Source organism: Pteronotus mesoamericanus, unplaced genomic scaffold (assembly GCF_021234165.1).
Source record: "Pteronotus mesoamericanus isolate MK-2021 breed Mesoamerican mustached bat unplaced genomic scaffold, CSHL_Meso_final contig_164, whole genome shotgun sequence".
Classification (NCBI taxonomy): Eukaryota; Metazoa; Chordata; class Mammalia; order Chiroptera; family Mormoopidae; genus Pteronotus; species Pteronotus mesoamericanus.
In genome coordinates, this window is record NW_026555065.1 from 14,783,570 (window position 1) to 15,071,927 (window position 288,358).

A 288,358-nucleotide genomic window follows, 5' to 3' on the forward strand; every position below is an offset into this window, starting at 1 on the left:
TGGCTCAGTTGGTTGGGCATCATCCCGCAAAGCAAAAGATTTCTGTTTGGATTCCCAGTCAGGGCACATGACTTGGGTGCAGGTTCAGTCCCTGGAAGGAGTGTGTACTTGTACCATCGATTTTTTTTTCCTCTCTCTCACATCGATGTTTCTCTCCTTCTCTTTTCTGCCCTTGTTTTCCCTGTCTCTAGAAATAAATAATCTTAAAAAATGAAATTTTTTTAACACCTTATACCTGGGTTAGTCAAACACAAACCCAATAGGATGAATTTTCCATCTCTGCTAGTAAATGAAAAGTCTATTTTGACACTCTAAACATCAATGAAAGTGATCTGGGTATAAGCTCAGGCAAGCTACACTGGAAAATAATTGTGACTGATTTAGCTGAAATCTAATGGATTGTATATCCCATGTGAAGAAAGACAAGGAATGAATAGGTCAGCATAACGTATGGCATAAACAAAAACAAAAACTATCAAAAAACCCTAAGTTATTTGCTTTTTAATTATATATGGGAAAGACACATTAATTCTGCTATGCAGGATATGGGCACAGTGATTCAGCATGCCTCACTGTAATGCAATTTAAGATTTAATCAATGCACTTTTTAAAGATAGCACTTTATTTTTTTTTACTTTATTTTTACTTTGGACACTCTTAGAATTGCCCCCATTTCCTCCCTTTTTGCCCCATCCACCTGCCACCCTACCCTCCTACCCGCCTTCCCTCTGGCCATGACCACGATGTTGTCTGTGTCTAAGGGCTATGCATATTCTTTGGCTAATCCCTTCATCTTCTTTCATCCAGTCCCCTCTCCCCACCTCCACTCTGACAGCTGTCAGTCTGTTTCATGTACTTTAAATGAAAATGAAACTGAATCTCAATCAAATAGAATACTTTTTTCCCCCAGTATTCCACAAAGTTTTAAAGTGATCCTACCCCTCCACCTGCTTTTACATTACCCACTTTATATATGACAGCACCAGGATTGATGTTACACAGGCCCACTTCTTTCCCATTGTGACCCTGTCAGGCACTCTTATTTGCAACAAAAATATCCCTTGTAACCTCCAAACTAAAAATCCATGTTGCTTGTCCAAGGTCAAAATCTTCATAACGGCCTAATTAGGTAATAATTTAACACAGGATGTACATTTTTAAAAACAAAAATTTAAGCTTTCTGAAGAGATCCAGTTCTTTAACCCATGCAAGCCACTTCAATTTTTTTGAGCTTCTATAAGGCAAGATGACTTATCTGTTACTGTATGATTTTCCAATACACAATTGTAGTCACATTTTCTAGTAAAATCAAACTTTTTCTCTGCAAAATAAACAAGCCAATGGAACCCTCTGAAGAGTGTTCTAGTGGCAGTTTGCAATCCATTAGTAAATCACAAAATCAATTTAGTGGGTGCACTCCCTGCCAACATTAAAAATAAAACAGAAAAAGCTGAAGTGGAATAAAATGAAGGAGAATAGGAAATCTTAGACTGCATCTTAGCAGAAAGGGAAGTACTGTTTTGTGAAATATTTTTTTCAATTTTTTATATAGTATATGTACTGGATTAGGATGGAATTTTTCAAAAAAAAAAAAAATCCTCACTCGATCATGTTTATTGATTCTAGCGAGAGGAAGGGTGGGAGCCGGGAGGGGAGAGAAACATCTATGAGTTGTCCCCACTCAGTATTCGCCCACGTGGGTTCGAACCCACAACCTAAGTATGTGCCCTGACAAGGAATTCAGGCCATGACCTCTTGGTGTAGGGACAACATGCCAAACAACTGAGTCACCTTGCTAGGGCTAGGATGGAAATTTTTAATGTGTGAGATCGAAAGCTGCGGTTGTAAAAGAGTGGTCCGAAGAAGACCCTTTCTTCGGCGGGGGCTCTGAAAGGTCCTCCTTTTCCCAATGACATACGTACCTGCATGAGGCCAGATTTTATTCATATGCCATCAACCAAAACAGATTAAATGTGTAAAAGCAGGTATGAGAATTCAGCTGACTCCTTTTAACAGGCTGAATGAAAAAGCCTGTCTTCTAAGAGTGTAAAAGCAGGTACGAGAATTCAGCGGTCTTCTTGTAAGCCGGACATTAAAGATATTTTCAAAACTGTGAAACAATTTCACTCTTCTAATTTTTTTCTTACAAAAATTGTCACTTAAAATTTTTAAATGCTATTTATGTTACCCTGTTTATTATTTTTAAATGAATTTTTAAATTTTATGCTTTGGTTATTAACTCGGTAAATAGCAGTAGATATAACCCTCATATAATAAAGCTCTTGGGAATTCTCAACAATTTCAGATCCACCTATCAATATGAAACAAAGGACTTCAGACTTGACTCCTGGCAGGCTTAACACGGTTTAGAGGCCTTTCTAGGGAGCGTGCCGAGCACCATCCAATAACCGACACCCTGACGGTGAGAAGCCTTGCCAATAAGAAAAGATATTGATGAAAAGGCGGGGTTTGTACACCTTGTGAACGTTTAAGAGTCGACAAATATACGTCGATGAAGCACGCGAAAACTAGGTCACAGAAAGAAAGCAGGCTTTTAGCGGTCTTTGCGACACTGTCGCGTTTCTTTGGTTCAGTGCCGTAAAGACAGTCGCGGAGCAGCCCCCACCCAGGCAACGGTGGACGTGCGCGGTAATGGCGGATATGGAGGACCTCTTCGGGAGCGACGCCGATAGCGATGCTGAGCATAAAGGTGGGGTCGACTGGGCTTTGCGGGAGGGGCGCGTGGCGAGACTTCTGCGACCAGAGCCCGACAGCGGTCCTGTTCCGGGTGTGCGGACGCTACGACGCTACGTGCGAGTGGTCGCGCTTCTTCCACTCCTGCCTCAGCGCCCCCTGCAATCCAGGCGGTGCCAGCTTCTCCAGGCGATGCCAACCTTCCCCAGCGGCAGGGAATGGAGGGATAAACGTCGAGTGTGCGCCTCGAGATTCTTGGTGTTCCTGGGGCATGCGGTGCCTTGGCAGTGTGGAGCGAAGGGGGAACGGCGCAGGGGTGCAGCCGCGGAACCTTGGGGGTCCAGCTTTGACTTGTCTTGCATAGGCTGGCGCAGAGTAAGGGCTGTTTGTGAGTGAATGGGAATTAGGTGTTCAGGAATATGAGGAATGGAGAGGGGACACGTTTACAGAGGGACTGGGAATGCCCTCTTGAATGAAACTAGACAGATCGTGGGGAGATGGGGAGTTTGAGATGTCTGGGTGGGGTGATTGGGAGAGATACCGGCGTAGGGCTATGCTTGGGAGTTGCACACCCGAGAGATGTGTCTTCTGAAAACCTGTGCAGAAGTCGAGAATTTCTTGAGTCAGTCGTATTAGATTGAGAAGCATATGGGGGTCTGTGTTTGGAGAGGAGAGATGAATGATTTGTTGATGAAATGAATGAATGTTTATGGTGCATGGAAGTAGTTCTGGCACAAGGACTGGATATTTGAGTTTGAAATATGAATAGGAGTTATTTGAAGTGAGAAGGGGCCCAAGACCAAGTTCAGAATTCTTGCAACCCCCAAGGCTCTAAGTAACCTTATCTACATTTTCCCTAAGCAAAGTGCATTATTGTGGTTGCTTTTGTTCCCTCCAACTCCAATTTATTTATTCTTATATATAATAGAAATATATATATTAGAGTGTAGTAAGGGGAGCACCAGATGGAAATCTAATCTGAGGACTCTATCCAGGATTCTGGTCAGGATGAGTCCGGAAATACAGAATCCTATATATACTACCTCTTGTTCCAGTACCTTTGCTAATGTTTTCATTTTCCCCTCATTTTTGCTTGATCATATCCCATTTGTCCTTCAAGTCACTCTTCTATGTGAACCCTGCCATGACTGACTTCCATGAAGTTGTTAATTCAATTAAGTTAGTTTTTATTGACCCCCTATCATGTTCCAGCTACTTTGCTAGGTATTGAGGATATAATGATGAAAAGATTGTCTCTGCATCCCCCCTTCTTCGCCAGCTTACACTGCTGCTTAATGCATATTTGGTAAATAATTGGGTAGGTAGAAACAATAGTTTAGTAACACGTATCTAGCAGTGCTTTCCCATTGCACACTCAGTGTGTGGGGAAGTGATGTATGGAGGTAGCTGCTTCTCTGAGCTCTATGTTTTACCTTATTTTGAGTCCTTCATCTTACCATCAGATAATAGGACTCTGTAGGATTTACTTCCAAATCTGCCCTTAGAAGGTTGCTGTTGGTCCTTAAGGCAGCGTGGATGTGACAGTGTAATTGCTGTTATGCCTACCATATTTTATTATCTTCCTGTACTAAAAGAATTGTGAAAAATAACTATGCCTGACAAATGTGTTGGCATAACAATGGGTAGAATCCCTCCTTAGGCCCAGAGTGTTTCTTTCATGAACAAATGTCTTGTATAAATCCTGTACCTCCTAGGTTAAATTTATTCCTAAGTATTTTGTTCTTTTGGATAGTATTGGAAATGGAATTGTTTTCTTAATTTCTTTTTTGGGTCATTCATTGCTAGTGTAGACAACTGATTTTCATATGTTACTCTTGTATCTTGTAACCTTGTTGAATGTGTTAGCTCTAATAGTGTGTGTAAGTGTGAGTTCTTTAGGGTTTTCAAGATATATGATCGTGTCATCTGTGGATAGAGATAGTTTTACTCTTCCCTTTGAATTTGAATGTCTTTCTTTCTTGCCTATTTGCCCTGGTTAGAACTTTCTGTACAGTGTTGAATAGAAGTGATGAGTGGATGTCCTTGCCTTCTTCCTGACATTAGGAAGAAAGCATTATGCTTTCATATAATGTTACCTGTGGTTATTACACAGATGCCCTTTATCAGGTTGAGGAAGTTCCTTCTATTCCTAGATTGGTGAGTGGTTTGCATGGAATGTCTTTTTTTGTTGTAAACTAAATCTTTTTTTTTTTAAAGATTGTATTTATTTACTTTTAGAGAGAGGGGAAGGGAGGGAGAGAGAGAGGGGAAGGGATGGAGAAAGAGAGGGAAACATCAATGTGAGCACATTGATCAGTTGCCTCTCACACGCCCCCAACTGGGGACCTGGCCTGCAACCCAGGTGTGTGCCCTGATTGGGAATCGAACTGTGTGCTTTTGGTTCACTGGCTGGTCTTCAGTCCACTGAGCCACATCAACCAGGACGTAACGTGAATCTTTTTTAGACAGCATGTAGATGGATCATTTTTTAAAATCTATTCTGCAAATATCTGCCTTTTCATTGGAGAAGTTAATCCATTTCTATTTTAAGTAATTACTGATAAGGGAGGACTTCTACCATTTTGCTACTTGTTTTCTTATTTTTATCAAATTTCTTGGGGTGACATTGGTTCATAAAATTATAAAGGTTTCAGGTGCACAAGTCTATAATCCATCATCTGTGTATTGTATTGTGTTTACCACCCCAAGTCAAGTCTCTTTCCATCACCATTTATCTCTACTTTACCTTCTACTTCCCCCAAACCCCTTCTTGGGTTTTTTTTTTTTTACTCCCTTCAACTTTTTCACCCAGCCCATCAAGAGCTGTCAGTCTGTTCTCTCTATCTATGAGTCTGTGTCTATTTTGTTTGTTAGTTTATTTTGTTCATTAGATTCCACACATAAGTGAAATCATGTTGTACTTGTGTTTCTCTGCCTGACTTATTTCACTTAGCATAATACTCTCCAGGTCCATCCATGCTGTCACAAAAGGTAAGATTTCCTTTTTTTTAAACAGCTGAGTAGTGTTCCATTGTGTTAGTGTACCACAGCTTTTTGTGTGTGTGTGTGTTTTTTAAAGATTTTATTTATTTACTTTTAGAAAGAGGGGAAGGGAGGGAGAAAGAGAGGGAGAGAAACTTCAATATACAGGAGATACATCGATTGGTTGCATCCCGCATACCCCCAACTGGGGACCTGGCCTGCAACCCAGGCATGTGCTCTCACTGGGAATCGAACAGGCAACCTTTTGGTTCACAGGCCAGCGCTCAGTCCGCTGAGCCATACCAGGTAGGGCTGTACAACAGCCTTTTTTATCCACTCATTTCCTGATGGGCACTATTGATTGATTGATTTTAGAGAGAGTGAAAGAGAAAGAAAACCATCGATTTGTTTTTCCACTTACTGATGCATTCATTGGTTGCTGCTTATATGTGCCCTGACCGGGGATCACACCAGCAACTTAGGGAGAGGGGGTGGGTAGAAGTGGAAGAAGGTGTAAGGGAGATGAATGGTAATGGAAAAAATACAATTAAAAAAAGTAAACATTAAAAAAAACAACACAGCAACCTTGGCATATCTGGACAGTGTTCTAACCAACTGAGCTGCCCAGTCAGGGCCTATGATTCTTTTTGAATGAGGTCTTTTCTGCTCCCTCAGTAGTGGTGTGTGTAACAGAAATCCAGGCTCTTATCTTCAAGGCACCATTAAGCTGGGGAGTGGGTGGCAGGGTGTGGTGGGTAACAAGTGTGACTAGGGTACTGTGAAACACCACAGAGTTCTGTTTTCTTGCTAAAAATCTAGCTGGTTTTTCCCGTTAAGCATTCTCCTTGTTGCTGAAACTTTTGATTAGTTTCCAGAGTTCCAAGAAAATTCATACTAACAGTTTTTGACAAATGTTTTCATTGCTTTTATGTTGGGATGGGCATTTGGTGTTCCTTAGTCTGCCTTTTTGCTGACATCACCCAACGTTTATTTGATTCCATAGATTCTGATTCTGGATCGGACTCGGAATCTGATCAAGAGAATGCGGCTTCTGGCAGTAATGCCTCTGGAAGTGAAAGCGATCAGGATGACAGAGGTGATTCAGGAAAGCCAAGTAATAAGGAACTGTTTGGAGATGACAGTGAGGATGAGGGAGCCTCTCATCAGAGTGGAAGTGATAATCGCTCTGAGAGATCAGACAATAGATCGGAACCTTCTGAGCATTCTGACCATGAAGACAATGACCCTTCAGACATAGAGCAGCATAGTGGATCAGAAGGCCATAATGATGACGAAGATGAAGGTCACGGGTCAGATGGAGGGAGCCATCACTCAGAAGCGGAAGGGTCTGAAAAAGGGCACTCAGATGATGAAAAATGGGGCAGAGAAGATAAAAGTGACCAGTCAGATGATGAAAAGGTACAAAACTCTGATGATGAAGAGAGGGCACAAGGATCTGATGAAGAAGATAAGTTGCAGAACTCTGACGATGATGAGAAAATGCAGAACACAGATGACGAGGACAGGCCTCAGCTTTCAGACGACGAGAGGCACCAACTGTCCGAGGAGGAGAAGGTGAATTCTGATGATGAACGGCCAGCAGCTTCTGATAATGATGATGAGAAACAGAATTCTGATGATGATGAACGGCCACAGGTGTCTGATGAGGAGAAAATGCAAAATTCTGATGACGAAAGGCCACAGGCCTCGGATGAAGAACGCAGGCATTCAGATGATGAGGAAGAACAGGACCATAAATCAGGTAATTTATTTCTGAGAATCAAAATGGGTTAGCAGAAGCATCTAGATACAGATATGTCCCATTGATTCTTTTTGCGGTCTCATCTTTAGTACCCTATTTTATGTCTCCTGTCCCTGCCTTTCAGCCTTTTCTAGCTCTATACATTGAGCTTTTGAAAAATTTTCCTCATCTGCGTATTACATCTATTCCCTTCCATTTGTTAATTGATGATAGATCAGGAAGGAAATAATTTAAAGACGACAGTCTTAGAGAAGGATGTATGGTGTGAGAGTAGTTATATAATGAATAGAGGTGGTTCCATTTCTGTGAGTAACTAAAGAACATGCCTCAGAGGAGACTAGATTTGCTTGGTGGAAAAAAAAAGAAGTACCATTGAAATGCCCCCATAGGGTAGCTGTACTGAGGTATGAACAACATGTTTCAGCTCAGGTTTTTGAGATACAAAAGTTAATTATCCAGAGATAATTGGGCTCCTAGTAGACTCAAAATTATTAAATTCATAAGAAACTAATTTATAAAAATTGAATTGCAAAATTGTTTCAAGAGAAGCAGTTATTTCTCTTCTCATTGGATTCTTTCCTTGGGGATAATCTACATTGGGTGCCAATTTATAATAATCAGAAGGTTGCCTGTGGAACATAACATCCAGAAAATGAAAAAGAGCTGAATGATCTCAAGGAGCTATGATAGCTTGAAGCCTGCATTTTTACCCGAGGGAGATGTGCTTGGGTCAGAATACTCATGCACTAAAGCATCCTGGAAATGAACAGGTGACCTTTGGCTCTGGACCCCCTTTTATAATAGTTGTTTACACTATTCTGCTCAAGTTAACACATTCTTCATGTAGAATATTTTTTTCAAATGTAGAGATCTTTTCTTTTTATTATATAACAGTCTTCAGAAGTAATTTCTGCACTGCTTCCTTTCTGTGGATGATTGATTATAATTATACAGTAATTCTATTTTCTTAGCCTAAATATCAGGGGAAGGGTTTTTTCTCCTGTAACACATAGGTCATAGGGTTGTATTAACGACCACATTTTGTCAGTATTTGGGAGAGGAGGTCAGAAAATTTCCAGAAATGTATATAGGTCTATGTGGACTATGGAAATGCAATAAGTATTCAGTAACTAGTTCTGGGTAGAGTTATTAATACTATTATCAGAATTGTAAAGGCTCATGTACTACTTCTGAAATACTAGCAGAGTAACCTAAGACTGGGGTTAAAATAGGGAATCTTGTAGCTAGCTGGTCATTCTGCTTAATTCTTAGCTAGCTCTACAGTGGTTCAGTTGATTTTCTTAAAGTTTACAATTAGGTAAACAGCTGTACCATGCAAAACATGTGTTTTGTCTCTTCCATTGCAATATTTTTACCTTTTTTTCCTGTGAGAGTTATAGATAAATTTAATCATAAGTTTCAATACTGCTTTTCTCATTCTATCATGTTTTTCTGCTTACAGAAACTAATGTTCTTTTTATTAATTTTTTTTAAATTGTTGATTTTTATGTATGTACATACAGTTCTTTTGTCACCTTAAAAAACTCCCTCAGAGTATCTCTTTTGTAGTCACATCTATTCCCCACCTCTGACCCCTGACAGCTTCTGATCTGTTCTGTCACTAAAGTTTTGGTCTTTTTGAGAATGTCCTCATATAAATGGAACCATATGGTATGTAGCCTTTTTTCTTTCAGTTGGGTTTCTTTCAGTTAGCACAGTGCATTTGAGATGCATCAAAATTGTTTCATGTATCAATAGTTCCTTCTTAGTCATTACTGAGTTTTCCATTGTATGGGTGCACCACAATTTGTTTATCCCCAATGTTGCTTTTAAAATGCAAAATGCAAAGTTATATGACTGTGATTATGCAGAACCTCTAACTGTACCCTTACAGAATCTGCAAGAGGCAGTGATAGTGAAGATGAAGTTTTGCGAATGAAACGCAAGAATGCAATTGCATCTGATTCAGAAGCGGACAGTGACACTGAGGTACCAAAAGGTACTTCAGTTACTTCTTTCCTATACATTTATTTCTATTCCTCTTTCTGCATTTAACTATAGGACATGCCCAGTATGGATTTACTTAGTGTATATAGGGAAGTCGTACAAATACGAGAAACTGCTTATGCCTTTTCACTTGAGTAACTTGTTTTTGCATTTGTAGTTAGAATGAACCTGTCATTAGGGGCTGAGGCTCTGGTTCAAGTGGAGGCGGCAGTGTTCATGCTTCAGTTTGAATGACAGGTCCAGAACAGCCTGTCGCTAAGTTCTTAACAGGTTAATATCAGATGAAGTACCTGGTTCTTTGAGCTGTGGGTTAGATGAAGAGTTCATAAAAACCAGTGTTAGATAAGGTAGGTTTGTTATAAGGATAAAAGATCTACTTCTTTATCTCTATGGATGACTGTTTCAAAAGACAAATTACTATGCAATAGAGATGTTAGTATAAAATTACAGCAAACAGTTTTGATAGTTTGATTATGCAGAATGATTATTCTGCTGAATGGTAAGTAAGCATTAACATTAAACTGGTTATATAAATTATCATAAGTAATGTAACTAAAGCAAATATTTATACAGGAAACTAGAAAGAAAAGGAGAGCTGGATAGAACAGCATGCTCTTTGGATCTGTAACTAGTAGTTATGTGCACAGACTTTGAAATTAAATGATCCAGGTTAGAATCTTTGTAGCTCCACTTTCCAACCATATGATTTTGGTCAGATTAATTACTACACTTCAATTTTCTGATTTGTAAAAGAGAGATGATACTAACCATCTTACAGGGTTGTTGAGAGAATTAGATATGTTCATTCTTTCATTTTGTTCACAGTTACTTCTTGAGACTCTCCTGTGTATTGGTTCTGTGCTGGGCACTGGGAATATAATAATGATCAAAACAGATAAAGACCTCTGTCTTGGAGAACTCACAGTCTGGTGGGGTCAGGGTAGGGCAGGGAGACTGATAATGGCACAGTACGTTAATTAAAACATATAGCATGTTTGATGGTGGTAAGAACTAAGAACAAAATGAATCAAGAAGAGACATGAGAGTGTTGGTAGGTGGGTTGTAGATTTTGTGATTTTTTTTTTTTGTTATCATGTAGATGAACTGTGTATTACCCTGACCTTCCTGGGCTCCTCTTTATTATTATTAAGGCTTAATTTTTAGACCAGTTTAAGTTTCATATTAAAACGGAGGGGAATGTATAGAAATTGTTCATATACCCATATACACATAGCCTTCCCCATTATCAACGGTCCTCACCAGAGTGTACATTTGTTACAATTGATGAATCTACATTAATACATTATAATCACCCAAAGTTAACAGTTTACATTAGAGCTCACTCATGGTATTGTATATGTTATGGGTTTAGACAAATGTATAACAACATGCATCCACCATTAGAGTATCATATAGAGTAATTTCACTGCTCTACAAATCCTTCTTGCTCTGCATAGTCATCTATCCTCCCTGCTAACCTCTGGCAATCACTGATCTTTTATTGTCTCCATAGTTTTGCCTTTTCCAGAATATGTAGCATTTTCAGATTGATTTCTTTTACTTAGTAACATGCATTTAAGTTTCCCCCACACCTTTTTATGTCTTGACAGCTTATTTCTTTTTAGCACTGAATAATATTTCATTGTCTGGGAGTAACAGTTTATCCGTTCACCTACTGAAGGACATCTTGGTTGCTTTCAAGTTCTGGCAATTGTGAATAAAGCTGCTATAAATATGTGTGTGCAGGTTTTTGTGTGGACATAAGTTTGTAGCTTCTTTGGGTAAAAATACCAAGGAGCAGGATTGCTGGAGCATTTGGTAAGAGAATGTTTAGTTCTGTGAGAACCCACTATACTCTTTCAAAGTGGCTGCACCATTTTGCATTCCCACCTGTAAAGAATGAGAGTTCCTGTTGTTTCACATTTTTGTCAGCAGTTGTTGTCACTGTGGTAGATTTTGGCCATTCTAATAGGTTGCCTCCCCTTCTTCAGTGATCTGTTCTCCACCTTGTCTCAGTGAGTTACTGAGAGCATTTTTATGCTAGATTATGTCATCAATAATTGTAACACTTCTATGATCTCAGTTTCAAGCGGTCCACTTTCTGACAACCCTGTCATTCCCTTCACCCCTTATACTGCCCGACTTGGTTTCTTGGTTTAATACAGATTATTGTTGTTGTTTTGCCCATACCTAGGTGAAGTTCTGCTTGTGAGGAGAGGGGCCTGGGTAGAAATGGACTTGTAATTTTAAAACTTGAGGGCCTGTGTAGAGAATAGGCTGGTTTGGACTGTTTAAGCCCCAAATTTGAGTATATGGGCTATAGGAGCACATTTGGGCTCCCAGGGTAAAGAGAAGTAGAAGAACAAGGATGTAGTGTATGAAGAAAGAAGTAGGTCCTCTGCAGTTTGGCCTTTCACTGGATTTGCTCCATTCCCTCTCCACAGACTCTAGTCAGATCTTTGAGAGCCAGGCTCGGAGTTGTGTTTGGGTGGTTTCCTGGTGTGGTCCAGAAACCTTGGAAATACGTTGAAGTGATAACTTTGAAGAATCTTTGTTATAGATGATAATACTGTACTTTTTTCTCCTGTATTGAAGATAATAGTGGAACCATGGATCTCTTCGGAGGTGCAGATGATATATCTTCAGGTAGTGATGGAGAAGATAAACCACCTACTCCGGGACAGCCTGTTGTAAGTGAATTGGGCCCTTGTTCAAGGTTGATTAAAAAGTGTCTAAGGCTAAGGGTCTCTCTTACACCAAGAAGAAAAAGTTGAAAACTGAATTACAGTATGAAAATGCAATGAACAGATGACTTTCTTAGTTATGTAGGGAACTGTTGGTTTTAAGGGGGAGTAGAAATAATTGACCTGGCACATCTATACTGAGGCAATAAAAGGGATTGAACTATTGAAACATGAAGTTCCAGGGAAATACACTGAGTAAAAAAAGCCAATCCCAAAAGGTTACATACTACATGATTCCATTTATGTGACATTCTTGACAAAACTTACAGAAATGAAGAAGAAATGAAAGGTTGTTTGAGATTAAGGAGGAGTGAGGGCAAGAACCTAGTGGATGTGGCTATAAAAGGGCATCGTGAGTCTTTGTGGTATGGAAGCATTCTGCATCTGGCTCCATTAGGGTTAGCTTCCTGTTGTGATACTGTACTATAGTTTTGCAAGATGTTACCATTAGGGGAAACTGGGTTAAGAAATAAAGAGAGAGAAAAGAAAAAGGAGAAGACAAGAGAAGAGAAGAGAAAAAACTGCCCAGCATGAGGTTGGTGCAATGTTTTAAGAGACTAGACTGCAAGAACCTATGCTTTGAAAACCATGGATTTAAATGTTTTTCTTGTTCGTGCCAAGAAGTTTGTTGTGTGCTGTTGATAATCTTTGATCTTAATTGATAGAGTGACTTCATAACTTCATATTGAAGTGTTGATTTTCTCACTTGTTGAGTATGTGGAGGATAGACTTATCACAAGAGACTTTCTTATATTGAGGCTTCTAATCTGATCTTGTTTCCCATGAGGTTTTTTGGGGGCTGGGTGGGTAGGAATGGGGATTGAGGGCCGCTTTAGCCATGTAGTGAGTGATGCCTCAGTGTACTCTTGCCTACCTAAGTAATTAAAGTGTGGAAGTTGAGCTAGACCATTTCTAAGATCCCCATGAGGCTCAGAAATTCTATGATTTTTTTTTTTTAAACTAGGATGAAAATGGATTGCCTCAGGATCAACAGGAGGAGGAGCCAATTCCTGAGACCAGAATAGAAGTAGAAATACCCAAAGTAAACACTGATTTAGGAAATGACTTGTATTTTGTTAAACTGCCCAACTTTCTCAGCGTAGAGCCCAGGTAAGTGGGTCAGTTAAAAGTGTTTTTAAATGTTGGATAGAAATATGTGGAATGTTGATATTTTTCTTATTTTACATGAGTTGGCTAATCACAAAATGGTAAACTGGTCTTGTATCTCTAAAGAAATATATCAAGCATAGTCTGTGTTAGAAAAGTAGAGCCTAATATATTGATAAAGATTTTTAATGCTTGTAATTGTTTTTAGCAGTTTGGTACGTAGTAATTAACAGACATAAACCTTTGGATGTTTTTGACTAGTGCAGCCCTGAAAATGCTGAAATCGAGAGTATGAAATTTGCTAGAGAAACAGCAAATGTCCACTCTACCAGCCATTGAGTATCTAGAAAAGCTAATTGTTTTGGACAATTAAATAGTGTTTGTGGGTATTATGCACTCATGCAAGTTATTGTGTGATTTAAACTTTTTTCCCAAGCAAAATGATATGGAAAGCAAGGGCATGTGTGGCCTATTCCTTGAAGACTTATAGAAAAATAAAGAATATTTTTAATAGTAAGCCTTGCTTGCACTCTGTTTCAGGCAACATGTATTAATACCAAATTTTAAGTACGTGCGATAATTTGAGTATTTCCTTGTAGTTGGACATGAAATTTGACCATTATGAATTTTAATTATATTATGATTTCTTAGTATAGTAGTGTGTATTAATAGATATGTTATATAGCAGTTGATAATATTCTTTACAAAATATGATCAATTGTTTATTTTTAAAAATTTGTAGACCTTTTGATCCTCAATATTATGAAGATGAATTTGAAGATGAGGAAATGCTGGATGAAGAAGGTCGAACCAGGTTAAAATTAAAGGTAGCATTCCATGTTTTACTCCTTTCTTTTTTTCTTTAATAAAGTAAAACATGGAGACCCTACCTTGAGACTTGAGCCTTTGAACATGATTTTTTGGGGGCAATAAACAATACAATATATTGTTTTGTATTGTAGAATTGTATACCTGAAACCTATATAATTTTATTAACCAATGTCACCCCAGTAAATTCAATAAAAAAAGGAAAAAGAGCCCTGACTGGTGTGGCTCAGTGGATTGAGCGCCGGCCTGTGAATCAAACTGTCATTGGTTCGATTTCCAGTCAGGGCACATGCCTGGGCTGTGGGCCAGGTTCCCGGTAGGGGGCACAGGAGAGGCAGCCACATATTGATGTTTCTCTCCCTCTTTCTCCTTCCCTTCCTCTCCGCCTATAAATAAATAGATAAATGAATGATTAAACAAATAAATAAATAGGTTTTGCACAGGAAAGGAAACCATCAACAAAAATGAAAAGAAAAAAAGAAAATCTGTTTTATTAACAAGTTATATTTTTTAGGAAGAAAATATATAGCTTTTGCCCTTATATTATTACCTACTTCCTTCAGAATAAATAGTACTGTGGTTTGGTGTTTTGAACAACTATCTCCATATGTACTGTGGGTTAAGTTGTACAACTTCCTGTAGGAGTAAGTTCTTCAGGCTCTTTTGTCTTTGGATAAACAAATCACATACAAACGGAGAATTTGTTACTCATACCTAGCACTTCCCCTTATGGCTCTCTTTGTATTCTTTTTGTTGCTCCTATTGACTATTTATTGTACTAAATTCCTATTATTGCTTCTCTTTGATATCGTGTACAGTCTTGTTACAGCTCTCCAAGGAGGGTCTCTAATCTCCTTTAATGAAGGTGGATGTAGATTAAGCAGATGCTTTAGCTGAGCTGTAACAAAGAACAAGAAACGGTTTCACTCATTATTACTAGAACTGGAGCTGTGCATTTTAAATTCTTAAATCTGAAGGATTTCCTGTAAATACTTTTCAGTGAATACTGTACATGGTATTAGAATGTTAAGAAGTCAGTCTGGCATTCTTAGAATTCAGGGGCTGAATTTTTAGAATAATTTCATCCCTTCAAGTGTAACAGATCCACAAGTACCTAAAGAACCTTGATATAAGATAGTTTCTCTCCAAAGTGCATGGGTTTCCAAAGCTTTTCAGCAAAATTTCACCACCCCTCCCTCTTAATGGAAATGCAGATCAAATGAGAAAATGGAGATAAAAAGGTACCAATAACTTGCTCTAGGTCACAGAATTAATGGGTTTAATGCTTAAAGTGCTTTTCGGCCTTTGCTGTCCCTTAATCTTGCTTCTCTCCAGCTCCCATTCACCCATCTGTTAATATTTTTCCTTGGAACATGTGTATCTATTTTTCATACCTGTTTTAGTGCCTCTGGCATTATTCTACTGCTTTTCATTATTTTCCATTTATATAAATTAATGTAGTAGTTCCTTATTTGTTTACTTTTTATTTTTGCATTTTCCATTACATTCTATCATAATGCTTCAGTGACTGCATCATTATATCTATTATATTTTCAGATCATGTAACATCAGACCCTAGTATAAGTGACCAAGTTTAGAAATAAATATTTTCTCTAAAACTTTGGTGCTTAGAGCACAAAATGTTGACATTTAACGGACTCCTGTCTTAAAACTTGGTACGTGATGGAAAATAACACTGGACCCTTTGTCTCTTGAGTGATATTCTTGAGACTAGGCTGACCATTCTTAGAGTGAGTTGGTGGGTTAATTAATTCTTTAATGCACAAGGAATTGGATAGTTTATGTACATTCCTCTGTGAAGTCCTCTATCTTTATAAATACCTTGATGTGTCTTTCACTCCAACGATGAAAGACCTAGTATCATTATCACCATCACCATTATTATTATTATTTGAATCACCTTATATAATAGAAAGCATTTTTCAAAAATGACTTCTCAGTTAATAATGGTCCATATATGCTTCCATATTTATGTGTGGCTAACCGATTTTGTATGAGAGGGAAGGAAGGAATAGTGACAGGTATTTCTTTTTTAAAGATTTTATTTTTTTATTTATTTTTAGAGAGAAGGGAAAGGAAAAGGAGAGGGAGAGAAACGTCAGTGTGTGAGAAGAAACATCAATCCGTTGTCTCTCACGCGCTCCCAACAGGGGACAGGCCCACTACCCAGGCACATGTCCTCACCGGGAATCGAACCAGCAACCTTTTGGTTTGCGAGTCGATGATTAACCCACTGAGCCACACCAGTCAGGGCGTGACATATTATTTTGTTTTGTTCACTTTATTAAGAAAAATTTAAAAATATACAAATCTAATGAGACGAGTATAAGAAACTCTCATGTACCCTTCATTCACTTAAATGTTTGTCAAGTTGGACCACATTACATTCCCCACCCCACCATACCCCTCACTATTTTGAAACATTTCAGAGAGACATATTTAATTCATGCAGAGTATTGAGTTGTTTAATCAGCTGGCCTCATAGTTGTTTGTTTATTTAGTGAGAAATATAGAAGGAAAGGGGGAAAACTGGAAGGGAGCCATTAGAAGCCAGTTGCAAAGCCAGTTGTATCTAACAGAATGAAAATCCAGAAATTCTAGTGGAAATGGGAGCAGCTGCTTTTAGGGTTGATGGCGGGGGACCAGGCATAGGGAAGCATGGCCTTAGATCTGTCAGTTTTCAAAATGCTGGCTTCTCTTTGCTGCCATCTTAATTCACATTCTCTTTATCCTTGTGAGTGTATACTTCTTAAATTCTTTACTATCACATTAGTGAGTTTTGAGGATGCAGCAGTGATAAACTATGCATATTTAGTGTACTACATTTTCCCAGAAGTCCCATTGTGTTTTTAATTGAAGTACAGTGGTTTTTACCTTCTGAAGGTCTTGGAATGTTTTTCAGATCTGCCTAGTATTTCCCCTCCATGTAATAAGATCAGGTTGGACTCTAAATCTGTTCAAACTTGGAGTTTTAATTTTCATAGGATGTTCCTTTTTCACTACCCATATGCGGAAAGCCTCCTTAGATCCCTAGCCAGTAGGCACAGTGTTTTGGGCCCACATTTATAGGGTTTTTAGTCTTGTAAGAGAACCTGCTTTATGTAGGGAGGTGCAATTCTTTTTTTTTTTTTTTTTTTTAAGATTTTATTTTACTTTTAGAGGGGAAGGGAGAGAGAAAGAGAGTGAGAGAAACATCAGTGTGTGGTTGCCTCTCATGTGCCCCCTACTGGGGACCTGGCCTGCAACCCAGGCTTGTGTCTTGACTGGGAATTGAACTGGCGACCCTTTGGTTCACAGGCCGGCCAGGGTGGGAGTTGCAATTCTAAATTGCTACCTCACATGGCTTCAGGCCTTACCTTCTGTCCTGGTAGCTCTTGCTATGCCTTAAAACATCCCAGGGCTACTGCAGGTTTAGTGTCTGCTCGGATGCTCTGGCACTCAGTTCCTTCTATGAGCCCAGCCCTAGGACCTCAGAATCTACTCAGGCATATTTTTGTTGTTAAATTGTTCAACGTCTCTCAGTGACTCAAATAAGAGAGCTTCAATGTTTTATGTTTTTCTGTCACTACCTGTGCATGCTTATTTTATGATGATGTGTTTCTTGAGAAAAGAGGAAGCATGAACTTTAGTGTTTTAAGGCACTTATGTTTTAAAACAGGTAGAAAATACTATACGATGGAGGATACGACGGGATGAAGAAGGAAATGAAATTAAAGAAAGCAATGCTCGGATAGTGAAATGGTCAGATGGGAGGTGAGCACCAAATGCCTGAAGAGTTTTGAAATACCCAGAATGTGGCTAGGAGGGATCAAGCTTTGGAATAAGACTTTATTGGTGGGCCACCTCTTATTAGAGAATTTCCAGTGCTTAGTCCCTCGCATTGAATAGAAAACCTGAGGGAAATAAGTAGGTGGTTGAGGGTCATTTAATCTGGCGAAGGGTTAAAGTGGGCTGAAAATGTGATCCTCCTGTTTGGCTACGGCATAGTGATTTGGAAAAGTTACACCGGCTCCCTCCTCCTTGTGCCCTGCTCACTGTGAGCTGACGTTTTAGAAAAACTGCCTTTCACAGGGAAGGTAGGAGAGGCTGAGTAAATGTCACAGTATGTTTTACTTCCAGGTAGCAGTTGTTTTTTACACTGTGCCTTCTTTATTCTTCTCTGTGTTCCACATAAGGAGAGAAAGCCGCAGTTGAATCACGTTTTCAGTGAAGTAAAATGGTAGGAGGAAAGCTTTATGACTTTAATATGTGAAGTGTTCCTTCTTTTCAGCATGTCTCTGCATCTGGGCAATGAAGTGTTTGATGTTTACAAAGCTCCACTGCAGGGCGATCACAACCACCTTTTTATAAGACAAGGTACTGGTCTGCAGGGACAAGCTGTCTTTAAAACCAAACTCACATTCAGGTAACTACTCATTAATGTACTCTTTGTTACAGTAAAGCAGCAAAATACAGATGTCCAAAATGCCTGACTTCTGACTTAAATAATCTCACAGTATATTTTGCCAAAGACCAAGATCTGGTTCTCAGCTCTCTAGGTTCAAAGGCTATTTTGTCTGGTTGCTGTTTCACAGGGAGCCAGGTCATGCTGACCAGACTCACAGAAGATCGTCACGCAAACCAGAATGGCAGCTTACTAATTTCAAGCCGTTACTGTAACTGCCAAGAGGCCTAGAATACTTGCTAGTCAGTGCGTCTTGTCTTTTGAGTAAAATGGATCTGGGAGACTGGTAACTAGAGGTTGTTAGTGTGCGTGCCCTTGAAGGGAAGGCATGAGGGGTGTGAGGGCTGGGGTCGTCCCGTTCCTTAGGCTGCTGCATCCAGTGCCACTCTGGGGGTGTCTCCCTGAGCAGCCCCGGACCCTCGGGTCAGCTGGTGAGAGCCTTCCCCTTCTCCAGGCTGTGTAGACACTACACTGAAATGTTCGCCTTTTTCTTTCCTTCATGCTGAGGAGACCACCCTCTTTGGGTAATGCTTATGTTTAAAAGGACACAATAATCTTGGTCGCGACCCAGCTTTTTAGTCAAAAGTATACGCTTTGGAATCAAATAAGCCTGTATCTAGTCCTGTTTCTAGTTGTGTGACCTTGCACAACTTTCTCAACCTCTCTGTGCCTCAGTTTTCTAATATATAAAATGTAATAATTATCTCATAGAGTAGCTATGGCGTGAATTCATATAACATCTAAAACAAAGCCCAGTGCCTGGCACTTAGTGTTCAGTAAGTGCTGCTCGAGCCCACCCATATACTGTTTTTAGAGGGTGGTTGTTCTTTGTAAAGCCTTTTTTATTCCAGCTTTCCGTTTCCACTTTACTCATGAGATAATGTTTCAGTGAGCCGTAGAATGAAGAAAGTTCAAAATCTCCCACTTCCTATGTTCACTTTAGTGTCCCCACCTATTTTTTTCTAGAGACATAAGAAATGGTCCCTCGCCTTTTGTTTTTGTGATGTTGATGTGACTGGCTCACAAATTTGTATGGTAAATAGTGAGACATTTTGTTCATTTCCTGCAGACCTCACTCTACAGACAGTGCCACACATAGAAAGATGACCCTGTCACTCGCAGATAGATGTTCAAAGACACAGAAGATTAGAATCTTACCAATGGCTGGTCGTGATCCTGAATGCCAGCGCACAGAAATGATTAAGGTACGTTTGCTGAGGTTATTCAGGCAGTTTTGGTATATTAAGAATAGCATGTCCCAGAACGTTTGTCAGTCGTCTGTCATTGACCCGCCCTTTGTTCCTGCCAGCTGGCACGAGCAGGGAACCGGATTCATGTCCTGTACATTTGCCTCACGGTGGGTGAACGCTGCTGGTCATAAATCAGAGCTGGTGACCAAAAGACCTCTGCAGATACTTTCAAATACGATTAAATCATCTGTCTGATTTAGAACCCGTGTCAAAAACCAATGGAAATGCTAGAGATTGAGTCTAAAATAGAATAAAAATAGGACAGAAGGTTGGTGGGAGAGTGCCTAAAGGAGAACCAGGCGAGGAGGAGATGTGGTTTGTAAGGGCGGTTTATCACATTCTGCCTGGTAGGCTTTCAGACCTGACACAACTGTCGGGCACAAAAGGAGCTGCAGGGCGCTGCCCCTGAATGAGAGAGAGGGAGAGAGAGAGAGGGAGAGAGAGAGAGATGGCACCACTGGCCTCCTGTGCAGCACTGGCTTGGAGCAGCTGAAGGCAGTGGTACAGCCTCACTTGCTGTCCTCTGTCTGTGACCCCTGCTAGATCTCAGCCACAGCACTGGGAGGGTTCATTCCGTAGTGCAGCAGGGCACATGGAGGCTAAGATGCTCTGGTTGCCTCAGGGCCTTTCTTAGTTACCTCATTGTTGGCTCTGTGGAAGATTTGGCCCTTTTTACTCCTTGTGTTTTGTTCATGGAGGCAGGTTAATAAAACCAGATTCAGTAGCAGTGCCTAACTCAGTGGTGTGAGGGGACCCTGGCTTTGAAGTATGACTTCTTGCTCCATTTCCCCGCCTCTTTTTCTTCAAGGGAGCTGGAGGGAACTGCAGACTCCAGTCTTAGCATTATTGGAAGACCGTTCTGGACCACCTTGAGAAATCCCCCAAGCTCTTTCCCACTTCCCGCAGCCTCCACGGAAGCGCACAAGGGATCAGCCAGCTTGTTCTGGAACCCTGTCCTGCTGACAGTGGTTTTTACTGTACAGGGTCTGGCACAAATAACGCCCCTTGTTTATTACAAAATCATAAACATGTAATTCTGTAATATAACAAGTCATACTCAAGCTCACCATATGACATTTTAGGTGAAATGTTCAAATTAAAACTATAAATTATTACACCCATATTATTATCCTACTAACCACACTCAAGCAGGCATTACTTCTGCCAGACCCTGTATTTTCAGCACAACCACATTCTACTTAATGAAACAATTTGCTACATAGAATGTCTAGCAACAGAATTATAGTCGTATGCAGTTATACAGAGCAATTAAATGAAGAATTCAGAGAAATGCCAGGATATCCCTGACCTCTCTTATTCTGCCTCTGCTTTGTGCGCCCCAGCACATGGAATGCCAGGCAGACAGAAGGGGTGAAGGCTGTACTTTGGGGCCCAGGGACCCTCCCCTCCTACACCTCCCGACTCAGGGGCTGTGGGGAGCTCTCCGGGTGGAGGGTCCCCGCCAGGAATGTCAGGGCGCTGTGGTGGTTTGGCGGAGCCTGGACAAGCCGGGTGTCTGTGTCGGGGCGAACGGAAAGAGCCTCCCTCAGGCGCCCTCTGGGCTCGGGTGACATTGCTCAGGCCGGGCGCTGCTCGCTGGGCGCTGCCTGGCAGCACAGGGGACGCCGCAGCTCCCAAGGCTGTGCCTGTGCCGGTCCTGAGGAGACGGTGGGCGTGAGGGAGGCCTCTGCCTCTTCACGCGCGTGTGGCCTTCACGCCCTAGGATGAAACACGGCGGTCACTGCGTGGTAACAGGTGTGGCGTGGAGAGATCTGTCCTCTGAAGACATAGGAAATAAGTGGTCTTGTGGGCTCAGCATTTACATGTTGTTTTTAGTGAAAGAAGTGTCAAGTGGGCACTAAACTAGTTCATTTTTTTAAGTTCGGTGGTTTATTTGCTGCTTTACAGAAAGAAGAAGAACGTTTGAGGGCTTCTATTCGTAGGGAATCTCAGCAGCGCCGAATGAGAGAGAAACAGCACCAGCGGGGACTGAGTGCTAGTTACCTAGAACCTGACCGATACGATGAGGAAGAGGAAGGCGAGGAGTCCATCAGCTTGGCTGCCATTAAAAACCGATACAAAGGAGGCATTCGAGGTGAGTTTGTGCAGAAATTTCACTTCAGGGTTCAAGACTTTATCTTTGCATTGGGCTTGCTCTGAATGCCCACTCACTGGACATTTTATTTTTAAGGGGTGGTATATTTCAAGGTCTAATGACTAATCTTTGCAGAATTCTTCCAGGTGAGCCTGAAAGAGTAGGAACTACTCTTACTCCCACTTTCAGGCTGTCGCTAAGCTTCTGCTTTTCTGGTTTGAAAGTTTGCCAATTATATTTGTAACTTTTTAAAAATTACTAATTGGTACAAAACACCATGAGGTTGTTTTGAAAATTTAAGGATATAGTACATATAAAGAAAGTACTTCACCCAGTACCTGATGTATAACAAGTGCTAAATAAATGTTTATCTAAAACTGTTGTTACTGTTCTTACCACACCTTGGCTTTGGGCAAGTGACTTGAATGTTGTGTTATATGTCTGTAAAATGAGGCTTTAATCCTCCCCAAATTAACTTTGTTTGAGCCTTGGGAATACTGTATAATGTAAGGTATTGCCATGCATGATCTTGCATTCTAGTTTTGACCCTGTTGAGTGATAAATTTTAAGCACACTTAAATTTCCCCTTCTGTGACTGCTATAAAACTCTTTTCTCTTTTTCTTACAGGATTGCATTTGTCCTGGTGTTTCCTTCCTACTAGTTATTTAGCTCTGAGCTACCGTTCAGAGGCCTTTTATGTTTTTTTTTTTTTATTTTATTTTTTTACTAGTGCTAGATTCCCACAGAAAACATTAATTGCGGAAATAATCACAAAAAAAATAAAATAAAAACAAAAAATTGAGAATGCTTTTAGGGTGAGAGTTCTATAATGTTCAATTTATCGGAGATTTAAAATCTAACAGACAAACTCATTAACATTTCATTTAATCCAGTAGTCAGAAGGGCAGGGAGCGGGTGTATGGGAGGCCGAGGGTTCGGAGGCCGGAGGCCTGGCCTGAAGCAGGCTGCTGCTACTCCGCCCCGCCCCAAGGCTCGCCTGGGCTGGGGCTTCAGAGAAGATTACTGCTCATCTAAACTCCTTTTGAAATGCCTACGTGGCAACAAAGGCTCTTCATAGGACCAGGAAACCTTCTCTCTCGCTTATATCTTAAGCTTATTTTGGAATTAACATGAAAGGATGACGGGCTTTAATAGCTTATTCTGGAAGAGAAGTGGTGTCTGTTTCTTTAGTCTCCTTGCACACAGCCTTTTTCATATTTAAAGTGGTCATGAGTCATTCTTGTATTTTGAGAGCATAAGTGCTTTATTGCAACATTTTTAAACTTACATTTATCTTTGAATCAAAACACTAAATTATTTGCTTCCTCTGGGAAAATGAAGGAAGTAAAGATAGTCGTCAGAAGAAAAATCCAGAAATGAATGGCTCTTTGAAAGTCACTCACAGAGCTTATTCCTTTGCTTTCAGAGGAACGAGCCAGAATCTATTCTTCAGACAGCGATGAGGGATCAGAAGAGGATAAGGCTCAAAGATTACTCAAGGCAAAGAAACTCACCAGTGATGAGGTAAAACCGAATTTATTCAGTTCCAGGGCTTTACTCTCTACCCACAAGTCAGCTCGGGGAATGGAGAGGCGCTACCAGACAACCCAGGAGCACAACAGCTGTCTACACACATCGCTGAGTGAGGTTACTGTAGTGGCAAGAGTAGGAGTGGCCCGGAAGAGGGCCTGCTGCGTGTTTGAAAGGTGTTGGAAGGCAGGAGACCTTTCCCTGGCTGTTGAGGAAAGAGTGTTAGCTTGTAGGGCATACCGGTCAGGGTGGGCCTGCCAGGTAGATGGAAAGGCTTGTGAGAAAAACATGTCATCCGGAGATACCAAGGCCGGCCTAGGGGACTAGAAATCATTCAGTGTGGGTAGAGCAGAGGGTGTATCTTTTTTTTTTTAATTTTTATTTTCAATATATTTTTTAAAGTTATGGGAATAATTCTGATGGTGGGAATAATTCTGATGGTAGGAAAAACTGATTTCTTTTTATTTAGATGAAATAGTATTTGAGATTACACTGAGTAATTCAACTAATTAACATGAATTTACAATTTGTTACTGAAACATTATTTAAAAGGAATTTTTAACTCATTCTTAATAGTATCCTCTTCCAATTATGAGAGTAAAGGCACTAACGTTTAAATATTTTTTGAAATATAATTGACAAACATCAGTTTCAGATGAACAATATGATGATTCAATTGATATGTGTATGCAGTCTGTCCAGAAAGTGTCCAGCCATGTACTATGGAAAAGAACCATTTATTGAGGAAGATACAAGATATAAGGAACATTGCGTATGGGACAATGATGCCTCAGTCCCCTTGAAAGTAGGCACCTTCGGACCTCACACAGTTTTCCCAGTCACCATCAGCTACCCTGTTATGTTTTCCTTAATCTCATTGACGGTCTGAAATTTCTTCCCTTTCAAAGGTATTTTTAGTTTTGGGAAAAGCCAGAAGTTGCAGGGTGCCAAATCTAGGTTTTAGAGCGGGGCTGAGTCACCTGGGTGGTTTGATGTTTTGACAAAAAACTCTGTACAAGACGTGATCTGTGAGCAGTCACGTTGTCATGATGAAGCTGCCAATCACCAGTTGGCCATAGCTGCGGCCTTCTGAATCATCTGAATAGGCTCTGCAGAGGAATGTTCAAGCTTAACATAAAATTTGATGCAGATTTGTGGCTCTGCTCACTCATTTTGAATGTGACGGCCACACAGTACACATGCTCACTCAATGGCATCTACCACCCCCGCAGACCAGCACAGGGAAGTCGTCATTGTTCGTGCATGTGCATTCCAGTCCACTCTCCTTGGCTGCCAGGTTACATTGATGCTGCGCAAAATGTTCTCATTATAGCAACAATGGCTGGATTTTTTCTGGACAGACAGCATGTGTATTGTGAAATGATCACTACAATCTAGTTAATATTCATCACCATACACAGTTGTAAATTTTTTTTTCTTTTAATGAGAATTTTAAAGATCTCTCTTAGCAACTCTCAAACATACAATGTAGCATTATTAATGCTAGACTCCATGCTGTACATTACATCCCCAGGACTTACTTACATTATTTAAGCCTTTTTAAAGTTTTTTTAAAAATCTGATGTCCTTGAATTATACTGTGATATCTATTTTGTGATTGGAATTTGTTAGACTTCCGAATCTATAGATTGATATCTTTTTATTAGTTCTGAAAATTCCTTAGCCATTAATTCTTCAGATACTACTTCTGTACCATTTTTTGGTCTCTTTTATGAAACTCTGATTAGATCATGTTACTCCTTCTCTACCCTCTGTATCTCTCAAACTGTCTTTCATATTTTTCATGTGTTTGCCTGCCTGCAATTCTGGGATAGTTATTCAAATCCTGATTCCAGTTCACTACTTCTTTCTTTAGCTGTGTCTTATATGTTGTTGATGCCTTTCATTGAGTTGTTTTCATTTTCATTGCTAGACATTTAGGGTTTTTTTTTTTCCAAATTTCTCAATTTTTAAAATCTTCTAAATTTTTATTATTTTTTAGAGAGAAGGGAGAGAGGGAGAGAAACATTGATGTATGAGAGATATAGCGAACTGTTGCCCCGCACATGCCCCCAACCAGGAGCTTGCTCTGAAAACCAGGCCTGTGCCCTGACCAGGAATCAAACTGGCAACCTTCAGTTTTCAGGCTGGTGTCCAATCCGCTGAGCCACACCAGCCACAGCCAAATTTGTCAATTTTAAAACTGTGACCCCTAACTCATATTTTCAGTTTCTCCTTTTTATGTCTTTAAATAGTTCTTTTTAAAAAAAATTTATATATATATGTATGTGTACACACACACACACACACACACACACACACACACAATCTTTTATGTCTGCTATTCCCAATGACTAAAATCTTTACATGTGTGATTTTAGTGCCTGTTACATAGGTCCTCAAATAACGCTTCGTCTAGCGTCATTTGGTTATAACATTGATGCGCTGCCACAGGAACTTAATTCTGTTTATCAGTTAGCCTGTGGTAAAATTGGTTTCATCGTATGTCCTTTCTCTTAAGAGTTGCAGAACCTGTTGACATAGAGGACTGACTGTACTTCTGCTGGCTCTATTTCATGATGATTTATTTCTCTCTGTGTTCTTTAATTAAATGATTTCTTAGTTCAGATCAGTGGGAATTTTTGAGGCCCAGATTGATTGATTTCTCTAAACTGATTTATATTTCCCTCTGCCAAATGCATTGGATAGCAGCTGCCTGGGCCCACTCTAATTTATATCCTGGGAATAAGGTTCTTTTAAGATTATCTGCAAGTATGATTTCTGACTTAACAGTTATGATTTTCCTAGAATTTTTTTAATTCCCTGCTAATTAGTTCTGATGTTTGAGATTAGAAATTATTCTTTCAGTGATTTAGAACAGGGGCTGGCAGATTACATCGCACTTCCTAATCTGGCTTGTTGGATTAGAACCCACCCCTGCTCATTTATGTGCTGTCTGTCGGTGTTTTCCTGCTACAGTGGCAGAGCTGAGTCGTTGAAAAGGCTGACATTTATTATTTGGCCCCTTACCAAAAAAGTTTGCTGGCCCTGGCCTCAGAGAAATGGGCCTGGGCTTTTTTCTGGGTCATCACTGCACTAAAGATGTAGTACTTTGGGGTCATCTATTAATCTGCTCATTTGGCTTTTGTCTCCTGTCCTCAGTCACCCAAAGACATAAACACCGCAGCTCAGGTCCCTACAGTTAGGTGAATGTCTTCGCGGAGAGAGCCTGCCTCACTGCTGCTTATCTCTGTGGGTTCCTGGTTTCACTTCATTTTTTGCCTCTGATCATACTTTGTTTTCTTGCCATCACATTGATTTGTTTATATGTTCCCATCATTGTTAGTTATTCTCAGTGGGAGGTTATTCAAAACATTGTTCTGTCCTCCAGGAAACAGATGTATGTTCTTGTTATCCATGCTTTCGGTGTCTTTTGATCATTTTGGCCTTCTGTGACCTGTGCTTCTTACTGTAAGCTCTTTTCTCCTGTGAAGCAGAATTTCATTCTTGCATTATTGTTTGCTAATCACAGCATTTAATATTTCTCAGTCATTCTTGGAAGTGGCTTCCAAATTAAGAAGATAACTAGACAGAAATTGTTAAACTTTTCTGCAGCATATTTGTTTTAACTTATGTAAGAAACATCTCAATGATGCATTTACAATGTGTTGAACTGTTGGCAAATGGGAATCCTCATCTGAACAGATGCTGTTTTATTTCTTGGCCAGTGGAGACTGAATGAAAATTGAGAAGTGCCATGGGATTTCTCTTTATTCCTAGTATTCTCAAAAAGGAGATTTTAAAATGTGATCCATTAAACAGCCTTCTTTGAGGCTGAGCAGTTCCAAATGTATAAACTGCCCGACATACAAATGCCCCTGTAAATGCCTCCAAGCTGTCTGTTTTAGGAACCACCCTCAAGCTTCCTCACCCAAATACTTTCTGTTAGGTCTTCCAGTACCCTTCCCTTCTTTCCTGACAGCAAAGGTTTTACTTCTTCCTGGCCCTCTCAGCTCCTGGCACTGTCTCCTCATATTACTCCAGGCAAGTCCTGGCCGTGGGTTACAGTGGGAGAGAGTAGGAAAGGGTCATACCTGCTCTAGGTCCCTCTCCAATACTTGCACATGAAAGCCCTGCCTAAGCGCCATGAGCCTGGGTGTGCCTCGGAGATACAGGGGAGTTTTCAGACCCTAATTTCCCGTAGCAGGTAACCGCTGTCATTACCTATCAGAGCCTGTCTGGATAGATGGGGGAAAGGGCATGAGTCTAGATTAAAATGGACTGGATTATTGAATCTTGGGGCTACCCTTTGCCTCTCACATTGCTTGGAGCCATCTCACTCCAAGTCTGTTTCCTCATCTGTTCAGTGGGATTTGTGCTCGCTGCCTTGTAAAGCTGCTGTATGATAGTAAATATCGGATAGGAAAGTGGGGTAGCATAGTGACATGCAGTAGCTGAACAGTTTCCCTTCCCCAAAAGGATCTAAGTTATAAAAGAGAAAAATAGGGCTTCTTATTTTCCCTTATTTTCGAAAGCAGTGAAAACTTTAGAAAACCAAAATTACTTCAAATGGAGTAAAAAGGATAGAAGGAGAAACTAGGGGAAAGGGAAAAGTGCATGAGAAAACATGGAAACAGTGGGAAGGAAAGGTATCATGGCCAGTCCTCAGCTCTTTCTGTCTTTATAGTTAGTAGTTACTCTGTATAATTGTCATTTTTGAACGTCTCCTAGTACTTGTAGATTTGGAAACTGGCCATGACCTTGACCACCGTTTATATTCATCTGGTGAAATGTTCTTTTTAAAATAGTTATTTTATTTTGAGTTTTTATTAGAGTCATTCATCTCAGAGCTACTTTTGATAAACCTCTCTAGAAATATTCTGTTGAAGCTTAGATTTTAAAATTTTTTATCTGTTTAGGAAGGTGAACCTTCTGGAAAGAGAAAAGCAGAAGATGATGATAAAGCAAATAAAAAGCATAAGAAGTATGTGATCAGTGATGAAGAGGAAGAAGATGATGATTGAAGTACAAAATGTGAAAACATTTTATATATTTTATTGTACAGTTTGTTTTATAAATATGATGTAAACATGAGTTATTTTGATTGAAATGAATTGATTTGCTTCTCTGTAATTTTAATTGTAATAAAAAAAGTTTTTTTTAAACAAGTCTGTTCGAGGAATCAGTTTTTCCCAAGACAAGTTGGTTTTGTTAATGACGAGTGTTAGGTTTTAGTGAATTCCTGCTGTGTGGCTGTACCCCCTCCATCCCCCCAAGGAGCCTCCTGGGCAGGGCCAGCGGAGGCCAGTGAGGCGTTCTTCTGGGGTACAGAGTGTGAAGGGGCACAAAAAAGTCCGTAATTGTATGAGTTTGCTAGGGCTGCTGTGACAAAGCACCACAACGTGGGGTGTTTGAACCCGCTGAAAAGCATTCTCTCGCCTTCCTGGAGCCTAGAAGTCCCAAATTGCGCTGTGGGCAGGGCCACGCTTTCTCTGAAGGCTCCAGGGAAGACTCCTTCCTCGCCTTGCCCGGCTTGTGGGGATTCCAGTGTCCTTGGTTTGTGGCAGCATAACTGCCATCTCTGCCTCTGTCTTCACGTGACTTATTTCCTGTCTGGCTGCTCTGTGTTTGCCTGTATCTCCTTCCCCTGGATGGACGCCAGTCAGTGGGTTTAGGGCCAACCCTAATCCAGTGCGACCTCACCTTAGCTATTAACATCTCTAAGACCCTATTGTCAAATAAAATCACATTCTAAGGTTTTGGGTGGACATGAATTTTGGGGGATCCCAACTGCAGACACCAAGATAAATAATGTAATGCAACATTTAAAAAATCAGTGTTAATCCATGATGAACAAAATGTCAACATTTTACATAAAGACAAGATCTGCTCGCTCTTTGCCATCGTGGTGTGTTGTTGACTCTTGCTATGTCTTCTCATGAGACTTTCAGGATAGAGCAGTTCCTAGCCAAGAAACAGAAGCAGAATTGGCCCATTCCCCAGCGGGTTCAGATGAAAACTGCTAATAAAATCAGGTACAGCAACAAGAAGAGACATAGGAGAAAAACGAAGCTGGGTCTGTAAGGAATCACACATGAAATGGCTTACATACCTATGCAGTACTGGGTTGCTTGCATCTTAACCATATCACTGAAAAATTGCTACTATCTAGACAGTTGAGTGTTTTATTGGAAAATGATTGGAAGAATTTTTTTTTTTGCTAATGCATTTCTGCACTTCTAGGCTGGTTCAGTAATAAATATCGCGAAACCTTTAAAAAATGGGATGTGACGTGGCTGGGATTAGGGTAAGACAAATGAGACTCGAACAAGTACAGAGCTGGTTGGATTCTCTCTTTAAAATTCTGATATTTTGTTCATTTTTTTTTTTTGGCATGGAGTTTAAAAATATTCTGCAATATTATTTATCTTGATTACCCAGATTTTAGGACCCCTTACATTTTTCACCCAAGGTGAGTGCATCCTGGTCCTGGCCCCGCCTTCTCACAACATGGTGGCTGAGTTCCAAAGGTGAGTTCCACAAAGGAGTGAGCCAGGCGAAAGTGATGTTACCTTTTCTTGGTTTTTCCTTCTATGATTAGCATCAGAAGTCACATACAAATCCGCTATACATTCTGTTCATTAGACATGAGTCAATAATGCGAGTCCATTTTCAAAGGGTGGGAAGCGTGACACTTCTTGATGGTAGGAATGGCAAAGAATTTGCAGGTGTGTCTTAAATCTACCCCCTCACACTTACATGTCTTTTCTGTAGTGTGCTTCTACGTAACACCATCCTTCCCTTACAAGTGGACTCTACCTCACTTCTTTCTTAGGGCTCCTAGTACAATCTGGCTGTGGGAAGCCTATCTCGTTATAAAGAAAAGTGGCATCAAGAAGGTTCTGAATCACTTTCCTAACTCAGAAAACTCTGTCCCTTTGCTGTTTTTTGGCTTACCACGTTGCAACTCCTCTGCCTGGCTTTCAAGAGCCTTTGTTCTAACTCTCCAAGGCAATATAGTTTTACGTTTTTAAGGAAAAAAATAAATTTTTTAATACTGTTTAATTACATAATGATTTTTGTAATTTTTAAAATTGATTGATTTTAGAATAGGGGGGAGAGAGAGAATGAGAAACATCAATTTGTTGTTATTTATGCATTCATTAGTTGATTCTTGTATGTGCCTGACCGGGGATCGAACCTGTAACCTTGGTGTATGAGGATGACACTCTAACCAACTGAACTACCCAGCTAGGGCCAATTATAATTTTGTTAACAGGAAAACACTTGTACCTACATAATAGCCTATTACGGTAGTGATTAATAAAATTACAGTTTCTGTTTCAAGACTTGTCTTTTATAAATTTGTCAATGATTTTGTGACAATTGAATTTTTAAATGTATATTCATTGTCACCATAAGATTTGTCAATCATTTTTAACTTACAGTTTATCAAAGAACACTGTTAATTTCAAGAAATTCTCATAAATCATTAGATATTCACTATTAGGAAAAGTCTTACCCATAAGGATACATAGACAGTGATCCATAAAATCTCATTTCACAATAAATTCCAGAAATTTCAGCTGTCTCCTTCCCTCAGATTAATTTTAGCAGTTTTCAAATGTCTCTGGTGGAAAAAAAATTAAACACAATTAAAAACTAATCACATACAGTGGCAGAATTGAAGTTAAGTCATGTTCTATTTCTTCATCTTTATCATTATTCTATTTACTGTTTAAACACAGAAATGCCTAGTCCTCCATGAGTTCCAAATATATAAACTGCACCAAAAATGAGCTTGAATTTTTCTGAACTGTTGTAAGCTGCTCTTTAAATAAATACACACGACTGAGACCTTGCATGTTGGGAGTTTAATTGTAGAAACAGAGTTCCCCAAAGTAACTTTGATATATATACAATTTTCATTTAAAGATCAATAATATGTGCTAATATGAATACTACACATATTATTAAAACAACATTCAACTGTAATTGCAGCAAATGTAAAAGTGGAGCAACAAAAGTTTTGTTTCAGGAAAGAACATTTTGTCATTGACATCATTTAGAATTGTTGGCTACCTTAACTGAACAGTTCCAAGGTAGACCTCTCCCACCTGTCTTGTTCTTGACACCCCACTGTTAGGAGACAGTTTTTATTTTGAGTGTTCTCATATTCTGATTGTTTTGGGAACTGAGGTACTGACTTTTTTCTAGACTGTCTTCTGAAGAAGCATAGTTTTCTTTTTCTTTCTTTCTTTTTTTTTTTTTTTAAATGGCTAGTAAGACACTTGGATGTCAGGTATTAAGCTCTTTTCTCTTATCTGCAAACCCACACTAATACACCAAACTTAGCAACGCTGGGGCCAATCATATTTCAGTGTCCCCAGAGGGCCCCTGTTAGGGGGCGCCACAGAAAGACTGGAAGCCTGGATAGCCAGGACAAGACTGCTCCTTCCTGTTTGTTTGTGGTACTCTCTGGGGGCTTCCTGTTGCCTTGCAGGGGCCAACACTTCTTCACCCCTGAAGAGGCAGCTCCTTCCCACAGCAGCTGGTCCAGGGGCAGAGTTGCCAGCGCCTGCAGGGCCAGCTCCATTGCCCTCGCCTGAGAGACAGCAATACAGCTGGCCACGCCCTCAGGTAGGAATTCAGTTTAGTAATTCCACCTCCTCCATCAGTCATCTTTAGGGGTGGAAGTTCTCTGAGTTTGCTACTTTTGTAGCAAAACCCCTTAGACTTCTTTATGCTTTGTAACTTAACAACGTTAAACCTAATGATAATCTTTTATATTACATCCTGTCTGTATAGACAACCAGTATGTTTTCTGTTGCCCAACTAGGAGCTGACTGAGTAGTCCAGGAAAGAAACCCTCACAGATGAGATCTGGGGATTGGTTTGGGTTTGGCCGCAGGTCTGAGCCCCCCACCAACAGGGACGGGGGTGCTGTGATCCATGGTGTGCAGTGGTGTCTCTTTGGATCAGGTCGCCCCCTTGGGGCTCAAGGGCTGCTGCTCCCCTTGTCGGCAGGCGTGGCTGCTCTGTGGAATGGATACTTCTAAGTGCTCAGAGCACTTACTGAAAGAAAATGACAAGCTTAGGTCTCTTAATTGTTCAGCTCAAGTCATGGTCAGAGAAGCAGTGAGCTGTCCTAACAGCCCTAAAAGAACCTTATGTTTACAATCAGTGGGCTCTGGTACCTGAAAAATCCAACAGCACTTAATCCTGTGGTTGCAGAATTATCACACCCATTGAATTCACAGCCTCTTCAAGTCTTTCATGTGAAAGGATATTTGCCTGAGAAAAACTAGGGATGGGGAAATCTGGACTCCGATGAAGCTGAAATACACTTCTGGTCCCTCTGAGCCTCCCTTGGCTGTGAGGAGCAGCTTGCCTCTCTGTAGTTTCTGAGGAAACTCATCTTGTCCTGTTTGGAAAAGCTGTAAAAGCATCACCTGGGTCAGTTTCCCTTCTCAAGACTCATTCAACTGAGTGCTGTCTGGACCACTTTTTACCAGTAGACCCATCGTTAGGATATCGTCACTGGCAAAAAAACACAAGCTGACTAGAAGAAATAGGCACCAAAAGAATTTTGATTATGCACCAAAAGAATTAACTACATGATTTTGCTAGTAAATACAGGCAGGGGAATATGTATGGAAGTGGACTGTGAGAATGTGAGTTGAAGGACAGACTATAACACTAGTTTGGGCCAAATTTACCGATCTGGTTGCACTTGTATATTCTGAATCTGATGTGTTGGCACGGATAGCTGGACATGGCTCTCTACCTGGGTGGTTCTCTACAACAAACTCAATGGTTACCTCCATTTAATGATTGTGAGATGGCAAAGCTTCCCTGGAATTACGTGGAGGGAATCCAAAGGCTGAGGGAGATAGGATTCTTGGGGTACACATCTCATGTGCGCTGCATACCACCCCTCACCTTCTCAAATTATATCCCTTGGAGGGCCAGCTCAAAACATGCATTTACTCATAGTTTCTGAGGGTCTGAGACAACTTAGTGGGTGGAGCTGCTGGATCAGGGTCTCTCAGGAGGCTGCAATCGACACATTAGGCCAGGCAGAGACTGCTGGCTTGCCTGGGGCTGTTCCCAGGATGGCTCACGAGGCTCTGCAGGAGGCTCAGTTTCTTACCACAGGCTATAGCGGTTTGAGTGCCTTTACATCGTGGGAGCTGGCTTTCTCGAGAGCAAGTGACCCAAGAGAGGAAGAGTGAGACAGAAAAGCCATAGTTCATAGACTAGCCTCAGAAGTGAGGTTGTACTGATCACGTAGACCAACCAGGATACAATGTTGGAGGGGACCCCACAGGGCAAGGCTACCAGAGGCAGGAATTGGGAACCATCTTGAAAGCTGTCTGCCACAGCGTTGCCTTCCACAAACGAAATTTTGTCTCCTTCCATCTCTATAGACACTTTCATCAGGCTTCTGAGTTTGAGGTTAGGTTTGTTGAATTTTGGTTTATGAATCTTGAGAATATGTTGAAGTGACAGACTAAGAACTATGTGGAAGATTTTTCAGAGAAATTAATGCTGTGCATTCCACCCCCCGCCCCGCCCCAACACTGAAGATTGTAGTGGAACCATGGATCTGTTTGGAGACATAGATGACATTTCTTCAGAGACTGATGATGACAACCAACTGCTCATCCCAGGACAGCCTCTTGTAAGTACAATCACTAATCTCAACTGGTCCCACTGTTCAAAGCTAAGAAGAAATTTCCAGAGGCTGATGGGTCTGACTCTCTCATGTGGGGAGGGCACATGGATAACTGAGTAGCAGTCTGAAAGATCTAATGAATGGATAACTTTCTTGGCTATGCTGAGCATTTCTGGATATTAATAAGCAAAGAAGAAACTGCTTAGAATGAGGTTGATATCAAACTTTAGGGTCTAGACTATGAGGACTCAAATTTAAAAACCTTTTATTTCCAAGTTATTCAAACCTGTGTTAAGAAGCGTGTGCTATTTGATATTCTTCTCTGATTTTAATAGTTACTTAGCCTTGAGGTGTTGCATAATTTCACACTTCTGTTTCACCTTATGCAAAGTAGAAATGTCAGCAAAATAGATGGTTTTTTAAAAAATATTTTATTCATTTCTAGAGAGGGGGGAAGGGAGGGAGACAGAGAGGTAGAGAAACATCAATGTGTGGTTGCCTCTTGCACACCCCCAAATGGGGACCAGGCCTGCAACCCAGGCACATGCCCTGACTGGGAATCAAACCAGTGACCTTTCAGTTCACAGGTGGGCACTGAGCCCACTGAGCCACACCAGCCAGGGCAAAATAGACTTTTTTTTTTTCTGGTAATGCAGGCTGATGACTCTAATGGGTTTTTGGGGGTAGGGAAGATGCAATTTTAGGGAAAGCCTGGAGAGGTTGCTGACTGCTTTATCCCTAAACTGGTGTCTAAATGTACTTCCAGTCAAACCTGCACCTGCCTGGTGTCACTGGAAAGCCCTCTCATTCTGATTCTTCTCCTAGGATGTACACAGATTGCCCCACTGCCAGCAGGAGGAAGTGCCGATTTCTGAAGCCAGGATGGAAGTAGAAATTCCCCATTTCAACTCTGACTTAGGAAATGAATTGTACTTCGTTAAGCTACCCAAATTTCTCAGCATAGAGCCCAAGTAAGAGAAATGATTAAAGAGTTCTTTTTACTCAAGATACTGAATAAAAATATGTAGAATGTAAATAGTTTTTCTTACTTATCATGAGCCAGCTAATTGCAAAGATGGGAGATTTTTCATGTAACTGAAAAAATAAGTTTAGGGTGTTCTGTGATAGAAAAAAGATGGATTACTGGTGTCAGTTTAAATGCTAATAATTCTAACTACGCAGCAGAAAGAAAAAAAGAAGTACTAAACTTTGCGACAGCATGGATGGAACTGGAGAGCATCATGCTAAGCGAAATAAGCCAGGGGGCGAAAGACAAATACCATATGATCTCACCTATAAGCGGAACCTAACCAACAATGCAAAGAAGCAAGGAAAATATGACCAGCAACACTGAAAGGAAAAGAAATCAACAGAGACAAGAGGGAAGGGGGGGGCAGGGAAAGGGAAGGGAAGGGGAAAGTCAAGGAACATATAGCAAGGACTCATGGACAAAACCAAAGGGGAAGAGCTGAGGGAGGGAAGGTGGGAGGGGGCAAGGGAAAGAGGTGGGGGGAAGGCAGAGACAAATGTATTTAAAATGTAAATAAATTAATTAAAAAAAATAAATAAATGCTAATAATTCTAGCATTTTGGCACTTTCTTATAAATAATCAGATATCACAGATGGCATTTGTCATTAGTGTAAAGCTTAAAAATCAGAAAATGAGAGTGAGGAAGTTTGCTAATCGCAAATGTTCTAAGCAAGGTCATTGTGAATCTAGAAAAGACAATGATTTTGGACAAGATAGTGTTGGTTGGTATGACTTACAAAGGTGCATGAATGTAAGCTCTCATGCAATTAAGCATGACAGTTTTCTTTAAAAATGAAGAAATATAGATAGTGTGTTACCTGTATTTTAGAAGACATTTTTATCGAGCAAAGAAGACTTTGAATTATAAGTCATATTTGGATTTTATTTCATGTAATATGTTTTAAAATCAAGTATCAAGAATGTATAGTAGTTTTCATATTTCCTTGAAGTTTTTACATGAAGTGATTTGTCTACTGTGTGTTTTAAAAGATATTGGTGCATGTTTTAATCATACTTATTATTAAATGTGGCTAATATGACATTAAAAAACCATTTTTAGACCTTTTGATCCTCAATATTATGAAGATGAATTTGGAGATGAGAAGGTGCTTGATGAGGAGGAAAGAACAAGGTTAAAAATAAAGGTACCAGTTCACTCTAATTCCCTTTTTTGTTTGTTAAGTTTTTCGTCTTATAAAGTACAATGCAGGGATAATAACTTGAGACTTGAACTTATGAAGTGACCTTTTATGCAAGGAATTAAATGTCTTTTAAGGATATTTTTAGGGGAAAGGGTACATCATCTTTTCTTTAAAATGTTTTTATTAATTTTAGAGAGGAAGGGTGGAGGGGGAGAGAGATGAGAGAGAGAGAGAGAGAGAAACAGAAACACTGATTTTTGTTCCACTTACACATTCATTGGTTGATTCTTTTTTAATTAATTAATTTATTTATTTATTATTTTTTAACTTATAAATCATGTTTATTCTATTACAGTTGTCTTGATTTTTCTCCATTTACCCCCCTCCACCCATTCCACTCCCACCCATTGGCTGTTTCTTGTATGTGCCCTGACCTGGGGATTGAACCCACGACCTTGGCATATGGGGATGATGCTCTAACCAACTGAGCTACCTGGCCAGGGCCATCATCTTGTTCTAAGCTCTGTAGAATTGTCACTTTTCTAGCCTTTTATTTGCAGTTTTAGTTTTTTGACAGAAGTAAAGACAAAAATTCTTGAAAATTGTTAGCTACTTCTTTTGAGGTAAATGGCAATGTAGTTAGAGACATGGAACTGCCTGCACATTTTATGGTGGCTAGATCCTACTGACTTCCGACAATAGGAGTAGCTCAGGTCCTTTATAGAAATTCCGACTGTGCCCAACAAGGGCCTTGTCATTAGGCAGCTCCTCTTGAGATAGCCTGGGATGGTCAAGCACTACCATTGCCCTCCCAGGCTTTCATATGCTCTTCTGCCGGGGACTCGCGTGGCAGCCACGAGAGGATCCACTTCTATGCCATGTTTGTGACTTGGAGCTTCCTACCACGTGGGTAGGATAAACTTGAACTAAAAAACAGGGCAAAGCACAAGTCTCAGGTTTTAATTTGTTGTTGATTCCTTATTCTTTAAAAATATTTTTTTTAATGTAATACCCAGAGGTTTGTTGTCTTATTAGGCTAATGGGCACTTTTTTAGTCCTTCTTTCATTGGGTTTAAAGCCCTTTGAGTGGCCCTCTCACAGGTGGAGGTCTCAGCTTTAACTGCGCACCTCAGGGGTGCCTCATCCTCTCCCCCTTGGAGCTTTCGATGCGCTGATAACAGCTCTGTCCTGCCTCGTATTTAGCGTCTGCTTCCACTGCTATGAACTGGGGCTCAGAAAAGATTTGAACACAACATCTGGGTAGTTTAACCAATGTCTCTAGGTATTTGTAGCAGGAGGGTTTCAGCGTGGCCCCATCAGCCGTTTTTTGTAAGCTTGTTCAGTCACTACCCATAAATTCTTGGCATGTGATTAGAGGTCACTTGAGGAAAAAGAACATGCAAGCTCATCCCACTGGGTTTCTAATGCCTTTGTGTTTTGGGCCAGGTGGAAAACACTATACGATGGAGGGTACGCCGGGATAAAAAAGGAAAGGAAATGAAAGAAAGCAACGCTCGGATAGTGAAGTGGTCAGATGGAAGGTGAGCACCAAATGCCTGAAGAGTTTGAAATACCCAGAGGGAGGCCTGAGACAGGTGTGATGCTTTCCGTGTAGGACCTTATTTGGGGGTCATCTTTCATTAAACCATGAACAATCTCTACGCCTCTGGCATTACCTGGGAAAGCTGCGATTAAAAAAATAGGGTTGCGATCATAGTGCTGAGCTGGTGGGAGACTAGAACTGGACCCAAACGTGATTAAATTCATGCTGTCTTCCTGTTGAAGCGAAGCCTCATGTTAGTTCCATGTGGGAGCTATTAGATATTTAACACTGATGTGTTTTAAAAAATTGTTTGTTTTACTAATGAAGTGGCAGAGACTGGGAAAATGACAAAACAATTATATTTCAAGTGGAAAAGGAGGATTTTTACCACCTTTTGCTGTGAAAGGAGACAGAGTAGTTATTTACAGTATCTTGCTTAGGAGTTCAGGGTGAGGGCAGGACCCTGTACTTCCGCAGCATTTTGAGTGAGGCTAACCGCGCAGAATGGAAGCTGCAGGACTGGCTAACTAGCCACCCTCATAACTGACCTGTTTCTCATTTCCAGCCTGTCCCTGCACTTAGGCAGTGAAGTGTTCGATGTCTACAAAGCCCCACTGCAGGGCAACCACACCCACCTGTTTGTTAGAGAGGATACTGGTCTACAGGGACAAGCCATCTTTAAATACAAACTCACCTTCAGGTAACTCTTCGTACCAATGCATTGCTATTTGCGGTTAAAAAGCAACAAGGGAGAGAGGTTGTGCAAAAGCCCAACTCAGCCCTAAGGACCTAATTTCGAGGTATAATTCACCAAGGATCATGGTCTGGTTCCTCTACTGTTTTTCGCCTTTGCTGCACATTGCAGTTTCTCAGGGAGCCAGTTCATGCTGACAAACCACCATGAGAAAGCTATATAAACCAGAAGACCATTGTACTAATTCACCTTGATCAAGGCACCTCGGAAGAGGCCTGGAAGACTCGTCTGGGCTGCTCTGCTGGTCAGCGTGTCCTTTCCCTTTACTGAAATTTAACCGGGAAGCTAACAGATCATGAGAACGCTGGTGTGTGTGTGCAGCCGAGAGAAGGGAAGAGCTAGATGGTGAGACTGGCTGCTGCCCGACCCCAGGCAGACAAGTGCTCAGTGCTGTGCGCGTCTGTGCTCCGGCCCCTTCCCTGGGCGCTGCAGGCCGCTCCTTCCCAGGCCTTTCCCCTGCAGGACACGTCGTGCGGCTGCCCTTGAGAAGTGGAGCACGTGAGGACTGGAACAATGTGCACAAGGCTTTCCTTAGGGGGTCATAGAAAAGTTCTATAATCAGATTACGGTAATGGTCTCACAGCTGTGTAAATTTAAAAAATCGTTTAATTGTATATTAAAATGGGTGAATTTTCCGGTGTATAAATTATACTGGATACATCTTTTGCTGTTTTTTAAAGACTGTAATGGATAGCTTGGAGGTCCTGCCTCACATCTGTCCATGAAATCTTAAGGAGTCTCTATCTCACTAATGTTTAGTTTCCTCATCTATAAAATGGAAATATAACATCCACCTCACAGGGAAGTTATATCACTTAAGCCCTGGCCAGGTGGCTCATTTGGTTGGAGCATCATCCTCAACACCAAAAGATTGAGGGTTTGATTCCCAGTCAGGGCACATACCTAAGCTGCAAGTTTGATTCCCAGTTGGGGTGCATATGGGAGGGAATCGATGAATGTTTCTCTCTCACACTGTTGTTTCTCTCTCTTCCTCCTACCCCTTCCTCTCTCTCTAAAATCAATAAAAACATATCCTTGGGTGAGGATTAAAAAAAAGCATAATGTAGTGTAGAAACATGGCACAATAAATGTTGCTCAAATCCAACCTCCTCATGATCGCTTCTAGAATGGCATCCTAAAAGACAAAGGAACCTAATCGTGCTGTTTTTCATGGTGCCACACACCCTCCGCTGGGACAGTACTTCCCCGTCCAGCACGGTTTCATTCCTGTGTCCCATCTCTCACAGCCATGCTCTCCTTCAGAGGCTCTCTCCTCAGGACCATCCTTTCTTCTTCTCTCTCTGATGCCCTTAAAATCCACCTTCCTTGAGTCAGGAGGGCATTGCTTTCTGCACCAGGGCTCCCTGTTCCATTTTGGTCCCCCCTGAGCTGTCATGGGGCCCCCACGCCACTGTGACCTGCCTCCTTGTTGTGACCTTCCTTCCAATTTTATTCAGACAGAGGGACTCGTCTTTAGTTTTTAGATTGTGCCTTTTCCGGCCTCTGTGCCTCCCTCACAGAACTGAGATTTCATAGCCCTTCTCTTCTGGGACTGTGGGGGGGCGGTTTCCTTGTGAAAGCCCTGACCCGGCCATGGCCCCTCCTCCTTCCATTCCCCTCCCACTTCACCCCAAAGTTTTCTCCAGGGGGTGGGGCAGAGGGAGGGGCTTCTCAGGAGGCAGAGGAGGAGGCAGGTTCAGAAGCGCAAGGAACCCTGGCCCTGCCTCCCAGCTCTGCTGGTGGGGAGGCGGTCATTGCACGGAGCTGTTTGTGCAGTGCGATTGCCTCCAAATGTTCTTAGTAACCAGACATTTTTGTTCATTTCCTGCAGACCTCACTCTACAGACTATGCCACACGTAAAAAGATGGCCCTGCCACTCGCTAATAGATACTCAAGGACACAGAAGATTAGAATCTTACCAATAGCTGGCCGTGATCCCGAATGCCAGCGCACAGAGAAGATTAAGGTATGTTGGCTAAGCTTTATCCTGGGATTTTTGCGTATTAAGAGTTGTGCTTTCCAGAATATTAATTCACTATTTCTTATTGCCATGGCCAGTTTATCTCCTGTAGTTATCAGGGAGCCGGCTTAACCTTCTAAACGAGTGGTGAACCACAGTAATGTCAGCGGCCGCAGGTGAGATACTGCAAATCAGACACCCAGGTGCTCTCTCTCCAGTCTGTGAGATTTCAGAGGAAAACTGGTAATTTAAAAAAATGTAGTCTTTGACAAATGTCACAAAATTGTGTTAGCCAGGTAAGAAGTGATATAGGAATGTCAAATGTACATTCCTGACCTCTCTGATACTGGCCCTGTCTTGTGCGCCCCAGCACGTGGAATGCCAGGCAGACAGAAGGGGTGAAGGCTGTACTTTGGGGCCCAGGGACCCTCCCCTCCTGCACCTCCCGACTCAGGGGCTGTGGGGAGCTCTCCGGGTGGAGGGTCCCCGGCAGGAATGTCAGGGCGCTGTGGTGGTTTGGCAGAGCCTGGACAAGCCGGGTGTCTGTGTCGGGGCGAACGGAAAGAGCCTCCCTCAGGCGCCCTCTGGGCTCGGGTGACATTGCTCAGGCCGGGCGCTGCTCGCTGGGCGCTGCCTGGCAGCACAGGGGACGCCGCAGCTCCCAAGGCTGTGCCTGTGCCGGTCCTGAGGAGACGGTGGGCGTGAGGGAGGCCTCTGCCTCTTCACGCGCGTGTGGCCTTCACGCCCTAGGATGAAACACGGCGGTCGCTGCGTGGTAACAGGTGTGGCGTGGAGAGATCTATCCTCTGAAGACACAGGAAATATAGTAAAATTAGGTTCAGGCACAAAAGTTGTTCATTTTTTAAGTTCAATGGTTTATTTGCTTCTTTACAGAAAGAAGAAGAACGTTTGCGGGTTTCTACTCACCAGGGGACAATCATTCTTCGGGAGAAGCAGAAGCAGCAGGGGCCGAGGGTCCCCTACCAGGAGTCCAGCAGCAGTGACGTCGACGACGATGACGACGACGACGATGATGACGATGAGGGGGAGGAGGAGGAGGAGGAGCAGGAAGAGCAGGGTGATGAAGGCATTAAAAACCAGTACCACGGGGAACTTGGAGGTGAGTCGGGTGTGGGGGTGATGTTTCAACTCAGAGCCACAGGGCCTGCCCCTGCGCTGCTGGGCTCGCTCCCGTTCCCTGGCCTGCGGTTATTTGCTTAGGGCGACGGTACAAAAGTCTTTTTGTTTTGTTAGGGCCACTGTCCCACAGGAAAGCTAAGCTGGGAAAATCAGGCAAAATAAAGAAAATCAATTAAATAATTCTGTCCTTATGGAGGACAATGTGTAACAGAGGCAGTTTGCCATCTGGAAAATGAAGGACCCAATATTTAAACTCAGTAGTTAAAAAAAAAAAAAGTGTGCTTAAAAACCCTTTGGTATTTAAAAGTGATCAGATAATCAGAGAACAAAATCTCTCAAATCTAAGTTATTGGAGCAAATCTGAAAGTTACACAGGGGTGGGCCCAAGCGTGGGTACAGTTGTTTGTATAGAAGAAAGCATGCAGGTTTTGATTGTTACGATAGCTTTATTACCCCAAAGAATGTCCCGATGGCACAGTGCACGTAGGTACAATCTTGTAAGTGCTCCAATCGCCGCCTTCATTATTTACACACTCTGTACAGTGTACTTTAAATGTAAGCTCACGTTGGTCCAGCGTTCTTACCTACTTTTGCCCACCCCTATATATAGACCTTTTCATCAAAACTTCAAAAATAAATTGTTGATTCCTCAAGAAAAAATGTACAGTGGGAAGTAACAATATTCAGTAGAAAAATTCAGTAATAAAAGAGTCTTCATTTTGGAAGGTCAGTCAGTCTCATGTCTTTAGTTGCTTTGCTTTCAGAGGAACAAGGCAGAATGTATTCATCAGACAGCGATGCGGGGTCGGAAGAAGAAACAGCTCAAGGATTACCGACAACAAAGCAACTCACCAGTGATGAGGTAAAAACAAGTTTATTTAATTCCAAAGGGTTTGCTCTGTACCCAGGAGCCAGTTCTAACGAGGAGCTCACAGCCCAGGAGCACGTCTCTGAGCCTCAGTGAGATGGGAGCAGGAACAGGACTGGGAGCAGCCCTAGCCCCGCCCGCGGGTGGGTGTGGGAGAGGGGCGGCTGGGGGCCCCCCCGCGGCGGGCATGGGCTTGCCGGGTGGGCGGAAAGGCCTGCGAGAAAGGCCCAGGGCCCTTAGCCAGCAGGTCTTGTCTGGAGAACCAGAAAGAGTGGTAAGGAGAGCAAGGGGTCTACCGTGTTCGTCATGGTAACTAGGTGTCATTATTATTAGGTAAAATGGTAGTGGAGGTTTATTTCATTTACATGCTTTTTTAAAAATATTTTAATTGTATTTTTTCCATTACATTTAACCCCCTTATAACCCCCTCCCTTCTGCAGTCACCTCGCTGCTGTCTGTGTCCATGAGTCCTTTTTCCTTTTTGCTTGATCTCTCCACCCCCGAACCTCCCCACTTTCCCCCCCCCGCCGCCGGCTGTCAGCCTGCTCTCCATCTCTGAGTTTGTCTCTGTTCTGCCTGTTAGTTCATTTTGTTCATTAGATGCCACATATCAGTGAAATCGTATGTATTTGTCTTTCTGTGACTGGCTTATTTCACTTAGCATAATGTTCTCCATGTCCATCCAAGCTGTCGCAAAGGGCACAATTTTCTTCTTTTTTATGGCTGAGTAGTATTCCATTGCATAAATGTCCCATAGTTGTTTCATCCACTCACCTACTGCTGGACACTTGGGCGGCTTCCATATCTTAGTGATTTCAAATAACTCTGCAATGAATATAGGGGTGCTTATGTTCTTTTGAATTAGTGTTTTGGGTTTCTTTGGATATATTCCCAGAAGTGGGATCATTGAGTCAGAGGGCAGATCCAGTTTTAATTTTTTCAAGTATCTTCATACTGCTTTCCAGTCTGGTTGCACCAGTCTGAATTTATATGTTATTAAAATATTTTTCCTTTAATTATTTCCTTTGCCATTTTTAAGATTACTAACACAAAGATATTTTAAGTCTCAACTACACAAGGGAATCACTATGTTGCCGCCCATAAGTAATATTAATTCCTCTGGTGTTTTCTGAACAATTAACACCCTCCACCGTATGTTCTGGAGGTAGAGATAGGAGTAAACATTGCAGTAGCAGAAATGTTCAGTTAAACATTGGTCACTGCCCTGGCTGGCGTGGCTCAGTGGACTGAGCACTGGCCTGTGAACTGAAAGGCTGCCCGTCTGATTCCCAGTCAGGGCACGAGTCTGGGTTGTGGGCCAGGTCCCCAGTTGAGGACATGCAAGAGGCAACCCATTGATGCATCTCTCACACAGTGATGTTTCCCTCCCCTCTTTCCTCCCTTCTCCTCTCTCTAAAAATAAATAAATAAAATCTTTTAAAAAATTGGTCATTTGTATAAGGGAGGCATTCATTTTCACTCATTCATAAAAATACATATATATTTAAAACTTCAAAAGCACACAAAACATCAGCAGTACTTTAAAAAAATTAATAAGCTTTAAAATGCTGAATTTTACACAGAGAGAGTAAAGTACTAAGGAAGCAGAAGAATGTACTTCAAGGATTCTGACAGAAATCCTTGTCAGCACAGCCAGAAGGAAGAGCCCTTCGGGCCCTGATGTCTCCAGAGGAAGCGCGGTTCCCACTGCCCGCCCTGCTAGAGACAGTGTCTGCACACACAGGTCGCCAGTGCTCATGCGAAGGCTGGCTCTCCTCAGTCAGCTCCGAACTGTTTTCAACAAAATTTCCAGAAACGTTTGATACTGAATTTTACCTCTTATCCCTCATGTTTTTTCAGGAGATGAACCCTCCAGAAACTGGAAAGCAGGGGGTGAAGAGAAAGAGGATGAGAGAAGCATAAAACGTGCACTCATTGTATTGTTTTCAATAGTTTGTTTTAAGGTAGCAATGAAATGACTTGTTTAGTTTGAAGTGATGAACTGAGTTGCTTTTGCATAATCCCAGTTGTGAATAAAGAATGTTCAGAAGCAAGTCTGTGACTTTAGAAAATCCATTTTGTAACTGTATGCTTTGGGTCTTAGCTTTTTTTGTGCCTTCCTGCTATTCGGCCTCACCCTGTCCCCTGGTGGGACCCAGAGGTGAGCTTGGGTTTCACTCTGGTATCACCTCCTCCAGGATGTCCTTCCTGTTCTCTCTACCTGGGTTCGGATCCTTCGGTGCTCTATTGTCTCTGCTGGCATGATGCTAACTTTCCATTGACCACGTGGCCCTATGACCTGCGAAGAGCAGGTTCAGCACAGGAGGGCTCACTGGACACTGGGTGCTTTGCCAGGTGCTGTCAGACTTTACCAGTTCCAATCCGCAGGACAATGTGAAGGACAGGGGCTGTTATTCCCATTTTACAGATGCGGAAGCTGAGGTGTAAAGAAATCAAGACTGCTGTCCAAAGCTTTTTCTTCCCAAGTAAAGAAAAATCAGTCCTGGTTGGTGTGGCTCAGTGGATTGAGTGTGGGCTTTCGAACTAAAGGGTCACCAGTTTGATTCCCAGTCAGGGCACATGCCTGGGTTGCAGGCTGGGTCCCTGGTTGGGGGGCACGTGAGAGACAACCACACATTGATGTGTCTCTTCCTCTCTTTCTCCCTCCCTTCCTCTCTCTAAAAATAAACAACAAGAAAAAGAAAAATCAGCATTTTTGAAACAAGTCAGGATCTTCTATGCATAGCCCCAATGCTGAGCAGGCATGCTAGTGACCTTATGGAAGAAGACACCCCAAATACCTACTTGAGATAAACAGCCAGTGCACAGCAGTGGGAGACAAAACATAAAGACTTCTAACTTTGTGACTAGCACAGTAGCTGGAACATAATAGGTACCTAATAAGTATTTACTGAATGAACAAACTGTCAGCAATATCTTAGGCAAGTTACTTCTCTGAAGTCAGTTTCCTCAAGTCAGTGGTGTTGGATTTGACCATGTAATACTTCATGAGTTAGTGTTTATATTTCTTTACCTTTGAGAATTAAATACTAATTAGAAGTTTTAAAAATGTTTTATTGCTAAATAGCAGAAAACCTGGATTTACATATTTCCCTTCCTTTTATACTTTTAAGAATAATTTCCTGAGTGTGTAGTAAAAGCATCCATGATTAGCACTAGCTCCCAAAAGGCAAGATAGAGAAAAACTCATCGAGAACACTGAGAGGTAGTATACGCACAACTGTAAGGTCAGCTATTCCTTTCTTCCCTTTTCCATGGTTTGTAAAAAATGTTACTTATTTGTTTAATTGTATTTTATTGATTGTGCTATTACAGATCCTGATTTTGTCCCGTTTCTCCCCTCCACCCAGCATCACCCACTCTGTCAGGCAATCCCCACCATAGTTCATGTCCATGGGTCCTGCGTATAAGTTCTTTGGCTACTCCATTTCCTATCCTTACTTTATGTCCCCTTGGCTATTCTGTAACTACCTAGTTGTGCTTCTTAATCCCCCCACCTCTTCACCCATTGTCCCACAGCCTCTCCCATCTGGCAACTGTCAAAATGCTCTCTGTATCTGTGATTGTCTTTGTTGTCCTTGTTTGCTTAGTTTGTTTTATAGATTCAATTGTTAAATATATATTTATTGCTATTTTATTGTTCATAGTTTTGAATGTTTTCTTAAATTTTTTTAAAAAAATTTTATTTATTTATTTTTAGGGAGGGGGAAGACAGGGAGGGAGGGAGGGAGGAAGAAGGGAGGAGAAACATCAATGCGTGGTGGCCTCTCACGTGTACCCTACTGGGGACCTGGCCTGCAACCCAGGCATGTGCCTTGACTGGGAATTGAACAAGCGACCCTTTGGTTTACAGGCCGGCACTCAATCCACTGAGCCACACCAGCCAGAGTTCATCTTCTTTTTCTTAAATAAGTCCCTTTAACATTTCGTGTAATAATAGTTTGGTGATGATGACTCATCACCTTTAGCTTTTTCTTGTCTGGGAAGCTCTTTATCTACCCTTTGATACTAAATGATATCTTTTCTGGGTAGGGCAGTCTTGGCCGTAGGGGTCTGCGTTTCATGACTTTGAATGTTTCTTGCCAATCTCTAGCCTGCAAAGTTTGAGAAAGCAGCTGATAGCCTTACGAGAACTCCCCTCTAGGTAACTCACTTCTTTTCTCTTGCTGCTTTTGATTCTCTCTTTATCCTTAACTTTAGCATTTTAATTATGATGTGTCTTGGAGTGGGCCTCTTTGCATCCATCTTATTTGGGACTCCCTGTGCTTCCTGGACTTGCATGTCTATTTCCTTTACCAAATTAGGTAGGTAAGTTTTGTTTCGTTATTTTTTTCAAATAGATTTCCAGTATCTTGCTCTCTCTTCTCCTTCTCGCACCCCTATGATGTGAACGTTGGACCTCTCGAAGTTGTCCCAGCAGCTGCTTATACTATCCTCCTTTTCTTGCATTCTTTTTTCTTCTTGTTCTCATTAGTTGTTTTTTGCTTGCTTATGTTCCAAGTCATTGATTTGATTCTCGGCTTCATTCACTCTACTGTTGTTTCCCTGTAAATTGTTCTTTATTTCAATTAGTGTATCTTTGTTTCTGACTGGATCTTTTTTATACTGCTGTGGTCCTAAGTTCCCTGAGTATCCCTATAACCAGTGTTTTGAATGCTGCATCTGATAGATTGCTTTTCTCCATTTCATTTAGATCTTTTTCTGGAATTTTGATCTGTCCTTTCATTTGGGCCATGTTTCTTTGTCTCCTCGTTTTGGCAGCCGCCCTGTGTTTGTTTCTATGTATTAGGTAGAGCTGCTTTGACTCTGTGTCTTGGTAGTGTGGCCTAATGTTTTAAGTGTCTTGTAGAGTCCAGTGGCACAGCCTCCCCTATCACCCAAGCTTGGTATTCAAGATGAATCCTTTGTTTGGGCTGAGTATACCCTGCTCTTGTAGTTGAGCCTACATTGCTCTTGGCAGGTCAATGGGAGGGATTTACCCAGGCCAGTCAGCTGTAAGGATTGGCTATGACAACTTAACCGCCAACATCCTCCCTCCATGGAGGATCAGCTATGTAGGGGCAGGGTAGCAGCACCCTGATGTGGTCTGTAGCTGTCCACTGGGTGTACTGGCCCTGGTGTTTCCTTGGTGCAGACCAAGGTCAGCCCCCACTTGTTTTGCTTAGGGCCAATCTGCCTAAGCTATAAAGCCATCTGAGGTGGCTGCTACTTGTGCTGGGCTCGGAGATTCTCAGGTGAAGTCAAGCTGTGCATCTAGGCTGGCTGCTGCCAGTGGTGGGATTGGGGCTCACTGAAGCCAGCTGTTGTTTGTTTGAGGGGATTTAGGAAGCTGTGAAGCATGAGCCAAGACCATCTATTCAAATGGAAAGGAGCTTGGGTGGGCCAGTAAGTTGGTTGGGGCAGTGTCTCTGGGGATCCCCAAGGTGAGTTAAACAGTGATAGCCAGATTGATGGAGTCTCAGATATGGCACCAGCTTACTGGCTGTGGGGGAAGGGTATAGGAAAGGGACAATGGCCTCTGGTTGCCTCGATGCCAGACACTTCACTTTCTCTCTGTATACCACTGATGCCTTTCAAGCTGCTACCCTGGTGCGGGAGCTCAGAGAGAGTGAGTCTCATTGGTGAGTTGGTGTGTAGGATCTTTAAAGGAACTACTTGGGGCTCCAGGAGTTTCTTCCACCAACTCAATCCCCATTGGGTTTTGCAACCACTTGTTGAGACTTATCTCCCAGCACTGGAACCCTGGGCTGGGAGGCCTGGTGTGTGGCTGGGACTCCTTGCTCCTGAATTTCTATCCACCACATGTGGATGTGGGACCAGCCTGTTGTGTCTGCCTCCCTCCCACCAGTCTGGATGGTTGTGGTTTCTTTAACTCTGTAGTTGTTAGACTTTCATCCCACTCGATTCATGATGCTTCTGAGTGATGGTTGTTCTATATTTTAGTCGTAATTCTTATGTGGTTGTCCAAGGATGTGAGCCATGTCTCCTATACGACTATCTTGACCAGAAGTCCCTCCCCAAATTTTTAAAAATCAAATTTATTGGGCTGACATTGGTTGATAATAACTAAGTTTCAGGGACATGTCTTTTTCATATGACATCTGTATACTGTGTGTTCACCAAAGTCTAGTCCCTTCTGTCACCATATGAGTCCGTTTACCCTCTTCATCCTACCCCCACCCTCTCTTCCCCTCTAGTAACCACCATTCTGTTCTATTAGCTATTTTTTGTTTTTTGTTCCTTTGTTGCATTTTGTCCTGCATATGAGTGATATATGATTCTCATCCTTTTCTATTTCACTTAGTACAATACTCTCAAGATCATCCATACTGTCACAAATAGCAGTGTTCCACCTTTTTGATGGCAGAGTTGTAGTCCATTGCATATATGTGCCACATCTTCTTTATCCAAACAACACTTAGGTTCTTTCCATGTATCGGCTATTAATAATAATGCTGCAATGGATATAGGGGTACATGTATATCTATGCTCCAGAATTTGTTTGGTTGTTTTTTATGGTTTCGGTCTCTTTGGTTATTTTGTTGCCTAGTTTTATTCCTCAGCTTCATTGCACTGCCTTTTTGAGTTTTCTTGTATATCACTGCGTTTCTTCACAGCTGCAGTCTGAAATCTTTGCCATTTAAATCACCGTCCCCATGACTTTCAGTTTCATTCCTGGGACTTTGTTCCCAAGTTACCTTGGTTGTTCATGGTATTTGAAGGATTATTTCTCTTCCTGCACACTTTAGGTAATAAAACTGTTTCTTGTTTACTGCTAGGCTCTCAACAATTCGAGAGAGTGGCAGGCAGGTACTTTCTTTTTGATTATGTTGGTCAGGGTATCTCAGCTTTCTTTACCAAGCTCTGCTGGGGTGTGTGGAGCAGGAAGGGCAAGCACCTCCCAGCAAAGGCTGCCGGCACCACTGTTAAAACCTACCCATTTTCTCCACCAGGGAGTGTGGGGCAGGAAAAGGCAAGCTTATGATCTCCAGCTCTCCCTCCCAGCCAGTAATGCCTGTTGGTACCAATGTTTGCATTAAAGCTTCCCAGCCGCATCTCAGGGCTCTGCTTCAGAGGGGAGGGGTGGTGCCTTTTCTGGGCAGGAAACTGCTTTTGCCCTTCTGTCCAGGCTATAGTGTGGGCGCTGGAGGCCTTCTCCACGGCTACCATGCTCTATGGAGCCGTGGTGGACACTGAGCTGCACCTGCAGCCACCATCTCTGTCCTTCCCCCGTCCACCTCTCCCACTCATTCTAACATGCCTCCCTTCACAGGTCCCAATGTGTGGATCTTTCAGGCATGTTTGTGTATCGAGCAGGGGATCCTTTGTTGAGTCATAACTGTACAACTTGTAAACTGGAGGGGAGAAACAATGGAGTCTTCTCACTCCCCCAAGATACTGAAGTCAGTCAGGTGAGCTGTTCTTTACAGGGGTGGCTGTGAGGTTCCGCTGTCTGCATTCACTGCTTGGCCGGGGGAGTCAGGCTAGAATCTCTAGGCCCTCAACCTTGGCAGACATGCAGGAAAACTCAACAGTGGAAGGATAAAAGATGTTTGGTGATTTTAGGCCCAGATGTGGCCAGCCACTTCTGTTATTTGGTACCTAAAAGAACAGGAAGGGCACTGTCTCCTCACAGCCACAGTTCCTGACACCATGACCACTTGGACTTGCAGGAGCTGAAGTTACCTGGCAACTCAAGTGCCTGAGCCTCCAACTTGGAGGGAACAGGCATCAGGGCTTCCTGGAAGTGTCCGTAACCCCACAGCCATCCTCAGAAGACCAGCCAACATTAAAGATTCCAGGGGAATTTCTTCATTCCCCTAAGTGTCAGAACTGAAAATTAGAAATTGACACTTATCCCTAAAAGTTTCTGCAAACCCATTACACGCTTCATTTTCTCTTTGGGTTGGTGGATACAGCTGACTGATGAGAGATGCCTTTGCTATACCGTAAGAATAATCTCTATGAGCAGGATGGATCCCAGTCCGGTCCAGGGTGCTGTACCCTAGGACCCTGTTTCCTCACATCTGTCAACTCAGTTCAATTTTATGAATAGTATTGGATGGAACCACATGAAATTCTATTTTTATGGGTAAAAACGTTTAGGTATTGACAATTTTATGTTTAACTGAATAGGGTGGGATAGAATAATTCAGGGAAATTAATGAGCTTGTTCTTGAAGAGGTGTGTAAGAAATGAACTTTAGACAATCCAAAAAGAGGAATTTTTTTAAAGTCTACAGGATATTTGATAAAATTTATTGAAATTATTTATTCTAGTATGAAGTGGTTAAGTTCTAAATGCCTATAGTACATATCTTCAAAACTTCACTGTGCTATTATGAACCAGGTTGATAGTATTTTATAATATTTAGACAACAATATTATAAAATTTAACACTTTCATATTTATGAAGTTGAAAGAATAAAGCATCTAGGGCATTTTGGATATGTTAGCATTAAAATATATTTAAATACCTACTTGATGGGACAAAGGATAATGCAATGAAACAAGGTAATTTTCAAGCTTTTAAACTAAGACCAAATATGATTCATCCAAAGGACTAAATGATACTGTGGGCATTTATTTGAAATTACAAAGATTTTTACACAATGTGTGTGTGCAAGCATATGTGTATGTGCCATTTTTTAAAACTTCTTAAGCAGACAAATCTGAAAAGGGCCCTTGTGTGAGGGCGGCAACAGGGGCTGCTCTGCCACATCCAAGTGTCAAGTTTTCACGGAAGTGAAGTGGCCTCGAGGGCACTGTGTTAAGTAAAATAAGTCTAAGACAAAGACAAATAATGTGTGATCTCACTTCTATGTAGAATCTAAGAAGATTGAACTCACAGAAACAGAGAGCAGACTGGCGGCTGTCAGCGGCAGAGCCGGGGCTGGAGGGAATGGGGGAAGGGGGTCGAAAGGTACGAACTTCGAGGCATAAGGTCAGTCAGTCCCGGGGATGTGATGGACGCCATGGTGGTTCCAGTTAACAACACTGTGCTGTATATTTGAAAGTTGCTAAGAGAGTAGATCTTCGAAGTTCTTATCATGAGGAAAAAAAATTTTTTTAAACTGTGAGGTAATGGAAGTTAAACTTACTGTGGTGATCATGTCTTTATGTTCATATACTCAATCATTATGTTCAATAACTTAAACTAACACAATGGTATATGTCAATTACATCTCAATAAAACCAGAAAAAGAAATTTTTAAATAAGTGAAGTGGAACTGTAAGAAGGAGCGAAGTTAGATGTATGCTGGACTTGTAGAGAATGTCAGTTGCTACAGACCAGAAAAAGCATATCCTTTGGATCTGCTGGGAGGTAATGGTGGTTCCTGACTTTATAAGAAGTGGGGCAGCCCTGGGAACATGGAGCCAAAAATAAAAGATTTGATGAAACCTCATGAATCTTTTCCTCTTATTTTAATGGCAACAATGGTTAAATATGTTATAATAGAACATGACTAACATTTTATCAAAACATTTTTCCTTTTATAATTTTTTTAATATGGTATTCCACTTTTAAATGAAAACACATCAGATACTATCAATGGAAAAACAATTTACAAAGTTCTATTTACATGTAACTTTTCCAGAGTGCACCTACCGCATACAGCAAATATGTGGGTTATTTCATTCAAATAACAAGAATTTGTAATTTAACAATCAAGATAATCCTCCTTGGTATCTTTATTTTCTAAAACACAAAATGTTTATTTGGTCTTTTAAATGACAGGCACCCTTATCGTCTACTTTATTTCTCCTGTACTTTAGACTTCTATATACTAGCTACAAGTATATAGCACCAAAATCAATTTTAATAGTATCAACATTAGTAATTAACATTTTAAAAAATACAATTTCATGTAGACATACTAGAAAAATTAGAACTTTGGACAAGTATGAATATAAAATTTTATAAAATGGGAAATTAAAAGGTTTTAGAAAACATCAATTTAAAAACGCAAAGAATGTTCTTTGACTAGATAACCTGGTAAGTTTAAACCGGTTAAACTATAAAGTTTAAGGTCTTATAATGTCTTTGGTTTAAAAATCAAGACTACTTCACAACCCTAATCTATTACAAAATTTTAGAGCAATGTAGAAATCCCGAAAGTTACTAAAAGGTTAAGAAGTGCCAGATTTTTAAAGATCAAAGTAAACATCAGTTTTTCTCCCCTGTAACTACAATTCTTGAAAGATTTTTCTGTATTCAATCAGATAAACATTCACTTTTAATATTATTTAGGAAGAAATCTTTTCTTCAATTATATAATGAACTATTATAGCTCAGAAATGGAATGGTATAAGCAAAACACTCAACTTCTTCATACTTTGATAAATAATAAGTGATAAAGATATTACCCATGAGTATGATATACAATTCTAGGTAAGGTCTCACCTAGTTATGTTAAAAAAAGAAAAAACTTAACGGGAGGAAGGGATAACGTGTTTATCAATGTACTGACCTACAGGACAGTGCAAGCAGGGAGCCTTGCTCAAAGTGTAATGGTAGCCTTATATACCTGCTCCATGCCGGCTTCCCACCCTGCGGGAACAGTGCAGTCTCTAAAATCAAGTACATTTCCAAAGTTGTATATGAAAAGAGGAGAGAGAAAGAGAAACTTGCTAACTTAAAAAAAAAAAATCAGCAGCCTATAACTGAAAGGAAATAGTGCAAAGTCAATCTTTGGCCCCTTTAAAATGTTGAATACTGATTCAAAGAAACAAACACACCCTGTTAAGAAGGCTTATTACCACAGTACACAAGAAGCTGCCTACCTCACTGGATAAACTGTCCACCGTAAACTGAAGCAGACATTTTGTAATTCAATTAAAAATTTATGAAAACATTAACAGCAAACCTCTCTGCTACTCTGAAATGAGATTCTTTCCTTTAGAAAAATCTCCCTGTAAAAGATACAGCGAGGCCTGAATCTCTGAGGCCAGGGTTGCTAGACTCCTTTGGCCCTTCCCTTGGTAGCTGTGACGCCCCTGCTGGCTCCTTCTCGAGAGGCTGCTTGAGGCAAGGCAAGGACACAGGTCCAAATCCTCTGCTGGTTCTGCAGTCAGTCTTCCCAAAACAGCACACTGTTCAATTGTTCACTTTGACACTTTGAGTAACAGGAAGACATCTTTTGTTATGAAAAATTACTTTTACACAATATGGACCAAAAAAAGCACAAAATGAAAGGAAACTGATAATAAAAATTGGATTTAGGAAGAAGAGCAGTTTTCCTTACTGGTTGGAAAATTTGTAGTGAGTGGTGATTAAATACCATTTATGGAATCCTGCACTGCACACAAGAATGTCTCATTATATGAGCAACACCTGATTTATACGCATGACTGTTTCTAATTCACTTTACAGTAACTATCAGTTCAAATGACCGTTTGCATGCTCCTCAGACTTCATAACCATCTCGTTTACTGCTATCTTTGATTTCATGTGTTTAACAACAGTTTCTTATTTTTTTTTTTTACCCTATATAACCGTGAGTTAGCTATATGCCTTTTACAGGAAAATAGCTTTCCTACTCAGATGCTTCTTACTATGGGCTTTCACAAAACTTAATAATGTCCACATTATTGAAGTGAAAAACTGTAATGAGTTTAGACATCACCATAGTCTTAAAACTTTAGGTGTTACTAAGACATATCAGACAAGGGCAGTAACCTGGAATGCATTTTCTCTCTCCCAGAGACCTACAGATCTGCTTTTATTTCTGAATGGATGACTAGATTTTGAGTTATCTGTTTAAAAAATTCTGGCATTGTGCTTTATTGCTAGAAGCAAAAACCACACTCTTGCCAAGTTCATGCATTCTAAAACATGAAAAACTCTCCATGTCCTGAAATAAGGAAAGTTTTGAAGTGCCTTTTACCTAGGAGGTGCAACAGCAATTCTGATATCAGCCAACGTCCCTTTTAGATAAAAAAAAAACAGAAAAAAAAAAAAGAAAAAGATTGGTCCTTAAAATGTTCATATTATTCTATATGAGTGACTTCCTAAACTTCCTTATAATTGTTTTTTTTTTACTAAGACCCATAATAAACCTTTCAATTAAGCTAAATTTAAATTGATTTTTAGCAGAAAGTAAAAATAATGCTTTAAAATATAAAATATTACCTACTGTTTTACAATTTGAAACTGGCAACTTAAACTAGAAAAAAAAAAAAATACATGTAGTTTAAAAAAAAAAGAAACCAAAACAACAAAGAAAGAGTTCCAGTCTTTTCCCTTCTACCCAGGAAAATTTCTATCCGGTATCACCAACACGAGTCCGCGAGGACCTCTTGGAGTCCTCCAAGGGTTATGCCGTGGCGGCCTTACTGGTGGTCTCCTTCGACTCGTCTCTTGCGAACTACGAGAAAAATAAAAGAAGGTATGTTAGAAATCCCTGTCCATTTGTGCAAACCTAACTTGCTTGTTACAAACAAGTTTCTGTATAATCCAGCTATAGTTGCAGAAAAATGAAATGTCCATTTCCAGTTCATGTGGCCACTAAAATAAAAAAAAAATCACATGTTTCTTCCTTGTCATTTACCTGCTGAGAAGTGAGGGGCTTCAAAATGAGAACGTCAGAAATCTAGAACAGGACGGCCAGCAACCGCCCTCAAGCCACTGAGCCTGCCTCATCTGTTTATTAAAAAAAAGGTTACGCTTACATTAAAAATGATGAAGAAGTGATGCATCTGGGATTAGAAAGTATTAAACGTATCTGCATGCTCTTCTGATTAGGTCCTATAGTTTATTTCCTTAGTCTGTGAAAGAAATAGCAAAAATAATGCAAAATAATGAAAACCTCAGACCCTGGTAATGTGGTCAGGTCCCCGCTGGCTACCAAAACCGTGGCTGCCAAAGAGGTCAGCCAACTAGTTCGGCTGACGGAGTAAAGAAAGGTACCTACACCTGGGGACCCCCAGTCTCTTCACGGATTGGTGACCCTAAATCACTAGGCTGTGCTCACTTCTAGCAGGGCAAGGTCTTCAACTTTAGGATCTGGCTACCTTCACTCTTACCTATCAGCCACCAGAGAGCATTTGCCAAGAGCCACCAGGCCAGGGCTCCTCAGCATTGTGGCCACGCCCTATTTAGAGAAGACAAAAAGCACAGATTTGGAGTCAGCAACAAATAGTGTGAATCGTGGCTCTGTCACTTTTTTTGTAGTGTGCTCTTTGGCAAGGAAATTAACCCCTCTGAGCCTCAACTCATCCTCTGTAATAGCAGAACAATAACATCTGTACAGTATGGCCATGAAGTTAAAGACACGATGCAGTACTTGGCGTACTGAGGACATAGTATTCAATAAAGAGTACTCAGTGCCATCACCTATGGGTTACAGGAGGGTCCCGAGGTCCTGGCAGGCCATCTTTTCGGGGTGATAAAAGCCAATTTAGCTTTTATAGAGGATTTACATTTATGCATTATTGGTTTTGATACACTTACCAGTAAGGTCCTTTGTTTAAGTTAGATTTTTGGTCTATTAATTTTATACTCTCTTCTGTCTATGGAATCAAGTAGGAAGACAAAGGCCTTTGTTTAGTCTGCACTGACTGTTTAACAGAAAGATGAAAGCCCACAGGTGCACCTGGCCTCCTGGCCAGGCTACAGATGCTTTGCCCTCACGCTATTTGTACTGCTGGCTTTTTATTGGCCTTCAATAGATGAGACCAGACATTCAAGTGACGGACATAAAAGCCTGCCCCCCCCAGCCACTGGCTGGGTGCTGGCTAGAAAACAAAAACCAAAAGGACTAAAGGATGAAGTTCCCATGAACATTTTTATACTTATCTAATTAAGTACTCCCCCAACTCCAATTTTAGTTCATGTCAATGAAGTACAAGTTTCAGGGGGTTATTGAAATATTAAGGGGAAAAAAATTAAATGGAGACTTTAGTCCTTAGAGACAAACCTACTCCATATACATATATATATAGATATATATATATATCTATATATATATATCTCTCTGAAAAATACAGAAATATCTGAGAGGCAAACTAGGTAATTCTTTAAGGTAGAACATTTCCAAGAAAACGGGGAATTACAGCAGGATTTGGATGTTACTGGCAGGCCATTTCAAACGTTAAAATGCATGTTATTATTTTTTTTAAAGTGTTATACATAGGACTGATAGGACAGCGTGGAGCAAACAGAAACAGTGTAGAAAATTATGTAGTTAGCTGGTGCAAAGACAGGAATATGAGACTCAATTCAATCGAATACTGCACGTACACCATGACCTTCTTGCCGTTACAGCTGTGACAGATACTTCTTAGCTGGAGAGACGGCGATTAGGTAGGATTATTTCAATGAATAGTTGAGACTAAGAAAACAGCAAGAGGGAAAGGCGTTATCAAAATCAGGACATGAAAGATCTGATACAGCCCCATTTGCAAGGTGAAGAAAAATTATATGATCAAGAGGTTCTGTACAAATTTCAAGTTTTGTTCTTTGATCTCTCTCCAGGGACTACATGTTAGACTGCATGTAAGGATACATGGTCTTCAGACTTACCACCTTGATCTATACAGACAGAGATCAAAGTGTAGGTCTGAAAAAAAAAAATCAAGCCGAGTGCTAGGAGCACAACACAGCGGAAGATGGGCAAAGAGCCATTTCCGGCTCCTCTTTCTCATGTGGTGCCACTTGTCACCTTCAAGCAATTACTCCGTTCAGCCTCCGGATGAGAGGCTTAGAAATTTGGCCCCATTATCAATTCTTAGGAAATTTCTTTCCAAAACCCACTCCACAAATAAAAGTTCTCCCTATTTTGTGATCAGTTAACTGCGAGTAAGTCCTAATTAACCTCATATTCTATTACTAGAAACTAAAATGGACTTTTTTTGGAACTGTCAGTTTTCCCTTCGAGTTAAGAGGTTTATTTAGAAAGTCACAGAGGTAGAAGAAGTGAGCAGGAGAAGAAATGGGCCCAGGAAACAAATTACAGAGAGGAAAGGTAATGCGGGGTGAGGGCAGGGATGGAGGGATTGAGGGACGGGGGTGGGGAGGCACAGGTGTGCTCCCAAAGGAGGGAGAGCACCGGAACGATCATTTAACTCATGCATTCAGTTGTCTATGATGGTTCACAAATGCCTCCCAAATAAAATCCAAAAAAACCTAAGTTCTCTACCATGTAACCTTAGTGCCTTCTCCCAGCAGCCCCTCTTAATCTGCTGACACTGCTTTTTTTACTGTTAGCTTCAAGCAGCAAGTACGTTTGTAGTGAAAGTTTATTTTGGAGGCAGCATCCTCCTATGACAGTTCTCAAAATCTGCAGGCTTTCCTCAGCATATGCCATATTTTGCCGTGTGTAATACTCACTTTTTTGCCTAAATTTTTGAGAGGAAAATAAGGACATGCATTACACATGGGAAATTAGTACTAAAACGTGGGTGCACAATATACACAGCAAAATATGGTAAACAGCCTGCCTGCTGACAAATCTGAGCTTTTATTCATGCAACTCCCCACTCCAAGAATGTCCTTATTCTCATTTCATGTCTGAAAATCTAGTTTAGATAAGACCAAAACAGACTGGGGGGTTCAGGGGGCATTGTCTAGAGAGCCACCAGCACAAAGCTGTTTGCTCTCTCTTACTTCTGCTTCATGTCACACCGCAACTTCTTTAACGTGGCCTCTGTCACACATGGCCAAGGACAGCAACTCAACTACTCAATATCAACATAAAGCAGCCTAGGAAATAGTTTCTCTCTGTGTCCTCTTTTTCCATCTGCCAAAATCACCCGCACTCACTTCTTGCCTTATAGAAATCTGGGCAAAGTGCTGCCACAACAGCTCACCTGAAGAGCACGGCCACTGAGGCCCTGCGAGGGCTGTGGCCCTGTCCTCCGACGCGGGCTTTCCTGGACGCTCTCCTGCATGACAGCAGCTGGGACTGCCTGCCTGCTGGGAGGGGCAGGTCGCGGTGACAGCTGGGGCTACAAATTTGTTGGTGAGATCTTGGGATAGCTAAGGTCGTTTCACAGGACGCTTTTAGCTTGTTTATGGCCCGCTGCCAGCCAACTGCAACTTTGAGGAGGGTTCAAATTCTATCACTTTCTTTATTCACTTAATAAATCTGTATTAAGCACCTACTATTGTCAGGCATGGTTTTAAGCCGAGCTGTGGATTCAACCGACAGACATACACCTTGCTCTCAAAAAGCTCGGACTCTTTGAAAATAGACAATTACAATAAATTATAACTAAATTTCTAAGTAAAAACTTTTTTAGAGACAATAATCTACATGTTCTTGATGCTCTCCAAGTATCTGTGAAGTTCAGTTAGACTTGACAAACTCTACTCTAAAAAGCAAAATTAAATACCAGAAGGAAAATACAGAAACCAACTAGTGAACCAATGTTAAAATGATTAGCATGACTTGGCATACTACCTCTACAATCAAAAATACACCAAAACAAGCCAATTTTCTCTTTTAAAGAGCAAGAGGTGGAAGTATTCTATGGGAAACTATAGTTATGAAAGAACAAAAAGGGTTTGAACTAGTACTTTTCACGGAGATCTTGATTAAAGGAATGAAACTATATTTTCTTCTACTTTAGAAACCTTTAAAGAATACAAACTCAAATATGGCTGAAGCTTAAAAGAATGGCCTCACTTTGAAATGTCACTCCCTTTAGAAAGTTTTAATTCTTGTCTAAATGCAAGTTTTAAAATATTTCAATGACACAAAACAAACTTAAAAGAAGAGTCAACTTTTGGAAACATGTAGAAACAGAATTATAAGCATCATATTTTTTAATTCAGTTTTGGCTGGAAAATTTAAGCCATGGCCTCAGCAGGTCAATCAGAACAATGAATGGATGGGAGATCACTGGACTAGACGTGTGGAGTGAGAAGGCCAACTGCCCAGTAAAAGCTGAGTTAGGGAGACTGGTAAGTAGAGCAAACATTAACATGCCACCAAGCATAAAACTTGAGTTAAGGCCTGACCAGTTCAGTTGGTTGGGTGTCTTCCCCGCAAAGACAGAGGTTGCCGGTTCAATTCCCAATCAGGGCATAAGCCTGGGTTGCATGTTCACACCCCCACTCCCCAATGAATGGGGCATGTACAAGAGGCAACATATTGATGTTTCTCTCCCTCATTTTCTCCATCCCTTCGACTCTCTCTAAAAATAAATCAAATCTTTAAAAAAAAACACCCAAAAATCTTGGGTTAAAACTAAAATTATTCTCTATCATATAACTGCATTTCTATTTGATAAAAAAGGCAAAAGCTTTCCTGTAATGTTAAAATACTTGTTTTAATAGCTCCAAGGAGTGACTTGTAGCTGAGAATAAAATATTTGTTATAGGAAGTCAGATGTTCGTTGTAGGAAACTGCTCACTCAAAGCTGTTAAATATGAATGGCACAGGAAGCAGACTTTACTCACCAATCAACCCAATAATCCCTACAACCTCAGTTAAACTGAACTCTGATTCAATCAGTATAAAAAGGGACCAGGCAAATTTTAGAAATAAAGGCCAAATAATCTCTCTGTTAAAATATACTTTAAAAGTAAAAAAATTCTCTAATATTAGCTTAATGGCATTAATTCAGAAATTTGATCGGATATTGCACATGTCTTACCTAAGTCATTGTTTTTCGTTATAGCATCAGCTGCCCTGGTTCGGGGTCCCTGCTGTGTAAACTGATACCCAAATTTAAGGATGTTTGTATTTTCCTCAAGCATCTTGGCCATTTCCAATTCTACAGCTGTCCCCAACTGCTGCCTCTGGAATAATTAGAAATAATAAAGTGTTAATTAATTAGATGAAAATACTTTCCAAGGTAAGCCAAGACTAATACGTTGAGGTACATGCTGATTCTGCTGGTCTTTTAAAATTTTCCCAATTCTCACCACTAATTGTACATGAGAGAAATAAAGCTTTAAAGTTCAGTATAGATCATACAGGCATCAAAAAATTGTGAATTACCACAATGAGATACCCTTCATAACCACAGGACGACTATAATCAAAAAGACAGAAAATACTAAGGGTTGGCAAGAATTTGAAAAAACTAGGATGCTCAGACATGCTGGTAGGAATGTAAAATGGTACAGCTGCTTTGGAAAACAATTTGTCATTCCTCAAAAAGTTAAACACAGAGTTACAATACAATCTAGCAATGCCACTCCTAGGTATACACCCACAAAAAATGAAAACACATGTTCATATAGTAAGAACCTGTATATAAACGTTCACAGCAGCTTTATTCTTAATACTCAAAAAATAGAAACAACCCAAATGTAAAAGAGTATTAATAAGCCATAAAAAATAAACACTCATATATGCTACAGCATGATGACCCTCCAAACATTTTGCTAAGTGAAAGAACGCTGACACAAAAGACTACATATTATACAATTCCATATATATGAACTGCCCAAAACAGGCAAATGCATAGGGATAGAAAGTAGATTAGTGGTTGCCAGTCGGGGGGATGAATAGGGAGTAACTACTGATGGGCATGGAGTTTCTTTTTGAAATGAAGAAAATGTTCTGGAATTAGAAGTGGTGACAGCTGCACAACTCCATGAACACACTAAAAATATTAAATCAATAATCTGGACGCCTCCAACGTCCTCTCACCCCTCCATGCCACCACCTTGACAAACGGCTCCCTGAAAGCCCTGCTCCCACAAGCCTCCTGAGTCCCCAGCCCTCCGCAGCGGGGTGCGCCGCAGCTTCCTCGGCTACTGCTGCAGAGCACACACCTGGTTGTCAATCTTGAGCTCGGTCAGGGTCTCATTATCTCGTAAAGCATCAATGAGTGCTAGAATCCCCACTCCCGTAATAAAGTTGGATTCCATATTTAAGCCCTTCAAAGTTTTGTTCACTCTCAGCATATCTGCAAAAGCCTAGAAATTAAAGAAAATATTTGGAGATTATAATTTGACAGTACCTATTAAACACTGTACATTCCATAAACAAATATACTACTAATGTAACTGCCTTAACGTTCCTCATTAGATTGTTTCAGCCTGACACCTACCTCACAGGTCTCACATGTATCCCTTTGTACAGGTGCCCTGTCACAATCTGATTTTTTTGTCATGTGTAATTAATTCTCTTTTGGTAACATTTTCCTCTGCTATTTCCATTCTGATGTTCATTAGCACCCTTTGTTATGTTTCCTTCTCCTGTCTCTTGTCCTTTCTGTCAGTTTCTATGTAGGACTAACTTCATCAATGTCTCTTTGGAACATCTCCTCTGGGTTCTGGGGCAGCTGGATTACTGCGAAGCCAAAATGAGGGTAAATTATGGACTAATTTCCAAGGTAGAGACCAAACGGAATGCCTAAGGCACAAGGCCAAAAAAGATCACTAATAACTGGAACTGCAAGAGCACAAAGCCTGCAGAGAAGAAGGGGCTAACTACATATTCAGTTCCTCAAGGAATGCTGTGTCCTCCATCTGCTTCCATTCCTTTCTCACAGGATATGGTGGTGCTAGGCATTCAACCCAGTGCTTAATAAATACCGTATTAATTAATTCCCTAACAGAAACCTGTGAAAAGAGGAGGAAAAGGAAAGGGAGGGAGAGAGGAAAACATTAGAATATAAGTGAGTTTATATAAAATAGCCCCTTTTTAGGTATGAACTGGAGATGCTCACACTGGGGTCAAACATGAGGTCAAACTCCAGAAAACATAGTAAGATTCAGCTTAAAGTCAACTTAAAGAAAAGGCAATGGGAGGGGGCAGGGATACTAGAAAGAACTTGGAACAGATTACCTACACACTGTACTTCCATTAGTGACAACTAACTATGTGACCTGGAACATATCCCTTATTCATCCTTCTGTACATCCATCCATTCACATACCATCCATGGCTTATTATTTAATAAGTACTATGCTCTAGATTCAGAAACAAAACATGCCCGACGGACCTTGCATTCCAGCGGGGGGTGGGGGGACTAGATAGTAAGTAAGCAAAATGTAACGTCAGATGGAAAGCAGGGCCATAAAGGAAGAAAAAAAGGCAAAGGACAGTAGATAGGGAGTGCGTGGGGCACAGTAGGGATGCTATTTTACACAAAGTGGTCAGGGAAGGCCTCACCTAAAAGGTGATGCTTGAGCAAAGATCCAAAGCGATGACATGAAATTGGAGTATCTGTAGGGAGGGAGTTCTAGGCAGGAGGAACGGCAGCCTGCACGGCCTATCTGAGGAAGAAAGGAAGGCTGTGTGGCCATAGCAGAATGAAAGAAAGAACAAATAAGGGAGATGAGGTCTACTCATGTAAGGCCTTACAAGGCCATTAAAAGATTTTGATTTTTACTTGAAGTGAGATAGGGAGCTTCTGGAAGGTTCTGAACATAGGAATGAGATCATCGTTGTGCAAATAATTGGCTTTGGGGCGAGTAAGATGGAAGCAGGAAGCTCAATTAGGAGGCTCCTGCAATAGCCCAGATGGGGTGAGGTAGTGGCTTACATCAGGACAATAGCTGTGAAAATGGTGAGAAGCGGGCGGATTTGAGAAATATTGTGAAGACAAGGCTGGATATATATTTAAGGTTGTGAGGAAGGAAAATCAAGGGTGACTCCTTTTCTTTTTGTCTTGAGCAAATGAAACAGTGGAGTTGCCATTTGGTGAGAAAGGAAAGAGTGTGAGAGAAGCAGGAATGGGATGGAAACTAGGAGTTTGATTTGGGCCTTAAATTTGAGATGTCTATTAGACATCTAAATAAAGCTGTTAAATAGGTGGCTGGACGAGGGTATGGAGTTTAGAGGAGAGGTATGAACTGAAGACGGTAACACCGGCAGTCATCAGCATACACAGATTACACAGAGCAATGAAACAGAATGGAATCACCCAGAAAATGAATGTAGACAAGAGAAAAGAGGGCCTACAGCCAAGCCCTGAGCTGTCCCAATGCTTAGAGGTTGGGGAGAAGAGAGGGAACCAGTATAGGGACAAGAGAAGGGATGTCCAAATAAGGCAGGAGGAGAATCACAGTGAGTGAGCGATGTCCTCAAAGCCAAGCAAAGAAAAAGGTTCACACCATGATCGAGAGGGATTTACCCCAGGAATGCAAGGTTGATTTACACACAACGATTAAGCAATTTAATATACCACATTAATAGAATAAAGGACAAAAACAACATGATCAGCTCAGTAGCAGCAGAAAAAGCATCTGACAAAACCCAACTTTATTATAGACCCATAAATGGAATCTTCTGCAGGTGTTAAAAATCTGGCGTGCAACTTTATGTACTGATATGAGAACATCTCTAATATACACTGTTGAATGAAAAATTAAAACTGCAGAATGGCATATATTCTATGTGTGTGTAAACATAAACATGACTTTATGTTTAAAAATTATAGAAAAGAAATACAGGGGAAAAAAACATAAAAGAGCAGTTAATAATGTGCTGCTTAATAGAGAACTAAACATCAGTTGAAAAAAGGGAGTAAATCTTGTTCATAAAATCACAGTTTAGCCATCTTTGTAGCACCCTGGTATGTAGTTATAATTTCAATATTATCAATAGTTAACTTACAGAGAACAAGCGGATGGATGCCAGAGGGGAGGGAGGTTTTCAGGGTTTGGGTGAAAAAGGTGAAGGGATTAAGAGTTACAAAATAGTCACAGGGATATAGTTGATAAAAAATATTTTAATACTTATGTATAGTGCCAGGTAGGAACCAGTCTTAATGGGGGGATCACTTTGTAAGTTATATAAATGTCTAAACATCATGCTGCACACCTGAAACTAATATTGAATGTCTACTCTAACTGAAAAGTTTAAAAAAAGAGTAGCTTACTTACAATAGCAACGGGGTCATTGCTCCGCGTGGCTGCAAGACTGAAATATTTCACATGTGTGTTCTTTTCCAAAGCCTTTGCAAAATCTTTTAGGGTCGGAATTGGAATATTCTTGAAAAACAATAAAACATTACATTTCAGTTTTCAGGGCATTCAGTCCATTAATCAAGTAAGTACTTGTTATTTACACCTTTTCTTATTAAAATGTTCTCAGGAATTATATAAACACACAATAGTCTACAAATGAAAACAAATAACTCTGACTTCTCTATCATGGTATATCTGCAGAAACTGTAGACCCAGAGCTGAGTATATATCATCATTTCTCTTTCATTTAGGTTACAAAAGCTCTTGCTATTCTACATTTAATTATTCATTTTACAAGAAACATTTGAGTATTCAAAGTGGATCCATTTTCTACAAAAGAAAGATGTGGGAGCTCACCTCTAATGATTATGCTTCCTGAGACAGGGGACATACTGTTCTTAGTCCCTTAGTTTCAGCTACCAGGTATTAAGAGAGATTAACTCTACATTACTTGAAACATGTAAAGATATAGTTCTAGAAGGCACTAATTTTCCTCTGTAGTCCCAAGACTTTAATTCCCTGTAGCCTGGTTATTTTCAGATCATTACTGTTGATTTACAGAGATATAAAGACTGAATTTTTAAAGAGTGAATAAAATTAATGACCAACTATGGATATTAGCTTTTCCCGAGGCTTACTTTCCTCCCCCCACAGGAAGGAACACCCACTAAACGAGTGCAGGGGACTTAGTCCCTAGGCTCTTACAATTTCCAGATGCTTTTTCCATCCCCAATTCAGATAAATCAAGATTTAATACTCCAGAGAAATGAAAATGTGTTCAGGCAAGACTGTGAGAATGTGTATAGTGGCTTTATTCATAATCATCCCAAACTGGAAGCAACCCATATGTCTATCAAATCATGAATGGATAAACAAATTGCATTACATCCAAACAACAGAACACTACCCAACAATAGAAAGGAACAAACTACTGATACAAGTGAGTGACAACATGAATGAAGTGGAAACGCATTATGCTAACTAAATGATGCCAGACTCAAAAGGCTACATACTCAAAAGGCGTGTGACATGTTCTACATCTCATTGCTAGTGATCGTGCAAATGCATTCATTTGTCAAACCTCACAGAACTGTATACTAAAAAGGGAGAATTTTACTACTATATAAATTATACTTTAAGAAAGAAACCTGATTAAAAAAAGAAAACCCAAAAGACCTAATGCTCTTAAAAGTTGGCAGTATTTTGAAAGCTAGAGAGAATTACACTGACAGTATGATGGAGTCTACATATTTACATGTTAATCTTTTTTAAAAAAAGATTTTATTTATTTTTAGAGAGAGGAAGGGAGAAAGAGAGGGAGAGAAACATCAATGTGTGGCTGCCTCTTGTGTGCCCCCTACTGGGAACCTGGCCTGCAACCCAGGCGTGTGCCCTGACTGGGAATCAAACCGGCGACCCTTTTGTTGGCAGGCCGGCTCACAACCCACTGAACCACACCAGCCAGGGCTATATGGTAATCTTTTAAAAGGCAAGTCAGGAAAGTACTACCTCACTCTAATTCTAAAAATATGGAGGAATCTGTGTTACCATAGTGTTAGGAGCAAAAACTTTACCTTTAAGCATTAATAGAAAGAATTATAATATATCAAAACTGCCGAGCTCTCATCCTAGATTCACCTGACTCAGCAATTCACAACTTTGTTTGCTCAGCACACATACCTTTATATTATTCAAATTAACTTCAACAAGACGAACATCATTTTCTTTAATTCTCTTTAAACTCTCTTCAACGTTGGTTGGATTTGGTGGCTCATCAAAAACTGGAAGAATCTTCTCACCTTTTACCACATCTGTAGTAACACATGAGAAGAGCAGGAGTCTCAGTGGTTGATACTATTACAGTGGGTGCACACATTAACTTGGTAACATATAACACACCACATACACACATATTCAGTAGGACTAATTTAAAGTTTCTTTCCCATAATTTCTAAAATATCCTTTATGTGTTGACACATAACGTGCGCAAATTAAAATTTTAGTGAATATATATAAAAAAATAATTCAACATTTTGTTTACAATATAGGTGAGAGAAGTACAGAATACCTCTTCTTCCCATGGGGAGTACTGCACATTGGGAAGGGGGTAGACTCACTACTGCGAAGAAGTGTAGGAATGAGGAATGGGAGCAAAGAGGAAATAATACACAGAAGGGCTCCTGAGGCAGAAATTCCAAAAATTACCTTTCTTCACTGCTACCCCCAATGATATACTACGTATACTATACCACATATACTATACACACACACACGGCCAGGATACAACTATGCAAAGTTGAAAGAGGACCTGGAAGTCCTGAAGCCTCTAATGAAGTATGTGCACTCTGACATGTGTGTAGCGGTCTATGAACACCTATAGCAGGCAAACTTTTATGGATAAGTTTTCTGAGGAGAACATCTATTGCATCAGATTCTCAGAGTCAAATGACCACAAAATGTTAAGAACTGACATGGAAAGACTGACAGTTTCACTGTCTGGCTTAGTTATTCCCATCTGCCCTCTGCTAGCCTCTAGCTTTTAGGAACAAAACTCATCTTAAGACAAGGTATACTGCCTACTCATCCAATAGATCCTCTCTAAGAGTACCAGGTTCTTTCTGAACACACACACGCATAGCAGCCTGAGGAAATCAACTTAGATGAAGGTCTCCTGAAAACAGTAGAAGGATCTAAATATAGTTGGCTTGAAAGTATATATTAAAGGAAAGTATGCATGTTGTCTTCAAGTTTATCTTGCAGAAGAGAGAAATTTCAGGTTGTTCTAAAAGGCTGGGTTAGAAGAGGTATAGAGTGCCAAGAGGCAGGGTTTGATTCAATACCAAGCGGAACTTCCTAACAGAGCTCTGCTAGAAGGATCGAGTGGGCTCCCTCTCTCTGCAGTCCAGCAGGGTAGTCTTTTCCAAGATGGCAGATTGAGAGGGCTGGAGAAGAGCTTCCTCACTGAATGGAAAGTTGAACAGATTCTTCTTCAATTCTAAATTTTCTAAAACCCAAATGATTTCTTTCCCCACTCTACAGAATATGTGTATTTAAAGAGCCTTGCTCCCTAATGAAATAATGGATCCAGTCAATGGGTTGCTGAAACCATTTTGAAAGGAACTTTAAATGAATGGATTAGGATGCTAAAATCTGAGCCCACTGACCACCCTTAACACATTTGCCAAAGAAGTATGACCAGACTTGATATGCTTCCTAACATGATTTTATTACCATCTTGGAAGCATTCTCACCAAAAAACAAAAACCGAACAACTGCACCTGAATCTTAGCAAGCCTCTAGAAAATAACAGTTTACAGAAACAGGATACACAGAAACATGTAAAATGATATCACAAGGTTGCAACCAGCCAAATCTAGAATATGGAAAATTCTACATAACTAACAAGCCAGTTTCTTAAAAATAGCATGAAGAAAGGGGGAAAGAGGCTGAGGAGGGGAACTATTAAAAAAGAAAAACTGAAAGCAAATAACCACCAAATGCAATCTGTGACCCTTATCTGGGTCCTGATTTGAATAAACCAACTGCAAAATGATGTTTTTGAGAAAACAGGGGAAATGTGAACAGACTGGTATCAGATGAAAAGATGGAATTATTAATTTTTAAGTCTCATAATGGCATGAGACAAATGGGGAAACACACATATGGAAATATTTATGGGTAAAGTAATACAAACAAACAGGATTTGCTTTAAAATATTTTGGGGGAAAAAAGTAGAAGGGGTGGGGGGAGAGGCAGAAGATAGATGACACAAGGCTGGCAAAATGTTAAAACATCGGAAACTGCATGAGGAGTATATTGTTCTCTCTTCTGTTATGTATGCTTGAACATTTTTACGACAAAAAGTTAAAGAACAGAGGGAATGGCCAAATCATAGAACATTCACAAAATGGAGTGTTACACAGATGTTTGGATGAGGTAGCTCTACATGAACTAACCAGGGAACATGATATATTGCTAGTGATTTTCAGCTTTTTTCAAGTCATTGCACACACAAACTAATTACTAAAATTCTGCAGTACACTAAAAATATATATTTTTTGCCAGTCTTATAAAAAATATAGTATAATTTTGATTTATTCACGCCAAACAGCTATGGTTGTGTTTGCGCTTGTCATTTTTTAATTTGACAATCTAAGGGAAAAGAGGTCAGTGCCCCTGACTAAAGAGTCAGGTACTGCATATTTTAAAAATTCTTGTGGCACACTGGCTGAGAACTGCTGCTACACAGCATGGATTAAAATCTTTACCACTGATTGCATGTGACATTCAAGTTAGTTATTTAAATCATTCTAAAATCTCAGCTCCCTCATGTACAAATAAAGGATAAAAAAATACTTCATTATTGTTGTAAGGAAAAAATAAGAACAATTCATATTCAAGAGCTGTGCACACAACATGGCCCAGCGTCAGCATTCAGAAAAATCAGCCAACAGTATTATTTTTTAAAAATTAAGTTATAGGAAATGTCTATAATATGATCCCATTTGTGTAAACAAACATAAAAAACGACTACACGTACATATATAAGTTCATACAAACATTGTACAAAGTCTAAAAGGATGCACCCAATTGTTGACTGGGTTGGGGGTGCAGACAATAGAAAGCATGATGACTATGAACAGACACTTTTACTTCCTACCTTATACAATTAGGTATTATTTAAATGTGCTACACAAAGTATATATTACTTTGCTAATTTTAAAACATTCTGTATATAAATTTTTAGAAAAGCTTTGCTTTGGACTATTTAATATTTTGCATCAGACTAAAAGGTTTAGCGGTTGAATAGTTCTGTAGTTTCTCCTTAATCTAATTTTATATTGTACTTTGTCAGCACTGTTATAGATTTCTTGAAAATCAGTAACATTGAAAAAAAGAATGTCAACAAAGGTCAAGTTTGATTAGTACTTATACTGTTTAGCATTAGTATTATCAGTGAAGTGAGTGGTTCCTATTACAATTGCTGACATTAAGCACAAAATATTTAATATTCTATTTTCAATGGTTTTCTATATCAGTACCCTCTAACTAGAATCTTACCTTTCCAGTACATATGCATAATATTTGATATGTATACACTGAAGTTGATACATGGAGAAAACAAAATATATTTAACAAAGGATTAGAATTTACAAAGCATTTTAAGTACTTACTTGAAAAATGTTCTTGGTCGACACCATTACTACTTCCAACTACATTACAGAACTGTGTATTTGTTATCAAATTGTGCATCCCAAGAATAGCTACAGAGATAGAAAAAGAGAGTTATTTTTATTTCCATCAGTTTTAAACATAAAAAATTAATTTTATAACCAAAAATTTCTATCAATGATTGTATCATTCTATGGACATTTTCCAGTTCAATTAGCTACGGATTTTGCATTCAAAAAAGGGGGTACAACATGATTAAAAGTCACCTAGAATCCCTTTTTCATCAATGCCCTTATTTTCCCCACAGTTCTGAATTTAGATTTCCTCACATTTCTGAATTGAGACACATAGCTGGAGCCTAAATGCAAAAACCTTACCCTGAATGCGAATCTACGCTTAGCTCCATCTGGTGGCTGAGAAAAAAAATTAAAGTGATCTATTTTTGCTGTTCATCCTCACAATGTTTCTAGCAACATAATCTGAAAGAATGCATATTTTCAACTTAACCCTCATTGTTTTTACTTTCGTTAACTCTCATATTAATTTATATTTGTATTTTAACTAAGAGCAGAATACTAAAAATACAGCTGAATTCTCATATTTAGCATTAAAATAGCGTCCACCCAAAATGACAGGTGAAATAAATTTGGTATTTGTTTTTGATGCTCTTTTGCATAAATGAGGCAGAAGCTACTGAGTGCCCCTGGCCCATTCCACTCTGATGAATGTACAAATCCATCAATCCTACTGCCCCCCTGTTATAAGACACCTGCTCTGGCTATGGCAAAACACTGCAATTGTCCTTTTCCTGGTTCCTTCCCAAAGAATCAGTGTTGATCCTTTCAAATGTGTTAGTTCCTGGGGTTACTTGGGACTAAGACCTCCCATGTGTCCTATTTTTCTATCTAGGAAAATGGGTGTGTGGAATAGGTGGCGGAGATCCTGGTCCTTAAAAGAAACTGGCAATGATGAAAGTAACAGTGAAGTTTGGAGTGTTCCATATATACTTCAGAGACACTGGGAAAATGGTGAGTATAGCTCAGGGCTGATGGTCTCATCTGCTTTCCAGTTACCCTCTTTGGTTCTTTCTGATAAAATGGGACAGCAGTTGACCCTGGCAACTCTTTTCTGGTGCTCAGATGGGACAGCTTCTAGCTGAGCACCAGCTGATAAAATATTTTTATAAAGATTTTAAAAGTGGGCAACATAGGAAAAGATGTAAAAAAATACAATTCCATTAACATAAAAATTTCACCATTGAGAAAATTTAAAGGAATGTGATTCTTTATTTCAGATTTAGAGTACAAAACACAAAGCCAAATATGAGGTCACTGATTCAATAGCACTTTGCTGGGCTGAGGAAGTATTTGCATGATGTATATAGGTGTGTGCTGGTATTCCCCTCCCCTCCACACTCATTCACAAATTAATGTTTTAAGGAGATACCTGCAAGGTCACACAATTCTGTATCAGAAGCACTTGTCAAAGCTTCTTCTAATTCTGGATCAAGAGATACCTTTTCTTCTGTGAAAGTCTGTACAGGTTTCTGTTTAGGGATAAATATTTTCCCTGTAAAATAAAGTGGTTTGTTAATTTTTTACTGCTATAAACTCTATCATTTTACCCTAACAAAAATTATTAAAAGTATGTGCAATTAAATCTAAAATAAGATTAACATTTACGATAATTTAGTTTCTTCTTCAATATGTATTTATGAGTTTCCAGAGTAGCACCATAAAAGCTGGGAAAAACTAAGAAATTTTCCCATTTGTGAAAATATAAATTGGCCCTTTTTTGAGTAATATGAGTTACTCTACAATTACTGAATGAAAAGATAATGAATAAAGAAATAAACATAAAAATCTATAAAACTTTAAAAAGATTAAAAGAAATTTCACTTTCTTATTCTTAAGCAACAAACTGTTCCAGGCCCGCGGGGGATGGCAGAAGTAATTATTCGAGAAATTCTAATTCTAATTGCAAAGAAATTCCTGCATGTCTTGAGTGGTAGTCTGAAACTTTTCACCACTGTTCTTAAGGCTTGATGGACACTGACAAGGTCACCTATTGAGAAATTAGTTATTCTAGAAACCTAGAGTATTTATTATGTGAAAATCAGTATTTTATTACTATATGTTCAATGCAAGATTAAAAATATAAAGGGACTAGTAAATAATAATGATACAGCTGAAGCACAAGCTGAATAAAGAAGATGTACTCACATATGGTAGGGACTCTGTTACCAAAGTTGCCTCTAGTTTCTCCCCAAAGACAGGTGACAATTCTAACTAAACAATATGGAAAGACCTATGTGTGGATTCACAGAAATTCCAATTATTTTGTTTTTTATCAGGAAGCTACCAGGGAACCAGGTGAGAATATGTGGCCTGATGAATCTATGCAGTGCTCCATCAAAAGGAATGTTTGTGGGCTTATAATTAGTGCAATGAGTTGTGTAGTTCTTGTTCAAGTGAACTATCAATTAGTGTAAATAAGGAATACTTTCACAACACAAACAATACAACCTGCTCCCAGGAATATGGCCAAGGCTGGTTAGGCTGATTTTCTGTTAAGCCCATCTAAAGGATCCTAATTTCTCGTATTATTTTTTTATTTTTAGCATTTCTATTTGGTTCTTTTTTAAAAAAAAAGTTCTTGCGTCTCTGCCAAAATTTTATCTCTTCACCCCTCTTCTGAAGGGCATGTCACCTTCTGGAATCATTTAGATTTGTGTCCTCAAATTCTCTGAGAGGTTTAAAAACCAACAAACCAACAAACCAAGAAACAATGATTACATAGAGTTAAGTAAACTGCCTGTTTTGGTTGTTAAAGTGAGAATCACAAGTCTTTTGCAACTTTGTACATCTAAATCGTAAGTCTTCCTGGTCAAGTATTTTCTTAAAAAATGGCATTTGGTCAATCCACAATGTATTTATATTAATAAGAACTTTTTAAAAACTTTATTTTTATTGTTGACACTATTACAGATGTCCCCATTCCTCCCTACTTTGCCCACCTTCACCCAGCTCCCAACCCCACTTCCTCTGGCCATCACCACATTGTTGTCTGTGGTGATGCATATATGTTTGACTAATCCCTTCACCTTCTTTCATCTAGGATGTTTCTAACTACATGGAACAGAATACCCAATTAAAAGTGGTTTTAAGCTGATTCTCAAGCTTTAATGTGCATCTCATTCACTTAATGATCTTATTAAGGGAGGTCTGATGTTCACTCAGAGATTCTGCAGTTCTAATTAACCTCCCAGGTGATGCTGATACTGCTAATCCACAGACCACTATAAAAAAAAAACCACCCGTAAGTATTTTTATCTCACGCAATAAGTCCCCAGGTGTGTGGCTGTTCAGCAGCTCTATGTTGACATCAAAGATCTAGGCTCTGTTCATTTTTTCTCTTCTGCCATAACCAGAATTAAGGCCTTTGTTCATAGCCCATCAGTTTCAAGATAACCTTTGTAACACTTAAGTATCAGGTCCTCATGCAAAAAGACAGGACAGGACAGGAGGGAGGGAGGGAGGGAGGAAGAACACTTTCTCAACTGCCAACTCTATAAAGAAAACTGTCCAGTAGGTTTCTCCTCTAATCTTACTAACCAACTGTGGGTCATACGACCAGGCCCCAGCTATAAAGATGGCTAGGAAAGGTAGCATCTGGTATTTTCAATGTATTTCAGAAATGAGTTCTGCTAGTAGGGAAGAAGGGATCTGTGAATGAATATATTTGTCTCAATACTGAACCCTATGAAGTATTGTTCTGTGTTCCCTTAATTCCCTGAACATTTTGCTATAGCAACACTTACACATTCTGCATTTTGTCTGTCTTCTGTTTCTGTGAGCTTTTCAATGTTCTTAAGAGTTGTGCAACTATCATCCTAGCACACAGCAGGCAATCCAATTTGTTGGATAAATAATTTAGTGATCACCTCCAATTCCACTACTATTTTGATAAGGTATAATTTGAAGTTCAAAGTTACACAGCAGAGCTGACACCAGAACAGATTCCCAAACTCTAACCTAGTGCTTCTTCCAATAAACTGGTGGCCTTAAACTTAACTCTTCATTTATTTTTAGAGAGTGGGGAAAGGAGGGAGAAAGAGGGAGATGGACAGGGAAGAAAACATTGATCGGTTGCCTCTCACACGCTCCCAGCCGGGGAGACCTCGCCCACAACCCAGATATGTGCCCTGATGGGGAATTGAACCAGTGACCTTTTGGTTTGCAGAATGATGCCCAATCCACTCAGCCACACAAGTCAGGGCTCAAACTTAAACTCTTTAGCAGTGGACTTTTCCCCTCAAACAAATGCCTATCTACATGGTGGTATGTATAACTGATCTTCTTAGTGCCAAATTTTAGAGTTCTGGTATTTATTAAATAATCTTTTTTTAAAATTTATTTTTTCAAATACATTTGTCTCTGCCTACCCCCCACCACTTTCCCTTGCCCCCTCCCTCCCTCAACTCTTCCCTTTGGTTTTGTCCATGAGTCCTTGCTATATGTTCCTTGACTTTCCCCTTCCCTTTCTTTTCTCCCGCCACCCCACTTCCCTCTTGTCTCTGTTGGTTTCTGTGTTGCTGGTCTTATTTTCCTTGCATCTTTGTATTGTTGGTTAGGTTCCACTTATAGGTGAGATCATATGGTATTTGTCTTTCGCCCCCTGGCTTATTTAGCTTAGCATAATGCTTTCGAGTTCCATCCATGCTGTCGCGAAGTTTAGTAGTTCTTTTTTAAAATAGTCTTTATTAGTGGTTCATGAAGGCAAATTCAAATCATTACATCCTGATAATTCCATAGTACTTTTCACAGCGGTTGATATAATAAGTGGCACATAACTGAGATGGCATACCTTAAACTGCCATTTCAGGGTACTTACATTTCCCTGAGGGCAATCTCATGCGCATCTTTGGATGTCTATGGCAGTAGTTCCAATGTTGGCTGCACATTAGATTCACCCAGGGAACTAAAAAAATTCTGACGTCCAAGTCCCAGCCCTGGAGATTCTGACTTAATTGGTCTGGTGTGCTGTAAGGGACATCTGGGTTTTCAAAAGTGTTCTAGGGATTCTAATGCACAGCAGCAAAGGTCAAGAACCACCGGATTATGTCATTCACTTACTAAACAAAACCACATAGGCTATCAGATAGCTGCCTATGTCTCATTCTAGGAACCAATGGAATCTAGAGCATTATAAAAATCTAAAATGTTTATTTTTGCAATCTTCATCCACATTCCATGGAGGTATTATTCGTATCTAATTTTTCCTCATACATAAACTTTTGCTAATACTTACATGATAAATCTCATCAGAAAAACAAAACAAAATTTCTAAGGGCTTATGAATATTGTTCTGTGATATAGAACTTTGCTCACTCGCTCTCTTAATACAGCTCTGAAAGGGCTCCCCTGGCAGTCCTCTCTATTTTCTCTGTACAGAGATTTGGGTTGTGGAAGTAGTTAGCCTATTATATACAATGTTGCATTTTTAACAACACAAAAAAGTCATTACTTCATATTTCTTCATGGTTAGATTAACAGTAATACAGTATAAGAATTATCTTGTAACGTGTACATATAAAATCTATATGAAGATTATAAAAAATTAAAAATAAAGAAAATTTCTTTTCTAAGAAGTGATAAAATAGGCAGAACTTAAGGTTAGTACTAAGAATACAAAATCTAAGGGGCTTTCTCCAAATTAACTGATAGACTTGAACAAACCCTTAACATATCTTAGCTGACTACTTGCATAAAGTGACAAGGTGATAAAAAATTCATGTGGAAATCCAAGGTACCCAGAATAGCCAAATAATCTTGAAAAAGAAGAACAAAGTTGAAGGCTTCATACTTCCCAATTCCAAAACTTAATAAAGCTACTGTAATCAAGACAGTGTATGGTACACAAGAAAAGACATTTAGATCAATGAAATAGAATTGAGAGTCCAGAAATAAACTATTATATTTATGGTCAACTGAAATTCTACAAGAGTACCAAGACAATTCAATTGGGAAAGAATTGTCTTTTCAACAAATGGTGCCGGGACAACTGGAGAGCGACATGCAAAAGAATGAAGTTGGATCTCTGTATCTCACACCATACAAAATTTTAATTCAAAATTCATCACAGGCCTAAATGTAAAAGTTTAAACTGTAAAATTCTTAGAAAAAATCGTAAATCTCCATAACCTTGAGTTAGACAATGGTTTTTTAGATATAACAACAAAAGCACAAGCAACAAAAGAAAATGTAGGTAAACTGGACTATATCGAAATTAAGAACTTTTACAGAACAAATGCTACTACCATCAAGAAAGTGAAGAAACAACCAACAAAATGTGAGAAAATTTTTGCAAATCATATACCTCATAAGTAACATATCTAGAATATATAAAAATGTTTATTGATAATAAATCAAATATTGATTGATATAAATCAATAATAAAAAGACAAAACAATTTTAAAATGGGCAAAGGAATTGAAGAAACACCTATCCAAAGATTCAGCTGTCTATAACAGCACATAGAAAATGCTCAGTATCATTAGTCCTTAGGGAAATGAAAATCAAAACCACAATGCACTATCACCTCACACCTATTAAAATAGCTATAATCAAAAAGAAAGACAAGTGTTGGTGTGGATGTGGAAAAACTGGAACCCTAATACACTGCTGGTGGGAATATAAAATGGTGCAGCCACTATGGAAAAAGACAAGCAGTTCTTTAAGCTGTTAAACGCAGTTACCATGTGATCCAGCAATGCCACTTGTAGATATATACTGAGGAATAAAAACGTGTCTGCATAACAACTTGTACACAAATGTTCATGGCAGCGCTATTCATAATAGTTAAAAAGTATAAACAATCTAAATGTTCATCATTGATTAAAGATAACGAGAATGTGGTATACCCATACAATGAAGTATTATTCATCCATAAAAAGGTATGAAGCACTGATACATGCTGTAACATGGATGAAACTCCAAACATACTAAGTGAAAGAAGCCAATCATAAATACATATTATATGAAATGTCCACAGTAGACAAATTTATAGGGCAAAAAAGTGTATTAGTGACTTCCTATAGCTAGAGATTACAGTGAGGAATAGAGATTAATTGCTAATGGGTACTGGGTTTCTTCTTGGGACGATAAAGATGTTCTAAATTGAAGACTGTGGTAATAGCTGCACAACTCTAAGAATGTTCTCAACACTACTGAACTGTACACTTTAAATGGGTAAATTTTGTGATGTGGAATGCATTTTAATAAAGATGTTTAAAAAAAGAAAAAGAAAACAGCACCAAGGAGCCAATGTATTAAACATGCTTTTTTTTGCCGTCCTAAGTAAATTCATGTTTGGACTCCTAAAATGCAAAGAGAAAATAAAAAGATAATTTTCTGAGACACACTGAGCCAGAGAGTGTTTGTGTTTCTTAGTCAAATAGTCAAATCATCTGTTTTCTGAGAAATACATAATTAGCAAAAGGTTGGATTGATTCCATATAACAGAAAACACGTTTCTACACATGTGTTAATTTAAATCAGTCTTACATTAATTAGATTTAAGTTAAAAATCTTAATTACTATGGAATGTTGATAAATAGATCTCCTTTCTATTGGTTAACTTGATTTGTGCTCTCAAGGTCTTGCAGGATGTGCAAAATGTTAGGCTTCTTCTTAGACATGGTGGTATTGTGTAGGGTGTGCCTGTGTTTTTGCAGAGAGTAGGAAAATGGGCAAGTCTGATACTGTTTTTAATCCAAAACCATTTATTAACACACAGGTATTCTTGTTTTATTATAACCATGTTGTTTCTAATGTGTTTTTTCAAATTATGGATTATTCTTTACAGAAATCTCAATCTGGTATATAGTAAACATAATAGTAACATGTTAATTCTTTACTGTTATTTCTCCTGGAATTTTGGGTATGTGTATGCACACGTGAGAGAGACAGACAGACAGACAGACAGACAGACAGACATTGTTCCAAACCAAACTAGCAATCCAGGAGGACTGAAAACCAGACAGTATCAAGTGTCTATATTAGCAGTTCTTAAACTTGGGGCGCGGGTGGGGGCGGTGACGGTTGCCTAAGCATTGATATTCTTGAAAAAACTCTTTGTATGGTTTTGATTCCTACCTACTCAGGTTGATAAGCACTTATTTGTATAATAGCTCTGAAAAAAATTAGGATGAGTTAATCTTGTATGGATCTAATTTTCAAAAACCCTAATTTATAACCATTACATATATATTTATTTGAAAATAACACAATGTCTGAGAAAATAGTTATTCACTTTTATTCTTCAGCAGACAGAATACTATCTAAATGACTTTAATTTCCTTATTTAAGATAGCAAAATCTAACACTGGATATTTTTTACACTGAAATTATGGTTCTTTACATTGCAGCAAAATATAAAAGTAAACAATGGCTGTATCAGAAAAAATCCCTGACAAGTATGAATGATATGTTCTGCCCCACCAAGGAAACAAAACAAACAAAAACAGGGCTATGACCCTTGGCTGCTAAAAATGTTAAAACAGTTCAGTAATGTTTCAGCAACTATAAAATGGTGGCTAAGGAAACAGAAGGAACCAAGATAAGAATTCATATAATAGTAACTTAAATGTATGGCATTTATCCAAACCCATGTCTGTGCCAAGAGTGGAGGGAAAAAAAAGGAAAATCTTGCCAAGATCCTTATCATTGCTCCAAAATCGGTAATAGGTATTATGAACTGTTTATTTTATTGCCAGGACTCTTCTTCACTAGTTCGTATCTCTTTCGCTCTAATACCATGTTACAGCTATCACAATGTTAAGAATATCTCAGAGCTCCCATCCTTGCTGAGTACATAAAAACTAGAAACAGAGATGGCTCTTAGTTATTTCATCTTTACAGAAGTGAAAGGCCCTAATTTTACAGTCTGTATGTTTATAAGCTACCTTGTTCCAGAAAAGATTTAAGGCAAGTAGGCCACTATAATTGCCACAGTGGGCTTTGGGATATACCTTTTGACAGGAAGCACACAAACCTCAAATTAACCAAACTAAAAGATGAGGGGCCAGATCCTGGAAAGGCATCTGTTTACCCAACGACACATATGACGACACGTATCTGCTCAATACTGCAATATGATCATTAATAAACATTCAACAAATGTTTACCCAGTGTGTGTATACTAGACGATGAATTAGAAAAATATAAGGAATAAAATAAGAGATCCTATCCTTTAGGGATCTTATAATGTAGTTGGGGATATAGACTATGTCTAGTATATGATTCTGGAGACGACTTCTTCTGGTCGAGATGGAATATTAGGGACAGGATTTACCCATGACTAAAACAACCTGAAAATGGACAAAATATGCGAACATTAAGATACTGATCATCAGGCAACAAAGGACAGTGATCCTTGAGAGACGAGAAATAAAGTGAGCTCTATAATTGCCCGGCTTACTGTGGCACAGGGAACAGGAACCCAGGAGGAGTCTGATGAACTCCTGAACTGAGGAGACAGAGCTGGGGCCTTGAAAGATCAAGGCAGCGAGCATTTGCAGGACAGAGTACCAGACAGGGGAGGCTTTCACAGAGAGTGAGCTCTGCAGATCTGCCGAGCGCCACCTCTTAGTATTCACCAGGAAAAAACCATCTGAAAATATTAGAGATAATAGTGCCTGGGCTCACACAAGGCTGGGAATAGAACCAGCCAAACTGGAAAACCTTGTAATTCACAGGACACTGGGTTGAAAACTCAGAAGGGTCTTGCCTCAGCATCAGAGAAACAATGAGCCCTAGATTGAATATTGCTCCAATCCTGCCTACTGATTCTTAAAAGCAAGACCCTAAAGGATCATCAAACTGTTCCCCACAATGAAGCTCAAGAATATTCATAGGAAAACCAAAATATTCAGCCTCAAACAAGATAAAATTCATAATGTCTGGTATCCAATAAAATTTATCAGCATGCAAAAGCAGCAGGGAAATTTGATCCACAAGAAAAAAAAAATCAATCTATCAAAACTGACTGAGCAATAACAGATGATAAAATTAGCAGGTAAGGGTATTAAAAGTTATATCTCATATGTTCAAAAAGTTAAGACATGAAGATATAAAAAAAGGAAAAGGAACAAAGAACTGATGGGACAAATAGAGAAGATATACAATACTATGCTATCACTAATCAAAAGAAAGCAAGTTGGTTGATATATTAATATTAGACAATGTAGATTTCAGAGTAAAGAGTATTACCAGGGATAGAAAAGGTCATATCAAATAACAAAATGGGCAATTCATCAAGAGGACATAATGATCCTAAGCTAAAAATTAAAAAAGACAACAACAAAAAACCTAATAACAGAGCCCCCCAGAATGATTCTAGAACAATTAAAGGCCCTATTCTATGGTACGTGAATTACATACAGACATGTTAGAGGGAAAAGAATATCCAGAGTGGGTATGGTTATCCAGGGAAAGTTTTCCATAAAACAAGGCCTTACCATATTTTGTTGTTTATAATGCACACACATGTTTTGGTGTGCATTATACCCATGGTATGTATCCATTATACCCATGTAGAGTACGCATCCTTATTTTTCCATCAAAAATTTAGGCAAAAAAAAAGCGCGCACTATACAGGGCAAAATACGGTAACATGAATGATGAAAAACTCATCTGGCTAACTTCTTATCCCTACAGATAAACGAGTGAATCATTCGAAGATACAATGACCAGTCCGAAAAGGAAACGCCAGTATCTGCATGACTCATGTAAGCAGCCCATTTCAAGTATCTGCATCAGTGCCTGGAAAGACCACTTTTAGAGGAATTTAAGGGACATTTAGAACTCAAAAGCTACGAGTACAAAATAAGCGCCAGTCTTTATCTTGAACCTAGTGGAAAATAACTGCCCACTGGCAGCTACATAATCCTGTTGATTTGGAAAGGTGATAACCACCACATTTCTGGTGTACGAAGGGATCCGGTCTGACTTTCCTCCAAAGAAATCATGTACTCAGCAAGGTGAGTAAAGTCTCTTTTAGAAAAGAGTGACTACAGTAATTTTTCTGGAAAGCTAAGGTAATTGTAAATACATAACTTGAAAAGTGTATGAGAAATCCTTAGTTGAAGGCAATCTGGTTCAGGTCACCTTTTAGTAAGCAGGGTGGGGCATATGAGATTAGTAGAAGGAAACCCAAGGGCATTCCTTCCTTAGGGAGGGGAAGGGAAAACAACAAAAAGCACAGATGGCTCTGCCCCACAGGCCGACTGGGAAAGCACTTGTGCTGAGCAAGGAAGGGAGGAGCCCGACCTGGGTGAGTCAAACTAGCACAAATGGAATTTGCCGGTGCACCTGAGTGTAGTGTACAAGATACAGCACAGTCCATTCATGAACTTAAGGAGACCCAGGAAAAAATATCTTAGTCTAAGGAACGGTAAAATGTGATATTAGAAATGGGCAGGAAGACTCCTGGCAAAGCAGTGCAAAACGAGAGTCAAAAACAGTAAAGATTACGGCAAATTATTTCTCCAAGTCTCAAAATCATGGCAAGGCTCTTATGCCTTATCCATCTTGGAGACACAACACTCAAGATACGTAAAAATATGATAGGAAATAATAACCAGCTGTACAGCCAGCACTCTGTGCATTTTCACCATTCTTGGGAATGAGAAAAGAGCTGGATGCATACTCTCCTTCACCCTTGTCTTGCTCAGTGACTCAGTTACATATTGTGTAAAATTCCAAGGAAAAAGAGGTAAAAAGCTTCCGAACATTTTAATATCTTCAAGTAAAAAGAACATATATTGGAATTATGCTACTGTTTTAATTTTCTCAACCCTTTGGTTTCTTTGAACATAGTAGACTCATAGAAAAGACATTTCCTTTGATCTTTGTCAAGATTACTGGATACCCTGATACCATTCCTACAATGAGCTTGTTAGACTCAGACGAACAGACCTATATTACGGATTCTACTGCAAATAATGCACTTAAAAACAATCCTTAAAACATCTCTTGTCAGTTGTGCCTTACTAACTTCCTACTGCACTTTTTATTTTTTCTGTTAAGAAAACTACACTATTAAAAGCAGAACATATACTAGTGTAGGACAAACTATTCCCCAAAATGCACTGAAGACATAATGCCTTGAACTTCACTTAATTAAGATTAATTTCTCCTTTTTAGATGTTGACATTCACTTTCAATTCTATAAAATATACAATTATAAACAATTTCACAAATCACAAAATGAAATCACTAATTTATACATAACAACTCTCAAGTGTTCTTGTTAATATATCAAGTCTTTTTAAAACATTTTGAGATGATCTAGAAAGATAAAATTTAGTACAAGCACTGTGTTTTTCCATGTACAATGCACACCCGTGTTTTTGACCCAAACTTTCAGAATAAAAATCTTTCGTTTAAATTTTTAATTCAATTATTTTTTTAGAATAAAAACTGTATTCCATTTATTGTATTCCATTATCACATTATTTGTATTTTGCATAGAGATATCATTATTGCTTTCTAGAGTTGCACTTTTAATGCATAAACATAAATAAAAGAATTAAAAACATTTATATAGATATGGAATTAGTACTACCTATGTACAATGCACATCCTTAATTTTTTCCTAAAAAATTTGGGTGAAAAGTGTGTATTATACATGGCAAAAAGTATATAGTTTTGTTTGTGGTCAAAATGAAAAACCCTGAAATACCCAATTTTCAGTTTTATGGGGATTCCCTCTGTTATGCCAGTTCTATGTCATTTTAGCTCCCAAAAGAGGGCCTACCTTAAAATGAAAGAATAAGAAATATAACCAATTGTCATTTAATTAGTCTCGGAATATGAGAAAGTTGACTTTAATAATCGGGTAACTACTCCTTTTAGTGGTTCCTGATTTTTTCCTTTAAAAAACACTGAGTAGTCATCTGATTGACTTTTAAAAGTAATTTACAGGATCACTATGTGATTTTGGCATATAACTTGGAAGAAGTTCAAGGAACTGAGTGACATCACTATAGCATTCCCTGCACAGATGCTGAATACCGAAACTCTGAGAGCAGTCATCTTAATATGAAAAATACATTAGAGACCAATGGTACATTTTACGAATTTTAAATAGTCAAGCACACCAAAAAAATAAAACGCTTTTGTTTTCTTAAAAGAGGTAGGTTTGCCAACTGTTTTACGAAGAATGAAGAACCTCTACTATCTGGGAAGGCATTCTCAAACAGAAAGTCTTTCTCCTGTGAAATAACCAATTAAGTAAAAATCTTGGGATTCAATCTTGGTGTTCAGGGTAAAGGCTCATGGAGAGGCATCTTTTAAAAAAATAACGTGGATTTTCAGAGCTAAGGAGGGAACTGACATTTAGCTTGATTGCGATAAATGCTAATAACATATAGATTAATTATTCTCAGGACCTTCTATAATGTGATCAAGGTCTTGGGAATAGGACCCAAGGAAAAGAAGGCCTATTAGTGACTATGATAACCAAGGCTAATGAATTTAAGGATGAGTGCCTTGGTGAATGAGAAGATTAGAGCTGACTTTTAGCTGTATTTTAAAGAAGAGACCTACAACCAAAGTTCTCAATAGTTGAAGACGAATTTGTCCTTCTTCAGGCCTAGGGCTCTGTAACATGGCTTTTAATAAGTCTTGACCCCACCCAGTTTAGGGTGGTAGTATTTGCTTCTATTAGAAGCATTGCTGACAATTAAAAACTCATCTCTCTGGTTCTGGACAACTCCTCCAAAACAGAACGGAAATGTCTTGTTTGGTTATAACACCATCATCATATGATCTTTTACAATGATTACATTGTAAAGGCTTTTTATAGCGATTTCACTGTATCTCTTAACAAATTTGGTTCTCACAAAAAGTAGGCAAGGCAGATCCCCAGAATGCATGATTTCATTTACATGAATTTCAAAGTAGGCATAATTAATCTACCATATTAGAAGCTGTAATGGTGGTTACCTTTGAGAAGAAGGAAAGAGACTGGAGTAAACATAAAGGGACCTTTTAGAGATGCTAATGCCTTGCAATTGTATGGGTGTGTTCACCACCTAAGGCACGAACCTGTGTCCTTCTGTGCATATCCTGTAACATGTTATACTTCAATAAAGTGTTCATTATTTTAAAAATGCCCTGGTTTTAATCACTGCATCATAATTGCCCATAAATAGTATTTAACAGACATGCATAGCTATAAGTGGCACTAAAAATACTGAAGGTATTATAACAAGAAAACTACTGATTGTGAATGCAAAAATTACTTGCTTTTTATTTCAACTACTTCCATTTATTTCATACCCATCTAAAACCTAAAGTGAGAAAGAAGAAAGGAAACAAAAATTATCACTCTATACTTAAGGATATCTTTATTGTGACCTACATTTCTCACCTCTGTAATTTCCCAAAATCTGATATTTTCTTATTTTCTACAGTTCTTCTCTACCTTCTTTCCTACCTCCTTTAATCCTCCAAGATCTTTTCCTAGGTAACGAGGTTATGAAACAAGGGCATACCGGGGAGCTTCCTAGGTCAGTCTAGGACAAATACAGCTCTTTCACGTGTCTTATTTTCTCTTCTTGTCCTCAAATTCCCTATTTTTTTCTGCAATCTTTTCTTCTCACATCTCTCTGTTTCTACCTCCATGTTTCTCCCTAATTATAACCCCAGAGTCTACCTGAAACACATATTAATAGTAAAAGGTAATGAACTAATATTTATTCTCATAAAATTATGCTCTATATAAACAGAATTTAACCTACAGTGTTATAGGTATGGCTGTGCAGATGAAAATATAGCCAGCAGTCTTTTCTATGACAAATACAAAGGAATTGATGTTTTTGCATAGTTTCTCCACACTTCAAAACTATGCACTGATTTTCAGACGAGATCGGGCGCGTTCAGGGTGGTATGGCCGTAGACATATGCACTGATTTTCAAATGTTTTTCCAGCGCCAAATAACTGAGGACATTACCACCTGTAACAGATTGTTAATTTCATGTGCTAATATGTCTGAGCATGGTGCCCAGATATGGTCAAATATTATTTGTTTCTATGAGATTAACATTTAAATCATTGAATTTTGAGTAAAGCTATAATGTGATGGGCCTCATCCAATCAGCTAAAGCCTTAACAGAACAGACTCATCTCCTCTGAGCAAGAAGGAATTCTGCCAGCAGACAGTCTTTGGACTCAAACTGCTATTCTTCTCTGGGCCTCCAGCCTACTGGCCTATCCTACAGGTTTTAGACTTACTAAGCCTCCATAGTCACATAAGCCAATTTCTTTCTTTCTTTTTTTAAGGAATGTACACCATTTTTTTTATTTATTCATTCATTGGTTGATTCTTTTTTAAAGATTTTATTTATTTTATTTTTATAGAGAAGGGAAGAGAGGGAGAGAAACATCAACGTGGGGTTGCCTCTCAAGCACCCCCCCACTGGGGACCTGGTCCACAAATCAGGCATGTGCCTTGACTGGGAATTGAACCAGCGACCCCTTGGTTCGCAGACCTGCACTCAATCCACTGAGCCACACTAGCCAGGGCACATAAGCCAATTTCTTAAAAGAACTCTCTCTCTCTCACTTTACACACACATCCTTTCAGTTTTGTTTCTCTGGAGAACCAAGACTACTTCAAGTAACTAAGGGACTGATTCTCAACTAGAAATGGGGGAGGGGGTCTACAGAAAGAACAGAGGTGTTGGGAATAATAATTTTTAAAAGGCCTGATATAGACCTTGTGAATACCTACTCAAAAGTCATTTACTAGTCTTCTTCTACTATAGAGGCTGAATGCCAAAATAAAATTTTCAGCTTGCCTTACAGCTAAGAGGTAGCCATGTGACAGAACTGTGGCCAAATATGTGAGAAGGGCCTCCTTTGCAAACAGAAAGCTAAGACTTCACTAGAAGAAAGCCCTGTGCTCTAACCATGCTTCCTGTCCAGCCCACTAAGGAGTCAGATGTCAAAACAGTGCCTAGAAGAGCTGATCTTCCGACTCTAACTGTGCCTGCCACTCCCCAGTGCCCATGCATGGTATCCTAAATAAGAGTGCAGTAGATCTGGCTCCTTAGGGAAATCTGTACTGACAGCTGAAAAACTTAACCCATGTCACATTAAGTGTTACTTTTAAAAACGTAGCTGTACTCAGGCTCCACTGAAACTACCTAAAGTCAAAATCTGCAATGGGCAGGACCTGGACTAGAAAAATTTTCTGAAAATAATGATCACAAATTATTGACAATAATAACTATGAATTACTAGGGAAGGCTACGGAATATCCTTTACAAAGGTCTTTGAAAATAGGCCCTGGATTATTTTATGGCATTCCACTGTAAAGACAGGAGTTAGTAGAGAGCAGCACTGTGACATCATTTCCATTCTATAATACACTATTGATTTAAAAATTTTACCTCAGTACACTTTCGATATTTGTCATAGTAGAGAACTAAAGAGTGTTATATAAAATCACTGTGTAATAAAACCTAACAAATAATTGAGAAGGAATTTACTGGCCAAGTTGTGGAAAAATGTAAATAAAATACCCAAATTACCTAACAATTTAGGTCAACACTATCATTCAAGGTTATTGATGAGATACCTCTAAAAATATGATTTTCTCTAGACCTATAAAAAGAAAAATCAAGTGCTATTAAATAATGATTTCAAAATTCCGTGTTTACCTTTTTTTTCTCCAGTGTAGGGCACATAGTCCTCCCGATCCTTATACTCCAAAGCTTCCTTCTCCAGATATGACAGAAGGTGCTCTCTATCAAATGGCCCCGTGGCAGGCTTTGAGGTCTGGTTCTTCTGCCGGAACCCTGCAGGCAGGAGGGCATTCTGCCAGAGAGAAGGAATGAACCATTACGACCACCAAGAACGCCAATGCTATATGCTTACACAGATTACTCAGATAAGAATTATGGATGAGAATGTGATGTAGGCATTAAAAACTTCATTACAGGATTTCAGAGCTGCAATGTGAAAGCATTCCAAAGTTGTTGTTTTTTTAAAATCAGGTAGTATTCACTTATATTACCACTGACGTAGGTATAAACACATTTTCTTTAGATAGTATACTTCTACTAGCAGAAACATCCTTTTACTTTTAAAATGTCTTGGGACAGTAATAAAAAATAGTTTTTAATGCTTAATAACATCTCAGCATATATGTATATACAGAAAATAATTCCATTACAAAAGAATGTTACATGACTATATATCTCACAGCCATTCATGACTTCTATTTCATTGTGAAGACTTTCTCAAAATAAAAACATGTACACCACAGAGCAGGGTACAGGAGATTAATGTTTATTTGCATTTAAACACAATGCGAAAGGTTGAACTTCTATGTCTATGTATGTGCATATATCTCACCACTAGGGTGTATCTGCAGCAACCACTGTCATTGCACCGAGGCAGCCGGAGATACTCACAGCAAGAGCTATGTCCCTGGGTTTCCACATGGATACAGCCCTCAGGCAAGGAGTGGCTAAGCATGGAGGAGGGTGAGGTGATGGATTAAAGTTGCCTCCTGTACTCCCTACTCTGAATCTTCACTAAGCCCAGGAATAAGTGGTGACCAGACGACATGAGCTCCATCCTTTTGCTTTGCTTGTCAAAAGCCAAAGAGGCGATCTTGCCTTGTCTCACTACTCCTGGGGTCTTCCTTTGCTTTGAAAATGGGAGGCAGCCAGAAGTCACACCAAAGAGGCAACCCTCTTTATCAGCACCTCTCAATATTTGCGAGGATGCTGTATCTTATGGCTGTTATAAAGGGTAACCTTATATGGATAATGGTAGTAACAAATATTTATAATGAGAAAATACAGCACTTCGACTTTGGCCATTTGCTGAGATCCATCATAATTTTCATAAAATTCATGTTTGTGTTCTCCTCATGTAATGGTTATGCATTACAAAGAAAGCTCACCTATAAAGATGAAACATAAAGGAAATCTATTCCTAACCTCACACCAGGTATGTTTTTGTAACACAAAATTGTTTATGGGAACATAAAAGAAAGGCGAGATTTCTACCCTCAGACTTTGAAATCAAGACAAGCTACACATGAAGAATCAATTTCCAATCAACCATCAAGTGCCATCCATTTTTACTTCCTTAAAAAATTCATGTGTCTTTAATTTTCTCCATTTCCAACACCATTACTTTGGCCTAAACCACAATCCAGGCTGGGAAGGAATATCACATTAGCTTCCTACTGGCTTCGCAGAATCAATTGCTGATACTCTTCATCCCTCCCTCCCACCCCACAAGATTATCTTGACACACCCTCTCTGATCTGACCACACTAGACCTTGTTCCCCCTCTACACTTGCCATATACTTCCTTACACCACGAGGTCGTCCCTAGAATGCCCTGTCCATCCTCATTTGCTACTCATTTTTCAGCATGCAGCTCCATTCCTCTCCCCGCCAGGAAGGTTTTCCTGACTTTCCATTATACGCTCTTTTATCAATATGGTATGATTATTTGATTAATGTCTAACTCCCCCCACTCCTACAGCTTGCCTCATGAGGGCGAAGACCACATCTGTTTTGTTCACTCATATCTCTAAGCTTCGAGCAGTAACTAAAATCTACAGGCTGCATCCCTCTCACCCAAATATTTATTGAATAAAGACTTGAGAATACTTTTAAGACAAATTAATAAAAGTTATTTCCCTTAGCCATCACAAGACATTCCTGTACATACTGCTATTTCATGGTAGAGATAGAGAGGTTTTATTCCACCCACCTGCTCAAGTCTACATGAAACATGCCAATTTTAAGTGATATGTTAGCTGGAATCCTGGCTCCTTAAATACAATCTCAGACCACAAAATAAATGACAGCTAACTGGCTTTCGAGGCTTTATTAGAAGTATACTTTAAGTTAATGGATAATTCCTTAAAAAGATAAAAGTATCATTAAAATGACTGCCACTAAACATTACATAGCCTTCCAAAATATAACAAGGCATTATATGTAACCTTCTTCTGCTCTTTCCTACATTCTGACACTTTGTAAGTTACAGTGGTGTTCCTCTGGCTGAAGTAACTGTTGCCATCTTTGCCCTCTTCTTTTCTTCACTGGTCCTTAATGGCACACTTTCCAAACACTCTACCCATCAACTGGCATGTTGTCAATAAACATCACTGTTCTTCCAGTTTCAACTAACAGTATTTGAGGTTGGGGAAGTTGCAACTTGGGTTGGGGAATTTACAAAATATATCCAGAGATTAGATCAAGCCTTCTCATATAAAAAGCAGGCCATGTCTTTGGAAATAATAAAATCTAAACCACCCATCAGCTCTTAGACTTATGGCACAGAACATGAGTTAAAGGGGACTCACTGTAGTTTAACAGAAAGACCACCAGACTCTGCTAGGGATCAATCAGGCACTGAGGAACTTAGTCTCAGTTCTTTTGCTAATTGTAGTAACTGAGGCAAGTCACTTAACTTGTTTTTCATCTGTAAACAGAGGGCAAGTTCTAGATCAATGTTTCTCAACCAGTGGTGGTGTCGTCCCCCAGGGGACAACTGGCAATGTCTGGAAACATTTTTGGTTGTCACAACATAATCATGTTTTTTATTTTATGATGCCGTGACATCTTGGGGTCTTGCCAATCCTGAAAAGACTGCACCTCCCTGAGCTGGCTAATTCCTAGGGGTAGCTTGCCTTTCATATATGAAAACCAACCAAGCAGAGCCCATACCCCAACCACCTCCTTTATCTCCCACACACCAAACCAGTATTTCCTTGCTCTCAATCACCCAAGGTCAGGTACTGAACAACCAGAGACCACTCCTGTAGCCCAGAGCCCACTGAATTTATTCAAACCACCCAATCCTAAACTTGCTCAAACTCTGCCCACCCTGCCTGCCCCACCCACCATTACTTCCCTTATAAACCACACTAAAGGTTCACGACGATGCCTGGTCGCAGCTCCTTCTGCCTCCTGACCAACCCGGATGCTTCCCCATGTGGGCCTGCATGGCTTGGTGCGGCTCTTGCTGTTGAGAATTGTAGGTAATAAACTCTTTTATTTCTTAAACAAACTATTTAAAATATTTTTAAATTTTTTTATTTTATAAAGCATTTCTTTTTAAAAATTCCTTTTTATTGTTATTCTATTTTAAGTAATAAATTCTTCTTTCAAGGCAGTTGTCTCCGTCTGTCATCTTACCATAAATCTGATTAAAACAAAATCCCAGGCGAACTTTAAAACTGAGGGGGTACGCTATTGACCTGTAGAGGGTGAATAGAGGCCAGGGATGCTTCTAATAAACATCCTACAATGTACTGGACAGCAATCACAATGAGAATTATCCAGTCCCAAACGTCAATAGTGCTAAGGTTGAGAAACCCCAGACTAGACGAGCTCTTTGGTTCTTACCATTCGATTCAAATAGATCTAACAGGCTGAACTGCATTTAGAAGATAATGCTGAGACATGATCAAAACAGCACTGTTATTCTAAGTTTTCCTCCAGATTTATGTGTATTGGAAATTTTTCTTTATAATAACAATTATGGTTAAGGAATTAAATTTATGGTACTTACGCCTTATCCAAGTGCTAAAGTAATGCTGAGAAAAGAATTGTATTCTCAATAAACATTCAAAAACAACCCGGAAAGAAACAGGTGGTAGTAACAAGAACAATTTTATAAAACAAACTACTTCAATTCTAAAAGACACTAAAAATCAATGTCTTGGCATAAAGAAACTTGGTAAAAAAAAAGAAGCCTAGCCCCGGCTGGTGTGGCTCAGTGGACTGAGTGCTGGCCTGCGAACCAAGGGTCGCCAGTTAGACTCCAGTCAGGGCACACGCCTGAGTTGTGGGCCAGGTCCCCAGTAGGGGGCACACGAGAGGCAACCACACGTTGATGCTTCTCTCCCTCTTTCTCTCCCCCCACTCTAAAAATAAATAAATAAAATCTTAAAAAAAAAAAAAAAAAAGCAGCAGCAGCAGCAGCACCAGCCTAGCAACTATTACCTTCAGGTTAAATCTCCTCACTGTCTTGCCCCTCCCCTAGTACATACCAGGGAATAACAATTCAAGGGTCAAGGGTCTCTACCTTAGCCTGTGTAATTTATAAGACAGACAACATCCACTTTGCAAATTAAAACATATATACGTATATTTATGTCTGCTCACATGGACTGCAGTATTGCGAGAGTCCATTTAGATCTAGTCTACCAATGACTAGAAACTTACTCAATTTGGTCAGCATCCTTTGGAAAGGTACCAATTAGATTCAAAGTCACAAAAATCTGTCCAGAGACACTGTGCACTGCAGCCATCTGGTACAGATAAACTCTGAAGAGGCAGAGAAGTTGGCATATATCAAAGAACTAATCACCTGGGGCATTTTACCAAAAACCTTCCTCCCTGCCCAGAGAGAAACTATTTCTTACAGTAGAGAAAATTTCAGATGTCTGAAAATAAGGATGCTGAAGAAAGCGGTCTGGAACAGACATGTCAGTAAAGACACGGAGGCAGAAGCGGGAAACTGGAGAGGAAGCAAAAAGTTCATTTGAATAAAGAGGCGCCAGTGAAAAGTCCTAGAAAAGCTAACTGCTCAGAGGCAGCTACTTAGTTTCAAAGGTTTTGAAAAATTATTTTGTTTTTTCTTCATTAGCCAGCACCTACCTCAGGGTCAAGATCATCCAGAACAGTTTCCAGCTGTTTCAGTTCTGTTTCTGACAGCTTCTCGAGGAGCTCATCTTCATCCAGGTCCTTGTACTTTTCTAAGTCCTTCCGAAATGGTAGTGCCATTGTTTCCAGTGTCACTTAATTATTACTATTCAATAGAGCCAGAAGTGATTTCTCCTTTTTCTTAAATCTATGGCGAGAAGAAACAAAAAAACATTTAAAACATCATCTCTACCCATTTAGAGCTATTATTAGTTTAAATGAAATGTGATTTCCACAGGTCATAAATTCTTTGACCATGTATCATATACCACCCTTTCCTATAGATCATTAAATGCCTTTACCTTTTGTCTTTTGTCAACAACAACAACAACAACAACAAAAAACTGGAAAAAAGAGGGGGAGGAGAGAATAAAATTAAAACCCATTACAATGTCTACTTAATAGAATTTAAATTTTCAGGTAACTGAGTTTTGGGGGAAAGAAGTTATAATTCATGCTAAAATACATTTTTTTCCATCAATGGCTTTCAAATGAATGCTCCCAAGGTACTTTGCTTAAGCACAATATGTTTAAGTACAGTTGTTGTACTAGAAGAGCATTCTTTCTGACTAAATGTTAATATAGGGGGGATAGTAATGCACTCACCATGGGAGAAGCAGCAGCATCTTGTCATTGGGGAAATAGCAAATTTTGAAATGTGCATTAAAAAAAAATTTAAAGGAACTTTTATTTTTTATTTTTAAAATATTTTATTTATTTTTAGAGGGAAGAGAGGGAGATATGGAGAGAGATACATTAATTGGTTGCCCCTTGCAAACCAACTGGGGACCTGGCTCCCAACCCAGGCATGTGCCCTGACTGGGAATTGAATCAGCAACCTTTTGGTTCATAGGCCAGCACTCAATCCACTGAGCCCACCAGCCGGGGCTAAAGAAACTTTTACAGTAAAAAATAAATAAATAAATAAAAATAAAAAATACAGCATTCTGAAACTGTTTGAGTAAAATACGCAAAACCATAAAAACCATGCTGAGCTATGCCATCCACTAATTAGCAAGGCTGATCAGGAGAATCTGGTTATAAAAAAGGATGTTCACCATTTCCTTACTCTGTGGATCTCTCCCAAAGAGCTATGAGGCAACTCAATATGCAACATCTTTCCAGTTACCACAGGGCTGTTCTATAGGAAAGGATACTTTAAAAATAAGTCCCACAAAAAGTGTGAAACAAAAATGAAGTATTTCTATAAGTACTAGTTATGTATGTGGAACACTTGTCTCATAAAATGTCCCTTTTGTAAATAAAAAAACAATCCCTAGAGTTAGTGATTTGGCAAAATTTTTCTTGGCTGCAAAATGCCCAGTACTTCAAAGTTTAAATATATTTTCTTTACCACCCCCTCCCCCAATGTTTTCCCAATTAATATTTTAATTAATATAGTCTCCTCAAACCAGTAACATTTTATGGATCCTTTTGTGTGTTCCCATCTCCTAGGAAAAAAGGAAGGTTCACCACAGGGGGCTGTCAACTAATGACTTATTAGCAACCACTTGAGTCCAGTAAAAAGCAAATTAATGGAATTGTGCTTACGCAAATATTAAATTTCAGGCATTTTTGTAATAATTGCTTGAGACAAGTCTGGTTTATACCTGTTCTACTGGAACCCCATAGGTTTTAGTAGTTATCCTGCATTTTTCCATTTTAAAACATTTATTATTATTGTTGTCATTACTAAGTTTAGTAAAGCTCCACTTTGTACTTCCAACTTTAAGATAGTCAGCTTACTAAGTATCCTGAGAGTGTATTTTCTCAACTAAAAATAATATAGTCTGGGAAGAGGACTTCCTGTCAAGATGGCAACATAGGTAAACACAGCCTGCCTCCTCGTACAACCACAACAAAATTACAACTAAAATATAGAAAAACCATCACTCAGAAATGTCAGAAATCTAGTCAAATGGAAGTCTGACGACTATGGAATTAGAGAGAGAAATCACATCCATACAGACTGGTAGGAGGGGCGGGGACGCAGAATGGGCTGGTCCCACACCCAGGAGTAGTGGATAAAACTTCATTCGGGAGGTGCATCTTGGAAGCGAGGAGTCCCAGCCCCACACAGTCCCACCAGTCCAGGGTACCAGTGCCAGGAAGGTAAGTTCCCATAACTTCAGGCTGCAAAAACTAGCAGGGACTGAGTTAGCAGAAGAAACTTCTGAGTCTCAAGCTGTTCCTCTTAAAGAACCCACACAACAGACTTACTCAGACTCACTCTCTCTGAGCTCCAGCACCTGGGTAGAGGCTTGAAAGGCACTGGTGGCATAGAGGGAGAAAGTGAAGTGTCTGGCATCAAGGCGAGAGCTGGGGGCCAGTTATCTCCCAGATAGAAAGGCGGGAAGATGCCAATGTCCTTTTTCTGAGCCCTTGCCCCAGAGAGCCACAGACCCAGCAGGCGGATATCATAACCCAGCCTCCAGCAACCTGGCTGACACTGCTGGCCCCACCGTGGACAAACGCCATCCCACCTACCTCATGGGACCACCCAAATTGTTAACTGTGATTTTTCCATACGAATGGCTGGTCTTGGCTCATGCTTTACAATTTCCTAAATCTTCTCGAATAAGAAACAGCTGGCCTTAGTGAGTCCCCATACCTCATGCAAAGTGGACCCAGGCATAGCACTAGCAGCAGCCAGCCTATATTCACAATTTGGCTCCTCCTGAAAATCTCCAAGCCCAGACAAGTAGCAGCCATCTCAGATTCCTTTATAGCTCAGGCAGGGTGGCCCTAGGTAGAATATAGGTAGGGACTGACCTTGGCCTGCACCACCTGGGAAACCACAGAGCCTGCACACCCAGTGGACAACTACAGGCCACATCAGAGCACCACCACTCTGCCCCTGCACAGCTGATCCTCTACGGAGTGCGGAGGTTGGTGGCTTAGTTGTCATAGATAATCCTTGCAGCTGATTGGCCTGGGTAAATCCCTCCCACTGACCTGCCAACAGCAACCAAGGTTCAACTACAAGATGAGGGTGCACACAAAGACTACACCCTGAGTACCTAGCTTGGGTGGAAGGGGAGGCTGTGCAACTGGACCCTACAAAGACACCTACCAACACTACTAACACAGGGAGTTACAGCTGCTCCACCTAACACACAGAAACAAACACAGTGAGGCTGCCAAAATAAGGAGACAAAGAAAAACAACCCAAATGAAAGAACAGATCAAAACTCCAGAAAGAGTTAAACAAAAGGGAGATGAGCAATCTATCAGATGCAGAGTTCAAAACACTGGTTATAAGGATGCTCAAGGAACTCAGTGAAGACTTCAACAGTATAAAAAGACCCAAGAAACAAAAGATTCACTAGTTAAAGAACAATTTATAGGGAAACAACAGTAGAGTGGATGAAGCTGAAAATCAAATCAATGATTTGGAACATAAGCAATCAAAAAACAACCAATCAAAACAAGAAGAAGAAATAAGAATCCAAGAAAAGGAAGACAGTGTAAGGAGCCTCTAGGACAACATCAAGCATTTCAACATTCACATCATAGGGGTGCCAGAAGAAGAGAAAGAGCAAGAAATTGGAAGTCTATTAGAAAAAAATAATGAAAGAAAACTTCCCTAATTTGGCAAAAGAAATAGACGTGCAAGTCCAGTAAGCATAGGGAGCCCCAAATAAGATTCATGCAAAGAAGCCCACTCCAAGACACATCATAATTAAAACGCCAAAGGTTACAGATAAGGAGAGAATCTTAAAAGCAGCAAGAGAAGTTAGTTTCCTAAGTGGAGTTCCCATAAAACTGTCGGATTGATTTCTCAAAAGATACTTTGCAGGCTAGAAAGGACTGACAAAAAATAGTCAAAGTCATGAAAAGCAGGGACCTACAGCTAAGACTGCTCTACCCTGCAAAGCTATCATTTAGAATCAAAGGGCAGATAAAGGGCTTCCCAGACAAGAAAAAACTAAAGGAGTTCATCATCACCAAACCATTATTATATAAAATGCTAAAGGGACTTATTTAAGAAAAAGAAGATCAGAACCATGAACAATAAAATGGTAATAAATAGCCCTGGCTGATGTGGCTCCGTGGACTGAGCACCAGCCCATGAAACCAAAAAGTTGCTGGTTTGAGTCCAGTGAGTACAAATGCCTGGGTTGCAGGCCACATCCCCAGTTGGGAGTGTGCGAGAGGCAACCAATCAATGATACTTTCCACACTGATGTTCCTCTCCCTCTCTTTCTCCTTCTCCCGCCCCTTTTTGAAAATAAATAAAATCTTTAAAAAGTTAAAAAATAAAATGGCATTAAGTACATATCTATCAACAACTGAATATAAAAGTCAAACTAAGCAAACCAGAACTAGAGACAGAATCATGCATATGGAGAGCGTTTTGGTGGTTGCCAGATGGAGGGGGGTATGGGCGAAGAGGTGAGGGGATTAAAAAGTACAAACAAAAAGTTACAGAATAGCCACAGGGATGTAAAGTACAGTATAGGAAATGGAGTAGCCAAAGAACTTATAGGCACGACCCATGGACATGAACAATGGTGGAGCGACTGCCTGAGGGAGCTGGGGTGCTGGCTGGAGAGGGGCAAAGGGGGAAAAACTGGGGCAACTATAATAGCATAATCAATGAAATATAATAAAAAAAACCGTCTACAGAGCAGAATCAATGGAAGGTATCAGCACTTTCAAATACCATGAACTGCATACTTAAAGAAGGTGGAGTGCAATTTTATGGGAAAACTTAAAAAATTAGATCACAATGAAAAAAAAATACTCCTTTCACAAAAATACCAATGACATATTTGAGAAAAAGGTAATACACTGATAAAAGTATAAGAATATGTACCAAGAGCAATTTTTATTTACCTGATGCGATTTTTAATGTTTGGATAATCAATATCAACATGTTTTTCATGCAGTTTAATATTATTTCTTGAAGTTTATAGTAGTCAAGTGCCACCAACAATGAACTGAACATCAAAGAGTGCTCCAATAAAATTATACTGGAACTAAAAAATCCCTATCACCTAGTGACATTGTAGCCTTTGCACTGTGTAGCCCAACATATTACTCACGTGTTTCTGGTGATGCTGGTGTAAACAAACCTACACCTATTACACTACCAGCTGTATAAAAGTATAGCACATACAATTACATACAGTGCATAAACATTTGATAAAGAAAATGAATGACTATGTTCCTGGTTTATGTGTTTACTATGCTATTTTAGAGTGTATTCTTTCTACTTAAAAAAAGAAAAGGTTTGCTGTAAAACAGTATGCAGTGCTACGCTTCATCCATCTTGTATTTACTGCATCTCTTGATGGCATCATTTTTTCTCGTGCTTGATTTAATCAAGTGTTCTGTACCGTAACATGCTATATAGGCTTGTAGCCTAGAAGCAAGGCTAAATCACACGGCATAGGTGAGGAGTAGGCTGTACCCGCTAGGTTTGTGTATGTATACTCTGTGATGTTCACATAATGATGAAATTGCCTAATGATGCATTTCTCAGAACTTATCCCCATTGTTAAGCAGTACATGACTGTATATAATAAAACCAATTTCTTAGTCAATAAGTATTTTTAAAAATACTTATTATTTTGAGCATCTCTTTCCTTTACTGTCTAAAGTATCCCAGCCTAGGCCATAAATTCAATGGTTATTCAACTAAGAAGGCACTGTAATGGACAATATGCTAGGATTCAGATATTAGGAACAAAGGCAATATATATATTATAAATATAAAATAAGTATTTTTTATATATATGTATTCTTACCCAGGTTCTATAGGTGAGAAACATGACATTCCTTGGAGTGACTAAAATAGTTAACCCCAAAAGATCATTCTTTAATCCAAAGTAAAATCTGTCATACAAAGTACCTTTATATACTTTTGCTTAAAAAATAAAATGCCTATGACTGTACTGCCTGTCTTCAGAAAGAGGACATTACTAGCACCCTCGTGTTCCCCTTGCCAGCGGCATCTCCCTCCCCCAAAGTAGCAGCCACTGTACTGAATTTTGAATTACTTATTCTCTGGCTTTCCTCTACAGTTTTGCCTTAAATGTACATATCCTTAACAGTTTTAATTTTACCCTTTGTTTTGCACTTTATATAAATGGGCTCATATAATATGTATCCTTCTATGACTTGCTTTTTTCATTTGATTGTTTTGAGCTGATACCTAAAGCTGTACTTCTTTCATTTTCATTTCTAATGGTATTCAATTAGTATAGTATTCATAATATACATGAATATTTGAGTGTTTTGTAGTCTTCCTCCTCTCTATTTTTCTGCCATAAACAATCTTGTTACCTATTTCCTGGTATACATGTGCGAGAGTTTCTCATAGTTATTCAAACATAGGAATGTGATTACTAGGAAAGGGTATGCTTATACTTGACTTTACTAGCTAATGTCAAACTATTTTCAAAGTGGTTTTACCAACTTACAGTCCTAGAAGATTCAGTACATGATAATTTAGATTGTTCATCCTTTGTAATTGATGGTATTAACAGGTTGGTTTTTTTGTTGTTGTTGTTTTTGTTGGCCATTCTGGTGAATGTGAAATTATATTTATTGTGGTTTTAATTTGCATTTTGCTGAATTATGCTAAGGCTGAGCATCTTTTCAGATGTTCATTCATTGGCTAACGGTGTTCCTTATGCTGTTCTGTGAAGAATCTGTTGCCCATTTTTTAAAATTGTTTATTTATTTTTTTAAACAGATGCTCTTTTACATTCTGGATACTAATTTTTTACATTCTGGATACTAATTTTTATCAGTTATATATATATATATATATATAAAAACTTTAATTTTCTTTCAACTCAGCTTTTCATGAGAATGTTTTTAAGCGTTCTGTATTTTTTTAAGGAATTGGCTTTTTTTTTTCTCTTTACAAAGCAGTAGAATGCCATTTCAGATTCATATAATGAGATTTTGCCAAGGGGCAAGAAATTCCAAATAAACTAAAGTGTCCCAGAAGCTTCAATGAAAAGAAAACAACTGGTGCTCATTCTGTCTAAAGTCACGGAAAACTAAACAGTCGCATTCTTTCATCAGGTGTTCGTTCACATTCTCAGATTCTCTAACTTGATTATACCTTCTCTCTACACTCTCCTCTTCTACTGAGGAATGTCTTTATACTGAAAATGTTTCAACTGTGGTACGAGAGGCTCAAACTCCTCAGGAAGGGAAACTCTGGAAACAGGGCTTTGCTTCGCTTTCTGTCCTAGGGAGAACCTGTCCTTGCTTGCTTGTGCTCTGACATCTGTCTACTGGAAGGGGAACAAATTCTGATTGACGGAGAAGTGAATCCTATGTGCTAGAAAAGTATTTTAAATCTATCCTGTGCCTACAGGAACTTTTTAAGATCCCTAAGCTAACGTAAACTACAATTAAAGAAAAAAGTAACAAAGAATTTAGACAGCACAGGAATAGCTGTTTGTTTTTTTTTTAAGTATTATATTCTCAGTCACTTAAAAAATATACATGCAAGTAGTCTGTATATAAGTAAAATTAGTTTTGCCAGTAAGTTAGGAAGCAGAAAATTTTTAAATTTGAAATTCTGTTATGTTCAGACTTTAATTCTTCGCCCTTATTCACTTCTTGGAGTAGCATTTTTCAAGTTTTAGAAATCCCTGCGGAGGCTTCTTGAGATCCAGATTCCTGTCCCCACCCTCATTCTCCTGACTGACAGGTTCGAGGCAGGGCTGAGGATACTCCCAGGTGGCCTATGTCTGGAACTGCACTGTGAGAGCCACTGCTCTAGAAAGCTTACATCATGTCGCCTCTGATAACTAGGTCCACACTCTTGTGGCAGTCTATCTGGTCCTACTCACAGGCTAAAAAACTTGGTTAAAATAGTCCCCAAAGTCTATAGGATCTGTTGCCCCAGTATGCTTTCCTTTTTGCTCTGCCACTGCTTCACCTGACTTTAGTTAGTGGGGGCTACACTTGGGAAAATCGGGAAATTCCTGAAACATTCTGGGCAAAAACTCTTCATCCCATTAACCAACGTCCTTTTCATGTATTACTTATCTCTAGAGTCCTCTTTATTTTTCACACTAGACTTCCAAGACCCTGACAGTTTTCAGATGGGTTCTCAGCAATCTCATTTCACTGAGACATTAAAAATTTTAGCTTCATATTTGAATAATTTTAAAACGATGAAGCTATATCCTACTAGGGTGTCCAACCCATGGCCTGTGGGCTGTATGGGGCCCAGGATGGCTATGAATCTGGTCTGACATAAAATCATAAATTTACTTAAAATCTTTTTTTGCTCATTGGATTTAGTTTGTGTATTTAATGTGTGGCTCAAAACAACTCTTCTTCCACACAGTGTGGCCCAGAGATGCCAAAAGGTTGGACAACCCTGTTGGACCTTCCACTCTCATATTTTTCTTAGAGAGAATGAGGTCTTGACACTGACTATATTAAAAAAACAACAACAAAAAACAACAAACCCAACTGGAATCACATGATTCAAAGATATATTCTCTCATTACATGAGGTGTTACTTCCATTTCATCACTACTTCAAGAGGGCAGGCTTGGGGTCTTCAGACCCTCCTCTGTTCTTTCTTTAACAAATGCATGTGACATTGTTCTCTGGTACAAAAACCTTCTATAAGATTCATAAAACCTACAGCAGGGTTAGGCAAACAACAGCGTTAGTAGGCAAAATTTTGCCTGCCACTTCTTTCTGTAAATGATGTTTTACTGGAACACAGTCACATTCATTCATGTATGTATGTCCATAGCTGCTCTTTATGTTAAAATGACAAAGTTACGTAAGTGCAACAGAGACAGATGGTCTGCAAAACCTAAAATATTCCCTATCTGATCCTTACAGAAAAAAGTGGCAAACCCCTGACTTACAAGATAAAGTCCAAGTTCCTCAGCATAAAATACAAAGCTCACAACCTGGTCCTAGGTAGCTTTCCAATATTATCTCTAGCTGTTCCCCAATCACACAGCCTATATTCCAAATATAAAATTTTTAGGTCTCTATACCTTTATTTTTGTTTCCTCTCCCTAGAATGAAGGCATTCTTTCTCATCTACCTCTGCCCTCAATCAAACCCGTACACATACCTCAAGGCCTAGCTGAAGTGTTGACAAGGATGTGGAGCAACTGAAACTCATAAATTGCTGATGAAGTGCAAATTGATTCAAACACTTCAGAAAACTATTTAGCAGTATGTACTAAAACTAAACAACTCATACCATAATGACACAGCAATTTCACTCCTAGCTATATGCCCAAGAGAAATGCTTATTTATGTTAGTAAAATAAGCTGTAAAAAGTGCTCACTGCAGCTTTATCCATAATATCCCCAAACTGAAAATGACTAAAATGTCCATTACAGAAGACACAAATGAATTGTGGAAGTCATAAGTAGAATATTACATAGTAATAAAGAACAACTACTGATAAGTGCAAAAACATGAATGAATCTCACATGTATTATATTGAAAGGAATATAAAAAGCTAGACATAAAAGCATACTACATGTTTTCATGTTCATAAAATTCAAGAACAGGCAAAACTAACCTATGGGAAATAGCTTTTAGGAGGTGTTGATAAAGCAGGGACATCAGAGAACATCCTGGGGTGATGAAAATGTGCTGTATCTTAAACTGGGTTGTAATTACACAAGTATATACATATATAAAAAATTTATTAAGCTGCCCACTAAGATTTTTTCCCTTTACTCTAAATTATGCCTCAGGAAAATTTTAAGTACACTAAGTCCTCACCTAATGTCATCAATAACTTCTGAGACTTTAAGCAAAACTACATATAATGAAATCAATTTTACCAATAGACTAATTGATATAAACAAGAGTGAAGTTTTTACATTACCTTCTCAGTGTTATAAGGGAAACAATGTTGAATAAAAAAAGTCATACAAGGATGTGCTGTATATGCTTGCATTGTGCAATTAATTATATGTATTTAATGCTGAAAATTAAAGTCCCCACAAACATAGAAAAGGATAATTTTTTCTGCAGCTATTTTAACAAGTCATAAAAAAACCCCAAAAAACCCAACAATTTGCCTTTGCAAGCCAATCAATTACCTTCAGCCTCTTACTTCCAAAGGTCTGCCAATTAGGAACAGATTCACTTCGGTAAACACTACTCTAAGTGGCAGCTAACTAATCAACAGACTCACCAAAATAATCACGCTTCTACAGTGGTGTCACTATGGCCTTGAAAACTTTGCCAGTCGGGGAATTCCACATTTCCCAAAAAACCCTCTACAAGAAATTGATCATCTCTGCTCAGAGAGAGTGTGCCTAACCAGCATAGCTCTCCCTTTGTTTTTTGTTTGTTTTTTTTTTCAGATTTTGACTATCGGCTGGTAGTCTCATTATCCTTCCATGGCAAAGACAACTTTTAGTGATCATGTAAGTTTACCTTTAAATGAAAGTATTTCAATGTTGATATATGCTAGATAATAGTAGTTAGAATCAAAATATTCCCTCTAGATAAATATCCATGTAATCTTTTGAACTGGTTATGGTTCACCATCCAATAACTTCCTAAGTATCTGCTTCAATCTGCTTTAGTTAAAAACTTCAAATCAACATTCCTTTTTTTGTTTGTTTGTTTGTTTGGATCTGGTTTCAGAATTAATCTGGAAACATTTTTAAAATAAGTGATCTCTGCCTGGAGATTTTAACATGTAAAAGCATCTAAATACTCTCTTCTTCAATGTTAGGCTTCGGTTTCATCTCCGCTGGTTTGAGAAACATTCTTTGATGCAGAAAGCTGGAGTAAAGAAAGTTACCTGTCTATTCCTGGCCCTGTTAAAGAGTACAAATATCTGTCAGTGATAGTATGTAGCAGATTCCTCAAGTGCAAGGAAGTTTTAAGTCTCATAAGGTCATTTCCTTTTTACAAGTTTATGATTCTAGATAACAGGAATTACAACCAAAAAATGTACTCTGTGTCCACCGCATCCAACACATAATGCACATGGTATTTACTTTTAAAAAATGAAAACCACTTTATTTTAACTGTATATAATACGTATTTTATAGTAAAGACAGCTTTTAATGGAAATAAATTGGATGCTAAATCTATCCTTCTGTTTGGTTCACTGACTCTTCTATACAATGATGCCTAAAAGACAGTACATTAAATAATGATTTTTGTGGAATTCTTGGGCAATCTGAGTGAGGCAGTTGCTCTGTGTACAGAATTTGAGAAAATGGTGGTTGATTATGTTGTGTAAGTTTCATGGAAACTAAATCCAAGTATAAGATTAGCTCAGTAGCCTTGTCTTTCCTGCCATTGCTACTGACAACGTCTTGAATTTTTAAAAAATGAGATCTATAGCTCCCCAAAGCATAAGGTAGGAAAATAAGAATCTGAAGTCTCAGGGCAGTGCAGAAAAACTTATTAGGGCCTAGACAAAGAAGAGATTTAATTGGGAGCCAGAAGAGATTTAACTGGAAGCAAGTTACTGAGGGCAACTTTTAAAAAAAATTTTGTTTTAAATTAACTCTCACCCAAGGATATTGTTTACTGATTTTTGAGAGAGGAAATGGGGAAGAGGGAGGCAGGGGGAGGGAAGTGGCGGGGGGAGGGAAGTGGGGGAGAGAGACAGAAACATCAATCAGTTGCTTCTCCAACCAACCAAGCCCTGGCCAGGGCACTGAGGGCAACCTTTAGGTAGAAAGCAGCCAAGTCATATCTGTGACTATTACAAGAAAACAGTTACCACGTTACTCATACCACTCCAAAAACATTTTTTCAATAAGATTGTACAGAGAGACTTTATGGCTCCCCTGTGAGTACCCCACTTCCTTTTCTGGCTCAAAGCAGCCAAAGCAGCACCTAGTCCTGGCTGACTCCTCTTTTTATTCCTTTTGGTGGAGTTGCAGCATCAGAGATACAAGGTAAGGTCAGAGGGGAGCGCTGACGCATAGCAAAGACCAAAGACAGATGTTGTGTTGCAAGAGCCACACCTTTAACACACCCAGTTTTTTAGTACCAAATGTTTTTCGATCTTCTCCTTTTCTCTCTTTTTTTTAGTTTGTTTAATAGATTGGGTATATTAGGAAATGCTGAAGCTTTTCTAAAACTTGTTACAAACAAAAAATTCTTAATATAGAAATGACATCATATGAGTGAAATCTCCCAGGGTGATAAGGTTACAGAACTCTTTTATCTCTGCTGGTTAACCTAAAAGAGACTTCTACCAGTCACACGGTGGACAAAACCAAACATGCTATGAGGTGACTTGCAAGGAAAGCTTATCATTGCTCAGCCATCAGGCAAAATGCTGAATCCATTCCAAGTATATAATGGAGACTAATCTGACGATTTTCTTTTTCTCTCCCAAAGGGACTGGTATGACTCATTCTTCCTTTTGCAAGAATTTTCTTAATCCACTAAGTTAGTAAGCATTTGACTAAGCACAAAATCCTAAAATAAACTAGGTTAGGTCTAAAAGAAACCATGCTAAAAGCAAGCTGAACTTTATGCAGTAAACCAAAGGTTACTCACCGGTAATGAGAGTTTCATCTATTGTGAATTTCTGGGCTTCAGATCAGATTTTCTCTTTAATTCTGAAAAACTCTCCTTTTTCAAACTTACCAATTTCCCCACCTTCAAATCAATATACATATGTATATTTGTATACATTTATCAAGTGTCTCTTTCATTTAATGTACTGCTCTGGGGGAGAAGGGGCACTGGACTGGAGGGATGAGGCATGGGGAGAGGGAAGGGACCACGGGAATGAGAGGAAAAGAATTTGAGAAAATTGCATAGAATAGATTCTTGTTTTAGGTCCCCTCTTTCTCAAACTGGAATTTAAGAGATCGCAAGAATCAAAGATATGGCACAAACAAGGAACAGAGAGTATAATAGAGAACTGCAGATTTGATGTTAAATGTAAGAACAAACCTAATGCTTTTCAATTTTCTTTTGAAACACTTTCTCTCTCTGTCAGTTTACAAAAGTGGTGACCAGAAAAGCTGGGCACTTAGTGAAAATAAACTTCATTCTCCCTCAGACCTTCTCCTGTCACCTTTCGTCATTAGAGAAGAGCCTGAGTGACACACTGAGCAGAATCAGCACTGGGGCGCCTGCACTTTCTCCAGTTCCTTTTTACAGCCATGGGTTTGCAGAACCCTACTCTCTAGCAATTCCATATGTCAACATTTTTATCACAATAAAAATTAAGAACTGCATCATTATTCAACTGAAAATAAACTGTGTTTATTTAGAAAAATATACTTCCAAATGAGGAAACAGGGGGGGTGGGGGGTCAACTATTCTGAACATGCGTGTAGATGAAGATGTACAGGATTGAAGTCAGCAATACTTGCAGATCTGATTACTTACAGTTAATAAAGCATCAAATATTTCGTATGAAAGCTGTCCTAGCATTCTATAGACTTTAAAAAAGTAACATTTTGGTAAAACATGGAAGAAAGTGCCCTAAGTGATTATAAGAACTAATCTAAACCACCAAAATAAGCCCACAAGATGTGGAAAACGTTTGGATATTTTTAATATGAAGATTTATCAAATCAACGCTCATAAAATAAATACTAATGTACACACAGTCGTATATAGCTACTACTGTCACATGTGTGTACTGAGTTATTTGTTTATAACTAACTGCACAACCCTGGCCAAAACGTGGATAACCATTGAAAATAAAAAGCCCGTACAGCATCTCCCTATCCTGTGTCATTCTACTAACGGTTTAATTCTTCCAGTCCAAGCCTTATGAACCAACAATCTTTCTTTAATAAAATGCATTCTTTGTAATAAAATTCAACCTTTACCCTTTTGGGGCGGAGGATGGGTCTGGTTAGACTGTAATGGAAATAAGATAGCAGCAAGTTTTAAACAATTAAGGGGAAAGCCTACAGTCTTAAAAAATGAAAAGTTCTAAATTTTAGCTAGCTATAACTGAAGCCCTTTTCCTTTGCTAAAATAAGGAGAATCCTCTGTATCTTTAGACTGCCTGATTAACACTTCTGATTCCGCCCCGAACAAACTGTGACAAACTTAAGCACCTAACAGAATTCAATTCTCACTCAAAAGGAAAAACAAAATCCAGAAGGAACACCAGAATTCTTCAGGAGAAAAAAGCCTAGCACTGAACTGGGCGGGGGCGGGTGTCAGCAGATCTATGCAATTATAGGCTCTGTGACTGTGAGCAAGTCACTTCACTTCTCAGCTTCCTGGGCTACTTGAGGAACAGCCAAAACACAGCCCGGGTTCTGAAAGGAGATTCCTCCACGTCCACGACAAGACACTGTGCATCAAACAGCCTTTCCCCAGTAGGTACCGATTCTGCCTTAGTCCTCAGGCAGGCACTATCTAACAGATGAGAGAGAAGATGCAAAGGGATGAAGCTTGTTCATTTTTGTTGTAGCCCTGGGCTCAGTGGACTCAGGTCTCTCTTTTATCTCAAAGTCTATGATCTTAAGAAAACACTATTTAAAATACCAAGACGTATTTCACAGATACATAACATTTCAAAAATTTATATGGAAACATAAACAACCCCGAACAGCTGCAGCAATTTTGAGAAAGAAGAGCAAAGTAGGAGGGATCACAATACCTGACATGAAATTATATTACAAGGCCACTGTAATCAAAACAGTCTGGTACTGGCATGAGAACACACACATAAATCAATGGAACAAAATAGAAAGCTTAGAAATAAACTCATGTCTCTATGGTCAATTAATATCTGACAAAGGGAGCATGAGCATAAAATGGAGTAAAAATAGCCTCTTCAACAAATGGTGTTGGGAGAGCTGGACAGCTGTATGCAAAAAAATGAAATTTGAGCACCAACTTACAACATACACAAACATAAACTCAAGATGGATAAAAGACTTAAATGTAAGTCATGACACCACAGAAGTCCTAGAGAACATAGGCAGGGAACTCTCAGATATTCCATGCAACAATATTTTCACCGATATGTCCCCTAGAGCAAGGGACATAAAGGAAAGAATAAATATATGGAATTTCATCACAGTAAGAAGCTTCTGCACAACTTAAAAAAATCAGCAAAATGAAAAGGGAACCAACTGTATGGGAAAATATATTTGCCAATGATACCTCAGAGGAGGGTTTGATCTCCAAAATATATGAAGAACTCACACGACTCCATTCCAAGAAGACAATCAATTAAAAAATAGGCAAAGGACCTGAAGAGACACTGCTCCAAGGAGGACATACACAGGGCCCAGAGACAAATAAGGATGCTCAGCATCACTAGCCATCAGAGAGATGCAAATTGAAACCACAATGAGATACCACTTCACACCAGTGAGAATGACCATCATAAACAAACCGGCAAACAACAAGTGCTGGCAGAGTTGTGGAGAAAAGGGAACACTAGTACACTGTTGGTGGGAATGTGGACTGGTGTAGCCACTGTGGAAAAGAGTTTGGAATTTCCTCAAAAAGCTAAAAATGGAACTGCTTTTTGACCCAGAAATTCCACTGCTGGGATTATACCCTAAGAACCCCAAAACGCCAATTCAAAAGAACCTATGCACTCCAATGTTCACAGTAGCACAATTTGCAATAGTCAAGTGCTGGAAGCAGCCTAAGTGCCCATCAGTAAATGTGGATCAGAAAACTACAGTACATTTACACAGTGGAATACTACGCAGCAGAAAGAGTTACTATCTTTTGCAACAGCACGGATGGAACTGGAACGCATTATGCTAAATGAAATAAGCCAGGAGGTGAAAGATAAATACCATATGATCTCACTTATAAGTGAAACCTAATCAACAAAACAAACAAGCAAGCAAAATATAACCAGTGACATTGAAATAAAAAATAAACTGACTGTAAAGGGGGAGGGGACGGGGGGGTGGTAATGGGGGAAAAGAAGGGGAAGGGTCAAGGAACATGTATACATGTATAGAGGACCCATGGACAAAGCCAAAGTGGAGAAGGGTTGAGGGTGGGAGGTGGAGGTGGAGGTGGGTGGGGCGGGGGAAAGTGGTGGCAGGAAAAATGGTGATAACTGTACTAAAAAATAAAATAAAATAAAAAAAGAAAAACAACAAAAAAGAAAACACTATTTAACCCAATATTATGGGGGGGGGGATGCTAATTTACCCTCATCATTGCTAAGATGAACGATACTTAAGCAGAAAGGAAAAATATGAAAGTTGAATCATGCTAGGAAAGCACAAAAACAATAACATGAACTACTTCAGGAAGGTGACTTGAAAAACCAAAATAGATTAAACAACAAAAAAAGTTAACAGTCAAGTCAAACATGGGCCTATGTTGTTAAGTACTTAAAAAAAAAAAGGGTTAAAGTTGAATGACCATATTAATAAATGCTTTCCTGAAAAGTCACTAAAAAAAGCAAATTTCTATAGATCATTTCCTATTTTCCCATAATAAAATCAGAAATGTTTTTATGAAAACACGAATTCTCATTACATCATAAATCATAGAAATGAATGCAAAAAAATCACAAAATTAGATATAAATTTTATTAATACAGTAAAAATACTCAAGAGCTATTTTATTTCTACCTTGTTTTTTATTTTTTCTCTTTTTAAAATGAATTTAAAAGCATCTAAATATTCTCTTTAATTAAATTTGAAAACCAAGACATTCGAGAATAGGACAGTACTGGAAGATATTAGAAAAAAACTTTAAAATAAGAAAAACAGAGTTGGAATTTAGAATGAGATCTTTCAGAAACTGGCTTCACAGAGGGTTAAGTTTCAAATAATGATAACCTAAGGAATTTTAGAGGCGCCACCCAACCCCATTATGTATCTACATCCATTCCTCAAATCTGACCCACTTTTCTCTATTATCACAAGAAATGCAATGACCCCTAAGATCCTTCCAAATCTAAAAATCTAAGATCACTCAACATTTAAAACATGCCCTGGGAATGACTCTGAAAGGATTCACAGAACCAGAGAGAAGCTGGAGAGCTGAAGATATAGGGAGAGTATTCACTCAGTGTTCACTATATATTATCTAATGGTCTTATGAGTTTTGGATTGTGCACATTTAGTTTACTTTTTAATTTAAAGAACTCAATTGCTTGCTGCATTCTGACACTGTATGAAAAAACGGTAACAAAAATCATTTCTGACTTTTGAATTACACATGCCACACACAAATACCGGTAATAGCAAAAAGTGCTTTGATGAAAAAGCAAAAGAAAAAGCATTAGCTATCAAAGAGCCCTTTGAAAAGAATTTCAGGGTGTTGAACACACAGTATAGTGTACAGCTGATGTGCTGCAGAACTGTGTACCTAAACCTGTATAATTTTGTTAACCAGTGTCGCTTCAATAAACTCAATAAAAAGGAAAAGAATTTCAGAACATTTATTAAGAAAAAGACAATCTATGAGACAAACAGCAAAACTCATTTCAAGTGATACATAACTATATATTCTCCCAAGTGCCGCAGCTTAGGGCCAAACACCCTATATAATTGAAACTTAGGCCCTCTTAGCACTGTGATATTTTAAATATTGGATCCTGGTACCTGAGTTGATTGTATTTTTTTTTTCCTGGTTGTGAGAAGAGAAATAAAAAAAGATTATCAACCCTCCCTCCCCACAAAGAAACTCTGAAACTGGGATTGGGGCCAGTTTGGGGGTGCTTTTTCCTTTTCCCTAAGAAAACATCAAAAGAAGTAACTTTAATTTTTCTGATGTTCTGAGCAGGCCTGCAAAGCCTCGTGTCTCTGGATTCTGCCCCTTCCCAGAATCGGTTCCAATACCTAGTAAAATTTCTGGAACCCCATAAAGAGAGGAAGTAAAAACAATGCTTTACCCAACTCTCTCCCCAGGGACAAACTTCTGGCCTGACTCAAGCTCATGCTTTCCTGCTCTAAAGATCTTGATCATAGTCATCTGACTATGCTTCCTGAAACAGGCCTTTTATATTTCATTCCTTAGTTTAGAAATTTTTCTTATTTGTTAGGCGTTTGTATTTTGACAGTTTCTCAGGTGATCCAGATAAAACTCCACCTTCTTACTTTCTTACAACAACAATTAGTTGCAGGAATCCTCTGCGCTAAACCCCTGGCTTCTTCCAGCTCTCAAGAACACCCTAGGTTCACCTTCACGCCTTCACCTCATTTGTTTCCAACAATGCTGTGCACTTCTCTTCAACCACCCTCCCTACCCCCGTGCCCAAATTTCATCTATCTTACACACACTCCACACACCCTTCAAAGACTAGCTCAACTACATTCTTCTCCAAAGCCGTTCCTAGCTCCTCCAACCCTAACTAATGACTCTTTTCTACTTGGAAGGTTACAATGCTCAGGGTGCACCGCACCATTTTGTCCCAATACTTGATTCAGGCGTCTGGTGCCCTAACTGGTATGGCTGCATGCTCCTCATTGGACCATGCCTCACTCCTACGTAGTGAAGGCATTTTGTACACACCTTCAGAGAAGCAGCACACTTGTGACTTTCAGGTGTAACACTGGTTTCACTCTAAACAACCTCACAGACCTGGGGACATATATGGCAATTAAATTAATTTTCAGGCTAACATGGACAAGCAGTTATGTTTGAAGAGACACCTGCCTACAATTTGCATGTGTCTTGGTATCTCACATGGGATGTGGGCAATACAGAACCAATCAAAGAAATTTGGTATGCCCTGGAGTTAGATGTAATTCTCACCAGGTGGAGAACATCTAAGGAGAGAGAATGAGTTCCCCCAGTCAATCGGGCAGAGCCATTCTTAAAGAAAATTGACTCTTTGTCCCAGCTATAAAGAACCTCATTCTTAATGAGGTTCTATCATGTCCAGAATGAATATCGGAAGCAGTGACCAACAGATGGGGTACTTGTAAGTAACCACGTGGCAGCCAGGAACAACATCCACACAAATCCACCATAAGAGATCTTGGGAACAAAAAGGAAAAGGGCAAGATGACTATCCCCATATAAATCGAAGAGAACCCCAAAGAGTTTTTGATGGGAAAAGTTATTTGTATTACTGAACTGTATACTTAAAATGGATGAATTTTATATGTAAATTATAACTTGGTAAAATTGTTTAAAAAAAGAAACTTTGGTGATTTGAGTTGGAGTTTTGCACGTGGTAAAGTATCAAACAATAATCCACTAAGGAGAGGGTATTCACAGGTTTTTATTGGAGTTTCAAGACAGAAAGCACAAAACCTCTGGTACAAAAACTGTAATTTTTCATATTAAGTTGAGAGGTCACTATACATGATAATGGAAAACTACCAAAATACAGCTTTTAAAAAAATACCTATATACATACAATGAAATCCAATCTATATAAAACTACTGAAATGAGAACCATATACCCAGTGGAGATAGCCTCTGGGGAAAAAAAAGAAATGGAAGGGTTGAAAGTGGAAAGAAAAGCAACACTGAAGATGTGGCAGCTGAAAAAGCAGAACTAATGAAAGAAGGGAAGTCTAAGAAATCATTGCTATTTCCCAAGAAGCTTGGTTTACTGGCCCCAGCGTCATAAGGTCTGCTGTGGCACAGGTTCTTTTAAAAAAGGCTAAAGGGCATTTTTCCTTTGATAGTAAACAAGGGAAATCAGGAGAGACACAGCAGAAGCAAAAGACAACTCAATTTAATGGAGAGAAGGAGAGGAGGTTGCTGAGAGCATAGTATACAATCCCAAAACAGAGATGCAGGATAATAGTTCTAAAATTAACAGTTATGGTGTCAACTGTAAACAGTTAGTTTTAAGTGACAGAATAAAACTGTCTATATCTTACTTACACCTTAGAAACATATTTTTTTTAGATTTTATTTATTTATTTTTAGAGAGAGGGAAAGGGAGGGAAAAAGGGAGATAACATTAATGTGTGGTCGCCTCTCGCATGCCCCCCAGTGGGGAATTGGCCTGCAACCCAGGCATGTGCCCTGACTGGGAATCAAACCTGCAACCCCTTACTCAGTAGTCTAGCAGTCAATTCACTGAGCCACACCAGCCAGGGCAGAAACATATTTCTTTTATTTACTTGAGTCTCTCAGATTAACAAAGAGGCCCCATGTTATATTTCAATATAATAAAAAGAAAGGAATCAATTTTTAATTGTAAGCCTGTTATATGTCAGGCACTTTATCATGTATGTCACCTCAAAACTGTGCAAAATATAACTATCCCCATTTTATCCATAAAGAATACATAAATTCTCAATAGTGGATATAAACTTGAACCTGAACTTGCTGGGTTGGCCAAAAAGTTCACTTAGGCTCCAGTACTGCTTAGTTGTCCTTAACTTCAGTCAAAACAATTTTGTTAGATCATATTGTGACAGCTGTCACGTCAGTGTACCCTTTTAAAAATTTATCAAAATTGGTGAATTTTTGTGCAGCCATTTTAATATTGAGAATGGAAGATATGCAACATTTTCAGTGTATTATGCTTTATTATTTCAAGAAAGGTAAAAACACAACTGAAATGCATAAAAAGATTTGTGCTATGTGTGGAGTGGAGAAGGTGCTATGAACTGATCGAATGTGACAAAAGGGGTTTGTGAAGTTTCTTGGTACTACTGACACCTTGCCCAAATAATTCTTTGCTGTGGGGCTGTCTCATGCATTGGAAGATGTTTAGCAGCGCCCTTGGCCTTTACCCACCAAAAGCTAATAGCAGGAGATAGCCAACTTACTCAAAATATCCAAATCAATAAAATTATTATTGAAAATGAAAAACATCTTTTATTTTATGGAAAAAATGTAATGGCTTTTTTGGCCAACCCAGTATTTTAAATGTTAAAAATACAGCTGATTAGACTGTTAAGCCCAAAAGTTAATCTTAATGTTCAGATGGTCAGCTAGTCATAGCAATAAACAGATACTAAGAAACACACCTACTTTTAAATTGTTTATCTGCTAGATGCAGTGCAGATACAAAAAGAAAGATCCCTGACCTCTGGTACCAAAGTTAGCATGTTTGGGGATGGCCAGCCCCAAGTCCCGCTGTCTCGGACCACCCTTACCGCAAGCCCTGTGACGACACAGCCTAGGAAACCACATAACAATGTCCTCTCCCTCACAGATTGTTGGTAAAGGAGTTACCCCCAACCCAAGCAAGACAGATAAAATTCATTTCTCCAAGAATATGGAAAGCTGGGAAACAAAACCTCAGTTGAGAGATCATTTATCAACCAGCCTGGAGGCAGCCTCCCAGCAGGCCAAAGTCACATTTAAGCTGAACTAAGTGGGGAAAGAGAAGCCATGAGAAAGCCAGTCTATAAAGGAGAGAATGGAGCAGGGCCAGGGGGAGGGGGAGGGCGGGAGGCACTTGCGTCATGTGCAAGGTTGGACAGGGCAACAAAAACTCAGTAATGCAGGTTATACTTTAAAGCACACTATTTCTTAAAAAACAAAAGAACATTGTGGAAAGGTGCAGAGAGGTACAGAAAAAAGCTGAAGCGAGTCGATGCAAGGCAAAGAACAGAGGGAGGACAGGGACTTCCCCAGTTCCAGCTGTAGTTCATTTCAGGGAGCTTGTCGCCAGATAGAAACAACCATTACAACTGACAGCCCTGCTGCCATCCCTTCTAGCAGGCCAGCTCAGTGGGTTTGTGTTCCTGAGACCTAACAGCCTTAATTAATACACTGTTTTTGGGAAAATGAGACAGGCTTTAAAAAATAAAAAAAATCAAGGCATATGTAGTTAACTGACAAAATAATAGTACTGAAATCAGTGCTACGGAAGTTCAGAGATCACTGTGGGTGGTCAGGGAAGGATAGGTTTAGCTAGACAGAGGTGGAGAGAAATATATACTAAGTAAACAGATCAAAGTACAGGGGAAGGGAGCCTGGGAAAGGATAGGAAGAAAAGTGAAGGGGGAAGGAGTGTTTCTCACACCCAGTATTATAGCCAAAGCAGCAAATACAGCTCCATGCTTTTCTGGCTCCTGCCCTCAGATCACACGTTTATTACACCTGATAGATACAGTACCCCTTTCCCCTTCTTCTCATTGTTCAAATCCTTTCATACCTTTCAGCGACCAGTTAAACCAACATTTCTTTGAAAGATGTTCTACTCGGAAGGTATAGGTCAGAACTAAGGTTGTAGCAGTGGAAAAAGGAAGAAAAGAGGCCATGGCAGGAGCGAAGGCTAAGGGGCTGAAAGCAGTGACAAGCGCTATTCCCGGGTGGAGAGCAAACTACACCCTGGAGTTCAGTTGGGATGCCGTCCTGTGTCTCAGGCAGGCAGGATGTGAGATGGTTTGACAAGGAGGAGTGATAATGGGGGCTCAGGAAACTAGAGGCAGGTGTACAGGGTGTACTGATGATTAATAGAAGGGCCAAGCTGCACCAAAGGCCAAGCTTGCAGAAGTGAAAATGTGCAAATCTATTGTGGTTTGTTTCTGCGTATAGTTCTGTGATTTTCTCCAAGAAATAGTAAATCTTAGGGACACACAGCAGAAAAATAGAAGGAGTGGGTGGGTAGGGGGCCCTGACTTTCACATAATCACATACTGATATTTCTCAATCGAGTCAAGCTTTCTTACCCACCTCCCAACACACTCCCATCCTCCTGCCATAGCACCCCAGTTGCTATAGTAAAGAGAAAAAGAAAAAAAGAGCAGTTATTTAAGAATATTAACGTAAATCCATCATGAAGAAAAATAAATACTGGTGTTATATCAAATTGTGCCATATTTGCCCCAGGGTAAGGGCCACCTGAATAGATGCCAGACTCATAATGTATACGTTTGAGGGCGCTCCTCTCTTTTCACAGGTGTGCATATCAAGTGAATACACTTTAACAATTCCTCATTAAAATGATCATCCCACACCCAGGGAAACAAAATATTTTGTTGGTTATAATTTTCTATATACAAATCCCTTACTTTATAATTATAATTAATAATATCCTGCTCAAAGGACTTGCTCTATGCAATAGGCTAGGGAACTACCCTCAAGTCTGTATACATATTAAGCATATACCTATTAGACAATTGTTAACTGGTTAAAAAAAAGAAAGAAAGAAAGAAACAAAAAACCTTAACCAGAAGTTCCAGGAATTGCCTGAAACACCACAACACACTTTAAATAAATTTAACTTGCCATCAGCCTCTCATTCATTCTTGTCCATCTAGCCTTCACTCTCTCCCACACACTTCAGGAACTGTGTTCATTCGCTGTGCTTGTAATGGTAGTGCTTAGATATGCCCAGATAAGAGATTGTTTAATTGCAAAGGGTTATCTCTGTGCATCAGTTACCCTAGTTTGTAAGTTTGCCTTGTGTGTTTGTGTTCCCTTTTTAGTGAGTGTGTGTAGGTGTTTGAGTATATGTACTGGAGGGAGTGTATATCTTTACAGGAAAAGGATGCACATCTGTGAAGAAACATTGCCTCTATTTCAGTGATTCTTAAAATGAACTGTTAAGTGTGTAAGGGTGAAAGGAGACAGTAATAAAAAACTACATACCGTATGACTCCATTTATATAAAGTGTCCAGAGTAGACAAATTAAAACCACAGTGAGCTCTCATTTTACATCTAATGTGGTTAAAATAAAAAAGGCTGACAACACTAAATACTGGTGACATTAAAAATGTGGAGCAACTGGAACTTTAGTAAAACTAAACATACATCTATCTAACCTATGACTCGGTAATTCCACTTCTAGGTATTTATCAAGAGAAAGGAAAACATATATCCAAAGAGAATGGTAAAAGAATGTTCATAACAACCTCATTCATAATTGCCCAACTTGAAAATAAACCAAATATCCATCAAGAGAAAAAGAGATAAACAAATTGGGGTACATTCATACAACAGAGTATTATTCAGCGATGGGAGTGGGGTGGGGAGGGAGGCAGGGGAGAGAGAGAACCAGCCCTGCCTGGTATGGCTCGGCTGTTGCAGTGTTGTCCCTCAAAGCAAAAGGCTGCTGCTTTGATTCCTGGTCAGGGCACATGCACAGGTTGCAGGTTCTGTCCCTGGTTTGGGAGCAGGTGAGAGACAACTGATCAATGTTCCTCTCCCTCTTCCCCCCCAGTAAATAAATAATCTTAAACACACACACACACATAATACACAGATAAATCTCAAAAACATTGTTACGTGAAAGAAACCAGACACAAATAAGCACATACTACTCTATGATTCCATTTATGTGAAGTCCATGACTAGGCAAAACAAATCTATGGTGTCAGAAATATGGAGTCAAAGTGTTTGCCTTTGGAGGAGGGTACGTGAGGAAAATGGCTGGAGAGGGACTTAAGGGAACTTTCTATGGTGATAAAAATGTTTTCTTAAAAAAAAAGTTTTCTAGCTTGCTTTGGCAGAAGTTACATTGTATAAAATTACCAGAATTCCTTGAACTGGACACTTAGGATATGTGCATTATACTGAATGTTAATTATACCTCATAAAAAATACAAAGCAGGACTCTATTTCAAGGCATAGGTTAAAGAAGGTTTCAAATGAAATCTACATTACTACAAATACATTTTCAATTTTTTGCCCTTTGGATTACTCACATCTCTATTCCTTCATTATTATAAATAACCTAATGGATTACAGACACATGTGGGTAGATAGCTATAAGTAAATGTGTTCATGTTTAAATTTTCTTAAATATCCACCAACTGGTGTGGCTCAGCGGATTGAGTGCTGGCCTGCGAATCAAAGGGTCACCGGTTCAAGTCCCAGTGTAGAGCACCTGCCTGGGTTGCAGGTCAGGTCCCCAGCAGGGGGACACACAAGATGCAATCACACACTGATGTTTCTCTCCCTCTCTTCCTCCCTTCCCCTCTATAACAATAAGTAAAATCTTTTTAAAAATTTCATAAATAGAAATTCGAGTTTGAGTCTTCAGGATTTCAATACATGTACCCAATGGACTATTAGAGGTCCAGTAGAATTTTATTTTTATACCATTCCCCTCTCAGTATGAGTTTTAGTTGTGATTTTAAAGGCTTGAGATAAAACTGAAAATAAGGCATGTAAATCAAATGTCAGCAACAAAGATCAATGACAGAAAGACAATAGTGCTTTAGCCACCATAACAGCCTAGAGAATAATTCCCTCCTCAATTATTTTAATTAAGAGCCCATAACATTTAAATTGAAAGGGAATAGAAAGCATGAAAAAAGTCTGTCAGATAATTTGATATTTAAAAGTTGATAACGCAACCTAAATACCAAAAGCAGTGTGTATAGGGCTGACCCCTGAAAACCTACCTGAGCCCTTTCATCCTCCTGTTTTACTGGGTCCTCCTCTTTCTTCCTCTTTCCCCTCCCTCTGCTGGTCTCTGTCCAGGTATATTTTTATCCCCACCACCTCTAACCCTCCCTATAATATTGCTTAGATCTAACTGATTTTCATGTACTCAGCTCCAAATAAATAAATATACAAAATTTTACAGTTTTCTACTATAGATATAACACATACACTCAAACAATATTCAGGGTATAGCCTGGGAAGACAGTCCCACAACTGTAAAAGATCTCCCCCTATGAACTCGTACCACATTTTTACTCCCTACAGATGGCTCTTACAGCACTCTGAACTATAAACAAGTACACATGCCTAATCTCAAAGAAAGTAAGTTCTCAGACAAAAACCGTATCTTAATGTCTGTATTTACCATGAGCCTAAGACAGTGACTTGTACAGGGTGTGGCAAAACACATGCTGAATCAATGAATTATTGAATTAATAAGAATGAAAACAGCTGAGGGTGGAAGAGGACGAGAGAGGAGAAAACACTGACAGGATTCAGCAGAGAAAGAAGAGTGAAGGAGGGAGTAGAAATAACAAAAAACTTGTGAAAGCAATTATTTTTGTTAGAGTGCATACAGAGCGAAAGCAATTATTTTTGTTACAGTAAATATGATTTTTTTTTAAAACTGTTGGAAAGAGTTGGAAAAAGCCATTATTATGCTTGTAATATCAAAGCTATAAGCACCTACCTTTAAACTTTCATTATGAACAGCTAAAGTATCTCCCAACCCTTGATATTCAGTGTGGTCTCTGGCAGTAACTACAGCATTCCCTATCTGACATGCAGGTTCTAGGGCCCTACTTCAAACCTACATGATCCTGGGTGATTTCTGCATGTTACTATTTGAGAAGCACCACCCTACAGCATTCAAGCCTTTTCTGTTGTACAGAACCTGTGTTTTATTTAAATGGGCCAGTAGCTGAGACTTGAAAAATCTGACTAGAGTGAAACCGATCATTGTAATAGGATTTGACCTGCAGGTATTTAACTTTAGGTGAAGTGAATTAGAGGAATTTGTCCTGAAGGGTTTATAACAAAAGTTTGGAATTAGTCATAAAAATATGATTAAAGGAAATTGAGCAGGTCAGTAACATCCCCCAGAACTCATTTTTAATCTTTCATGCCTAGCACAGGGTTTGGAATGACACATGTGGCCACTGTTTCTTGAATGAATAATATAAATGAATTTTTAAAAATCAGAGATGTTTAGGGCCAGAATAATCTTGGGGTCATCTGGTCCAACAACCTCATTTTAAAGATGAGAAAGCTAGATGTCCTGGTAAGCAACCTGAAAAAGTTAGAATACCGTATTTTGCTGCGTATAATGTGCTCAGGTGTATAATGCGCATCCATGTTTTTGGCCCAAAATTTCAGGAAAAAAAAATCTTTCCATTTCTAATTCCATTTTTTATTTATATTTAGAAACAAAACCTATTATCATATTCCAGAGTATTATTTTGCATATGGTTATCATTATTGCTTTCTAGAGTTAAAAGTTACTTTTAATGCATAAGCATAAGTAAAAGAATGAAAAACAATTATAAAGATACAGAATTAGTGCTACCCATATATAATGTACATCCTTATTTTTCCCTCAAAAACCTGCGCAAAAAGTGCACATTATACAGGCCAAAATATGGTATTTTGGATCTGACATTTTAATTCCCTTTCTGTTCCTTTCATAGGAATGTGTTAGAAAGAGGATTCTAAGTATTGTAATAAAATGATTGCGGGTTCTTAAAAAGGTGATAGGGTAAAAAGGTACCTAGGACTAGGAAGAAGAGACTAGCACAATAAGCTGAACAAAACTATTTTTCTAAGCTTATTTTTTTGACAGGCCAATTAATTAATCAATTTAATCTGCCGAAAAAAGATCTAAAGGATTCTCAGAAAAAGAAACATGAGCTACATGAAAATATTACAAACCTCGGGAGACCGCACATAACTAATTTAAATCTCCACAGGCTTATTTCCTGTTCAAGTATGACCTCCTGGGATAAGTTTTACTGCAGTGTTCATTACCAGATAACTTTTGGTTTTAACAGGAGCCAAGGGCAAGTTGGAAACGCAATTCTTAACTAAACATAAAACAAACAAAAAAAAAAAACAACACGAAAATCCTGTGGCTGCTTCTCATTTGTTTATAATCAGAATGCAGGCTTGCAGAGGAAACACACCAACCTCCGGAGGCAAAAATATAACGATCCAGTCACGTCCTCAACAGAAATCAATATACAAACTTCACAGCCGGATCCAGCTGTGCTGCACGGGAGCCAGGAACTTATTCTAAGCCGGAGCAGACAGATCAAAACGGCAAATGCCAAGAAAGCCAGATTTCAATTAAAAAAGGGGAGGGGGGAAGGGTGTGCCCTAAGGTGTTTTGTTTCTTTCTTTCTTTCGAACTTTCAACAAGCAGAAGCCTTTGAAAGAGCACTGGTGAGAAAGCCCTTTTAAGATGATTGTCCGCCGAGCTAAGCTTGGGTGGAGTGGAAGGGACGGATGAGCACCGAGAGCTTGCACACCGCGGGCGGCGCGGGGTGCTGAGCGCGGGAGGAGAAAGAGCCGGTTCCGACCTCCGGGAGGCCGGGCCCCCAACTGATTCATCAACTCAGGGCTGGCGCGCCTCTACCGCAGGCGACGCCCAGCGCGCCCCACGGCCCCCACCCGGGCCCGGTCGCCCCAAAGCAGCTTCCAACGTCCCCGTCTCCCCAAGAGGGATCTGTAGGGAAGGGGACCGAGACCGGTGGCTAAAAGGAAGCAACCTCTCTCTCTAGAGCCACCATGGCCGGTGTGACTCCTGCCCGCGCCCGCAGACGGACTTCCTGGAAAGCACCGGTCTGTACTCACCTGAATGGTGCCCGCTGGGGCCACCGACTTCTTCACAGACCCACGAGAACTGCCTGCAACTCAGTTCCCAGCACCCGCCGGTCTGCCTCCGTCTGCCTCTCCGGGAGTTGCCGGATCCACCCTCCACGAGCACCCCCAACTCGACCGCGCTGTCGGTGCGGCTGGTTCCCCACCTCCGTCACCCACGCGCCTGCGCACTCTCAGGTCGCAGTGCATCCTGGGAGTTGTAGTTCGAGCGAAAGGGTAAAAGCTCAGCGCAGAGCCCCGGTCTTTACAAAAAATCTGCAAGACATTGGAAGCAGCTACGGATACCACGCTTGACTCCAGCCTGGGCAACGCTCTCTACTCGTTGAAATATTTAACCTCGACCTTCTGGAAGCTATGAGCGGCAGCTAGAGGCTCTATGGTACAGATTTCCTCTTTACTTTGAGTTTTACTAAAGAGGCACACACGGCAGGGCTTGTATGTACCCTTGGATTAGCTAATGCGAGGATATAACATCGAGTCCTTTAAACTTGTTATAAAAAAAAATTGGTAAACAAAAGCTAAGGCACAGGAGAGGCATAAATCAGGCGTATGTCATCTCAAGGGCGTAGTGACTGTAGTGATTTCTTTAGACCTGCAACCAGGGATGATGTTGCAGCGCTAGCACCTATAGTCCCCTACAGTTTCGACACATCCCTTCCTTGCATTCCAGCTTCGAGGTGGAATTGGGCTAACGTGGGAGGGCGCTGCTCAAACGAGGAAACTGGGACTGATGGGTAGCCAGGAAGGGAACACAAGGAGAGTGGAAATATTTCAGAGGACAGTGGATGACTGACTACCTTCTGTGCGTGGCTCTGAGGGGAGGGAATAGCAATGGCCAGACATTCATTCATTTACTAACTGGGAATTTTTTGGCCTGCTCTTCAGGAGTAAACCATTCCCAGGAGTAATGCTCACCTTTGATACACCTCTTTCAAAAATGTAGCCAGGAAGAGGACTAAAACGCCTCCTTGAAGTACATTCCAGTTACACCCAAGAGTGGGAGCCGACTAATGGCTAAACCTCTCCTGGCATCTGCTTCTAACTCAGAGCAAGCAGTACTCTAGGTAAACACCCTGGAATTTCGTGCAACTGGTACCCACTAATCCCAGCAATAAAGATAACTAATGATTTGGAGTTTTTAGGAAAAAGAAACCCTCCTAAATTGCAAATAGTATTAGAAGACCATCAACATTAAATCATGTGGCTATTGCATCTTATTTTCTATTGCATCTTATTTTTTTAAAAATTACATTTTGTTGATTATGCTATTACAGTTATCTCAATTTTTACCCCTTTGCCCCCCTCCACCCAGCATGCCCCACTGCCTCAGTCAATTTGCACACCATTGTTCTTGTCCATGAGTCATGCATAGGTTCTTCGGCTACTCCATTTCTTATACTGTATTTTACACCCTCATGGCTATTCTGTAACTGCCTGTTTGTACTTTTTAATCCCCTCACCTCTTCACCCATTCCCCCACTACCCCCTAAACACTCTCCACATCCATGATTCTGTCTCTGTTCATCTTGTTTGCTTAGTTTGATTTTTAGATTCAATTGTTGATAAATTTGTATATTTTGCTGTTCATAGTTTTGATCTTTTTTCTTAAAAAAGTCCCTTTAACATTTCACATAATAATGGTTCGGTGATGATGAACTCCTTTAGTTTTTTCTTGCCTGGGAAGCTCTTTATCCTGCCTTTCAGTTCTAAATGATAGCTTTGCTGGGTAGAACAATCCCACTTTTCATGACTTTGGATATTTCTCACCAATCCTTTTTAGCCTACAAAGTTTCTTTCGAAAAATCAACTGACAGTCTTATGGGAATGCCACTGTAGGTAACTACCTTCTTTTCTCTTGCTGCTTTTTAAGATTCTCTCTTTATCTTTAACCTTTGGCATTTTAATTTTCATGTGCCTTGATGTGGGTGTTTTTGCATACATTTTGTTTGGGACTCTCAATGCTTCCTGGACTTGCATGTCTATTTCCTTCACAAAATTAGGAAAGTTTTCTTTCATTATTTTTTCAAATAGGCTTTTAATTTCTTGCTCTTTCTCTTCTCCTTCGGGCACCCCTATGATGTGAATGTTGGAACACTTGATGTTGTCCCAGACAGTTATACTATCCTCATTTTTTTAAATTCTTTTTTCTTCTTGTTGTTCTAATTGGTTGTTTTTTTGCTTGTTTATGTTCCAAATCATTGATTTGATTCTCAGCTTCACTCTACTGTTGTTTCCCTATAAATCATTCTTTATTTTAATTAGTGAATCTTTTGTTGCTGACTGTGTCATTTTATGCTGCTGAGGTCCTCACTAAGTTCGTTGAGCATCCTTATAACCAGTGTTTTGAACTCTGCATCTGATAGATTGCTTATCTCCCTTTCATCTAGCTCTTTTTCTGTAGTTTTGATCTGTTCTTTTGTTTGGGCCACGTTTCTTTGTCTCTTCCTTTGGGCAGCCTCCCTGTGTTTGTTTCTATGTATTAGGTAGAGCTGCTCCGACTCCGTGTCTTGGTAGAGTGGCCTAATGTAGTAGGTGTCCTGTAGGGTCCAGTGGCACAACCTTCCCTATCACCCAAGCTCAGTGCTTGAGATACACCCTTTGTGTGAGCTGAGTACATCCTCCTGTAGTATTGAGCCTTGATTACTGCTGGCAGGTCAACTGGAGAGATTTACTCAGGCCAGTCAGCTGCAAGGATTGGCTGTGTCCACTCATCACCAACCTCCACCCCCCATGGAGGATCAGCTATGTGGGGGCAGAGTGGTAGTGCTCTGACGTGGCCTGTAGCTGTTCACTGGGTGCACTGGCCCTGGGGTTTCCCAGGTGGTGCAGGCCAAGGTCAGCCCCCACCTGTGTTTTTCCCAGGGTTTCCTGCCTGAGCTATAAAACAATCAAAGCTGGCTGCTGCTAGTGCTGGACCTCGGGCTACTTAGCAATAGGTATGGGGGCTGGGGGCGCACTGAGACTGGCTGTTGCTTGTTTGAGGATTTAGGAAGTTGTGAAGCATGAGCCAAGGTCAGTCATTCTTATGGAAAAGCAGCTTGGGTGGGCTGCTAAATTGGGCGGGACTGAGTCTCAGAGGATCTCCAGGGTGGGGCACACAGGGTTAGCCAGCTGGATGGAGTCTCAGATAGGGCACCAGCCTGCTGGCTCTGTGGCTCTGTTGGGGAAGGTTTCAGAAATGGCACAATGGCCCACCTTTCTGCCTGGGAGAAGGCTGTCCCCCAGCTCTCACCTTGATGCCAGACACTTCACTTTCTCCCTGTATGCTACTGGTGCCTTTTAAGCTGCTACCTCAGTGCTGGAGCTCAGAGAGAGTGAGTCTGAGTAAGTCCATGTATGGGTTCTTTAAAAGGAACTGCTTTGGGCTCCAGAATTTTCTTCCACTGACTCAGTCCCTGCTGTTTTTTGCAGCTAGAAGTTATGGGGACTTATGTTCCTGGCACTGGTATGCTGGGCGCAGGGGCCTGGTGTGGGACTGGGACTCCTCGCTCCCAAGATATCCCTCCCAAATTTTTATCCACCACAGGTGGATGTGGCACCAGCCTGTTTCCTGTCTCCACTAATCTGGATGGATATGGTTTCTTTACGTAGTTGTCAGACTTCCATTCAGCTAGATTTCTGACGTTTCTGAGTGAAGGTTGTTTTATATTTTAGTTGTAATTTTGATGTTTTTGTGCAAGGAGGCAAGCTGTGTTTACCTTTGCTGCCATCTTGACTGGAAGTCCCTCTGCTGAATCTTAGTGTGAATTAGTTTCTCAAATATTCTTGGAGATAACAGCTTTCTGAAAGCAACTTCCTACAGAGTTCAGGTTCAACTAACATTTATTGAGTACTTAATCCATACCAGGCAATGTGCCAACACTGATATCTATCTAATCCTCAAAATAACCCTAAAAAGAATGTATTAGTAGCTTTCATTTCTACAACTGAGAAAAGTAAGAACCAGGTAAGTACAATAATTTTCACAAGATCACACAGCCAGTAACTGGAGATCCAGTAATAAAGCATAGGTATCCTGATTGAAATTCTAGTGTGCTTTCCACTGTTAAATAGATCCGTGTGTCTCCTAAATCCTATCAAATTCTTTAAAGTAAAATAATCTGTGGACATGTCCAAAGTACATGAAAAGATTCTCTAACACAGTAGGAAGATGGTACTCTGACAGACTGGATAAAATTAATATCCAGTCTGGGTATTAATTGGGTTCATTTGCTAGCTCTATTTTTCATTGTAAGTTAATACATAGGTATTCTGGCTTACTAGCAAGTTTCCTGTGGATTCCTGCTACACCTCTGGGCCATTACTCCCGGGGAAACGGACAAAATGGAGTTCCTGAACCACCAAAGCAAAGGACCATGGCCATCCAGGCAGGGTTTAAGGACTTTCCTTTGCAATATGGCCCGTTTTTCTTTCCTTTTTTTTGGCAGAAATGGCTTTCAATGCAGTGTCTGATTGAATTAACCTACAAGTTTCCTTCCTGACCTTCCAATATAGGGTTTAGGCATACATTAAATATACATTCTCCTTTTGTAATTCATACTGAGTTTTTCCTAACAAATGTCTGAATTTTATTTTAGTTTCTTTTTGTAATATGTTATTTGGTGCTTGATTTTTCCCCTTTCTTCAGACAAATGTTATCATGTTGTAATCACAAGGCTTACAAACATTAATCTACAAACATGTACATTCAACACCACATATGGGACAAGTGGTGTTAAGAATAACATCTGATAAAACTGTAAAAAAAAAACCAAAACAGAACAGAACTTTTTTGGGTGCTCTCACTCTTGCTACAATCTATTCCCTATACCAGAAGCCAGAATGATCTTTTTTAAAACAAATCAGATCATGTCATCCCCCTGCTCCAAACCACTCATGGCTTCCCATCACATTTCAAATAAAATCCCCAGTTACCACCCCTGCAAGTCCTTGCATGACTATTTTTTTCCCTCCCCACTGTCTCACTCTGCTCCCGCCACCCAGGCCTCCCCGAGAGGCTTCCCAATCCTGCCAAATGTTTTCTGCCTCAAGGTTTTTGCACGACCCAGGAAAATGCCTTTCCTCCCAAAGTCATGGTTCAGGCCCTCAGAATGAAGATTCGGCTCCTATGTCACTCTCAAAAGGCCTTCTATGATCACTTTACCCAGTGTTTCTCCCCATTTTGGGCTTCATAGCACTTGTCACTAGCCAGCATCATCTTGCTTAAGTACTTAGCATAAGCTCAAAAAAGACTATGTGTTGTTTACCCCTCTATCCCTAGGTTCTGCAGCAGTGCCTGACATATAGTAGGTATTCAATAAATGTTAGTAAATAAATGAATATTGAATCCTTCTCACTCCCTCCTGTTCTCATGCTGGGGACACAGAACCAGAGAGTTCGCTGGTAAATGCCTGCCAGTGACCCGATGCAGATACAAGTGCAGATGCAGATGCAGCTATGAGAGAGCTGGTTCCAGAGGATGAGACCCAGTGAAACTCATCCTGAAATGCAGACAGAGTTCTCTTGTATTGGTTGCCATTATTAGCTTATAGTCAGAAAAACACAATTTTTTAAGAGGAAAATAAGAGGAAAAACCTGAACATTATATTTACATATATATATATATAAGAATTCACTAAATGCCTGTGATAGATCGAAATATTGTTCCAAATATTTGCTGTCCTCTGACGAAAAGACAGCTCTTCCCACGATCATGTGACCCGCAGAGCCTCTGATCTGGTATGGGGTTTTCCTTCTCTCTTCAAACAAATGGGGATCTTGTTTAGGCCAATGAAATGTGAGTGGAAGTGACATTATAACAGCTCTGAGCAGAAGCTTTTAAGTCATGTGTTTATCACTTAGGTGCTTACTGTCCCTCCACCAAGAGAACGGTGTGTCCCAGAGGACGGTCCTTCTTCCTGGGTCCCAGAACGAGACATCACATGGATCAGGGACTAACACGTAAGGTAAGCAAGAAGTAAACTGAAATTTAGGTTTGTTTTGACTATCCAGACTGACCCAGCAGAAGCTGAATACTGCATTGCCTAGACAGTGAAAGGTGATCTTCTGAACTAGAAGTGGTATGGTGCCACTCCACAGTAATGGAAAACAGTTTAAATTCAACATATGAAAGAGAACAATTCGGAGACTGTTAGGTGAAATATTTGAGTAAGGGACAAAGTACAGTTCTGTTAGTTTTCAGAGTTGGGTTAAAATGGAAGTGACTGATAAAACAACACTGCAATTCTATTTAATGTCTTACAAGCCCTAATTAATGTTATCTTTAAACTTGCAGCTAGAGGAACTCATAAAGCAGTGTCACACTGAATCATCATATGCAAATTAATGCCCAAAGCAACTTTCTCGTTATCAAAAGGTTCCTTTAGGAAATAGTTTCCCTGATACGCTTAAGTATTTTTTAGAAATGTATTTTATGGGAGAGCCAGGAAAAACTTAAGCTAAAGACATAAACTTGAAACTAAGAGGTAAGGATTTCATTCTGGGAGATTGGAGTTAGTTAAAGCAGTGGGAGGTAGGAATCAGAAGATAAATACCATGGCTGGGATACAATTATATACAAAAGAATTGAACAAACTCTGGCTTGAAATATCCTTTCCCATAACCCCCAACCTGTGCCCATGAGAGACCTCATGTTTCATTGTCCATCTGAAATGCCTGTTTTCTCACTCAAACTTCCCTAATGCCACCAGGTGGAATTAATTTTGACATGCCTCGTATTTTCATATCTTATTATGCCTCCACTGGAAGTGCACTGAATACACATTTCAACCAAATTCCAAAGAGCTGAGAATTTAAATTTTCAGCTGAAGCCAAGTTGCTGACAAATATCACTATCAGATAACTTCTGGGACACACAAACCTAAAGTAGTAAGTCAAAATTTAAATTATTTTAATATCCTTATTTAAAATGTTAGTGCTAAAATTATAAAGTTTAACATTGTATATTAACAATATACACAATATACACAAGTACAGAAATGATAATTTCCCAACAGCTGTTAGACTCTCCAACAGTCTCTACAGTCAAATTCCAGCTGAGGTGAATGGATGAACAAGATCTATATCCTAAATAGAATTAAATAAGAATTAAATTCTGGTTTTAATTTGTAAATGCTAGGTATACCAAACATTTCTACAAAGGACAGAATTATGATGTAATCTCTGTTTATTCTTCTTTGTATTTTCATTTAATTTTTGTAAATACTTATTGACTAAAAAATAGTGTTCTTCCTAAGTTATCTTGCTAATACAGTCTCTGTATTTGTAGTAACTGTCAACCTATTTCCCTGTTTATCTACTTGAAAATTCTTAATAACTTTTAGTTATTTTCAATTGATTTTGGACACAAATCTTTAACAATCAGCAATTATTATAGCATTTTATTTATGCAATACTAGACATTTATATTTTATAAAATTTCAACAAATAAGACTTTCAGATTACATCTAGAATGCTTGCCTGTATCTGAATATAAGTATTTGTGTAATAATATCATATAAGAATAACCTTTATACTTAAACATGCCAAAATTTAAGGATGATGGAAATAATACTGAAGTAGGCATTCTAAAAACTGAGGCCCAAAGCCCAGGCCAAATAGCCAAGAAAGACTCTTTCTCTAATGTTACTTCAGATAAAGTTAGCTTTCATGCAGCCATGTTCTACTGCTTATTCAGTGAACTTTCAGTCAACACCAAAGTCTTTATCCACATAGATAGCAGTTAAGTTATATTTTTCCCACTCTATCTTTTGCAGTTAACTTTTTTTAAGCTCAAAGTAGACAACTGTATTGATACCTGTATTAATTTTTTTTCTTAAAGATTTTTATTTATTTTTAGACAAAGGGGGAGGGAGGGAGAGAGAAACATCATTGGGTGGTTGCCTCTCGCACGCCCTCTACTAGGGACCTGGCCCGCAACCCAGGCATATGCCCTGACTGGGAATCAAACCAGTGACCCTTTGGTTTGCAGGCTGGCTCTCAATCCACTGAGCCACACCAGCCAGGGCTGTTACCTGCATTAAATTTTTATCTGAGTAGATACAGGCTTAAACTTTGGCCTGTCCAGATATTTTAAGCCCTTCAGAGTATTCCTTGTCCCTTCCAATGCCCATCAGCTACAGACTCATTTGGTATTTATCAGTGTCACATCCAAATTACTGGTGAAGTGCTGATCAAAACATGTCACAGGAAGAGACCTACAGTGGCTACTAAATAAGCTCTTCCGGTTGAAATTCTTCCATTCGTGAGCACTTACTTAGGATCCAAAGTCAAAAAAGACTTTAAACCAGTCATTTATTTAGCTGCACTGTTGCAGCCCACATTTCTCAAGGACGTTTTGAGACTTTGCTAAAACATCTTGCTAAAATCCAAATACATTTGTTCTTTTGACCAAACTCATGATTTCCTATCACTTATTCTAAGTGAATGTCTGCTGCCTCTTAGAGACACTGCTTCACGTCCAAGTGCTTATAAACCACTAAAGTGGATAATACACTTTTCTAAAATTTTGCTCAGGATTGATAAAGTCAGTGGTCTAGGATTTAAGAAATGGCCTAACACACATACCTTTGGAGCCATGCACCTGCCCGATTTTCCTACGTCATCTCCCTTCAGGTTGGTTGGGACTGAAGCACATAGCCCAACCTCATTCAAGCACACGTACATCTAGTTCCTGCTGAGGTCCTGTGACATGAGGGACACTTGCTGGAGGCTCTAAGCATGTGATCATGTTCCCTGAGTGGGAAGTGTGTTGGTAGCTGGCGCAGAGAGGGTACGCGGTACCATTTCATATAGCATAGAAAAAGGCTGACTGATCAAACAGAGTGGGGGTGGTCATAGCAGAGTCGAGTCTAACCTCGCAGGCCCAAGCCAGACTTCCAAATCCAAAGGAGGGCACCCAGAAAGCAGAGCAAGTACAAGCAAGTTGAATCATCAGGGAAGCCATGAGGAGGGGGCAGAACTCAGTGAGAGGGCGGGTCAGGAGTATTCCCTCCCAAGTCAGCTCTATCTTGCTTCTAGTCAATTCTTGGAGTGACAAAGGAGGGCCTGTCTGCCCTAAGGAAACACGAAACATAGTTAAGAGTCAGTCCTGCTTAAATTCCTGGCATTGTCAGCATAAAATGGAGAATTCTGCTGGCATTAAAAACCATAGATATTTATTTAGGTTAGACTTTAGGATAGCAATACGCAAGTGCCTTCTGTATGACAAGTACTGTTCTACGTTAATCTTCATAATAGTGCTACTGTGAAGTATGACTATGGTTCCTCTTTTACAAATGAAAAAACTGAGGCTATGTAATTTGCAGAAATTCGCACAATAGGTGAGATTTGAACTAGGCAAGTAGGACCCCAAAGCTGGTACTTTTAACTCCTACTCATTACAGCCCCATAGACTGAAAGAGAATTCTTTATATAAAAGAATTACTGTACTTCCTTGTCCATGATAAAATGTGAAAGAGCAAATAAAAGTGAGAATAGGCCTTATATGCTCCTTCCTGGACCTTGTCATCAGCTGAGGTGACAAAGAGTTAAGCACAGTTCAACAGGGGGGCAGGAAGAGCAGGTTTTTTTACTTTTCCAGTGCAAACTTTTACAATGTGCCTTTATGATTTTTATCCCAGATGAACTTTTAAAAAAGGAAATCCAAAGTTAATATAAAAAATTCAAGGTGAAACACTTAACCCATTGGGTTATCTGTTATTTATCAAATAAATAAAATGTTATTTATTCTGATACATTTTAGCTGTTTAACTAAATGTGTACATTTTTGTTTTAATAATAAGCTCTCATTGCTCCCTCTGGCTACTTCCAGTTGTCTGTCTATTCCTTAACTTCATGACAAGGGCACTTTATAGTTCTTTCATTCTACAAATGGAGTCATCTAACATGGTGCCAATGACTTATTTCTAAAGAGACAAAAATTAACTAGATTAAATCAGTCTTTACTTTCATTTTAAAAGTTTATTTATTCCTAATGTTCTATACACATTTTCACTCAGAAATTTCATTTCAGACACAAATGAATAGATTATATATTTCAAAGCAAAAAATCTTGATTAAATACAACAGTACACATTTACTTTAGCATTAAGTCTGGCTGGCTAATTCCAAAGGGTCAAACATTGCACCCACCTGTGCCAACAGGGATCAGGGTGAAGGTTTTCCACGCTTCATGCGTTTTGCTTTAGCACACATTTAATTCCCTCACAATGTTCAATTTCACATTTAAAAAGTAAATTAGTCATTAATTCCTTAACAAGTATAATAAAAGTCTACCTTTGAAAAGTTTCAAAATAAAAAAATGAAACTGTAGATTTTTCAGTAACTGCTTAGCCAAATAAATGTTGCCAATATAGGTTTCAAACGTTTACAAAATAATACAGGTACACTTAAGTCACACATTACAGCATCTAAACTGGTAAAGTATTAGATTGGTGGCATGCAAGTATTTTACATTTTAAAATGCAATGAAAAATGCTTATTTGTTTCTCTTGAATAGAGGAAACAGAATTAAGATAAAGGCTTAATTAAATATAAATATTCCATGTGGAGTTGTATTTTTTGGGGAAAAAAACAGTGGAAGAGAGAAAAATTTTGTTAGAACACTTTCTTAACTAAAGATTGTCACTGGCAACGTTTGCTATTAAAATAAAATTTCTTAAAATGTACATTTTCTTCCATTTCTTTTCCTCATATGGCCAATTCCCATCTATCCACATGTAGATTATCCATGGGGAATTTTTAATCCTGGGCCAGCTTCTCTCAATTGCACATATACTTCTGATTGGCTTCTCAATTATCCAATCAATATGTTCTCAGAAACACACACACTCTCTCTCTCTGTCTCTGTCTCTCTCACTCACACACACACACACACACACTCTCTCTCTCTCTCTCTCTTTAGATAAAAACCTATGGAAAACATGCTGTTTATTGTGCTCAGTTTCCTTCTTTGCATTTCCCCTTTTCCACCACCAATTCTGAGGAGAAAAAATTATATATTTTAAAATATCATTTCAGAAAAGGCTGTTTCTCAAGAACTATGCTGAAGACAGTAACAACTGCTGAAGATGAACAGACACTGTTTGTGGGAAGTTCGGACCTGATCCTCTGAAAAAAGCCTTCTGAAGATGGATGAAACTGCAAAGGAGATATTTTAAAATCACAGGACTGTAAAGGGTCCTGACCCTGTCCCAAGGAACGGTCAGTGACTCAGGAGAATGCCCTACCACACATATCACTGGGATATAACCCACTGCCCCATCAACCACCTGTCCCATGTCTGTGTGAAAAATAAAGTAATTCCAGCCCCCTACATCATACTCATGCTTCTATTTGCCATACTTAAAAAAAAATGTGGAAGATATAATTGCTGGTCAGAAGAAAATAAAACAGATTCAAGAGGCAGTGGAGAACATTAGTGAAGAGATAATAAAAATGACCTCCCACTTTTGTATAGTATTTTGTATAGTAAGAGATCATTATACAATACTTTGTATAGTGGGAGACCATTTGGAAGGGACCTCAGAGAGCATCTAACCCACTCACTTCATTCTCCAGATGAAATGAAGACACAATAGATGAAAGTGTTGCCCAAAGTCACACACAGCCGATAGCCCAATCAGTATTGTTTTTTAAAAATACCACATAGTGGCAAATGCAGCATCATCATCATCATTATTTTTTGGAGCTGGAGGACAATTCAATTCCAACATTTATTAAGCACCTATTGTGTACAAGGCACCTTACTCGATTCTACTGAAGGTACAAAGATTGATGAGCTAATCATTGTCTCCAAGTGCTTATGAAAAAAAGCCCTGTGCGGCCATGTTTTCAAGATCTCCCTCGGCAGAAAGTAGTACAGAGCAGGGGCTCAGGTTGCTGCTGGTGATCACGGGCAGCTGCTGCGCAGGAGAGCGGATACCACAAGTAATACTTCACATTGAGAGCTCAGCCTGTCGCACAGCTGCTGGAGCCCTAAGGACAGTCTTTTCTCCTAGCCCTCTAGTCACACTTCAGGCCACAGCCTGTCTTACCCTGAGTGGCGACAGGGCTGACAGGAGGGCAGCAGTGCCCTGACCCTCCCCTCAAATCGCTGTTTCCTTCCCCCTTGTGTCCAGCCTTAGGCTCCTGGCAAGGGTCCCGACCATGTCCCAAGGAACGGTCAGTGACTCAGAATGCCCTACCACACACATCACTGGGATATAACCCACTGCCCCATCAACCACCTGTCCCATGTCTGTGTGAAAAATAAAGTAATTCCAGCCCCCTACATCATACTCATGCTTCTATTCGCCATCCTCCCCCTCCCGCCCCCCCCAAAAGTGGAAGATGTAATTGTTGGTCAGAAGAAAATAAAACAGATTCAAGAGGCAGTGGAAAACATTAGTGAAGAGATAATAAAAATGATCTCCCACTTTTGTATAGTCCTTTGCAGTGCAGTATTTTCATCCCACTATCATTTTGTGTTCTCACCACAACTCTGTGAGGTAGTTAGTGAAGATAGTATTCCCATTATAACATAGCTGAAGAACCTTAGACTTGAGAGACTAAGTGCCTTGCCGCAAAGTCATCCTGCTAAGAAAGTGTGGAGCCAAGTGTCCAGGTTTCTTGACTCCAAATCCAGTGCTCTCCTCCCTGTATAGTCTGTAATTGGCAGGCAATTAAATCAATTGCCCATAATCATACACCTAAGTGTTGGTGATGGGATTAGGAGTCATTCTCTGATCTGTTAGTATGGTGCCCGTCCACCATACTGACTAGCAAAACCAGTGTGCTCACAATGACTACCATGGACAATACCAGAGAAATGTCTAGTCTCCTTCATCCTCCCCCAAGCCAATGATGCATCACAAAACTGGGATAACCTCTGGTACAAGTACAGTCTTTCTAGAACTGTACCCAGAGGCAGTTTCCAAATTTAGACCCTGGAACTCCACCTCCATCCACCTACTGAATATTCAGTCACTGATGTTATCAGCAGACAGGAAAGAGGTAAGCTGAGCAGAGCTTACTCCTGCCATTACGCAAATTAAAACCTTCAATTTCCATCTTCGTTCTCCACCTCACTCAGCCTCTCCACTCTACCCCAACTCCTGAACCATGAAACGAAATCCAATCTAATCCAGAGTTGGTAGCAAGAAACAATCCATCCTGGGTTCTGGGTACTTTTCCCTAGCTTGTTGAGGGAGAGGGGCTTGCCACGTGGTTTTCATCCAGAGGGCTCAGCCTGATGCTTCCAGCATTCTCACACCTTCTCTTTGCATGTGTCTCAGCCCTTTAGTTTTGAAGATGGTACAGTATGTGATGGGGAGGCTTGAAATGAAGAGCAATAAGGAAAAACTGCTACCGGAAGGCAGAGCTAAAACATTTCATCCCGGTTCTCTGCTCATTAAAATGAAAGTAGCTATTACTGCATCATTAGTGTTGAGAGGAAGGAAGCTTCAGGATCATGACTTAAAACCTGATTCCTGAGACAGTTCCACTGAGTGCAGGTACCATAGCACAGAGCCCAGTATTCACAACTTACTACCCTGCCCGTTTTTGTTGGTGCTATAAATACTTGCACTAAAGATGGCATCCACTTTGCAAACAGGCACTCTACCTTCAAAGCCCAAGAAACACATATCCAATTATATCAATCTAGAGTTCTTGTACTTCCTGCCTCCTTCACAGTGCCTAGGAGAGGGCTAACTACATCATACCCATGAAAAAAGGCAATCTCTGCCAACTCTTTTGTGAGTTTAAAGGTCCATCTTACATTTAAACCATGCTGATGCTCCCTGAACACCAGGTTTTGAGTTTGCGTTTCTGAAGCGTTCTCATGGCGGCTATTCAGGGCACACTGACTTCCTTAATGCTGGTGTCCTGCCAGGGACCACGTTTCTGTCTGGACGAGAAGCTGCTGCTGTTTTGATCTGGTGTGCCGGCCTCCCCTTCGGGAAATTGTTTTGAGGAACACAGGTATGTGGGATGTCTGAATTTTGAAATGGAGATGGGCTTTCATTGTACAATGAACTGTGCGCTCTCAGATGGGTGAGCTGCACGTGGCCCCCCCCCCACCCCCCTACCGCCACGTTAGTGATTCTTGTCTAACCTAGGCCTGTAGCAAGGCTGAGAGGGGGAAGGGAAGAGGGACTGGGAGACGGCATCTCCCTTCAATCAGTTGTCCGATTTTAGCCAGAGAGCTTCTTGCAGTATCTGGTGATCTTTATGTACAAAATACTTATATAAGCTTGTATAGTATACCCTGCATAGATGGAAGGGGCTGAATCTCATTGATAAAGATGAAAGAGCTCCTACCTAATCACTTTAGGCATATCGAGAGATTTGGTCCTGAAACAATGAAATGATTTCAAGGTTTCTAATATTTATTCCCTAAGGTTATTGTCTATACATGCAGTAAAATTGGGTGGTTCATGACTTAAAAGTCCAGGAAGTAAGTTCATATTAACCTGGGCCGGCAGCAACTCTAAAAAGGACAAGGAACAAGGAGCTGGGGGGAGAGCATCTCCCTTCAATCAGTTGTCCAGATGTAGCCAAATACCTAGTTAGATATTTAGACATTTGGTAACACACGCATACATACATTTTTATATTAGGCCCTACCAAGATGAAAGGAAGAGATTTAATCATGTTGTTGCTGCTGATTTCCATGACACATGTCCATAAGATGGGCAGATGCAGTGCTACCTAATGATATGATCTCCAGACTTCTGGAATTTGTCTCCTAAAAGCCGTCTTTTAGGAGTCACGTGATATGAGTCTGCAGGTCCAGGCAAGTGATGATGCATTTAAGGTGGGCCTGTACAAGTCTACGCGAGGGAAGGAGGTGGTCTGAGGAGAGATCATCTCCCTTCAATCGGCTGTCCAGATGTTGCCAAATATCTCAACATAGTATTTGGCAAAACGCATACATATAAAAATATTTTATATACATTATGCACCACCATGATAGAGGGTAAGGGGTAAGTCATCTCTTGATCATGAAAGAGCTTCTTGAATGTACTTGCACATTTTGGGCAGATGGAGAGATGAAGTCCTAAGCTAATTAAATGATTTATAGGCTCCCAAAAATGTAAGTGTATTTTCTGTTATCTTTAATATGTGAATACTCATGAAAATGTCACCTTTCAAGCTACTTTTAAAATGTAGGTAATATTAAGATAAAAATGGTAATAAATATTTGATTTCATAGACTCTATTACATGTGGCCCAACCTTTTACAAGCTAAAATAGTGCCCAATTTTGATAATACACCATTACCTTGCTTTAATACTATCAACAACTGCAGCACAGTTACTATCAAATTCTGATTTTTTTTCTTGCTTTCTGCCAGGGTTGGTCAGAAACTGCTTTAGCCCCTAGTCTATAGCACCTTGGGCTGCAGGAGACACTCTGTAGAATCCAAGATTTCTTAGGGGTGAAGGTAAGAAAGCAAGTGAGGGAGAAAAGAAAGGAAAAAGTCTTACTTGAAGGGGCATGCCAGGGACTCAGCACTCAGATATACCTGCAATGAATCTAAAATGATAGCACAAAGACACAGAAATGTTTTTCCCTTTGGCAACATGGTACCAAAACATGTATACCAAAAAAAAAAAAAAAAAAAAATTGTATACATTGCTGATGAATGTTTATAAACCAGCAACGTAATTTATAATATTTGCTATTATAAATTTATAATTTTTAATAACTCTGATTTCTAATATTTGCTAATTTCCTTGGTATAAATATTCCCACCATGGCCAATTCCAAACTACCAGCAAGAAGTACTGACTTTTGAGTTCAGAAGAGATGTAACTCACAAACCATTACATAGTATGTCTGCCACACAGACACAAAAGATGCAAATACTTTTAAGAGCCTAGAAAATAGCAAAATGTATTGAGCGCTACTTTTGTTTTTAATATAACTTATTTAATTCTAAGTGCATGTCATTTAATTTTTAAAAATGGCTATGTTTAACAGTTTGCAAAATTCTTGAAAATTTAATACTCAGTAAGCCTGTATAAGTTGGCTCCAATATTCCACACCTAAGTAAGAGGGAAGGAAAAAATCAGACTGAAAACCATTAAATAATATTTACTGCACTTTCTTTCTTTCTTTCTTTCTTTCTTTTGTTAGGGAGATGTAGTAAAAACTAGACTTTTTAGGGTTCTAAAAATGTCAACATGTTCTGCTCATTAGTCCCTCAAAAAAATGTAAAATGTTCTCAAGAAAATGAGATGTTTCAAAGGATTTTAGAGCTACAGATGTATTTAAAATAGAGGTAAATGTCTAATTTCATAAAGCCTATCTATCCTAAAAGGTTTTCATGTGCTTTACAAACTAACTAGAATAATACATGAATTATTTTACACTGACTGATTTTTACTGCTCTCAAGCAACTCAGGAACGCTCAATTATTAAACAAATCCTGGACTGGACCCACGTTCTGCCAGAACCAGCAACCTCTTTAGCTCCAGGTGTTACCAGCACAAGGAATGCCAACCTTAACAAGGCTCAAATTACAGAGAGGAGAAAAAAAGAGTATGAGCTGGAAGGAAGGGAGGGGAGAAGGGAGTAAGCTACTTGTCAGAGTGCCACCAGTTACAGCCTTGGGCACTAAGTTATCAAAGACCTGTTCCCTTAGTTCAGCATTACAGGTTGCACTGCTGCGTTGGCAGATTAATGCTTCCTGTCATGCAATCATCTCAGTTGTGCTTTCACAGCTTATGTTCTTGAGAGGACAAACATCTGGGTAAGTGATAATTCACGTTTTCCTGACGTTTGCAAGTGTCTGGATGGATCATGCCACGTAGACAAAAATCTGTATAATTAACTTGAATGTTCACACTTCATCCTGTGATCTTGCTACACCAGAGAAAAAGCAGTAAGTGCTTCTAAAATTTGCTAAAGTAATGCAGTCGTGTGTTATCAGACAACCTTAATTAAGGTGCAATTATTATTGTTCTATTTGGGTGTGTACTGTTATAAAAACCTCCCTCTTACTAAAACTTAAAAATAAACCATCGTGTCTGGAAAACTTTAAAACAGCTTTGTGAAAAGTTATTCATCAGAGAGTCATGTTAAAGATTGAATTTATGTTAAAAAATCAGTAAAGGTAGTTGTGCCAGTTCATTTTGCTACGCGTTGAGTCCGGATGGACACTGTATTTGTGGGCTAATAATCATTTTATTTACTTATTCAATAAGGCTGTGTTAAAGTATCATAATGCTGTCTTGTTTTTATGAAGATGACACCACTGATCTCTGAGCAGTGGGCGCATGTGCATATTTCTGGAACTATGAGAGAACTTACGCTAAGTCGGGTCACATTTTCTCATCCAGTGAAAGATTGGCAATACTAACTTCTTATGTGGTCAGCAGAATACTTCTGATGTACTTAGCCTAACTCAAAGCCATGCATGTAAACAGAGATAGGCTTCTATCATAATCACAGTTACAAACATACTGATAATACTAAATTCCTTTCAATGGTTAAAAAAAAAAGGGTATACAACAAAGCAAGACAACCCAATATGAAAGTGGTTATTTTCGATTGTTGTCATCCACTAAAGATCTGTGTATGTCCACTGGTGCAACTTGCCAGAGTGCCCATGAGCAAATAAAACGACTGTATATATTAAAAAATTCAAGATAAATAAGGAGTGCTAAAAAAGAATACAATTAAATTATTAGTTGTGTGGTTAACGAAAGTGAACCTTTGATAAAATAGTCCCGATGGGGAAGGAGAAGAGTTTTTGTTCGTTTTTAAATGGCTGCCGTGGTAAAAACGTCACCTCTTGTAGAAATTTACCTTCGGTCTCCTTCAACTCGCTTTTTACGAACTAGGTAAAAAAGAAATAAAGGTTAAAAAAAACAAGGCGAAGGAATACTCCTTAAATTTCAGATAAACAACATTAATTACAGAGAGTAACAATCCCACACACTTGAAGGTACAGTTATCTGAAATTTCAAAATTCCACTATCCACTGGATTATTCTATCATTTCCAATGATAGAATAAGTGTCTTGTGAGATTTACATTTAAATAAACCTATGTCTGGTAGTTCAGAATTTGAATGTTATAACTTTCCCATTCCTATCAAGAGGGTCCAGAGGAGATCCACAATGTAGTGAACTTCTAAATAATCTCTTGGTCATTTATCCACAGCCCATCTTCTCAGGTTCTGTGCAACTCAATCACCAACTGACTTTGACTAATGCCCCAGGATGGCACACTCACAATCTATTAATTCTGATTACAGCTGGAAGACCAAGAGGGTCTGCTACTGGGAGATCAAAATTTCTAAACGTGTTTTAAATAAAGCCTCCCAAGAATTAACCTCCGGGGAAGGCGCGACTCAGATGGCCAGCAGGCTGAGATTAGAAGTTGCCTGGCTGCCCGTTCCCGTTTCTGCAACCCGGTTCTCCCACCTTCCGCTTCCCCACCTGCCGGCTCTTCTGGTGGGTGGGAGGAAGGCTTCCTCAATTTGGAAAAAAATGATGCCCTGGCGGTGGTTCTGCCCCAACTCTCTTTAAATGGCCCAGCCTACTCCTCCCAAGGCTGCAGATAATTCAGCCAAAGGGGTCGCCCACAGCTCCTGCTCCTGGGCTCAGGATCACCTCTCTGTTTACTTCAAACCTCTTGTTGTGCCTGTTTTCCTTTGGTCTCCGTGTTGTTCAGCTGTGGACCCCCTCGCTTTTCCTAGACACCTTCTGACTGTTGCCTCCACCCTTCCCCAAAGATCTGTTTGCTAGGACTCTTCCTCAGCCTCACCCTCTGCACCCTGAAGGCAAGAACTGCCACATGCCTGGCCGGCCACCCGATGCCCACACACTGTACTTTGGCTGGGCCTCAGGGTCTCGGCTAAGCATGTGCGGGCAGGGAACTGGACACCAACCTTCATCTGCCCCCTTCTATCTTAAGCTTCTGTCTTGCCCACTATCTGAGTCCTCCCCACAGCCAGCACTATACGGGTGGAAGAGTGTGCCCAGTCCCCAGGTCTAAGTTCTGACATTCTGTCCCTGAACCTCAGACTGGGGACTGAAACCTGCTGTTGGCTGACTGCTTGCCAAGTGGACTGTCTACACCTGGATGTCTTTTTGCCATGCTGCTTCAGGTGGCTGGGACGTCTCCAGATCAAGCCTTCCCCATCTGTCCCATTCTGCTGTACTGGGGTTGACTAGGACATGCCCCACCTCATTCTAACAGAAGAAATGCCACAGGTTCTCAGCAAAGAGTGGATGGCAGGAAAGATGAAGGGGAAGCCAACTGAAAAAGCCATCTCTGAGTTTACCTTCATATCATAGTTCCATTAATTCATTCCATGTGTAAATTACCAAAGTATCAGACATAACCGTATTTCAACCCAAGTATAGGGCACAGTTAGGACGCAAACATAAGTGAAATGGAAAGGGAATTTCCATGTCATTGTGCCCATCCTTCTACTGGTGTAGATAACAACAGAGGGTGATTACAGGTATTAAGTAAGTAAAGGAGAAGCAAATACGTAAAGGAAACTAAGCAAAAATCAAGGCTGTCTGCAAAACAGAACACACAGTTCTTGAGAGAACACTACAATAAAACTTAAACACTGTGAAGATGGGGCTTCCGATGACCATGGAATAGCGTGCTTTTGATGAAGGGCTAGCACGAACGGCCCACGGAAGGGAGGGATGTTATATCTGAAGTGGAGAAATGAACGATCGTCATGCTTTTCTACTTGCTAACAGCACGTATTATGGCTGCATTACCCAGGTCATTATTCTTTGTGATGGCAGCTGCCACCCTTGTTCGTGGCCCTTGCTTGGTAAACTGATATCCAAATTTGAGGATCCTTGAATTCTCCTCGAGCATCTGGGCAATTTCCATCTCTACAGCTGTTCCCAACTGCTGTCTCTGGTGGCAGGTGCAGATACATACATAGGATGACAAGAAGAGAGAGGAAACAGTTACTTGGGAGGGGTAGGTAAGTGAAGGGGCAGAAACCTCCAACCGAATGGGCAAAGTCTCTTGCGATATTTTCTCCTATGCACTCCTTTGCCCCTTGCCTAGAAGCAAAATCCAATAGAAATAGAAATAGAAGATTAAGCCAATTATTTAGGAAGGAAAAGATGATTCCAGATGTAAAATTAAAGCAAAACTAGTATTTGGTGTCTGCAACTTACCCCCAGTATCTGTAGTTTAAACAGGTGTTTTAAAGTAGCGAAACTGTCTTACAGCCATCGATACAATTAATGAATTTTTTATTCTGGGATCCATATCCAAAAATAATTAAAGATCATCAATCAATGGGCCATTCTCTCTCGGGACAGTCTTACTTGGAGATCCTCAGGAGGCTTTATTGTGGTTTGAACCCCAGCCAGGTGAATTCTCAAACACCAAAGGGGTTATTGTGCTACAGAAAAATCCCCAAGTTTTTTATGTTTCTGAAAATAAGTCTTTTGTTTGTCTTTTAAGTTGAAACACAGAATAATACAAACATTAAAAGTAGAATTTTTAAAGTGGTGACATGTAAAAATAAGAATTTAAAATTAAATTTAAAGGACATTAGTATATTTTTCCTTAATATATACATTAAATACTTTTAAGTAAAAAGTACAGGTTTGTTTAGAAAAAAACAAAAACATATACAAAATATAAAAGCTCCCTTTCCCTATATTCCCACTCCCCACAGAGAAAGCCAGTTTAGCATATAGTAGGTGGTCTTTTAAACACTTTCTGTGCCTTCACATGTCTGTGTAATCTCATGTACGTCTGCGCTTTTTTCACAGACGGGGTTCTACTAGCATATTGTTCTGAAACGTTTTTATTTTTCATTTAACATTAATAATATCTTTTCATGGAGGTAAATATACGTTTACCTCATCCAACAGCAGCAGAGCATTCCATTATAGTAATGAATCATAATTTACGTAGCCAGGTCCTAATGACTGTTACACTGCCTTCCATTTCTTCTATTCCAAACAATGCCGCAGGCATCTTCCCTTGAATACACAGTAGTATGTCCTGGCGCATGTCTGCCAGTGTGTCTGGAAGGCAAATTTGAGCTGGTTCCAAAAGTAAGCATGCTTTAATTTTGATATATTACCAATTTACCCTCAAAGGTTATGACAATTTTTACTCCTGCTAATAGTGTTTGAGAGTTACTGCTTCCCCTACCCTAACCAACATGGTATATTACCAATCTTTCATCTTTGTCAATACAATAGGTGAAACTTGTATTTCACTTGTATATGTTTAATCGCTTTAATTTGCTCTTCTCAAATTATCAATAAGAACAATTAATTTCCTCATGCATCTCTGTTTCTTTTTTTGGAAATCACTCATCTCTGTCATTTGCCCATTTTTTTCCCAGGTTACAGTCCCTGTATTTTTTTTAATTGATTTGTAAATTTCTTATATATTAGGAAATTAGCCCTTTGTCAGATTTGCTGAAAATACTTTGCTCAGTTTGTCTTTTTTTTTTATTACTATAAAGAACTTTATTTCCCTTTCATATGGTCAAATTTATCAATCTAGATATTATGTCATGTTTAGAAAGTCTCTCTGATATTTTCAACTTGTTTTATGGTTTTGCATATTTTAATAGTTAAATCTTGATTTCATCTGAAATTAATTTTAGTGTAAGAATTAAAATAGAGCACAAACTTTATTTTGTTCCAAAATGCTAGCAAGTTTCCCTACCACCTTTTACTTAATTTTTTCCCTCCATGATTTGAAATAACACTTTGCTGCAATATTCTCATGGAAAAGTTGAGTGGTTCTGGACTCTATTACATTGCCAGTCTATTTCTGTGCCAGTATCATGCAACTGGATTGCTTTATATTTTAAAATATGTATACCTTTTACATTCACAAAATTTAAGTATGGAGTAGATAAAGGAGAAAAGTTTATGGAGAAAGCTTCATGTCCTAGGCAAGTTCTAAGGTTTAACTCTTTGCTTTTCATCTTCCTTTTCATCCAACAACCTGTCAAATGAGTGTCTTACCAAAATATCAACACAATGTGGTACTTGCAGTAAGAAAACAGTTTTGGGAATGCACAGCGTAGAGATTAGCGTTCTAAGCAATGTGAGTCTATGGGAGGGAGAAGCAGCAAAAAAGAAAGAGATACTGACCTCACAGCTTCATGAGCAACTTTAAATCATGACACACTTTCAAACAGTGGGACTGTATTAGGGATTGAGACCCAAGCTAAGGTTGGGGCTGCCAGAGTCGTGGTTTATGCCACCGGTCTGGGCAAAGGGGTTCTATCCAATGGCAGCAGGAGCTCATGGTACACTGACTGAGAGGGATGACTGAAGAGTCTCTTTACTTGGAGTCCTGCACTTGGGTAATTTGGAGGATGGCGGGATGATGGTGATATAAAGAAGCTGAAGAAAATTAAATTGGGAGGGTGGCATATAATAGAGGGAGATAAAGTAATGTAACACAGGGCATCTTTCTTTCTCAGCCTGAATCATTTTTCTCTTTTTTTGATTTGAGGTCTTTTGTGCTGTATAAACCCAGGGCACCAAAGGGGCACCAAAATTTCTGACAATTGGGATAGTCTGTTTCACTTTTTTAAGCTGCTAAATACAAAGGAAAAAGAAACAGAAGCTTGTGCATACACTTCTTAAGATAACCTTCTGTTTTCTTTAAATAACCTCTTTTCCCTACTCAAATTTATTTCGTTACGAATATGATCACCACTTGTTCTTCTCACAGGGCACCTGGTTAAGTCCTTACATGTTCACCCGGAGCCCAGGCAGGGGCAGGTTCTCAGCAGGCCTTCATTCTGGTGCAGGTGTCTGCTGCGATAGTACCAAATAGGTCTCAGCTGCTGGCCCTGCCTGAGGAAACTGTCTTAGAGATTAGTTTATTTCAAATTCTTCATTAGACACATAAGGAAACTGAGATTTACTTCTAACAGGCTATGAGTCAATGAACAAAACTGTGGGTGGAAATCAATATCGACTCTGAATTTCCTCATTCTTAGAAGAAAGCAAAGAATTTTCCAGTTCTAGAACTTAATTCCCTTTCTCATTATTGGTAAAGAATGTCATTTCAGAGGGATATTGGGGGATTAAAGTTGAAAATTAGGTCTTCCGGTCAAAATGGCAGCATAGGCAAACATGGCTTGCCTCTTCGCACAACCACATCAAAGTTACTACTAAAATACAGAACAACCATCACTCAGAACCATCAAAATCGAGTTGAATGGAAGCCTGACAACTATGGAATTAGGAGGGGTGCGGATGTGGAACACGCGGTTCCCTCACCCCGGTGTGGTGGATAAAAATTCAGGAGGGATATCTTGGGAGTGAGGAGCTCCAGCACCACATCAGGCCCCCCAGCTCAGGGTACCAGTGTCAGGAAGATAAGTCCCCACAACTTCTGGCTGGAAAAACTAGCAGGGATTGAGTTGGTGGAAGAAAATTCTAGAGCCCCAAACAGTTCCTCTTAAAGAACTCACACATACACTCACATATTCAGATTCATTCCCTCTGAGCTCCAACACTGGGGTAGCAGCTTGAAAGGCACCAGTGGTAAACAGGGAGAAAGTGAACTGTTTGGCATCAAGGTGTGTAGAGGCCATTGTCCCTTTTCTGGGCTCTCCCACCAAAGAGCCAACAGACTGGTGCTGTGTCTAAGAGTCTATCAAAACCTGGCTAACACGGTTTGATCTGTCTTGAAGATCCCCAGAGATTCCACCCCACCCAACTGACAGGCCCACCCAAGCAGCTTTTCCATTTAATGGCTGGTCTTTGCTAATGCTGCACAATACCCCAAATCCTCTAAAACAAGCAACAGCTGACCTCATTGACCCCAGGCCCAGCACTAGCAGCAGCCAGCCTAGATTCACAGCTTGGCTTCACCTGGAAATCTCCAAGCCCAGCACAAGTAGCAGTCATCTCAGATTCCTTTATAGCTCAGGCAGGGTGGCCCCAGGCAAAACACAGTTGGGGGCTGACTTTGGCCTGCACCACCCAGGAAAATCCAGGACCAGTCCACCCAGAAGACAGCTACAGGCCACACTGGAGAGCCACCACGTTGCTCTTGCATGGCTGATCCTCCACGGAGGGCAAAGGTTGGTGATCAGTGGCCACAGTCAGTCCTTGCAGCTGACTGGCCTGGGTAAATCCCTTCCATTGATCTGCCAAGAGCAACCAAGGTTCAACTACAAGAGGAGGTTGTACTCAGCCCACAAGAAGGGCTCACCTCGAGTTACCCAGCTTGGGTGATAGGGGAGGCTGTGCTACTGGACCCTTTAGGACACTCATTTCATTAGGCCACACTACCAAGACACGGAGTCAAAGCAGCTCTACCTAATACATAGAAACAAACACAGGGAGGCTGCCAAAACAAGGAGACAAAGAAACATGGCCCAAATGAAAGAATAGATCGAAATTACAGAAAAAGAACAAAATGAAATGGAGAAAAGCAATCTATCAGATCCAGAGTTCAAAACATTCGTTATAAGGATGCTCAAGGAACTTAGTGAGGACCTCAACAGCATAAAAAAGATCCAGTCAGAAACAAAGGATACACTAATTGAAATAAAGAACAATTTACAGGGAAACAACAGCAGAGTGGATGAAGCTGAGAATCAAATCAGTGATATGAAACATAAAGAAGCAAAAAACAATCAGAACAAGAAGAAATAAGAATCCAAAAAAAATGAGGACAGTTTAAACAGCCTCTGGGACAACTTCAAGAGGTCCAACATTCACATCATAGGGGTGCCAGAAGGAGAATAGAAAGAACAAGAAATTGGAAATCCATTTGGAAAAAATAATCACAGAAAATTTTCCTAATTTGGTGAAGGAAATACACCTGCAAGTCCGGGAAGCACAGAGGGTCCCAAACAAATGGATGCAAAGAGGCCCACTCCAAGACACATCATAATTAAAATGCCAAAAGTTAAAGAATCTTAAAAGCAGCAAGAGATGTTAGTTACCTATGGGAGAGCTCCCATAAGCTGTCAGTTGATTTTTCAAAAGAAACTTTGCAGGCTACAGGGGATTGGCAAGAAATATGCAAAGTCATGAAAAGCAGGGACCTACAGCCACAACTGCTCCACCCAGCGAAAATATCATTTAGAATCAAAGGGCAGATAAAGAGCTTCCCAGACAAGAAAAAACTAAAGGAGTTTTTCATCATCACCAAATCATTATTATATGAAATATTAGAGGGATTTACTTAAGAAAAAGAAGAAGATCAAAACTATGAACAATAAAATGACAAAATATACAAATCTATCAACAACTGAATCTGAAAAATAAGCTGAGCAAACAAGATGAACAGAGACAAAATCATGGATACAGAGAGCGGTTTTGACGGTTGCCAGTTGGGAGGGTGTGTCGGGGAATGGGTGCAGGGGAAGAGGTGTGGATTAAAAGGGTGGAAGGCAATGGGTGGGGGAGGAAGAGGTGAGGGGATTAAGAAATACAAATAGGTAGTTACAGAATAGCTATGGGAAGTACAGTACAGGAAATGGAGCAGCCGAAGAACTTACAGGCAGGACCCAGGGACATGGACAATGGCGCGGGGACTGCCTGAGGGAGTGGGAGGTGCTGAGAGGAGGGGGCAAGGGGGAAAAATCAGGACAACTGTAATAGCATAACCAGTAACATATAATTAAATAAATAAAGTTTGAAAAATTACACAAAGCCTTTCCTAGATCACTGAGGAAGTGATGAGGTTTATGCTTTGGAGGGCATTTAAGAGAAACTTTGTATGTCAGAGTGTTCTTCACATACATTATAAAAAGCTGCTCTATTCTACTTTTCAGGATTTCAGCCTATTCACTAGGTTATAAGGGTGACAGGTTTAGCAAATAAAAACATAGGACACCCAGTTTAATTTGAATTTCAATAAATACCAAATAATTTTTCAGTATACGTATGTCCCAAGTATTTCATGGGACATATGTATACAAAAAATTAATTGTTGCTTATCTCAAATTCAAATTTAACTGTATTTTTTTCTGGCAACCCTAACTAGATAGCATTTTACAAGGAACTAGGAATAGAGTATCTGGAACATTATTTCAGATGTGAGGTTTCACCACGGCCTAAACCAACACAAAAACTTAAATACACTTTGGAATAAAGTGTCCGCCTCTGTCTTAGGTCTCCTGAGAATATTTACTAAGAGCCCTCAATAGATTAAGAGCCTGATCTTAATCTTCGGTAAGTATCCTTGAACCAACACTTCTTTCCTTTTCATATTTTTCTCTAGCTTGTTTTCCTGCTCTCCCACTCCCTGAGGGCTCTTTCTTAGTTTACTAGCAGCTGGACCCATACCCAGATACAGAGCATCAAGCTTCCCCTGAATATGTACGGTCATCCCCCTGTGCCCCCCTCCATGTCCCTGCATTTGGAAGGCTGTTTTGGTGATTCATCCCTTCTGGCGAGGGGGAGGAAGGCTGCCTGTCTCCTGGTGGGGTTCCCCTGCTCCCCTGGCAACAAGCCTTGCGGGGAGTGCAGAGACTGAACAGTCCCCTTGTCCTTGTTAGCAGAAAGGGAGAGTAGAGCTGTCCATGGGGCCTGTTTTGGGTCTCCAGGCTTAGGCAAAAGTCCTGGGTAGAACCCTCAGGCTTTATCAGATCTTGGAGGGTCTAGACCAGGAAACTCCCCAGGAATGTCCCCAGACATTAGGGGACATTCTCAATAGTCACTTTCCCCACTGTCCCTCCCACTAACGCACAGGAGAATGCTCACAACGCAGGTCTCCCTGCTGTCTCCTCTTTTAGTTCCATTCCAGGGCCCTTTCTTCCCACTATACAGTGTCTAGATCCCTCAGATTCACTAACTCCCACTGCGGACACTTCCCTGTAGCCAAAGGGGCAGAGTACAGCGTCATGCTGAGAACTGAGACTTGCTGTCAGTGGGCAGGAGCCAGCTGAAGCCAGCAGAACAACTCCAGAGGCACTGCAGGCTGATGCTGGAAAAGAGAGGTCTTCGGGGGACAGGAAGTGGTAGCTCCAGGGAAAAGCAGCTTGCTTTGGCTGCTGACGGGAACTCGAGAAATGTAGCAACAGAGGCTGTGACTGCAGTGTGTGCGAGGCCTGATGCAGTGCTAAGCCAGACCATCTTCTAGAGCCCGAATTCCTTTAAATGGTCTCTGTGGCCAGCACCAGACTGCAACAGCCTGGTGTGCTCTTTCTCTAAGCTCTGGCAACCTCCATCCAGGGACAAGAATTCTGTCTCTGGGAGTGGCCACCCTACTTTGTCCTTGTAGCCATAATCCCAGTGACAGGCAACAGCAAGGCTGGGACAGGAATAAACTGATGATTCCTGCTAAGAGGCAGCGGTGATGATGGCCGAACAAGGCAGCTGTCACACCTCTGCCCTCACCTTCCCTCCTTCTACTCAAGTGCCTGACTGGCCCAGGGCTGGGGGCCCTCTGGCTCTTTATGTCTCAGGCTGCCCCACTGTGCACTGCTTAATTATTAACATGCTTTCTCCCACTTACCCCGCAGGCCAGCAGCTGTTATAATTTACAGGAAAGCCAGAACATCAGATCAAGTGATGGAGCTTTGTCTTTGACATCACCCCATTAGGGCGTTCCTTTCACATGTGCCCTGTGAGCCAGCTCACCTGGTTGTCAATCTTGATTTCCGTCAAGGTGTCATTTTCTCTTAGTGCCTCTACCAGGGCCAGGATCCCAGTTCCAGTTATAAAATTGGATTCTATGTTTAGACTTTTCAAGGTCTTGTTTACTTTCAGCATATCTGCAAAAGCCTTATTGGGCAAAAGAAAAAAGAAAAAGAAAAAGGAAAAAAAAGAAAAAAACCATTAGGGTTTCTAAAGATTTATTTCCTGAATTCTACACCCCAAATTAAATTTTTTTTACAGTACTTAAAACCTCAATTAAATCATACTTTAACTTCCACGTAACAAATACTTTACAACTGAAAAAATTGTTTAGTCCAGCAGCCTGAACTTATGAACAAATTCATAAATAGTTTAGATTTATGAATTTCACATATCTGCAAAACAAAAAAAGAAGAAAAGGAAAAGAAAAAGATACGACATAGAATTACCAACTTTGTTAAGTAAGGACATTTAAAAAAATCACTACTGTCTGTTACCATTATCAATTTTTTTTTTGAGAAAAGGCATTTTAACATTAAGAAATATGTGCAAAGGACATAATTTCAGAATTATTTAATTTTGGTCTTACAGTATGAATAGATTAAAAAAAAACTTTACCACTGGCTAGCATTTAGGCACTACTGATTTAGTCATATTATTTCAGGTCATCCAGAAATCAGAATTCCTCAAATATAACTTTGGAACAAAGCTCTCACTCAGGGTGGCAAACCAGTTCAAGGCCGCGGACTGCACATGTACACCTGCTTGCTCCCCTTGCTTCCAGTTTTACACTTCATGAGGAAAAGATAAAATTTTTTAAGCGACTGACACTCTCACAGTGCCAGGAAACAAAAAAAAAGGGCCATTATCTTGAAGAATTGCTAAAATACAGAAAACAGACTGGTGGAGAAATCAACACAAAGCTGCCTAAAGTGCCAGAGTAAGTTCTGACTGGGACATTTTGTTCCAGAACCATCTTAGGAACAGATGGAACAACTAGAGCAGGTGGAGAGCACATCATCTCTCCCTGTGGCTTCCCCTAAAAAGAGTACCTTGCTCACACATCTGTTGCTGAAAAATCTCCCAGGAAGAGCCTCTAGTGGGGGCACTAGGACCTGAGAGAGAAGCAGTGCAGAAACTGAGACACTTCCAGGCCATCTCTGGATACAGTGTGGATGAATGGCAGTGGGGGCGGGGGACGGGACAGCTATTGCCCAGAAATGAATTAGAGTGAAATCTATTCCTGAAGAGTGAAGCCCTCCTAATTGCAATTGTAGGAGACCTCCGGCTGCCTGCCAGCTCCTCATATATTCACTACAGAGAAGGTTGCCAGTCAATTCACCTGCCTGCTTACAAAAGCACTTATTCATCCATCCATTCATTCATCCACAAAATAAAATTTAAAAAAAGCTATTTATTGGTCTTCTACTATGTTCCAACATAAAGAAAACAAAAATTCCTATCCCAGGGAGCTGATATTTGAGGAGGAGGGAGGAATCAATAATTAATTAATAAAATACATTGCCTGCCATATGGTGAACGAGAGCTACACAATTTGACAGGAGGTGATCCTGGTTTACACAAATCAAACTTGTTCTCCATTCAGAAATAAGAACGGGCAACCTGTGATGGCTGGACATGTTAGGAAAACCAACATCATGAATGAGAGAAGTGTTATGAGATATTAATATTAGGAAATGTTAAGAGAAGGTCAGCATTCCTCCAATATGAGTTTTACAAGGACAACAACAAAAAAGACAACAGAATGGAAGAAACTATAAAGTAATGGGGAAAAATTTCCCAGAGTTGAAGAAAGCTACAAGTCTTTATCTGAAAGAACCCACTGAGGCTCAGAAGAATAAATAAAAAAAGACTAAGTGGACACATACAAGTGAAATTTCAGAATTCCAAGGGAAGAGAGACCTAAAAATTTCTAGCAAGAAAAAAATAAGTCATACGGAAAGAAAAATCAGATTAATGTTGGTCACTCTATTCCAAGGCCCTTGGGATCACGGAATAACTGGGCAGTCATAACTTGGTCTCGTCAGCTTTAGACCTCGTCAAACCCAGTACTTGTCACATTTTGATGAGAAAAAAATGTTTCGGCACTTGGTGCTTGCTCAGAGCTCGTCACACTTACTGAAACTTGTATGAGTCATGATGCTGCCCCGCAAGAGGAAATGCTTCAGCAGTCACTGCTTGCGTGCTACTTGTACGTTTGGCACTCGTGAGTTTTGGGACGCATTAATGATGATTACTGAGGTACTGCTATATAGATATATTTTTTAAAACATGGCTGATAATTGTAAGTGCTAATGATAAGTTTTAAATTCCGGATAAGTTTTAAATTATGTTATTTTATATAAGTAACATAAAAATGACAAAATAGATAACGCTCAAATGTGTGAAAATAATAGAATAAAATTTGGTGATAGAAGAGGAAGGAGGAATGGAAGGTAAAGTGAGTTCAGAAATGCCTTCATCTTTTCTAATGGAGGATCAAAAATTATCTAAGATGATAAATAAAAATAAAAATGTATGTATATTAGTGTTTTTCTATCCTGTTTATTAGAATGACCTGGAAGCCTAACAAATATGCCAATGCTTGGGCCCCACCCCAGAGGAATTAAATTGGAATCTGGTGGCCTGAATAGCTGCATTTTTGAAAAGCTCTCCAGATGACTAATATTCAGCCAGGATTGACAGACACTTTAATTAAAGTCATAAAGACAACAACTGGAAGAATGAAAACCAAACTGACAGTGATTGCTCTGGGGAATGAACAAGAACTTCTAAGCTCTTTAAATTGTTTTTATGGTGGAAGAAAACAAGAAGGAGAAAGGAGAAGGACTCCAACTTGGGTTTCTCAGGCTCTGCGCTATTGACATTCGAGGCAGGGAATTCTTTGTTGTGGGGTGTAGGAGGTTTAGCAGTCTCTGAGACCCACTAAATGTCAATAGTACCCCTCCCAGTAACGAGAGCCAAAAATATCTCCAGACACTGCCAAATGTCCCCTAGAGGGCAACGCTGCCCTGAGTTGAGAACCACTGGACTAGAAGAATAATCCTGTGTATTAGTCAAGCAGTTGCTTGAACTACAGAGAAAGTTCAAAGATTTGGACTGTCCTTATTGTGTATACCATGTAAGTTAAAGTGCATTTAGTCAGCATTAGGTCTTTAATTAGAATTAAATGTACACATTTTAATTAAAGCACCAGAAAGGAATGCATCAGGCCTTTCCTTGTGGACTCTTCAAACTTTGGGATTTACTTTCAGTATTAGAATAACAAAATGTCAGAGCAATTACGCCTTTATAAAAAAGTTTCAGGGCTTCCTGGCAAGCAGCCAGATCTTGCCAACTTCTTTTAAACTTGAGAAAACACTTTTCTCATACTGAACAAAACAAGGGAGACCCAGCCAAACATAACCTGGGCTGTAGGCCCAAGTTCATTTCAGTTCAGCAAATATTTGAGTATCTATTACATATGCTGGGGATGATAACATTAGTAAAACAAAGACTAGATTTCTTAAATGTTACAGAAATAATTAGAGTAAACATACATTTTTCAAGAGAAGGTTTTGAGGCAGGATAGTAAGAAGCTAGGAACATTCCTTGGCAAGTGGAATAGGGCAACTGAGACAGCTGAACACAATGGCCAAGCAATTTACAGCCAGATACAGAAGTCCACCTCCCTACAGATAACATCTAGGCCTCAGCTATACTTCAGCCCCAGACCCAGAAAAGCAGCAAACCAAGCTGACAATGCCAGGACCAGCTGCATTGCCTAACAACCCCAGCCCCGCCACTGACCAATGAGTGGAGACTACAACCTGGAACGAGCACACCTGGAGCACCGAGGCATTCTCAGCTGAAACTTTCCCTGAGACCTCCCCTGAGATGCAGGAGGGAGAGAAAAGCCTCAGGACAAAGGACCCAGAGCGTGCTCTCTCTCCGGGGAGTGGCCCATGCCATTCCCTTTCCCTTCTTCTTCTCCTACTTTTTCCCCCGCACAGGCCCGCATCTCCCAAACCCTAGGGGACCTCAAGACTTGCGGCCAGGGGAGCAATGGTCAGCTGGCAGCTTGCCCCAGGCTAACCCCCCAAACCTGTCCTCAAGGCCCTCTTTTCTCTGACTTCCCAGTGAACTAAGGCGGCCCCACCTAAGCTCTCTTGTTGCTTCTTCTACCCTAGGTCCTTCCTTGTTTCACTATCCCCAGCTTTAATAAACATACCCTCATAGTCACCTGGACTCCTGTTGTGAAATCTTTCCCACACTAAGTCAAGACCCCACACACCACCGGGCTGGCCCTAGGTAGACCCACTCAGGGCCAGGTCCCCTGTGCCACAGTAACAGTTTTGTTTTCTGTACTTCACAGTACTGCATGTGAATGCAGTTTTCTGCACTGTCTAAACCTGTGTCATCCGGATGGGAGCCACCAGACACACGTGGCTACAGAACCCTTGAAAAATGGTTGTCTGAATGGAGACGTACTGTAAATGTAAAGCACACACTGAATTTCAAAGATATATATGAAAACAATAAAGTAAAATACCTCATCTTTTCAACTTATATTTTGAAATAACATTTTTAATATATTGGTTTAAATAAAATATATTATTAAAATTAATTTCATCTATTGCTTTTTTTTTAATGTGGTACTAGAAAATTTTAAATTATACATGTGGCTTACATTTGTGGCTGTTATTCTATTTCTATTGGACAGTGCTGGACTAAACCCTTGATTTTTCTGGGGCATCCTTGTGAATAATAAGAGCGTTTTTGACCTATTTGGGCATTGGCATTCAGTGAGGGCAAGTTCTGTTAATATTCGCTTTTATAGATGTGGTTATACGGAAGTACTTGGCAGATGGTGAACTAAACTTGATTACAGATCACTTAAATTCACTTCCTGCCTGACTGCATGCTGTGTGATCTAAGTTGTTACTCAACCTCTCTGAACCTCAGTTGCCTCACCTGTAAAATGGGGAAAATGTGATGCACTTAGTTCGTCTACGTTTATAGTGAACCCTCAAGTGCCTCATTGAATCAGTTTTTGAACCTTACCTAGAATAGTGTCTTGAAGCTCTTAAACACAGTCTGAAGATCTCTGTTATCTATGGGGTAATGAATCAATTTTCAACTTATTTGACCATGGAATAGCTTCAGGGGGAATCATCTAGGGGCACCCAGGTAAGAGCGGGGCCATCTTGGCATAAAGCCCAAAGGGGCTTTTCCCTTCACACCTGGAAGGACAGCAGCTCTTCCTCATAATTGTATGGTGTGCTTGTTGCACGGTATGCATTCAACACAGTTGTTGCATTAAAAACAGTATCAAAGAGAGTATTATATTTGGAATGTATTTAGTTCACTTAGAAGGTTATCTTTTTAACCTAGAGTAGTTTAGATTGTTTACTAATAGTATTGACAATGGATTATAAACTAATCCCATCCCTGCCATTTTACTCTAAATAATGTATTAAATAGGAGTGACAAATCACTTATTTCTCCCTTTAGTCACTTACATACAAAGTGCATTGTGACTATTATTGCTTCATTGAAAACAAATCTTTTAAAAGGCAGAGATTATACAAAATCATATATAAAAAGAATCCTTAGATTGTTAATTTCACCTTATCCATGATCTACTTGTACTCTTCTTCTAATTTAATGATAGGTTTCAAATTCAATACTTTCAACTTACAAATTTAGATATGTAATAATTGCTGATAAAAACATCAATGTTGTAGCTTAGCCTCTCTTTTACATGAGTGCTTATGTAATCATGGAAATATTCTTTATTGTTGAGATGTTGGAGGGCACACTCATTCTTCGATTTAACAAATGTTTTTCCAGACATCTGCCCTGTGCCAGCACCATAACTTTCATACTGTGTTTTTATGGTATTTTAGATCTTCCAAAAGACATGTTACTTTATTATTATTTTTTTAAGATTTTATTTTTTTTAAAGTGAGGGAAAGGGAGGAAGAAAGGGAGAGAAACATCGATTGGTTGCCCCTCATACTATGTGCCCAGACTGGGGACCTGCAACCTAGGCACGTGCCCTGACTAGGAACTGAACTGGGGACCTGTCACTTGGCAGGACGATGCCCGACCTACTGAGCAACAATGGTCAGGGTTACTTTAATATTTTTATACGTGCCAAGTTCCTGTAGGATTTGGGGTCTTATACTATCCATTGATTGTGACAGAATGTTACTACAGATGCAAAAGTTTAGAAAATTTGTACTAAGCCCAGAACAAAATCCAAATATATATTTAGCTAAATGCCTAACCTAATCCTGTTTCTTTCTCCTAAAAGTGTATTGCTAACAAAATTCTACTTAAGTCAAAGTGCTTAACACTGGGTTCTGTTTTATTGTTCATTATAACTAATTTTATTAACTGTAGAAAATAAATTTACCAGATCTAAAAGTTATTAATAAAACAAATTAAAGAACTTCTAATGAATTTAATCTTTTCATGTTATATTTCTAAGAATTTTACTCACAATTGCCACAGGGTCATTGCTGCGGGTCGCAGCCAGGCTGAACTTCTTTACATGAGTGTTGGTCTCCAAAGCTTTTGCAAATTCCTTCAGGGTTGGAATTGGAATGTTCTAAGATGGGGGAGATACAGATAGTTTGTAAACCAATCAGCAGCACCATTACACCAAGCTAAGGACCCACAGACTTTAAGTAGTTTATATATTTAGGTGACTAATTGCATGATATCCTCTTTGAAATACATTTATCATCCATCTTCCAGCAAACCAAGCCATCCCTGGCCAGCTGCAACACTTAAAGTGTCCCGTAAGGCAATGTAACACAACATGACATTCTGGCATCACCTTTTTGTTTATTAACCAAGAAATTATGCACATACCATATTCCCCTCTTCTCTTTCATTCTCTATAGCCTAACCAGAATGAACTACTTGCTATTTTAAAAAGTATATCATGGTCTTTCTCTCCTCCATACTTTCAGATACGCTTTTCCCTTTGCCTGGAAACTTCTTTGTCCTTTCTCTGATTAATTCCTACTCTTCTTTTAAGACCCAGCTAACATATCACCTTCTTTGTTTATTGGCTCTCATAGGCAGGATCAAAGTTTTCCTTACCTGCAGTTCCATAACATTTGGGGGCTTACCACGTTGTGCTTTAATTATTTGTTTAGTGTTTTTTCTCCTAATAATAAGTTCTTCAGAATAAAAAAAATGAATCATACTCCCCCTTCTATAGAATTTAGCACAGTACTGACCCCTGGGGTCAGACCCTGGGGGAGGCAGACACTATGGGGCAGAGCTAGAGGCTGACGTGAGTCCTACTTGTGCTATAGACTAGTTCTGTGACTGCAAGCACCTTAGCCTCTTCAAGTCCCTCTCAGGACTAAATGAGATAATGAATTTCAAGTATTTAGCAAAATATCTGGTACACAGTGAGTACTCAGTAAAAGTCAGTTATTAGTATTAAATGCTAGAAATTGGCCCAAGAAGAAATGAAATGGATGTCAGACAATGTTCTCTCTCTCTCTCACACACCCCCCCACCCCTCTATTCGAGAGTGACATGACCCATTGACAAATAGAATAAAGTGGAAATCACAATGTGTGACCTCAAAGAATAAGTCATAAAATGCATTGTAGCCTCCTGCCTGTTCTCCTTCTCTTTGCTCACTCACTTTGGGGGAAGCCAGCTGTCACGATGTGAGAACACTCAGGCTGCCCTATGGAGAGGAGGAGAGGACTGTGTGCTAAGAAACTGTGGCTTCCTGTCAACAGCCACATGAGTGCACCATCTTGGAAGCAGTTCCTCCTGCCCCAGCCAGGCCTTTAAGATGACTGCAACCCTGGCTGAAAGCTTTACTCCAGCCTCATTTGAAACTGAGCCACAACTACTCAGCTAAGTCACTCCCTGATTGCTGATACTCAGAAACTGTGTGAAATAATAAATGTTTATCCTCTTAAGTCTGTAAGTTTTGGAGTAAGCTGCTATTCAGCAATAGATAACTAGTACACTATATTTAACACAGCAACTGTTTTCAAAGAATTCTAAAAATCACTCCTTTTTAAAACCCACTTCTTTTGAATAGGATATCCTGCCTCAAAATTAGTGACTCAAAAGATTTCAAACAGGTAATCAGGAATCTCCATTAAGTTTTCTTAATTCATGACAACAATCATAATGAAATACCTTAATGTTGTTGAGATTGACTTCTTGGAGACTGGGATCATTGGCTTTCATCTGCTGCAGACTTACTTCCACATTTGTGGGGTTGGGTGGTTCCTCAAATATAGGCTTGACCTTTTCACCTTTGACCACATCTGAGACACAAGTTTTAATTTGAAAAAGAAAATGTAAGGGCTCTCCTGTTAAAATCAGTGATGATTTTCTCCCAAGTGACCTTTCTTTCATAGGCATTGATTCTAATAACACTCTGTTCTCAATGATAGCAAGATCATTCTCAACTAAGCAACCATGGGGATGGTATAGCTCTGAGTGACCGTTTCAAAGGTTGATGTTTCTCAGCTGCAGTGAGAAGGAGTCTCAGCAGCTGGCACTGCATGGAGCCAAAAGTGCAGGAGACCCTACAGCAAACTCAGACCTGAAAAAACAAAAAAATCCCTGGGCAGTCACTGCTTTCAGAGTGTAATTACCAACCCCAGGATCTAATACGCAAAAAAAGAAATTATGAAACTCTTCATTTCCAAACCTTAATACTTTCTGGTTTTTGGCTCTATCCCATCCTCCTCTGATACCCATTATAGAGGGTTAGTTTTGAAGAACATATTGGAAGAGAAGTAAAATAGAAAAGAAAAATGGGAAGGTTTGCAAAAGCATTTAACATAAAATGTTTGCAATGTCTATATACTCGCATAATAAAATATGAAGAGTTAACATTCCAATATACACAGAGCTCCTATAACTCCATGAAACAATCCAATTGAAAATGAACAAGTAATATGATCAGAGGAATCTGTAACCCAATTAAAAATATAAAAATGATTAAACTCTGAAATAAAAAAATGAGATACCATTTAATTAGCAAATAAAAGTAAAAGACCATAACATTCATAGTTGGCAACAATGCGGGGGAAATTTAAACTGGTGCATGCTTTTGGGGAGAGTAATCTGGCATCACCTATCAAAATGTAAAATGTGGAAACTCTGTAACATAACAATGCTATATCTAAGTCTAATTCAGAAAAATCAGCATGAATACATAAAGATATACACTGAGAAATGTTCACTGACATATTATTGATGACAGTAAAACATGATAAAATGTCCATCAGTGTGAAAATGGTTAAGTAAGTTACAGCATAATCACACAATAAGATGTTATCTAGTCTCTAAAAGAATCAGGCAAATCTATAGGTACTGGTAAGAGAGGAGAACCATATATTTTTTTAAAAATTAATGGAAAATAAAATACTTAGGTATAAACCTGACATTTATAAGATCAGTATGAGGAAAACTATAAAACTCTTGAAAAAAGTTAAACAAGTACTAAATGGAGAGACAGGCCATGTTAATGGATAGGAAGATTCAATGTTGTCAAGATGTCAGTTCTTGACCAGCTTGACCTCTAGATTCAGTGAAATCCCAATCAAAATCTCAGCAAGTTATTTTGTAGAGATCCACACACTAATTCTAAGTTTATACGGAGAAGCAAAATACCCACACTAGCCAATTCAATATTGCAAGAAAAGAACAAAGTTGGAGGACTGGCACTACCCAACTTCAAGACTTTCTATAGAGCTACAGTAAGGACAGTATGATGTTGGTGAAAGTCAGTGGAACAGAACAGAACCCCAAAATAGATCCACATAAATATAGTCAACTGATCTCTGACAAAGGAACAAAGGCAATACAATGGAAAAAAAGATGTAACAACTGGGCAGCCACATGCAAGAAAAATGAATCTTAACACAGACCTTACACTTTTACAAAAATTAACTCAAAGTGGATCACAGACCTAAATATAAAATGTCAAAATATAAAACTTCTAGAAGATAACATAAGCAAAAACCTAGATGACTTTGGGTTTGGCGATGAATTTTTAAATATAACAACAAAGGCATGAGCCATGAAAGACTCGGTAGGCTAGATTTCATTAAAATATATTAAAAGTTCCTACTCTGTGGAAGATAGTGTCAAGAGAATGAGGAGGTGAACTACAGACTGGGAAAAAATATTTGCAAAAGACACATCATAAAGGAATGTTACCCAAAATATACAAAGAACTCTTTAACAGTCAACAATAAGAAAACAACCTGATTATAAAATGGGCCAAAGACCTTAACAGGCACTTCACCAAAGAAGATATACAAATGGCAAATAAGCATATGAGAAGATGCTCCACATCACATGTCCTCAGGGAAATGCAAATTAAAATGAGATACTACTACACCTATTACAGTGGCCAAAATCTGGAACAATGACAAAACCAGATGTTGGCAGGGATATGGAGCAACAGCAACTCTCGTTCTTTACTGGCGAGAATGCAAAATAATATAGCCACTTTGGAAGACAGCTTCATGGATTCTTAAAAAACTAAACATACTCTTACGACCATAAGACCCAGCAATCATACCCCTTGATCTTTACTCAAAGGAAATGAAAAGTTATGGCCACACAAAAACCTTCACATTAATTTTTATAACAGACTTGTTCATAATTGCCAAAACCTGGAAGGAACTAAGGTGTATTCCAGGGTGAATAAATAAATAAATCGTGGCATATTCAGATAATGGAATATTATTCAGCACTACAAAGATAGGAGCTATCAAGCCATGAAAAGATATGGAGAAACCTTGAACACATATTAGTAAGTGAAAGAAGCCAATCTGAATAGGCTACATACTGTATGATTCTAACTATATGACATTCTGGGAAAGGCAGAACTACGGGGACAGAAAAAGATCAGTGGTTGCCAAAGGTTAGAGGGGAGGAGAAATGAATAAGCAGAACACAGAGGAATTTTAGGGCAGTACAACTATGATACTGTAATGGAGGATACATATCATTATACATTTATTCAAAACCACACAATGTACACCATCAAGAATGAACCCTAGGACTTCCACTCAAGATGGAGGTGTAGGTAAACATACTTCACCTCTGTGCACAACTACAGCAAAAATTACAACTAGGCTACATAACGAATATCACCCAGATTCACCAGAAAGCTGAGCTGTGTGGAAGTCTGACAACCAAGGATTTAAAGAAGCCACATTCATCCAGATGGTAGGAGGGGTGAAAACACAGAAAGGCACGGAGAGGTGCAGAGTGGCGCAGAGAGGTGGCGGAACAGGTGGTCCCACACTCATGTGTGGTGGAGGAAAATCAGGAGGGATACCTCGGGAACAAGTGATCCCAGCTCCAGACCAGACCACCCAGCCCAGCACAAGGAAAATAAATCTCCATAACTTTTGGCTGTAAAAATAGTGGGGATTGGGGCAGCGGAAGAAACTGCAGGTCTTCAGGAGACTCCTCTTGAAGGGCCTGCCAAGGTCTCAGAACTTACGCAGACCCACCCCCTCTGGAATTCAGAAACAGCTGGAAGAGCAAAATGGCATACAGGGAAAAGGGGAGAAAGTGAAGTGACTGGCAACAGAGCGAGGGCCAGGAGACAGCTTCTTCCCAGGCAATCTCTAGAGGCCAGGCAGCAGCACGGTCCCCTCTCTAAGCCCTCCTGAACACAGAGCCACAAAGTGGTAAAATGGGTGGCTCCGCCCTGGCGATAACCTGAGGCTCTGCCCCACACAATTTACCGGTGCCTTTTCTACAACAAGCCATGTGACAAAGACAGGGAGTTAAAGCAGCTCTACCTAATACATAGATACATTGCAGGGAGGCTTTCAAATTGAGGAGACAAAGAAATATGGCCCAAATGAAAGAACAGAACAAAACTCCAGAAAAAGAACAAAATGAAATGGAGATGAGCAACCTATCAGTTGCAGAGTTCAAAACACTGGTTATCAGGATGCTCAAAGAATGCATCGGGTACTGCAACAGCTTAAAAAAGAGCCAGGAAGAAATGAAGGTTGCATTAGGAAGAAAAAGAAAAGTCTACAGGGAAACATCAGTGGAGTGGATGAAGTCGAGAATTAGGTCAATGATTTGGAACATAAGGAAGAAAAGGCATTCAATTAGAACAGCAAGAAGAAAATAATTTTTTAAAAAATGAGGGTAGAAAAAGGAGCCTCCAGGGGGGACATCTCTAAATGTATCAACATCCAAATCATAGGGGTGCCAGAAGGGGAAGAAGAAGAGTAAGAAATTGAAAACTTATTTGAAAAAATAATGAAAGGGAATTTCCCTAATTTCATGAAGGAAATAGACATAAAAGTACAGGAAGCACAGAGAATCCCAAACAAGTTGGACCCAAAGAGGACCAGACCAAGACACATCATAATTAAGATGTCAAAGGTTAAAGATAAACAGAGAATCTTAAAAGCAGCAAGAGAAAAGCAGATAGCTACCTACAAAGGAGTTCCCATAAGACTGTCAGCTTATTTCTCAAAAGAAACATTGCAGGCAAGGAGGGACTGGCAAGAAGTATTCGGAGTGATGAAAAGCAAGGATCTACAACCTAGATTACTCTATTCAGCGAAGCTATCATTTAGAATGGGAGGGCAGATAAAGTGCTTCCCAGACAAGGTAAAGCTAAAGGAGTTCATCATCACCAAGCCATTATTATATGAAATGTTAAGAGAAATGTGTAAGAGAAAGATCAAAACTATGAACACTAAAATGGCAACATTCATAACAATCAGAAACTGAATCTAAAAAACAAACTAAGCAAACAACCAGAACAGGAAGAGAATCATAGATAAGGAGATCATTTTGAGGGTTATACAGTAACAAGAAAAATAAAGTATTAGGAATAAATTTAACCAAGGAGGTAAAATACCTGTACTTGGAAAACTATAGAAACTGATTTAAAAAATTAAGGAAGATACAGATAAATGGAAGCATATATTGTGTTCATGAACTGGAATAATTAACATCATTAAAATGTCCATACTACCTAAAGCAATCTATAGATTCAACACAATTCCTATTAAAATACCAATAGCATATTTCACAGATCTAGAACAAATACTTCAAAAATTTATATGGAACAAAGACCTCGAATAACCTCAGCAATCTTGAGGAAGAAGAACAAAGTAGGAGGGATCACAACCCCTGATATCAAACTATACAACAAGGCCAGTATAATCAAAAGAGTCTGGTACTAGCATAAGAACAGACACATAGATCACTGGAAAAAAAATAGAGAGCCCAGAAGTAAATCCATGTCTCTATGGTCAATTAATATTTGACAAAAGGATACAATGGAGTAAAAATAGCCTCTTCAATAAATGGTGATAGGAGAACTGGACTGGTACATCCAAAAGAAATGAAACCAGACCCCCAACTTACACCACACACTAGAATAAACTCAAAATGCATAAAAGACTTAAATGTAAGTCGTGACACCATAAAAGTCCTAGAGGAAACCATAGGCAGTAAAATTTCAGACATCCCATGCAGCAATATCTTCACTGATATATCTCCTAGGGCAAGGGATATAAAGGAAAGAATAAACAAATGGGACTATATCAAATTAAAAAGCTTCTGCATGGCTAACGAAACCATCATCAAAATGAAAAGGGACTTGACTGTATGGGAGAACATATTTGCCAATCATACATCAGACAAGAGTTTGATCTCCAAAATAATATAAAGATTTCATACAACTCCACTCCAGGAAGACAAACAATCCAATTAAAAAAATGGGCAAAGGACCTGAATAGACACTTCTCCAAGGAGGACATGTAGAGGGCCCAGAGACACATGAAAAGATGCTCAACATCACTAGTCATCAGAGAGATACAAATTAAAACCACAATGAGCTATCACCTCACATTGGTTAGAATGACCATCATTAATAAATCTACAAACAAGTCCTGGCGAGGATGTGGAGAAGAGGGAACCCTAGAACACTGCTGGTGGGAATGCAGACTTGTGCAGCCACTGTGGATAACTATGGAATTTCCTAAAAAAACTAAAAAAAGGAACTGCCTTTTGACCCAGTGATTCTGCAGCTGGGATTATACCCTAAGAATTCTGAAACACCAATTAAAAAGAACTTATGCACCCCTACGTTCATTGCAGCGCTATTTAAAATAGCCAAGTGCTGGAAACAGCCTAAATGCCCATCAGTAGATTAGTAAGTCAAAAAACTGTGGAACATTTACACAATGGAATACTATGCAGCAGAAAGAAAGAAAGAGCTACTATTCTTTGTGACAGCATGGATGGAGCTGTAGAGCATTAAGCTAAACAAAATAAGCCAGGCAGTGAAAGACAAATACCATATGATCTCACCCGTAAGAGGAATCTAATGAACAACATAAACTAATGAACACAATAAAACCAGAGGCATGGAAACACGGAACAGACTGACAGCGACCAGAGGGGAGGGAGGTTGGGGACAATGGTGGAAAGAAGGCGTAGGGACTAGTTAAAGAGCATGTACGAGTGACTCAGGGACCTGGGACGACAGTGAGGGGACTGACTGTGGGGAGTGGGGGCTGGGAGGGGCGGGGGGGGGTGAAGGGGGAAAAACTGAGACAACTGTAATAGAGTAACTGTAAAAATATCTTTCATAAAGAACAAAAAAGAATGAACCCTAATGTAAACTATGGACTTTGGATGATAATGCTGTGTCAGTGTAGGTTTATCAGTTGTAACAAATGTAACTATCTGTTGCAGGTAGTTGATAATGGGGAAGGCGATCCATGTGGAAGGGCAGGGGCGGGGGGGGGGGGGGGGGGGGGGGATATAATGTATCCCTGTGACTTTCTCTTCGTTTTGTTGTAAGACTAAAACTGCTCTAAAAAATGTTTTTTAAAAAATCCTCACCTGAGGATATATTTATTGATTTTAAAGAGAGAGGAAGGGGAGCAGAGAGAGAGAAACACTGATTAGTCGTCTTCCTTCCATGCCCTGACTGAGGATCAAACTCTAAACCTTTTGGAGTGTGGGACAATTGCTCTAACCAACTGAGCCACCCGACCAGGGCAAAAATAGTGGTTTGTTTTTTTTTTAAGTTAATGATATGGCTCTGACTGCTATGGCTCAGTGTGTTGGGTGTCGTCCCACAAACTGAAAGGTCTCCAGTTCAATTCCCAGTCAGAGCACATGCCTGCGTTGCAGGCCAGGTCCCAGGTCCTGCTTGGGGGTGTCTGAGAGGCACCTTCTCTCACACATCAATGTTTCTTTATGGCTCTTACTATCTTCCTTCCTTTTTCAAAAAGTTAATGATATGTATATATATGTATAAAATCCAAGAAGGTTATGTACCAGACTTCTAATGGCAAACATGTCAGAATGTTACCCTCTGATGTTGAAATTAACAATCATGAACATTTTTTATCTGTAGGCAATACAGATAAAAATATTGCTCCTTGTCTGGGTAAATTATCCCATATAAATGATGATTTATAAATATGCTGCTGAGACTAGAAAGCATCTTCCAAGTTTTCATCAAAGAGAATAAAATATGACTAATCTCAGAAAAGCTGTACTCTGCAGTGCATTTTCACAGCAACTGGATCACACTGTAACCAAAAATTACTTCATTACTGGTCCGTCCCTACTACAGGCAGACAAGCTCTTTGGGGCAGTGACGATCTTTCATCTTTGCACCTAAGCCTAGCACACCCCTGACACATAGCAGGTATCTGAAAGATGACTGCTGAGAAGTGGAGAGCCTAACGAAGGCCACTCCTCTACTTCTCCAGCAAACGCTGCTGGGAAGGCAGTGGTCTGGCACTTTCTGCGCCAGCAAATCCACGCCAATGTGTCTTTCATGCTCCCTGGGGGAAGTTGGTATTCAAATTCTAATGACAAGAATCCATTATTGAGACAAAAAGACACAGAAATAGAGAAAGGAATTTATCTAAGATACTACGGTTGATTAAAACATCTTTAGGAACATGAAACTCTGTTTGCATTCTGTGTGGACTATGCAACCTTTCTATCAGCAATTTTATCTTTTGACTGAAGGGACCTACCAAAAGACTGTGTTTTGGACAAAACAACTGATTGTTACTAGTTACACTGCCAGACAGAGCTCTCATTATCAGCTACTCTATTCTGGTTTGACTGCCCCGAGCTCAGTGATCCTTGGTGAACTGACAAAAGCCACCTTCAAAGCCTGCAAGACAGAAGTCTGGATTCACTGGGAGGCCTGGTCTCTCTCCTCCCAGCAGACCTGGAGGCTCCCAAGTCTCAGAACCACAGATTCCACATCAACTTACTTCTCACAGGCCCTTTGCCACCTTTAGAGTTGGATGTTTCTTCATCAAACTTTGGATTGTTGAGCAAATTGTGTACTCCAAGAACAGCTGAAAGCAAAGAAAATCAGTAAATAAACATTAGGTTTGGGAAAGAATGTTAGGATATCCATGTTGTTAATAAGTCTCTAGATCTCCCCTTCCCTTGCATAGTGTGTGGTACATGTATAATGTTAAATAAGCTGAAACACACACACACACAATATTTAAATAAGCTGATATATAGCGTTAAATAAGTTCCTATATATACACATATAGTGTTAAATAAGCTCATATATATGTATAGATACACACACATATAATATGAAGAGCCTTCCTCCCAAGACCACTGGCAATCTTCACAGGCCTTCTCCATCTTTACCTGTGACATTATTTAGGATCTGAGAGGCAGTGGTCCAGTTATGGCCCCAAATTACTGAAAATCTGCTGAGACCTCCAGTAAAGTAGATTAAACTCTTCAGCTTTCTCACCTGTAATATGTGAGGGGAGGACTTAGTCTAAGGATATTTTAAGCTCTAATATCATAGAGATGATGGCATATATTTTTCCAGTGGCAAAGAGCAGAAGGATCATAAATCTTTCAATGTAAGTCTCACCAAAAGAAGTCGCCCTTTCCCTGTCTAGAGCATCCCAGGGTGGGAAATAAAAGAGGTGCCAGCAATAGGAGGTCCGATAAGCACGCTCAGATTCTGAGTCTCCTGTATTACACGGAACTTGCACCAGGAGGCAGCACAGTACGTGAGAAACAGCACTCGGGGAGCACGCACACCAGGCGGGCTGAAGCCGCAGCTGCACACCCAGCTTTCCCTTTGCTAATAAAATTACAGGTGGCCACCTGGTGAAGGATTCCTCAGTAGGTAGTCTGTTAACAGGTGTCACGCTACTGAAATCTACATATTGGAAGGCAGGGGGTGGCCAGCACAGCACAAGAAAGAGCAAATGTTTAGAGCCAGCAAGTCTGGGGATTCCCAGGGGCACCCGGGCGCAGTCAGCCAGAGTTTGAATCCTGTCAGTGCTACCTGTGTGACTTGAGAAGTTACTAAACACCTCTGAACCTCAGTTTTCCCATCTGGAAATTGGGATCGTGCTTGTATTTTATCTACTACAAAGATTAAATGACTTCCTACATGTCAGGCACTGTTCTAAGTGCTTTACAAATTCTAGTTAGTAAATAAGAATTTGTCGCTGTGTTCCTGGCATTGTCTAGGGAGAAAATGCCCTATTTCATAAGGACAGGCCACTGAGGCCATCCCAAACACACATCTTGCTCTGGCCCCATACTCACTAATAACTTCTAATTATAATTTGGCTTCCATTGCCGAGTTTTAATTTTTGTTTTATCTGTTTCCTGTGGACCTGGCTCATAATCGATCCTCACTGCCTGGCCCCAATCTGAATGCTGTTATGCGCAGTAACAAGATCAAATCTCTAGACCAGGAGAGCTGAAAATGAGACCGGTTTGGGTGGGGACCACACTGAAACGCAACCACGGTGGGAGCTGCTCTCTTGGAGGTCAACTGCTGCTGTCAGTGAACCAGCCCTCTTTCCGCTCTGGGCTGGGTCTGCTGCACCAACAGGGGCAGGGCGCTGACACTCTTTCCAAGGCCCGCAGCCCGCTCACTCAGGAGCTGCTCGACCTCTGCCAGGAGGGCGCAATCCTAGAGAAGATGGGGCGCCCACCCTAACTGGGCTTCCTCCTGAGCGCTGAGGGGGCACTTGCTAAGGAAGGGAGGCTAAGTAAAATGACCAAGACAGTTTTCTTGTGGGATTATCCCCCAGTGGTTTATCTCTTTCTTCCTTCTTAAGCGTTTCCTGGGAATGGAGCCCCAGCCCCGCATTCTCCCTTTGGGCAATTCCCGCAGAGACCAGGAGGCAATGCTCAGGAGGAACCGAAGGCAAGGCAGGATCGCTCCACAGCAGCCATGGAGCCGAGCAGACTGGCCGCTGCTGAGTACCTTCCTAACTGAGAGGCCCAGAAACTGCTGCAGTGACTTCTGAGGGGGGTTCAAATATGTGAATTTAATACAGAGTACTGACATCACAGAAGGAATGAAAATGTAGCAGGAATGGTTTGCATGCTATTAGGATAAGGCATAGCTGGTTCTTCTGGGAGGAAGGAGATTATAACAATGCATCTTCCTATGGAATAAAAATGTGGGAATTCTTGCTAAAGCTGTGGAATGTTTTTAAAGCACCTCTCTCCTGTGATACCCTAATAATCTACATTTACATCCCATTTGGGAAAATGGCGCATTCCATTAATACACAAATATGCTGGTATATGCATGAAATCCTTCTCATTGGATATACAAGAAATGGGAGGGGGCTTATGTAACTAGGGTGAGAGACTTTCACGTAGTCTTTTGTACTTTTTGGGCTTTTTCTATCTGCACATATAATCAATTCAAATAATAATACCAATCATCATTATAGTGTTGCTATGGTTAGGAAACTAGAAAAAAGGTTAGGCTGCATGTGGACTTACTGTACTGGGCAAACATAATACTAAATCATGCCTGTTCCATAGTCAGGTTTAACACACCTCTTAGTGGGGATCAAAATGGAACAGCGTCTGGGGAAGAACAAGAACTTCATGGAAATTTTGTGATGATAAAGTGCAAAATGCGGAAGCTCTTTAGAAAGCATAAGGGCTCTCATTTTATCATGTAAGTTCTCAGCACTCCTTCACCTTTATTCTCTTGGATTTCTCACAGAAGCTGTTGAGTGTGGTAGGGTGGGTCTTATATTGGGGCAGTTTACAGCTGAAACATAGCCAAGTGTTTGCTCACAGAGGTTAAGTCCCTTGTGGCAAGTCTTAGAGCTACATAAAGGCTGAAGTCAACCAGGTATTACAATAAAAATCAGTAGCTACGAAGAACCTTAAAGGCTACTGCCATAGGTGCTGGCTGAAGGTCACCGAGCCAAACAGGAAAGGGACCCTGGGCTGAGGACTAACCTGCGAGATCGTAGAGTTCAGTGTCGGAGGCACTGGCCAAAGCTTCTTCCAGTTCTGGGTCAAGGGTCACCTTCTCTTCTTTATGAGTTTCTACAGGCTTTTCTTTGGGGATAAAGACTCTCCCTTTAAATAAGAAAAAAACAAAAACAAAAACCATTGTGTACTGCTGCTTTATTTTAGGGTAGGTGGGCCCACCAGAGAATGCAGCTCTGGCCATTAAAAGCCAAGTCATTAAGCCATTGCACATCCACCTGGGAGTCCTTAATTGCTGGGATGATGTTAATATCAATATCAATAATCACACAAATAGAAGGAAGGTCAGAGGAGGAATCCTGTATTCTGCAACACTGAGAGCCAAAGAGTCTACAGTCCTTAAACACAGAAAGAAATGGCTTTTGCTTCCCTTCCTCCCTCCCATCCATTAGCAGCACTGACCTTAGACCTGGGCAAGGGGGGGCCCTGCCATGGACTCCACACTTTGGAGGGCCCAACTCTGGTCTTCTTTGGCTGCACCACTCTGCTCCCCCCGCCCCACCCCGCGCCCCCACACTGCTTCCGCCCCACCTAGGGAAGAGTCAAAGGACAAAGGGACATTCCCATCAGGAATAGAGGCCGCCTGCTAGACCACGCCCAAGGCAGCTAGGACCGTGGAATTCTTTGCCTGGAGAGCCCTAAGCCTTCTTCCAGGGCCTGCATGAACCCCTTCTCCATGCCCACCTCCGGAAAGGAGATCACAGTGCTAGGGGATGCACACCCCCAGGCTAGGGGAGGCTGTCTGTGGGTGAGTATGAATGAAGCTTGGATATGCAGGTGGAGGTGTCAAATCGAGTGTCTGAGGTCCTAGCAGTGAAGGACAGACATCCCTGCGTGGAACTCTTGAAAGTCCAAGAGTACTGGCCTAGATATATTTGTATGAGAATATAGCATATTTTTATAGTTTAACTTTAATTTTTTTTTTTTAAATGGAACATGGGCTTCTATTTGTGTTCTTATCTTGGACCCTGCAAATATTTGGGCCAGATTCATCCAAATGGCCCTGGGTATTCCTGAGGGACAAACTGAGGGACTCTTACCAGCTGCGGTTGCAGACCAGCAGGATGCTATAGCTAGGATCACTTGACCAGGTAATGACCTGGGAACACAGCCACCTTTCTAGAGCATATGGAAGTAAGCCTGATTTAAAAGAAAAAATCAGCGATGTGGAGGTCTGAGCAGGAGGCATGCTGTGCTTCCCATACATGCATCCTCTGCCACCACCTCCTTCTTCATCCCGTTGATTGGATTGCATTTTTTTTTTTTTTTGGCCCCTACTCACGTCTGCATATGCTGATATCTACAACACCCCCACCCCACCCCACCGAAACCTCTGGACTAATAATCACATTGCTGGGAAGACGGAACATTTCCCGACCCTAACTTCCCACCAGGCCAGCACACCCACATCGACATGGGCTTGTCAGGTGAACCCAAGACACTCCAGGGCCACCACAGCAACGCTCCAGACCTGCTCATACTCCTTCTAATTCCTCCTGGCTTGGATTCTTGGTTTCTCTCTTACTTCTTGGCATGATCTCTGAAATTGGTCTCCGGCATTTCGATCTTTAGAGTTCCCTAAAGACTCAACCCTCCAATTCTTCTCTTCTTTGTCACCTTGGGTAGAAGAGACAGCGTCAGCCAGCTGGGGCCCAAGTTTCTTCCAGGTCTCCTTCGCTAGTCTGGCCTTCTCCACTCACGTGGGGAAGGAATAGGTCAAACCCAAAGTCAGTGCCTCTCCCTCATGAAAACTCCCCAGGACACGTCCCTGGTTACAGAGGCTGCATATCTTCTGATTGTTCACCAGATCTTCAAATGGTTGGATAAGGAAACAGGGGCCAGGCAGAACTGGGCACCCCAAAGAGGCCCTACTCCTTGTGGTCAGGCTCAGGTATCCTGGCCACAGGTCTCTACCTCTGACCATCGTTAAGCTGCCATAGTTGCCAGAAAGAAATAAAACACACTGGGAAACAAAAATAGGAGAATGGCCAGAGGCCAGAGGACAGAAAAGGGGGGAAAAAAAAATCAACTAATCAATAGCAACTCAGACCAGGGGACTTATCCAGACTTAATTTTCATAGTATCTGTAGCCTGAAGCATTTTATTTCTTGGCTCAGATCTTTGGTACAGAGTCAAAAATAGGATTTCTAAGTTCCTAATGCCTGGTACTGTTTAAGATTACTCTAAACACTAGTTGCACGGGTGGCCCACAACTATCAGTACTCAGGACAACTGCTGCTGCACATCCATTCCCTGGGGACTGACCAAATAACAAGTTCTCAGTGAATAAAGCCACAGCGCAGAGTTAACTGCAGCCTGGGAACCGAGGGCCCAGGGCACACGGCGCTCAGAACCGAGGTTGGGAGGCCCCTCTCCTGCGGCCCTCTGAGAGCCTCCCCCTGACGCGAGAGCACCCGCCGCGGTCCCTCCTGGGGTCCTGCAGACTCCTCAGCCCGAGCCTTCTGCTCTGCTCAGAACACTTGCTCTCTGCCCATTTTCCTCAGGTGTTGCTTTCCCTAAGCTACCTGTGCAGCTGTATACCCCTTTTGTATCCCCAGTTGCTACTCAGATTTATTGCTCCTGCCTCCTAACTCCCCCGTGAACCCTCTGTAGATGAACCTGGATGGAGAGGGAATTTACCAGAGCTGCTGCTCAGACCTCTACTCGGGGAACAGAAGACAACAGCTTTCTTCTTACTGTTCTGTCACTACCCTAATACTGGATGTTAACTGGAATTTTATTGGAAATTTGATGTTGTAATTTATTTTTTTCACAATTAAATTAGCCCCATTGCATCTATACTGCCATAGTTAGAGCTCCCCATTTCTATGGCAATCCTTGGTTACTTGCCCAGTTTGTCACTGTTCAACTTTACTTTCTTAATTAAATGACATGATCAATGGTGCATAAGCCACCGAATGGCTCAGAGGAGAGCCCGGAAGGTGAGTACGCGAAGGCAGCGCTGCTGGACTCACGCCGGCGGGGGAGCTGTGTTCCTACCCCCGCGGCCGTGATACAGAAGCTCAGAGATGGCATTCATTCGAATCTGTATTTATCGAGTGCCACCCCTGTGTCAGTTTCTGCGCCAGGATGCAAGAGAGACACAGCCCCACTGTGGAGATCTTAATCTGATGTGGAAAGCACACAAAACTCCAAAATAAACAAAAGGATAAACGCTGTCACAGTGCTGTGAAAGTAATAAATGAGTGCCAACGTGGAAAGAAGCGGACTATTTTAGACAGAGAGTTCAGGGAAAGCCCGAGGCCCAACACTTAAGCTGAGAGTTAGAATGTACATAATGGGGATGGGGGTCAGAGGGAAGAGTCCATAAGAAAACCCTGAGATGGAACAAGAGCTCGGCAGGTTTGGGGAACTGAATGAAGATACTGGGGCTGAGGCTTAGCGAAGAAAGGTATGCAGAGAGCGGGGCACGGTGAACTCTCCCAGGGCTGTGAGGACAGCAGCAAGGATTTGGGGCTTTAAGTACGGAAGCGACATGATCTGATTTGTGTTTTAAAAAGACTGTGGTTGCCATGAGGTTATCAATGATTTCATTAGTAGCTATGGGCCCAAGTTGCTGTCTATAGCTGAAGAACCTGGACAGGCGAGTGGTATTCCCTCTTTCTTTAAAGGGGTTCAGGGTCGAGAGCTAAGGAGGGTTTTCCTGTCTTGATTCTGAGCTCGCTCCTGGTACGGAGAGAGCTCAGGACTTCTCCTCAGAGCCTTCCCAGGGCAGGGTGTTCCTCACTGGGGTCCCAGTACCTGGCCCTTGGCTATGCAGAGAGGAGGTAAATGCTGGCTGAATGAATGACTGACTGCACTGACCTCTAATGGTAGCATCTAAAGAAACAGAGCCGATGCCTAGACCTGGTGCAGACTTCTGCCGCGGGTGAGGCATGGGGCTGAGATAAACCACTCACGCCCACAGGATCCTCCTTGAGGCACAATGCTACTTCCCACTTCCAAAACTTTTTCTTTGCGAGTTAAGATTTTTTTTTAACAGAACTAACTCTAGTACCATCACACTCTAAGCATTCGTTTAATTTGCCTCCATAATTCTTTTTTATTTAGTTAATAAAGTTTATTTTGGGGAGAAGTTTTAAAATTTATTATTATATTTTAATCCTCACTCAAACTTGTTTATTGATTTGACATTGATGTGAGAAAGAAACCATTGACTGGTTGCCTCCTGCACGTTCCCCGACCAGGGATCAAACCTGCAACCTGTATGTGCCCTGACCGGGAATTGAATTCATAGCCTTCCAGGGTATGGTTGAAGCCAGGGCTGGGAGCAGTTTTTAGGTTCAGAGAAGAAAAGTACCAAGAGTTCCTATGTACCCCTTGAACCCACATCGACAACCTCCTTCTCTATCAATATCCCAGAGCAAAGTGGCACAGTCATTGCAATCAATGACTCTACATTGACATTATTATCATTCAAAGCTTACAGTTCACATTCGAGTGCACTCTTGGTGGTGTACATTCTGTGGGTCTGGACAAATGTCTACACTGACATGTATCCATCAGCCCTCATTCTTTTTAATACCGAATCCAGTTCATGGGCTTATTTCCCCTTCCCAGGTCAGCTCCCTTGCTTGACCTTCCATGACGATACATTAGGAGTACCTTTGCCCCACACCTGTGGTCCTTACCTTTCTTTTCTCCAGTGAAGGGCACAAAGTCTTCCCTGTCTTTCTGTTCTAAAGCCTCCTTCTCCAGATACATGAGGAGATGCTCGCGATCAAATGGGCCGGTGGCTGCTTTCTGGGTCTGGTCTTTCTGTCGGAATCCAGCTGGTAGCAGGGCACTCTGATAAGACAGAGGTGTGAGCCGGAAGGATGGTGTCTGCCCAACTGATACTTTGTTATCCCCCCCTCCTCTGATGTATATGGAGGAAGCATGGAGAAGGATACCTGTGCAGAGATGTGGGGATGTGGGTGTGAGCTGAGGGTGGGGTTCTCTGGCATATCTCTGACGCCCTACTTGCTCTAATATCCTGCGCTGAGAGGAGGGCTCCTGACAAATGGAGGCAGAACACAGGTGGCTTCTAGGTGGCCTCTAGGGCTTCTGCAGCTGCCTTCTAAAAGGTGACGGCAAAAGGCCCGCCTCCCTTCACAGCCTCACAGATCTCACTTAGGCTTGGCCAGAACTGCCTCCAAGGTGCTTCCAGGCAGGCATATGGAGATTCTACAAAGGAGCCAATATTGCTACACTCTTATTTCTAACCCCTCTCCTGGGGGAACATCCAAGCACTTAAAGTGAATATTATGGTGGATGTTGATACCTGCTTGAACGCTTAGAGATTCCTTCCTTAAGCGTAAAAAAATACAAACAGCCCTTGTTGGCGTGACTCAGTTGGTTAGAGCGTTGTTCCGTGAACCAAAAGGCCACAGGTTCAATCCCCAGTCAGGGTACATGCCTAAGCTATGGGCTCAATCCCTGGTTAGGGGACATACCAGAGGCAACCAATTGATGTTTTTCTCTCGCATAGATGTTTCTCTCCCGCATAGATGTTTCTCTCCCTCTTTCTCCATCCCTTCCCCTCTCTCTAAGATCAACATGCATGTCCTCGGATGAGGATTAAAAAGTAAATAAAGAAATAATACAAATAGAATACCTATATTTTTAAAAGTAAATACAATATCCAAAGTATCTGGCACATCAGAATACCATAGAAATAATTTTTAGTGCCATTTTTATTTACAGTAAAATCATAATTTTGGATGCCTCTGATTCTAAGTTTAAGATAGTAACAGCAGGGCTGAAGAAAGTGCTTGCTAAACAAACACTATAATAATTTATTGGGTTGGCCAAAAAGTCCGTTAACATTTTTTCCATATAATGGCTCTAGTACTGCTTAGTTTTCTTTAACTTCATTTGAAACAATTTTGTTAGATTATATTGTGACAGCTGTTACATCAGCATGCATTAAAAAAAACTTTATCAAAGTTGGTGAATTTTTGTGCAGTCATTTTAATATTGAAGATATTAAAATCTTCAATAAGATACACAACATTTTCAGCATGTTATGCTTTATTATTTCGAGAAAGGTAAAAATGCAACTGAAATGGGAAAAAGGGTTTGTGCAGTATATGGAGAAGGTGCTGTGACTAATTGAATATGTTAAAAGCGGTTTGCAAAGTTTCTTGGTACTATTGACATTTTAGCCAAATAACTTTTTGGTGTGCAGCTGTCTTATGCATTGGAAGATGTTAACAGCACCGTTGGCCTCTACCCACCAGAAGGCAATAGCAGGAGACAGCCAACATACTGAAGCTATCCAAATCAATAAAGTTATTGATGAAAATGAAAAATGCGTCTTTCATTTTTATGGAAAATACTAAACAGCCTTTTTGGCCAACACAATACTTGGCTTTTTAAGAGCTCATAAAAATAGTAGAAGTTCCACTTAAATGAGCTAGATATTATGGTTACTGTTATTCTAATCTACCTATTGTTACTGGCTTACCAAAGATTTCAAGTTATTTATACATTTTAAAGAAATGAGATATAGAAAAGATCTGTCTTTGGGGTTAAAGACTTGGTTTAAATAAAATCTTTGACATTTACTAGTATGGGATCTTAGGTAAATTGCTTCTCCTAGTTCGTCCCCTCATTTATGAAATGGTAATAATACAATTTATCTTGGGGCTCTTGTACCCAGCAGAATGCGTGACTCACAGAAGAATGTGGCAAGTTCTGTTCTCTTTCTCTCTTTCCTTTCTTTTCCCCCAAGTCAGACTAGTTTTTTGTCAACCAAAGGAATCTATTTTTTCCCTATTTACATTAAACTTTGAGAAATACACTTGCCATATCCTATTAAAGATGTGATTACTGAGGTTCCCCATGAATTTGTAAAAATAAGTGACTCAGAACCAATCAGGGAAGAACACAAAATCTGCATGTGAAGCTAGGGCATTTCTATTGTTTAAGGACCGTGCCCTGTCATTTATCCCAGACTGTCACTAACCACGCTGCTTCAGTTCCAGGTCACTAACCTCGGGATCTAGGTCATCAAGAACATTTTCCAAGTGTTTCAGTTCCTCTTCTGAGAGTTTGCCAAGAAGCTCGTCTTCATCAATGTTCTTGTATTTCTCCAACTCTTTTTGAAAAGGGAGAGCCATGGTTTCTCATATGCCTTCCTCATGGGCCATGAACATTTAACGGACCAGCTTCCTGAGACTTCAGAATACTCCTAATAAGAAAGAAACACTGTTATCTCCTTTCTATAAACAGGACTTATTAACAGGAGACAGGGGCAATGGGAGTCTCTCTATTGGATGATTAATTCAACAAAAAAAAAAAGGTAACACTACCTTCATTTGCAGAGCCAGAGGACCACTTACAAAATGTTTTCAGATATATTATTTTACGTACTAGATCTTCACAACAACCTGGAAAGAAAGCCTGGAGAAACATTAATAATCCATTTTACAGATAAAGATTCTGAGATGAAGGGTAGCTAAGGACCCTGCTTGAGGCTTCAAGAGCTGGGATGTGCCAGGCCTTCTGATTCCCAGGGTAGTGAGTGCTTTTCCACCACACTATTCTGCCTCCTCCAGCTTTCCACAGAAAACAGTGAAGAACAATGCGCTAATTGTAAGGCAGTTGTGAGAAGCACACTTGTGTCTTTTCAGAGACAGAGTGATGTGAAGAATACAAAATGGGATTCATTCAGGAAAGAGAGTTTGAACGTCCATGTGAGAAAGCATTGTCTAGTAACTCCCCTGCCATTAAACTAAGTTAAGATTCTAAAATCCCGGCTATAGCATGGTCTCTCCACTTCTCTCTTCTTCTTTCCTCCTCTCCCGTTCTCTTTTTAGTCACATTTCCTCTGTTTCCTGGGCCATCCTGCTTAAGTCTTTACACCCCTAGTCCATTCTCCTTTCCATCCCCACCTCTTATACCACCTCACCCCTAAACTTCCACTCACAGTGAGGTTTTTACTCAATCCCTTCTTTTTTTTTACAGAGGACTTTACAGGTAGTCCCTAGAAAGATAATATTGTACTCAGGAAATAACAATGTGCTCAGCCTATTCTGTTTCTCCTTAGGTGGTATTAGTATTAGTCAGATCTTTCAAGGCAATCAGTTCTAGGAAATAGGAATGCAAAGATAAACAACGAGATCATAGCTCGGTGAGACGGACAAATAGGATAATACCGCTTAATAAGTGTTATAACGGAAATAATGTATAAAGTAGGTTTAAAACACATGCGGAAATAATTATTGGATAAGGGGTCTAGGACTTGAGGGGCCACTGTGAAAAAGAGGTTGAGTTTGAGACTTGAAGGAGGAGGTCATAAGGTAGACATGAGTGGGGAAGGGTTATTCTTGGGAAAAAGGAACAACAGAAACAGAGGCACAAAGAAAGTACAAGATGAGTTGGCGAGAGCTTGGTGTTTCTAGAGGGGAGGGTTGCAGGGTAGGGAGAGGAAGAAACTAAAGACAAGGAAGACATCTGTCAAGGGCCTTCCCTATATGCCTTGTCTTGGAAACTGGAAACTTACTCTGTTGGAAGATAAAGAGCCACTACAAATTTTCAGAGAAATGATCTGAGAAGCCTTGTTTTTAATAAGATAACTCAAACAGTAAGAATGAAAAATGGGTTGGCAGGGAAAGAATGTTGTTCCTTTCTCCTTATTAATTCAACTGCTCACCATATTCAAGCTGTGGTTTTCTATTTAGGTGTCATTTTCTCATATAATGTAACTCTCCTTTTCATCAGCCCACCTTCTTTTAGCTTCAATTGCTTTATTTCAGTAAAAACAAAACAAGACCCACCCCACTAAAGTCAGAGAAACCAACTGTATCTTATACACTTTGTTCTGGTCGCAGCAACCGCCAATTTATTGTAGCTCTGGACAAGGATCTCAATCTGCTGGGCTCTTAGCCATCAAGTGAATAAATTGGTAGAAGTACGCTACCTAACAGATTTAAGATGCATGGTTTCCCACATTTAACATCCTGAAATTGATACTTCTTATAACTGATGGTCCTACAATAACCATTGACACAGCAGTCAAGATGTACTTGTCACTGCCTAAATATGCACAAACATCAAGAGCTCCTGCTTCAAAACTAGCAGAACAGGCATCAGGGATTTGGAAAAAATCCCAGGGGTCTTTTAAAATCTAGTGAGGAGGGAGTGGGTGGGGTGGTGACTCAGGTGTACTTAGCAACGCTCCCAAAGGAAGGTCCCGATTAGGCCAGTTCCGTATAATTACAGAATGGTTTAAGAGCCCATATCAATGATTTTTATAAAATTACCATTCTTGACGGCATAGAGGAGGTACTGTGTCAAAAAAAGCTCGACACTGATGACTATGAGTCAAAATATGATTCAAAAAGTTGGAACCTGAACATGAAGAAGTTTAAGAATATCAACCAATTCATTTCACTTGCATTTTCCCTTTTTATGTATGTACAGGAATGCTCTTTTAAAAATCTATGTATATACAAAGCAGCTTTATTTGTAATAGCCAAAAACTGTAAACAACCTGAATAATTATTAGTAGGTGAATGGGTAAACAAATTGCGCTATATCCACATTATGGAATCTACTCAGAAATAAAAACAAATGAACTATTGATACACGTGGTGATATGGATGAACCTCAAAATAATTATGCTGAATGAAAGAAGCCAGGCCAAAAACAATATACCTGGTATAATTTTATTAACCTAAAATTCTAGAAAATGTAAACTGATCTATATGACAGAAAGTAAATCAGCAGTTGCACTGCAATCAAAGAGAGGTAGGGAGAGACAGAGGAGTGCGTTCCAAGGGGCATGAGGAAACCTGGGGGTTATACATCTGTTCATTACCTTGACTGTGGTCATAGTTTCACAGGTGCATGCATAGGTTCTCAAACTGTGCACTTTAAATATGCGCAGTTTGGTATACGTCAATTAAAAGACATCAAAAAATCTGTGTGTAAGACCAAAACAGCTCTTTCAATAAAGTAAAAATTATATACTTAAGAAGACATGTATCATATTTTAATTTTTTCTTAGTGGTACATAACATATTGGTGTATTTTACAATTGATGGTATTTTAAGAGTTGGTAAGATTCTATTCCTATTTCTATTCCAGGCTTCTGCCACTATACGCCAACTCCTCATCTTCCCCTGAAACAGATGTTCTAAAAATCTAGATCATACCATTAATCTCGCAGTCAGTCACTTCCAAAGCTCAGATTCCTACCTTTCATTCCAGGTCTAGTTGGTTGACACCTCTGGTGGAATCTCACTGCACAGAACTTCCACAGCACCCCTCCCTGTCCCTCTTGTTTCAGGCTTTTGTTCCTCCAGGCCTGGACTACTCTAATTGCATCTTGAAAGGTTTCTGTTCTTCCCTCTAAGCCACCCAGAACACCACGATCAGATCATCTTTCTTAACATGGTTAACAAGCCACTACCCTGATAAAGGACTTCCATTGGCTTCCTATTGTCTACAGAACAAAATTCAGACAGTTCATCCAAAGTTCCTATAATGTGCCTTTGATCTGCGCTTCCTATTTTCTTCTTTCGTTACTTTCCTAGGCAGCCCTCCAATCCAGTCAAAATGGTTTATTTGCTCTATGTGGTAGGCAGAATAATACCCCCTAAAGATTTTAAAATAGGAAAGTTATCCTGGATTATATGGGTGGGCCCAATTAATCACAGGGGCTCTTAAATGAGGAAGAGGTAAATAGAAGAGTTAGAGAACAAGATGGGACCACAAAAGCGGAGGTTAAGAGTGATGCAATTAATTTGAAGATGGAGGAAGGGCCTGAGAGCCAAGAAATGTGTGTGGGCTCTAGAAGCTGGAAAAGGGAAGGAAGTGGATTCTGTCCTAGAGCCTTCAGAAAGGAATGCATTAATTCCAGCCCAATGAAACCTGCTTTGGACTTCTAACTCCTGAAACTCTAAGATAATAAATCTGTGTTGTTTTAAGCCACCACATTTGTGACAGTGGCAATAGGGAACAAATATATTCTCTTATCTGTACACTTCCATTTTCCAAAATAATTGTTCGGGATATCTTGTTTGCCTCTGCACATCCACTCCCCATCCTGCTCTGTGCCCTGGAAAGATGATGTGTTTACACTGCATCTGTGGGCTCCCTTGCTCTCTGGCTTCTGTTTGGCCTACAGGAGGCACTAGCAGGAAACTGGAGGGCAGGGGGAAAGGAGCGGGAGGGGGGTCCAGAGGCCCCATCTCCGATCAGACAGCCTTCTCTATATGGCTGCCCTCCCCGTGTTCACTTCAGTCCTTGGGGGTGGTGAAGGGTCTCTCCGTGGCTAGGGCCCGCTTTCTGCCTTACTGCATTCCTCAGCCCCTCCCTACATCTTTGTAAATAGCTTCTTTATTAAAATTCCTTCCAATTATTCAGTTTGCACGTGTCCTCGTTTCTTACTGGGACCTTGGCTGATACAGTAAAATTACTTGGAATTCCCTTCTTCGTTCTCATGGATAAGCCATGTGCTCTGTTTTTGAGACCTGACTCAGATTGCAGCTCTGTGATGACCACAGACTGTCAGAGCTGACTGAGGCCTTAAAGATCAGCCAGTCCAGCAGAAAAGATGGTTTTTCTCCTCCTCTCTCCATCTTGATCTGTTTTGACAGTTCCTCTCCCTCCGCCTCAATACTGGTAGGCTGCACAGTCCTGTCTTAGAACATTCTCCCTGCAGAAATTCATCTCCTCCAAAATTTTAATGATTATCCATACCCCGAAGATCCCCAAATCTGTATCTTTGTTCTGGACTAGATTTATATATTTCCATCTGCGGAACCGACATCTCTACTTGGCTGCCTCAGGCTCCTCGGATGTCAGAAGCTCTCATTGTCTTTCCTTCCAAATGGCTTCTCCTACGGCTTCTCCTCCTCTACAGTTTCCCACTTCAGGAAGCTGGCCCAGAAACTGGGGATCCATTCTCTCTTTTTAAAAGGGTTTTTATTTACTAATGTTAGAGAGAGTAGAAAGGAGAGAGAGAGAGGGAGGGAGGGAGAAAGAGAAACACTGATTTGTTGTTCCAATTATTTATGTATTCATTGGTTGCTTCTTGTATGAGCCCTGACTGTGGATAGAACCCACAACCTTGATATATCAGGACAGTGCTCTAACCAACTGAGCTTCCTAGCCAGGGCCCAGGGGGCCCTTCTTGACACATTCTCTTCCTTGTATCCTCTTTAGCCATCAATCACCAAATCCTATCTTTACCTAAATCTGATAAGAATCCACCTACTTCACTCTACTGCACAGCCCCATCCCTCTTAATTCCTTTCAATAGATGTGCCATACAAATGACCAAAGTGATCTTTTTAAACAACTCTGCTCTAGTTACTTAAAATTCTCCAAAGGCTTCCCATTGCCTTGAGGACAGTTCAAAATCACAGTCTGGCCTCTGTCATCCTCACCAGCCTCATCCTGCACCCCCTTCATCTCCTGGCTCCAGCCTCCTGGACTACTTCCAATTCCTGGATCACGCCTTCTGTCGTTCCCTCTGCTCACAGCACTCTTACCCCCTCCTCCACCAGCTCACTGCTGTCCTACTCATCTTCCAGCCTCTATGTAAGCTTCAGCTCCTCTGAGACGGCTTGTTCAGACCCCGATCCCCATGGCGCACCCCTTGGTCAGAGCTGTCCTTGACTTTGTTGCAACTGCTTATTTTATCTTTGTCTTCCTTGCTAATCTCTGTCAGGGTGGGGACTGTGTCAATTTTATTCACGACTGTAATCCTGGCTCTCCGCACAGGTCTTGAACTAGAGTAGGCATCCAACAAGTACTGCGAGAGAAATGTCAGATGAAGGAAATGAGCTCAGAGAGGGGAAGTGACCTACGGGTCCAGAGCTCATTCCACTACATCCCCTGCCTCCGTGCTCTGCCACAGAATTTTCTGAGACTATCTAAGCCTCCAGGGGCTGCTCTGCTTCCTCAATTTGAATTGCCTGTTAACAATTTGCTATTCGCCCCTGGCTCTCCCATTATCTTTTCATGGATGCTATATATACGGTTCTCTCTCCAACTATACCACAAACTCTCAGGGGACAGGGACAATGTTGAAATTCTTTATATTCTTTCTCCAGCTCAGGTTTGCATATTCATTCAACAAATATCTATTGAAAGCCCACGTTTTCCAGACTCTGCTGGGGCAACAGGAGTAAAAAAAAAAACAGATGATACCCTGCGCCCCAACTGAGTTCATGGTTTAGCAGTGAGAGAGACATTAATTAAGTAGTTACAACAATACGTTAACACTATGTAACTACCTGGTTGAACAAATTGCATGTGTTGTGCCAGTGTACCAGGGGAATCTCAAAGCCAGAGGAGATAAAAATAAAAGGTGCATCCTCCTGGAGTACAACTTTGAGTTGAAGATTTGGGGAAAAGTTAGTTATTATTTTTTTAATAACAAATACAGAGATACTATGAGAATAATGCAGCATTCACATAGCTTTTAAAAATCAAGTCGCAAATTTCTGGCTCATGGCTGGCCTGCTTTAGCCCCACCCAGGGCCCAAAGGGTTCACATTTGTCCTCTCCTCCTGTTAGTGATGCCACAGTGGAAAGTTTGCAAAGCACTGCCACAGCCTCACCTCCGGAAGAGTGTCTGTCCCGTGGCAAGCGCTCAACAGGCAACAAGATGCTAATGTGCACGCTGGAATGAGGTGAGGCCAAATAGGCTCCAGGAGTCCAGGGGGGCCAGGAAAATGGAAAACAGGAGTAGGGACTTGAGCTGAAGGAAGGATGATTGGGCCCTCAAATAACTATATTATCCTAAGATATACGCCCTGAGAAGGAAATCAAGGAGAGTGGCTTTCTTTGCTTCTCTTTTCACCACCTTCTTTCTGCAACTGTGGGATGAAAAAGGAAAATCAGATACAACATGAGGTGCCCGGCTTTTGGCCCTGCCTATACGCAATGACTTACAGCCAATGCCAAAACCAGCAGCCCAATCAAAACCTGAGGGTAATTCTTACAAAAGAGTGAACAAAAAGTACTTGTAAAAGCCTAGTGGAAAGTTTTTTAAATGGGCAAACAGTGCCACCAGTTGCTTTAGAGTACATACCTATCTAGGGAAGATACAAAGGACTGCTCATGGAAAGGAAAGACCACCCTGGGGGAGCAGGGGAGGGGGATTTCATTGGAGACCGGGGGTCGGGGGGGACTTGGGCTTCAACTGCTGATGATTTAATCCAAAGAGGGGGTAGTCAGTAAGTGAGAAGTTTTTATTCTTTATCACATAGCTTCAATATCTCATAATACTTTTTTAAAGATTTTATTTATTTTATTTTTAGACAGAGGGGAAGGTAGAGAGAAAGAGAGGCAGAGAAACATGAATGTGTGGTTGCCACTAGCCCGCCCTGTACTGGGGACCAGGCCCACAACCCAGGCATGTTCCCTGACTAGGAATCGAACCCACAACCCTTTAGTTCACAGGCTGGTACTCAGTCCACTGAGCCACACAAACCAAGGTTCATAATAATTTTTAAAAGCGCCAATTTGTATTAGAGCAAAACCTACATTTTCTAAAACCAATAAAGCAGAATAAAATTAGCATATCAACATTTCCTACCAAAAAAAGCCTAAATTGATCTTCTACATTTAATTCCTTTCTAGCTGTGGGTAAATACAAAGATATGCACAAAACACATAGCCTGTATTTTGGAATCTAGTTATTTGAATATGGCATAGTCAATCAAGTCTGTTTCTTTTTTTAAACAACCAAATGGCTTTTGGGATATTACAGAAAATTCTTGCAGGAGATAAAGGACAGGGAATAGGCTGGAGTAAGGAGGAATTTTAGGCAAACAACATGACGAGGCAATCGGAGGGAACAAGCTGAAGGGAATGAGGAAGAGACCTTACCAGAATGAAGGGTCTGTATCTGAAACTATTTGTTCTTAACTTGCCAATCTTACAACACAAAAGTTGGCATAGCTCAAATTGTGCTTGAAAACAGTCTTCTTTTAAAACTATGTGCCCAGGAGTGACCATCTCCCTCCAGGTTCAGAACACAGGAAACTAAAAGTGTGAGCACTGGCGTCAACCATCCCTGAGTCTATGGTTACAGATCAACGAGTGGGTGACAACCTCTCCAAGCCTCGTTCCTTCCTTTGTAAAAGGCAAAAAAAAACCCCAAAACAACACAACATACTTATCTCAGAAGGCGGAGGTGATGCTAAATGCGATCATGTGCGTACTGGGTCCAGTGCCTACCACATGCAAACCCTCAGTCAAAGCCATTTCTCGTTTGTCCTTGGCCTCAGCATACTCTCCTATTTGAGGTATCTGTTCCCCCTGTTATCCCTGTCATTATCTGTTAAACACAGAGAGGCAGCGTCCTACAGGAGCCCTGAGTCGGCGTTGCCAGGCACAGCACGTCACCATACGTGCACTTTCCAAAGTATGAGATGGGTTTCCACCTGGGCAAGACATAGCCAAGAAATTTCCTGGCTGGGGCAGAAGCTCTTTAGCATGGAAGCCTTACTGTCTGCACAGCCTGCCACCTGGTTTCTAATTCTCTTCTTTGATTCTACTTCCTGCAGCCGCCTTTTCCCTTTGTCCGGCCCTATTCTGTTTTCCCAGGGGTCCCTGTTTCCATCTGCCTCCTTGCCTTCTACTTGGATATCTGTGTCTTTTTAGTTTTTAACTACCTGTTGGTGCTAGCCATCTCTTCTCACCTTGCCTTTTGGAAGTTATGAGTTTTTCACTTCCTGACTGGCATGATGGGTCCCCTACCTTTTATCTTTTGACTCACATACCCTCCAGGCTTCTGCCTGCTTATGTAGTTTTTGATCTGTCTATCTGGTCTCTTTCTCTGACATCTGTATGCCAGATTTTGACCAATGCTTTGATATAACTTATAGGTATCACAACTCACAAATGCTCACCTTGATGATATTTCACCAAGGCAAAGTATTTAGCAACTGGTATGGAACAGACACTGCCCAGAAAGAATGGCTGTCAGCAATACACAGATGGCTGTTCTTGCATTAAATAGCTAAACAGAAGCCCCGCTCACTAGATTCTAGACCTCGCCAACCACCTTGACAAGAGGCCTCCTGTTTTTTCTTTAGGGCTGGTGTGTCAGATTTGCTTCTTACTCCTTATGTCCAGGTGTGGCATGGCTAACCCTGTATTCTGCTTTATGAACTCCTGTTATCCACAATCCTAGAGCTCACCTTCTCATTCCCTCTCTATTCAGCTGTCACCAGAGGAATCCAGAATATTGGCAACACACATGAAAGAGATGGAGAAGTCTTCATGCCAAAACAGAAGGGCAAAATATAAAAGCAGTACCATAGATATATTTCAGGTACAGCATCCTTGTAGCAAAAGCTTCTATATAACATTATTAAGAGTTATTTCTGTTTACATGGTCTAGAGTTTCTTTTGCACACACCTCTATGCACCTTTTTGAACCATTTAGAGTCTATAAGGAAACATCTGGTTGTATGTCATTTACAAATAAAGGGAATGAGAAGAAACCCTACATCTTCTATTCTGTCAAAAAGCTGGACCTGTTTTTTTTCTCCAACACCTCCCTAACTTAAGATAAAAAGAACCACCACCTGGAACTTCCTTCTGCATTTACACAGATCTTGAACACAGAGAGGAAAGGGACAGTGCTTTCAAAGTGGTTCTTGGGTAGGGCTAGAATTTCTAAGGTTTGGGAACTATTAATACTTCGAGGTTAGAGTTAGGAGATGGGTGTCCTAAGAACACGGTTCTTAGTAGCCAAAATGAACCAAGAGAGGGAGATTTCCCTGACCGGACTGGGAGCTTTCACGGATTCGCTGCAGCTGTCTGCCACCAACCACCCAGCCCTCTATGATGCTTTCTTTTTATTTACTCATTTATTTTATTGATATCTCCCAATTTTTTAATTTAAAAAGTTTCAATCTACAAAAAGGTAAAGGAATAAGACAATAAGCACCCGTATACCACTGTCTTTGATTCACCAAATGTCATCACTTTGCTGTATTTCCGAGCTTCCACCCCGACTCTTATACTTATTCCTGAACCAGCTGAAAGTTGCAGGTGTCATGACACTTTGCCTCTAATACCCACATCTCGAAAGAATAAGGACAGTGTCCTGCATAACCATAGTACCACTACCGCACCTAAGAAAATTAAAGGTAATTCCGTAATATTATCTAATATTAAGTCCATATTCAGCTTTCCCCAATTGTCTCTAAATCATCTTTTATAGCTATTCTTTTTCTGATCTAGGATCCAAAGTTCATATCTCCCAATTGGTTGTTACATCACTTGAGTATTTTAATCTACATACTTGCCCCTCCTCCAGTCTTTTTGGCAGGAACATACCATGTGTGAAGTTATGACCTTCTTACTGCATCCCAACAGAAGACTAATTCTAGGTACTGGTAAACTAGGCTGAAGTGAAAACTTGCTCATCTCTTCGCTGTAAGGACACATGTTTCCTAGATAACCTGTGGTGAGATACTTTGAAATAATGTGAAAATCCTGTTCTCCAACAACTTTTCACTCAAAAAATTTTAAAGATTTTATTATATATTTTTAGAGAGGGAGGAAAGGAGGGAGAAGGAGAGGGAGAGAAACATTGATGTGAGAGAGGAACACCAATGTGGGAAAGAAACAGCAACTGGTCGCCTCTCCTATGCGCTGGGGAGGGAACCTGCAACCTAAGCAAGGTGCCCTGACGTGGAATTGAACTGGGGACCTGGACATCGCCCAACCAACTGAGCCACACTGGCCAGAGCTCACTCAAACGTGTTGTAACTGCGGATGAGTCCTTGTCTGAATTGGTTATGTTAGGGTTTGCACTGCACTGGTTTTCTGGTTCTCTCATTCCTTCTATTGTGTAGTATTTATTATTCAAATAAACCAGTCAGCATCCAGTCCTCTTTCCTCAGTGTATATACTCTGGTTACTTCTTGCTGGGGCTTCCTACCCACAGCCTTATTGCCCACAGAGGACCACTGCAACTCAGCCCTGGGGGACCATTTGCTTCTCCCTTTACCTGCTGACCTCATCACTTCACCTTCAGCAAATCAAAAGCAAACACAACACGTTGCCTACAAATTTACAGTGACGTACAAAAATTAAAAGTAATAACGCATATTTATTGGGTTAGACTAAAGAGAGTAGATACCGGAAATCACTTATTTTTTGAAAAAATTAAATTGCGTAAGCCCGGAAAAATCTTTCCTCCTCATCAGGGTAAAGCCACTTGCCCTGTCACAATCAGGCTCTTTATGATGGTGTTGATCAGAGCCCCCTCGTCCCTTCGGTTCCCTGATACGAGAATTCTGGGAGAACACAGGTTTAGAAGTCATTTACCCAAACGTCCCATTTTACATGCAAGAGGCTCAGAGAGGTGAAGGAACTTGCCCAGAGTCCCTCAGCTTCTTAACTGCAGAGCTAAGAAGGAAACCCGTCTTAAAAACACCTGCTCCCCTGCTCTTTCTGTTCCCTTTCCAAGTGCCTCGTGATTCTGATGTCTAATGGGCAAGACAAGCCGTAGCATTTCATTGCTAATTTGCATTTGGCCTGCATCACCTTCTCACCTTTGAATACTTTAAGTAAAAACTACCATTAGAAAACTTGTTAATATTATTATTACGGCATTAAAAAAATCAAGCTTCATTTCTGCAGGTCAACAGGGTAAATTTAGGAAGGCTCAAGAGACCACTTGCTACCATTTCTTTAACCAGTAAAAATATAAGGGTCTCAAGGACCTGCCTGCATCAGGCCGCTCTCGGAATGCTGCTTGCTCGGAGGCTCAAACTCCCTGCGGGTGACAGCTCCGGGGATCTTAGAAAAAGAAGCCAGCCGGAGTCCACCCTTCCCCACCACTCCGCGTCGCCCGCTTTAACGATGCAGCGAGAAGCAATAGTTAGGCTCTGGGAGCTTGTTAAACGTTCAAAGGAGAGGAAAAGTGCGGAACAAAGCCCAGCGTGGAAAAACCCAACCCCGCAGCCCAGGGAGGACAGAAGACCGCGCCCTCCCTGCAGCGGCCCGGCGGGCTGCAGAGGCAAAGAAGCCGCAGTGCAGGGCGTGGAACCCACACCTCGCAGGCGCCTCCCGTCCGCGCATCCCCCACGCAGCGCTCTCCTCTGCGCAGCCCCGCGCACCCCGCGGGGCGAGGAGGCACGAGGTGGCCCCGCTCTCCGCGCCCTGCCGGCCGAGCGCCGATACCGCGGAGCATCCTCCAGCTACAGGGAGGGAGCGGCAGCCCCCGCGCTGCGGACCCGAGCTGCAAACAGCGCCTGGTCCCGGCCGGTCCCCACCTAGCCCTCGGCGCGCTCACCCGTCAGTGCGCCCATCCCGTCGCAGGCGGTGCGAGCCGTCAGTCCCTCAGCCCCAGGTAGCGGGGCCACGAGCAGGGGCGGCGCCGTAGCCCGGCGAGCGCGGCGATCAACAGGCGGCTCCCGGACGGAGGGCGGGCGCGGCGCCCAGGAGCGCGGCGGCAGCGGAGCAGGCTGGGAAGCGTAGTTTCGGCGGCGCGCCGCGGCCGCGCGGACGCCGGACCCCCGCCCTGGTCCGCGCAGCCCGGGTCTCTTCACTCCGGCCTTGCTTTGCAACTGTCTTCTCCCAGAATCTGCATCCCGACCCCGTAAGCGCTCTGCAGGAGAGGAGAGCTTTAGGCTTGGGAAAGGACGGTGCAGGCTCTTTTGAGAAGCTAGGGGCTGCAGATAGGGTGGGTGGCAAGGATTCTTCAGTATTGTGGGGAGCTGTTGGGTGAGTGAACATCTTAACGTGGAAGTCTTGTCAAGACCCAGTTCAGATGGAGACCAGCCTCAGAATCAGATTAGGCTTGCCCTAGGTTTTACGGAATTTACACAGGCCTGGGGCGCAAGCGTGGGAAGGAGGAGTCGCTGGGGTACATGCTTGAGGGGAGGGAAGTAAGCGAGCAGATCTGAAGGCTGGAGCACCAGGGTGTTTGAGAGCCCACGCACATGCGGAGGCTTCATTAGATGTGAGGCGAACAACTTAGCTTCTGACAACCTTAGTATTCTCATCTGTAAAGTAGGCGTAAAACAGGAGTTGTGAGGACCGAACACTATCAGGTGTATAGGAGAAAGCGCCCGTGGCTGTCACTTAGCACCTGCTCAATAAAGGTTCCTTCCTTGGGAGTCGCAAGGACCTTCCAGGGCATACTTTTTTTTTTTTTTTTTTTTTACCTGGAAAGCCCTACATATAATGCTAGCTAAAGATAGCTGGGCCTATCCCTGGCCGGCGTGGCTCAGTTGGTTGGAGTGTCTTCCCGTAAGCCACGGTGTCTATTTCCAGTTAAGGCATATGCCTACTGGGTTGAGGTTCCTTCCCATCCCAGTTGGGGTGCGTGCGAGAGTTCAACCAATCGGTATTTCTTAATCACGCTGATGTTTCTCTCTCTCTTCCTCCCTTTCCCTCTCGCTAAAAATCAATACCCATGTCCCAAATAAATGTTAAAAACCCACCGAGTTTACTGTCAGCTGTTTAGCTGGTTCACTTCATCCCTGACAATGCACTGAGATGTCCTCTCTGCCAGGTTCTTGGGACCTACAAAGATATACGGGCTTGTCTTTGAAGCATGGAAGTAGGAGGCGGTGACATAGGACAAAAATGGAAACTACTAATTATCAAACTACGTGGCAGAATGGGGTAACATTCCAGAAGTTTTTTCTAATGAGGCCTGGACCCTTGCTACATACTTCTATGTAACTCTTGCTTATAACATTTATCTGGACAGTTTAAGGTATGTTGAGTTTTGTCAGTAGCCACTATGCAGTATTTCACACTAAGGTGAGAGTTACAGCTCAGAGAGGTGGAAGAAAAATGATGGCCCTGGCTGATGTGGCTCAGTCAACTGAGCGCTGGCCTGCGCTGTATCAGGAAATAAAGTGAATTCTCTAAGGCTTTTTGGAACTAACATGATGAACAATAGCTCACAGGCACTGCCAACTGAGAGACCAGTGTGTTTTCCACTATAAAACTGTGGTAAGGGACGCACCCTGGGCCTCTTCACTAGAATGACAAATCTGATCTTGGAAAGAGTTAAATGAAAGGGAGGTGTGACCAAACCAGCTTAAATCACATTTCCCTGTTTTCCTGTTGTTATTCCAAATGTCCTGTGTAACTGACATGATATCGTTGACTTTATATCGTATACCTGTCACAAATCATAGCCTTCAGTTAAATAATGGGACTGCATACAGATCACGCTGGCAGTTTTCCCAGAGAAAACTGAAGGTAAGCATGCACTGAAAATAATAAAGCATTTTTTTAAAAAATGTATTTCTTTATTTTAGAGAGAAGAAGGTAGAAAGAAAGAGAGGGAGAGAAGCATCTGTGTGTGAGAGAAAAATTGATTGGTTGCCTCTCACATGCACCCCAACCAAGGACCAGGCCTGCAACCCAGGCATGTGACCTGACCGGGAATTGAACTGACAACCTGTGGCTTTGTGGGACAATGCTCAACCAACGAAGCCATGCCAGCCAGGGCAGTGATTTTATTCAGGTAGGAAGAAAGAGTAGTAAAGATTTGGTATAGCAAAGATACTCAGTAGTATAAAATGTCTGTGTGATTAAATGAATGGAACATTATTCAGATAAAGACTGTGAACGCAAGCAGGTACAAAAGTGATTTCAAAGTTACAGTTGGCAGCCAAAGCAGAGAGACAAGAACTACCTGACAGTCCCAGGGCCAAGTATAAGCTTCAGGAGGATGTTAACACCAAACTAAAGGAAAAATTATCAAAAGAACTTCTAATTGATCTCTGCATATACCAGGAGGGCTAGAAGCTGGTAGGTGTTAATGAATGAATGAGAGGTGTAAAATACTGAACTTTTCCATTTTTAATGTTAAAACTTAATGGACAGATATCATAAGTTTCAGTCTGTTTAGTTCTTTAAATCCATGTCTAAACATTTCTAAGGGAGAAAAGGATGTCAGCCATGTCTATGATTAGTTGAAACCCATCATCATTTCTGGAACATATATTACAGGTTTGAGTTTTCAGTTTGCTTTATGAAAAATGAAAATGTAAATTTGAAACAGAACTCCTAGAGCTGGAAGGGACCTTACAGATTATCTTTTCTAATCTCTCCTTCACGCAGTTAAGGAAGCTAGCTGATACCTCAACAGTAAAAATCACTTGGTAGAAAGTAAATTCTGCATGGCTGTTATAATGAAGTATTTTTATTATTTACAATGAAAATATAGCATATCTCAGTAGAAACACATAGTAGATGCTGTTGCTTGCCTACTCAACATCCATTCCACTCTCTTCTTCGTTAGGAAGCCTTCATGGATGTTCACCCAATAGGGACAGCGGCCCTATTACCATCTCGGAAGTATACTCCTACCTATCACTGGCAAGGAGAATAGGATCCTTCTTGACTGGCCAGTGAGCAATTAGAGGTGGGAATGTGACCCATTTCTGGCCAGGGAGACCTGAAGAGAGGTCTGCTGAAGACCTTCTGGGAAATGTTTTCTTTCTCTTAAACAGAGACATGTAGGGAAATATGCCACTGTCTCCACAGGATGTTTTTGCATCTGGCTGTGTTACCAGAGACTGAAATAGCCATTTCAGAACCATCAGGGGATCTAGCCTTAGGAGAAAGCCAGCACACCGATGATGGGAGAATAAAGAGATAGGATGAACCTGGGTCTGTGATGTTATTGTTGAGTCAGTAAGTCAATCAGCCCTGGTCTGCCCTACTTCTGGATTTCTTGTTATGTAAGATAATAAATATCCTTATTGTTGAGTCAATTTGAGATGGAGTTCTCTGTTACTTGAAGCTGAAAGTATCCTAAAAGTTACAGATGAAAAGTGAAAGTAAGTTCTTTGAATGGACTGGAGGGCTGTTTTCCAGAGTTAGTAAAACCAAACAAGAACTACAGCTAAACCCACAGGCAAAGGATGGGGATATTTTCATGTAACAGACAGATACCGGTTTTAACATTAGAAAGACCTGCATTTAAACCCAGATGTCTGCCTGCCTGACTGTGACAAAGTTTCTTTAACCTCTCTAAGTGTCCCAGGGAGCACTGCGCTGGGCACTCCTGGATCTGAGGGTCACTGTCCGGAGCCGGCTGAGGAGGAAGCGAGGCTCTGAATCCTACAGAGCCCATCCTGGGGTTGTCACGGAAGGGGGAATAAATACGAGTGTCACAAACACTTCTCTCTTTGCCAGGAGAGGGAGCATGGCTCTTCCCTCTAGTGGGGAAGACCCGGAGCCTCTGTGTCCAAAAGCTTCTTTTGAGAACCACAGGTGCAGGGGTATGGATGCAAAGCTCATCAATCAATGTCAAAAAGGCTATGTTTACAGAGAACAAATAGAGATCATAGAGAACAATTGGAGGAAGGAGAGAGATCTGCCTCAGGTCAGGGTCTATGAATAATGTAAATCTCCTTCTCAGTATTAGCTGGTTATCATCACTTTTGAGGGAAGAACAAAGCATGCCTCAAGGAACTTACTTCTAGGTCTGATTGTCCCCATAAACCGCCCGATCCAGTTTAGGGCTGTACCTGCCTTTAGTATTGTCTCAAGCCTGAGCCAGGCGGGCGGGGCAGAGACACCAAGAGGTAAGGAGACTTCTTTCAGATAGAATGAGGACTGTGGCCGAGACCTTGCTGAGCCGAGGGATTGCGGGCCATTTTGCCCTTTCTCCATGTCCCTAAAGTCTTTGTCTGCTGCCCATACCAGCTGTGTCTGTCTTAGGTCATCCCTCCTCATGAGAGGTCTTACCTGTCTTTGACTGACTGACCATCACAGGGCCAAGCAGGGTGATATGAGGGAGGCAGGGTCTGGGCCCCTGCCAGGGGGACAGGTTTTGTCTCCTCAGTGGCCTGTTTTCCCAAGGCCTCCTTCATTATTTCTAGCTGTGGGGCCCTCTCACATGTAATGTAATTACTAGTGTAATTGGCAGCAAGCATCTAAAAGTGAATCACCATATAATAGTGATCATGTTAAATGACATCACAGTAATGCAATCAATAAAATCCCGAGTGTGGGAAACTATAAGACAAACAATAAATAAATTGAAGGGGGGAAAAAAGGAAGAGCTTATAGATACATAGAAACATAAGAGAAATAACCAAATACAGTGTATAGATTTTGACCTAAACAAAGCAGCTGTTTTTTTAAAAAAATTCTTTTATTGATCTAGAGACAGGGGAAAGGAGGGAGAAGGACCTTCATGCGAGAAAGAAACATGGATTGATTAATCGGTTGATCAGTTGCCTCCTGCACGTGCCCTGATTGGGGACCAAACCCACAACCAGGAATATGCCCTGAATGGGAATAGAAACGACCTTGCGATTTGGTGGACAGAGCCTGACCAACAAAGCCACATAAGGCCAGGTCCAAAGCAGCTGTTTAAAATCCATATTTTTAAGACAATTGGGGGATATGTGAACACAGGATATTTAATTATATTAAGATATAATTATGTATTATTTTAAATTTAAAGAGTTCTTGTGGAAAGGTACTACTGAATATTACTAAAAAACCCTGACTATTTATGGGAGAAATAATGTTTGGGGCTTGCTTTTAAAATTATCCAGTAGGAGAGTGGTGTAGGGTGGCACGGTGGGGGTATAAATGAGACAAGCTCGGCCATGAACTGGTAATGGTTGAAGCTGAGTGATGGAGCTTTATGACATTTTTATGTGCAGCTTCGTTGAGATATATTTCATAGACCCCAAATTGACCCTTTTAAATTGTACAATTAAAATTTTTATGTTCACAGAGCTATGTAACTGTCGCCTAATCTAACTTCAGAACATTTTCAAAACCCCCGAAAGAAACCTTGTATACATTAGTAGTCACTCCCCTTCCCACCACATTCCCAGCCCCTGGAAACCACTAATGTATTTTCTGTCTTCTCTGGATTTGCTTATTCTTAAACAGAACCATAAAACATGTGGTCTTTAAGACTGCCTTCTTTCACTTAGCACAATGTGTTCAGGGTTCATCTCTGATGTAGCATATATCAGTACTTTATTCTTTTTCTAATGACCAAATAACATTCTACTGTATGGATTACCACATTTTTTTATTTATCAGTTGATGGACATTTAGGTTGTTTCCACATGTTGGCTATTGTTAATAATGCTGCTATGCACATTTGTGCATAAGTTTTTGTATAGATACACATTTTCATTTCTTTTGGGTATATACCTAGGAGTGGAGTTGCTGGGTCATATAGTAACCTTATGTTTAGGCTTTTGAGGAATTGCCAAACTGTTTTCCAAAGTAGCGGCACCAATTTACATTTTTACCAGTAATGTGTGTGGGTCCTCCATATCTTTGCCAACACTTGCTAATGTCTGTCTTAAAAATTATAGCCACCCAGAGAACGTGGAGAGGTATTTCAGTGTGATTTTGATATGCACTTCTCTAATGACTAATGATGATGATCATTTTTTCATGTGCTTTTTGGCCAATTTTATATCTTTTATAGAGAAATGTCTTTTTAAATCCCTTACCTAAGTTTTATTGGGTTATTTGTCTTTTGTTACTGATTTATAAATTTTTATATGTTCTGGTTGTAAATGCCTTATTAGACATGTGGTTTGCATGTATTTTCTTCCATTCTGTGATTTTTTTTTTTTCACTTTCTGGGTGGTATTCTTTAGCAAACAGCCTTTATCAGTTTGTGGAAGTTCCTTTCTATTATTTCATCTGTGGAAGTTCCTGTCTGCTTGATGCTTTTATCATGAAAAGGTGGTGGATTTCATCAAAGACTTATCCTGCCTCTGTTAAGATGATCATGTGTGGTTTTTCCTTTATTCTAATGATATGGTATATCACATTGATTTTCAGATGTTAGATTAACTATTTATTTCTGGGATACACCCCACTTGGTTATGGTGTATAATTCTTTTTTATTGATAGATGTTGTTTGGTTTGGTTTGCCAGCATTTTGTTGAAAATTTTTGTGTCCATATTCATAAGAAATATTGGCCTATATTTTTCTTTTCTTTTGATGCCTTCAACTAGTTTTGGTATCAGAGTAACACTGGCCTTATATCAATAGAATGAATTAGGAAGTGTTCCTCTCCTCTTCTATTTTTTTGGAAGTGCTTATGAAGGATTGGTATTAATTCTTTATATGTTTGGAAGATTTCCCAATGAAGCCTTCTGGACCTTGGCTTTTCTTTCTTGGAAATTAAAAAATTACTAATTCGATCTGTTTTCTTGTTCTATATCTATTTAGATTATATTTTTTCTTGAGTCAGTTTCATTTGTTTGTGGCTTTCTAAGAATTTATCCATTTCATCTGAGTTATCCAGTTTGTTGACATACAGTTGTGTGTAATATTTTTTATTAATTTATTATCCTTTTTATTTCTGTAAGACCGGTAGCGATGTCCCCTCTTTCATTCCTAACTTTGATATTTGAGTCTTCTTTATTTTTTCTTAGTCATTCTAGCTAAAGGTTTGCCAATTCTGTTGATCTTTTCAAAGAACTAACCTCTAATTTTGTTGATTTACTCTATTGTTTTCTAGACTCTATTTACTTTACTTCTGCCCTAATCTTTATGAGTGTAATCATAGCCCAGATAGTTTCACTCATGAATTTTACCAAGTATTTAAGGAAGAAATGATACTAATTTGCTGTAATTTCTTCCAGAAAACAGAAGCAGAAGGACTACTTGTCAACTCATTCTATGAGGCTAGCATTACCCTAATACCCAAACCAGACAAAGGCATTACAAATAAAGGAAATTTACAAGCCAGTATCTCTCATAGAAACAGATGCAAAAGTCCTCAAAATTATTCCAATCGAACAATGTATAAAAAGAATTATACATTACAAACAAGTGGGATTTGTTCCAGGTATATAATGCTGGCTCAACATTCAAAAAATCAATTAATGTAATCTATCATATCAACAAGCTAAAGAAAAAATCATGTTTATATCAGTAGGTACAGAAAAAGCATTTGACAAAGTACCACATTCATTTATGATAAAAAGTTCCCAGCAAACTAGAAATGAAGGAGAACTTTATATATGGTATATATAGGGTAAAGAACATCTGTAAAAACTCTACAGATGAAATTATACTTAATGATGAGAAGCTAGATCCTTTCCTCCTAAGATCAGAAACAAGGCAAGGGGAGACTCCTTGTTCCTATTCAACATTGTACTGGAAGTCCTAGTTAATGCAATAAGATAAGAACTGGGGCTTGTTGAGGAGGATGGTATATACAAATTGAGAAGGAAGGACTAAAACTCTGTTTATAGATGACATAACTGTCTATATCCCAAAGAATCCCAAAAGAATCCCCAAATCCTAAAAAATCATCCTGGAGTGAGGTTGCTATAGGTTATTATAACAAAGCTATAGGACACCAGGTCAATATACAAAACTCAATTGCTTTTCTATGATTGAAATTTGAAAAAAGCCAACATCACTTACATTAGCACAAAGAAACAAAGAAAAAAATACATAGGTATATGTATTATATCTATATGAAGGAAATATCAAAACTCTGATGAAAACAAATCAAAGAAGATCTAAATAAGTAGAGAGATATTTCATGTTCATGGATAGGAAAACTCAATATTGTTAGGACATTAATTCTACCCAACTTGACCTATAGGCTCAATGCAATCCCAATGAAAGTCATAGAAGTTATTTTGTAGACATCAACAGAATGATTCCAATGTTTATATGGAGCAGCAAAAGATCCAGAATACCCAATACCACACTGAAGAAGAACAAAGTCAGAGGACATACACTACCCACATTCAAGATTTACTATGAAGCTACAGTAATTAAGGCAATGTGGTATTGGTGAAATAAGAAATCAGTGGAGCAGAATAGAGAACTCAAAAATAGATTGACAGAAATGATATATGGTTAATATATCTTTGACAACAAAGCCATGGCAATTTAACAGAGAAAAGCTCGTCTTTTCAACAAATGGTATTGCAACAATTGAACGTCAATATGCAAAAGGATAAATCTACACACAGACTTTTTTCACTATTCACAAAAAAAATATGGATTGTAGACATAACTGCAAAACGCAAAACTATAGAACTTTTTGAAGATAACATAGGAGAAAATCTAGGTGACTTCGCATTTGGTGATGACTTTTTAGACACATCACCAAAAGCAGATCCATGAAAGGAAAAAAAAATTGATGTTGGACTTTATTAAAGTTGAAAATTTTTGCTTGGAGAAAGACACTGTTAAAAGAATGAAAAGGCAAGGCATAGACTGGGAAAAAATATTTGTTTGCACAGATGTAGAGAAGTTGGAATCATTGTACATTGCCAGTGGGAATGTAAAATGGTCTAGTTGCCATGGAGAATAGTTTGGTGGTTCCTCAAAAAGCTAAACATAGAATTATCTATGACCCAGCAGTTCTATCCTTAGGTATATACCTAAAGAAATGAAAAGCAAGAACATGAACAAATACTTATATATATATGTTTATTGTAGCATTATTTACAACAGCCAAAAGGTGGAAACAACCCAAGTGTCCATCACCAGATGAATGAACAAACAAAATGTGATATAGCTCTACCATGGAATTTATTCAGTCATAAAAGGAATGAAGTTTTGATACACCCGACAACATGGATGAACCTTGAAGACATTATGCTAAGTGGAATAAGCCACCCACAAAAGGACAAGTATTGTGTTTCTACCTGTATAAAATATCTAGAATGGGCAGATTCAAAGAGACAGAAAGTCGATTAGAAAGTACCAGGGTCTGGGGGAGGCAGGAATGGGTAGTGAGTGCTGTGTGGTTATAGTTTCTGTGTGGAGTGATGAAAAAGCTTTGGAAACAGACAGTGGTGATGGTTGCACTACTTTGTGAATATAATTAATACCACTAAATTGTATACGTAAATATGGTTTAAAAGTGGCTAATTTTATGTTATATGTAATTTATCATGATTAAAAGACTAATAATGTAATATGAATATGCAAAAAAACCATTGAATTATACACTTTAAATGAATAATTGTATGGTAAGTGAATTTTTCTCAATAAAGCTGTTAAAATATACAATCATATAAGTACAGTATAATTTACTTGTCTATTCTGCTACTGATGAATAATTTATTGTTTCTAGCTTTTTGTTATTCTGTTTCTAGTTTGTTTGGTTTTTTTTGTTATTCTGAATGATGCTGCAATGAACATTCTCACACACATTTCCTGACATATAGGTGTGAGATTTTCAGCAGGACACATACAGTTTCTGGTATTAGAATTTCTGATGTGTGGGACATGCGCAGGTACAGTTTTGCAAGATAATGGCAGTGTTTTTCAAAGTGGTTGTACCAAGTTGTACTTCTCTCAACAGTGCATAGAATTTGTATCTATACTAATAACTGCTCTCGCTAAACTTAACTTCTGCCAATCTTTTGAGTGTAAAATGGTTACCCTTTGTTGTCTTAATGTGAAGTTTTCTGATAACTAATAAGATTAAGCATTTTTTCATATGTTTATTCATGCCAGGATATTTTCTTCTATAAAATTCTAATCATGTCATTGATTATTTATCATTTCTTACTGTTATGTAGGAATTAGCCCTTTAAATACTCTAGATATTAATCTTTGTTACAGTCGTATATGTTACAAATAAAACATTCTTTAGTACTACAATCTATACAGTTTCTCAATTCAGATAGCCAGAGTTTAAATGCTGAAGAATACCTAGTTTTCAGGATCTATTGGTTCCTGGTTTTCATGTAAAAATTAGCTGGAGTTTGGATAATGAGGGATAAATCAAACATTTTATTCAAATATTTTTGTTTCTGGGGCACCTGTATCTTTTCTTGGTCTCTAATTAAATTTAATTTTTTGTAATCCTCACCCAAAGATATGTTCATTGGAGGGAGGGAGAGAAGGAGAGAGAGGGAAAGAGAGATGTGACAGAGAAACAATGATCAGTCACCTCCCATATGTGCCCTGACCTGGGATCAAACCTACAACCTAGGTATGTGTCCTGACTGAGAATCAAACCCGCAACCCTTTGGTGTGTGGGGAAAATGCTCCAACCGAGCCATGAGGCCAGGGTGACAGCAGCTCTTAACTTTAATGTTATGCTTCTCAATCTTTTATGAGTAAAGCTTTTATTCTGTCTTACTAAAGAAGTCTTTTCTTATCTTGAGATTATAAAAATACTTTTCTATATATTCTTCTAAAAGTTTTAAAGTTTTATTTTTCAGAGTGAAGTCTGTGATCTGAAATTAAATTTTGTGCATGGTAGGGAATAGAGAACCTGCCAAATGGATAACCAATTGTCCTGACATCATGTGTTTCATAGACCATTCCCCCTGATCTGCAGGGCCACCTTTGCCATATATGGAGTCCTCTTGTGATTCTGTTTCTATTCTAAAAGTGTTAGGTTTGCTTTCCCCAATTATATCTTTAGTCAACCTGTAATTGATTTTGGTATATGGTATAAGGTAGAGATGTAACTTCACTTTTCTTTTCGCATGGGTAACTAATTGTACCAGCAGCATTTATTGTCATAGATTAATTTCCCTGATATGTATGGGTCTGTTTCTGGGCTTTGTTGTCCCTGTGTTTTATTTTTCTCTCCCAGGAGCACTACTATAATGGTTTACTTCTCATTGCTTTATTATGTCTTGATGGCTATCAAGGTTAAGTCCCCCTTCATCATTCTTCTTCGGGAATGTCTTGGCTCTTCCTAGCCCTTTACCATCCCTAAAAATCACATACGTAGTTTTGCTCTGGCTGGCGTGGCTCAGTGGATTGAGTGCTGGCCTGTGAACTGAAAGGCTGCTGGTTTGATTCCCTGCCAGGGCAGAAACCTGGGTTGTGGACTGGGTCCCCATTTGGGAGTGAACAGGAGGCAACCAATCAATGTTTTTCTCCCTCTCTTTCTTCTTCCTTTTTCCTCTCTCTGAAACTAAATAAATTCTTAAAAAAAAAAAAGTCCCATAGGGATTTTGGTTAAAATTTCAGTGAGTTTATATATTAGTTTGAGAAGGAAATGATATTTTGCACCATTTTGCATCTTCCTAGCCATAAACATGATATATCTCTGCTTTTATATATATCTCCTTTTATGTCCTGTAACAGAATTTTATGATTTTTTCCACATAAAGTGTGTTTCTCTTTGTTAAGTTTATTCTTAACATTTTCTGGCATCTAGGTCATCTTTTCCACAATTATATTGTCTGATTGATTGACAAAATTGATATTTACATGTTGATCCTGTGTCTTATAACTTTGAAGTTTGAGCAGTTCCAGTGTAGGCCTTATCTGTGTTGCCTGCAGACATTTTAGTATTGTCCATTACTAGTAAACAACAATTTATTTACTTTCAATCTTCATTTCCCTTTCTCCCCCTTTTTCCTATTGATTGGCTAGCATCTCCAGAACAAAATTAAATAGAAGTAGTAATCAAAGGCTTCTTTCTCTTATTCTTGGCCTCAAAGAAAATGCTTCTAATAATTCACTATTAATTGTGAGGTTTGCTCTGTGTTGTTGGTAGATACACATGAAACCAAAGTTGAAGAAAGAAAAATAAATATACAAAATATTCAATGTGAGACACAAATTGTAGATACTTTTAGTTTTGGGGTTAGGGAGAAATCAATATAAAACTCACAGGAAGACTAGATAGCTGTAAACAGCCTAGATATCTAGGAAAAAACAAATCACAAAGAGCCCTAACCATAAAACATCAACTAAGTATTAATCAAGCTGATTAATTTCTTAGATTTAGAGGAAACTACAGTGACAATCACAAAAAGAAATCCTGGAGAAAATTATGAGAATTGTGTGAGATTTATTTCAGAGCATTTCACAACTGTTTTGGATATGTTTTATGACCCAGGATTTAATGGGGTTGAAGAAATTGAAAACAACCAGGGACCGCTTAGAAATTAGCCCTAATAAGAGAGAAGTGGGGATGGTTTTTCAATCTCTATACACTTTTGGTGCTAACTTTTTCCTGTACTTTAACAGAAGCTTTGGTCATTTTGTAAAGGAATTAAGTGATCGTCACCTAGACTTTTTCCTACTTGGCTCTTTTTCTGCCCCTTACTTTATTTAGGTACCTACTGTTCTGTCTTTTGGTAATCTCTTACTTTTCAAAGTCATCTTCCTGGTCCCTTATTAAATCCTGTTGCTGTCCCTCCACTTTCCAAAACAAATTCTGAAGACAAAAAGGCATTCCACTGTCAAATGAGTTTGGGGATTATGGTGTCAAGCAATATCCAGTAGCTTACTTTACTGCAGGACTTCTAGAATCTTCATTATGCTCATATGCATTGTGAATCTCCAAAAGGGAAATAAAGCTAGAAACATATCCCTGTATAGATGTGGTTGTGAACAAAAACCAACTCTATCTTTGTGTCGTGGATCATGCTGTGACCTTTAACTACCCTGATTGTACTATGTAAGCACACCAAAGTCTCTAGTTAATGATTATCTGTGTTCCATACCATGTAGTCATAAATACTTTGGTTAGTAATGGCCAGAATGGAATCACAACCGAAATCATCATCAGGCTGGTGATAGAACCAATTGTAAACCATTACCTGTCATAAGACCACCAGGAGGTATGGCCCCCGGTGCACACCACATTCTTTGTCCCTTTGTCTTGTCAATTATCGGTGCTGGAGTTATATTATAAAAAATGTACCGTAATAGGGGTCCAGTAGTGGAGAATAATTTGTGCAGAACTACTGGGTCATCTGTCTGCTCTGGCCCTACGTTCCTCTAAGTAAATTACCCTAAAATAACTTCTGTTCTAGTTTATGGAGTTGTATGTATTGTTCTTCGGTCTGAAAATACCTTCTCACTACAGTGGCTATTACACCTTTGCCCCACTGTTGAACATTACCCAATTAACTGATTGTGGAACCCTTTCCAAAGAACACCTAATAATACCATTAAACAGTTCATTAATCTTTAAATAAAAACTCCCAGGTTCTTTAGTAAATTTTTCCTTACAGGAAGACATGTTATATGCTCTCTCACTACTAGATTGTAAACTCTTTGAGGGCAATTTCTTCTTTTCTCTTTAAGTATTATCTGATCTCATCTATATATTGAAACCCTGGGATTTTCTTAGGTCCTGAGATGGGAACACTGGATACCACCCAAGAGTTCATGCACGGAAGATTCTTGCTAATTAAGCTAATTTAGTTTTCCTTGATCTTTTTACTACACCTCAATTCAACCACTTTTGATGCTTTATTCAAGCCTCTGAGCTAGGCACTGCTGAGCTAAAGAGAAGAGTAAGATGTAGTTTCATCTCCCAGGAGCATGTATAGAGGCGGTAAGACGAGCACATGACACAAAACACAAGTTAAATGCTAAATGAGATTTACAAACCACCTTGGGGTTCAATGGAAAAACAATGAACAACTGGGCATTTGAGGCAAGGGGATAGGTGAGAAGAATCAGGAACTATCTCATGGAGGATGTATCATTTGGGATAAGCCTTAAATAAAGAAAATGTAGACAGAGATATTGGAAGAGTAGCGTTTCAGATGGAGAGTATAGTATGTGCAAGGCATGAAGGTAGAAAGGGGCAAATTCACGTGGCTGTTTGGCAGGAGCATATGGAGTATACAGGATGAGTTGTAGATTGGCAATGACTATAGAATGGATAATAAAAATGGGAAGAATAGCTCGAATGTCAGTGAGAGTTATGTTAATGCTGTTGTCCACTGGGAGCCACTTAAGAACTTTTGAGTGGGAGAGTGACGTAGGGACCAGCTGCTCCTCTTCCATCGTCACCTGAGCTCTAGGTCCTTTGCCTTTGTTCAACACAGAAACGTAGGGAAACTTCAGCCAATGAATCAAACTTCTGGTCCCCTAAGCTGCCTATCAGGTACCTCATTTTGGAGAGCTGTACAGAGTATGACAGGAAGCCGGGCACTAGATTCTAATGTGCGTGCACTGTGTAGAATACTGTCACATGCTAGAATGCTGAGAAGAGGGTGTTCAAAATGAAGAATATAGACAAGAGGTCATCGGTAGATTTAATGATAATACTTTGGGGAGTTATGATTTCAGGGTATTAAAAAGGAAACCAAATAGATAAGAAAAAAAGATGGATGCAGATTGCAAATTCTAAGCAGAGAGCCAGGAGATCAGACCATACCTAGTCAGACCTCCAAGGCAGCCCAGGACTAAAATTGGTACTGGTGTGCAATGAAGGGTGAAACTTAAACAGTTGGAGGTTAGTTTAAGGTTACCCACAAGGCCTTGGAAGCACTATCCGCCTGGTGTAATGTTGAAAGGACTAGACACTCCCAACTGTTCAGAGGGGCCTAGAGGGGCTATGTGTGTTTAGTAGTGTTAATGTTTTCTGTGACGTAGACTTACAGGCAAGCTAAACGGGTGGGGAAAGCGAAGTACCCTTAGCACCGAGAGAGCTGGAAGGTCTCTGGAGGCTGGTGCCTGCTAGGGAGGGAATCAATTACGGGTGCAGAGCCACACTTTGGTGTTTTGCTGTGGTCAAGGCAGGGCTCCAAGCAGGCTCTGTCGGCCTGGCGCGGCGTTCACCTGGGGCCGAGGACACCTAAGGATAGGCCGCACTTAGCTTCGTTTCTTCGCAGCACAGGACCTCCCGGTCCCGGTGGGCAGAATGGAGCGCGGCAGTCGGCCGGACGCTGCGGAGGCTTCCCAAAGGGAGGTTTCATCCTTCCCTTTGCAGATGCGCCCGGGGAAGGAGGGAGGCGAGGGGGTGGGGGTACCCGCCATGCCAGGCCTTCAGCTTCCCGCCGCTGCCTCCAGCCCGCCGCCCCCGCATCACAGCCATCCGCAGCCTCAGTGAGGAGGAAGCAGGGGCGGCGGCGGCAGAGGCGGAGGCACCGCCCTCTTGGCCCGCTTCCCGACCTGGCGGCCTCCGCAGGACCCATGGCGGATTCCTCGCCCGTGCTGGCCCTGCGGGAAGGCGGCCCCCGTGCGCCCCGGTCTTCAGCCCCGTCCCCGCCGCCGCGGTCGCGCTCAAGCTCCGAGCCGGAGGAGGCCGAGCTGTCGCTGAGCCTGGCCCGCACCAAAACCCGCTCGTATGGTAGCACAGCCAGCGTGAACGCCGGTGTCTTTGAGCGGCATGTGGAGCACCGGGTCCGCGCGAGCGACACGCTGCAGGGCATTGCGCTCAAGTACGGAGTCACGGTAAGCAGTGATGGCCGCAGCGGCCCGCGCTGGCTGCAGCGGTGGTGGTGGGTTGGGGGAAGGAGGTAGGTTCGGGGGGAGGAGGGGGCAGAACGTCTCGGGGCGGAGCGTACGAGTAGTGGGGGTCGAGGAGGCAGCCATCTGTCTCGGGGAGGCTTGGCCCCAAGTACTGGCTCTGTGTGCGATGCCGGCAACAGCAATGGTCGCCAAAGCTGGTCCTGTTAGCCAGGGGGGCGGGCCGCCAAGGCTCTGTCCTCAGGTAGGTGCATCGAGTTCCCGGTGCCCTGCCCAGATTCCGATCTGTCTTGCGAGTAAAGCCAAAGAGGATCAGAGCTTTGGCATCATAACCGGGAGCCGCGGTCACCTGATTTTCAGTCCCGTTCATAACACCACGTATATATTTACTCAAAGCCGAGCTGACCTGTGCAGTTGGGCAGAGAATTTTGTTTTTTGGGTAAACAAGCACTGTGATGAGTCAGGAATGGCAGTTGTTCCCGCGGAATGCTCTGGTTCTATCGATTATGCTTCTTTATTTGGAAGTGAAATTACACCCCTGGACTCACTGGCAACTGTGAATGTGACATCTGTCGCTAAGCAGGAGCCAAGAACTGGTCTGGGTGAGCTGGAGAGCTGTGTTTATTATAAATTTATAAGCGTGTCTGTGTTGGGTATATTGCATTACACCTCTGGGAAGAACATGGAAACCTGAGGGAACATATTGTTTCATTAAAATTACTTATAATTAACTCTGAGCTATGTGATGGCCTTTTTGCATTTGAGTTATGTATCAGTTTTCAGTATTCTTTCCTGAAGCACCTTAGACAGCAATCGGATGAAAGGTGATCTTTTCTATACCTCTCTCTTAAAGTGAAACTCTGGCTCTTGACCAAACGGCAGAGACTGAGGAATCTATTTTGCACATTCAAGCTGGTATATATTTACCTAGCAGGTCCTTCGATCATGTAAACATTTTGAGACCAAAGATCTTGCTGTGCAGGCATGTACTGACATTATCATGCCATGCATTGTCCCATTCTGCCCTCTTGGGAGTTTCTAAATAGGAGCTTAAAACTACAGTTCTTAAGTGCATTAATGGGGCCTGGTTTGGGTCAAAGCCAGGGGAAAGAAGAATTGGCAAACAACAGTAGCTCCCTTCTGCTGAGTGCTTGCTAGGTGCCAGGCGTTGCATTTGTCCTGTTCCATCTTGTTCTTATTTAATTTGACTTTCCTTATAAACCTTGAGATAGGTGTAACTAATCTCCTTTTTACAGATGAGAAGGTAGATGAGAGGTAAAGATATTTTCCAAGTATGCTCATTCATTGAGGCCAGCTTGAATCCGCACAGTGATAAAACATTGGCTTTTCTCTCGATATTCCTTCTGATTTCCACCCATATTTTTATCCTGGTGTTATCAAGAGCTCTCTTAACATCTTGGTTACTAAAGAAGGAAAGTCTTTTTTGTCTGGTCTCTATGGGTCTTACCTATGAAGCCAGGGTGACTGCACCTAGGAATCCATGATATCCAGAGAAGTGGTGTTTCTCCTGCTCACTACCCACATCAGTCTGTCTGCAACCCACTGCCCTCTGTGGTTTCACTTGGCTTGCTTCGAGCTTCTAAACAACTTGATCACTGCAGGTCTCCACCATAGATCAAATTCTTTCTAACCCTTGTTTTTCACTAATAGAGATTCTGTTACTCATAACCTTTTACCCCTTTCTGTTAAAGTGTAAATCTCAATTTTTCATTAGTTTTATAAAGACTTGATTTTAAGATATTAAGCTCAAATGAAATGAACTAGAATCTGTAATCACAATAGTCTGTTATAGGGTTTCTCAACTGCAGCGCCATTGATATTACGCACTGGATAATCCTTTGTTGAGGGGAGGGTTGTCCTGTGCATTGGAGGATGTTTACTTACTTTAGCAGCATCTGTGACCGCTGCCTATAGATGCCAGTAGGACCCCCACCCCCAACCAGACATTGCCAAATGTTCCCTGGGAAGAAACTCACTCTGGATTGAGAACCACTGGTGTATTACATATATATCATTTACTTTGGGCCCTGAACTATGAAGTTAATGAATTTTTTAGAGACCTCTCTACTGATTATGTAGCCTTAATGAAAGTGGTAATACTGTAACAGCGAAGTGATCTACTTGGCTTTAATTAATATCTACACGTATTAACTGAATTTACTTATTGTAAATTGAGATTTTAGGGAGAAGCTAAAAAGGCAGAAAGGTTTTCCTTTTTTCCTGACTGAACAGAAAGAATTTGAGTAAGTTTCTAATATTGACTGCCAAGATCATCAATATATTTAAACTGCCGTTTAAAGAAGTAGGTTAATGAGATGTTAGAGATTTAGAAAGCTCAGGTAGTGTACCTGAATTAAGAGTGAATCCAGGCAAACATTTGACTTGAACATCCCATGTCTGGCAAGAGACCTCAACAATCTTACTAAGCAGAGCAGGAACTCTCAGGGAAGCCTGTCTGCGGATGACAGCTCCCCAGCCCACCCAGTGAGGAGTCCAAACAGGACCCCAGACCCTTGGTGGGTGACACTGTTGAAAACCAGTAGTATTGTAGGTATAGGGAGGTTCCCAGAACAAAGACTCTGAGAAGAAGCGAAGATGGAGACCCAGTTCCAGTCCTGGGTTACTAGGGGAACAACTTGGAAACTGGTTATCTGAAGTGGAACTCAAGGGCCAGCAGCAATGTGCATCCCAAGATGTGGAAATAGATGTGTTCCTCAAACTTGCCTGGATAGGAGAATGCCCAGGGACAGGCTGAAAAAGAAAGGATTCCAGCTGACATTGAACCTGCTTGACAAGGATATTCAGAAAAGGGACTCAGGAATCTTTATGTTTTTATGCATGGCCTCTTCACTTGTTTGCAAAGCTCTGTCCCTTCTTGGAGGGCCTTTGCACTTGCTGTTCCATCTGTCTGGAACACACTTTCTCTGAGAGCTGCGTGCAGGGCCCCATTCATGGGCGTGTGACCCGTGCAGTCACACAGGGCCGCATGTTTATAAGGACCCTGCCCGTGGTTTAATGCTCTGCTGTTGGCAACTGGAAACTTAATAATTCGTGGACAAGGGCCCCCCATTTTCTCTTTTCACTGGGCCCTACAAATCACGTAGCTGACCTTGGCTGTGCGACTTGCTCCCTCACTGCCTTCAGGTCTTTGCTTAAGTGGCTCCTCCAGGACCCCCCTGACGACTCTATGTCAAACTGCAACCCTCCTGCCCTGCCCTGCCCTGCCTTGTTTTCCCAACAGTACTTAACATTCATCCAGTTTTTCTTTTTTCTCCAACTTCTATCTTTCTGGTGATACATTAGTGAATAAATAAAAATCCATGCTCTCATGGAGCTTATATTTTAGTCAGTTGAGACAGTAAGTAAACAAAAATATGTTATGTGTCAGGTATTGATAAGCAAAATGAAAAAATTAAGCAGGAAAGAAGACAGGGAGGGCTGGTGGACGTGGCTGCAATTTAAATAGTGTGGCCATGGACGACCTCCCTGAGAAGGAGGCGAGGGAAGGAGCCATGCAGATATCTTTGAAAAATATTCCAGGCAGAAGGAACGGCAAGTGGTACAAAGGCCTTGAGGTGGGAACATAATTGGCAAGTTCCCAGTATAGTGTGGCTGGTGCTCAGAATGCAACAGCAACAGGGTGTTTTTGGACCAGAATAACTTAGAGCCTTAAAGGCCATTGTGAGAACTTTGGTTTTTTTGTCTGAATGAGTTGGGAAGCATTAGAGGAGTTTGAGCAGAAGAGTGACGTGATCTAAGTTACGCATTAAAAGGATCACTCTGGCCCTGGCTGGGTAGCTCATTTGGTTGGAGCATCATCCCGATACATCAAGGATACGGGTTTGATCCTTGATCAGGACACATATAAGAATCAACCAATGAATGCATAAATAAGTGGAAAAATAAATCATCATTTCTCTCTAAACCCAATTTATCAAAAAAAGGATCACTCCTGCTGCCGCTTTGAGAATAGACAGGTGGGGGTGGCGGGGGTGGGTGAGAGCAGTGGGGGCGGGGCGGGGCGGGGCGGGGGCGGGGGCCAAGGCAGACAGAACGGAGGCTTTGCAATAATGCAGGCGAGAGAGTAGTTTGGACCAAAGCAGTAGGGAAGGAAGTGGTGAAATGATTGGATTCTAGGTAATTGGTTGATATGCTGTGTATTTTCTGCTTATTTGTTTACTGTTCCGTTTGAGTGTCTCTGCCCTAGAGGTCGGCCACGGGGTCCAGGAAGCTTCTCTATAGGAAAGAAAATTGTGGACCTGGCCAGGGACCCCAGTTCTTCTGCCAGTGACTTAGAAAATATCTTAATGAGACTTTCCACCATCCCTTCTAAAGTCGTTTATAGTTATTCATAACTGACATTCATTATTTTTTTAAACTAGCTTTTATGGAGCCTGCTTTGTTTGAGGCCCTGTGCTAGATGCTAGGCCCTGTGCCTGTAGCTGCTGGAGAAGCCAGGCTGACTGTGTGGCTGACCTCTGTATATTCTGCGTCTAGCCTGAGTCTTCACAGGGCGGGCCCTCCACGTATGGGGGGATTTAATCCACAGGAAAGCCTGACTGGTATGATGTCACTAAGCCCTGCAGTTGAGCAGACCCTTAAAGATGGGGCCCAAGGTACAGGGTGAATGAGGGGGTACATTCTGCTTGACTCGAATTGCAAAGTTGGATTGGAGGCTAGCTCCCTAACCTGCACAAAGATTACTGCTGCAGCTGGTACTTGGTGCTTCTTTCCTCCCCTGCCCCCAGCATTGGGTCTTTATATTGAATTACATAGAGATTTAGATTTGAACATCTTTATCAGAGTAAGAGGCATTTGAGAGGATGTGGCTGGGAAACGGAAACTCCTTGGGCTGAGTAGCGAAACTGTTAAGTAAAGTTCAAATCTCAGACATGAACTTGCTCGGGCTGGAATTTCCCTGGCTGTGCTGTCTCCACCGAGCCACTGAGGCCCCTCGCCTAACCTGGTTTGCTAGGTTTTGCTATGGCGTTTGCACTGGTCCTGCTCTTGTTAGTTGGCTGTAAGCCTCCCGAGGAAAGTAACCAGCTTCAGGCAGCCACTGCGAACCGTTTGTTTGGAAACCCTGGGACAAATTTTCAGTTTCTATGCTGTTCCATATAGAAACTGAAAGTGGTTAGGAGGCAGCAAGGGGACCTATTATTTGCATACTTTTTTTCATCTTTTTGCTTTCTTCTGGCAACTTGCCAGTCCTCTCCCCTCTCTAGAGGCCACATTACCTCCAGTTCCCTTAGTCACTTCCTGTCTTGTTTTATTAGCTGGGTCTTCTCTTTCTCTTCTAATGAGTTGCTAAGCCCAGGCACTTCTTAACACTTCCCCTAACAGAAATCACTTTGCTGAGAAAAGGTGAAATGGTTGTCACTTTAGGGGGAACCAGTATTGGGAGTTAGAAATGGAAGTGTTTGTAAATCTTCCATGTTTGTAACTTTAGCCCCTGCTGCAGTTGGAAAAATTGTTGACTCCTGCTGGTCAAAGGGAAGGGAACCATAAATAAATAGTGCAGCTTGTAATGAGAGGTATGGTAAAAATTTCTTTCAGTACGTGCAGTGGGGGGGTTTAATAGTCTCATGTATTTTTTAAAAAACAGCTTTATTGAGAAATAATTTATATAGCACAGAATCCACCCATCTTAAGTGTACAATTCAAGGACTTTTAGTGAATTTACAGAGTTGTGCAACCATCACCAGAATCCAATTTTAAAACAGTTCCATCCCCCTGAAAAAATCCCTTTGCCCACTGCCCTGACTCCCTGTTCCCTTCTCCAGCCATAGGCAACCAGGAATCTACTTTCTAACCTACAGATTTGCCTTTTCTGGACAGTTCATAGAGATGGAATGTCATATATCCTTCTGAGCTGGCTTAGAGAAGAATAAATCCTTTTTCCCTTAGCACACAGCAGTGGAAGAGCCTGGTTGCCACCAAAATCTATAACTTAACAGGAGACGGAGAGGTAGTGAAGCCAGCACTTACTAGAAAATGATCTTGAGAGAATTCTATAATATTTAAGTCTGTTTTATTTTCTGTAAAATGAAAATCAAATGAGAGTTGTGTACATATGAAAATATTCCACAAACCACACAGTGCTATGTAAATTTAGTTATTGTTTATCCTGAAATGTCTTTGGAAGGTTGTGTCTTTTTTGAGGAATGGAGAGGGTTAACCTGAAAATAAAAGGCCTTTCAAGAGAGGCAGCATGCATTTATTGAGATCAATAAGAATAACTATTTGGGAAGCATTAACTCAAAAAGAAGCCTGACTAGGAAACAAAGGCAACGGATATTTATGAGAAAGGAAAGGAGAACAATTACATCAGTAGGAGGGGATATTTCTATTGGTGCAGATACTATAACAGCCGATGTTAATTCTAAGCAATGTTTTAGATTTTCAGTCCAGTAGTCATCAGCCTGGTGATCATAATAACTGCCTTCTTGTGATCTTTGCAAACAGTGTTTCGGTAAAAAGTATTGCTTTAGGTTCAGTCCAAAGGTTTTTTGCCCTGTTTTGAACAGTTCAAGGTTTGAGACATAAGACAGGCGAGGCAGTTCTGGTATGGCAGCTCTAGCTACGTTTTAAAGTGGCTCCATATATGTTATTGTTTGCAAGAGGAAGAAGAGTAAGAATTTTGAATGTTGCGCTCACCGTGAGGCCGGTGGCCTGATGATGCTGACCAGAGCGGCCTTCGGGGAGCGTTCTTGGCCATGCCCAGCCGCTGCTGTCGAGCTACTGTTTGTGGGGGGAGTTTTGCAATTTTCCCCATAGTAAATTGACCTTTACAGAAAGCATTTACAGGGGAGTCATTTTATTTTTTTAATCCTCACATGAGGACATGCTTATTGATTTTAGAGACAGAGGAAGGGAGGGAGAGACAGCGAGAGAAACATTGATGCAAGATAGAAACACCAGTCAGTGGCCTCTTCTATGTGCCCTGACTGGGGACCACACTGCAACCTAAGCATGCGCCCTGACTGGCGATTGAACCTGCAACCCTTCGGTTTATGGACGACACTCCAACCAACTGAGGTGCCCCGACCAGGGCTACAGGGGAGTCATTTTAAATAGATTATTTTTAAGTTGTTGATGGCGCGTGTTCTTCCTAATTCCATCGTGGCCGATCTTAGGGCCACCCTGATAGCTCTTACTTGGTAATCTGTTTCTTAGTGAGCAGACAGTAAACTTTATTTTTATTTTATTTTTTAAATTAAATTTATTGGGGTGACATTGATTAGTAAAAACATACGGGTTTCAAGAGTACAACTCAATAAAACATCATCTGCACACCGCACTGTGCACTCACCACTCTTTCCGTCCCCATTTATCAGTAAACTTTATTGAGTCATGCTTTCAACCCTGATTAGAAAAGAGTTTCGAAATGAAAGCGTTTGATCGCTATACCTCTCCCTTACTCATCTGCCCTCAAGAAACAGAGAGTAGTCCTGTGTCGCCTTGAAAAGGTCACACTTTCTATTCTCAGCATTAATGGGGAATTAGAACGTGTTGAACAGAGGACAGGAGGCACAGCTGTAGACTTTTCCAGGTCTTGCATGGACTGTGTCATGAATTTTTTCATTTTACCTGAGGTGAAATTCCTAGAACATTAGGCCCATCTAAGCTCAGGTGAAAGTATAAAACATTCCTAAAACATCATTTCACTGTTTGGGATTATGTACAGTCTCTTACCTGTGCTATTGCTGTTTCCTCCATAACTGGGTTTCCTTGTTTCCACTGATGCTAATCCATTTTCCACAAAGCTGCAGAGTGATCTTCAGCTGTAGTCACATCATGGCACTCTGTTCACTGTCTGATGGCCTCCCAGCACTTTTAAAATAAAATCCAAATTCCTTACCTTGGCATCCAAGGTCCTGCGTGGTCCAGCCACACCATTTTTTCCTGCTGTGGGGCATTTGCAGCTGTTCTTTATGGCTGGAATGGTTTTTTCTCCTGGAATTTTGCATGGCTGGTTTCATTCCTTAGCTTTACTCTAGGTAACAGAGTTTGGAGCCTACGTAGTTGGTTTAAGCCACTGTTTGGAAAGGAGAACAAGTGAAGAGCATGCATATCCATTGCCTCTAAAAACAAACTTAAAGTATACATCTCAGGGCAGTGACAACATGCAGTGTTACTCATCCCGGGCTTGTTTACCTGGATTTAAAAAAAAAATTTTTCCTACTTTATGGGAGAAATATCTTTTATTGGGAGGAATTCTTATCTCCTTTCCTTCTCATTTGCTGAACATGTTAGGATCTGCTCTTACCTGTTGCTTTCTCACTTTTATCCACACTTAATGATATAGCTGCAAACATTTTTGAGTGCTTCCTGTGTGCCATGCATGCACTGTTCCACATGTTTTTCATGAATTAAATTATTTAATCCTCATAACGATCATATTGTGTGTAAGATACTATTATTATCCCTACTTTACAGAAAGGAAAACAGGCACAGAGAATGGTTAGAAAGTGGCAAAGCCAGAATTTAAACCCAGAAAATGTGACCCCACAGCTGTATTCTAACTACTACCGTATGTTAGACTCATTTACCATCTTCACCTTCCTACCCAAAACAGCCCATTCTTATATTGGTTTCCACCTTGATGCCAACTATGTCTGAACATCTCTGATGTCCTTGATGTTGGTATCTCATGTGTCATCTCAGAGTCTAGCTATAAAGGTCAACATGCACCTGAAGTGCTTGCTGACAATACCGAGGTGGTACGAGTTCCAGCCCCAATGTAAGGAAGCTCATGGACTAGTTAAAGAGGCAGTTCTGTCGGTGGATGGATTGTACAATGGCATGACGAGAGCCAGGGGAGCCCTGTCCTTCAGTCCCTGTGGACTCCCTGACTACACCCAGCCTTTAAGCCGGTCACATTCTCTCATGCTCCCTGTCATTGGCTGCTGCTTCTTGGCTGTGAATGATAGATGTATCAGTCAAGATCCTGGCATGAGCTCTCTGTGTGGCTCAGTGGATTGAGTGCTGGCCTGCAAACCAAGAGGTCACTGGTTTGATTCCCACTTAGAGCACATGCTTGAGTTGCAGACCAGGTCCCTAGTGGGGGGTGACCAAGAGGCCAACTACACATTGATGTTCCTGTCCCTCTCTTTCTCCTTCCCTTTCCCTCTGTCAAATAAATAAATCTTATCTATCTATCTATCTATCTAAAAAAAAAAAGACCCTGGCATGACACAGGTAGTGGACTCAGAAGGTGTGGGCAAAGAGAGTTTAATAAAAGGGCACTTACAGAAGTGTGAGCAGAATGAAGGGAACCGACAAGGGATGGAGAAGCACCTGAGACTGAAAACAGCAGGGCGATATTACCCCGAGGCCTTAAGGCCGGGGAAGGAGCAGCATATCCGACAAGGGGCGGCCTGGGAGGGACTTTGTCATAGAGGGATGCAGCCGCTGGGGGCAGGGCGTGGTGGTTCTCGGGTGCCTCCCTTTGGAACACCAACAGGAATTCCAAGGGCAAGGGGCCTTCGGTGGTGCAGTGAAGATGTCAGCCTCCTGGGGTTTGGAACAGGTTCAAGGAGAGTGGGAGATAGATTAGAGAATAGCCAACACAACAGATAACTTACTACACATTTCTGGTCACTTCTCTGGGTTTATCTTCTACACCTGTTCCTCTGACCTGTATCCATCCATCCATCTAACCACCCGTCCAACCATCCAACCATCCTAAGCACTTATTGTGTATAAGATCTGTTAGATTGTGGGCTATACAAGTACCAGTTCGTGTCTTGAAGGAATTCGGTTTATGGATCCCCAGCCCTGCCTCAGCAATCAGATCCTAGTGTTTCTGACTGTTTCTGTCTTGTATTATTATTCCCAGAAAACCATAGCGATTAGCAGTTGTAGGGCCCTGCCGATAAGCATTTCAGACGGTACTGTATCAATGAGGGCTCTTTCACGCATGAGTGGCAGAAAACCTAACTCACATTGGCCTAAGCAAAAACCAAACAAAATGGCGTTTACGGGCTAATGGAGATGAAGGGTCCTAGGGTGTCCTAGCTTCAGGCTTTGATGCGGGTCTGATAGCTCTCCTCCAGGATGGCCTCCTTGTCCGGCGCCAGGAGGCAGAAAGGGTGGTTGCCAGCAGCTCCAGGCCTGTCTCCTTCCAGCAGAAAAAAACAGAAGAGCTTAACCCTTCCAGACCCAGCATCTCTGAATTGTTCTGAGATGGGACTGTGACCTATCATGAAAGCCAGGGCACTGTGACACACCAAAGGGCAGGTGTGAGTCACAGGCTCACCCTGGAGCCAGGGAAGAGCTCAGTGTCATTGGAAGCCCAGGTGCTAAGAGAGATGGAGAGGTTCATGCTAAGTGGTAAATGCAAGGGGTTCTGAAGGCAGATTAGACGATATGTGAACCTGCTATGAATAAAGTATTTAAGTTATTCAGCTCTTTCAAATCTAAGCCTAAATTAGACCAGAGACACTTAGGATTTTTATATTTTAATCTTTCTAAAGTACACCAGCCTCTTCATGTCCTTTCTCACCTTTGCCTTCTTTCCTTTAACTTTTTAGTTAAAAGTTAACTTTTAACTAAAAGACCACCCACCCTGTACAAAAGATTCTTTAATGTCTTTAAAGGAAAAAAAGAAGACTTTGAATGTACTATTTCTGCAGATTCAGCTTTTAGCAAGAAGGTATGAGGAACAGAATGCGTTTATTTAATATTTTCTCAGGCTCTTTGTAGTAGAAATCTAATTTTTTCACTCAATCAGTTTGGCATTAAAGGATCTCCGTAATTTGTTCCCATTAGTCATGACCTTTCATCCTGATTTTATATGGACCTTAGAGTCTGATGGAAAGTCTGGTTCATGCATTTAAAGAACCGTATGCACTTGGTCCAACCAATCATCTCTTGTGTGCCTTTATTTCTTCATTGGAAATGGAGAAGAGTAAGTACCAGCTACTGCCAGGCACTCTGCTAAACAGTCTCTATCTATTCTATATGTATGTATGTATGTATGTATGTATGTATTTATCTATCTATGTGTCACCTATCTATCTCCTCTCTGTATGTGTATAAACTGTTATTTAGTCCTTCCGACAACCCTGTGAAGGATAGATACCTGTTTTACACATGAAGAAACAGACTCAGCGAGAAAACTAACAAGCTCATGTTCATACAGTCTTGGTGTAGCTGCGATTTGAAACCACGTCTGTCAGATTCCCAAACCATCTCAGTTACATACCCATAAGAAAAAGTTGTGGTCAAAATTAGATGTTAGCGTGAATGTAAAGAGCCTAGCACGGTGCGAACCCCAGGCCAGCTGGGTGGAGAAGTTTGCAGATACCTTATGACGTGGTGCCGTGGGCATGAGAGGAGGCACTTTGAAATAAGCCAGTCAGAAAGATAAATACCACATGATCTCACTTATATATGGAATCTGACGAACAAAATAAAAACAGAACGTGGATCCATGGAACAGACTGACCGCTGTCAGGGCAGGGGTGGGTGGCGGTGCTAGGGCGTAGCAGGCGAAGGGAGTAGCCAAAGAGCACACGTACATGACCCACGGACATGGACAACAGTGTGGTGATGGCTGGAGGGAGGGGGGTCAGGGGCTCGGGGGCGGTGGGCAAAGGAGGGGAAAGTGGGAACATCTGTAATAGTGTTGACAATAAAAATAAAGTTAAAAAAAAAGGAGTAGACACGTCTCCACTTACTCAGTACCAGCGTAGTTTGAGCCCTGGGTGCACTTTCCAGCATTGCGGACGTAGGCACGCCACTTAACTCTCTTGCCTCCCTGTTTCATTTGTGAAAAGGGGATGCTAGTGTCCAGATGGTGGAACTGTCATGAAGGTTCAATGGGGTTAAATAATGTGTGTCAGTTCCAGTCCCCTTTTCATCTCCAACTCCTGTCCCTGTTTCTGTGTTTGGAGGAGTCATCCAAAAGCATGAAAGTTTGAGGTTATAGAAACCTGTACTAAATTCTAGCTTCTTGATCTGCCTGTTGTGTTATGACTCCATGGGACATAACCTCTGTCAGCTTGGTTTCTTTTATTTGTAAAGTGGATCTTCAAATACCTACTCCATAAGGTAGAAGAAATGAGATACTGTATGTAAAGTGCTCCCATCTCCTCTCCTTAACTGTCCCACTTCTACCGATTCTTCAAGGTCCATTTAAAGTTGGAAGAATCGAAATCAGTCCTCCACCTTCCCTGTGGGGCCTTTCTTAACGGCCACAGCCCCAGCCTACACCCTCCGTCCCAATTCTCTTTATACCTATCTCCGTACCACTTCCTGTATCCATTGTGCTTACTAAATATAATTCAAGAGGCTCAGGACACACTCCACAAGTAAAAAAACAGCACTAGTAAGTTTTTGAAAAATCAGAAGTAGAAATTTTAAAATAAATGGAATTTATTACACAAATGCTAAAATTTCCATATTTTTTAACTTAAGAGATTTAAGGCTGCTTGGTAAAAGCTATCTTGCAGGGCAACTATCATAGTGGGGGAAACTAGTCTTTCCTTTTTTAAAATTAGGAGACAGAATTTTTTTAATAACTGAGGTATCTGGGGAGACGACAAAACCCAAATTAAAAATCTCAGATCCAGAGAAAGCATTGCACACATTTTGCAAGTATTGCACATATTTTTACTTCTGTGTTGTGTAATAAGCCCTACTCCATATTTATTTGTTTGTAACTCTGTGATTCCTTTTTTATATTTTAGATGGAGCAGATTAAAAGGGCAAATAAACTCTTTACCAATGACTGTATATTTCTGAAGAAAACTTTGAACATCCCCATTATTTCAGAGAAGCCTTTTCTGTTTAATGGACTTAATTCAATTGATTCTCCCGAAAATGAAACTGTTGAGGACCGTTTTTCTCATGAAGAAGGGCTGGTAGCAGCTGCAGACCTGCCTCCTCCCAGTCCTCAAGCGCCTGATGCTCAGCCTGTGACGCCTGAGGAAGTGTCAGCCAAAGATTTCCTGCAGAGGCTGGACTTGCAGATTCAGTTATCAACACAGGCAGCCAAGAAACTGAAAGAAGAAAGCAGGTAAATATGCTCTGATAAAGTGTCAGAGGCTGAATAAATGACTAAGATGTTTTTACTTGGTCAAATTTTCTTTTCTTTTTTTGCTTAAGAAAAACTATGTTTTAATTCCAGAAAGGCATTTTTAATATATGAAATCTAAACAGAGCCACTGTATTCTGCAATAAGACTTTATCTGTTGCAACGCTTTGTCACTGTGATTTATTATAAAAAGTTTGCTTCTTTGCTTTAATTGCATAACTTGTCCAGCTAGCGATTACGGATAGCAGCCAAGTAGAGACATCTAGTTGACACTCTCAAAGGAAGCAATGCCCTAGAGAATGCTTTGTAAAATACTGAACCTTAAAAATTTGTCAAGGATATTGTACATTGTTTGTTGCCAGATGTTTTTTTACGTAAGATTTCATGTGAGTTTTTCCTTTGTTCTTTAATTTGGTACTAGGGCAAACCTTTCTTTCCCCTCTAATATTGGTCTTTCTTTCTGCTGTCTGTCTGTCTTTCTTTCTTCCTTTCTTCTTTTTTTCTTTCTGTCTGTCTTTCTGTCTTTCTTTCTTTCTTTCTTTCTTTCTTTCTTTCTTTCTTTCTTTTTCTTTCTTTCTGTCTTTCTTTCTTTCTTTCTTTCTTTCTTTCTTTCTTTCTTTCTTTCTTTCTTTCTTTCTTTCTGTCTGCCTTTCTTTCTTTCTTTCTGCCTTTCTTTCTTTCTTTCTTTCTTTCTTTCTTTCTTTCTTTCTTTCTTTCTTTCTTTCTTTCTTTCTTTCTTTCTTTCTTTCTTTCTTTCTGTCTGCCTTTCTTTCTTTCTTTCTTTCTGTCTGCCTTTCTTTCTTTCTGTCTGTCTGTCTGTCTTTCTTTCTGTCTTTCTCTCTCTCTTTCTCTTTCTCTCTCCCCTTCCCTTCACTTCTTTCCTTCTTTCTTTTCTTTCTTTTTCTTTCAAAAATGGCCCAATCTACTGTGTTTCCTTTTGTGCCCTGACTACCACAAAGATTGCAACTAAAATTGGTGCTCAGTTGAACCACTATACTATTTCTTATGCTTAATATATTTGTATCCTTCTCTTTTGTCCTGATTTTTACTTTCTATTTTATTCATCTCACATGTATCCCCTTTGTTGTAGGCACCCCAAATCCTTTTGAGAAAGAAGCGAAATATTAAAAATATAAACAGATATAGAATATAATTAATTTTTAAGTTACTTTATTTAAATGTAATATAAATAAATATAAATATATAGCAAGCACCTTTCTTTCTTACAATAACTGAGGTACCAATAAAATGGAGTCAGTAAGGTACACCTCAATGCCTATTCGCATTTCATAAACTTTCAGGGCATGCACAATAAGTTGACACATATCTGCACTTCTTGGAAAGTGGATATGAAGTTGTATGGTAAGTGTATGTGTTAGTTTTCTGAATACAGTTTTTTTAAAATTATATTTTATTGATTATGCTATTACAGTTGTCCTGCTTTTTCCCCATTTTCCTGCCTCCACCCAGCCCACCCTACTCCGTCAGGCAATCCCCGCACCATTATTCATGTCCATGGGCCATGTGTGTAGGTTCTTTGGCTACTCCATGTCCCATACTGTACTTTACATGCCCATGGCTATTCTGTGACTGCCTAGTTGTACTTCTTAATCCCCTCACCTCCTCACCCATTGCCCACAGTGCCCTCCCATCTGGAAACCATCAAAATGCTCTCCGCATCTACAATTCTGTCTCTGTTCCTCTTGTTTACTTAGTTTGTTTTTTAGACTCAATTGTTGATAGATATGTATTGCCATTTTATTGTTCATAGTTTTGATCTTCTTTTTCTTAAATAAGTCCCTTTTACATTTCATATAATAATGGTTTGGTTATGATTAACTCCCTTCGTTTTCTTGTCTGGGAAGCTCTTTATCTGCGCTTCAATTCTAAATGATATCTTTGCTGGGTAGAGCAGTTGTGGCTGTAGGTCCCTGCTTTTCATGACTTTGAGTATTTCTTGCCAATCCCTTCTCTTGCCAAATTCCTTTTGAGAAATCAGCTGACAGTCTTATGGGAACTCCCTTGTAGGAAACCACTATCTTTTCTCTTGCTGCTTTTAAGATTCCTTCTTTATCCTAACGTTTGACATTTTTATTATGATGGTTCTTGGAGTGGGCGTCTTTGCATCCATCTTGTTTGGGACTCTGTACTTTCTAGACTTGCATGTCTATTTCCTTTACCAGAGTAAGTAAGTTTTCTTAAATTATTTTTTTCTAATAGATTTCCAATTTCTTGTTCTTTCTTTTCTCCTTCTGGCACCCCTATGATGCAAATGTTAGACCTCTTTGCTGTCCCAGAGGCTGCTTAAACTGTCCTCATTTTTTAATTTAGATTCTTTTTTCTTCCTATTGTTCTAATTGGTTGTTTTTTGCTTCCTTATGTTCCAAATCATTGGTTTGATTCTTGGCTTCATCCACTCTACTGTTGTTTCCCTGTAAATTGTTCTTTATTTCAATAGTGTATCCTTTGTTTCTGACTGGGTCTTTTTTATGCTGTTGAGGTCCTCACTAAGTTCCTTGAACTCCTTATGACCAGTGTTTTGAACTCTGCATCTGATAGATTGCTTGTCTTCATTTTGTTTAGCTCTTTTTCTGGAGTTTTGATCTATTCTTTCATTTGGGTCATGTTTCTTTTTCTCCTCATTTTGGCAGCTCCCCTGTGTTTGTTTCTATGTATTAGGTAGAGCTGCTTTGAAACTGTACCTTGGTAGTGTGGCCTAAAGTTGTAGGTCTCCTGTAGGGTCCAGTGGCACAGCCTCCCCTATCACCCAAGTGGGTATTAGAGATGCGCCCTTTGCATATACCTTCTTCTTGTAGTTGAGCTTTGGTTGCTGTTGACAGATCAATGGGAGGGATTTACCCAGGCCAGTCAGCTGTAAGGACTTGTGACCACTGACTACCACCCTCTATCCTCCGTGGAGGATCAGCTCTGCAGGGGCAGGGTGGTGGTGCTTTGACATGGTCTGTAGCTGCCCACTGGGTACACAGTGGGCATATCCCCAGTGGTGCAGGGCAGGGTCAGCCCCCACCTGTGTTTTGCCTGGGGCGACTCTGCCTGAGCTATAAAGGAATCTGAGATGGCTGCTAATTGTGCTGGGCTTGGAGATTCCCAGGTGAAGCCAAGCTCTGAGTCTAGGCTGGCTGCTGCTAGTGCCAGGCCCAGGGCTCCCTGAAGCCAGCTGTTGCTTGTTTGAGAGGATTTTGGAAGTATTGAACCATGAGCCAGGACCATTTGTATGGAAAAGCAGCTTGGTTGGGCTGGAAAGTTGGGTGGGACTGAGTCTCTGGGTATCTCCAAGGCAGGTCAAGCAGTATTAGCCACGTTGATGGAGTCTGAGATACGGCTCCAGCTTGCTGGCTCTGTGGCTTTGTGCGGAGACAGTTAAAAAAAAGGGACAGTGGCCTCTGCCCACCTTTCTGCCAGACACTTCAGTTTTTCCCTGTATCCTACTAGTGCCTTTCAAGCAGCTACCCTGGTGCTGGAGCTCAGAGGGAGTGGGACTGAGTAGGTGAGTCCTTTTGTGTGTTCTTTAAGAGAAACTGCTTGGGGCTCCAGAAGTTTCTTCCACCAACTTAATCCCCTTGGTTTTTGCAGCCAGGAGTTGTGGGGAATTATCTTTCTTGCACTGGAACCTTGGGTTGGGGGTCCTGGTGTGGTGTCGGGACTCCTCGCTCTCAAGATACCTGTCTTGAATTTTTATCCAGTACACATGGGTGTGGGATCAGCCTGTTCCACATCTGTGCCCCTCCCACCAGTCTGGATGGATGTGGTTTAATTCTGTAGTTGTCACATTTTCATTCAACTCGATTTCTGATGGTTCTGAGTGATGTATATTAGTTGTAATTTTGATGTAGCTGTGTGAGGAGGGAAGCCATGTCTCCCTACACCTCCATATTGACCGCAAGCCCTGAATACATGTTTAAACACTGGTTTATGCTATATTCCTTTTTTTCCCCCAGAGATGAAGACAATCCCTATGCAACTTCACTCTATCACAGTTAGAGGATCATGGGACATAATCTCACCTGATTAAGAGATGGTTGGATCATAAAGAAACCAACAACTGAAGATTCAAAAGCATTTCTCTTGGACTCCGAGTGTACATCTTTGAATCACAATTAAGTAGTTCCACCTACTGCAGTTGCACTGAAGTGATTAGTTCCCTCTGGCTTTCCATAATTTTAAGTCTGCATTATGGCATGAAACAAAATTGTACCCTGAAGCTCATCACTTTTGTAGTGGTGGTAGTTTTTAGACTTGCTTTTGTAAATACTAGCTGACATAAAACATCAAAGACTATTACATAGCCAAGCTAAAAACTGTTTATTTCTTGAGAATTCCTAATGATAAGAAAAATATGGTTGCCGTTTAAGTGATGCTGATTTTGCTATGTGTTTATAATTAAGTGCTATATATTTCGATATGTATTACATATTCTGTATTAATATAGAGAACCAAATTTTGTCTGCTATTTTATAAAAATAAACTACCAAAGTCTGAAAAAAATAAACTATGTTTTTATATTTGAGTCTCCAATTTTTTTAAATGAGAAAAAATTGATTTTAAGTTATATTTTTGATATAGTGACTTTTCCTCTACTTTTACAGTTTTTATTATTTTAATTGCAATTTTGAAAAAAATTTTAATAATCTTAAAGCAAATCAGTTGCAGTTACTAGTAACCTTTGCATTTTTATAATATTTGATTTGATGTGTTTCAGATACAGTGAAAACATGGAATGTGATCAATTGAAGAAAAAAGCAATACCATGACCTAACACATTGTTGAACTCTATTGTAGATTTCATTGATAAGTCACTGTAGTATGTTTTGTAGTCTCTGTGCTCATTGGAATTGAGGGTTAGGTTTCTATTCCCATAATTTTATTTGTCTTACTTCTATTATATGTATAGTTTACAGCAGGAAACATTAAGCAATATATTATTTACAGTTAAATATTTTTGGTCTTGATTTCTATTCAAATGCTGGGTTAAATAAATCTTTAACCTTCCACAAAAATTCCTCATATTTATTCCTTCCCAACATCCCAAAAGGGGTCTGCTTTCTGAAGGGCAATATGGACCTTTGTTTCCTGTCTTCTTTCCCTCTTTTCTCTTTCCTTGTTTTCTTCTCCCAGTTTTGTTTCTCCTTGTTCCTTATTGTTAATAGAAAGTCTTCCTTCTATTAAGCAGGAAACAAAGATCCTTAGGTGTGAATGCAGCAGAGTTTGCGGTACCAGAACTGCACATGTCCAAGCCTTGAGGCATGAATGGGAAACGGTAGCTCTCTGCCCTTGCCATGAATTTCTTCTTTGTTCACAAAGTACATAATCCTTTGTGTTTTGTTTTTATTTCTGGGTTTTTTTCTCATGTTAGTATCATCTTTGATAGAGGGTGATTTCTTGATCATGCTTTGCTGTTTTCTTGTATTCTATTACACAAATAATGGGGCATTAGTTAGTAGAGGAGAAAACTGAAAGAAAAAGAAGAAAAACAGCTGTATATGTAAGAAAAGGCTCATGGATCTGTGGAGACCCAGGAACTTTAAAAAACATAAAGTTATTATGCTGTTTAACATAAAATTATCTGAAATTTGAGTGTAATCTAAAAGACATAAATCCAAAAACACTATCCATAGAGAACCAAGATGGCAGAGGAGTAAGTGGAAACTACACTAACCTCCTCCCAGGACCAATCTGGAATTACAACAAAACTGTAGAGAAATCATCCTGAAGAACCAACTGAACACTAGCTGGACAGAAGAAACCACTTCACCACAACAAGACTGGTATGGAATGCAGAGGAGGCACCAGAGGGCTGGCTAGGCTCCCACAGGTGGCAGCTAAAGTTCCAGAGGGATATTTCAGTGGCCAGCAGGTTTCCCCTGAGATGGGTGGGGTCTAAACCCCAAGCTGGACTCCTCAGCCTATAGCACCAGAGCCAGAAAGGAACCCAGATAACATCCAGCTGTGAAAAGCAGCAGGGTCTCTGTCTGCCAGGGAAAGATGGCTGGAAATGCAGAGTCTCTTAAAGGGCAATGAACAAAATTTTTGTTTGCAGCCACTTACCCTGGGCTCCAGCAGAGAGGGCAGAGTGGACAAGAGACACATGAGAGTCTGGGGCTGGTGGTTCTGGGGAGAGAATTGAGGGAGCAACCACCAGGATCTCTGTGCTGAGTCACAACCCATATACTTCAGGAGCCATCTCGCTCAGGCAAAGCATTCCTCTCCACCCAGTATCAGCCTGAGGGGAAACAATAGCCCTACCCACAGGAATTACTCTGCTCCACCCTGTGGAGCTTAAGCCAGGCTGTTGAGTACAGCTTGAGGCTATGTCACTAATTAGTTTAATAACTAAGGTGGATCTCTGGGGGCTCTGAGACTTTAGCTGACCTTCCCCGAGGCCTGGTGCTGATAAAAGCCAGCCTTGGTGTGCGGTCTGGTTCCTTCTGCACACAAACAGGCTCAGCAAAGGGATTCAGGTGCTGTGGATCACCGATAGCTTCTAAAAGTTTGCCCAGGGTGAATCACAAGAAGCTTCTGACAAAAGCGTACACCAGAGTCTTTGCAGATTGACCTAATACATAAAAACAAATACAAAGCAGCAACCAAAATGGGAAGATAAACATGCCAAATGAAAGAACAAGAGAATTCTGAAGAACTAGATGAAATGGAGGCAAGCAATTTAACACATAGAGTAATAATTATAAGGTCACTCAACAGCATGAAAAAAGATAGAATAACCATAAAAGACCAGTCAGAAATAAAGAATGTAATATCTAAAATAAATAATACACTGGAAGGAATAAACAGTAGGTTAGATAAAGCAGAGGGTTGAATCACTGATTTGGAAGACAAGATAGAAAAAAACACCCAGGCAGAGCAGCAAAAAGAAAAAAGAATTAAAAAAGGAGTTTAAGAGACATTTTGGACAACATGAAGCATAACACCACCCTCACAATGGGAATACCAGAAGGAGAAGAGAGTGAGCAAGGAATTGAGAACCTTCTTGAAAAAATAATGATCAAAAACTTCCCTAATCTGTGAAGGGGAAAAACACACAAGTCCAGGAAACTCAGAGAGTCCCAACCAAGTTGGACCTAAAGAGGCCTACACCAAGACACATCATAATTAAAATGAAAGGCTTAAAGACATGGAGAGAATCGTAAAAGCTGCAAGAGAAAAGCAGGTAGTTACCTACAAGGGAGCACCAATCAGACTGTCATCTGATTTCTCAACAGAAATATTTCAGGCCAGAATGTAGTGGTGTGAAATATTCAAGGTGATGAAAAGTAAGGACCTACAACCAAGACTGCTTTGCCCAGCAAGGCTATCATTTAAAATCAAAGGAGAAATAAGGAGCTTCCCATACAAGAAAGAGCTAATAGAGTTTGTTAACACCAAACCACTACTGCAACAAATGTTAAAGGGCTTGTTTTAAGTAGAATAAGAAGAAAGAAAAAATAAGAGGAAAATAGTCCAAAAATAAAATGGCATTACATACATATCTATCAATAATCACTATAAATGTAAATGGCTTAAATGCTCCAACCAAAAGACATGGAGTAGCTGAATGGATATGGAAACAAGACCTGTATATATGCTGCCTACAAGACACCCACCTCATTGAAAGATACGCACAGACTAAAAGTAAAGGGATTGAAAAAGATATTTCATGCAAATGGGGAAAAAAGCTGGGGTAGAAGTACTTATCTCGAGAAAATAGACTTTAAAACCAAGGCTATTTTAAGAGACAAAGAGGGACACTACATAATTTTAAAGGGAACAATCCAGCAAGAGGATATAAATCTAGTAAACATATATGCACCCAACATACGAACACTAAAATATGTGGAGCAAATCTTCATGGACACAAAGTAAGAGGCAGACAGAAGTACAGTGATAGTAGGGGATTTTAACATCCCATTGATTTCGATGGATAGATCTTCCTGACAGAAAATCAAAGAGACAGCGGCTTTAAATGACACACTAGATCAAAAGGATTTAATTTATATCTTCAGAGCATTGCATCCCAAAGCAGCAGAATATACATTTCAAGAGCACGTGGAACGTTTTCTAGGATAGACCACGTGTTAGGACACAAAACAAGTCTCAATGAATTTAAGAAGACTGAAATTATATCAGGCATCTTCTCTGGCCACAATGCTATGAAGCTAGAGCTCAATTACAAGAACACTGAAAAACACACAAAGACATAGAAGCTAAATTACATGTCATTAAACAATGAATGGGTCAACAACAAGTTCAAGGAAGAAATCAAAAGGTGTCTTGAAACAATTGAAAATGAGGACACAACAATCCCAAATCTGTGGGACACTGGGAAAGCAATCCCAAGAGGGAAATTCATAGCAGTACAGCCCTATCTCAAAAACCAAGAAAAAGTTCAAATAAACAATCTAACTTTGCATTTAAAGGAATTTGTAAAAGAACAACAAAGCAAGCCCAAAGTGAGTTGAAGGAAGGAAGTGATAAAGATTGGAGCAGAAAGAAACAAAATAGTGAAAAAAGATACAAAAGATCAATGAATCCAAGAGCTGGCTCTTTGTAAAGATAAACAGCATTGACAAACCTTTAACCAGACTCATCAAGGAAAAAAGAAAGAGGATCCAAATCAATAAAATCAGAACTATAAGAGGAGAAGTAAAAACGGACACCAAAGAAATGCAGAGGATTGTAAGAAGGTATTATGAACAACTATATGTCAACAAACTGGACAACCTGGATGAAATGGATAAATTCCTAGAAACATACCATCTTCTAAAACTAAATCAGAAAGAGAGAATCTGAATAGGCAGATTACACCTAGTGGAATCGAAGCAGTAATCAAAAAACTCCCAACAAACGAAACTGTATTATAAGGCCATAGTGATCAAAGCAGCATGGTACTGCCACAAAAACAGAAACGTAGACCAATGGAACAGAACAAAGAGCCCAGAAATAAACCCACACCTTTAGAGTCAATTAATATTTGACAGAGGCAGCAAGCACATACAGCAGGCTGAAGGTAGTTTACTCAACAAATGGTGTTGGGAAAATTGGACAGATACATGCAGAATAATGAAACCAGACCACTTTGTTACACCACACACAAGAATAAATTAAAAGTGGATCAAAGACTTACATCTTAGACCCGAAAACATAAAAACCACAGAAGAAAACATGGGCAGCAAAATCTTGGACATTGCTCATAGCAATATGTTATGGGATATATCTCCCCAGGCAAGGGAAACAGAAGAAAAAATAAACAAATGGAACTACATCAAACTAAAAGGTTTTTGCACAGCAGAGGAAAACATTAGCAAAATAAAAAAACCCCACAGAATGGGAGAACATATTCTCTGATACATCTGATAAGGGGTTAATATCCGATATTTATAAAGAAATTACAAAATTCCACACCAAGAAAACAAAAAACTCAATTTAAAAATGGGCAAAGGACCTGTATAGACACTTCTCCAAAGAGGATATACAGATGGCCAATAGACATATGAGATGATGCTCAACATCACTAATCATCAGAGAGTTGCAAAAAAAACCACAATGAGATACCATCTCACACCCGTCAGAATGCCTATCACCAATAAATCAACAAACAACAAGTGCTGGTGAGGATGTGGAGAAAGGGGAACACATTTGCATTGTTGGTGGGAATGCAGACTGGTGCAGCCACTATAGAAAACAGTATGGAGTAACCTCAAAAAATTAAAAATGGATTTGCCTTTTGACCCAGTGATCCTACTTCTGGGAATATATCCCAAGAAACCCAAAACATAATTTGAAAGACTATAAACACCCCTATGTTCATTGCAGTGTTATTTACAATCGCCAAGATATGGAAACAGCCCAAGTGTCCATCAGTTGGTGAGTGGATAGAACAACTATGGGACATTTACACAATGGAATACTTAGCAGCCATAAAAAAGAAAATTTTACCCTTTGACATTTTGCAAAGTGAAATAAGCCAGTCAGAGAAAGACAAATACCATATGATTTCACTCATAAGAGAAATCTAAGGAACAAACTGAACTAATAAGCAAAATAGAGTGAGACTTATAGGTGGAGAGCAGGATGACAACTAAGGGTAGGGGGAGGTTCGAGGGTCACGGGATTGAGCGAAAAGGAAAAAGGGCTCATGGCCATGGACAACAGCGCGGTGACTGCTGGGAGGAAATGGTGATGGAAAAAAATAAACTAAACCACATTAAGAAAAAACAAAAAACAAAAACACTATCCAAAAGACCTAACATGAGCTGAAAATTAAAATTAAGTCCACAATCTCAAAAACATTTCTCTGAACATCTTATTTTTGCCTAAGGGTCTCTGTTACCAATGTCTAGCCAAAACACCTCTCCCCTTTTTCAAGTTATTAAACACCTGGAATTCACTGTGGCTGTAGTGAAACTGCCCTGGAGCCCCTTAGCCCGCGCCATGCACATGGAATCACGGTGGAAGAATGACCGAGATCAGACACCCGGGGTCTAGTTCCAGCCTGACAACTTCTTGGCCATATGAGTTTGAACATAATTTTTTGTGACCCAGCTTTCTTATTTATAAAACAGGACTGATGATTCATCTCCTTTTGTCTCGGTTATCGGTAAGAGCTAATGAATGTTAGTGTGTTCAGAAAGCTACAATAAACCCGCTAAATTTTTATTTTTAAAAATACTGCATAGATATGTAGATAAATCACAGAAAAACAAAGCAAGTCACAGCCAATTTTTTCTCTTTGATGTATAAACAGCCTATTTGGACTACAGGACATGGCGGGGAGTAGAGTTGGTCACGTTATCAAAGATGACTCATTAAAACAAGTCTGAGTTATTGAGCTTTGGCAAGTATAGTCTGGGCAAAGGTGTTTTTCATTTTCTCTCCGCTTACCAATGAGTACTGGCTTCTCTGGAATATATTAAGAGTGTAGGGTTATTTATTTATATTTTGCATGTCAGATTTTGGTTTGTTTATTTCTGCAACTCTAGAGAGGATGGGAGGAGCTGCAGGGGTCTCCTACCCATGAAAAACAGCCTCTTCCATTTTCTCTTACATCCCCAGTCCTCACCAAAAAGTGACAGGTATCAGAAAGCCATTTGAAACAGTGATAACTAATACACGAAGCATTGTATTATTTTTATGACTTTCAACTGAAATGTATAGAAAAATATGTAATTAATTTGTACTGAATAGCATATTTTAGAAGCATTCTTTGGTTTGGGAAAATTCCATGAACAATGTCAGGAGGACCTTGGGCGGCTATGAGTGGCCAGCGCTGCATTTGCGGTGATGGCTGAGGAAGGGGATTTGCAGGGCCCCGAAGTTCGTTATCCCTTTCCTCCAGGGAAGCTCATCGACCCACTTCGGTTCCCAGGGAAAGGAATGATTTTTATCTCTGTTGCTATCCTGCTGTCTGGCCCTCTTGCACTATGTTAAGAAACTTGGCTGGGATCAAGTCCACCCGGATAAACTGAGTTATCCAGGTTAGATAGCTCAGATCGGACATGCATTTTTTTTTTTTTTTACCTTACTTTATGTGTTGCTTATGACCTCATTTTCTGCATGGAGAGTACCTAGTTATGCCTCTTAATAACCAAAATCAATGTCTGAAAACTCACTAATAGGAAAATATTATGAGTGGGGGGAAATTGTTAAAAAATCTAGCAAATCCTATGCCCATTTTTCAGGTTCCTTTTTGTGCTATTGGGCCTGAAATAGAACCTGCAGGAGCAGCCTATTGGAAAAAAAGGCAGGTAGCTTCCTTCAAGCTATAGAGGCTTTGAGGAAACGTGAATTTATTTCAACCACAAGGGAACTGGTAGTGAAAAGGACATCCTGCAACAGACAAATGCGAGGAAGTGCTTTGGTAACCAGCATGCCTTGCAAACAGAACCCCCAATTCTTCAAGGGGTGCTTGTGTGTGTCACACAGTGGGAAAAAGTTTCAGTTTTAAGGTCAGTTCATTACAGGCTTTTCCAAAGCAACAGATCTCTGATTATAAAATGTAAATCTACAAGGAAATAAGGATTCTATGTACAAAATCTCAGCTTACATACAACTTTACTTTTCAGATAGTTTTTGTGGCAAGAAAACATGTTTTAACCACTTCTAAAAGGTTAACTACTGTAAATCCAGCACTTTCTAATAATCCTTGGGTCAAAATAACTTTAATCACAGAATTAGAAGAGTTTTAAGTTATATGATGTTTTCTGAAACAGTGGAAGGACTCTGGGACCTCCCTGCCGTTTTTACAGGCTGCTATAAATACGCTTGATGGCATCGGCTTCTTCCTTGTCAAGGATGCCTTTCTCCACATAAGCATCAGTTTGTTGGTTGATGAAGTTCCTCATCTTTGAAAGGTCATAATCTGGAAAATACCATTAGGGCATCGTGAGAAGGAGCAGGAAAGAGCAATCCCATCCCAGCGATCACCATTAACCAAGAAGCGTTCTGTGCACCACCACGACCATCCCGTGTTTCTCAGTGGAAGGCATTTTAGGTGTTGGCATTTGTGCAGAGTTTTGCAGTTTCACATCATGTGTATATGAATTATACTAGCTCATCTGCTCTCCAGCATCCCATATGCTAGATGTTCTGGTGGGGAGTATTACCCTCATCTGATCAGGGAGGGAACAGGCTTGGAGCCCTTCACAAACTTGATTGTTTATACCAATCACCTGGGATTCTTGGGCAGCTGCGAATTTGTATTCAGTAGCTCCAAGGTGGGGCCCCAGATTCTGCATTTTTCCCCTAAATTTAATTTAAAATTGTTTTCAATTACAGTTGACATTCGATATTATATTAGTTTCAAGTGTACAGAATAGTGGTTTGACATTTATATAATTTATGAAGTGATCACCCCTGATAAGTCTAGTACCCACCTGGCACCGTACATAGTACAATATTATTGACTATTTCCCTGGCTCTAGAAGACAAAGCTTCTGGCTCCAAACATCCTGAGCCCAGATGCCTCCAGCTCAGTGCAGCCATGAGTGCCAAGGTGAAGGTGACAGGGTAGAACCAGGAGCAATTTCTGCTCCTGGCCAAGGCGGCCAAGGGGCCAGTGCTGGCCGCACTCATCCGCTCGGTGCTGGAGGCCGTCGGTGTCTACGTGTTCAGGGAACTGCTGGATATGCCTCATGTTAGATGGCTGGTGGGAGTGACTTCGCTTCCACATTCCGCCTGCTCACAGTGTTTACTTACAGAACATATGCCAACAACTTAGCTGAAACCTGGAATCTTCCCCCACTCACAGAGGCTCACAAGAGTAAGCTTTGACACCTACCAGTCATCACCCTAGATGCTTAAGTCAAGTGTATCCCACATGCAGTGTTGCTGAAGGCCCTTGCCCTGCGTAACATGTGGCAGCTGGAACACCTTGTCATTAAGGCCGTGTATGTCAACGTGCTTCATGGGTCCCTGGGCCAGTGCAACCAGTGGTTAGAGGTTGACCGCAGCGCTGGGCAGGACGCCCAGCACCAGGATCTCAGGGCCATTGCCTGAGCCCTAGGAGTGGGGCACGGGCTGTGAGGCAATGCCATGAGGCAATGCCATGAGGCAGTGCCGTCAGGCACCGAGGAGCAGGTGAACCGTGCCAACCAGCACAAGAAGCAGAAGCTGGGCCTGAAGCCATGGATTGAGAGTTAGGCTGCCAACCTTAAAAAAACCATTAAAGTTACTACAGCAGCAGCAGCTGCAGCCACATCACAAGACCCCGAGCAACACCTGGCTCAATTGCAGGAGCCAGCTGCTGGCACCAACCAGCGCCAGCCCACAAGAAAGCTGCGAAGTGCAAGCGGCTCTGAGGGAGGACTGAGATTTGGTCCAAGTCGAACTGAAGGAACTGTCATTCTTTTCTCTGGAGATATGGGGTCCCAGCTCTGCCTGTGCTCGAAGAGTCCTCGAAGTGCCTTCCTATGTCCCTGGCCAGCTGATAATACCAGGTTCATGACCTTTTACCTCTCTTTTCTCTCCCGCTCCCATGCATAGATCACACCCTCTCTAGGAAAGAAGCAAGTACAAGTCATGTTGTTGTTGGTACTTTCTGTTTTATGTGACTTCCTTATGTATCCTATTGTTTTCCTTTCCCTTCTACCATGCTCTTTCTCCTGTATTTTTAAAAACAAGCATTTGTCCTTGTTTATTATGTCTTTGAATAGGTGGGGCTGCTGGGTCTCCAGTAAAACCTACATATGTTCTTTGTCCTACACCCCACCCCTGCGTGACTAATCCCCAGTTCCTACTCTCTCTGCATTGCAGAGCCATAGGGCTCCCACCTTTGTTCCCACCCTGACGGGTGTGGGAGCCCGTCTGCCATTCTTGGAGTCACTGGACACTCGCATCCTAGAGTTCTGTCACGCTACCATTGTTTCCTCTCTTCTCACCTCCCCTTGGGTCCTGGAAATGCTGCTGCTTCAATGACCCCAGAGCCTAAGAAGGGCAGCTGTTTCTTGATATGTTGAGAGATGGTTCTTTCTTGGCCCTGGCTACTTTGAAGAGCCTGATGGCAATCCTGGAAGAAGTCATACTTCCTTTTGTGAGTTTTGTGGGGAAGGGAAGGGGAGGTAGATTTATTTTTTTTTAAGTATATATAATATCTATATGTAATATAACACAGAAATAAAATCTATAAGAAGTTTATCCAGGCCTCCCAGTGCTTACCACAGGCTGTGTTCTTACACTGACTGTACAGAAAGAGGAGGCAGAGTAAACCCACCCCATATACACCTCAGCCCAGGCCCTTTGCCTGGTCTGTATTGTGAATGGGGGGACATGGAGTTGAGGAAAAAAAAAAAAAAAAGTTTATCCAGAAAAAAACCCATTGTTGACTGTACTCCATATGCAGTACTTTACAGTCTCATGACTATTCTGAAACTGTCATTTTGTACTTTCTAATACCTTCACCTTTTTTACCCAGCCGCCTAACCCCGTTCCATCTGGCAACCATCAGTTTGCTCTCTGTGTCTATGAGTTTGTTTTGATTGTTAATTTTTTTTAGATTCCACATATAAGTGAAATAATATGATATTTGTCTTTCACTGCCTGACTTGTTTCACTTAGCGTAATATCCTCTCGGTCCATCCATGTTGGTGCAAATGGTAAGATTTCATCCTTTTTATTTCTTGGCTGAGTAATATTTCATTGCATATATGTATATATGTACCATACCTTCTCTATCCAATTATCTGTTGATGGACACTTAGGTTGCTTTCATATTTTGGCTTTTGTATATGAAATATCCTTCTAGCCTTTATTTTAAAGTCTATTTTGTCTGATATTCTGTGTAAGTATTGCTGCCCCAGCTTTTTTATCATTTCCAGTTGCTTGAAGTATCTTTTTCTATCCCTTTACTTTCAGCCTATGTACATCTTTCAATCCAAAGTGAGTCTTTTATCGACGGCATATACAAGAGTCTTGTTTTCTTCTCCATTTTAGCTACTCTATGTCTTTTGATTGGAGCATTTACTCCTTTTATATTTCAAGTAATTATTGATAAGTTGTAGATACTGTCATTTTATTTTTCATATTTTTTTATCTTTTTCTTCTTCTTCTTAAGGAAGTCCCTAAATTTCCTGAAATGCTGGTTTGGTAGCAATGAACTCCTTTAAATTTTTCTTGTTGAGAATAGATTCTACATTTTAAATAAGCTGCCAGGATACACAGATGCTGCTAGTCTAGGAATCACCCTTGGGGTAAGAAGATTCTAAAGCTTGAGTGGTAAAAGTTACAATCAGAACCAGGTGTTTGACTTTTTGAACTTGTTATACTGGTTAGTCCCTGTTGAGGGGACAACTCACTTTTACATTTTTTTCCCCCAAATTAAGAATTATCTTGATTTTTCACAGTGTTTGAATTATATGTGTGGAGCAAAAAGCCAAACCATAACTCCTTTAAGGTTTCTCTGTCCTACTTAAACAAAAACCTATGTAAACCATCAAACCATCAGCCCAAAACAAAGAGATCCCCAAGTAAGGAGGCTGCTGGTGGCACCTTTCTGAAGGCTTAAAAAGAAACTCACATCTTCCCTTGATTCTTTAAGTATTATATGCCTATTGTTTTAAAAAAATAAAAAAGAAACATGAAAATCAAATTTAAATTACCTGAATCCTATTAATCATAGATAACCAGTTGGTATTTTGTTCAATTTCCTTATAGCTTTTCAAATATATCTAATTCAACCCAGAATTGCAATCACAGTGTATATATCAAATTATAACTAGCTCCTTTCACTTAAATTTACACAGTGAGCATTAACATTCTTCATAAACACCATTTTTAATGGCTATAGCAATACATCCTATGGAGGTACAAAAATTTATGACACACATCCCTTATAGTTGGGCATGTGGGTCTTCCGTACCACAGAGTACTTGGGGAAACCCCTCCAGATCATGAGTTTCTTGAGGCTGAGTTCCTTGAGGACAGTGCCATTCATCTTGGTGGCTGACAGCCCCGGGACTAGAGTCCTGCCTTCTTTCAATTTGTAAAGGGAAAAGAAAGGAGAGAATGGGAAACAAAGCTCAGAGCATTCCGTGGCCCCTTTAGCTAGCCTGTGTCCCTTGAACATCTGTAAGACCCCGCATGGGGGAAAAAAACAACTAAGCCTGAAGGGCCTCTCTACAAACACCAGATGTTTATCATATCAAGGTGAGCTGAGGCTTAGCGAGAGCTTGTTCCCACCAAGCAGGGTATTTGCGCCCCTTTAGGGCCCTTGAGGATTAGCCTTGAGGATTAAAGATACAACTCTTGGTACTGAGCATCATCTGTCCTGCTCCTCACAAAACCCCATGAGTTTAGCATTAGTATTTCCATTTCAGAGATGAAGAAACAGGACAGGGGAGGTAAGTCCCATGTGCTCAGGTCATGGTAGAGTTAGGTTCTGAACTCAGGTGGGTCTGTAGTCACTGCTTTGACCACTCTGCGACCTTTAAGTAGTGAACTGACTCTTCAGACTCGGTTGCAGGGTCAATATCTTTAGTGAGACTAAAGGCAGACTCCCAAGGACAGATAAGAAGAGGTCCAGGTGATCTGAATGGACAAACGGGAAATGTGTTTTCTTTTGAAGTGGAAAAACTGCATCTTGAAAACAGCTCTCGTTGTGTGCTGGGAAAACCAGCCTGGTGCAGAGGAAAGGCCGTGCGCTGCTTGTGAGACACACAAGTCAGTCTCCACTTTGCTCATCTTAAAAGAGGTTTTAAGTTTAAGGCACAGAAGAAATAAGTGGTGTGACTTATTTTCTTAAAAGTACACTTTTTTAAAAAGGACTGCCTAAGGTGATTTTTATAATCTTCCTCATTATCCCATCACACGGACCTTTCTTTCCTGGATTTGGGGAGGAGATTCAGGCCCCTCAGGCCCCTGCCAAACCAAGGGCATCGGCAGACATCAAGGAGGTCAGAACTGAGAGTGACCTTGAACTCACACAGCCGCAGCCACTGCATGGCCCAGGACCTAGCTCCCCACAGGCTTCGAGAGATGGCCCAAGTCTAGCTGAGCATATATGAAGGCAGTGGAGAAAAAGCTCTCTGATTCTGCCTTCAGGGGGGTGTATAAGGCACGTCACCCTTACTTCCTGGAGGCAGAAGGAAACATCAAACTCAGCTCTGTCATTCTAAGCTTGCTCACAGGACCTTTTAAATGAAAGCACCAGAGTTCCGTGCATTTCTAGGTTGGTTGTTTCTTGAAGTGAAAGACTGAATTGCAGGATGTTGCTGGTTATGACCAGGAGTTTGACTCATATATTAATCAGTGAAAGAAATACCATAAATAGTCCAAATTGTTGCATCATGTAATTTACACTGGTTTCAGAATGCATTTTGGCCCCTGCTATTACACTGATTCTAAGATGAACATTTTTTAAAATTTTCAAGTCTTCGCAGTCATCGATGACATGTTATACTTTTTTTTCCTTAGTGGTGCATTAAACAGTGGTGCATTTTCTGATCAATGACAGATTTCATGAAATACAGTTCACGTGAACTTTAATGGAACCGACAGCATGGAAATGCACAATTATGTTGAGCCAAATAAAATGAATACGTGTGAAGACCTGATAACTGTTTCCATCTTCCTCAGCTTACAGGACCCCAGGCGAAAAGAGGCTGAAAATACCTCTTCTTCCCACTGTGCTCTGTCTACTCAGTGGTTCTGAAACTTGGCTGCATGGTGGAAAGATGGGGGGTTCAAAAATATTGACGCCTGGGTCCTGCTTCTCAAGTTTCTCATTTACTGGCGCCCACTGGACATCAGGGTATGTAGAAGCTACGCATGTGGAGTGAATTAACTTCAAGGTTTGAGAAGTACTATTGGTTTCATTTTAAAAGGATCACTTTGCAGCTGTCCTGATCAGACATCTGGGACATACTGAACTCTCTCTCCACATAGCTCTTGAGTTTTTCCCTTATTTATTTCTTCTGCCTTTCCCTGGTTTAAGCCCCATCATTTCTGCTCTAGATTCTTGTTTCCTATTTCTCCCCAGTCTTCTGGGGTCTTATTTTTTCAATCTGTAACCACACTACACTGCATGCCAGATAGATTCCTCATTTCTTAACTGAGTTCTCAGGGCTTAAGTAAGCCCTTGCTTAGGCTCCTCTGGCTAAAACAAACCTCCTTTGCAGGGTGCCCAAGCCTGTTCCTGACCCCCTGGCCTTCCCAGCCCTGTCTGCGGCCTGCCCCACAGACACCCAGGGTTCCTGGGAAACAGCTCCAGGACCCAAAATGCACCTCTCTCTGTTGTCCCTTTACGTCTTGGTAACCAGTATTCCTTTTGCCTCCATCTCCCCTCACTTACCTTTCCAGTGAAGGCTTTTGCTCAGCCCTTCTTCCCAGCGATCTCTTTTTCTGTAAGACTGCCCCCCCCCATCTTCTTTGCACCTCCACACCCATGTGTGATAGCTCCAAGCAGGGCCAACTGCCCTTTATTGACGCTGCGAGCAACTTGGGCTGGTGTGTGCCACATTTTACTGCGCTTCACATTCCTGGCACTCAGAACGGAGCCCACTTAGTGCTGCGCTTTAAGTGGTGAGTGCGTTCCTGAGAGCCAGGTGCACTCCTCTGGGCTCAGGAAATGCCTCTGTTTACAATACTCCAGGAAAGGGAGGGGGGAGGGTAGACAAAACAAGATTGGTAAAATGTTGATAATTATTGAAAGTGGGTGATGGACATATGGGGATTCATTATACTATTGTTTCTACTTTTGTTTGACATTTTTTCATCATAAAATGACAAAGAAAGGGAAAAATGCCTTTGTTTGAAAGCCTGGCTTGAAAAATAAGAGAAATGGAGGTTCTCTTCTGCATCTGAGAAGTGCTAGAATCTTTCTGGAATCTGAGAGGAGACCTTAGCCTAATTTGATTGTTGGAATATTTATTTAACAAGAGCCTCTGACAAATGGGTGAAGTTTCCAATTTATAACCATACTAAATAAAGTCTTACCTTCTTTATTTCCTTTTTTGTTGTGTTTCTTCAACCATTCAATATTTTTTCTGATGGCTTCCAAATAGGCTTCTGTTTTCCCTGGAAAAGGCAAGGGAACCCATATCAAACCCTCATAAAATATCATCGCATCTCTTTTTAAAGACCACACTTATGTTTAAAACCATAGACAAAATATTGGAATTATCGAGCACTTGTGAGGTGGCATCCCTAAGGAGGGAGTGGGCGTACTTGTGTGTGTGTGTGGGGGAGGGGTGCAAAGGACACTGGGTGGGGATAAGGTTCCAGGAGGCAGGACCAAATTGGTAAGTGTCAAGGACCCACTCTCCCCCTACACAAATAACTACAGTTTGATATCCTGGCAGAGAAGTGTTTGGATTTAATTAACTGGATAGGTGGGTCCTTATAATTCTTAGATTGGGTCATTTATGTTTAGGGATGCTTCTTCCAAACCGAGGAGAACTGTCAGATCTAGACCTGAATCAGAGTGGCGGATACTATCTATCACCGAATAAGTGATGTTAAGTCCAAATTTGTGGCTTCGTGTATGCTGGTATGCAAGTCTTCAGCTCAATGCTGGTAAGGAGTGCGTAAAAACTCAGATAAAGAGGTGACCCAAACCTCATTTCGAGGTTTGGATGGTGAACCTTATAGCTCATTCTAGTGAGACTCCCCTGGATGTAAACCATCCTCTGATGGCCTCAACTATGGTGGCAGAATACCAGGCATCACCAAGCTACCTGCTGTTTGATGGCCTTTATGTGACTTACTGCAAATCAGTGTTATCATCAACACAGAGATGGCCACAAAAGAAGTAACAGAGCTGGGATTTGGGCTCTGATCTTGCCAAGTTTCTACTACATGCACCGTTCTGAAAGATTACACCTGTATTCAGACATGAACACTGATGTATCCTTGTTCTGCCTCAAAGGAATCAACCATCCCCTTAAACAAGTGAGGTCCCTAATGCTCAGAGTATCTGCGCCAAAAGTCCAGAGGGTCTGAAGAGTACGGGATGGCCTAAGAAAAGAGGCTTTCAAAGTGCACGGCCTCTGCAAAAGTAATGGAATGTCAGGGCTTAGTGTGGTGACCACCTATTCTGAGCCCCCTTTGAGCCCTATTATCTCTAGTCTACTGTCCAGACTTCTCGGTTGACCTACCTCTGCCGTGTGCTTTTAATGCTCCAGGGGCTGTACCTTGTGCTCCAAAATGCATTCTCTCTCTTATTCTTCACATCAACCTTTTAAGGCATTCTTATTTTATCCCCATTTTAAAGACAAAGAAACTAATGCATAGACAGGTAAAAAGTAATATGCCTGAGATCACATGGCTAGTAAGTAGTAGATCTAGGTTTGAACATGGGCACCTCTGACTATGAACAATAACACTGCCTTAAGATTTGACAATGTCCTGAGGCTCCAAGATGGTGGCAGAGTAGGTGGAAGTTATACTCATCTCCTCCCAGGACCAAACTGGAATTACGACTAAAATATAGAGCAAGCAACCTGAATAACCATCTGAAGATCAGCTGACAGAAGTCTTAGAACCAAGGATTTAGAGAAGCCACATCAATACTGGCAGGAAGGAGGAATCTCAGAAGGGGCTGGCCCTGCTCACACGGACAGTGGCTGAGATCTTGGAGGGATATCTGGGCTGCAAGGCTCCCCCTGAGAAGCGCGAAGGCTCAACCCCAAGCCAGGCTCCCCAGCCCAGAGCACCAGGCACCCGTATAACATCTGGCTGTGAAAATCAGTGGGGATTCTGTCTGCCAGCGAGAGACAGGAGTCTGCTAGGGACACAGATGGTCTCTTAAAGGGCTAATGCACAAAAGCTCATACACAGCCACTCTCCCTCTGGGCTTTGGCAAAGGGTGGGTGGAGCAGATTAGAGTTGCAGGAGGAGAGACTGGGGTTTGTGGCTTGGGAAGGGAGCTGAAGAAACAGTTGCCAGGATCCCTGTGCTGAGTGCCACTCCCACTCCACAGATGCCATATTTCCTGGGTGGAGCCCTCCCCTCCATACAGCATCAGCCTGGGGGAATGCAATAGCCTCACCCTCCTGACTCCTGGTGGCTCCACAGAACCTGAGACAAACTGAGTTGTGTGCCTCTCGGACAAGGGCCACCCCGACCCTTCCCCAAGCCTGACTGGCATCTCCCTCTCACAGGAAATCCACTAGCCTCACCCTCCTGACTCCCTGTGGCCCCACCTGGCTGAGATCGGGCTCCTGGCAGAATCTGGGACAGACTGAGTTGTGTGGCTCTAGGACAGGGACATTTTTCCCTTGCACATATGACCAATGCAGATCCTCCATTCACATGGACAAATACTGATCTGTTTGGGCCTTGTAAACTCTGCTGGCCTCACTGTGATAACTCCCTGAGACCATGCCCCAACACAAAGGTGTGTGAGCATCCAGCAGGTGGCAGCTAGACTTGGAATACCCTAGGACATTTGCTGAGTGACCTGAGACCCAGCACTGGCAGTGAGCTTGAATATGTATCAGTCTTATAAATACCTCTCACCCCTACCCGGTGACTCACTGAGAACCTACCTCATGCAACTTGAGGATGGCCACAGGCCCTTTCAGTGACTGAGCCTAGCAGGCAGCCAGAAGGCAGAGGAAGGCAGAGGTAGACCTTGGGGTATCTTGGGACTTTTGCTGAATTGCCCCTGGGCCTGGTGTTGGTAAAAGCCAGGCTTGGAGCACAGCTTGGTCCTTTGCACACACACACAGGTCCAGCAGAGGCAGTCACAAACTGTGGATCACTTTGTAGCTCCAAACAGATTGCCCAATAACAGTTACAAGCAGCATGTGACATTGGCCTGCACTAGCGTCCCTCCCAAAAGGCCCCAGAACCAACACACCCAGTGGCCAGCTTCAGATGACATCAGAGCAAGAACCAATAAGCTTCACAAGCAGCATATTCAAAGGGAGACTTTGAGAGGCACCAAACCTTGCTGAGGTGAATTCCAGTTTGTGTGGTTAGCACCTGCACAGCATCTTATACACTATACTTGGGGTTCATCCTCATGGTCACCCAGTCTGAGGGTTGACTCCATGCATGAATGGGCCAATAGCAATGAAGGTTCAGTTACAACAGGAGGGCTCATGTAACCCACTCAGGGGACATTCTAGAGCTCACATCTCAGGTGATCAAGGAGATTGTGCCACTGGGTCCCACAGGACACCTACTACATAAGGCCACTCTACTAAGACTGCAAGACATAGCAGCAGATCTACCTAATATACAGAAAGAAACACAAAGAGGCAGCCAAAATGGGGAGAACAAAAAATGCCCCAAATGAAAGAACAGGAGAAATCTCCAGCAAAAAGAGCTAAGTGAAATAGAATTGCAAGAAAGTATTATGAACATCTATATGCCAGCAAATTGGACAATCTGGATGAAATGGATAAATTCCCAGAAGCATACAATCTTCTAAAGCTAAATCAGGAAGAGTCAGAAAATATGAACAGACAAATTACAACTAGTGAAACTGAAGGAGTAATAAAAAAAAAAACACAAAAAACATAACAAACAAAAGTCCTGGACCAGATGGTTCACAGGTGAATTTTACCAAATATTCAAAGAAGTAAAACCTATCCTCAAACTATTCCAAAAATTCAAGAGGAGGGAAGACTCCTAAGCTCATTTTACAAGGCTATAATTGTCCTAATTCCAAAACCAGATAAAGACACTACAAAGAGAGAAAATTTATACCAATATTCCTGATGGACATAGATGCTAAAATCCTCAACAAAACATTAGCAAATCAGATCCTGCAATACATTAAAAAGATCACACACCATGATCAAGTGGGATTTATTCTGGGGATGCAAGGTTGGTACACTATCTGCAAATCAATAAATATGATATACCACTTAAAAAAATGAAGGGTAAAAACCACACAATTATATCAACAGATGCAGAAAAAGGCATATGATAAAATCCAGCACCCATTTATGATAAAAACTCTCAGCAAATTGGGAATAGAGGGAACATACCTCTCAACATAGTAAAGGCCATATATGACAAACCGGCAGCCAACATTTTACTTAATCGGAAAAACAAGGGTTTCCCTTAAGATCAGGAACAAAAAAGGGATGTCTGCTTTCACCATTCCTATTCAATATAGCACTGGAAGTCTTAACCAAAACAATCAGACCAAAGAAGAAATAAAAGGCATCCAAATTGGAAAGGGAGAAATAAAACTGTCATTATCTGTAGATGAAATGATATTATATATAAAAAACCCTAAAGATTCTACCAAAAAACTACTAGAAATGATGAATTTGGTAAAGTAGCAGGGTACAAAATAATTATGCACAAATCAGTTGCATTTGTATACACCAATAATGAACTATGAGAAAGGGAAATGAAGATAACAATTTCATTTACAATTGTATAAAAAAATACCTAGGAATAAATTCAACCAAGGATGTAAGTAAAAGACCCATACTAGAAAATTATAAGACACTGAAGAAAGAAATTGAAGAAGATATAAATAAATAGAAGCATATACTGTGTTCATGGAAAGGAAGAATTAACATCATGAAAATATCCATACTACCCAAAGCAATCTGTAGATTCAACACAATTCTTATCAAGATACCAATGGTGTATTTTACAGGACTGGAACAAATATTCCAAAAATTTATATGCAAGCGCAAAAGACCCTGAATAGCCATAGCAATTTTGAGAAAGAACAAAGTTGGAGGAATCATGCTACCTGATATGAAACTATACTACAAGGCCATAGTAGTCAAAACAGCATGGTACTAGCATAAAAACAGACATATAGATCAATGGAACAGAATAAAGAGAGCTCATAAATAAACCCATGCATTTATGGTCAATTAATATTTGACAAAAGAGGCACAAATATAACATAGGGTAAAGATAGTATATCCAATGAATGGTGTTAGGAAAATTGGACAGATACATGCAAAAAAATGATACTAGACCACCTTCTTATGCCATACACAAGAAGAAACTGAAACTGGATTAAAGACTTAATATTAGACTAGAAACCATAACAATTTTAGAAGGAAACATAGGAAGTAAAATCTCGGACATTTCTTGTAGTTATATTTTTTTCTGATTATCTCCTCAGGCAAGGGAAACAAAAGTAACAATAAACAAATGGGACTAGATCAACAAAAAAGTTTTTGCACACCAAAGGAGACCACCAACAAAATGAAAAGACAACCCATGGAATGGGAGAACATATTCACCATGATACATCTGATAAGTGGTTGATATCCAAAATTTATAAATAACTTATAACACTCAACACCAAAAGAACAATTCAATTAAAAATGGGCAAAGGAAAAAATGGGCAGGGGCCTGAATAGGCACTTCTCCAATGAGGACATACAGATGGCCAAAGGATATATGAAAAGATGCTCAGCATCACTAATCATCAGAGAAATGCAAACTAAAACCACAATGAGATATCACCTCACACCTATCAGAATGGCTATTGTTAACAAATCAACAAACAATAAGTGCTGGGGAGGCCGTGGAGGAAAGGGAACCCTCAAGGCACTGTTGGTGGGAATGCAGACTGGTGCAGCCACTGTGGAAAACAATATGGAGTTACCTCAAAAAATTAAAAATGGAATTGTCTTATGACCCAGTGATTCCACTTCCAGGAATATACCCAAAGAAACCTAAAAATACTAATTCAAAAAGAACATATGTACCACTAAGTTCCTTGCAGGGTTATTTACAATAGTCGAGGTTTGGAAGCAACCTAAGTTCCCACCAATAAATGAGTGGTAAAAAAGCTGTGGTACATTTACACAATGAGATACTACTTGGCCCTAAAAAAGAAGGAAATCTTACCTTTTGCAACATCATGGATGGACCTGAAGACCATTGTTCTAAGTGAAATAAGCCAGTCAGAGAAAGGCAAGTACCATATGATTTCACTTATGTGTGGAATCTAATGAACAAAATAAACTAAAGAACAAAATAGAAACAGACTCATAAATACAGAGAATAGACTGATAGTTGCCAAAGGGGAGAGGGGCTGGGAGACTGGGTGAAAAATGTGAAGGGATTAAGAAGTACAAGTTGGTAGTTACAACATAGTCATGGGGATGCAAAATACAGCGTAGGGAATATAGTCAATAATATTATAGTAACTATGTATGGTGCTAGGTGAGTAATGGAAATATCAGGGGGATCACAATTGTCTAACCACTGTGGTGCTAGACAAAACTAATACAAAGTAATATTGAATGTAAACTGTAATTGAAAAATATTTTTAAAAATTAAAAATAATTTAGAAGAGAAAAGTGCAGATGCTCTGTGGGACACCTAAGGCCCTAAAAAGATCTGTGACTACTGAGTCCTGGGCTGTAGAAATGTAAAAAAAACTACAATGTGATAAACAAAAACAAAGAAAGAAAAAGATTTGAAAATGTTCCAATTTCCATCACTGCATTTACCTAAATGGCTTCCTGAGAATCTTCTTTCTGATCATATCAGCCCGCTTCTGCCTTACCACCTGGGCTCCATGTTATCCTGTTCCCAAAGCAGCACAGAGAAGCCCTTGTGCAAAAAGTGGACAAGAGAAAAGATCTGCAATTTTTAGCCCCTATTTGCTTCAATTGCTCGTGTAGGGAAAGCCTTGATTTCAGTGCCTTGTTCTCAAGAATGTTAGAGCCGGGGAAAGACCAATGTTCCGCTGGTTAATGTTACACAGTCACAGAACAATAAATATAGAGATTTTCATTTTCTGTCATCTGTTTACTGAACAGCAACTGGATTTGGTAACATAAAAACACTATTCTCTATTTCGGATTAATTCTGTTAGAAAAGGCATTTTGAACAAGGAAAGAAATCTTAGTGTAGACTATTTCTGAAGAATATGACTTGATTATTTTGAAGGAGTTTAAATCAAATTAGTGGATCTCATAGGGCTTGCCTTACTGAATAGATAATAATTTGTTATTAGCATATTAGGTAATTAGTGTTTCTGAAACTTTTGAGAATGTATAAAAATAGTCTCATTCTTTAAGTAATTTTAAGCATTCTTCCTAAAATCTCATCTGTGATAGTGCATCATAAACTGGAAAGCTTATCTGAGAAAAGGAAAACCAGAGCTTAGACTCTAAGTAATGTATTAAAAAATCTGAATTAGGAGGGCAAAACATAAACACTAAATTTTTGCCACAGTGTAGCAGGCAGTGCTGATTCCTTACTGTCACACCTCCCTTATTCACATGTGCTCATAGAGAGGCCCTTAACAGCTGGTGGGCATAATTGGTAAAGTCTCCAGCTCCCTTATTCCCCACAGTCTCCCAGAGGTGCTGGATGGGACTAAGTCTCGACTGTCCACAGCTGAATCCCTCTCCTTATGTTGGCCTCTTTCCCTTCCCTGTGTCACATATCCTGCCAGTACTGCTTCCTGGAGTCACTTCCCAATATTCCGCTACTTGACTTCAGATCTTCCTTATGGGGTTCGCTTTGGAGAGAGCCCAACTTAAGACAATTTGATATAGGGAAATCGGCATCATCTTTTTAGGTTGCTTTTTGCTCAGGAACCAATTGCCTATAAAAAAAGTTGTTGAATTTACGAAATGAATGAAAAGTAATTTTATTCACTATATGGACATTATTAAGCCACAACGAAGTGAGTTCACTGCAACTTAAAGAAAACGAGCCTGCAACCCTTTAAATAAGCCTTTATCTTGTGGATCAGAACATATATAATTAGGAAGTTTCTCTAATTTAATAGACCCCACTCCAATCAACCTCACCCTCCCTTTTCTGCTTTATTTTTATCCATAGCACTTATCACTTCCTACAATATCATGTAATTATTTTAAATTTATTGTCTTCTTCCCTTAGAAATATTTCTTGTTTGCTGATGTACTCCCACGTCTTGAATAAAGCCTGATCAACAGTAAGCTCTCAACAAATATTAGTGGAATGAGTGAATGGATGGAAAAGCTTTTTATATAGTGGCCCACTTGTAATCAGAAAATTGCTTGGTAAGCATGGAATCAAAACTAGAGAAAAAATGATTTTTAAAGTATAAATGGTTAGGTTTATTTAGTTTCTTTCTTTTTAACAAAGAAAAATAAGCTATTTGAAAGGCTTGAAACAGTGAATTCTGAATTTAAATGATGGTTCGTCAGAAATATTTTTAAATAACTATGAATGTGCTAGACATACTATATCCATAGGTCATTTAATCTTCACAGAGCTTTATTAAATAAGCATTATTATTCCCACTTTACTCATGAGGAAGCTAAGGCGCAGAGAGGTTAAGTGGCATCCTTATGGGGACACAGCTGAGTAAGGGTCAGAGACTAGGCTTGAACCAGAACGAGCCTTTAATGAATGGAGCTGGGTAAAATCTACCTTTTAAACCAATAAGGCAGTGGTTCTCAGACTTAGGTGCATATTAGAATCTTCTTCTTAGGATTCACCCCTTAATTTACAAATAAGTAAAAATGCCAATGCCCAGGTCATTCCTTCCCTATACCAATGAAGTCAGAACATCTGGGGGGAGGGACCAAGCATCTCTTCTCTTCTCTCTCTCTCTCTCTCTCTCTCTCTCTTTTACAAACCTGATAAAGTCTGGGAACCACTGCCACTGGTATTGGATCTCCACACATTTACAGGAGCATAGTAATAACAGGATTAAAATCAGGTGTTCCTCTGCCCTTAGAGAGAAGCAGCTGGTTCCTATTTACATTTTCTCTTTTCAGGCGCTGCAAAGCAGATCTTTTATTTACACAGTGTGCACTGAAAACCCATGAGAGTCCACTTTGGAAAGTTTTTTCCAATTTATTTTAGCTTCCTTTGGGAAAAAATAGCTCATGGCTGAGGTAATACGGCTCAAGCCTTAGAACATATGCTGAAGCAGATGGGAAGAGGGCCAGAGTCAAGAGGCAGCCCTGCTTTTCTGGCTATTCTGGTTTACAGCGCTGCAAAAAAAAAAAAAAAAAAAAAAAAAAAATCCTTTTTTTATATGTAAATTTTTCCTGACCCTGATATGCTATGCTGATCCGCACCCCCTTAAAAATTGTAGAAATCAATATAGTTAAACTATTGAATACTGGGTATACTAAAGATATTAGGTCTTCTAAAATAGTGGTTATGAAAATTAAGTTTAATAGGTAATGCTTAAAATTCTTACAGGGAAAGATTATATGACTATAATTTTGAGCTGCGTTAAGCAAAGCAACTAATACTGGTATCATAGATGCCAATATGGGCTCCAGAACCATTCAATTAAAGAATTCTGCACAATGATGATATTTCATATGTCCAAAATATGCAGCATGGAATTCTGGAATGAGCACTGAATGGATTCGAGGGACATGAGTTCAAGGCCCAGCTCTGCCACTCTTTGGCTACGAGATCTTGGGTGAATCACATCATCTTCTGAGCCTTGATTTACTTGAATTAAGGGGTGAATCCTAAAAAGATAGCTCATGGTTTTTACATCTGGGAAGAAATTCTCTTCTGCTGTCCTTGGAAAACCTGCATGGATGGTAGGTCTCTGCCCATGCTTAGCCATTGGCACACTTGCTGACTTAGAGGAGAGAAGACTGGACTCGCTATTTCTGGACGTTTCTAGCAAAATGCCTTGGGACTTGAATAAGGCATGAATTTCCTCCTCTTACATTGTTTTAAAAATAAGAAGATCCACACGAGTTAGTCAATTTATCAATTTATTAATTAAGTTGGCTACCTTCTCTTTTCTGGCTACCTTGAAAGTATGAAAACGATAGGATATTTAGGTGAAAGGTCTCTTAGAGATCACTTTTTAAGCCCAATTTCATTATCTGGCCATAAACTTGACAAATGATAGCACTGGAATGAGTATTATAATGTTTATCTCATCCCTTGGATGATTTTTAAAAAAAGATTTTCAGTGACTCATAGAGCAGAAGTGAATGAAGAAATATCAAATTGGCAAAAAAAGAGCAGGCTTAGGTCATGGAATAAAGTTTTAAAGTACTTTTCTTCTGTTTTCAGAGAGCAATTTACTTGAAAAGTTAAGCAACTTTATCAATATGGTTGAAATTATAATAAGTTCAACTTCATTGGCACATCCCTAAATTTAGGAATAATTATCGAATCATTCAAATACCTGCACCAATTCAAAATCAGTATTTTAAAATATTATTCTTAATATGAGTCCCTGTAGAAAGCAAGAATTTAAATAGCTTAACTAAACAATATTCAAAGGTGAATGTGCCATATTTCATCACTGGTAATTAAACTGGATTTTTTTACATTGTCTGCCTGCAATGAGGTACATGTGAACATACTCTTTAAGCTGAAGAGTAATATAAATGTAGGGTATTATTATTTATTATTATTATTATTATTATTCCACAAAGACCCAACATATGCTTGGCATGGTTAATAAACATGGGCTGTCACACCTCACACTGCAAGATCAAAATAGACTCCCTACAGACATTCCTGCCAATGTGTCTTGCTTATGATTAATTCCTTAAGTGGTTTTAGCTGGGCCATTACCTCATCCCTTGCTGTGCTCTATAATGTCCTCCAACTTTATCTCTGAAGGGAGCCTATTCTACATACTCCTGATTCATCAATAAGGGATGTGGCTTGTGTTACACTTGCCCTCACATGAGTTAAAAACTACTCTGAGGTCATTTCAAAGCTTGCTTGAGTCCTCAAAGTCAGGCAATGGTTCTTGCATCCTTTCTGTAGCTCTGCTTCCTGAACACAATGCCAGGCAGGCAATGAGAATAAATGTTTTTTTGTTGCTGAATAAATATCTCAGAAAACCCAATTAACCCTAATTTTGCCCACATGGATGTTTCTATTTTTCTGCCTAAAGACAAGTGTTTGCTCAGTGGGTTTAATAACAGAGAAACAAAATAGGTTTTGAAAAAGGTACAAATAAAGCAACTGTGAATACAAAGGTATATATTATAATATGAATTTGGAGGGATTAATTATATTTTTTTCAAGAAATATTTGTCCTTGACTTAGAGCTCAGTTTGGTATTTTCTAAACTGTACTAGAATCACTTTTCCTTATCCTAGAGTAATAGGGGTCAGGAATAGCATGAATAAATTAACTCTCTAATGAGTACCAAATTCCTACCCTCTTTTTAATGTTTCAAGAGACCCATTACAAAGAGTAACACTAAATGGATGGAGTTTTTTACTCTCCTATCTCCCCATTATTATCTCATGGAAATCTTAATGAGGGGAAAAAAAAACCCCTAACCTTATCATTAGTCTCCAAACACTCTCATCCTAAACAGGCATAGTAGGTTACCAAGAATCAACTCTGTCATGTTCCTTTTTAGCATAATATTTTCCTAAAACAAGCCAAGACACCTGCCACCCATTCCTAGGAATATTTGCACAGTGATATAAGATGTTGTCTTAGGCACCGGACATGCTGTCTCAGCAAGTCAGAGGACCTAGACGACTGCTTGCTGTGTTCTAGGGAAGCACATTTGTTACACATGGGTTGCTTGCAGGGGAGATGGTTCAGGCATACTGGGTTTTTGTTGGGATGAGCTGCAGCACTTTGTACTGCCCAAATTCTGGCTCTCTGCTTCTGGCCAGAGGACCACTCTTTTCCTGGTTACCTACCTTTCAGAAGTTTACCATTCATCTTCCATGTCATACCCATTAGGATAACCACCATGAAAAAAACAGAAAATAAAAGTGTTGGTGAAGATATAGAGAAATTACAACACTTGCACACTGATGATGGAAATGTGAAAGTGCAATTGCTATGGAAACAGTATGGACTTCCTTAAAAAATTAAAAATAAATTATCATATGATTTGGCAATTCACTTCTGGAATATTCCCTCCAAAATTGAATGTAGGATCTCAAGGAGATATTTGTATCCACAGCAGCATTATTCACAATATCCAAAAGATAGAAGCCACTCAAGTGTCCACAGACAAATGGATGGATAACTAAAATGTACATACATACAATGAAATATCATTCAGCCTTACACAGGAAGGAAATTCTGACATATGCCATAATATAAATGAACTTTGAGGACATTATGCTAAGTGAAATGAACCCATCAGAAAAGGACAAATACTATCAGATTCCACTTATATGAGGTACTTATATTAGTCAAATTCAGAGACAGCAAGTAGAATGGTGGTTGCCAGGGGCTAGGGAAAGAGGGGGAAATGAGTAGAGTTTCAGTTTTGTCTAAAAAGAGTTCTAAAATGGATAGAGGTGATCGCAGCACAACAATATAAATGTTCTTTATGCCACTGAACTGTACATTTAAAATGGTTAAGATGGTAAAGTTCATGTTGTATGTATTTCAACACAATTTCTAGGAAAAAAAAGATAATAAAGAAAAGTTTATCACTGACCCAGAGCAGGTCTAGGGTTTAGTAAAAGTATCAAGATAGCATGTCTGGTCTACAGAGTCAACAAACAGGGTACATATCTCAGCAATAACCCTTCCACTGCTCATGACAAACATTATTAATTAATCATTCCAATATTTTTTCCTCCTGAGCCCAGATGCAGCATCATAACCTTTCTTAACATAGGCCACTACCAAACACTTAGACCTGACATGGCAGCTATGTTAGCATAGGAGAAAATTGTGAATGTCTTTGAAATCCATGCCAGAGAAAAGGAGGGTACAATAACATAAAACTGTGTAAGATAAGAAAAATCAACATGGACTTGATATACTAAGAAAAAATTTCTTTTTCAGCCCTGTCTCAGAAAGTCTCAAAATGACTGAAATAGAAGCAGTAGCTTTGGCCAACATCACCACTCATTTGAACTCATATAACCCAGGTTCAGGTCTCCCTATTTTCAATGAAAATGAATGAGAACTCTTCAAAGGGAACTGATTTCAAGTCTTGGGACAGAAAAATTCAGAGTGGGTCTAGAATATCCTACTGTCAGAGAGCAAAGATGATTTAAAAAACCACTGGATGAGTGCTAGAAGGACAAAAGACAAAGTTGAGGGTGGGGCTCCTACTGCCCAAGATACACCCATGCCAGCATAATGTCATCATCATCATCTAGAACAACATACATAAATGGGAAAAGTTAGTATAAAGTATTAAAGGAAGTAGTAATGTAAAACAAAAATTATAATTTTATTGCTTTTATTGTTATAAGATATTGACTGCATAGCTAATCTGTTTCTTTTCTACTTAATACACAGACACTATTAAGCATAGTTCTATCAAGTATGAATGAGAACATGTTTCTATCCATATAAGCAGGAAAGACTGGGCACTGTAAGTGAGCTGAGCAGTAGCTCCAAAACTAAAAGCTATACTGTGAACATGATTGGCTCTGTGACCTCATGTCATACTATAACAAGGGATGAGCAAAGTCCGTCAGTTTTTTGCCATTAATGATTATACATAATAAACAATGAAGACAGAACCCAATGGTGTGTTTTCTGATCTGCAGGACGATGCCCAACCCACTGAGCTACAACCGTCAGGGCTCCCAGTGGTGTGTTTTCAATGATAAATTGGCTGAATGTCATGCCCACTCCCCAGGAGAGCGCAATGACCCACCCCCTCAGAGCTCAGGAGAAATAACCTCTACATGACCCTACTTATGAGATGCTGATAAGACACAAGTTCCAATTATACCAAAGAGGTCAACATATTATAATGACTGAAAAAATAACAGACTCATGCCATCTGTTCACAATTTCTGGTTAAAAGAAAAACAACACTGTCCAGCTCTCCCAGCACCATTTGTTGAAGAGGCTATTCTTACTCCATTTTATGCTTCTGCCCCCTTTGTTAAATATTAACTGACCATAGAGACATGGGTTTATTTCTGGGCTCTCTATTCTGTTCCATTGATCTATGTGTTTGTTTTTATGCCAGTATCAGACAACCTAAGTGCCCATCAGTAAATGAGTGGGTCAAAAACCTATGGTACATTTACACAATGGAAATTTACGCAGCAAAAAGAAAGAAGGAACTCATGCCCTTCGTGAGAGCATGGACAGAACTGGAGAGCATTATGCTAAGTGAAATAAGCCAGGCAGTGAAAGACAAATACCATATAGTCTCACCTATAAGTGGAGCCTAAATCAACAAAGCAAAAAGGCAAGCAAAATATAACCAGAGACATTGAAATAAAGAACAAATTGACAGTAACCAGAGGGAAGGGGGGAGAGGGATAATGGGGGAAAATAGGGGAAGGGTCATCAAGGAACATGTATAAAGGGCACACGGACAAAACCAAAGCGGGTAGGTTCAAGGGTGGGAGGCAGGGATGGGTGGGACAGAAGGGAGTGGTGGGGGTAAAATGGAGACAACTGTACTCGAACAAAAAAAAACAAAACACTGAATTTCAGAAAAAGAATATCTGAGAGATGGGATTGTAAGTTTTCCATGATAGAACTAGCACGCTTTGGAATAAATGAGACGAAACACTGGATTATGCGACCGGATCCCATATCCTGACCTGAAATCAAAGGGTTAACAATGTAGAACTTGCTGCCACACAGGGTTTTTTGCTTTCAGGGTACGGTAGCATTTCTAAAATCCTAGGAAGATGTAAATTTTGTATCACATAGACTTTACTAAGGCAGAGTAAAAACTGGACCTCAGGAATAGGTAAGAATAAAGATAAAAACATGTTTTATAATTACTGAATTAGTTGAATGTGCTTTTTACCTTTCTAGGTATTTAACTTATTTAAGGAAATCTGGTATATTTGGTTATGATTTTTAATCAAATGTTTAAAAACATCAGGTTTCAATCACTGTAAGCAATTTTAAAAATTTGCTTCGTTAAATCCATAAATTTTGATGATTTTGGTGAATAAGTAGTATATGACTATTAGAGAAATTTCAACAATTGTATTTAAAGAAATATTATGTAATAAATCCCTAAGATTATAAATGGGACATTAAACAATGCACAAATGGTCATAAGTATTCCTCCCCTAGCACAAAAATCCATCACTAAGGACGATCAAAAGGATAAAACCAATTTGCCATGCCAGGAGACTCAAAAATGTTATTTTAAAAAAAGGACTCCTGTTCAACTAAAGATACCACGTGCTCAAATCTTTTCTATGAGATGGTGTTAATTTCTCTCATTTGGTGGGACTTGACTTTTGCATCTTCCTTCCAGGTGTGGTGAAAGTTTTTGCTCCCTCCATTTTTCTACCAACCCAGAGCTGTCAATTTCATACCTTTGGGCTCATCTGTTTTTCCTCTCAGGTTATCATCTTTTGTGGAATCCTTCAAGGCTCCATATTCCTTTTCCATCTTAGCTGCTTCTTGCTTGGTACTATCTGTTTCTTCATGACTCTGCATTGATGGTGCTGTAATCACATTGTGCACTGATGTTATAACACTGTCCTCAATTAATTCCTAGCGTAGAAATAAACCTTATTTAAGAGGTACAGTTTGAACTCAGGTCATTTTCTTTGAGCTGGAAGAGATCTTAGTGATGATCTACACCTCCCTCCTCTCATTTCACAGGAGAGGAAACTGAGGCCCGGAGAGGCGAGAGATGCCAAACTCACCCACTGAGTCAGCATAAGAGCTGGGCCAGCCTGCCAGCTTTCTGGATCTTGGTTTAGTGTTTGTTCTCTTCTGCCACAGTGTGTCATCAGAGCGTAGATTATTTTCCTTACTTTAATTTATATAGGCGATCATGCGAAATATGTCAGGTCCTAAAGTAAATTTGAGTCTTGATTCCAAACGAAAATAAGTCTGTAGTTTCCCAATCTCTCCTTTATGTTGTATTTTTGAAGAACAGTTTACTACTCAGAGAAGCACCTAAGAATTTGGGGCTTTAGCTGCTGTCTGGGGCTATGGCCACCTCCTAGAATTTTCAGTCAAGGTGTACGTTGATTTTCAGTGCTCCCTGGGATTAAATTTCTATGCTGAGAATAGCCACAAAATAGCCAGTGTCATAGCTACTTAAGCCTATGACTGGATTTCAGATTTTAAAATTTAAGAATCTGTAATTCTTTATCAATGTTTATGGAAGTTCATTATCACTCAAAAGGGTTGTGCTAAAAGCTAGGAAAATCATTAAATAAGCCATACCTGGGAAAAGCTTGTTTATATTGTCAGTAAAGTTTTTTTCTAGCTTGCTCTTAGTCTGAAGAGCAATTGTTTCATCCAAGTTTTCTAGAGGGAGGAGGAGAAGAAATATAATTTTAGTTTCTGAAAGATGGCATTAAATTTCTACTAAAAATGTTTGAATTTCACCAGAAACATCACAGTAGCAATTCCACAATCTTAACACTGCTAGTAAGATGCTTTGACATAGGATTTATTTCTAGGAATCATAAGACTCTCAGGGTAAAAAAGAATACTATTTGAGATCTTCAAGTTAAGCCTCCCACTCAGTTAACTACAGAAGTTCCATCCATATTTTTGTGGCCACTGCTAGAACATGCCCAGGGTTGAAATCTCTAATGCATACCTGTGGTTTTGGCCTCCTCAGCACCTTCTGGTAACCACACCTTGATTTTCCTTTGGAGAACCCAGACCTCTGCATATTTGGCTCAAGTGGGGGCTGAATTACCCAAACCTGGCTCCTCAGGGTCTTCCACCCCCTGGGCTACAGTGATTGCCAAGGAGAAGAACATGACTCAAGCTGGTCCCATGACACTCAATGCTAGACCCATTGGGAGAAAGAGGCTCTCTTCCCTCTAGGACTGTTATACTGTGAAGATTTGAGATTGGGGTCATGCCAGCCATCTTGTTCCTCTAGGGAAACAGCTTGTCTGGAATGTATTAACATAGGGAAAGTGAGAGCTCTGAGATGGAGAGGGACAGATCCCTCACGTGGTTGGTGGACTTCACAAACCTGAAGCCAGACCACCCCCAACCCTGGACTTTTCAGTTACATGAGGCAATTAAATTTTCTTTTCATTTAAGCCAAAGAATTGGATTTCCATCCTTTAGGGTCCTCATTAATTCATGAGGCAATCAGTGCTATTGTTAGGTAGTCTTAAGGGTGAGAATTTCCCTATTCCTATCAATATGAAATCTGTATCCTTGTCTTTGTTCTAACTTTGCCCTTTGGAGTAACATCATGTAAGTGTTACTAGACATGAATCTAGACTGTAACCACCTCAAGGTAGACAATGAATTAAAGTCCACAGTCCTAGTATTCAGTTACTCAACCAGCTACATATTTATCTCACTAATAGGGCAGGGCTTTTTAGCTATTTGCACACAAGTATTTATTTGCAACTAATAGGTAAAGTCTCCATTATTACCTTGTGTTATTTCTCTCCATGTAAACGTCTCCTTCCAACCTATCCCATGCCTCTTTTGAGAAGAAAACCAGTATATTCTATTGAGTGATGCATTCTGTTCTTTTCAAGGTAATATTTTGGTATATTTCCTTCCAACTTTCTAAACATAGATTCATTTTCCTAACACCAAGGCTGAGGTCACATTTTAAATGGCTTTAAATATTCAACAGAGTATCATGAACATTTCCTCCCATCATTAATCCTTATAAACAATATTTATATTGCGTATGCAACAATTGTATAATTATTAAAAACACAAACATTTCAAAGTAAAGTTTAGTCTAACATAAGAGTAACTAAATAATTTATTTTAGATATTCCCCTCTTATGGAGTATCTAGGTTATTTCCATTGTTTTGTTCCTATAAACCAGTTCTGTCCAATAGAACTATCTGCAATGATGAAAATATTTAGTTTTTTATTGTTCAATATGGTAGCCACCAGGTACATGTGGCAATTGAGCACTTAAAATGTGCCTAGTGTAAATGAAAAACTAGATTTTAAATTTTGTGTTATTTTTATTACTTACAATTTTAATAGCAACGTGTGGTTAATGGCTACCATATTACACAGCACAGCCTAAACAGTAGTGGAAATACCTACCTTGTACATAAACCTTGTGGCGTCTGTAATTTATTTCCATCCTATAAATGACTAAAATGTGGAAGTTTTGAGTCATGGAGTATTGGTATAAAACAATGACTGTTTTGAAACAAAGCCTTTGATCTACTGTTAATTGAGTAAGTAGGCCACAAAGCACTGTGTGTAACATGAATCCATTTTTTGTTAAATAAAGTAGAAGAAAAAAATGATATAGGTATACATGTGTGCCTGCACACACAGAGAAATTATCTGGAAAGACAGAAAGCAAAATGTGACATCATTGCTGGTATTATGTGATTTTTTTATTTCCTTTTTTGCATTGAATGCTCTTTAAAAATAAATATGCTCTTTTATAATCAGAAAAAATAGTAAAACTCTTTTCAAGTAGAAAAAATGGAGTTCACACAGAATAATTCTAGATCACTTTGTCCTATGAGATTTTCTTTTCTGTTTATTTCTCCCTTCCCTACCAGAGATCAGAGTAAAGGGCTGTGAAGTCGTCTTGCCCAAAGGACATCAGAGATGGGTGATATTTGTTGATTAATTAAACCAAGCAGGAAAATAAAAGACTTAAAAACAACAACTTACATGCAGTATCAAAAAAATGTCCAAGCTTATTTATAAAGTTCCAAGAATTAAGAATATAAAAACTTTTTCTATAAGGAACGAGACAGTAAATATTTTTGGCTTTTTGGGCCATATGGTCTCAATTACTCGGTCCTTCCATTGTATCACAAAAGCAGTCATAGATACTAAAACAAAGGCAAAAGGCTATGTTGCAATAAAACATCATTTACTAACACTGAAACATGAGTTTTATATCGTTTTCTTATGTCACAAATAGTATACTGCTTTTGATTCTTTTCTAATCACTCGAAAATGTAAAAGCCATTCTTAGCTTGTGTGCTACACAAAAATAGGTGATACACCAGAATTGGTCCATGGGCAGTAGTTTACTGGCCCTGTTGTAGACAACAAAGTCCTTTACTTTACAGATGCAGAAACTGAGACATTTGCCTTCGTCCACATGACAGAGCTGGTCTGAGACAGAACTTCTGGTGCCTAGCCCGGTGCTCTTTCCTCCTCAGCACACACAGGATTCACTGGTTAAAATCAAGACTCTTTCAGTCCCAACTCTTCAAATACAATTGAAAAAAGTCCAATTTTAATAAAATTGTCTCTGTCATTGAGATTATTAGAAAATATTAGCAAGACAATATAACAAATGTGAAATGTTTGTGCTCAAATTGGATTAATAAAGATGAAAAGTTGAAACCTTTTGGTTAATTTTATTTGTATGTATTATCAAGCTGGGTAATACTGGTTACCCAGGTGGTTCAGGCTATTTTGGCATAAATTATCAGATTAGTGAAGTAATTATTGCCAAATCCCTAACTCGCTTTGGGTGATGAAAACTAACTATAGTAAAAACAAAACAGACATGACTCTCACCAAGGTAGGAAACCCCTTCTTCTGGAGATATTGTGCCGTACTTTACCATCATCTTCACAAAGTCAATCAGCGTTTTCATGATAGTAATCAGTGTTTCTTTCTCTTTTGCTTCTTTTTCTACATAAAAAGACAAAATAATTTTTTAAAAAGTATTAAGTATAGCATCCTATTAAAATATTTCTCCCTACATTTATACCTAAAATCACTTATATTTAACTTACAAAAAGCCTAAGATTTGACTGGTGCAATGTACAGGTATGCTAAACTTTTCCATAAATGGACAGTTGTAACTGCTCCAACAAGATTTACTTTAATCTGTAATATTTTATTCATGGAGTAGATGATAGAGACAGTTTATGACCTCAGACGATATGAACTCAAAAGTCAGAAGATTGGTGGCCCATCAACTTTCGTCCACTCACGCTGTGCATTTTTGAGGGCAAGAACACCCTGCTTTCATTGATCAAGCTTAATATTTTAAATAAAACACATGTATATATATTTTTAAATGTAAAGTTTATTTTTAACAGTAGTATATATTACTTTCTATATTGTATGTCATTTGAAAGAATATATGTACACAGTAAAAATATTTCAATAGTATAGAAGTAAACAAGAGTCAAAGTAATATTCTCTTCCAACTCCCAGCTCCTACTCCCTGTGGGTAACCACTAGTAAGAGTTTCTTGGGAACTCTTCATATTTAACATACTGTTCTGCATCTTGCTGCAACAAGATGGCCAATGATTCCATAGGAGTTTAGTAGATGTATTAATTCTAAAAGCAAAAAAAAACCAAACAAACCCAAACACCTCTATTTCCATTTTTGAAGAAGAGAAAAACTAAGATGCTAGAGAGTTCATTTTCCCTGTTCTTTTAACTGCTATGCAAGAATTTTTCTACACACGTCTAGCCTCTCCCCACATCTTTTCATCTTCCCTGCACATGAGGTTAGTAGCCAATAGACATCAGTCTATATTCCTCTACCAATGGAGATTGGAAGTCTTTCTTTTTTCTACTCCCCTGGAATAGTGGAAGGCAGGGACCTGAGAAAAGCACCTCATCTGCAGACTCTAACTATCCCTAGAGTTGGCTGTTTCAAGAGCTAGACTGAAGAGCAAGAGCGAGTAAGCCTTCTGTGGGCTCTCATACTAAGCTACATTCTACAGCCTAGTCTTGATCAATATCAGAGATATTTTGGTTTCCTACCCACTTTATTGTTTCTCAGTCAGTTCAGACCTTGGGTGAGAAAGAGGGGTACTATCAAAGGCCTAAGTATTTAAATTGAAAGTCTACAAAAATAAAGGCAATGTGGAATGGGGTCAGAGAAACTGAATGATTAAAAACAAATAAAATGAAGAACATTCCATATAGTGGAATCTTTACAATAATATAAAAGCCACAAGGTTGAGAGAGAGGAAAGGCTGGAGAAGAGGTATGGGGAGAGATCTTGAAAAAGGGCTGGTGAATGACTTGAGCCATCCTATTACTTGCTTAAGGTCACATGCATATAAATATTGGGTATCATGCTGATGCTCTTCACTGACAAGAAGTGAGTCACCAGGATGACAGAGGTTCTGAGCTGGGCATCAGCCAGAAAGTGGGACAAGATGGCTCAGAACGGACCCTCAAGGTTACAAACCCTGCAGACACCAGCCCAGGGGGTTGGTGCCATCTGGCCAATGTCCGGAATTGAAAGACAAAGGATATTCTCTAGTAATGAAAGTTCCCTCTAAGGTCACTTGGGGCAATATTATTACAGTTACAGAGCCTTTATTACAAACGTTCAATCTGAGACTGAATCTTTGAATGGGAAGAGGAAGAGCTGTTGAGGTAGTGCAGGGCCTGTCAGGCCAATAACAACAACAGAAACTTTGCCCAATAGTATCCTCCTCATGGATCAGCCAAAAGTAAACAGGAACTGAAATATTTTAGTTAGCTTATTTTGGTATACACGTAAGAGAAAAGAGCAAGGCACATTAAGGACTTCATTTTTAAAAGAACATCATTTTCCAAGTGTTTTTTTGGGCTCCTGACCTCCTTTAGTCCAATGTTTATTTTACTGTGACTCATTTGAGAGCTGAAGCTAAAAATGTCTAAAAAGCAAAATTCCGAATCATTTTTAAAAATAATCAGTTATGGTCCACCCAATGTTCCCACCAAGAGAGGAAAATGAATAAAAGCTTTAAAAAATATTTGCAGCCAGGGTTGAGGCTGAACTGCATCAGACTGGGGCACTGATTCATGTACACACCTGCACAAGGTTCGCCCCAGGACCATGAATGCAGCACATGTTCAATAACTGTTTGTTGAACAAATAAATGAGCCCTCTGTCAACAAGAGGATTAAACAGTCCAGAAACCCCACCCTTCCTGATTATCCTTTCCTGATTACCCTTTCCTAAATATTTGCAGGACTGGTACACTTTAGAAAAGATTGATGGGAACTATTTTCCCCAGGGCCACAATATATGTCATCGAGGAGTACATTTAGAAACTAAAAACAGGAAGAGAAAACCACACACATATTTCCTGGAATTACTGTTTCTGTTCCTCAAGGTCAGGAACCAGGTTTTACCTGAATCGATACTTTTCAGGAGTGCATAGAAGTTTGGGAAATACTGCAGTTCTTCAAAGTTGTCTTCACCGTAGGTTTTAGTTCTCCTTTCTAAGCCATTTGTCAAGGTTAAGGTGTTAGATACTGTTTCATCCTTTTCTCCATTAGCAAAACCATCTTGAATTGCTGCCATTGGAGTCTCCAGTGGGAATTTAAAAATCAATAAAAAATAAACATTTTGTTAGAACTAATGACACTCCAGCTTAGTTCTTTCCTCTATCGTGCCCTTGACCATGAAGTACAGGAATACCTCCTCCTTTGCCTGCCCTGCAGGATCAAACTCAAAACAGAAAAGTCACTGGGATATAGAGACTGAAGACCCTGGATCCTGCTCAGGGCAGAATTAGGGCATTTCTAGGTTTCTGCTCTGGCCAAGTTCCCCTCCATCAGTTCTCATGAGTATCTCCTGGTAAAACTGCCTTTCACTAAGGGTGTTGGGAGTGGGGTAAGATTGAGTTCACAGGCTCTACTAAGAAAGATGGTGCAAAGTATAGGAAATCTTGCCATAACACCAATACTAGTAGAGCCCTCACACCATGGAGACTTCTGGGTAACATTTTAAGGACTGTTTAGAACAGTGTGCAAGACTCTTTTTCCTAGACCTGATCCTTGTCTAGGGTTCTCGTATTAAGGGTCCAGTCTCCATTCAGTGAACTAGACAGAAATTTATAAGCTTTTTTTTTTTTTTTTGCTTCTTTCTCTTCCTTTTCTTCCATTTAATCCATCAGTAGCCCTTTGGCCCTACTTTCAAAATTTATCCCAAATTTGTACATTTCTCTTTTTCTCCTTACCCAACTCTAGTCCAAGAGACCTTTACCTCTTATCTTTTAACTGCTACACCACCCACCTCCAAGCTATTCCTGATACTGCATTTTCCACATTTGTAGCCAGAGTTGTCCTTCTAAAAAACTGATCATGTAACTCCTTTGCTTATAGTCCTTCAGTGTTTTTCCATCATTATGATAAAGATCAGAATCCATTCTTGGCTCCTAAGGCCCTGCCTGGTCTGGCCTGGGTCCGCCCCCCAGTCTCATCTCTCATTGCCCTCTCTCTATGCCCCAGCCATGCTGTGCTTGTTTTAGTCACTTGGATACCCCGTACATCCTTCTTTACATGCTGCCTCTCATGGTCACAAGTTAACTCATTCAGCCTTTAGTTTTCAGCTCAAGTCACTTCCTCAGGGAAGACTTCCTTGAGCCTAAGTCCAGTACAGGTTCCTTTTTTTATAAGGGCTCATAGAGGCATGTTTCTTTCCTCAGAGCACTTGCTGCAGTTGTAATTAAAATACATGACTATTTGAAGACCACCTATCTCTTTCATTAGATCTTAAGCTTCTTGAGAGCAGGGATTATGTCCTTTTAAATGAGCATTATATCTCCAGTGCTTGTACATAGTTGGTACCTCAATAAATATTTATTAAAAGAATATTTCATTTGCATTTTATTAACATTGATGCATTTAGATAACATGAGTGAACAGGTGGAGAATATGGACATTTTAGAGATGGGAAGTAAGGAGTATATAACTGGAGTGGAAAAGAGTGAAAATTGTTATGCCAGCTTCAGTTCGGACTGGTTAGCTTGAGTGCAAGTCATGGGTTCTTTGATAAAGCTAGAAGTATTATGCAGTGGGTAGATCTTCAAAAAGCTGTTTAAAAAGATGGCAGCAGATGGGGATTGGAAGTAGGTGGAACAAAGGAGAGGCTTTAAACCACCTAGTTACAAAAAAGCAAACCCAATTAATGTGTTCTAGCCTCCTCTAAAACAGGCGTATGTTGGCCTGTGTAGTTGTCCTCGTATTTGGGAGAGGAGGTTGAAGGGGATGAGAAGCCATGGTGACTGGAAGCTCTGATGGAGAAAAATCAAAGAAGAGGTGGGAAGTCTGGTATCTTCCTATCACTGGCTCCATCTAAAGTTTTAAAGAGAATTCAAGGAGTAGACAAAGATTTCAGCAGCTTGGCTGAGATTAAAGAAGAGACGAAGAGGCAAGGGCTCCAGCAAGGAGGAGGAAGACTGGATGACTGGTCTAAGTAAAGGATGGCAGATAGACCTCTCGGCCAAGGAAAGAAGGAAGGAGCAGATGAGAGAGCACAGGGCAGAGCAGAGGCAGCATCGGGCCCCCAGCTCTGGGGGATGGATATAAAAGCTGGTATGGCAAGAGATCAACTCAACCTGAGTTTTTAATTTTGTTTTTAATTTGAGGGGTGCATATAATGATATTCACAGAGAACAGAAGTTGAATACCTAAAGAAGTGGGAAATATTTAACTTCAGTACACTGGGATTATACAAATAGTTGTAATGGGAAATAAACCATTTTATATAATATTCTGTGTTATACTGTGGAGTATAAGATGTAAACTTTACTTGTAATATAATATCACACATATCTCTAAATTATTTTCAAAGTAGAATTCATTTATCTCTTTTAACTTATTGGCATTTCATGAATACTTAAGTGGGCTAAAATTGTCACATACCCCAAATCTTCTCTCACACCAAGTGAGGTACTAATTATACACAGATTGTGTTAATTATATACAAATACAAGTATACACACACACATATGTCTACATACATACATGCATACATACATACACAGCATACTCATGCACGTTCACACCTACATACCACTTTCTCTGGTATTTTTCCAGCCTGACTCTCAGTCTTGCTTGTGGGTCTACTGGGTTTCTCCTCATAACTGTTGGCTTCCTTAGAGATTAATTTTTGTAAAACCTCTGCTACTTCATCTTCCAGAGTGTGTGCCTGGCTTTCTGTGATCTGTTATAAAGGGTCAAAACATACATAAATTTTATTCTCATTTTTATGGTAAAAAACATCTAGAGTAAACTGTTGACACATTTTTAGAAGACAAGAGTCTCTTCTGATCCCAGTTCTGGACAACCCTTATTTATGCCTCCACACATGTAGGTCTTCACAGTGACTGACTGGTACTCCTGGGAAGAAGTGTGTTTGGGCTCACTGTGCAAGTAGTCTTGTCTGTTGGAACCTACAGAACACTTGCTTCAAGACACATTTTGATCATTGTTTCTCAGTCCTCAGCTGCAAGTCATGGTCAGGTAACCTGGAAACCTACAGATTTAGCTCCCTGCGAAAGCCTGCCAGGGCTGTATAGGGCTGGGGAGCCAAGCCGGAGCAGCGTCAAATTGGATTGCTTTAGTTTCCCAAATATAGTATGCCTTTCTTCGTGTTATTTTCTTCTTACCTCACACATCTCTTTTACTTAAGGTGGTTAAATCCTAACCATCCTTCTAAGCTCACTTCAGACACCTCCTCCTCTGAAGCTTTTCCTTATAGCTCAACTGGATATAATCCATCCTCTGATAAACTAAACTCATCTTATCATTCTTATGTAGCTTCTATTATATACATGTGTGTACTTGTCTAATTTCTCTGATAGACTAATTTCCAGAGGGAAAGAATGGTGCCTCAGATAAAGTAGAGGCATATAAACATTTGACTACTTGAATCAAGTGACTTGGCTTCTTAGCATATTCCAAACTGTACTAAAAATTGGGTTTATTCTCATGTATATGACTTACTAGGCCCAGATTCAGGAGTTTAGAAACGATCTTGTCAAATACTCCTCTGTCATTTTCCTCGTAAATCCTGGTAGCAATTTTCTGGACAATGTCTTCAGCTGTTAAAGGAGTTCCATCTAGCTGATGAAGACCATCTGGATCATCTAGACAGAACAATCACAATTTCAGATCATGGTGAGAACAGATCTATTGGATCATATTAAGTTTCTAATCTATACCTCGCTCTTGTATATTTATATATGTTTGGAATATATTTATAGTGGTGCTTGGTCCACATAAGCTCTTGATTTGAAATAAAGTTTGAATTTAAGTGAAGAAACTAGGATGACTGTGGAAATTCTGAGAGCCTCTTATGTGATTATAAGAGGCAGGGAAATCTAAAGTCAATATTACTAATAATACAAACAATATTATACTTTTTATTTTTATAGTATACTGTGTTTACCTAATATGCCATATTGTTTAAAGCATCCTTCTATATATTATATAACGATATTCCATTTCCACACAAGGAGATTAGTAGTATCCACACATGTACTTCATTCGCAGGCAAATTCCTGGGATGAGAGTGGGGAAACCTGCCTCACACCCAGAATCAGAGTGTGCTGAAGCTTTTATGACTTACCTGGAATAAGTGTTTACTTCTAAGTGAACGTGTGCCAGAGTGCCTTTATGCAAAGCAGCTTAATGTGACAAGCCTCTTTCTCCAGAGAATAGGGAATTTATTTTATGTGTCTGGAATTCAAACTTTTAAAATGGGACAACAGATTTGCACAAAGCAGTATATAAACCTGTGTAAACCTCTGCAGAGAATATTGCAAATATGTATCTTTGGCTTTCTAGGGAGTACTTTTGGCAGCACTACTTCAGGAAAGGGAAGAGGTGATAGGGTTGGTGAGAGGAAGCATTGTACCTCATCCATGGAGAACTCCCAGGAGTCAATTGGTCTTTTCCACTCTCTATCACATGGAGCAGTGCATTCATATGTGCAAGTGTACAAGGCACTGAACTCCCCTTGCCACCTCCAGGCGGATTGGAAAAATGAGAATTTTAGCCCCACTGATGCATCTTGTTAACTGTATATCATCAGATCGCTGTAGAGGTATATAATAAGAGTATCTATTTCATGGGATTGTGATGATGAGGTGAAATAAAATGTAAAAGCACCTTTTCAACTGCAAAGTACTATGTGAAAGTTAATGCCATATTCATATAACAGAGAGTGGATTTCTACCTGAAATCAAGGAACTGCAATTATCTTCTAGAGAAAATAAACTTTGAATCCCTGGCCAAATTCTGCCCAAATAATTTTGACCATATTCACTTAAAGAAGGAAGAACCTAGTATTTCTATTCTAATTCTGCTGTTTTCTTCCATGGCTTCTGGGGATTTGAGCAAGCAATTTTGTCCATAGTCTTTTCAGATTCTGTGGAGGTGAAAGTATATGAAGCCTCAGGCAGACTGTTTTCTTGCTGTTTGAAAAGAAGTTGAGGGAAATAAGTAGGAGGAGTGTGCCCAGAGGACTGGAAGTTTTCTGGCAGTATATTGGGATTGCTGAGATGGTGGCTACCCCATGAACTCTGGTCTTTTTGAGCCCTGTGAACCAGACTGAATCACGAACACAAAAGCCCCAACAAAGATTCTGTAAAATCAGTTCCCCTCCTGGCTGACCGAAAATTGGGCTTAACATCAGTTTGTTTGTCTGTTTTTCAGGAGCAGAGACCCATTGTCAGTTACCTCTGCTCTCTTCCATTTGTGGGTTGCCTGCCAGACTCTTGGGAGTTAGTGGGGCAGAAACTGCCCAGGTCTATGCAGAGGCGGAAGAATTTATTTTCTTTTCCCCTTATCCCTCAAGATCTGAAAAACAAAGACTACCAGTAGTCCTGAAGAATTTATTTCCCTTCCCACTTATCCCTCAGGATCTGAAGACTATTAGTCTTCCTTTTTCAGATCCTGAGGGATAAGTGGGAAAGAAAATAAATAAATGAATTGACTGCTTTTCAGTTCATTTACTTCTCAACAGGGAGATCGTTAGTAACACTCAAGAAATAGCTTCTTTCCTCTGCTGCAATGTTCTGTTGTCTTGAACCAGGAACTTAAGCCTCCCCGAGCAGGGCTTTGCTAGATGAAGTTAAAAATTGAGCACTTGGACCTTGCTCCTTACATCCCACTGATTTCCCCAGCTCCTCTAAAATGGACAGAATTACTCAGAATGACTTCTCTAATGTTCATGGAAGGATAGTTCACCCTCATGTGTAGGCCGTCAAGGGGAAGCCAAACATGAATCCAACATTTATAACTTTTTAAATGTAGCTATAACATTCTAAGTGAATATAAAAGGGCCATGTTCTTACTGGTTATGTTTCGCCTAGTGAGGTCTTGAATCCCCAGCATCTAATATGGCACTTGACTTTCACTTGCTCAATACATTTTTATAAAAGTCTTAATGTGGGCCAAAACCAGAAATAGAGTGGTGAATAGTTTAGGCATGGTCCCTAAGTGCACAGAGCTTATTGTCTAGTTCAGTGATTTTCAACTGGTGTGCCACAGGGATTTTAAAAACACACAATACTTAACTATTTAGTCAGGGGCACTGACCTCTTTTCCCTCAGACTGTCAAATTTAAGAAATGACAACAGCCAACACAACAATAGCCATTGGGTGTAAATGAATCAAAATCATACTTATTCTTTTTTGGTCAGAGGGACAAAAAATATGTTTTGGTTTGTTGCAGAATTTTAGTAATTAGTTTATGTGTGTCATGAGATAAAAAAAAGGTTGAAAATTGCTATCTAGTTCATTGTCTGATACGTAGTAAGTGCTCAGTGAACATTTGTTTGGTGAATGCACACAGAAGCCAGAAAGCACTACTTCATAAAAGAAACTTGGAAAAATTCCTGAATCATGCATACTGCAGAACACACTGACAAGGAGAATTAATGGGCCCTATAGCCTATCTAGAGGTTTCCTAAAGATGTGAAAGCACCCTGCAAAATTTAGGCCCCCTCTCCAAGCTTCTCTTTCTGAGATGTAAGTCTGCATGCCTCTGAGTTCTAGTCACCTTGGTGGCATCAAATGCTCAGGTTCTAGAATTTCCAGGGTATGAGAGAAGACTAGCAATTCTCTCCTAAGTCATTTCTCTCCAAGAAACTTCTCTGTAATCTCAAAGGCATTTAAAATGACTCCTGAGGGAAACCTAGAGCCATCAGGACCAACACTTAGTAGTTCAGAACCCACCTGGGATGGTATAAAATGTTAAATAATTTAAAAATTAGTTGCTCAAGTGAGCAATCAGATCCCAAACAGATCTGTACCTGCACCTGAATATACAACCAGTTTGACCAAAAAATTCAGTCAAACACGTTAGACTATGTTTTTATTTTATCAAATTAAATGGTCATTTCAAAGTAGTTGCATCTTTTTTGTATGCAGCTATGCCCAGTGTCCATTTCTAGCCACAATATTTTAAGTTAAAACATAGGATTCAGGAAAAAAATTCCGAGCAGCATGTAATATAAAATGTGTCAAAACATAAATGATCTCTCCCACCCTATTATATGTACAACATACTTCTGAAATCTCCAGCTGTGATACCCCAGAAAAGTAAAATTTAATTGGGAGTTGTTTTCTGGCAGAAGTAATTGGCATAATTCTCTTGTGGCCATGGTGCAAAACAAGGATATATAAGAAAATCTGCAATCACTCTTAAGTATCGCTATTCAGGATGGAAAACACACTCTCCCCATCAATACCTAGGTAAATAGTTTATTTATTCTCTCATGTATCTTTTATTTATTCATACATTCATTTATCAGTTCATGCAATGAATTCATGACCATCCAAACATTGGGGCTACGATGTCTCTGTTCTTGTGAAGTTTTCAGTTTGGTTTAGGAGAAAGAGATAAGTCATAAGTAGTCACATTTAAATGTGAAACTACAAACTGCATTAAGTGTCATGAAGGAAAGGAGCAAGGTTTTTTTTATCTGATCACATGTGCTAGATGAGCATAGAGAAGTAGACAGGAACCAGTCCATGCAGGACTATAGAAGACATGTTAAGGATTCTGGCTTTTATCCCAAGAGAAATGAGAATCTATTAATGGGCTTTATGCAAGAGTGACATGTTTGTATGTTGAAATGATCATCCTGGCTTTTATATGAAAAATGACTTGGAGGGGGGGCAGAGTGGATGACAGAAGATCCATTAAAAGATTTTGCTAAATTCAAGGGAGACATGATTAGAGACTGGTGAATAGAAATAGAGAAAAATACATAGCAACAGCGATCCTGAGAAAGAAGAACAAAGTTGGAGGAATCATGTTAGCTAATATAAAACTATACTATAAAGCCATAGTAATCAAAATGACATGGTACGTGCATAAAAACAGACACATAGATCAATGGAACAGAATAGAGAGCCCAGAAAATAAACCCACGCCTTTATAGTCAATTAATATTTACAGAGGAAACAAGCACATACAATGGGTTAAAGCTAGTTTATTCAATAAATGGTATTGGGAAAACTGGACAGATATATGCAGAAAAATGAAACTATACTAACTTCTTATACCACACACAAGAATAAATTCAAAATGGATTAAAGACTTACATGTTGGAACCAAAACCATAAAACCATAAAAATCATAGAAGAAAACATAAGCAGCAAAATCTTGGACATTGCTCATAGCAATATTTGATCAGATATATCTCCCCAGGTGAGGGAAACAAAAGCAAAAAAAAATAAACAAATAAGACTTCATCAAACTGAAAAGTTTTTGCACAGCACAGGAAATCACCAATAAAAAGACAGCCCACAGAATGTGAGAACCTATCCAATACATTTGATAAGGGGTTAATATCCAAACTTTATAAAGAACTTACAAAATTCAATGCTAAAAAAACAAACAACCCAATTAAAAAATGGACAAAGGGCCCTGGCTGGTGTGGCTCAGTGGACTGAGTGCTGGCCTGTGAACCAAAGGGTCACTAGTTTGATTCCCAGTCAGGGCACATGTCTGGGTTGCAGGCCAGGTCCCTGGTGTGGGGTGTGTGAGAGACAACCACACATGAATGTTTCTCTCCCTCTCTTTTTCCCTCCCTTCCCCTCTCTCTAAAAATAAATAAATAAAATCTTTAAAAATTTTTTAAACAATAGGCAAAAGACCTGAATAGACACTTCTCCAAAGGGGACATACAGATGGCCAATAGATATATGAGAAGATGCCCAGCATCACTAATCATCAGAGAGATGCAAAAAAACCACAATGAGATCCCATCTCACATCTGTCAGAATGCCTATCATCAATAAATCAACAAACAAGAAATGCTGGTGAGGATGTGGAGAAAGGGGAACACTTTTGCACTTTTGGTGGGAATATAGATTGGTGTAGCCACTGCAGAAAGCAGTATGGAGAGACCTCAAAAGAATTAAAAATGGATCTGCCTTTTCACCTAGAGATCCTCCTTCTGGGAATATAGCTCAAGGAACCCAAAATACTAATTCAAAAGAACATAAGTACCCCTATGTTCATTGCAGTGTTATTTACAATCACCAAGATATGGAAGCAGCCCAAGTGTCCATCAGTAGATGAGTGAATAAAACAACTATGGGACATTTATACAATGGAATACCACACGGCCATAAAAAGAAGAAAATTTAACTCTTTGAGATATTGCGGATGGACCTGGAGAACATTATGGTAAGTGAAATAAGCCAGTCAGAGAAAGACAAATACCATATGATTTCACTCATATGTGGAATCTAAGGAACAAACTGAACTAATAAGGAAAATGGGGACAGATGTATAGATGGAGAGCAAGACGACAGCTAGCAGAGGGGAGGTTAGAGGGTGGAGGGATTGAGCAAAAAGGTAAAAGGTCTCATGGACATGGACAACAGTGTGCTGATTGCTGGGGGCAAGGAGGCTAAATGGTAAGCAGAAAAATAGACTAAAGATTAAACAAACAAAAAAAAGAAATAGAGAAAAATTTGACAGATACAGGAGGTGAAATTGATATGATTGGTGAATTATAATTTGAGAGGTAAGGAAAAAGAGAAATAGTTTGATTTTTGGATTTCTGTCTTGAAAAACTGCACAGCCCTGACTGGTGTGGCTCAGTTGGGTGGCTATCATCCCACAAAGCAAAAGATCACTGGTTTGATTCCCAATCATGGCACATGTTCATGTTGTGCGTTTGGTCCCTGGTTAGGGCGCCTGTGAGAGGCAACTGATCAATGTTTCTCTTTCACAGTGATGTTTCTCTCCTTCTCTTTCTCCCTCCCTTCCCTTTTCTCTGAGATAAATAAATAAAATCTTTTAAAAAAAGAAAAGGAAAAATTGCACAAGTAGTAGTGTCTTCCTTAGAGAAAGAGCACTTTAAGAGGGCTAGGTTGTAAGGTGTACAGATATGAGATTGATATTGGCCATGTTAATTTTGAGCTGCTTCTGAGACTTCTAAGGCAAGATATTAAGGAAGTACACTGACATATACATCTACATGGCCAAGGTCTGTCTGGAAAAAAAGTCCCGGCATTGTTAATGTAACAAGAACAGTTTGTGTGACATCATCTGGGTGATTTGATGTTTCACCAAAAACTCTGCACCAGATGTGATGCACGAGCAGGCGCATTGTCATAATATAGCTCTCAGTCGCCAGTTGCCCAGCTGTGGCCTTCTGGACAGTCAGAATAGTTTCCACGGAGGAATGTTCAAGCTTAATGCAAAATTTGATGCAGATTCCTTGCTCTACTTGCTCAGTCATTTTGAACGTGACGGCCATTCATATACCTGCTCACTCAATGGTGTCCACTGCCTCCACTGACTAGTACAGTGAAGCTGTCATTGTGTACGCATGCACATTCTAGTCCACTCTCTTTGGCTGCCAGGTTACAAGATTGTCATGCAAACTATTCTCATTATATTAATGATGGCTGGACTTTTTCCAGACAGACCTCATTGTATGTATCTGTATGTATGTATCTATGTATCTATCTATAGCTCAGAAAATTCTATACTAATGATATGTGACAGCAGGATATAGATGTTAACTAAAGCCATGAAAAGGTTAGCATGACGCAGAGAGAAAGGCTATAGCTAGAAAGAGAACCCTGAAAAGGTAGTAATGGGTATTTCACCTTTGGGAAGGGGGTATTTCATTGATTCAATTATTTGAGAATTATAATATTCTGTTGGTACTAACAGTTAAAATATTAAATAGCATAATATAGAGATAGTAGGTTTAAATTTTTTCAAAGTATTAGTAAAGGGACCATTAATGAAAAAATAGAATTTGGACTTCTGTGGAACTGGGGCTTTGTACTTTGTTAGTAAATTGGGCCTTTACCTCAGTTTTGGACCTGACTAATAGAGGATTATGAGTATATAAGAGATCTTTTTTTTTGAAGTATAGTACCTTCTCCTAACCCATAATGGGAAACTCCAAATTAGACAAAGTAGGTAGTAATTTTTTCCTCATTTACCTTGAAATTTATGATCCAGTCCACTCTTAGTAGAATCATAATCATCAATTAGTCTTCGATTTTTGGTTGAATCGACATCTTCCATGTTCAGTTTATTATCAAATGGGGAGCTTCTTATGGATTGCCTTTCTTTCTCAATTTTTTCCTTTTCTGTTATTGCCTTTAGCAGGTTCAAGTTATCAACAAAGGAATAATTGCTTTCACCTGGCTTGTTTTCTGAAAAAAAGCCCCCAAACCCAAAACATCCATTTCAGTTAAGATTTTCATAGCCTACATCACTTAAATTAACATCAACATACTTTCTTTTTACCTGGAGGGTATGTTTTTTTAATCTTGTCTGCTTCTGCTTCAGCAATCTGTGAGAAAAACAAAAAACAAAAAAAAAACCCAGGAAATAGACTGGTTTTAAATCATTGCTCCACCACTTACCAAATGTGACAGCTAAGTGATTTAATCTCCATGGGATTTAGTGTTCTTGTTTGTTAACTGTAGATAATAATTTCCATATCAAAGCATTGTCATAAGTAGTAAATGAGATAAATTAAAGGGCAGATGGTTTATAACTATTAATCTTCTACAATATTGGTGAAAAGTAAATCTCTGATAAATTAAGCAATCTTACAACAGAGTGGATGTGATGTGGACCTGACCATGTTATCTCTATGTATTATACAGATACTATATAGATATGGAAATTCTATTTCCCATTCTAGTTTCTGTCAACTTATCATTAATCTCCTGAAGTTTGTGACTTCAAAATGGCTAAAATGTCACAGCGTAATTACATTAAATTATAGTAACTAAAATAAATAGACATACCATTTATAATTTTATTGTTGACTTACCTGTTCATTCAGAGGTCTTTCTGCACTTAATTCTCTATTATGTACAAGTTTGTCTAGAGTAAACACACAAATATAAATTTAATTGTGCATTAGAAAGACACCATATGTCTCCTATGAAATAAAATATTCATAAAGAAAAACAAATATTAGGAGACATATTTTGGATAACCGTGAAACAAAAATATGTATTAACAAAGATTATTAAGATTATACAATAACAATGAGTATCATGTTACTTTGCTTATTATCCTGTTGTATTTCCTGAGCTAACAGAATTACACTTTTTTTTCCTAACCAGAAACTAATATATAGTTCAAACACTCAGCTTACCAGCTGTTTTCAAGTAGGCAGACTATAATTTGGATTAGTATCGTAAGCACATTAAAGGCTTTTATCATACACTGTGCCTGTTATGAATAGAGTATCTGAGGAAGACTGTAGACAACTAGAAAAAAAAAATGCCACTTTATTAGGCAGAAAAGCCACCCCCTCCCAAATTTCAAAACAATCCAGGTTATTGCTCCATCATACAAAAAGTGAGGGAGGAGATGTGTCTCTAAATTCGAAATGACTTCCCTGTCAATATGCACGGATATAATCAGATCGGAAAGCAAGGCAAAGTGATTTACAGTTCATGTATTACGCCAAGCTCCAAGCTTCACCGTTTCGTGGCGAATAAAAAAGAAGTGGAAAGGAAAGTGGCCACGTACCTTGGCTGCCTTCCGGTTTGGGGAAAGCTTGAGTCGGGCTGCTGTGGACCACCAACACCAGAATCCAAGTGCCGGTCCACAGGAACCCCATTCTTTACTCTTGGCTTCAGAAGCAGCCTGGCGCTGGGGTCCCGGGGCTGTAGCTTTTGTTATGAATGAAAAAGAGGAGTAAAAACAGGAAGAGCTCGGAGGGCGGGGGCGCGGAGGAAGAGTGCTGGGAACCCTGCCGCGGGTGGAGCTCGACGCGGCTCCGGAGGGAAGGGATCAGAAAGGCCCGGGCCCTCGGAGTCAGGTCGTCAGGTGCAGAAGAGCGCTGTCCGCGCCGTGGGTGCTGAAGTTCCTGCGCCGAGGAGCCGGCCGCGAGTCCGCTAGGGCGTAGCCTTACTCCCTCTCTCCCTGAAAGGAAGTGAGGGGGAAGCGCATGCTCCCTGCAAGGCAGAGGCGGGAAAGGATGGCGTCAGCGACTCCAACGCTACTCCAATCTCCTGGGAACAAGAGGGGGGAGGGTGACAGATCGGCTAGCGTACTTTCTGTGCCGCAGTCCCAGGGCTGTCCCTGTGCTCAGGGTCACCTGGATCGCCGTAAGCGTGGACATCATTGTGCTAATTCCCCAAGTAAAGGCTACCTCAAGGACCAACTGCCTTCTCTGCCTGTGCACCTGTCAAGGAAACCTAGGTAACCCGAGCGAAGGGTTCTGCTTTGGGATTATTCTGGGATATGTGCTCCAGAATCCCTTTTTCTACTTCACCTGTGAAAAGGTAGATATAATCCTTAGAAAGCCCTGCCTTTTGTGATTGGATTTACATATCAAGTGTCCCTCTGTACTCTTATTTGTGCCTCAGCTCTATGGAGTCTTTTTAATTGGAAAATCAAGAAACATTCTTTCATATAGATTGCTGCAACACACTCTCACTCTCCTAGATGCTGAAACAGAACTAAAGGGGAAAAAAAATCATTGCCTGTTCCCCTAGAGTGAATAGCCTCATCAGTCCTGAGTAGGTAGGCAGCAAGGGCCAGTTTTATTCTAAAATTACCCATTCTCACCAAGGAGGACAGCTGCCCTTTCCCCACCACCACCACCTAAAAGTGAACAACAACAACAACAAACCAGCTGCGCTTCTGTAAAATTCTTCCCCAGGACTCATTTTGCCTAAAAATCTGTTTTTTTCAGGGGACCTGGAAGAGAGGGGATAGTAATGAAAAACATTTTTCATCATAACTAGGTTAAGGAGGTGCTTCCTATGTTCTGAAAATATTCCCAGGAATCTAAGATTATTATGTAATAAAAGACTTGTACAGATGAAAGCAAGCAACACTACTGCAAGCAGGGTGCTGAGTAAGCTCTTTAGTCTCATTTTTAAACTGCTTGGATACTTTCCTTTGGACTTTAGCATGCTGGGAACTAGTCTGAATAATGATGAAAGGAGAAGGATTCAGCACAATCAGGCCTTTGATTTCTGCACCCCTGCTTTTCAAGGAGAAAGTCAGTCATTCAAGTAACTAAAAACAAACAAAAAACAAACTGACAAACAAATCTCCCTCCTTCTGGAGGTTTTTGAGTTTGGAAATCACTCAAATACTTCCTTTAAGAATCAAAAGAGTACTTTTTTATTGATTATGCTATTAAAGTTGTCCCAATTGTTCCCCCTTTGGCCCCCTCTACCCAGCACCCCCTAACTCCCTCTGGTGATCCCTCCTCCTTTGTTCATGTCCCTGGGTCATGCATATAAGTTCTTTGGCCACTCCACTTCCTATGCTTGCTCTTAACATCTCCCTGACTATTCTGTACCTACCAATTTGTACTTCTTAATCCTATCATTTCCCCTCTTTTTCCCCAGACTGCAGTCACCACTGACCACCATCCTAATGATCTCCATATCTATGATTCTCTTTCTGTTCTGCTTGTTTGCTTAGTTTATTTTGTAGATCAATTGTTGATAGATACATATTTATTGCCATTTAACTGTTCATACTTTTGATCTTTTTCTTAGATAAGTACCTTTAACATTTCATATAGTAATGGCTTGGTAATAATGAACTCCTTTAGTTTTTTCTTGTCTGGGAAGCTCTTTATCTGCCCTTCAGTTCTAAATGATAGCTTTGCTGGATAGAGTAATCTGGGTTGTAAATCCTTGCTTTTCATCACTTTGAATACTTCTTGCCAGTCCCTTGTAGCCTACAAAGTTTCTTTTGAGAAATCAGCTGACAGCCTTATGGGAACTCCCCTGTAGGTAACTACCTGCTTTTCTCTTGCTGCTTTTAAGAGTCTCTCTTTATCTTTAACTTTTGACATTTTAATTATGATGTGTCTTGGAGTGGGCCTCTTTGCATCCGTCTTGATTGGGACTCTCTGTGCTTTCTGAACTTGCAGGTGTATTTCCTTCGCCACGTTAGAGAAGTTTCTTTTTTCGTTATTTTTTTCAAATAGATTTCCGATTTCTTGCTCTTTCTCTTCTCCCTCTGGCACCCATGTGATGTGAATGTTGAACCTCTTGAAGTTGTCCCAGAGGCTGTTTATACTATCCTCATTTTTTTGGTATTCTTTATTCTTCTCATTGTTCTGATTGGTTGTTTTTTGCTTCCTTATGTTCCATATCATTAATTTGATTCTCAACTTCATGCACGCTACTGTTATTTCCCTGTAAATTCTTCTTTATTTTAATTAGGGAGCCTTTCATTTCTGACTGGGTCTTTTTAATGCTTTTGGTTCCTCATTAAGTTCTTTGAGCATCCTTATAACCAGTGTTTTGAACTCTGCATCCAATAGATTGCTTTTCTCCATTTCATTTAGTTCTTTTTCTGGAGTTTTGACCTGTTGTTTCATTTGAGCCATGTTTCTCTGTCTCCTCAATTTTTCAGTCTCCCTGTGTTTGTTTCTATGTATTAGGTTAAGTTGCTATGACTCTCTATCTTGGTTGCGTGGCCTAATGTGGTAGGTGTCCTGTAGTGTTCAGTGGCACAGTCTCCCCTATCACGCAAGCTCAGTATTTGAGGTGCACCCTTTGTGTGGGCTGAGTACACCCTCCTCTGTAGCTGAGCTTTGGTTGCTGTTGGCAGGTCAATGGCAGGTATTTACCCAGGTCAGTCTGCTACAAGAGTTGGCTGTGACCACTGACCACCATGCTCTACCCTCCGTGGGGGATCACTTGTGCAGGGGCAGGGTGATGATCCTCCAACATGGTCTGTAGTTGTACACTGGGTGCAAAGGCTCTGCAGTTTTCCAGGTGATGCAGGGCAAGGTCAGCTCTTACATGTGTTTTGCCCTGAGCCATCCTGCCTTGGCTATAAAGCAATCTGAGATGATTGCTACTTGTGCTGGGCTTAGAGATTCCCAGGCAAAGCCAAGCTCTGCATCTAGGCTGGCTGCTACTAGTGTCAGGCCTGTGGACACCTAGCAAGTGGTATGGGGCCTAGGGGCTCACTGAGGCCAGCTGTTGCTTATTTGAGAGGATTTAGAAAGTTGTGAAGCCTAAGCCAAGACCTGAATTCATATGGAAAAGTCTCTGTTAACAGCTTACGTGTGCCTGTAAATTGGGTGGGACAGAGTCTCAGGTGATCTCCAGGGCAAGGCAAGTGGTGTTAGCCAGGTTGATGGAGTCTCAGAAATGATACCCACCAGCCGGCAATGTGGCTCTATGGCGGGAGGGCTCAGAAAAGGGACAATGGCCTCTGCCTGCCTTTCTGTCTGGGAGAAAGCTATCTCCCAGCTCTTGCCTTAATGCCTGACACTTTAGTTCCTCCCTGTATTCCACTGATGCCTTTCAAGCTGCTACCCCAGTGCTCAAGCTCAGAGGGAGTGAGTCTGATTAAGTCCGTGTGTGGGTTCTTTAAGAGGAACTACTTGGAACTCCAGCAGTTTCTTCCACTGACTCAGTCCCTGCTCGTTTTGCAGCCAGAAGTTAGGGGACTTATCTTCCTGGCACTGGTACCCGGGGCTAGGGGGCCTGGCATGGAACTGGGACTTCTCGCTCCCTAGATATTCCTCCTGAATTTTTATCCACCACACATGGGTGTGCGACCAGCAAGTTCTGCATCTCCATCCCTCCTACCAGTCCGGATGGGTGTGGTTTCTTTAATTCTGTAGTTGTCAGATTTCCATTCAATTTCTGATGGTTCTGAGTGATGGTTATTCTATATTTTACTTGTAATTTTGATGTGGTTGTACGAGGAGGTGAGCCATGTTTCCCTGTGCCACCATCTTCACCAGAAGTCTAAGAGTACTTTTAATCTAACAGTTACTTTAAAACACATAATTGTTTCTTGGCAGGGATAACACAGCATTATTATCTCAGTATACTGCATTAAAATTTTTTAAATCATAATTGAAAATCCCAGCTGAGATAAGAGTAAATTTCTTGTATCCTCTTCTTTAAAACAGAGATAGTAGGCTCCATTTACCTCACAATGTTATTGTGGAGATTGAATGGATACACATTTAGATCAAGTAATTTTAATGCGAGGAATATTTTGACACAGACTAAAGAAATGTCATGAAATGATTTCAGCTTTTAAGAAACATTACCAAATATTATGTGAAGTAGCCATTCACTGAATCTGAGACTGTCACTAACCTTGCTCCATCCTTTGTGCTGTTGCTGACTCAATTGTCCCCTCAATATGTGTTTGAAGTTGGGAGAAGCTCAGGACGGAAAGAGATAAAATAAGGCTGGTTGTTGAGGACATTGCATTGCTTGCCAACAATAAAAAAGGTATTTGACTTTTCTCTGCCATTTGGACTGAAATTGACTATGTTAAATGGACACTAAATGCTAAGAATATTTTATGTTTCTTATCAAATGAGCTGTGGAGCACTGAGTCAATTGTAAGTATGCATTAGTTTACATTTCTCAGTCTTATGCATGTTTTGCTGAATTTAGTATTGGTTTATCAATGGAGTAATCCTAAGTTTTATTTATTCATTCATTCATGTAACAGATGTTTATTGAAATGTACCAGGTATTGAGATAATTTCTAAGTATATAAAGACAACTAAGTTATGATCACTGGTCTTATAGTGTAATAGAAAGAATGGACTGTGATTTTAACAACAATAACAACAACCACCACAACTATTTACTAAGTAGGTTTCATGTGCTACACATTTATCTCATTTAAATATAAGTGAACGAGTAAGCACAAGTGTGTGCTTTGGGGTCCCTGTTGTATGTGCAGAGTTCAGGTTGTATGTAAAAATGAAATGAAAACTTTGGTCAGCAAAGTTTTCAAGGAAAAAATACCTTTATTCTTAATAATAAAAAGATTAAAATATTTGATTATTGTGTGTAAGCACACTGTGAATGTTGAATGACATAAAAATATATGTCGTAATTGTAAGACAAGAGTCACTGACACAGATCAGGTGATCATAAAATAGACAACACACATGCCCAGTGAACTGAATGCTGCGTGCGTAGGCATCAGCATGCTCATGGATTGATTGTCGTTTGCTCATTCATTAGTGAAGATGCCTTTTGAGCTGAAATTTGAAGATATATTTGAAAGATGTTTTCATTTATTATGGAAAATATTGATACATTAGTTATTATTGCATATTCTTTAAAAGTATGGACTTCACAAACTTGCAAGTCACCCTTGCCCAGGGGCCATGCTAATCTTCTCTGTATTATTCCAATTTTAGTATATGTGCTGCTGAAATGAGTACTATTGCATATTTTATTATTAAAAAAATTCAAACACAAAGTAGAGAATATATTGAAATGGACCTCCATGAATTTGTTACCCAACTTCAATAATCATAACTCATGACCATTCTTTTTATTTTGTATTTCCAACCACTTTGCACCCCCAATGGATTATTTACCCATAAAAATCCCAGACTTCATATCACTTCATCCATAAGTATGTTAGCATGTTTACCTAAAAGATAAGGATTCTTTTTTTCCAACATTGCTGTAATACCTTTATCATACTTCATAATAATAATACTACCTTAGTATCATCAAATATCCAGTCAGAGTTTACATTTCCCCACTTGCATTATAAATATTTTTACAGTTGGTTTTTTTGGACCAGAATCCAAAGGAGGCCGTGCATTGCATTTGGTTGGCATGTGAGAGGCACATAGGTATGTAAGACTGGAAAGGTAGATGTTGCCAGGTTTTCTTTGACTTCCCCAGACAATTTAGTTGCTTCCTCAGAATACTGCGCACACTTCCAATAGAGCATGTATCCCACTGTGCTTTTTGTACATGCTTCTTTTCTTCTTATTTCAAAAAATATATATACATCAAAGGAAAAATTCTGAAAATACAGGTGAGCAAAAAGGGAAAAAAATAATCTGATAGAAATAACCACTGCTAACTTTTGGTATATGTACTTTTGGTGTGTGTGGGTTTTTTTTACTAAAAAAAATATTTTGTGCATATATCCATAAAATCATTTGTCTGATTGTAATTAACTGCTTTCATATCTAGCTATCAATCCCTCTAAACTGTGAACTCCTTCAGGAAAATGTTCTTGTCTTACCCATCTTTCATTTCTCACCCCTTCTTACAGTATCTGGAAATCCATTTGCTTAAATCAATGAAGTGACAGAGGATTGCCTGTCTACCTTTGGTCTTCAAATGCTGAGATTATTATGGCTCTCACACAGTGGAGGATCGTGACAGTCTTGCAGTGCCAGGAGCTGCCAGCTCCTTAAAGGTCTCTCAACCACTCTGCCAGTGTGACTCTCCACGAAATACCTTATTACCAGGGCTTAGTCCTTTACATACATATCTTCCCTAAGAAGCTGCATTTTTAGGAAGACCTACTGTCTTGGGTTGCGTTTCCTGGGAAGCGGACCCTGAAGTGGAGATGAGCATGCAGGGAGTTTATTAGGGTATGCTCTTGAATAAACAACTACGGAAGGGAAAGACTGGGAAAGATGCAGGATTTAGCAGAGGGGGAAGTTAAGCTGCAAAATAGTTTCAATGGAAGCTTCAGCCAATCTGTTCTGAGTTGAAGCTAGAGGCATAAGCATTTACTCTTGCATAGATCTGTCATTGGATGTAGGCCTTCCCAGCAAGGAGTTATAACCTGGATGCAGTAGTTCTTTTCAGCAGCTGGGGGAATATGTTCTTCTGTCCTGAAGTGAGATCTGAGCAGTGCATCCCAAAGTTCAGCACATACACCCTGACCCCCTTATTTAAAGTCGTAACCCCTGCCCCTGCTTCTCCCTCCTCTCCCCTGCCTTATATTTATTTCTCCATCGCACTTATCACCTAACATACCATACCATTCACATACCAAAAATTGATTTTATTTTTATCTTTCCCCCCAGCTACATTGTGTGACTTTTTTCACCAACTCTATATCCTCGTTTTATTCATATCATGGTTAAATATTAACAGCTTATGTTAGGCCACAGGTGCTCCTGATTGACCCACTTTTATTTGCCTGCTCTGATACTGCTGTCACTGTTGCTGCTGCTGTCACCGTCTCTGTCACAGGCCATTGCAGTTAGGTTAGATTGTGAGATTTTTGTGGACAGGAGTTTTTGTGTATATACTTTTTTTTTATTGCTGTACTTTGAGCATCTAGAATAGTGTCTGACATAAAGCAAGTGCTCAACACATATTGATGCCTGGAAAATGCCTTAAAATGCCCCAGAAAAATACATATAGTTAGATAAATAGAAAAGTAGAATTGCCCATTAGTTGATAATTATTGAAACCGGGCAATGAGTCCTCAGAAATTCTATAAATTATCCTCTCAAATTCTGTATGTAATTGAAATTTGTCATAATAAAAAGCTTAATTTTTTTTCTTTTAAATTCACTGCTCACAAGTGGAGAGAGTAATAAGAGAGATTGTTTTTCTTTTTTGCTCCGAAAGACATTCTGAAAATGCAAATAAATATCTTCCTCAGTGGAACAGAAAATCAGTATCTTTGCTCTGGGGCTCCAAAGCCTGTCCTCCAGCCACCCTGGTAGGCATGCTGCTGCCATGGGGACCCTGAGTGACTTAGCTGCCATGCCCCTGCAGGGTTAATGGTGCAATTTCATTTTCTTCTCCCAGGATGCCAATATTTTACAGACATTGCAGAATTAGGCCAGCATTCTTTGCTAGACACTGCATAGACACAATTAGACAGGACTAATGCATTTTGAGAACTAAGAGTGATCACTGAATTTCCCCTCTTGTCAGTCATGAGCAGTGGACAGAAGCAGGCTGTGGGGGAGTGCTCACCTCTCCCCGAAGTGGAGGGCATGTTGACCCACGGGGCTGGGTAGAGAGGAGGGGGAGCAGTTACCTCTTCTCTGCTGCCTCTTTCAAAAACAAATCTCCAAGAGAGGCCCTGCCTGCTAATGGCACCTGCAGCCTCTCTGACCTTATTTCCTCCCACTCAGCCCCAGGCCCCTGAGCTCTAGCTGCACTGGCCTCTGCTGCTCCTGACATGGTCAGACATGCCCTTGTGTTGGCACCTTTACCATGACCTCCTCCTCTGCCTGTAATAGTCTCCACGTGGCTCACTCCCTCACCTTTTCCAAGCTTTAGCTCGAATGTCACATTCTCAGTGATGAATTATTTTAAATTGCACCCACTTCTACCACCCCTGCACTCACAACCCTATTACCTTGCTCTACTCTTTTATTATTCCTTGCCACTTATCCCTTTCAAGTATATAACTTATTTATCCATTTCTCCCAACTGCCTATAAAGATGCCTGGCACACAAATAGTGATTGAAAAAGTGGAATGAATAAATGGAGCTCAGAATGCTGTGTTTCTCAGTGTTCATACATTAAGATTTCAAAAGTCAGTCCTGGTTTTAACTGTTACTGTCAAATCTCTATGTTTCCCTTCCTCTTACCCTAAACCTTCATTTCTCCAGTTCATGCTTTAAAACAACCAGAGCGACCTTTTAAAACTACGTCTGATCATAGGTAAGGGTGGAGTTTGGGCAAAGTCACGTGGAAGGTGCAGCACCCTGTGCCTAGTCACAGCTGGGAGCGATTTTACCAACCAAGGCCTGAGAGCTGTATGGGAGGGCCGCTGACAGTGTCAGTAAAGGATGCAGCCAAGAAAATATTGCGTTGGCCAAAAAGTCTGTAGTTTTTTTCTATATAATAAAAAACACATTTTTCATTTTCACTAATAACTTTATTGATTTGGCTATTTTGAGTATTTTGGCTTTCTCCCACGTGGTATAATGTTGATTGTTCTTAATTAATGTCTCGATTTGATCACTATCAACTTCAGCTGGTCTACCTGACTGTGGAGCATCATCCAGCAAGAAACCTCCAGCTCAAGACTTTGCAAACCACTTTTGACACATATGATCAGTCACAGCACCTTCTCTATACACTGCACAAAACTTTTTTTGCTTTTCAGTTGCATTTTTACCTTTCTTGAAATAATAAAGCATAATATGCTGAAAATGTTGCATATTTTCTTCCATCTTCAATATTAAAATGGTTACACAAAACTTCACCAATTTTGGTGAATTTTTTAAAATGCTTTTTTAAAATGCATGCTGATATGATAGCTGTTACAATACAATCTAACAAAACTGTTTTGAATGAAGTTAAAGACAACAAAGTGCTACTAGAGCCAGTTGGAAAAAAAACAAACAAACTTTTTGGCCAACCCAACAAATCTCCTGTTGTCCATGTCCATGAGTCATTTTTCCTTTTTGCTTGATGTCTGGTGATTGTATGGGGGGAGGGAGGTATAAGGCAAACAAATGGTAATGGAAAAAAAATACAATAAAAAATACATTTAAAAAAATCTAAAAAGAGGAAAATAAATATTCTGACTCCATTCTCCTCCCTTCTTCTCATCTCCTACCAGTGCCATCCTGTGGCTGAACTCAACCAGGAACCAGAGGACAAGGGAACCACTGATGCCATCCTTAGGAGCCAGCCGTCTTGGGACGGGGTGGGTGGACAACAGATGTCGAGGGAGAGGAAAAATTAAAAATATTTATTTTTTTATCTCCTGTCATGCTGTTTATATCATTCCTAGGATATGACAAGCTTTCCCTAAACTTGGGACTTTTTTTACTTGCTTTTTCTTATGCCTGGAGTGCTCCTTCACATAGCTAGCTCCTCCTTATCCTGGTAAATGACCCTTCCTCAGACAAGCTTTCTCTGATCAATGTCCTGCCTTATGGAAATCAGCTGTAACTGGGGTTCAAAACAAACAAATACTCACAAAAACAATTGTCCAAAGATTTTTTCAAGAGATATTTGAATAAATTAAGGGATATAAATAATTTTTAGCAATTCTGAATTTCATAAAAAAGGACAGTTGTTATCACATTCTACAGTGTATGACAAAAATGACAACCCAAATATTATTGAATTTTGTATTGCATTTCATAGAACATTGTTCTTTTAAAAATAAAATTTAGGGACTTCCAGCCAAGATGGAGGCATAGGTAGATACACTTTGCCTCCTTACACAACCAAAAGGAGGACAACAAATTTAAAAACAAAAAACAACCAGAACTGCCAGAAAATCGAACTGTATGGAAGTCCAACAACCAGGTAGTTAAAGAAGAAACATTCATCCAGATTGCACCACAATGCAGGAATGTGAGTTGCCCTGCACTGGTGAATACATAAGGCTCTGCCCTTGGCACAACATAACAGGTGTGCCAAGACAAAGAAATATAGCCCAAATGAGAGAACAGACCAAAACTCCAAAAAAAAAGACTAAGCGATGAAGAGACAGGCAACCTATCAGATGCACAATTCAAAACACTGGTAATCAAGATGCTCACTGAAATGGTTGAGTATGGTTGCAAAATAGAGGAAAAAGTGAAGGCTATGCAAAGTGAAATAAAGAAAAATATACGGTGAGCCAACAATGAAGGGAAGGTAACTGGTACTCAAATCAATAATTTGGAGCAGAAGGAAGAAGTAAACATTCAACTAAAACAGAATGAAGAAACAAGAATTCAAAAAAATGAGGAGAGGCTGAGGAACCTCTGGGACAACTTTAACTGCTCCAACATCGAAATCATAGGGGTGCCAGAAGGAAGAAGAAGAGCAAGAAATTGAAAACTTATTTGAAAAAACAATGAAGGAAAACATCTCCAATCTGGTGAAGGAAAGAGACGTCCAGGAAGTCCAGGAAGCTCAGAGAGTTCCAAAGAAGTTGGACCCAAGGAAGCACACACCAAGGCACATTATAATTACATTACCCAAGGTTAAAGATAAGGAGAGAATCTTAAAAGCAGCAAGAGAAAAGGAGACAGTTACCTAGAAAGGAGTTTCCATAAGACTATCAGCTGATTTCTCAAAAGAAATCTTCAGGCAAGAAGGGGCTGGAAAGAAGTATTCAAAGTCATGAAAAGCAAGGGCCTACAGCCAAGATTACTCTATCCAGCAAAGCTATCATTTAGAATGGAAGGGCAGATAAAGTGCTTCCCAGATAAGGTCAAGTTAAAGGAGTTCATCATCACCAAGCCCTTATTATATAAAATGTTACAGACTTATCTAATAAAAAGAAAATCAAAACTATGAACAGTAAAATGACAACAAGCTCACAACTATCAACAACTGAACCTGAAAACAAAAACAAAAACAAACTAAGCAAAGAACTAGAACAGGAACAGAATCACAGAAATGGAGATCACAGGGAGAATTATCGGTGGGGAGGGGGAGGGAGGATATGGAAAAAGGTACAGGGAAAAAGGAGCATAAATGGTAAGTACAAAATAGACAGGGGGAAGTTAAGAATAGTATAGGAAATGGAGAAGCCAAAGAACTTATATGTACAACCCATGGACATGAACAAAGTGGGGGGAATGCTGGTGGGAGGGGAGATGCAGGGTGGAGGGGAATAAAGGAGAAGAAAATATGGGACAACTGTAATAGCATAGTCAATAAAATAGACTTTAAAATTAAAATGGTATTCTTTATCCATTTATTGATTAAAGGTTTGTAGAACTTTTTCCCTAAAAAAAAAACACATCCTTGTCCTTTACTTTTTTCTATTTGTATATTACTATATAGTTAAATATTTAATATAGTCATATTGTCACTATTTACTTTATAGCTTCTGGGTTTGAATATTTTACTTCAGACCATGAAAAATATTAGTTCTATCTTCTAAAACTCCTTAGATTCTACATATTGATTTTTAACTCACCTGACTATTTCTTGTATAATGTGTGAAGTAGCTCTCTATATTTGTTTTATTTCAAGTAATAGTGGTCCATGCACCTTGTTTGTTGAATAAGCCTTATTTTACCCATTGATTTGAAATATCAACTTAATCATATATTATGTTGTTAGATATATACGTTTGTCTCTAAAATGTTCATTATATTTCATTGATCTACTTGATTATTTCTGTGCTGGTGTCATGTTGGTTTAATTGTTGAGACTTTATAATGGTTTTCAATTTTTTAAATATTTTATAATTAACTTTGACATTTAAAAAAATAAATAAAGTCAATCTGCATTTAAGAAAGAAAGAAAGAGAGAGAGAGAGAGAGAGAGAGAGATGGCACTCCTACCTTTTGGGACAACATGGATGGAACTGGAGAACATTAAGCTAAATGAAATAAGCCAGTTGATGAAAGACAAATACCATGTGATCTCACCTATAAGTGAACTCTATTCAACGAAATAAACTAATGAACAAAATAAACCACAGGCACAGAAACATGGAGCAGACTGTAAGTGACCAGAGGGGATGGGGAAAGAGGACAATGGTGGAAAGAAGGGAAGGGACTAGACAAAGAACATGTATGAATGACCCATGGACATGGACAACAGAGCGGGAATTGACTATGGGAGACGGGGGTGGGGGTAGGTTGGTGGAGGGGGGTAATGGGAGAAAGATTGAGACAACTGTAATAGAATAAACATGATTTTTAAATTTAAAATAAAATAAAATAAAATATTAAAAAACAAAAAAGTTAAAATATGTAACTAAATATTTAATTCCTATATCTATGTTTAATTTTCATGCACATAAATTCACAAACCAGGAAAAACCCTTTATTGTATGATTCCTACATTGCCATCACAGAATATGGCCATTTTAACCACCTATAAATGTTAGAAGCAGTCTATTCTTTTTTTATTTTTTAATTTTTTTTAATGTGTAGAGTTTTTAAAATTTATTTTATTTATTATTATTTTTTAAATTAATTAATTTATTTTTTCAAATACATTTGTCTCTACCCACCCCGCACCACTTTCCCTTGCCCCCTCCCTCCCTCCCTCAGCTCTTCCCCTTTGGTTTTGACCATGAGTCCTTGCTATATGTTCCTTGACTTTCCCCTTCTCTTCCTTTTCCCACCCCCACTCCCTCCTTCCCTCTTGTCTCTGTTGGTTTCTTTTCCTTTCAGTATTGCTGGTCTTATTTTCCCTGCATCTTTGTATTGTTGGTTAGGTTCCGCTTATAGGTGAGATCATATGGTATTTGTCTTTCGCCCCCTGGCTTATTTCGCTTAGCATAATGCTCTCAAGTTCCATCCATGCTGTCGCGAAGTTTAGTAGTTCTTTTTTTCTTTCTGCTGCGTAGTATTCCATTGTGTAAATGTACCATAGTTTTTTGATACAGTCATCTATTGATGGGCATTTAGGTTGCTTCCAACACTTGGCTATTGTAAACTGTGCTGCTATGAACATTGGGGTGCATAGGTTCTTTTGAATTGGCATTTTGGGATTCTTAGGGTATAGTCCCAGCAGAGGAATCACTGGGTCAAAAGGCAGTTCCGTGCACATTTCATTGACCTGCTTTCTCATACATGTGAGCAGTGTTATTTCTTATGTGCTATACAAATAGTTGAAGGTTAATTAGCAGTATAACTAAATAGTAATGCTGCCAGTATCCTTCAGACAAATAAAAAAAAAAAAAAAAGAAGGCAGTTCCATTTTCAGCTTTTTGAGGAAATTCCACACTGCTTTCCACAGTGGCTGCACCAGTCTGCATTCCCACCAACAGTGGACTAGGCTTCCCTTTTCTCCACAGCCTCTCCAGCACCTGTTGTTTGTTGATCTGTTTATGATGGCCATTCTGACCGGTGTGAGGTGGTACCTCATGGTGGTTTTGATCTGCATTTCTCTGATGGCTAGTGATGCTGAGCACCCTTTCAAATGCCTCTGGGCCCTCTGTATCTCCTCCTTGGAAAAGCGTCTGCCCAGGTCCTTTGCCCATTTTTTGATTGGATTGTTTGTCTTCTTGGAGTGGAGTCGAGTGAGTTCTTTATATATCTTGGAGATCAAACCTCTATCTGATGTATCATTAGCAAATATATTTTCCCATAGAGTTGGCTCCCTTTTTTATTAAGAGGTCCCACTTGTTTATTCTTTCCCTTATGTCCCTTGTTTTAGGAGACATATCAGTGAAAAAATTGCTGCGTGGGATATCTGAGAGTTTCCTGCCAATGTTCTCCTCTAGGACTTTTATGGTGTTGCGACTTATATTTAAGTCTTTTATCCATCTTGAGTTTATTTTTGTGTATGGTGTCAGCTGATGATCCAATTTCAATTTTTTGCATGTAGCCATCCAGCTCTCCCAACACCATTTGTTGAAGAGGCTATTATTGCTCCATTTTATGCTTCTGCCCTCTTTGTCAAATATTAGATGCCCATGTAGACCTGGGCTTATTTCTGGGCTTTCTATTCTGTTCCACTGGTCTATGGGTCTGTTCTTGTGCCAGTACCAGATTGTTTTAAGTATAGTGGCTTTGTAGTAGAGTTTGATGTCCGGTATTGTGATCCCTCCTACTTTGTGTTTCTTTCTCAAAATTGCTGCGGCTATTCGGGGTCGTTTATGGTTCCATATAAATTTTTGAAAATCTGTCCCATTTCTGTGAAATACATCATTGGTATCTTAATAGGGATTGCGTTGAATCTATAAATTGCTTTGGGTAGTATGGACATTTTGATATTAATTCTTCCAATCCATGAGCACAGTATATGCTTCCATTTATTTGTGTCTTCCTTAATTTCTTTCTTCAATGTTGTATAGTTTTCTGCATACAGGTCTTTTACCTCTTTGGTTAAATTTATTCCTAGGTACTTTATTTTTCTTCTTGCTATATCAAATGGTATTTTTTTTTCTGATTTCTTCTTCTTCTATTTCATTGCTGGTGTACAAAAATGCCTTTGATTTCTGAATATTGACTTTGTATCCCGCTGTTTTGCCCAATTCACTTATTAGGTTGAGGAGTTTTTGGGTAGAGTCTACAGGGTTTTCTATGTACACTATCATGTCATCTGCAAACAATGATAGCTTTACTTTCTCCTTTCCTATTTGGATGCCTTTTATTTCTTTTTCTTGTCTGACCGCTGTGGCTAGGACTTCCAATACGATGTTGAAAAGAAGCGGTGAAAGCGGACATCCTTGTCGTGTTCCCGATCTTAGTGGGAAAGCTTTTAGTTTTTGCCCGTTGAATATGATGTTGGCTGTAGGTTTCTCATATACGGCCTTTATTATGTTGAGGAATGACCCATTTATTCCCATTTTGCTGAGTGTTTTGATAATAAATGGGTGCTGTACCTTATCGAATGCTTTTTCTGCATCTATCGAGATGACCATGTGGTTTTTGTCTTTTCTTTTATTTATGTGATGTATTACATTTATTGACTTGCGTATATGGAACCATCCCTGCATCCTTCGGATGAATCCCACTTGATCGTGGTGGATAATCTTTTCAATGTATTGCTGGATGCGGTTTGCCAATGTTTTGTTGAGGATTTTAGCATCTATGTTCATCAGCGAAATTGGCCTGTAGTTTTCTTTCTTTGTAGGGTCCTTATCTGGTTTTGGGATTAGGGTGATGCTGGCCTCATAAAAAGAGTCTGGGAGTCTTCCCTCCTCTTGGGTTTTTTGGAATAGTCTGAGAAGGACAGGGGTTAGCTCTTCCTTAAGTGTTTTGTAAAATTCTCCTGTGAAACCATCCGGCCCTGGGCTTTTGTGTGCTGGGAGTTTCTTGATTACTGCTTCAATTTCCCCAGCTGTGATCGGTCTGTTCAAGCGTTCTGTTTCTTCCTCCTTCAGTGTTGGAAGATTATACTTTTCTAAAAATTTGTCCATTTCATCAAGGTTTTCAAATTTCTTGGCATATAATTGTTCATAGTAGTTTCTGACGATCCTTTGTATTTCTGTGGTATCAGTTGTTATTTCTCCTCTTTCATTTCTGATATTATTAATTTGGGTCCTCTCCCTTTTTGTCTTGATGAGTCTGCTTAAAGGCTTGTCAACTTTATTTATCTTTTCAAAGAACCAGATTCTGAATTGGTTGATCCTTTGAAATGTTCTTTTCATCTCTATGCCATTCAGTTTTTCTCTAATCTTGACTATTTCCTTCCTTCTACTTGCTCTGGGATTTATTTGTTGTTGTTTCTCCAGTTCTTGAAGTTGTAGTGTTAGGCCTTTTATTTGAAATGTTTCTATCTTTTTTAGGTAAGCCTGTATTGCTATGAACTTCCCTCTCAGGACCGCCTTTGCTGTGCCCCATAGGTTTTGGACTGTTGTATGTTCATTTTCATTTGTTTCCAGAAATTTTTTGATTTCTTCTCTTATCTCATTATTGACCCATTCACTGTTTAATAGTCTACTGTTCAGTCTCCATGAGTTTGCAAGTTTTTGAAGTTTCTCTTTGAGGTTGATTTCCAGTTTCAATCCCTTGTGGTCCAAGAAAAAGTTTGGTATTATTTCAATTTTCCTGAATTTGCTGAGGTTTGCTTTGTGTCCTATCATGTGGTCTATCTTTGAAAAACTGCCATGAGCATTTGAAAAGAATGTGTATTTTGCTTCTTTGGGATGTAAGGTTCTATATTGGGATGTAAGGTTAAGTATATTTGTTTCAGTGTGTCATTCAGGTGTACAATATCTTTATTAATGTTTTGTTTGGAAGATCTGTCCATTTTTTACAGTGGGGTGTTGAAATCCCCTACTATCAGTGTGTTGCTGTCTATATCTTTTTTGAAGTTGTCCAACAATTTCCTTATATACTTGGGGGCTCCTATATTGGGAGCATATAAGTTTACAATGTTTATGTCTTCGTGATAGATTCTTCCTTTAAGTATTATAAAGTGCCCCTCTGGGTCTCTTTTTATGGCCTTTGTTTTGAAATCTACTTTGTCTGATACAAGTATGGCAACCCCGGCCGTTTTCTCTTGCCCATTTTCTTGGAATATTTTTTTCCATCCCTTTACTTTCAATCTGTGTAGGTCTTTTGCTCTGAGGTGGGTCTCTTGTAGGCAGCATATGTGTGGGTCATGTTTTCTTATCCATTCAGCTACTCTGTGTCTTTTGATTGGGGCATTTAGTCAGTTTACATTGAGAGTTATTACTGATAGAAACTTACTCATTTTTTCTCTTTGTACCTGTGTTTTTCTCTTTCTCACTCTTTTCCGTCATCATCTTAAACCAGTCTCTTTAGCATATCTTGGAGTGCTGGTTTGGTAGAGATGTATTCTTTTAGCCTTCTTTTGTCTGGGAAACTCTGTATTTCCCCTTCTATTTTAATTGAGAGCCTTGCTGGGTAGAGCAGCCTTGGCTGTAGGCCCTTGCTTTTCATTACTTGGAATATTTGTTGCCATTCCCTTCTGGCTTGTAGTGTTTCTGTTGAGAAGTCAGCTCCTAGCTGTATCATGGCCCCCTTGTATGTTACTTTCTCCTTCTCCCTTGCTGCCTTGAGGATTCTCTCTTTCTCTTTAATAGTTGCCATTTTAATGATGATGTGTCTTGGGGTGGACCTCCTTGGGTCCATCTTGAGTGGGGTCCTCTGTGCCTCCTGGATCCATGAGACCTTTTCTCTCCTCAAATTGGGGAAATTTTCCATCATTACTTTTTCGAGGAGGTTCTCTATCCCTTGCTCCTCTTCTTCTCCTTCTGGTATCCCTATTATACGGATATTATTGCGTTTCAGGTTGTCCTGCAATAGTGGAAAGAGGCATTCCCTAAATGCCTCTTTGTTCTTTTTGAGTCTTTTTTCCATTTCTTGTTCTTTCTGGGAGCTTTTTTCTACCTTATCCTCCATCTCACTGATTCGATCCTCGGCTTCATCCAGCCTGCTTTGGATTCCTTCTACTGTGTTCTTCAATTCAGAAGTGGTATTCTTCATATCCTCTTGTGTCTTCTTGATAGTTTCTATGTCCTTTTCCAGGTTGATATACTTTGTTGTAAGATCCTGATAGTTTCTCTGCAGTTTCTCATAGTTATCTTTGAGCTGGCTGAGCTCATTGAGCTTCCTTAGAACCATTGTTTTAAAATCAATATCTGATAGTTCCCTTGCCTCTATTTCATTTAGCTCTCTCTGTGGGGAGTCCCCTTTTCCACTCATTTGTGGGGAACTTCTTTTTCTTCCCATTTTTGTGAGAGTCTGTTAAGTAATTTATTTATTTATTTATTTTTGCTTCTGCCTCAATTGGGGCGTCCAGATTTCCTGACTTTGTAGATTAAACTTCTATGGTAGTAGGTGGGTCTTTTTATTTGTTTGTTTGTTTGTTTGTTTTTTTCCTTTTCTTTCTGGGCGTGCCTCTGATGATGTCAGTTGTTGACCCTATATGGCCTTGGGTCGTTTGTTTGAGCCTTCCAGGCGCCTACTGTCTGTGTCTGACTCCTGCTTTGGGAAGCTCTGTGACCCCTTCAGCCAGGGATCCACTATTTCTGTGGATCACTCTGCACTCTCACTCCTTGACTGCGGGCCGCAGCCATGCAGGATCCCCACCCGCCTGGGCTCCGACGTGCTTGCCCCAGCCCAGGGGGCTTATTTGCGACCTCACCTACTCCGTTTAGGGTCTTCTATTGTGTGCTTTCCCCGATTTTGGCTCTTTGGATGCGTTGCCTGCTCTCCCCAAATGGAGACTACGGAAATGGGAGGAAGTCAGCTCCAGGATTCTACGGTTAATCCTGTCTCCAGTCTCTCCTCCAGGGACTCTGGGCAGCTCTGTGACCCCTTCAGCCCAGGATCCACTATTTCTGAGGACTGCTCTGCACTCGTGGCCTGCGCGGGTCTATTTACACCTGCCTCTGCCCATCTGTGCGCTCCCTCGCAGGCCCCATCGGTGCCAACCTGTTGGACGCCTTGCCAGCCTGCGCGGGTCCACACACACACTCGCCAACCCTCGCCGGCTACTCGGTGCAAGTGTGCACGCCTGTACCGGGTGGTTTGGGGTTCTCTATTGTGTGCTTTTCGGCTTTTGGTTCTTTCGGGGTGTGTCCTTTTCCTGCACAATGGAGACTAGGGAAAGGAGAAGGAGTCGGGACTCCCCGTTCCTCCTCCCGTTCTTTCCCCAATGTCTCCGTTTCCAGTCTCCCCTCAGGGGTGTCCGGGCAGTTCTGTGACCTCTTCCGCCAAGGATCCACCACCTGTGCAGACTGCGTTTCAATCGCCGGCAGTCTGGTTCCTGCGCGCCCCGCTTCTGCCTCTTTGGGGTCGTGCCTTGCCTTCCCAGAATGGAGACTACGGAACGGGGAGGGAGTCGGGACTCCCCGGTTCCTCCTCCCGTTCTTTCCCCAACGCCTCCGTCTCCAGTCTCTCCTCAAGACTCTCCCAGCCAGTCTGCACTCAGCCCCCCAGCTCACATGCACAAGCTGTGTGCAGAGCACACAAAAGGCAGGTTAATTGATTCCCTTATGCCTGAGCGAGATGGGAGCTGCAGAGTGGGAGGTGCGTTATTACCGGGGCTCCACCGGCCGCTGTCTCAGTTCTCTTCACAAAGTTTTCCTCACCAATCTTTTCCCAGGCACCAGCCCACCCTGCTGCCGCCTCTACTCAGAGATCAAGGAGGGTGGCTGCCACTGCAATTTTTGCGTTGGCCTTTTAAATGTCTCTTTGCATCCCCAGCCACCTATCTCTGGCAGAGAGCGCCCCTATGCTTTTCAGG

At 40.2% G+C, this 288,358-nt stretch overlaps 6 protein-coding genes, 3 non-coding genes and 1 pseudogene across 11 annotated transcripts; 6 read left to right on the plus strand and 4 right to left on the minus strand.

Annotated features, from left to right (window-relative positions):
• Positions 1 to 2,593: 2,593 nt before the first annotated feature.
• LEO1 (LEO1 homolog, Paf1/RNA polymerase II complex component) lies at positions 2,594 to 28,554 on the plus strand. Of its 2 annotated transcripts, none has more exons than XM_054565420.1 (12): positions 2,594 to 2,710; positions 6,680 to 7,438; positions 9,333 to 9,437; positions 12,041 to 12,135; positions 13,154 to 13,299; positions 14,039 to 14,123; positions 17,804 to 17,898; positions 18,416 to 18,550; positions 19,659 to 19,794; positions 21,748 to 21,934; positions 23,362 to 23,459; positions 28,385 to 28,554. In XM_054565420.1, the coding sequence occupies exons 1-12, from the start codon at positions 2,653 to 2,655 to the stop codon at positions 28,487 to 28,489; spliced, it is 2,004 nt and encodes a 667-aa protein (XP_054421395.1). In that variant the 5' UTR covers positions 2,594 to 2,652; the 3' UTR covers positions 28,490 to 28,554. The 2 variants fall into 2 exon arrangements, with proteins under 2 accessions (XP_054421395.1, XP_054421396.1); XM_054565421.1 differs by having other exon boundaries at positions 2,613 to 2,710; positions 28,389 to 28,457.
• Positions 28,555 to 29,393: 839 nt separating this feature from the next.
• On the plus strand, positions 29,394 to 29,549 carry LOC129063686 (60S ribosomal protein L39-like). Its single transcript, XM_054564751.1, has one exon. The coding sequence runs from the start codon at positions 29,394 to 29,396 to the stop codon at positions 29,547 to 29,549; it is 156 nt and encodes a 51-aa protein (XP_054420726.1).
• Positions 29,550 to 52,023: 22,474 nt separating this feature from the next.
• Positions 52,024 to 119,657, minus strand: TMOD3 (tropomodulin 3). The gene is made up of 10 exons (XM_054565422.1): positions 119,470 to 119,657; positions 91,355 to 91,547; positions 86,378 to 86,534; positions 71,094 to 71,216; positions 69,650 to 69,739; positions 66,156 to 66,286; positions 64,392 to 64,499; positions 61,332 to 61,475; positions 60,204 to 60,348; positions 52,024 to 54,970 (listed from the first exon to the last, which is right to left on the minus strand). The coding sequence occupies exons 2-10, from the start codon at positions 91,478 to 91,480 to the stop codon at positions 54,936 to 54,938; spliced, it is 1,059 nt and encodes a 352-aa protein (XP_054421397.1). The 5' UTR covers positions 91,481 to 91,547; positions 119,470 to 119,657; the 3' UTR covers positions 52,024 to 54,935.
• Positions 119,658 to 135,182: 15,525 nt separating this feature from the next.
• Positions 135,183 to 185,793, minus strand: TMOD2 (tropomodulin 2). 2 transcript variants are annotated; one of them, XM_054565426.1, is made up of 10 exons: positions 185,679 to 185,793; positions 173,395 to 173,591; positions 171,049 to 171,205; positions 166,364 to 166,486; positions 163,372 to 163,458; positions 155,249 to 155,379; positions 153,570 to 153,677; positions 147,065 to 147,208; positions 139,232 to 139,370; positions 135,183 to 137,323 (listed from the first exon to the last, which is right to left on the minus strand). In XM_054565426.1, exons 2-10 carry the CDS (start codon positions 173,518 to 173,520, stop codon positions 137,289 to 137,291), a joined length of 1,050 nt encoding a protein of 349 aa, XP_054421401.1. In that variant the 5' UTR covers positions 173,521 to 173,591; positions 185,679 to 185,793; the 3' UTR covers positions 135,183 to 137,288. The 2 variants fall into 2 exon arrangements, with proteins under 2 accessions (XP_054421401.1, XP_054421400.1); XM_054565425.1 differs by having other exon boundaries at positions 139,232 to 139,376.
• A 15,412-nt stretch (positions 185,794 to 201,205) lies between these two features.
• LYSMD2 (LysM domain containing 2) lies at positions 201,206 to 219,059 on the plus strand. Its single transcript, XM_054564760.1, has 3 exons — positions 201,206 to 201,494; positions 214,226 to 214,554; positions 218,532 to 219,059. Exons 1-3 carry the CDS (start codon positions 201,234 to 201,236, stop codon positions 218,572 to 218,574), a joined length of 633 nt encoding a protein of 210 aa, XP_054420735.1. The 5' UTR covers positions 201,206 to 201,233; the 3' UTR covers positions 218,575 to 219,059.
• Positions 219,060 to 226,145: 7,086 nt separating this feature from the next.
• Positions 226,146 to 268,937, minus strand: SCG3 (secretogranin III). Its single transcript, XM_054564774.1, has 12 exons — positions 268,553 to 268,937; positions 267,843 to 267,895; positions 267,308 to 267,353; positions 266,998 to 267,213; positions 259,516 to 259,658; positions 258,584 to 258,733; positions 255,916 to 256,093; positions 253,340 to 253,456; positions 250,063 to 250,146; positions 249,198 to 249,329; positions 234,013 to 234,093; positions 226,146 to 226,945 (listed from the first exon to the last, which is right to left on the minus strand). Exons 1-12 carry the CDS (start codon positions 268,641 to 268,643, stop codon positions 226,827 to 226,829), a joined length of 1,410 nt encoding a protein of 469 aa, XP_054420749.1. The 5' UTR covers positions 268,644 to 268,937; the 3' UTR covers positions 226,146 to 226,826.
• On the plus strand, positions 227,531 to 228,416 carry LOC129063711 (COP9 signalosome complex subunit 7a-like; annotated as a pseudogene).
• On the plus strand, positions 229,223 to 229,354 carry LOC129064468 (small nucleolar RNA SNORA51). The gene has a single exon (XR_008528456.1). It is a non-coding gene; the product is annotated as a small nucleolar RNA SNORA51 (small nucleolar RNA).
• Positions 268,938 to 274,110: 5,173 nt separating the features above from the next.
• On the minus strand, positions 274,111 to 274,214 carry LOC129064506 (U6 spliceosomal RNA). The gene has a single exon (XR_008528484.1). It is a non-coding gene; the product is annotated as a U6 spliceosomal RNA (small nuclear RNA).
• Positions 274,215 to 282,233: 8,019 nt separating this feature from the next.
• Positions 282,234 to 282,361, plus strand: LOC129064527 (small nucleolar RNA SNORA19). Its single transcript, XR_008528502.1, has one exon. It is a non-coding gene; the product is annotated as a small nucleolar RNA SNORA19 (small nucleolar RNA).
• The last annotated feature ends 5,997 nt before the right edge of the window (positions 282,362 to 288,358 follow it).

Excerpts from the sequence above, each read along its gene's own strand:
- TMOD3 (XM_054565422.1), bottom strand. The coding sequence starts at position 91,480 with ATGGCACTACCATTTCGGAAGGACTTAGAAAAGTACAAGGACCTGGAT. Across the intron at positions 64,500-66,155 it reads TTAATTTGAATAATATAAAG|AATATTCCAATTCCGACCCT; the intron begins GTATGTGTGCTG and ends TTGTTTTTCAAG. Across the intron at positions 60,349-61,331 it reads AGCTCAAGATTGACAACCAG|AGGCAGCAGTTGGGGACAGC; the intron begins GTGTGTGCTCTG and ends TAATTATTCCAG.
- LOC129063686 (XM_054564751.1), top strand. The coding sequence starts at position 29,394 with ATGTCTTCTCATGAGACTTTCAGGATAGAGCAGTTCCTAGCCAAGAAA.
- LYSMD2 (XM_054564760.1), top strand. The coding sequence starts at position 201,234 with ATGGCGGATTCCTCGCCCGTGCTGGCCCTGCGGGAAGGCGGCCCCCGT. Across the intron at positions 201,495-214,225 it reads CGCTCAAGTACGGAGTCACG|ATGGAGCAGATTAAAAGGGC; the intron begins GTAAGCAGTGAT and ends TTTATATTTTAG. Across the intron at positions 214,555-218,531 it reads AAACTGAAAGAAGAAAGCAG|AGATGAAGACAATCCCTATG; the intron begins GTAAATATGCTC and ends TTTTTCCCCCAG.
- TMOD2 (XM_054565425.1), bottom strand. The coding sequence starts at position 173,520 with ATGGCTCTCCCTTTTCAAAAAGAGTTGGAGAAATACAAGAACATTGAT. Across the intron at positions 155,380-163,371 it reads TGGCAAAGGGCCTGTGAGAA|ATGTGGTCAAAGGTGAAAAG; the intron begins GTAAGTTGATGT and ends CTTGTGTCTCAG. Across the intron at positions 137,324-139,231 it reads CACAAAGAATAATGACCTGG|TTCGTAAAAAGCGAGTTGAA; the intron begins GTAATGCAGCCA and ends TTTTTTACCTAG.
- LEO1 (XM_054565420.1), top strand. The coding sequence starts at position 2,653 with ATGGCGGATATGGAGGACCTCTTCGGGAGCGACGCCGATAGCGATGCT. Across the intron at positions 2,711-6,679 it reads TAGCGATGCTGAGCATAAAG|ATTCTGATTCTGGATCGGAC; the intron begins GTGGGGTCGACT and ends TTGATTCCATAG. Across the intron at positions 23,460-28,384 it reads AGAAACTCACCAGTGATGAG|GAAGGTGAACCTTCTGGAAA; the intron begins GTAAAACCGAAT and ends TTATCTGTTTAG.
- SCG3 (XM_054564774.1), bottom strand. The coding sequence starts at position 268,643 with ATGGGGTTCCTGTGGACCGGCACTTGGATTCTGGTGTTGGTGGTCCAC. Across the intron at positions 253,457-255,915 it reads CCTGAAAAGTATCGATTCAG|AAAAAGAAGCAAAAGAGAAA; the intron begins GTAAAACCTGGT and ends CTTTTTATGTAG. Across the intron at positions 250,147-253,339 it reads AGAAGGGGTTTCCTACCTTG|AAAACTTGGATGAAACAATT; the intron begins GTGAGAGTCATG and ends TCCTCCCTCTAG.